We start from the raw sequence: 217,580 nt of genomic DNA, 5'->3' as shown, positions 1-217,580 counted from the left end.
TAGAAGAGTGACAAGTACGTGCACTAGTGGCTTTAGAGAGATGCTGCAAGACATCATGGCGGTTATTATTTCAGTGACTTTTATCCAGAATATTTAGAGATTTGGGCGCAGCCATCTTGTATGGTAAGAAGACCTTCGTTTTACACAGCATCTTTGGTATGTCATATCAGCATTACAAAATGTTTGTTGGACCATGACTAGAAAGAGCTGCTATCTGTGGAGTCTTCTACCAGAAATTTATTTTGTGAGAAATAACTGCTTTTCCAAATGTCCCTTCATTACTCCATCTCACTTTAAAGTTTATGTGTTATATCTGGATCATGATGGCAAGAAAACACTATCTGTATTCCAGTACTGAGTCTCTAGTGCCTTATGTACTTTAACTTCTGTTGCATAAACCTTAGATAAGATACATGCTCTAAATTTTTTTCCATGTTTTTTAGCTAACAGCTGTTCCAGGAAGATACAGAAGTGTTTTCTTGTAAATAAGTAGCATTTCTTGTGTTTAGGAACCTGAAACAGAGGACCAAAATAGCATAGGAGAGGCTGCAGACATGAGACGTCATTAGTAATGTTAATTGCCAATGCCACTAAAGAGGATGCTGACACACATACCTTAATTATAGGGCAAATTCTTAAAAAATTGCATTTTACAAATACTGCTGTACTAAAGGGTGGTGTTAATTCCACTTACTCTCAGTGGAGGAATTCAAACTATAGGGCTCCAGAAAGCCAGAGGGACTGTTACTAAAAGTTGATCTGTAACTAGTGAATTGAGGAGAATGCGCAGGAGGGTTGCTTAAACCTTGTAGCAACTGGCCTTGAGGCTCATATTAGCCTTGAGGCTTGGAAGAACTGTAAGGTCTTGTCTGTTCCTGTTCAAGTAATTACTGTGTAAATTGTCACACAGATTAGTGAAGGCTAGTTTAATTAACTCCCTGCGTTAACTAAGAATGGCTTCATGACAAGGCAAAGAATATATATGAAGCGTCTTTCATTTAAAATGTATTAAATCTGCTTATTGTGTTTGAAATAAATATTTCTAACACTGTACTAGGTCAAAATAGTTGTATCACACTACTTGTAAGGACAAAAGCAGTGTCTCTTCTCTGTTTAACAGGTCCATTGTTTATATCTCAGTTTATTCTAATAGTCATGATTTATTTATGTGTATTAAGTTAACACCTGGAGATCCATCTGAATTTAAGGGGATGTGGAGGCTTGCAGTGTATGGTTCCCACTGCCACAGGTCAACATTTCCACTGAGCCGTGAGTATCCTCCAGGATCTGTCACTGGGCCCTTAACCCCCACTTCAAAAGGACTTTGCTGCTTGTGTTTTTATAGCTGTTTGCGTGCTATGCAGCCTCTTAGGAGGCAAGGAGGGAGCCAGGACCAGGCTGAGCAGGTTGCAGAGCGTAGGCCATTGCTGTCCACCCCATAAATGCCACAGGCAGCAGATCTGCTCCCACAGGGACAGCCAGTCTTCAAGGTACACTGTGTTCACAAGTCACATCTTGCAGCCTGCATGGCTGCAGATTGCTCCTTTTCACAATTTCCTCAAACACTTCCTCTTGCTGAGTCTCTCATTCACCACCTCCTCTTTTCCTCCCCCTCCCTTGAGCTGCTTGGGCTGTTCCCTTCCCCCACTTTTAGACTGTCCTACTGACATGGCACATTTCCTCACCTTATGAGTACTGCTTGCTGCTGCTGCCCCTCACCCTAGCGCCCTCCTACCCCATACATTGTCAATATGACTCCTTAATTTTTTCCTGTACAGGGTTGTTTTTATTGAAAGACTTGCTGATCCCTTAGGATGGCAAAAGGGCATCATAGCAAAATACGACCTGGTTTTTGTCTACCAGAAGAAAGGTAAGAATGATATCCCAGAAACACATTAGCATTGCACAGCAGCGAGGAAAAGTGGTCATGAGAGAGATCTCTTGAAATGGTGGCTGCAGTCTGACCATCACACTTCATGACGCTCCTATCTGTGTATTTGATGCTGCTTTGGACAATGAATCCATGATACTGCTTTGTTTTGCTTTTTTCCTTATGACTGGCTGTCTGTCCTACTTACTCTCTTAGTTTTAGGATTCAGTTAATCACTAATTTCATTTTTATACTCATTGGGACCATGCTTTCTCTGGACTGGAGAGAAGAGTGTTGTGAGTAGGATCCCTCCCAGGGTAAGACAGGTTGGGATTTTAGAGTGTTGCTGCAGATGGCTGCGACCTGAAGAGGCATATGAAAAAGATAGTTACCTGTACATCTCTGGAGTACAAGAGCAATGCTTGGAATGGAAGGAGGAACGTGCTTGGTTGAAATTATGCCAGATTTCTGCTTTATTATAGGTCTAAAGTCCTGACTGTCAGAGCCACAGGTTGGCTAGTACTGTGTATAACAACTGCTCTCTTGGCAGAAGCTAGGTAATCTTGTCTTCCTCCTTAACTAATATGTGCATAAACATAATCACCAGAGGCCAATACCTGGGACATGACAGAATTACGCATTTAATATATTAAAGTTATATGCCAGTACCTGCAATCTATTAAGACAGGGTTGAGTAAAGGTACAAAGAACCATGCATGACTAAACAATAAGAAAGTGATGCCATTAGAAGCAAGAAGGCAACCTTCAAAACACCGAAGTCATATTCAAATGAAGAAAATAGAAAAAATCATAAATCCTGGCTGATAACATATAAAAATAAAATTAAGCAGACAAAAAAAAATAGAGCTGTGAGGAGCAACTTGCTGAAGATCTCTAAACCAGGACTAAACCCCTCTTCAACACATCTCATCAGTGAATCTGTAGGGCTGATCAATGACTGATGTATAAAAGAAACACTATAGAGAGTCAGTGTGGCTTCTAAAAATGGAAGTCCTGCTTTACAGTCCTCTTTTTGAAGGGTATCAACAAGTATTCGGACAAAGACAGCCAAATTGATCTAATCTGATTGAACTTTTGAAGACTTTTTACAGGACCATCATCAACAACTTCTAAGGAGACTTAGTAGTCATGAGATTAAATAAAGGTCATTTTATGTATAAATAACAGGTTAGAACTTGGGAAACAGAGGGTAAGAGGACAGGTTACTTATTACAGTGGAAGAAGGTCACTGGTAACAACTGGTCACAACTACCTGGTAACCACAGAGTTTCCCAGAGCTCTGTGCTGGGATTTGTGTTGTTCATTACACCTCTTAGGTGACCTGGAAAAGAAGAGAGCACTGAGGTGAGAAAGTTTGCTGGTGTGGTGGGAAGGTTTGTGATGTGAAGATACTCAGGGTAATAAGGACAAAGGCAGACTGTGACGGACCACAAGAGGCTTTTGTAAGACAGAATGACTAGGAAATATGTGCGGAAAGAATCCTAGCTTAACATATAAGCAGTCTTCACATGTAAGCAATTACCATTTGGAAGCAAAGTCTTTGTGATATGCATAACTTGTGGAAAACATGAGAAAAGGAAACCAAATATTAGAAGTTATTAGGAAAGAAATCCATAGATTTCTTACAGTTTGTGTATGAATATGGAATTCTGTATGGAATATAGTTTATATTACTTATTCATATACAATACGAACATAGACTTCTGACTATATATTCTGAATATATTTTAATATATATTCTCCACACAGATGACAGAATTAGAATATGGAATTCTATATATTCTATACTTTTATGTGGCATAGAAATGGTGGAAAGGAATTGACTTTGGCACTTCTTCAGGTACAAGAATGAGAGGCCATCAAATGGAGTTAGTAGAAGCTGATTTCAATGCAAACAAAAGGAGATGAACTTGTGCAACTCCTTACCAAAGGATCTGAAGCAAAAGGCTTCCAGGGAAGACCACAGAAGGAGTTGAGAGATTCATTCAAGATTATTTATTAAAGAAACCATTTAGAAAAAACCCTGAGCTGAGAATAGACACACTTTGAGAGAGCTTCATGTACACTTGCCCTGTTCTAATGAACATACCTGAGAACATGTATGTGAAACCTGGGAAAATGGGCTCATAACAGGGTACTGTCATCTCTGGATGGGCTATGAATTGGAGCATCTGGGCATTCTTTGATAAAAATAATGCCTCAGTGTAAGAGATCTGCCTCTGGGATCTCAATTATCACACAACTAGATCCATAAATGCAGTCATGAATATGTGTTTTATCTTAGATAAGACATTCCTGAGGATTTAGCTTCTTTTATGCCTTCTAGTCAGCTCTAATGTGATCATGACCATGATCACATGAAGGCTGCATAAGATCTTGTTGGAGTGGCTGTCGTCCAATAATTTCTGGATATTACAAGTACTACTAAAAGTGATATCCTTGGGAGCCAACAGATCCTGTGTTGACACCAGACATTCTTCACTGTCAAAGTCTTAAAAATTCTGCAGTTCATGAACAACAGCTAAAAGAAGGATGTCAGAGTTGAAGTAGAGTGGTGTCAAAATATGAGGGCATAGAGAAGGATAGATGAGGCTGCTCTGTATGATGGGACTTCATAGGACTGGGAGTAGACCTATTCAAATGACCAGTGAATTTTTGCATCCAAACTGCTTTTAGGAATTAGGTTCAAACTCAAAACTCCTTTAGTTGTACCTTAATTCCTTATCAGGAAGCTTTCGTGTTTATGGTAGACTCAGGTTTATGTGAACCAGCACATGAGGAACATAGGCACAGCATGCAAGGTCAGGTCCAAGCTAACATGAGTATAGACATAAGTATGGACACAAGTACAGACATAGCTCAATTGTCCCTGTACTTCCCTCTGCATATGTTGTTATATAAAAGCTAGCCCAAATCTGACTGCTGCACCTCTCCTGGTTTGGACTGGGGTAGATAGTTAATTTTCTTCCTAGTAGCTGGTATAGTTTGCTAAGACACTGACGTTTTTAGCTGTTGCTAAGTAGCGTTTATAGTAAGTCAAGGACTTTTCAGCTTCTCGTGCCCTGCCAGCAGGAAGGCTGGCATAAGAAGTTGGGAGAGGATACAGCCGGGACAGCTGACCCCAGCTGACCAAATGGATATTCCATACCATATGACATCATGCTCAGTATGTAAGTTAGGGGAAAAGCTGGCCAGGGCCTGCTGCCTGGGAATTGGCTGAGCATTGGTAAGTGAGTGGTGAGCAGTTGCATTGTGCATAATTTGTTTTGTATATCCTAATTCCTATTCTTATTATAATTACCATTATCATTATCATTATTTTTATTGTCTTCATTTTCTGTCCCATTAAACTGTCTTTATCTCAATCATGAGTTTTCTCACTTTCACTCTTCTGATTCTCTCCCCCATCCCTCTGGGAGTGAGTGACTATGTGGTGCTTAGTTGGTGGATGGGGTTAAACCATGACAGCATCATAAAGCCAACTATAGTCTCTGGAATTGCTATAGTTGTATAGGGTGATATATCTGTTTTTTCTTTACAAAAAACAACCCTAATACAATTTAAGAGCAGCCAGCATGGCTTTACAACAGATACCTGGCTGCCTTCAATGATGAGATGAATGCTTTAGGGATGAGAGGTAAGCAATGGTTTGACTTTAGCAAGACTATCAAGACCATGCTTGGTTGGATCCTTGTAACCACATTTGAGAGATATGAACAAAATGGGTGGACTATGAGGTTGATTAGAAAAAATGATTGGACCATCAGGCTCAAAGAGTTCTGCTTAGTAGCTGAAAGTCTAACTGGCAGCCAGTCAGGAGTGGTATTCCTCTGAGTTAGATAGTGATACTGGTAGTATTTAACTTCTTCACTAATGACCGGAATGATGAGATGGAATGCATCCTCATAAATTAGCAGGTAACTTTAAATTGTGAGGGAAAATGGCATGCTGGAGGGAAAGGCAGCTATTCAGAGGGATCTCAAGAGGCCAGAGAAATAGCCTGACAGAAATGTCTAGAAATTCAAAAAGACAATTAAAAAAAAAAAAGGCAAGTAAAGCTCATCTAAAGCTCTATCTGGGCATGAAAAATACTATGCCACTGTACCATTTGGCAGGCTAGAATGCAGTTTTTGGGAAAGGACATGGGATTTATGATGAACAATGCAAACTTAAGCCAGCGATGTGCCCTTACAGCAACAAAGCCTAACTACATATTGGGCTGCATTAGTACGAGTGTAGCCAGCAGGCCGGAGAAAGCAACTTCCCTGTGAACTCAAGAGGCTACGTCTGGAATATTGTGTCCAGTTTTGGACTCCCAAATACAAGCAACATTAGCATACAGAGACAAGTCCAGAGGAGGGGATTTAATTGTTGTGTACAACTTTCTAGTGGGTGGTTACAGAGAGATAGATTTCCTTGGATGTCCAACACAAAAGGACAAGCGACAACAGACATAAATTGCGTGAAAAGTTCTTAATCACTGTTATTAAAAAAAAAAAAACAACCAGGATTGATTTGGGTTGAAAGGGACCTTTAAAGATCATCTGGTCCAACCCTCCCTGCCATGGGCAGGGACATCTTTTACTAGATCAAGTTGATAAAAGCCTTGCCCTGCCCGGCTTTGAACACTTCCAATGATGGGATCATGGTTGATCCAACACTGTTACAGGTTGTCTGGGAAGGTTGCAGATATGCAAAACTTGACTGGGGAAGGCACTGAGCATCTAACATGGGAGTTAGTCCTGCTTTGAGAGGGGATTCATCCTCACAAGCTCCCAGAGTCCATTTAGATTACTTTATGCTTCTGGGATTCCAAATGGTTTATAGCATATATGTCACAATTAAATCTTCAAAACAAAAATTTGCAGACACATGATGCTTCTGTGTACTGACTGCAAGATGTAAATGTAAACCATTGTGAGGAGGTTTGTTTCATGGTGTATATCAGGTCACCTTTTACTAGAGACTAATAAACAGATTATCAGAAATAGTAACTAACAGCAACAGTGATTGGTGTCCTTAGATTCTTAAAATCTGTAATGCAGAGTGGAGAAGAAAGGTAGTAAATCTTACAAAAATTATTGCTTCAATTTTTGTTGAATTAAGAAAATTTAAATAAATGAAACTATTAAAAAATCTCACACTCTATTAATAAAATTGCATAACACAAAATCTTAATGCTATCTTTAGTTACATTGTTTCAGCTAAAATCGTATCATAATCTGTTTACACCCAGAAGCAAGTACAATTATTAATGCCCCAGAGAAAACTCTGGGTTTATTTACATGCTCTGCTTTGGAGAACAAGGTACAGCAACTAGCTAAATCAGAATGCCTCTGTGAATTTGCCAGGGGAAATTAATATACATCGTGGAGCAAAAATGCCTTGCATTCCAGATAAGTCTAGAACTTAATTATATCACAGAAAATTCTGTGATCATTTTTAGCACTTAACTCCAGGAGTGCTTTTATTGCAAGAGAATCACTAGCATAAGGCAGAATCCTTACTTTATTTGGTTTGCATTGATACCCCTAACAGTGGAAGGTAGAGCAGTAGCCAATTCACATCCTTCTTTTAAATATCAGCGGCTATTGATGTCAGCTATGAATATAGTATGTCAGAAGAATAAAGGGTATTTTTGACTAAAAATATTTTGCCTTTGCTTTGTTTATAGCAAGCAAATTCCACCTGGAAGATCAAGTGAAAGACACATTTGTGCTTCAGTTCAAGTAGCTTATTCCCTTCTACATACAATGATGATGAATCTAAATATCTTTATCTGCCAAAGAAAGCATTCATTTTACTAAATGTAAGCACCTGTAGTGCAGACAGCTCCCTTTAAATGAGTTTGCCTAATTACCTTTATTTTCAATGAAGACCAAATGCTTATAGTGCACAATTTATCTCATTCTAAAGTAGACATCTAAAATAGGTCAGATGAATCATCCCTTAAAAGAAGCTCTTTCTCTCTGTTGACTATAAAGGGAGTCTGGCATGACTAGCTCCGAATTGTACACTGTATATATCTAAAGTTAGGTGAGAGGAATCCCATCCCACCTGTTTGTACACTTAATAAAAGAAGACTACCAATACAGTATAAAATTGAACAAACTGTCCCCAGGCTTTGAAACAAGTTGTTTTAATCTTGAGCAATTCAGCTCTTAATTTAGGGTTTGATTTAGCTCTCATTGAAGTCAATAGCTGTATGTTTCAAGGGGAATTTAATGAAGCTTGTCAATTATTTTTGTTTGCTCTCTCATCAAGGACACTTAATTAAATTCAATGAGAAATGAATGCCCAAAGCTTAATAAGAAAGTATATTCTATAAATGCAGGCAAATTTGAACAGGATTTTTTTTTGTAAATTAGTTTTTTTACCTTCCATCTTTTAAAAGAAATATGTGAGCAGTATAGATAATTCCTTAGTGATAAATGTCTTTAATAATTCTAATTCAAGTAACACTAGGAAGTAGAGATGTTGTTTTCTTCCACAGGATTATTAACTCTTTAATTAATATGTGTAATATATTAAATAAAGTCCAGCAGGATGCTATTGCTCTAAGTATGACTCTTAAACTTGCTTTGAACTGTCAGTTTTGCAGAGCTCCTCAGTGCCAGACCCCAGATAACAACAGGCTTATTGAACTTTTTATACCAGAGTGCAATGGAGTTGTAGTTGGAAAGTCTGATAAAAACTTTAAGGCCCTACTACAGGTGATGGAAATGAATGGCTATCCAAATAAAACCATTGAAAATTTACTATGTAGCCTGGATGTAGTCTAGTCCTGATCTTAATGGGGGGAACTGAGGAAACAATGGGCATGCACTTACATGACTATGACGATGACACGTAACACAGGAGCCTTTGCTGGCACTAATGGGAAAGAGGGAGCCAGAAGATTTGTGCTCTCTTTCCTCTTTGCTGAATTCATTCTAAATATCTAACTGGCTTCACAGTTCATTGATTTGCACGTGCAACTGGTACAGAGGTCTTGAAGGAGGCGAGAGAGGGAACTCTGTGAAACTAACAAGTTAGCACCAGAGTGAGATTTACAAACTCTAGTTAAACTCTACACTTCTATTTTCTATTTCAGTTTCTATTTCTACTGTAAATCTGCTTCAGAGTAACACACGTTTGAGATTCTGAAGCCAGAATATTACCAGGAGCTGCATGAGCAGTGTGAGAGAGAAGGCTGCTTTTCCTTGGCTCTATGCTGAGAACAGTGTGTTACAGGTTTCCCAGACAGCCTCTGTTTGACAACCCTGGTGCAAAGGCAGAAGAGGTCAGCTTGGAAGGATTATTTTAAACATACTAAAAACTGAAGCAGCAACTCTGTGTATTAACAAGATTAAATGAAAAGAACTTTATCAGTACAGAGTGGCTGAAGGCAAAGGACTCTCTCCAGTGCACCTGGTAGTAAAGGAAGAGGATTTCATTATGTGGGGAAATAGAAGCAACTTCAAAATGTTAGAAAGAAACAATGATGCAAAACCAGATACTTTTATTCATCCTGCCCCATTCTTGTAGCATGAGATTTTCTGCAAACAAGCAACTCTCCTGTAAACTAGCTCTGCTGTGCCATTCTTAGCTTTCATCCACACAGCATCCTGGCTACCTTTATTGTGGCACCAAATCCAGCCACTTATGAATAGTCGGTCTGTGTAAGCATGTAAGGGAGAACTGTGTGCTCTGCAGAGCTCTTTATTGGGGAGCACTGAAGATGATAGCATGTAATGTTAGTAGGGTAACTTCAGCCCCTTTGGTGCTCTCCGTCTGGGTTAATCTGTGCATGAATTGTTCTAATTGTGTCAACCTGTATTTAAAAACATTTGATGCAGAGTAACTAAAACTCTGGGCCCTGAAGGGATGCAGAATTAAGAAGTTTTTCCTGTTATAATTGAATTAACTACATTAGTAGTTTTCCTGCAAATTATCACTTTGTTAATGAACCATGCAGACTTTATTTCATACTGAAAAGAACATGAAGTTTCTGCGCATCAAAAACTGACTGCGCTATGTAATCCATTACTTTTTTTTTCTACAATGAATAATGGAAAACTGAGAAATTGTATCAATAATCCACGGGAAAGGCATTAGAGGCTACACACACATATATATATAAGTATATATATCTCAATTAGAGTTATATCCAAGGATTATAATCAAGAAATACTGATATAACTGCAGCATTTTCTGGTAACTTTTGGCACAGTGACATGTTGAAGAATTTATATATGTTCTCATTTTCCTGTAATACCATCCATAAATTTTGCCTTGTGCAGGTCTATTTCATCAGACAAAGGAATCACACAAAAGTTTTATAATGCTATAAAGACAGGATGAGTTTCACTTCTTTAATTACTAGCACAAGAGTGCTAGTAAAAGTATTTTGTTTGGCACAGGAGCTGTCAAAATAACTTAATCAGTTTTAACTTCTTGTTTTATTCACCAGCTCACATAAATTACATAAAATCCTCCTTCTTAAGAGCAAAAGAAAAACACAGAACTAAGATGGCAAAGTCTTATTAATGGCTGGGCTTTAAAGGAGAAGGGATTTATGAGATGTGTATGTTCAGTAAACAATCACATTTATCTACTTGTCTGGATTTGATGGTGGAAATGTTGCCACAGGATCGGCATGGTAACAGCCGTTACCAAATCAGTGAAATTGCACAATAATTATTTTGTGCCATATATAGAATGGAAATTCTATCTACTCTCGTGGGCTAATTTGCAAGGACTTGCCTACCCTGCAGGTCCTTTGATACCAGACCTATTGCAGTATAGAGATCCTTATATAGTGGTGCTGGTGTTGTGCACAAAATTGGATTTGTTACCTGGTGTGCAACAAGCAAGTAGTTATACACTTGAGAGAGACACTGATTATTTATTTCAGAGTTGTGCAAGCCTTGGTGCTTGGTGATATTTCACAAATCAGGAGCACCAACTATAAAAACTTATTACTATTTATACATTTTAGCAAACAAAGGCATTAATGTACATTGGCTACAAGTTGCATAGTTCTCTAATTGATTAATATTCTATCTTCTGTTGGTTCATGACTCTCTTGCTACTCATGTTAATTAGTCTGTATGCTGAGTCTTTATCATCTCTTGAGTTGGTGGGCCCTGAATTGTGGGCGAAATCTCCCCCTGCCAGAATTACCTTTTGCCCAGTTGGATCTGATTCCTGCACAGTTGCTGAGTTGGCATTATTAGTTTCTTCCTTATCTTGGAAGTTCTGCCAAATATCCTTGTGGCCCATAAACTCTGCATTCCCTGTGCCCACTATCAGTGGTACATACTTTTTCCCAAGCTTTGGTAACCTCGCCCTGGGTTTGAGATCACTGAAGCATATCAAGCCCTCAACCTTAACAATGCAGTTCTACCAACAAATAATTTGTTTTTCTAACACCCAGACATCACTTACAGCTTGTTAGCTGCTATCTCTTTCATGGATTAAATCTCATTTCCTGTTGATTGGGCTTGAAAGTACACAAAGATCAAACATCAAAGAATATCCTTTCTTAAGAAAATTTTATCAATTCCACATTTTGCAACACTGGGACACCTGACAGCCTGTTTTGGGGATCAGTTGCTATCCCAGGAAGTATCAAACGGCACTAGTAGAATTGACTGCCTTAGCCTGGCAGAATTGACTACCTACGTGTAATAGCACATCGAAAAGCAACATTTTGGGTGACACACTGTTACTCAACAACAACAGCAGCTGCCAGCAGCAGTGGAAGTAATTGTATGGCTCCCAGCGGGACAAATAATTAATCTGGAGGGAGTTAGGAGCTGCCTCTCACCCTTAACTTCTTCCCCTGTGTGGCAGCCTCTGGTGATGGTAGCTACTTTTTGTATGATCTTAAAAATCATGATCTTGTTCAGAGGTGGACATGCTGTCTAGGGAATTGGGATGAGAAGAACAGTAATGAAAAAGCAGAACGTTTCTAAAGAGGAACAGAGTCCTGCTACCCAGGAGAGCAAAAATTTTTCCTCTCTCCTTAATTTCCTTGGCACCGTGATGTTTGGCAGAAGATGCCCCAAAAGGAGGCAGAAATAATTCTGTGTCCTTTCAATTAGGCCTTGTCATGGATGATTAGGTCAGAGTAGCAAAACTACTTTTTCATTGGCACACCTTCTAATTCAAGATGAGAAGCAAATCAGTTCTTCCTCCATGTCCTGATGGTGACAGTTGTACCTGTTTCCAATCAGCCCTGGTGACAAAAAACAGATCTGTATTCAATCAGGACAACAATCAGGCTGACTTCGTCAGCCAAGGCAAAAGTAGTTTGTATGCTGCAGTGGGTGACCCTGAGGTCCTACCCAGTTCGTTGCTCACTCCTCCCAAGAGGGATGAGGGAGAGACTTGGAACAGCAAAAGCTAAAAACTCATGGGTTGAGATAAAGACAGTTTAAGAGGTGAAGAAAAGCTGCATATGCAAGCGAAGCAAAATAACGAATTAATTCATTACTTCCCATTGGCAGCAGGTGTCCAGCCACTTCTTATAAAGCAGGACCTTAGCACACATTACAGTTGCTTCACACAACAAATGCTTTAACCACATAATCCCGTAGATTTCATAGCTGAGCACAATGTCATATGGCATGGAAAATCCCTTCAGTCAATCTGGGTTGTCTGTCCTGGTTGTATCCCCTCTTAGCTTCCTGTGCACCCCCAGACTATTTGCTGGTGCGGTAGAAAAAAACAAGCAACCCTGAGGCTGTACAAACACTGCTCAGCAACATTCAACACACTGGTGTGTTGCTAACACAGTCTCAGTCACGAATGCAAAATGGAGTAGGCTATGAAGACAGTTAACTCCACCCCAGACAGACCCAATGCAAGGGCTGATCATGTTCTGCTGCTACAAAAGCCACTGCAAGAGGAGACGAGCACCTGTGCTGGCAGACATACCTATAAAGGAGCCTGATGTGTCTGGTGATCGTATGTCACTACATCGGCCTTACAAATCAGTTAAAAATGCGTAACTTGTTGCATGTCTAATTGATGCTTATCTGGGGGAGAAAGATACTGTTACAGCCCATGTTCTCTCTTTTCCTCAAGCAGAATAAATTATAATTGTATCTTTGTATATGTTCTGTCTGCATTCAAAATTCAACCCATCAAGCACTACAGACTGAAGGACTCAAGCTAGGTTCCACTGCTGGGAAAGCAGGCAGGGAAGCACAAGGACAAGGGTGTGTGGAGGAGCCCAACTTGGGCCATGGCGTCCCAGGCAGGGCCGACACAGAGCTGCTGGGGCCAGGACCAGGAGTGGCTCCATGGGAGGGGTGTAGCAAGGGGTGTGGCCCCAGGCATGGCTCCAGAGGTTGGCAGAAGACAAGAGGTCCAGGGTGGAGTGAAGGAGCAGCATGTGAACTGGCAAAATGCCCAGGTCCTGGCTTGGTGCCCAGGAAATGACAAAAGAGGGAATCAGGAAAGGACCTACCAAATGACCTTCTTACCTGGGAAACCTAATTATGGCTCCAGCGTGGGCTGTGGTGATACCTTGCTTGTGTACAAGAGGGTGGAAGCAACAGCAAAGGCTGAGGGTGGAACAAAACAGGCTAGGAGGAAGGCAAATGTGTGGAGACATTGAATAAAAGATTAGGAAAATACCAGCTAAGCATAGAGTCTGATGTTAAAGCAAAATTTTAAATTGGGACCTGCAACCCAACAATCACCAGCATCAGTGACTAGGAGGGAGCGTAGGAGAAGCTGGTGAATAGGATGATGAGACAGCTGCAGATATCACTTGCACAGAAAGGCAGTGCCTAATGTGACAAAGCCTACCAGTGCATAGTTGACCCAGTAACATATTTGCAATAACTTTGAACTGGGAAAATACTTTTTATGGGGTCATCGATTTGTGTCATCAAGGTAAAGTGTTGTTGACCTAGTTGTGAGAGGCTTCAGCTTCACTCTAGTGGATGATCAGACCAGAGTGACTCTTAGAATAGGGAGGGAGAATTGATTTGGTTGCATGCAAATCAGACAGCATGACTATGGGAGCAACCAGGAGACTAGAAAGAGCACTGGAGAGCTCTAGTACTGTGCTCTGATGGGGAACCCAAAAGAAGGAGCAAACCCTAGTCACTGGTTTGCAGCTGTCTTCAAATCTTCTATCATAATTTTTAATTCACATTACTTAATGATATATAATTCTCTATTATTGCTGTCTTAGAATTATATACTTCTCATTTAACAAAAAATACTATACATCAAAATTATTTTCATGCTTGTATTCCACTATAAGAATAAACCAGTAAAATCTGACACTTGTAATTCTATATGAATCAAAACCTCTGAACTCAGAGGTTCAAGGGCTCGAAAAAGAGCTTAGGCTTCTGAATGGGGAAGCTACTGCCCTGCAGTTGTGTATTGTTATTGTAGTTAGGAAACAGGATTTGGGGTAGATGATTTGCACAACCAGGATACGCAGAGGTAAAACAGGTGTTTTTCTTCCTGTGAAAATGATCCAACAAAATAATCCTGAATACTCTCTAACTGCTTGAGTTAAGGGTAAAAGCAGTCAATATATATGGAAGTACTTGCAAACCTGGCTGAGTAACTTGTTAAATGGAGATTCACTTAACCATACACTTAATGTCAATAATTTGTTAGTAACTTTATGAAAGATCTTGTTGCAGTGCAAAGTGACTATAAATTGGAAGCATTGTTAATAACAATACTAGTGTATTTTGTTCATGTGGTGATAACCTAAACTATTCTTGGAGCCATTGAGGATTTTTCTTATCTTTTGTCTATTCTTCAGTCCCCTGAATATTACTGTTATTTTCCACCCACTCCTCCTAAGTTGTCTTCCTGATAAAAACATAAACTCTGCATTTCCAGTGCAACTGCATATGATTTTACTGCAAGATTTCTAGATGATTTGAATCTATTTATTCAGTGTTTTTGAGTTAAACTGCAGATAGGTTTTTTTCCCATAATATTTATGTGTATCTGTAGGAAGAGTGTGTTTCTCTCTCACAACTGAAGAGAGAAATGTAGAAGCCTTTGCATAACACTAATGAAATCAATTCATCTCAAAAATGCGATATCAATGCAGATATTCATTTAAACATTTGTGAATGATGACACTTCAACAGCTGCTCTAATTGGAAGCTTTTGGAAGACTAAAATGAGAAATTACTAAATAAGTCCATAAATAATTGTAAAACTATTCTAAAACAAACCAGCATATGCTGCTGGGTTTGAAGGATCCATTTTCTAATAGAGCAAAATTTAATTTTGTTTATTTTGAAACTCAGGAGAAGAGGGGATTGCATATGTTACCAGTTCTCATCTCCTTATACATCCCAAAATCAGACTTTGAGTCAGAAGATAGGTCTGAAAGGCGTGCAGATGTATGCGACATAAACAACTTTTACGTCTGTATTGTGCAGTGAAAAACTGTTAATGCTGAATTCTATATCAGAAACTACTTTTATACTGATATCTTGATGACCGTTGATAGAAGCCATCCATCTTTTGGAGACTATCCAGCCTGTACTTTCCCAACTGACTTTTAAAGGCCTCATTATAATAGTAAAAGGAAAGTGTTAAATGCTTCTGGGTTTTGTTCCTCTAACATCATAATATGTTCTCCCTCTTTTTTTTTTTTTTCCTAATTTCTGTATTTACATGCCGCAGAGGCAAAATGATGTAGCTAAATGATCACGGTAATAAACTGTGAACTTATGTTCAGATAATGGTCTCCTGAAGAAAATCTTGATGTAAATCCAAGACATTTATTTTTAATGAAATCTGAACATATATTGGAGCAAAATTAACACCTGGGTAATGTTGATCGTAGACCACAGAATGTGCAAGAAAATCAAGATTCAAGGTTTCCACGGCAGCTACCTCTACAGGAAAAACTCAACCCAACACAGGAATGTCAAATGACACTACTGAGATACTTCAAATACAATACACTGTGAATGCTACTTGCACATTTAAACTGCTAAAGGCAACAGAAATGGTGATAAATTTACAGTGGAGACCCTTAAAAATCTGCAGCTCGTAGTAGACTTATGTGTTCACAAGAGTTTTAATGCTCTGAGTACAGCCACTTCCTGGTAATTAAGAACTGCAGAAGGGTCTCTGAATCGCTGCTCCTCCACACTCCCATACAACGTGGTGCCCAGCTGCTGAAGAGTCAGGGAAATGCACTGAATGTAAGCATCCCATCACTGTGTGGGCAAGCAGGGTTTGAGGCCATTTACTGCAAGGAACTATTTGCCTGAACTCTTTGGATAAATGCTTTGCACAGTAGAGATGTGATTTCATAGTTCATAGTATGGTTAGCCTGTAATTCCTTTTAAAAATCGAGGTCTGCTGTGGCCCTTTGGAGCATCATGCTAAAGAAGACGGTGAATAGGGTAGGAGCGAGAACGCAACCTTGTATCAGGACGGTATCTACATTCGATACTGTACTGATGGAAGTCTATTCAATCTAAGGCGTCTGAAGGCCCACACCAAGACCTTAAACCATCTTGTCCGGGAGCTGCTTTATGCTGATGACGCTGCTCTTGTTGCCCATACAGAAGCAGCCCTGCAGCGTTTAACATCCTGCTTTGCAGATGCTGCTGAGCTCTTTGGGCTGGAAGTCAGCTTAAAGAAGACAGAGGTCCTCCATCAACCTGCACCTCAGGAAGTCCCCCATCATCCCCACATCACCATTGGCCAATCAGAGCTCAAATCAGTCCAACAGTTTAACTACCTTGGTAGCCTCATCTCCTCAGATGGTAAGATCGACGGAGAGATAGACAACAGGTTAGCTAAGGCATATAATGCTTTTGGAAAACTCCACAAGAGAGTATGGCGTAATAAACACTTAAAGAAAAGCACCAAGATCAGTGTTTACAAAGCCATAGTGTTGTCTACTCTCCTATACGGCTCCGAATCATGGGTCATCTACCGCCACCACCTGCGTCTCCTAGAACGCTTCCATCAGCGCTGCCTCCGTACAATCCTTAACATCCGCTGGTCAGATTATGTGACCAATACATCTGTGCTAGAGTAAGCAGCTGTCACTAGTATTGAGGCCATGTTACTGAGAATGCAGCTGTGATGGGCAGGGCACGTCTCAAGGATGAAGGACCACCACCTCCCTAAGATCCTGCTCTATGGTGAACTTGCCACTGGCTGCCGCATGAGAGGAGCCCCAAAGAAAAGATTCAAGGACTCCCTGAAACAACATCTCAGCCTTGGCCATATTGATCACCATAACTGGTCTACTCTGGCCTCCAATCGGGAGGCCTGGAGACACATCATCTACAACGCAGCTGTCTCCTTTGAAAACTCACGCAGGATCACTCTCGAGGAAAAAAGGCAACGCAGAAAGAACCGTGTCTTGCAGATCACACCATCTAAGGAGTCTTTCTGCTGCGCCTTTTGCAATCGGATATGTCTGTCACGTATTGGCCTCATAAGCCACCAGCGTGCTTGCAGCAAATGTGGATAGTGCCTTCCCAAATCTTCGTTCGCGAAGCCCAGCCATGATGATTTCCTTTTAAAAATACAATTTACTATGTCTATCATAGCATTTGCAGAGGCTTTTCTGTCATGCCTAGAAAGAGCATGTTTTTCAGCAGTTTGTTTTTCATTACATTTTTTTTAAATTTTAATTGATGCTCATAGCCTTCATGAATTACAATGTATCTCCAAGGTCTTTATTTTGCAAAGCACATTTTTCCAATCCATACTGGCCAAGAATGTGTTCATCCTGTACAGGGATTTTGGTGGCCTAAGAAAATGCAGTTACCTATTTCAAACGTAGCAGTTGCCTTGCCTGCCTCACAATCTTGAGGACTGTGAACAGGTTTTAAAAATCTATCTGTGACACTAATATGTCTTTCCTGCTGCATTTGTTGCCCATTGAACCCCTCCCTGGAGCCGCAGTAATTGGATTCATTGCAGAAAGGCATCCATGAACAGGAAGTTTCTCTTTAATATTACTGCAAGGAATGGGGTGGAGTGATTCGAATGAAGATGCAAAATAGCTGTTTTCAAGAGCAAGGATCAAAGAGAAGGTGATGAATGAGTGGTTTTGGTTGTTATTGCTTTTGAAAGATGACTGAAGGAAAAACAAAGCAAGACACACACACAAAAATTGTTGTTAGTAAGCTAAAGCTAGTGGTCTGGATTCTTAGTCCACTCACACTGCACTGTTTAAAATAATTCTACATTATGGAAAATAAATATTTTTATTCTTGTTTGTGAGAACAGTAATAACAATTCAAATACCTTTTTAATTTTAAATAAATTTAAACTGAAATCTCTCATTGTGTATCCTGGGTTTTTTCCTCTGTTCTTTGGTTTCTTTTCAAGCATGTCTTTTTTGAGCAAGACTTGTCTCTTCTTATCTTTGTATCTCATTCAGCAGCGTAGTATGCCATATTATGCTGATATATATTGTGCCATTTTTTGTGGCACAACAAAAAATAAGCACAGATTTACAATTAAACAGAATAATGATAATAAATGGTAAGAAAAACAGAAGCTTTTTGTCAATCGAGATTTGGATCTGTATTGTTTTTCTCTTAACCTGTCAATACTATCCCAAGCACTGAGGTCATGCCAGATGAAAGGAGATGTTTTTGCCATGATGTGCTTCTGTGAATACTCAATGTGATTAGATGTTCTTCTTACAGTTTTATTCATTCCTAAAAGGAGCTACCTTCTTCCCATGTCTGGAGTACTGCAACCAGAGCAAAACCTAAGCCTCATGGACACCTACAGCAAGTCTCCAATGAGGACTGTATTTCGAGTTTTAGCAGTACTTGAGTTGCTGTGTTTAAAAGGAAGCAAGTGTTCTGGGGCTTCTTCTCAGAAAGGCTAAGCTACTCAGATGTTCTCTTTATTTACCCTTTCTGTGCACTCAAAGTGCTACTGTTTTCCTGACGTCACAAGGCTGTTGAGGGACTGGATGCTTTGGAAACCCCAAACTAACTGATACAGATTGATGTGAATGAATGCATGCGGTTTGCTTCCGCGCCAGGTGAGGAAAGGCAGAGGACAGCATGTTTCCTTTGAACTTTACTGAATGACACAGCAATATAAATTCTTCACAGACTGTTTACGGTCTAGGGTAGAAAGCTGAGTACTGTTACCATTAAGCTCTGCATGTAGTCATCCAGCTGGACAACATGCACACATACAACAGAAGGGTATACAGCAATAGCACTGGGGCTTTTACTTTCAGTTGCTTCTCTTTGTGCCTCATGGGATAATTTCTAGCTAGACAGACAGCGAATGCCTAAATAAGAATCTTATGACAGAAATAGTTTCTTCATAACCCCCAAACTTTATGGGTAGTAAAAAATCAACTCAGTGCCCATCATTGGTACGTATAAAGTTGAAACAGCTTCCCTCAAGTATAATTTCACCTTTATTTACATTGCATTTTAATTGCTGTTTTATTACCTAGTTATTTATTACATAGTTATTCTACAGTCTTCACGGGAAATCCTTTGACACAATAGATATACTGTGGAATGGTGAGGTGGAAGTGCAGAGAGACAGTGAGGCAGGCAAGGACAGTGTCCTCCTCACTGACAAGGCATGATCGCACAGTGCCCAAACAGGGCAAGCAGAGCAGGTCTTGTGGTGGTTACCTAGCACAGCCACATGCCAGTGACTGCCAGACACACAAGTCTCTGATGATCTAAGGTCCAAGGCCAAGCCAGGGAGTCAACTCAGTGCATCAGAGTTTGTGTCCAGATAAGCGAGGTGCATGGCCAGGCACAGGCATACTCGCAGTGTAGCTCAGACAAAGACTCTGCCTCCTCCCTCCCAACTTCATTTTCAGATCACTTCCGAATATGCTGACAATCACGGGCCAGAAAAGACCCTACAAATTGCCAGTGGTGCTTTCCCTTTACTCTTCAAAATATTTATTTATGCAAGAGACTTATAAATATAGTTTAAATATTGCTGAGGTATATTTGATTTGTTCCTTTGTGAATAAAATAGAAGACTGCCAAGTAACATCTGCATAGATGAGTGCTGACAGTTGCATGGTTATCCATGTGCCCCCTGGAAGCCATGAACCTGATCTCTGCAGTAGGAAATCTATGCTGCCAAGCTCTGCTGAGTGGTAGAGCCTGTTAGCTTAAACTGAGTAGCTGTGGCTGTCAAGGTCTTGAATTTGACAGGAACCAATCTTCTGTAGAGCTGTGTAAAGCTTTTATGGTTTTTTTGTTTGTTTGTTTGTATGAGTTGTTAAACCTGTCTAATTTAAATCTAAAACAGAGATGCTAATTTCATTACACAATACTGAACGTTTAGTGAACTGGATTCAAAAAGTAGCCACTGGAAAATTTGTTAGGTTTGTTTAGGGTTTAACTTTACCTGTGAATCAACTACATTTGCTGAAACAACCTATTTTCTGAGTGTTATTATTGATGGTAAAATGATTTAAAGGATTGCTAAATGAAGTGAAATGGGAACACTAATCTGCTGAGAGGTTCAGTGAAGCTTTTTAGGTCCATGTCTTCACATGCCTCTTATCGAGTCTTTACACTGCTGGACATTAAACTCTTTGGGGAGGGATAGGGGACAGTCAGTTCCAGCTTGTAGGCTCTTAAATGTCCTGTCAACATGTCATGCTCCCATTATAGGGAGTGGAAATCTAGTCAATACAGCTAATGGACTCTAGACGGGGATTGAGATGATGAAACGAAATGTCTCTTTCAAAATGAGCCTAATAGCTCTACAGTTTACAGTGGGATTAAACATAAGCATTCAGTGCTCTAGGGTATAGCAGCATCTGCACAAGACTGGCAGATATAAGGTGGGGCATATGGGAGATCTGTGCCCTTCAGGAGAAGCAGCTGAAGTCAGGCAGGATGCCTTACACCATCTCACATGGCAAGAATGCAGCTGAACCAAGCCCCTCCATTTGGATGCCTCTATGCTTGTATCCTATTGTCTGGAGCTGAGTCCTGCACCTGTGATTTGATTGCTAAAAGATTTTAAATCACTGTGTTGTTTTGCCAAACAAAAGCAGCCAGAATTTCCCATGAAAAATGTTATTTTTCTTTACAATGTTTCCAGTGTTGCTTTTCCCCATGTTCTTACAACCGGCAGCAGTACTGAAATGCTATTGTTAGATTTAGAAATCCAGCTATTCAGGTACTTGGCTGTACTTCATCCATCATGAACTGACCTTTGGGAGGGAACTGTAGACAAATCTGCACAGTTTCACCACCATAGTTTCCCAGAAAGAAACTCTTCTACTCTTTCCTTGCATTAGTGAGCCCACATCTCTTCTCTTAAATTGGTCTCATGACCCATTACTATGAAATATAAGTCTAACAAGTCTAAACATTTGAAGCAAATTTAATTTCTACAGCCAGAAACATGCACATAGATAGGGCAGGCTGAGTGCTCCCAGCCATAAAAATGGTGTTATTAAATCATTAGAACTAGGACAGAAATGTACACTTCAGAGTTGAGCAATACACCCAGTGAATAAACTAGAGAATCAAAATAATAAACTATGACTCTTTCTCCAAATGCAAGATTAATCAAGCATATAAACCCAAGGATAATAAGGCGTAAATGCCTGCTGCATAAAGGTGCCATTCCGTGTTTTACATATCTGAAAACCCAAATATATTTTACTGTGCCAATGGGCTGGGAAAAACAATACATTAACTGTCTCCTAAAATTACTCTGAAATACAGAAAGTCCAAGAACTGTGCTAAATGAAAATGCTTTTTTTCTACAAAGTCCTTTTATAATTAAAGGACAGCATTTAAGTGTGTCATTCTTATATTAAGCTTCGGTAGCACCATGGTGTAAACCATTCTGTTTGGGAAATGGCGTTCTTCCAAAATGTGTGATCACCTGAAAGGTTAGCTCATCTTTTGTAATTTGATTTGTCAGCTCGGTCTCTGAGTCAGGAAATCAGCTCAGTTGTGAAAGAACTGTCAAGCATGTTCAAAATTAAGTGCATATTTATGGAGTTCCCTGAACTGGAATAACAGCCTGTGCTCTGGGACTGTACACAGATCCCATCCATCACCAAAAAGTAGTCTTGATTATTTAAAGGTTCTTTTTAGGGTGTACGTGTTATGATCACAGTTTATTACTCATTTTTATTTCTCCAGGTCTGTCACGGCCCCTAGTGGCTCAGATAGACCCAGAGAGCACCATAGCTCTGGCACCAACAGCCCTTAAAAGGGTGAAGTGCTGCAGGGCAAACTGTGGGAAGGGGTGAAGTGATGGGACCTGCAAAACCTGGGTGTGTTTGACAGCTCTGTGAGGAAAAACAAGTTCTAGCAAATCCCATCATATATTTCTTGCAAGATTGGTCATGTTTATAACTTTCAATAAAAACATTTTTGTTGACTTGGAGGAAAAATGCTTTGATTTTGTATTTGTTAATTAACCTCCATCTCATGTCTTTATTAAAAGAAATCTACATTTTGAAGAGGCAGATGATTTAAAGACTGAAAGTATGACACAAAAGTAATTAATTTTTAAAATTACTTTCTGCTTTATAGATTGTTATCTTGCCTGACAATCTGAGTGAAAGCTTTTTTTCATGTCTACGGAATTGTTCTTGTTGGCCAGAGCTTACATCACAAGTTTCCCAATGTTCAGGTGGGCTTTCACTGGCCAAAGGTTCATTCTAAGAGCCCTGCAGACTAAGTCATGAATATAAGAATCACCACCAGCAGTCTTCTAGAACACAAGAAGTCCTCTGGCATTCCAGAAGAAATGTGTTTATGTGATCTTAGTTATGCCGTCTTTAACGTTGTTCCTAAAGCGTTCTGATATATTGTACAGGACCATCCAGTGCTTCCTGACCAACAGCATTAATAATCTTTGGTGTTTCGAGAGATTTGACAAGTTGGTTTTGCTTCTGATTTTGAAGAAACTTGGTTAATTTTTCCCTGTTGTTGTTTTTCACATACATTGAGTGGTTTTGAAATATCATGGCACAAAGTTTAATTTTACTGTGCAAACTTAAACCTGTCCTTTGGAGGGTAGTTTTCATTTAAACATTTAATGAGTTGTTTGCTGTCATTCTGATCAATAACTGGCATTTGGTCAAATTCCTACTCCCTACTCCTACTCTACTATCCCACTATTCCCAGGTTTCACCCCAGGTTTTAAGAGGATAACAGGCTTACAACCTGCATCTCCTAAGAGAATCCCAATCTGGAAATTTTTGAAGGGTAATTTTAAGAATTTAAAATTTAAGAATTTAAAATTTAAGAATTTAAAATTTAAAGATTTAAAATTTCTTTCACAGCAATGTGAAAGCTGTTTCCAGAGTGGTGGCTACTAAATTATCCATGGTCAGAGAGAATGAATGAAGGACTTGATTGAAGAGGGCTGTATGTCTCTCCATGAAGACATCATTTGACCTCTAGTAGGCTCAGGCTGGAAAAAGAAGCAGAGGCTTTCTAATATTATTTATATGTAATAGTAGGATTTTTCAAAATATAAAACAATTTACCAATGTGAAAGGAAAATATTTAATTCCAATATTTTCTGTGGTAGGAACATTTAAATCTAGACACTGGCAGGTAAAACTTTCAGAATTAACTCTATGTTGATTAAGTATGTCTGTATTGCTGAAGTTGCAACCAGTAGTTTGTTCCAAGAATTTTTAAGCTGGACCATACATTCATGTTTAGAGTAATAGTGTGAATACTTTTTCTCCAGAGCAGAATACATTTTGGAGTGCCTACCTAAAACCAAATTCCTGTAATTTATATACTTGGTAGAAGCATTTTCTTTTTATAAGCTCCCCATGAAGAGCCCATAATGTAATTTGCAAATTTGTTTCTTTTTCATTGTTGGGAAACAGCACTTCATTGCTAAGAAGAAAGTACAAGCTCTCAATTACACCACAAAATATTCTTGGACATAACTTACCCATTTGCTCAGAGCAGGAATTACCGAAACAGAGTGTTTCTACTGTGTTTTTAAAAATCCAGTTTAACTTTCAGCTTTTAAAATATAATTTCTTGGGTGGTAGCCCTTTTATTGTAGGGCTACTCAATATAGGAAAACCAAATTCTATTGGTTTCTTAATTTTTTTCCCAAACCATTTCTTTTTTTTTTTTTTTTTTTTTAATTATTTTTCTCCATTGCAAACACCTACTGTGCCTCCTTTTTAGAGTTGCTTACCCTGGGTCTGCATAGGAGTGCTGAAATTTCTCTTTTACACTGAGAGCACTGATTTTTTTCAGCCTGCAGTGTTCAGACTAATACTTCTAGGATGAACTGAAATGCAGTCCTGAGCCCATAGGCAGGGGCTGGGAGAGAACCTCGGGGAGGCTTGGCAGCGACAGTAAGGTCCAGAAGTTGGCCTGACATCTGCCCTAAGACTCATCTCTTCTCTGAACAATTCTGGTCATCCTGCCTAATTATGCTAATTTAAAGTGATTTTTCTTTTTCCAAGTAGGATTACCATTTTTCTATGTCGTACTGTACATCCTTTAGACACATAAAATTTTCATAGGAACATTACTTCTATTAAAAATGACTCACAAAGCTGACTGTCATTTTCATATTTTTTTCAAAATATTCTGAAGTTCCATTGTAGTACTGTAAATATTACATTGAAGATCCATCCTTTCATTGTGGGTATGTCATTCAGAGACACTCAAGCACAATATTGAAATGCAAATTCTCACATGCTTTCTCTCAAATCTTCTGAGGCATAGCAAGTTAGCCTTGGAAAATAAGGAGAAGGGTGTCAAGAGCCTCTTGGTTGAGGAAATTCTCCTAGTACAGGGTTGTTTCACTGAGAAAGGATTTAGTGGTGTTTCATTGACAACTGGTACTTGTGGGGTCACTTCTTTTGGTTTGCTGATTACTTTTTTAGGTAGGTGATCAAGATTCTGTGGAAAAATTGAAAGATAACAGGTTAGTACAAAACAATCAAGGATTTAATAGGAATGTCAAAATTTAACTTGAACACACACAGTGATTTTTAAAAAAATATTATTATCAAATAAAATCAACCCTTAGTTATCTTAAATTCCTGAAGAGATTTGCAGTGGAAATGTTTAACTGGGGTACATGGTATGTGAATGAGACTATGCACCTGCATGAGGCACCAGAAGAAATGGCACAGCAGGAGTGCAGGGAGTGATGCATTTGCAGCAAGTCAAGAGATTACAACCAACCACAAAATACAAGAAAGAATATAGGTAAGAATGGGAAATTGGCAAGATTTGGGTGTAGGGCCAACTGTACTAAAATCCTTGGCATGAGGAAAGCTCCACAACGTAAATACAGAACAATAGCAGTGTGATACAACTCAACTTGGCCCTGAGGTTTTCTCAAGAGAGAATATGAAGGATACCAAAGATTGTTCGCCATTGTCAACATTCAGGATGAAGACAGAAAAAGTGCTGAGGGCTTGACGAGGGCAGAGCAAGGGCTGATTACTCCGTGAGAGTCGGGAGTCAAGCCTGGTAACACGGCCCCTGAGTGAGGGAGCAGGGTGTGCTCATGGGTGGCAGCTATGGTCAACCAAGAGTCCAGTTCATCGGACAACATCTGTGGCGATGAGGCAGGTTGAAGGTCAAGCTGGAAAAATCAATTCCCTGGTCAGGATGAGGTCTGGTGGCTATAATCAGGGGCAGACACAGTTGCTGATGACTGGGCATGTCCTCCGTGACAAAGCAGGTCTAAGGTCGAGCCAGGAAGTCAGTTTGCAGCTCAGAGTCCCTGCCAGTGGGGTCTAAGGACAGGCATGGCTGTGGCTGAGCTGGGGACCAACATGACATATGACATAACTCAGGCATGGCCTGAAGGATGCAGAGTGGAGCTATGCCAGGGTGTAGAAGGATGTCTAAGGTGAGGCTGGTCAGGGACATTAAGGTCTATGAGTGCCCTCAGGGCCCTGACCTTAATAGTTGGTGCCCCTTGTCCTCCTCACCATAAATAACCCTTCCCAGACACATAGATGTTTGTGCTTAAGAGTAGGAAAGACTGAGTATGCATGAGAGTGAAATCTATGGAGAACGACTGCTACTAAAACAGGTCTTTATTTTAAAGTAAAAATTTGTTGCCTTCTTCTCTATGGTCTTAGGTAGCCTTGTTACTTTTGTTCTTATAGCCATATTCCCTTTATTTCTCCAAACATCAAGAAAACAACTGTGCTTGAATGATTTTTTTGTCATCTCTCTCTTTCTTTCTCTCTCTCTCTTTTTTTTTCTCAGAAGGATCTCTAATTTTTCCAGAGTATTAGGGATAGTACTATTACAAAACAACTGAAATATACTTGCACATTATAAATAAATCTAATGTCAAATGGAAGAATTTGTTCCTGTATAAGAGGTAAACTTTTATAAATCCCTGTTTTTTTCTCAGGCAAGCCACTCAGGGTGAGAGGACATCAGAGAAAATAGGAAGGCGGTTCCTGGGCCCTTGCAGGCTCCCAGACCTCCAGCATGGGGCCAAGAGGCTCTCCCTCCAGCATTTTACCTTCTACCGTGGGACACAGGACAGGGCAAACTAATTATTAAAAAGCATCAGAAACATATAAGCATAACTAACAGTGGTTTTTATGACAGCAGCATTAAAAGTTTTTTAGAAACTGGGTAGCAAGATATTATTTTCCATATAATTTTTTTTCATTGAGGATTTATGTCTGTAGTGACTCACAGACCACTGCTGCTGTTCTGCTATGAGAGAGGTGAGCCCTGTAGGTAAAACATAGAACAGGCAAAGAAAGACAGCATGTTCAAACAGAACACTTTTACCTGTACATTTGCTTACAAAAAGATTAAACATCCCAGCGCTGCAAAAGCAGGAATTCTACACAGGAGGGTTTTTGCTTGTTTGTTTTTCTATTACAGGCAGACAGACAACATGCTTAAAGTGGCAACTGAGCCCTGTGACAGTCTGACTTTGTTCTGTATGTCAAGTTAATGTGCTGTAACTGTGGGAAAGATGTGCCACCTCCCTGAAGCACGTCCTTTGGGGTGGAACAGCATCTCCTGCAAACAGCTCTTTATCAGGTAGTCCTGGACAAAACCATTTTTATTGCAAGAAAAAAACCATCAGTATCTTTCCTTAATCATCTGAATAGCAATAAACCCTTAGAGAAAACCATTGCATTCAAAGCTGTACCTTGGAGGAGAGATCTCACTGGAGCATGTTTAAGGGAGATTTTTCCAGCTCTTCTTGAAATTAGAAACTTAATGTATTTTAAAGGGAAAACAACCATTTCTATAATCATAGGTTTCCCTAATCTCAGGGAGGAGGGAAAACATCTTTCAGTGATACACTCAACATACGTATAGCAAAAGTAGAGCAAATTAAGAGACACTCCCTTTTCCCTCGGCTTTCTGGAATTCCAAACCCTCATCAGAGACCGTAATTATTTTGGGAGTCTTTCACTCTTCCCCTCATTAACATGTTTACTTCCTTCTCATACCATTGCATAAATATGTTTGTAATTTTCTCTTCCTGATGTGGCACAATAATTCCGCAGCCTGTTTTTGTTTTTAATTCTGTGTGATGATGAGGTGTTAAAACTGACTCAGCGAACTGCAGAGCGATGCAGACCTTACTGTAGGGAGGGGATAAGAATTGGTGCACATAAAGAAACGTAATATAAATTTGCAGGTTGATTAAGTCTAGTTCCTTTGAGAGATATGTGGCCCTTATAAAGTCCAGCCTTACATCACACAGCATAAAACAACTCTGCCCAATTGCAGTTTTCCCTGCAATACTTTGCCAGCCCTTTTCATAGTTCAAGGCTCTGAGCCAAGGCCATTAAACTTGATTACAGCTGTATTGTGAAGGGTCAAGGCACACATCAGAGCTTGAATCCAGCATCTTAAACACAAGGTTCACTGTATGTCTTCCAATTGTGTTTTGATTTTTGAAATTTGTCAGTTTTTCCCTGTAATGAATTAGAAAATAATGCATAAACAGACTTGCCACAGAACCCTTCCTCCCAGTTCCAGCTCCAGAGTACTCCATCCAGCTCTGAGTTCCTCAGTACGTGAAAGACATGGACCTGTTGCAATGAATTCAGAGCAGGCCATGAAGATGATCAGATAGAGCACCTCTCCTACGAAGACAGGCTGAGGGCTGGGTTTTTTGGCATGGAGAAGGCTCCAGGGAGACCTTTTAACAGCCTTCCTGTACCTTAAAGGGGGCTTATGACACCAAGTTGAGTGGCGTGGTTGACACTCTGGGATGCCATTCAGTGGGACCTGGACAAGCTTGAGAAATGGGTCCATGGGAATCTCATAAGGTTCAATGAGACCAAGTACAAGGTGCTGCACCTGGGTCAGGACAACCCACAGCATCACTACAGGCTGGAGGATGAACAGATGCAGAGCAGCCCTGCTGAGAAGGACTTGCAGTTGCTGATGGATCAGACTGGACATGAGCCAAAAATGTGGCCTTGCAACCCAGAAAGCCAATTGTATCCTGGGCTGCATCAGAAGCAGCGTAACCAGCAGGTCAAGGGAGGGGATTCTGATCCTCTACTCCACTCTAGTGAAATCCCACCTGCAGTGCTGCATACAGCTCTGAGGTCCTCAGCACAGAAAGGACATCAACCTGGTGGAGCGACTCTACAGGAGAGCCATCAAGATGTGATTAGAGGGATGGAGCACCTCTTCTATGAGGAAAGGCTGAGACAATTGGGATTGTTCAGCCTGGAAAAGAGAAGGCTGTGGGGTGACCTAACTGCAGCCTTCCAGTACCCGAAGGGAACCTACGAGAAAGACGGAGAGAGACTATTTACAAGGCCATGTAGTTCCAGGACAAAGGGGAATGGTTTTAAACTGGAAGAGAGGAGGTGCAGATTAGGTATTAGGAAGAACCTTCACTGTGAGGATGGTGAGGCACCGGAACAGGTTGCCCAAAGAAGCTGTGGATGTCCCATCCCTGGAAGTGTTCAAGGCCAGGCTGGATGGTGCTTGGAGCAATTTGAGCTAGTGGAAGGTGCCCCTGACCCTGCCAGGGAGGTTGGACTAGGCGATCTTTAAGGTCCCTTCCAAGCCAAACCACTCTGATCTTTAAGGTCCCTTCCAAGCCAAACCATTCTATGATTCCATGACGTCTTATAAAAAAGAGCGAGAGCAACCAACATCTCATTTCTGGGGTCGTATTACACGAACAGTAATTTTTCTTCCACCCTCGCGCGCCCCTCTTCCGCCCCCCCCCCCCCCCCCCACCGCCGGGGACCTTTTGGCCCCGCCCCCGGCGGCGCCGCGCGGGTGACGCGCTGTGTCTGCGCCAGCCCCGCCCCGCGGCCGCGCGGGTGCTGCGCGTGGCGGCAGCATGGGCCGGGCCGGCGGGAGCGGCGGGGCGGCGGCGATGGACGCGGTGCGCAGCTTCGAGCGCTGGAAGAAGAAATACACCCGGCGGACGAAGAGGCTGCGGCTGCAGCGCAAGGAGAGGAAGCGACCCGAGTGGCAAGTAGAACGGGAGAACATCGCCCGCCTGGTGCAGCGCTACCCCGAGGTACGGCCGGGCCGGTCCGGGGAGCGAGGGGCTCTGTGTGCGGGGCGGGGGCGGGCGTGCGGGCAGGCACGACGGTCCTGCGGAAAAGCGGCTCCCCTCCTCGTGTGGCGCGTCTCGGGGTAGGGCTGGGAGGAGGAGGGAGGGTATCTGTGTGCGAGTCCTGGGCAGGCGTGGGGAAGCCCCAGTGGTTGGCAGGCTGGTCCTCTGGTTGTCGGTGGGGCCTGTAGGTCACAGGCGTGTCGGGTGATACTGCTGTATGGCAGGCAGGATGGCTTTTTACCTCCACGAGGCAGGGATGATGCATGGATGATTGTTTTCCTTTTTTTCCCCAGGCAGAGGAGGAGGGGGGAGTGGTTCTGGTGGAGGTGACTGGCTGTGGAGCCTGGCAGTGGGACCCTCATGGGAGAGTGGGTGGTGGAGAGTGCAGCGAGGAGGACGAGGAGGCTGAAGCAGGTGGTGGAAACGGTTTGCATGCAGTGGCATTTGACCCTTCTGACCAGGCAGCATGCCTGTTTCCGTGTTGGAGGTGGGACACGTTTGTCTCCAAAGAAGATGCCCGACAAACAAACATCACACTAGAGGAGTGTGTTGTTTAACCTCAAGTCAGGAAATAGGTTTTTGAATACCAGAGCTGAAGTCAGTGCTGTTGGTTTTGTTGCCCAGATTTCCTTGAATTCCTGTAGGAGATAGTCGGCTTTTGAATGCTACCGATATGTGGAAAGTACTGTAATTGTGGATAACGGGTTAGATGTGCTCTGCCTGTGATGCTGCTCTACCTCCTGCCAAACTTTTGCTGACTTTGTAGCTGCTGCTTGGGAGGAACAGGGCAGTTCTGCTTGGTTACACAGTGCTCGGCATAGCTGGTGGTAATCACTTTTTGGTGGTTGTAATTTGATCGAGCAGAAAGTAATGATGAGAGGCATAGAAGAAACGCATGTGTTACTGTGAAGAGGTCACGTTAGCTCCTTTGGTTAAGATTCAGCAAGTTGGTATTCTTAAGCTTAACTTGCTTTACTGTTTGAAAGCAAATGGTATGCTTCCAATGATGGTCATATTACTGTTTTGAATTACAGATTATTTCTCAAGGGAAAAAAAAGGTCTTCTAATTCATTGGCTTTTCATTTTTTGATAAAAATTAAAGATTGTAACTATGTAAATGATTAGTACATTCTGTTGTGCATAAATTTTGAGTTAACTTGTTTTGGCAATATCTTTCTATTCACTGTAGAAATAGTCAGCTTTCACAGTTACAGCTGGAATTGTTAGAAGCTTGTATTTTTCCGAGTGGGATGACCACTGATAGGTGTGTGTCTTTATGGAATGAAAAACATCCTACATTACTACAATACTGTTGGACTGTTTCTATAACCTAGACTTGAGATGGTTGCCTCTGCATGGTCTCTGGAGGGTCCATGTCTGAGCAAGAGGGAGAAACTGAGTTATAGCAACTTGGCAAAGGCTGTTTATAGAGTTTGTAAACTCTCTACACAGCTCCCTGTGTAGACACCTATAGGCGGACCTATTGTTTATATACCAAATTGCAGTATATATACAATAGATTGCTTTGTATTTCTGTGTATTTGAATGCAGACGGGGAGTTGTGTAATGAAATTAATTTTGCATGTTGTCAGGCCCTGATAGTTTCTCCATTTAATAATAGTGTGCATTCATCTACCGCCACCACCTGCGTCTCCTAGAACGCTTCCATCAGCGCTGCCTCCGTACAATCCTTAACATCCACTGGTCTGATTATGTGACCAATACATCTGTACTAGAGCAAGCAGCTGTCACTAGTATTGAGGCCATGTTACTGAGAACGCAGCTGCGATGGGCAGGGCACGTCTCAAGGATGAAGGACCACCGCCTCCCTAAGATCCTGCTCTATGGTGAACTTGCCACTGGCTGCCGCATGAGAGGAGCCCCGAAGAAAAGATACAAGGACTCCCTGAAACAACATCTCAGCCTTGGCCATATTGATCACCATAACTGGTCTACTCTGGCCTCCAATCGGGAGGCCTGGAGACACACCATCTATAACGCAGCTGTCTCCTTTGAGAACTCACGCAGGATCACTCTCGAGGAAAAAAGGCAACGCAGAAAGAACCGTGTCTTGCAGATCACACCATCTAAGGAGTCTTTCTGCTGTGCCTTTTGCAATCGGATATGTCTGTCACGTATTGGCCTCATAAGCCACCAGCGTGCCTGCAGCAAATGTGGATAGTGCCTTCCCAAATCTTCGTTCGCGAAGCCCAGCCATGATGATGATTTACTAGATAATGCCATATGCAAAGTAGGCTACTGTGTTCTGTTAGGGTACTATGGCAATATCTAGCTATTCTTTCTTCTCTATCTCTTGTTTTGGAGTCCCATCACTAGACTTAATACTCTGAGCAGTAGATAAAGTGATTGAATTTAGGGGTTGGCTTTTCCTCTAATGTAGTAGATACATGTGATCCGAAGTTTAAGCGGTATGTTACTCCTGTGCACTGAAATTACATGTGTATGGTATGGACATATTGAGAGGTAGGAGGAGGATCAACACAATCATCAACTGCAGGAACTGCTGGCTATTTAGCTTTTATTTTTTTTCCTATGAGACCGAATGGCTAAACGTGACACCTATTAATAGAATCATAGAATTGTTTAGGTTGGAAAAGACCTCTAAGGTCAAGTCCAACTGTTATGTCCCCAAGTACCACATTCACATGTTTTTTGAACACTTCCAGGGTTGACAATTCCATTTCTTCCCCAGGAGGTCTATTCCAATGCCTGACCCTGTCATGTGTCCTAATGACAGTGATGACAATGAAAAATCCTGATTGCTTAGAAGGACACAGCAAGAATGCATGAAGTAGAAGATTTATTTTGGGCATTCAATCTCAGAGATGAAGTGACAGAAATATTTTAAAAAATATCTCTGGGAAACTGGCTCCCAGAAGCTGGCTGGGAAGCTCCTCCACTCAGTGCTGCCTCTGCCACTTTGTTGTCCCTATACCCAGCTTATTTGTTCTCCATATACAGTTTTGCCATATTTATGCTGTGTGTGTATTAAATCCCTACACGCATCCCTATCTATTATCGTAGTTCTTATGGGGAAAAATTGCTTTGCTATCTGTTGTACCACTCTGCTTTGCAGGAAAGTGTCCCTGGCTGATAGTGGAGAATGACTGTGTTGCTCACAGATGTATATTAGCAGCAGAGGAGTTCAGAAGAAACACACAAGCAATGAGGGGATGATAAGGAGATGATAGAGCCTCTTTTTTCCATAATGAGGTCAATATTCCTTTCTTATCCTCAATAATTTTGGGGTGGTACATCTGGACTATGGTGGGTAGGTGTGCAATTCTCAGACTTTTTAATTTGGTTAGTCCCCTGTTGCCGTGGGATTTAGGTGCTGAAAAAATCTCCCGGAGCAATTAATTAGGGGTGAGATAAGAAAGGGTTTATTTGCCAAGGCAGAAGATGTTACAAGACACCAGCCCCCGTGCCCGAGAGGTTACATTTTATAATACCATCCATCCAATCCCAGATGTGTCCACCCTGTGGCCTTTACTCTGGTCCACCCCGGGGTCCACCCCCTGAAATGGGTCTGGGGTGCATTTCGAGACCACCTACTTCATCACCTTCACCATCATCAGAGCACAAAGGGTACATAGTTACCTGATTCTTGACTTCATTCTGTGGTTTAGGCCCAGATATGCTGTTCTGTCAACTGTCTAGGCCTTGCCTTGACAGAAGACTAAACATTTCTATTAGATTTGGGGCTATAAGTGATATAGGGAGGATAGAATGGGGTAAGAGGGTTAAGGAATGTATAAACAAGGGTGCTACAGGGAAAAGGATAAGGGACAAGGGACAAAGGAGGGAGGTTGCTGCTTTTAAAACTTACAAGTTTTACCAATATTAGAAGAATAAAAAACCATTAGGGGCTTAAGGCATCACCCCATTGAGATTTTCTGCAGTAGTCTGTTCCTGTACTCTTAGCATTAACTATTTTGTGTAATACTTAAGTGCAGTCACTTTTCCCTGAAGCACACCCTATACCTTTGACACTTGCATTCAATTTCCACTCATTCTACATAGATTTGTCTTTATACTGGCTTTATGGTCACCTCTGTCAGTTGCTTCCCTGAATACCTGCATTTATTTGCTATATATATGGCTATGTGAATGTGTAGAGATGCTTCTGTGTCACTAATGTGACTGCACATGTGCCTGTTTCTGGGCATGGGTAATAATTCTGTGTCTCTATGGACCTTGGAGTGGAATAGGTAAGAATTGGGTAGTGGGAGGTTGTGTTTGTGTGTATTTTTAGAGGTTGAAGAAAAGAGGCTGGTAGTGGTCAGGTATATGTCCGCCAGAATTAAGGCAAGGTAAACATATGTTAGTGTTAGGATGGTGCTGGGGGCTCCTGGTGTCAACGCTTCTGGGGTTCTGCTGTCCTCTAGCTCCAGGAGTCTCCTGCCTGTGAACATTCAGGCAGGAGACTGCCAAGCTTTTTATCTTCTGTCCTTCAGATCTTCTTTTCTGGTCCCTAGCATGGTTTTCCACTTCGTCTCCAGTGTTTCTTCTATATTACCCTGGATTTGGTTAAAGTGGGAGTGGGGATTGTGAGGAAGCACCATGTGCTTGGATCTAAAGGGGTCTCCAGTGAGTTCTGCGTAAGGTAGATCTCTTCTTAGGGACAAGAGAGCTAGAAAGCTCTTTGGTAAGCTCCTCTCTGTGAAGTGCACTGGCTGGGGTCCCTGTCATGCAGGCTCTGTGCTTTTCTCATGAATGTGGCATGGAATTGGGGTAGCATGGCTGATGGATGCACGAAGATCCACCTTGCCCTCCTGTCTATAATTTCCTGTGTGAGAATGTCTGCAGTGGGTAAATAAGACAAAATTAATAATGAAGAGGTAACCAATATACTTTGTTACTGGTTTTTTTTTAATTTGTTGATGTGATGGCAAATGCGTGGCAGCATAGATGCAAAATGTGAAATTTAGTTTCAATGGGTCCAAATCATGGGACCATTTTCTGTGTTATGTGTTCATAGGTGGTCTGTTGTCTGTTGATCCAGTGACTTCATTGCCTAATTGTCAGGCCATTGATGGACATGGTCCTTTGCATCCAGTTGTGGTCATGGAAAGTATTGAGCACCTAACTGATGTGCTGGTGAGCTGTTTATGAAAAATTCTTTTAGTGTGCTTTATATCAAATTAGTTGAGTTAGGTCAGAATGGCATTTGAAATATTTGAAATGAGCTGGCTCCTCTTACAAGTATAGATTCCCAGCAGATTAGCAGAAGTAGTAACTTCTAGCAGGGAAACAAGCTAAGTAGAAGTTGGTGGTGTTTTCCACTGGTGCATGTAGATATAAAATAGAGCTGTCAGAAAATCTACCTCTAACACCGGGTCTTCTTATGCCTGCCATTTGGACTTGACTTAAAAATAAGCCAGTATTTTTTGAGTTTAAGGGTACTACTGCATATCCTTCTTCTGCTTCTAGGAGTCTGTAGGGCAGAGAAATAATAGAGGAAGCTTTGTGACACGGCCTCTCCTAACATTCCTCGCTCTTTTAATAGTGTTCTCACTTCTTTTCCTTGGACATCTTTAAAAGAGCTAGGCTTTTGCATGCAATGATTTTTAAATTGATTTAGAAAAGTTTAAGGTGGAGGAGCAGAACAATGTTTGGTTTTTTTTGATTAATATTTCTGTTCTTACTGAGTCGTCTAGAGTTAAAAAGAAGTTGAGTACTGAAATACTTTGTGTCCTTAATTATTTAGAACAATTTCACATTGGTGTAATAGCCTGTTTAATATTTTACAAACCTTCTAAAATCTATCGCTTCAGTTGCACATAATCAATTGTGTGAATTCTTTTTTGATGTTGGTAAGATACTTTTCCCTTCTGTAGGCATACTGTTTTCCTAGTTACAGTTTCTTGGTTGAAATTAAACCAAAGCTGTATACATAACTCAGTTGTGATTGTTTAGCATGTGAGACTGGGAATTAGCCAAATATTTCATGTGATATATAGTGTCTTCAAAATTATCAATTGAATTTGGAAATACTTTTCAAAATTTCCAATTTGTGCAAGTCAAAAAAAGACTTTTAAAATGGTGATTTCTGAGAATAGTTTTCCCTCCTCCCAAATAACATTTCCGAAAGTTTAATTGTTCTGCTAGGGTACAGTGAAAGCTTGAAATTTGTCTTGCAATAACTATGTCTTGAAATATGTTGAAACTAGGTTTTAGTAAGGGTGTTATTACCTTTTATCTATTTTTATCTTTTATTATAGGGATTAAATTAACATATTAAATTACTTATCTTGATTTTATTAGAGAGAACTAGCCTGAAAAGAGTGGTGTCATGATTTAGATGCTTTAAACATCTATAACCCCTCAGTTTTCTATAACAGGCAGAGCCTGTAGAAGGCTTGGTACTTCAAGTAGATATAAAGCTCATTTGACAGCTTGGTAACCCTTCATCTGAGGCCTTCTTTGAAATTGTTATCACAAGATGTCAAGAAGATCTGAGGACCATTTTGCTTGGTTCCTGTGTTGGGAGATTTCTGTTCAGCAGTCTGTTAGAATGAAATGATACTAGTTAGAAAAGCAGGAAGTGTGTAAGCTTTGAGTTTGACATTTGGAAATCTCAGTTTATGGATTCTAGTCAATATGCATTCAAAGCTGTGTAGTCTACCTTCCTCTTTTTCAGCTCAGGCTTTATAGACTATTTTTTTTTTTCCTTGAGTTCTGTGTTTTTGTTCAGCCGTGCTACTATTAGTTGTGAACTTTACCAGTCAAAGCTGTTCACATTTTTTAATTACCACCTAACTGCTAGAACAGTTGCAAATATTATGTTTTTCTCAAAATCTCTACTTGACATCTCAACATCTTTTTAAATCGTTGAGCCAACTCATGGACTGAAACACATGCTGTGTAATTAATTACACATGTGTGTGTAATTAACAGCTGTCAAGTATGGATGGATACAGAGAAGTAAATTAGCACAGTGAACTACTTTTTTAGTGTCTGGGGTTCTTTTTACCTTGTGGGACAGCTCTAAAAAGTAAGTACACCAAGTGCTAGAGATTGGTGAATCTGGTGAGCTTCAGGACACTGAAGCTTGTGCCTCTCCTGTCTCAATCAGGTTGATGCAATATTGCTGCAGTTCTGGGTGTCCATATCTGCCCTGCAACGAGGGTGAGTGTATCTTCCCAGTAGATGTGCCTGGGTACACACATGTCCAGCCACAGCTGAACACAGACAGAGCAGTGCCTTTATTGGCACACACACAGAGTGCTTGCACACAATAAATATGGGCGGCAGGTGCTGTTCCTCTCTGTCTGATGAGGATTAACATCCACTAGTGAAATATGTACTCACAACTGGCATTAGCTACTCAGCCCCAGAGCTGGCCTCAGGCCCCAGTTTTCCCAGGTGCTGGCACTGGCACCCTCCAGCCTCTGAGGTTTGTGGTCCCATTCTGGTTACCGGCACTGGGCTCAAGTACTGCTGTCCACTCATCCCACTTGAAGGTTGCTGGTGGTCTCTCACGCAGGCTTAGAACAGACAGTGTGCCCACAAAGAAAGTCAATGGAAAGAATGTAAGAGTAATTATTTTTATTGTTATTACAGTTAATAAAATAAATGATATTATGTAAAAATATTTAGTAAGACTGTAGGGCAGGCTGTAGTGATGAGGTACAGGGAAGTGTGTACTGACCAGCTAGCTGTCACCCAGACCAGCCCCTTTTTATCCCCTTTTGCCTCTGTTTTCTCATATGGGTTCCTCCTCGGTCCACCTCGATCCTTTCTTTTCCCTGTCTTTGACCCTTACCCTACACATCCCATAACAAGTCTTACACATTCCTACAGCCCCCTTAAAACACCCCCTACGAGGTTGTCCAGTGTCCTCAAATGCTTCCCCCCCACCCTGCTCCCTCTGAGCCTTGTGCACCTGCAGGCACTGATCCCTGCCATTCTGCAGGGCCTTCTGGCGAGGGGGCAGCCCCACTAGTGCCTTGGTGGAGTTCACCGAGGAACCCTGAGCTGACTTCAGTGGTCCCGGGGAACACCTGAGTCAAGGTGCTGTAACTCTATGCAGTGATAATGTCAGTGAGGCACCTTCCCATCAATGTTACACTGGTTCTTACAAAGTCTTTGAGTTCACAGCTGTTAATCTTTAATCACATAACCTAATACTAAACATATCCAAAAGACGCTAGCACCGTAGAGTCAAAATGGAGAACTGGAGTGGTAGAGGTATCTTTCTTATCTGAAGCTATTTCCTGAAGTGTTTGTTTACCAGACCTTTATTCTGCAGGACACTTACCTGCTTTAGTGATGTCCAGTCTCGTACAGCAACTGGAATACACTTCATCCTCATTGCTTCTAGAGATCTGAAAATATAGATGTGAAAAGGACAGCTAAGCTCTAATAAGGTGGAGATGAGAGACCTCCTGAGGTTCTCTTCACTCTAAATTGTTCTGTGATTTCATGATGATCTGAGCTTTAAATTGTGCTATTAACCTGTGTTATTCAAGTATATCTTATTACTTGCTGAACAGCTTTTGGAAGAACGGTGGTTTGGCTTAGGTCAAACTAGTATAGATTGCCTGACTTGGATCAGGTCATACTGAACTACTACGTATTTATGTAAACACCAAATTAAAGAATGCTATTTAATTTCTCTGTTATGGTTAGATTGTAAGCAGTGATCAAAATTATTTTTTTTCAGATAAATGCGAGTGAAATCCAAAGATTTTCAGATTTTCCACTGTCAAAAAAAACCCTAAAAGGTGAGTATGGAAGTTTTCTTTAGAAAATAATGTAAGTAAAAAAGAAATTATTATCTATCTGCATCTGAATGGGTTTTTTTTGCTTTAAATTAAGTTTTAGATAAGTGTTGCTATGTACAGCATTTTCTAAACAGAGGAATAGAGTCTTGGGCCATACAAAACTAAATGAAGTTTTTTTCTTTCTTTTCTTTTTTATTCCTCTTCCCCTCCCACACTCTCTCTTCTCTTCCCACACTGTGCATACTAGGACTGCAGGAAGCTCAGTATCGTGTGGTAACGGAGATACAGAGACAAACCATAGGTTTGGCTTTACAAGGTAAAGATGTACTTGGAGCTGCAAAGACTGGATCAGGCAAAACCTTGGCTTTTATTGTTCCAGTAAGTAATTTATACCCTTCCATTTGTACTCAAACGAAGTTATCCATGAAGTATTGACGTCAGACAGCTTAGGTTAATAGGTCCTGAGAGAAAAGTTAAAATTCAGCTGATCTAAGTGTTCTAAGAAAGCCAAGATACCAATTTAATAAAGCTGCTTGAGGTTCTGAAAGAAGCGTGTTTTTGGCAATAGGAATATTCTGAGACTTAGAAGTTTCATTTTAGTCCTTACATGAATAGACCCTGTGTGATTTAGCAAGTGCTTTGTTTTTCTCTCAGGAATGTTTCCTGGTGCAACTCTAGTTGTTCAATTCTGAAAACTAAATATATGAAGTAGAATGGTGAATTTTCTTCAATTCCTTAGAATTTTTTTTAGATGAGTGGTTTTCACTCCTTTAAAATGTAAGAATTTGGACCTTATATAGCAAACTTAACCTTAGTGATTGTGGACTTCCATGTCCTTGTCTTTTGTGAACTCCTTTGAAATCACTTCTGGGTGCAAGTGGAAAAACTGGATGAAAACCCTTGTCATGGATATATGTGCTTGACAGTTTTACTCAATACATCATGAAATGCATTTAATTTCTTTGTGCTGAAAATATAATTGAGACGTGTGCTAAAAGTGCACATATAAGTGGATACAAATCCCATCATACTATTTTTATATGAAGGGAAAAATAAGTGTTTTGATTATGGAGTTACTTTGTTTTAAACGTTACTTGCATTTTTTTAAGCATAAATTTCTTTGGAGCCTATTTTATCACTAACTATGAGAACAGTAGAAAATTCTTTGAATACTCGCTGTAGTTGAGAAGATTTATGCTTTATGCTGTTTTTTACAAAAGTATTTTTTACTAGTGAAGAATAAAAAATGGAGGAGGATTCAAAAGATTGTCTTGTGAATTTGAGAAACAGAAGTGAGATTGCTCAGTTACTTAATCTAAGAGCAGAAGTACTTTGTTTTACGAACCTTATTTTAAAACAATTTTAGAGAAGAAGAGTGCTAGGAGAGGAGCTGAAGAGATGAAAAATGAAAAAAAAATTAACTGTACAAGGATGTGTAATGGCTTTCAGTATTCCAGAAGGCTTCAGATATTCATACTTGTAAAGTCTTTGTGTTAGGATTAGCTGACTAAGACAGTGTTTCTGCAGTGTGAATTCCTAAGAGAAGGAATAATCCTTGTCTGAACTGCAACTTTAATTGGAGTGCTCTGTATGTAACATGGATAGTACTGCTTCAAACCCATAGCCAGAATTAAAGCTTCAATAACTAATTTTCTTGTAGTTGCTCATTCTGTTTCTGGTTCCCACAAAACCTTACGAGCAGGGAAATTTCTCTTGTTTTTCCACACTAATTTCAATCATCATGTAAATGATTAAGGCCTAATTTCCACAATTTAGCAGGGTAGGATTAATTGTGCAGTAAAGTATTTATGATTTACCACCCATTACTGTCTGTCATAGGTTGGTACTGGAAAACTTTGCTACTGCAAGTATCATTACCATTAGTTAAAATTTTTATATAATCAACGTATGTGAAGTGGACACTGATGTTTCTTCATGTCATTACTTTAGTTAACGTGGCTTTGTCCTTTTTTTAAAGACACTTTTTGTTACAAACTTGTTGTTACACATTTTCCTTCGGAGATTTTTATAGTGTTTATATGTTAATTGTTTTCAGGCTTTGGAACTCCTGTATCGCCAACAGTGGACTTCTGCTGATGGACTGGGAGTTCTGATAATATCGCCGACCCGGGAACTGGCATATCAAACCTTCAAGGTTCTGCGTAAAGTGGGAAAGAATCATGAGTTCTCAGCTGGTCTTGTCATTGGAGGAAAGGTGTGTCCTCTCTTGGAGTTTGCTGTATGGAAGCATAATTGAGTAGTATATTAAGTACTAGTTTAGGAAGGAAACCCTGGGATCAAAAACTCAGGGAAGAGAGCAGTTAATGGGAATATATCAGCGACCCACTTGTTTTCCTGTGTGTACTCTGTCTTTTGAAGCTTTTGCATATTTACAGTCTTCCCAGGTTCCATGACTGAATGGACCTTCCTGCCAAACCTTCCAGGACTGTCTTGTTAAATAACGTTTTGCTTAGGCCGAAAGTGTGAGCATGCTGAAGAAATGGCGATCTGTTTGTGGAAAGAGGAGAGGCTGCTCCTTAACTGTTCTTTCTAAAAATTATCAGTAGGTTAAGCTGACTTGACCATGTCTGATACTGGGCTTCTAGTTTGAACAACTAGAGCTAAGCTGGTTTAACTCCTTTTCAGGATCTGAAAGAAGAGTCTGAAAGAATACACCACATAAATATGCTAATTTGCACTCCAGGACGGCTTCTACAACACATGGATGAAACTTCATATTTCTATGCATCTGATCTGCAAATGTTGAGTAAGTTTTTCAAGTACTTGCAAGTATTTGGGAATATTTTGTAACAGTTCGTAACTGTATGGAGCACTTTCTTGGGTAAAAAGTTTATCCTTGTCATGGTATATAGATGAAATGGCTTTTAAGCTCACACATGTCCAAATTAAATTAGAAAACAGCAAAGCCACTTTCTTCTTTGTACTTTCTCTGAAGCTGTTGCTGAGCATGCTTTCCTTAGGGTGATAAGGACAAGTAGGTGACTTAGTAAGGAACTCAAGCACAAATGTAGTGTCTCATATAATCCTTTATGTCTTTATATCCTTTATATAGCCAGACTTTCCTTTCTGGCTATAGCTCTTGTGTTTTTCCTGACATGATCGTTAACTATCTGTAATGAATATTCATTGCAGTGTATGTATTTTAGACCAGTTCTAGAAAACATTTTTCGTTGTATTTTAAGATGGATTTCTGCTCCTCTTAATATTTTGTTAGCATTCTTAACACTGTTCATTTACATCCTTCCAACCTGAACAGAAATTTTCAGTATAATGAAAAAGCTTGCCTGCCACTAAGAACTGCATAATCATTAGCATAGCTTCAGGAATGTAGAAGCAATTAAGAAGCTAATGAAGCTGATAAAATGTGAAATTATGCTTGCTACACTTAGTACAATTCATGGCAGACAAAAATTGCATTAAATGTAGGCTCTTTTCTTAAGGCTTTGTCTCTGTGCTACTCAGTTTATATCCTGTATTTCAATGGTAAATTTAACTTAGGAGAGGTTGTTTTGCTCTGTCATGAATAGTACAGCACTGTTTTATGTTCTGTGCTTTTATTTCAGCAATAGGAAAGAGAGTCGGTTTACAAATTGCTGAGCTGTTTACTTGAAATGCTGAACTTTTTGGTTCAGTGTGTGAAACTGAGGGCTGTAGTGCATAGATTATGGGAAATGCTATGATTTCCATTGCAGGTTGTTTTAAAAACATTTTATGAAATACACAAATATCTAAAGAGAATCCTGTTATATACTGGAATTAAGTTAATCTCTGCAGTTTAAATACAGGTGGAATTTTGTACTATATAGATTTAATGTAGGGTTTTTTTAAAATAATTAAATCTAAAACCGGATTTTCTCAACTTTATCCCTCAATCAAGTTCTTGATGAAGCTGATAGAATTCTAGACATGGGGTTTGCTGATACAATGAATGCAATCATAGAAAATCTACCTAAGAAACGCCAGACCTTGCTTTTTTCTGCAACACAAACAAAATCAGTGAAGGATCTTGCACGTCTGAGTCTGAAAGATCCAGAATATGTTTGGGTTCATGAGAAGGCCAAATTCAGGTATGTTGGGCTATTTTTTTTTTTCCGAGGGGTTAAACAGATAGTGGTTCTACTTAAATGCTTCTCTGACTGTCAGTTTCCTGAATCAAAAGGTTTTTTTTGCATCCTCCTCCTTTCTGCAGTGTCTGCTGTGTGTTTCCCTGAAAGCAAGAAGTTTTCCAGATAAGAGGGGACTAGTTCTGACTGAATCATTACAGGGAGGCTGAACCTGTGCTTGTCTCGTGTCTCCTCAGGCAGCTTCTCAAACTGGACATTTTTTTCCTTGCGAGGAAGCACCAGAGTGGATTATAGCCTGAGTGGAGTAGTGTCCTAGCAGCACTCAGTTCTGAATTGCTCCTTTTTTGTTGTTTGGCTTCCTTGCCTCCTGCATGTGCATACTTGCTATGCAGAACCACCACGTCTGTTGCACAAACACAGTTTGTCTGTGTGCCATTTATAAATCTGGCTTTCCAAGGAAATGCAGTGCTAGTGGGAAAATGCAGAATGGCAGCAGTCCTGTTTGTGTGTTCAGTTTTAGGTGCCCAGAAGAAAGCATGTGGTGGTAGTGCATGTGCAGTAAGTCTTGTGGCTTCCTGACGTGCTGCATGTTCTGTGCGTGTTTAAGACTCTGCCCTTTGCACACAAAATAAATTTGTCATGCCTTACAGTTTGGAGCAGGATGGGAGGCCCTTGCTAGGAATAAAGTATGTGATCTGCCAGGCTAAAAGAATTTAATGTATCACTAAATGAAAAAATATACACGTTGCTTTTTGGCACGTTATTTTCTTTTGAAATTGAAATGAAGCATGTTATTTATTTTGCACTTCTGTGGGCTCGATCATCTGGGTGTCAAATTGCTTATGAACATGGATGATTATTTTTCTGCTCTTCTATGAAATATGCATATATTTCCATATATAAAATACAGGGGAAAGGTGAAGCATTGTGATAAAAATGGCTTTTCCAAGAGCAAACAAGAAATCATCAGGAAAATGCACAGCAGAACCACATTGAATCTTGAGGGAGTTTTAACTATTTGATTTGATTATCTCTCTATTGTACTGCAAATACCTTTTTTTAATCAGCAGTACTGTCAAAGGCATCTGAAATAATCATGATTGCCAGAAAAAAGTCTGTGATTAATATCTTCTTAGCAGAAGAGGATATATAAGCCTAATGCGTATTCTTCGTTTTGAGGGCTGACTCTACATCTGCTTCACAGATCTCACGTTTTGTGAAGTCTGTTTTTAAGTACATTTAATTTTTTTAAATATTTGGGAGAATGCAATTAGGTAACAAACTGAAACAGAAAAAAAGAAAAGTATTTGTTTTAGAATTTACTGCCTTAGTAGTAAAAGGTTACTGCCTTATGAAAGCAATTTCCTGTGAAAGACTTAAAAAGTGAAAAGTGCTATGGCATAATTGAACTTGAATAGCAGAATAAAAACTGGAGGAATCTCTTGTAATTTCATCCTCCCAAGTGACCACCTTTAGAAAAGTAATTTTGAATACCTTTGGTGTGTTTAGAGTGAAGCAGAGGGACTGTAAGAGATGAGCATTTAGATGTGTTTCAAGGGCAAACTTGCCAAAGAAGTTTTTGTTGTTTTATTAAGAGCAGAAATGTGAGATAAGGTGACAATTCAGAGCTTTAGAAAGTTACCTTGCGTGTCAGGGTAATCAGTAGAAGTACATCAATGCTCTTTTTTTGTGCATGATTAGACTCTGCTTTGACATTGCTTTAAGCACAAATGATGCTTTAATAGGACTAATAGAAAAAATTGCATGTAAGTCAAGGCAATTTGAATGTCGCTGCTTAGACATGGAAAGAGTTTGCCTTGCTAGTAGTAAATGAATTTAGAAGTAATGTCAAAAGTCATCTGTGCCTCCTCACTGGCTTTTAGTAAGGAAATTGATTCATCTTTCAAGAGTTGTTTTTAAGTGGAGCTGCTAAGACTTGTTCCTCAAAGTGGGGGAACTTTCCAGCCTGACTCCTTTTCTTTTCTTCTCTTTTCTGAGTATCTGTAAGACACTCTTGACTTAAAAGAAAGGTCAAGCATCTCCATAGATGTATCTAAATATACTCTTTTGGTGTGGTTTTGCTTTGGTTTTGTTTTTCTTGTTTTTAGTACCCCAGCAACTTTGGATCAGAATTACGTTGTCTGTGAGCTTCAGCAAAAAGTAAACATGTTATACTCTTTCCTGAGAACTCATTTGAAAAAGAAGAGCATTGTGTTTTTTGCAAGCTGTAAAGAGGTATGGCTTTTTCTTCCCCCTCCCCCCATAGCATTTTAAAGCGAATAAAATGACGATATTAATGTAGATTTCAAGGCACCAGAGAGGTGAGATTCTGGACTAGTTTGCAATAGGAAATTGGAGGAACAAAACAACACCTACTCCTGTAGACGTGTCATGCAGGGCCTGGCTTCTGGATATTCGGTGGCTCAGGCTCAATGGGAAAAAGGTTCTGGAGACTCGGCCATTTTTATACCCTGCTGTTAAAAACTAATGCTAAAATTATTGTCCATTGGTCAGTTGGTTTTGTCTCATGACACATTTTGTAGTTAGCTTACACAGTATTTCAGGAAGTGTACCTGGTTTCTTTACAAGCTTTTAAGCCTGCCTATTTGAGAAATTATGATTGTGAAATAGTACAGCAATAGGTTTTTCTTACATAGGAAGTAATCCTTCAAATCCTTGTATAAATATCCCGGGACCATTCTATTGAAGCTACTTGTATGTGTTTATGTGGCGCAGGTATTTGTAACTACTGCATGTATCAAGTATTTTACAACATACAATGGTATAGTAAATATTTATTACCGTTCTTCCACTTGTGTAAGAGGTTACAATATTTTTGTTGTTCTGCAGTTGACTGGTGAGTAGAGTGAAGCAGTAGGCTTAGTTGTACGGAAGTTCTCTGAGCTGCAGCTGTTCCTGCAATAGACACAGTTTCTGTAATTATTTTCTTAAAATAGTATTACATAGCGACCTGCTCTAAAATGGTGTTGCATCATAGGTACTGTATGTAAGAGTAAACAGGCTGACTTTGTAAGAGAAGCTGTTGAAGCTTGAAATAGTAAACTGAGACTGTAGACTGCTTTGAGTTGCAGTATAAAACACAACACCCCTCCAGTATTGCCTCAAAGCAATGCTTCTGGTGGACTTTGGTCCCTTCCATACAGCCTAACTAGTCACGTCCCAAGTCATTCTTGCTGTTAGCTACTCTACTTTCTTTTAGGAAATGTCATCAAAAGGCATGCCAATGCATGCCTTCCACAGCTGGTTTCTTCTTTTATCTTCTTTAGTACCTGAGTGTGTTGACAAAGTCTCAAAATAGCATCTCTTGTCAATGATGTGGAGAAAAGTTTATTTATGTTGATGTACTAAGTCAGTTGCTGTATACTGTATATGATCTTTACAAGTTTAACATAGCATGGTAATTTCCCCCCTCTCCCGATTTGTTGGGTAGGTCCAATATCTGTTCAGAGTTTTCTGTAAGCTTCAACCTGGTCTTCCTGTACTGGCACTCCATGGCAAGCAGCAGCAGATGAAGAGAATGGAAGTCTACACTTGCTTTGTTCGGAAAAAGGCAGCGGTACTTTTCGCTACAGATATTGCAGCTCGTGGTCTGGGTATGTACCCACAGAAGCAGTTATTCAAAAAGTGATCACCTAACCCTGTTGAGGCTTTATCAGACTTTGTACTCTGAAGACCAACTTGATTTGTGAAAAATGAAGCTGTAGTCTGCTTAGGAGCTCACTATGGTAACTCAAAAAAGAGAGATGGTTCTTAGACTTCTGCTGTTTCTTTACTGAAAAGGCCCACTTAATCTGTGCTTAATTTTTCTTTTTGTCCCAGAAAAACTTTCGTTGTATGAAAACGGTGATGTATTTGCTTACTGCATGCCATAAGGCAAGATTTTAGCAGTTTTAAATATTACTGATATGCCTGTATCCTGTGCGTTATTCCAAAGGATATAAAAAATTACTAACCTATCAGTATGTGGAAAGAACTTTTAATGGCTGAAGTATGAATGGCTTTATATAGGACTGTGTTGTGTAAAGAGATAAAAAAATAGATGGGGGTAAAAGCAAGTATATTTATAGGGTCTATTTTGAGCCAAGAGTTTCTTACATCTGGGCATTACCTGCTGAATTATGATTTATTTCTCTGGACTTCTTTTTTCTTTTCTTTTTTTTTTTTTTCTTAGTACTTGGAAGCATTTAGGTATGACACAAGACTTTTCAGGAGTTCACCTATTGTTTCATATAGCAAACTCTGTTGTCCAAAAATGTGAGGTTTTGTCATTATACTACAAAAGGAAGGAAGGTGCTCTAAAAGATGAAGGCAGAAATGAAAACTTCTATACTGCTGAAATGTCACCAGTGAGGATCTAATTTGCGTGTGGTTGGTTAGTTTTAGAGCGTGGGTATAAATGTGGAATGCAGCATAGCTACAGACTTGGTCAGGAAGTAACTCAAACTGAGTCCTGGGCAAAGCATGCTGCTGCTTCGTGAAGTACAGCAGTTAGAAAATGCTTATTAATGATATCATTCACAGTCAGTGTTGATTTCTTTATTAGTCTTGGTCACACCCCTGCCTTGCCCCCCTGCATCTTTGAGAGGGACTGTGGTATTTCTGTACGTGACAACTGAAGTGCTGTCTCACCACAGCTGACTTCAAATCCCAGTGGTGTAGGATATTAATAATGTGAGTGAAAAGTGGGTCATATATTGTTATTTAGTTATTACATATAGTGGTGTTTTATCATCTGTGTGACCCAAAGCATATCTGTTCTTGTCAAGTGTTAAATGACGTTCCTTTCATTGCACTGTCATAATTTAGGAAATAAAGACACAATTAATTTTAACTTTTTTTGTTGAAGAGAATGATTGTTTATGTATGCTAATACATGCAATTAATTTTATTTCAGAGGTTGAACCCAGTGACTGTAAATGAGTCCAAATGATGGTTCTTATAGGAATTAATGCTTCAAAATAATATGTTGCTCTTGAATAGGAGGTTTTTCAGTACACTGAGCTTAAATATTGACATATTTTTTTCTTTACACAGATTTTCCAGCAGTGAACTGGGTCATTCAGTTTGATTGTCCAGAAGATGCAAACACATACATCCACAGAGTGGGAAGAACAGCCAGGTTTGTTTTCACTTTTCATTAGTATTTCAATGTTTAAAACTAGATCATTGTAGGGAGAGATAATTGGCTAAAGATTCACTCGAAAAAAATCAAGATATAAATTGGAAACAAAGAAAAAGGCTGTTATCACTAAAAGCCCCATTTCATTAGTTAAGAACAATGATTTAACTTAATGATTTCTTAGCTTCAGAGACTTGCTACAGCAGACAAAAAATGTCCCTGGTTGTTTCATCTGACCAGGGAAGATTAATAGTGAGGAAACGGAAAACCTTTTGTACTTGGCAGGATTACCTCAAAGGCTGAGTTGAGCATATTTGTGAGTGGAAAAGCTTGTTTTGCCACTGACATTTATAGTTAAATAAGGTTTTAGACTGTGGATCTAATTCCTTAGTGTCATTGAAGACTCTTCAAAAGAATGGAAATATTTCTTCCTTATTTTAATTTGGAGAGCAAAGAATCAAATAATGTTAATTACAGGTTAAATTTTTAATTTTCTAAGTCTTTTGTAGAATTACATTCTTAGGCATAGGTTTAGTTTAAATATTTGTGACTAAGTCTTTATGATGGAAGGGAGTTACCCAGCTACACTGTTGAAAACCAGGTCCTTGATCTCTGAAGTAGATTTTTAACAGAAACAGGAGCTGTCACTGCATATAATTCAGTAAATCAAAAACTTTAAACAATTATCCAAAAGATGAAATGCAAGACCTGGCATTATATCTTGTTTAATATTTAATTTGTTTGTAGTAGGGTTTGCAATATTGGCGGTTGTCAAACCTAACGACAGAGCAGTTGCTTAGAGTAGGACTTCAACATGATAGAAATTTGAGATCTGTGTTCATGGATCAGAAGGCTATAAATTTTGGTGACCATACCAGCTCTCTTTCAAAATGTAGAAGTTCTGTGTTTCATTGTACTTGGTAACATTTCTGCCCCATTCTGTCATGTGCTTTCCATTTTCTGATCTACCTGCTATAGTAGAAGGGAACGATAAGTTTTCAAATGCTTTTGAAAAAAAACCTATCAATGAACAAAACCAGTGAATGTTACATATAATTAGATAAAGCACCTACCTATTTTGCTAAACTAAAATTTAGATGTAATCTTATGCACGCCAATTGAGAGAAAAGCATGTAGCCTTAGTTAAAATTCTGTGGTGTTTTTTATTTCTTCTTCTTTTTTTTTTTTTAATCCTGCGTAGTTTCCGCAGAAGGCTTGTAATTTTGTCTTTGTGGCATATTGTCATCATATGAAAGAAAACAATATATTTGGCACTGTTTAATTGCCAGCTTCTAGGAGACTTGTTGAGCTCTTCCTGAGCCGTGTCGCTGAGTTAAAACACCTCTTGAGTTGTAATCCTCAGGCCTTTTCCCAATTCTTATTAGGAGCTGAGAAGAGCTATTTTAAGTAGTTTAGCACAGGGAAACAGCTCTGAAGAGCTACAAAGACAACTATCTCCCCTTTTTCATAACACTTTCATTCAAGTGTCACTCTAAGGAGGATGTTAGCATGGCAACCTTAAGGGCCTGTCTTCAGTGGCCTCTTAAATACAATCCTCTATGATTCCTCAAGGAACAGATTTAGACATAAAATTGGGGCAGAGATTCTGTCTCATGGGCCGGGGGCTGTGCTGGATGCCACACCGGGCTGTAGTTTTACATTTCCTTTTATGTGAATTTTTCGGTAGGCAGACCTTCCAGAAATTGGGAGTGCATCAAAGCAAGTTGTTTGAGCTGGCAGGATGGTGACTAATAGTGAAACAAATTCCTTTTGTAGGAAGAGCTTCATGGGTGTTTTCTGTTTCTTAATCTGATACAAACATCAAGGCAGGTTCTACCTATACTGGGTATTAATTTTGAAGAAACATACAGAGTTTCTCCATCTTTAAGGTAGAGCAGTCCTGGAAAGAGGAAAGAAATTTGTTCAGGAAACTTAATGGCATGAAATAAATATTCAAAAATTAAACAAGGCAAATGTCTAATAATTTTGAGTGAATACTGTACACTAAGTAAATATGCTAATGCAGTTTTAGATGTGGATAATTGAGAATGTACTTCTCAGTGAAATCTGAGTGTTGAGTAGGAAGCTTCACTTGTTTTCAATAGCTGCAGTTAGTATGAGAAGCTTGTGTTTCTTCTAGAAACTTGATAAAAATGAACTGAACTGCAGTTTAGTAGTTCTTGTTAATGAGGTCAGAGATCATTGCAATTTTTCGTGGGTTATGACAGTGTATAATTGCATGGAATGAAAGCTAAATTAAATATCTCAGCTAAATTAGAGGCTGTGTTAAACTGTAATTAAAACTGAGATGCCACATACTGTTTACTTTTGAAATAAAATTATTTTATGATACAAAGGTAAATATGAAAGTCAGGAGAGAAACTGTGTTGGGGATGGGGCTGAAAAACCTTTGACTAACAATCATGGATATGTTTCCAGATCTGTTTTACAGTTTTGCAAAGCTTGATCTAAGATGAAAGATAATGGTTTATTTTTAAGTGGATCAGACCACTGTGTTCCCTAAGTAGCATTTAACTTGTATTTTATCCTGTTGAAGAACATAAATTACAACTCCTGCATTTTGATTTATCGTAAAGTAAGATCAGGAAAATCTGGGTATTGTCCAGTAATGCTTTTACTTTGTAGTAGAGTTGACATATATTGAGTGATGTTCGGTTGTTTGGTTTTTTTTCCTTTTAAGTTGAAATCTATGCTAGAATTGGAGTGGTTGGAAGCTGTTTCTTCCAACTGCTTTTAAAGTATTTAAGTCTTTACTGGTTCAGTAAAATTCTAAAATACCGACAATATCATTGGCAGTGCCATAAATATTTCTGACTATATTTTTACCACGCATTCTCTTTGAAAAGTCTGTGATTTAAAATACTAGATCAAAATGTTTTCCTGTTGGTTTTAGTTTCAGAAATTCTAAACAAAAGCTGCTTGTAGCAATAACCTGCAAAACTAATTTCTTCCATTTCTTAATTTCTATTAATGCTTTCTATTCTGTAACCTATGAAGCCTATAGTTGAAGATATTCTTTGGTCAATTTTGTGAAACGAAGTTACAGTGCCACTAGGGGACAGCAGAAGATAATAATTTTTGAAGCATATTGATGCTCATTTTTTTCCCCAACTGTTTTTTCAATCATAATTCTATGGCATGAGGGAAACATATAGGGATATATTTCTTTCACACGATTGCGCTGATGAGACAAGACACCAAAAAGTCTATTTTGTCTTTTTATTCATGTGTATATATCTTCTACTTTGGATGTACCTAATCCTGGCATGTGTCAGTAATTAATTTCTTTTTTTGTAGCATTGTGTTCCTCTCTCCACTTAATTTTTAATTTTTTTTTTCCTTCAGAGGAGAGTATTAAAAACTGTCACTTGAGTTGAGTGATTTTTCTGTCAGGAATCTTTTTTAAATACACCGACAGTGGAATGTTAAACAGAATAAATCTCTTTGCTCTGTAATTTTTATCTGTAGTGTGTCCAGAGCTATGTATAAGATTTAGGTCTGACTGGCTCAGACTTCTGATGGAATCTAATTGGTTAGGTTTCTTAGATGCTTAAACTGATTTAGGAGAGTAAATGTAATTTTATTGTTGTCGTTAAACGTAGTGTGCATACAGGCATGCAAGTTCTGCTATGCTTTTTTTCCTTTTAGTAAATTATGCTCTGAAAACAAATGGAATAATAAAAGTTCATCTTCCCAAAGCAGTATACTCTGTTACCTACCATCTTTGTACTGGCTGGTATGATGATTAGAGCCAAAGAGGTATGAATAAAGGCTTATAAGATCTTTGGGTTTTTGATGCCTTGGGAGTACTAGAGAATACACACACATGTCAAATTATGGAAAGGTTAAAGGAGCAGGTCATAGAATGATCTTATTCTGTCATGAAGTATAATGCTTTGAAGCTCATTAGTGCTCATTGGGGCTCTACTTAAGTAATTGCACATTATATGTGTGAAAGTGAGACTAATAAGCCTTTAGAGTAATGTGTCAATAAAGCATTTAAAAGTGTGAGTGACTTAATGATACGTTTTTCAATGGTGGAAGCTTGATATTTTTTTTTTTTTTTTATTTGGGAAAAATATCCCAGGGATATGTGTCTGGGGTCCTGAATAAACAGCACAGCCAAGATGACAACTCTTTATTTGACTGTATTTCTTTTTTTTTTTTTTATAATTTTAAGACCCACCAAAGCACTTTTACCATTGTTTCTTTAAAAATAAATGCAGTATTAAGACCATCTCATATTATATTGCAGTCAAGTCATCATCCTAACTCAAGTTAAGTAAAAATAGCTGATAGTGGAGGTCACAAGAAATTGTTGACACCACATTTAACTTGCAATTCACATTATTAAGTTCTCTAAAATTAAACACCGTATCCTAGCTACATTCTTTACAGTGGTCTGTGACGCTGCAGTTATACTGACTGGCACTATGTTATCTGTTAGAATTCTTTTAATAGTGAAATAGTATGAATGTTCCTTTACACTGAACAATTAAGTGGCTAAAGTTATTACCTGCTGACATGAAGCTGCAATACCGTAAGCTGTGATAAAAAATTAATAAGCACATGTATTTTAACTCAGTAGAGTGGACACAGCTGCAGTGGAAAACAGATTGCTTCCAGTCTAGGCTGGAGGATCCAACAACCTCCCAAGGCCTTTTTGAATTCAATTTATTCTAAGACTAGCATGACAAGATTGGTGAGCAACTGCCATTATTTCTTGTGACTAGCAAACAGGGACACTGACCCAGTATGACTGAATGAAGGGGATGGTCGTTTTGTGGTAAAATAAAACCCAGTTGGTTCTCGGAACTTGGCAATAGGTATAAGTGGGCTACTGTCTGGACAGCAGAAGGAAAAGGATATTAAGTGCTCAGAGGAGAAGAAAAAACAAACTATGAAGCGATCTCTGACTTAATAGCAGTATTTACTGATAATTTTTTGGAGATACTTAACTAAGGTTTATGCAATGGAGAAACAGAAGCAAACAAACCATTAGAAGTGACCTAAAGCAAAACCAGAAACCAAAGCCAATTCACGTTTACTTGTTTGTTTTAAATACTCTGTGGGATGTCAGACTGTTCACAACCCATGGGAAAGAGCTCTTCTCCCTGGTTGAATCAAGGACCCAGCAGTGAATGTGGTCTGTCAGCTGTGTTTGCTCAACTGTGAACAGCAAACACACTTTCTGGTCTCTTTGTTGGTCTGCTTTGGTAGGACTTGCTGTAGATGGTACAGCACTGTTTCAGTTCACAGTGCACACAGATATCTTGTTAAAGGTTAGTTGTTTTAAGAAAAATATCTATTACAAAAAGAGGCAATTGATCCTGTAGATGGGATAGAAATTCCAATATCCACTTATTTTTTGTGCTCATTTTTAATTTAAAAAAATAGAATAACACATTACTGTAATATGAAAGAAACACAGCAGTGTAGAAGGTATGATAAACGGTAGATAAAACTTTTCTTGCTCCTTGACTTGGAAAAATAATGTTTTCTTGGTTTGAAGCTTAGATTTCACCAGTCCTCCTCATGTCAGAAGACCAAGAAGGTAATGTAATTGGAACAAAGTTTTGTCTGAATTGAACCTGCTATGGGAGACATAAAATGTGCTTTTTTTAAGAAATACGTTTAGAAATGGTAGCTTACCTAGTCAGATTTAATAGTTGAATTTTAAAACAAAATATTAATTATTGTATTTCTGTGGAAGGCCTCAGAGGTAGATATGGATATTAGTTTCTCTTTGTTGAAGGAGAGTGTGTGGGTGAACAAATTTATTTGTATGTATATCAGATTGAAGTAGATCTACTCAGAATAAAACTGTCCATTTTGATATGTTTTGGATATATTTTTATAGATGTTTTATATTGTTCCTTTACATTAAGAGAGTACAATACAAATGCCTGCATCAATGAAATGTTTCCTTCACTACTGTAGTTATTTTATTAAAAAAATGAAATTAATTTAAAAATTAAATATAAATTACATGCTAGAAATAATAGACTTGACTCAAACTTTTTTTTCTAATCTATCATATATTAGACATGATTCCTAGGTTATTAGCTAGCAATTCACTGCCATGTTTTTTCAGTCTTTGCAGAGGTAAATTTTTGCTCTAGAAACCAGAGTCTGTGCTGCTTTTTGTATTTTGCTCGTCAGTTTTTCCACATGATGGACTTGTCTTATTCTGGATTCTTTATGGAAACTAAAATGATATGCAAAGTCTGAAAGAACATTATTGTTGCAAAATCAAGTGGTCCAGAATATTTCTGCTTGGAGAAGAGTATGAATAGTGTGTAGTGAACAAATGATTGTGTTTTATGGTGAATAACTTGGCTTTACAGTCGACATAACTATTAAATAGTTTGGTATTAATTGCTTGGCAACCATGTATGATGAACAAAGAGTCCATTGGAAGAAGAGAGAAAATACATAATTAGAGTGTATTACAATGCACATTGGTTTTCATGCTGTTCCAAATGCTTAACTTACTGACCTTAATGTTTTAAGGATAACAGTCTCTTGCTTGCTTTGGTAAATCTGCAGTTTTGATTTGGGTGAGAAAGAGAAAGTTGAGATGTTGATCTGGCTTCCTTGGTGCCCAATTTCCTTTCTCTGAAGGGATCTACTGTGGAGAGTTTCTGCAGTGCTGAAGTATCTGGAGGTAGCTCATTGGCTTCGAATGCAAGACTTTTTGGGAATGAACTTTGATTTGAGCTTACAAGTTTTGCAGGGATACCTTACTTCCTTCTGTGTCTTTTGACAGGTGAGATGACAGCATATATTGATGCTATCCATACTGGCCCAGTTAGGCTAAAATTAGATCTTTAATCGAGTCAATTTAGTAAAGTCCCATTTAAGCTACAGATTAAAAAACCCCCCAAAATACCTTTTTTTTTGGAGTATGGTGGTAGATGTGTGACCTCCAAAGTATAAAAAATTTTATAGTTACGGTTTCCTGCGTGTTTGTGTGTGGTAAATATCTTCAGAAACATTATCACTTCATTTATATTGTGTTTCTTGTAATGGGAAGTATTCCAATTCAGGAAACTGTTATGTAAGTACCTTTATCTTTGCAACCCTCCTCCCCCAGATTTTATGATTATCTCATCATCTCACTTTTCTCCTTTGCCAGTTTTTAAAATAGACTATTTTTTCTTGCCAAACAAGGCAGAAATACTGCCTTTAACTCTCTTGAAATTTGGCATCAATTTATGTCTTGTGAAATACAGATGTTAGGGAAACATGTTGTAATACATCTGTTCAAGACAATCTGTATAACATTTCCTGTAAGGTCTGTATACCCCTGCAGGTTATCCTTACGGTTCCCCCTCCATACCTTTTTTCTTACTGGATGTCTGCCTTAGAGCAGAACACTGGTGCCTGATGACCATCAATCTGTTGGTTCCCATTCCTATTTTATTCTGGTATCACTGCAACTTGTATGTCACTGACAGCTAAAATGTGGTGCATTTGGCTGATCTATATGTTACAATGGTCATGGCAAGGATGTAGAATTACTCTGAACGTAGCTAGAACAAGCTCAACTGTAGCTGCATGGCAAGGGGAAATTGATTAATAACCACAGTATGTTTTTATCTGTTATTTGTCTATTTCATCTATTTCCTTTGGGATAATGGTAATATTGTTTGCTTTAATAGTATTACAGGGGTATATGCAGCTGTTGACTGGATCTGATCAAGGGTGGATTAAGATAGGTTAGATTAGGCAACAGTTGAATGTCTGTTTGACTTGTATGAAAAATGTTTTTTTCTCGTCCTGTCTTCACTGGATTGTTGCCATGATACTTATTCATGCTTGATACCAGCTGTTGGCTCACTGGTTTTTAGCAGAAGTTTAAGATAGATTCTGTCAGGGTGAGTAAACTGTCCTCTTGATTTTAGCGCTTTATTTGATTTTTTTGATATGAAACGAAACTATTTGGCAACACTTTCTGCTTCTTTGCTATGGAAATGGTGTTCTTAACATTTTTAAACTGTTTTTCTCTTCTTCTAATTAGCCAGTAGTACATTGTCCTAAATAGTTTATCCCACTTCCTTCTTGTCCTGCCTTTGGTGCTTGCCCTTGATTGTAAGCATCTTTCTTTTTCTCATCTGCAGTCAGTGTAAATATAACATTCCTACCCTTTGGCTTTATAGTGCTGAGCTTCCTTGCTTATAAGTAAAGATTGAGTTGCAGAAAAGTTATTTGCCTTTTTCATAAGTACTGAAGCCAGAAGATGCTAGAAAATAAGACAGATATGAACTAGAAGTATGTGAATTTTTTTCCCCCCAAAGACTTCCTTCAAGTAAGATGCAATTTTCCATAGAACTGGAATGAATTGTGTCATGTATCCTAGAGACTGTTAAAATCACAATGCGAAGATGAGTCCCTGCTCTAGTTTCTTGGTCACCTTGAGGAGATGACAAGATAAGTAATATTATCAATTACTAAACAGTCCAAGAAAGTTTGATAACTTTGAGGTTTTTAATTTGCTTTTCTTCAACAGAGTCAAAGTGCATACTTAGTGAATAATAAATCACCAGAGTGAATTAGCATTTTAGGACAGATGTTTGGTTTTGGTCATAATGGTGATAATTTTAGCTTGAAGGATGCAGTTGGCAAGAATGGAGGGAACTTCTCCTGATGTCTACTCATCTGCAGAAGGAGTAGTCCTGCTGAAGAATTAAAGTAGCTGAGATTAATTTTTCGCTGCTTTATTATCTATAAAGGTTTAAAGGTTTTATCTCTGCTGAAGATAATTACAGAAATGTTCTTTTGTTTGCTTTAGTGGAGAATTTTATTTCTGTAGGATATTGAGGAATGTTCTTTTCTTCTATGTTTTAGACATTGTGATGAAAAGAAATTTTGAGCAGATCTAAGTTTTCGTCATTGTTTATGCCAGTTTTTAGTAGCTTGTGCTTTCCTAAGCTTGCCAAAATAGAAGCTTTGAGTATGAAAGACACTGAGAGAGCATTTTCGAAAACTTAAATTTTCCACCACAACCTCCCTTTTCAAGATTGTCTTTAACACCATAATTTTCTGATTAGCACATTATGAGGTTGTTCTTTTCTTTTTTGAGAAGTAAGATAATACTCTACCGAACTACAACTGCTTTTTTATAGGCTGCGTTTTGCTTTTCTTACCTAAATGTCCACTGGGGATAATGAACAGATACAAACCTTCCCAGATAGTACTTGTTTGTTTTGCTTTTAGCTTTACTAATTCTGTAATGTATTAGTTTTCATTTTTAGCTCTGAAGAGCAGTGTTATTATTAAACTGTGTGTTTTAAATCACACAGGATAAAAATGGGCAAAGACTATTCCTTCAAATACATTAAACTATTGGCATTTAAAAGAGAATGTTTCCAAAATATCTAAGGAAAAGGATTTCACAGCATCAATAGTTACCAGATGTCTTTCAGTCCCTTGGAATTTCTGAAGGCATAGCTCTGAGAAATTTTTCTGTGTTGGTTTGGTTTTTTTTTTTTTTCTTTCTTAGTGGGTGTTTGAAAACCTCTGTCATGTTTTTGTCTGTTTTCATGTGATTGTTTCTTTACTTAGCTACCTTACTATTTTGTCTGTGTAAAGGCTTTGCAAGTTTTAATGTAAACATCAAAATAGTTGTTGTCCATAGATACCAGATATAATGTTTTTTTTTTCTTTTTGCGAATTATCTATGAGATGTGCCTTTAGGATTTGTACTTTCTGAAAAGACAACTGACTTGGCATATAATGAGTTTAGCACTAATAACACAAGACCACCTTTTAAGATTCAGAATGAAGGTTTATGTGATACTGCATCCTGTTTTCAGAGTGCCCTTGTGGATACTGCAGGAAAGCTATAAAAGCAAAGCAAATGTAGAATGATATTTCCTGTATGTATCATTCCAGAGTTTAGGTCTGTGGCTTGTAGAGAGGATATCTGTGCACTCTGACCCTTGATGAATATTTCTTCTGTGATTTGTATGACACTGGCCCTTCACAGTGTGTTCCACACTGAATCAAAGATAACAAAACAATTTAAGAATGCCAAGTCAGAAACTCCAGGTTAAGAAATGCCACAAGCAACAAAAGTACACAAATCACTTCATGTGTTTGGCTAACTTCAAGGAATCTGAACAAATCATCCTTCATAGAGGTTTATATAGTACAGTCAAGACTTTTCTTCTTGACAAATGGTGAAGATTGTTGAGACAGTAAACAGACATTCTTTCCAGATATCAGATCATTCACAAAGCTTTTGTTGGAATCCTTTCCTTTCATATCATCTGCTTTGAGGAGAAGAGCAGAACTGTGTGTTATTCTGTACTCTAAAGCAATGAGACTGGTATTGGCAGCAGTATTATCTCTGTGTTCCTGTCTGGTAGTTAAAAGAGAATATTTTCATCCTTCTTTCTAACAGTGCTTTGAGAGCTAAGATTCTTTAGATGAATAATTAGCTCTCTTAGTATTATGATCATCAGTTTTTACAATGAAATGCAAAGTTATCTAAGGTTCAGTGGCTTTCCAGGATTTCATTCCTTGTTCTGGTAGTGGCTGTGTCTGACAGGCACCCACCTTGTGGATATATCATGTGAAATTTGGTTGGGTTGAAATATATATAGTTTTTTTAAAAGGTGTACTTGGTCTATGTAAGCAAGTCATTCCCAGCCAACCAACATTGTTATATAAAGGGCTTAAACATTCACGGGTTATTTGGTCAGCAGTGACTTACATCCTCTTGTGCTGTTGGAAAAGATAATGAATTTCCTTAAACTAAGCATATGTGTTGCTTTAGAACCCTTTTTTTAGAAAGATTTTACGCACTGATATTTCTGCATTAGGAACATTTTAGGTCTACTGATGAAATGGATCAAGTCAGTACAGTTTTTGTATGGTACCAAATTACTGTTACCAATCCATGTATAACCAGCAAATTTACATGATGTTGGTATGTGACAGAGACTCTCCTCTGGTGTTGGTTTTATTTCCTTGTGATATTTCAAAGTCTAGAATGTAAGGGTTAAAATTCCGTGATGAAAACATCTACTAAACATTTGTAAATTATCTTTAAAAGTCAGTTTCCAAACCCATCATGTACAGAAAGAACACTGGGGGGAAAAAATCCCAGGCATCCAAGAGCATTTTGTTGTGATTTTTCAAATTCATCAAATGAAAGCAGAAAGCTGTAATAAAAGCTGTCAGACTGTTTTAACTGCAGATTTTGTTGCTGCTTGCATTGCTTACTGTGCTGTGACAGATAGTGTTTATAGTTTTCAAACAGTTCTGCGGTACTCTTTTTGCCAACTGTTTATGTTGGAGAAATGCGAGCTCCCTATATTCCACCTGAAATGATTTTTGTCAGTTAATGGTATGATTCTTGTTTGGTGTGCCTGAGAACATCCTTCTGTGCTCTCAGGCCTCTTCAGAAAAGGGAGTTTAAAGCTGCTCTATGTGGTAACTTACCAGTGTTGTTTTACTTTGTCCTACATATTGCTCTCATCTGTCAGATTCTGTCCAATTCTGGCATATTTCTGAAATTTAGTTGGATTTTTTTTCCTAATGAAGGACTTTGTGTAATGTTGTCCTATCAATCTGTACTCTTATAATAAATGAAGGAACATAAATATGTAAATATAAATGAAGAAACCGTGTATGTGTTACAGTAGATACAGACTTTGATAATGCATGCAAGCTCATCATTGCTGCTTCTTCAGTAGAACTTATAACTGTTGTGTTGTTTGTTTACTAATGCTATTGGGTATTTTTTTCTACATGAGTGTCCTTAAGTCGCTAAATGTACCAAAAGAGGGAACTGAAATTTTCTTACACAAGAAGAAAGTGAACAAGAAGATGCTTTGAGAATAAAGTAGCAGAATTTTTATGTCTTTGCCAGCCATGTATCTTGAGTAATTACCAGCTCATTTACATTTGATACAGCTGTTAAGTGCACTGAAGAATGAATTCTAGATACATTCTTGTTCTTATCTGATCAGTCTGATTGTATCTTTTCTTTTGCACCTGGAAACTGGTTCTGTAAATGAAAGAGCTCCTGTTTGTATGCTTTTCTTTCAGTGATGCCTCTGTGACCTGTTAAAAGAGTAACTTTTATTGAACATGCAAGGAGGAGTTGTTCTTTTCCCTTCTTTGACTTGCAGTATATGAAAAGGAAAATCAGTTTTTATCAATGTTAAGCCTTGCCTATTAGTAAAGGGTGGATGCAAGTAGCTGGATCTTCTAGTGCTGTAAGCTTTGATCAAGTGCCATTTGGTTGCCACTCATATTTCAAATTGAGGGAAGAAAAGATCACTGATCTAAATCCATGTCGTAACCTCAGATGTTTGGGACTCTAGGAGTAGTTTTGAAATCAGCTCAAGTGGAGATAGTGGCAAGTCCCTTAACTGATTTGCATCTTCTTTTCCTTTTGTTAAGTGAGGATTTTTGTCTGTTCTTTGGACTGCTTGTAAGAAAGCAAATGTAAATTCTCACTGGTTATTGAAAACATCAGGAAAAAATGTAACTTTTGCATATTTGCTTGAGTTTTCTTTTTTTCCCCCCCATTCTGATCAGATACAAAGAAGGTGGTGAAGCTTTGTTAGTATTGCTGCCTTCAGAAGAAAAAGGCATGGTGGAACAGCTGGCACAGAGGAAAGTACCTATCAGTGAAATCAAGTAAGTAACTAATGGCCTGTCTGTTATTCAGCCTTCTTTCTACAAGAATAATGTGTGATGAGTCTATGACAATTTTGATAAAGTGCTTGAATTGCCTGGAGCTGGATAAACCAGGGAAATCAGTTAGTTTTGGTAGTGTTGTAGGAGGAAAAGACCTTGAGAGGTTTCCTGTTCCATTGCTGTTCCCAAAGGCAGGATGAGTGGCACAAATCATTCTTATCAGATGGCAATTAATATATTCACAATTTCCCAAAGAGGTCTTGTCTATACTCAACAGTTCCTACCACTAACATTTTTTCTTCTGGTGTCTGATAAGCTTTGTAAGTATATTAAGTGAAGTATTTCTTTTGTCCTGTGCCAAGAATATATGGAAAATGATGAATTCTCTTACTCTTTGCAGCTACTTTTTATGTAATTGAACATTATCATGCGCTCTCTCTCTTCTTTTCCAGATTAAACAATTATGTCTTTAATCTGTCCCTCTATGTTTTTTATACTTGCTATCATTTTTGTATCTCTATGTCTTTTGTTTAATTCTAGACTATTTCTCCAATTTGTCACGACCTTTCTAAATCAGCTGGTCGAAGGACAGGAAATAAAATATGTGGCTAAATGGTCATCTTACATACTAGAGAGAGCATTCCAATGAAAAAGTGTAATGATCTATGCTCTCTATACAAATAGAACTGACTTTGAAGGAGTTGCAGAAGCATATAACGATACCATGTAAAAATAAAAAAGCATATTTCCATTTTATATTAAATGCAGAGAAATGGACATGTATGAAAGACAAAACTTCTAACTAAAAATTTTAGAAAAAGAGACAACCACTAAAAGAATCAATGGTAGTTTCTTATTTAGCAGCTGTAAGGTTTGAAGGAGTTCATTGTTCTTTGAGCCTGTCAGTCTAATGTTAAATTGAAAGAGAAAAGATAATGTGAAAAAAACATGGAAGGAGAGTTGAAAACAAGCCAGAAGATGGGGTGTGAGCCTGACTCCATTTTGAATACTTACCTAGTTCAGGTCACACCGTACCAAAAATCATAGAGTAGAGATAGAAGAAATCAGAGAAGGATGATGAGGTAGAAAGGTAAGTTTCTGTACAAATGGGTATGAGCAAAACTAGGACTGTTTTACTTCGAAAAGCTGTGGTTTTAATGTGAAGATACAGATATCTAAGCAAAGAAAATAATTAAGAAAGTGTCTGTAGAACAATTGTGTTTAAGAAGAATTCAAATTAGGGTGAAACTTTAGGTGGTTATTACACCTCATTTCTTAAATCTTCAGATCTGCTAAAAATTAGCGAGTTAACATTTCTGCAGAGAATAGAAACAATACATATAGCACTTGCCATATTTAAGGTTTAGTTTTATTTTTTTAAAGCATTTTTGATGTCTAGGATGTGCCATTTCAGAGGCACTTCTAAACTGCACTTGTGAATACTGTTTCTATGTAACAAACTGAGCACACAGCAGCCAGTGAAGAAAACGCACCTTTTCCGGTCAAACGCATGTATTGAATCCATGTAGAACACGCACAAACTTCAAAAATAAGACAACTTTTGCTAAAACAGCAAAATAAGGACTAGAATGCAGTTAAACAACTACCAAAAGTCTAAGTGTACTTAAAGCTTTCGTTTACACTGGTGTTTAAAAAAATCCCTACCATACAGCAACAACAAAACCAAACCAAACCCCACCAACTGAATGTGGAAAATATCAATAAAGAAACTGAAGTCTGATATTTTCTTTTCCCTTAAGCATCATAGTGCTTTAAAAGGATCTGTTGCATAACCACTGGAGAAAATTGTCTCTTTTTCCAAACTTCATCTTTTTCCTTATTAAAATGATAGTTATTCAAATAATTTATCTTATTTTTATATTCAGTAAATGAATGTCTGATCTTATGTATGGTATAAATATTTCCCTTTTCTTTGTCAACTCAACTTTTAACTTCTCAAGTAATGCTGTTAATTGTTTGAATAGCTTATCATAGGAAAAGCTAAAAAAGTCTCTTTAACCTGTATTTATCCATGTAAATAGAAATAGGTATTTTTGTACCAGGATAATAATCCATTTTTAATAGGGCAAATATTTCATTTCCCCCTCTTTTAAATGCGTATTCTATTTATAATTCAAGTTAGATGTCTCTCTGGAGAGACATTTGTGGCTGCATCTCTTAACATATTCTTGCTAATCTAATGTGAATTCAGTGGAAAACACTCTACTTTTTTTTAACACCACCCCAAAAATTCATTCTTGTACCAAACCACAAGGGCATATGTATAATAAATACATTTAAGCAATATTCTTAATTGGAACATAATTATTAGAAAAGTCAGGGCTTTTGATTGATAATATATTTTAACAACCCCTCCAAGATACAGTTTTTCAATCTGCAAAACAAACTTTAACAGTACTTGTAACATCATAATGAAGGGAAATGCTTTTACATGGAATTGTCTGCCTAGTGTGGTTAAGATTTAAAAGGTTTAGCATCATACTTGGAAGAGGCTAACTAAAATCCTTAAAAAATATACGTGCAATTGCTTGTGGATTGCAAACCAGTTTAATTCTAAAGTTTTAAACTACAGATTTTTTCAGGTCGTTCACTTCTAGCCAGTTTTGCAGTTAATATAACCCTGATGTGTTTTTTCAGTTTATAAATTGTTGAAGAAGTTGCATCAACCCTTGGATCACGGTCCACGTCTTCTGTTGAAGTCTTCTGATGTTGTTTGTGCTCATTCATTTAATTATAGATTCTCAAGAATTCTGATTTGGGAGTTAGAAGATAATGAGCATTGCTTACTGCCAACAGAGTTTAACTCGTCAAGTTTCTGAAATTCACTCTAAAAACTTTTTTCTGAAAAGCTTGTTTCTAAAACATCCTTGTCAATTGAAGTGTTTGTTCTGCTGTTCTTGTTAAACTCTTGTCTGGTGTAGTGGTCACAAGAACTGTGTTACTTTCCTTGTTTTATATTTTTTGATTTGCAAACAACTCTGTGTGTTTCTTTGTTTCATTTGGAGAGAGCTTTTAAAACAATTGCATAATTTGAAAAGAGAAATAGGAAGAACTTTATTTTCCTGAATACCTATTCAAAAGACTGGGGTTTAGGCTCTTTTCTTAATTTTCAGTTTTAAATCTAAGCTCCCTGTAGAGGTTGTTAGTACACCAATCCTTTTTAGTCAGCATGAACTGCCAATTTACAGTTACTGCTTTTAACAATATGCAACTTTTGTTATTCAAAAAGAGAAAGAGAAAACAAAGAATATGCAGTAATAAATACTGTATTTTAGAGCATTCAAATATGGCAAAAAGGTACTCTGAAAGTATTAAATAGTATGTGCCTTTTTTAAGGAATCTGTAATTTCAAAGGTTTACGTGCAAACTGTAAACTGAAATTATTTTTGATAATACCTGGAGGTTACTTTGTCACATCCAATTTTGTTGGGCAGTAAGACAAGAACTGCTTCCCCAGGGGTTATCATAACAAATTGGGGGTTTTTTGGTATCAAGGAAAAGGTGATCATTTAACTTCTTCTCTTTTTTTCCCCCTCTTTGAATATGAACACTGTATTTACCTGACCTGTCTCATAGGACTTTTTTTACTCTGTCTCCGATGAATTCTTAAGAATACATACGACTATGAGTCCAAGTGCTTTTACTTTCTCTTGTTCTTATGGAGCAAATTTCTTTTGACCCAGCTGATTTCTCTGAGTACCTTTTATCCTGTGATTTGTGATTCTGGTGTGAGCTTGGACTGTGCTATAGTTGTTGTTAGCTGTCTGATTGCAGCTGCCACTTTGAGTGAAGACAAGGGAAAAAAGGCACTAGCTAATTTAAGGGCCTTGAGGTCATATCTTAATAGCTTTCCCATAACTTAACAGCAATCCAACACCTCTCTGGACTGTCTTACTACTGGTGTTCACAATAAATTTTTTTTTTTTTGTTACTAATGCTATCTTTTCTTTACTTTTTATATAATTATTTTTCAAAGATTTGTTGGTCAGTTTGTCCCCCACTCAATAATTTTTCATACCTCTTCTTATGTCTTTACATTTTTAGAGCCAATTACAGGCTGGCTGGAAACTGGAACTCAGTTTTTTGATCTTTCTTTAAAACTGTAGCTAAATAGAGCTTGTGTACACTGCAGTTTTCCCTTGGATGTATCTGAACAGAGTTAAGAAATTAAAATCACGAGGGAATCAAGTTTGATATCTATGCTTTTCATATTTAGTAAGAATAATAGACGATCATAATCATGTTATACAAAGACTATAAAATGTTCCTTGCATGTTATTTTCATCAGTCATATTTTTAAGACCAACCTACTGCTATGTGAAGAGGTATGATTTTGGTTTGTTTTTTTTTTTTTTTTTTTTTCCCCTGTGACCTCTTTCAGCAGAGGCTATGCTTTGGTGTACAGCATGGCATGGCATGGCACACAGCAGCCAGAGTCAGATTAAGAAATGTGGTAGTTGTGCGTCTTTGACCTGCATTTGAGGTAGAGGTAGAGGGGTAACCTCCTACCATGTTTGGTAGGTCATATGACACACTTGCATGGCACTAGCAGATCAAAACCAGAAGTAGATGAAAAAAGATCTGGGCAAATAAAACTGCAATAATGAAGGTATGACTGGAATAAGTGTAAAAATCTAGAATCTGGGAGAAGACCTGCATATCTTTTTACTAGGTTTAATGGCATTTTCTGTAGTGTAGTATGGTCACTATTCTTTATTTACTTGATTAAAATCTTGAGAAACTCTTAAGTCTGTTTAATCTCAGTGTTCTTTATTATTTCTCACCTGGCTGTTCTTTCTAAGAATACTTAAATTTAAGCATTCCCGGCACAGTAGATCTTACTTAAGCTTTTAAAAATGCTGACAATTTCCTTATGAAGATTTTGATCTAGGTTTAAAGTAGTACTATAATTCATTATGCTGCTTCTGTATTTTTTCAGCGTTTTTATAAAATCAGCAAGTTCTTTTCTGCTGATTTCTGCTTTGCTTTGGAAGAAGATTCACCACCTTCGGTGAAAACTGTGTCTGAATAAAAAGTCTGATCTGCTGTTTGTCTTTTCTGTGTTAGCTATTTGATGAGTGTATGCTTCATGTTTAATATGGTTCCATTCTCTGCTGTTTCAGAGTGGTAATAACTTCATGCATTTTAAAGCAGTGCAAAAAATATGAAGATACTCCTGAGAACTTGATAGGTACTTATTTTGGCTTGTTCTAATAATTAAAGCTAACTTTTTATTCTTTCTTTTTTTAAAAAAAATTAGAATTAATCCTGAAAAACTTACAGACATCCAAAAGAGGATGCAAGCTTTCTTAGCTCAAGATCAGGAGTTAAAAGACAAAGCTCAAAGGGTAAGTCATCTACTGCGCTCTAGTTCTTGGAGCAAGCTAGTTGAATTGAACCGTTTGAATAACTGACCAGCTCATATATGCCCTAGAAGCAGTGTTTGGAGCTGCTGCATTATTCTGATTGTTGAGCTTTATAACACAATGTCGGTAGAAACAATAATCATGTGTTAGGAGTTGGTGGAAAGTATGCCTGCATAGACTGTGTGAGTTGAGATGGGATCAGTGTGGGCTCATGATGGTAACACGTGAAGAGCCACATGACCTTTTGCTGTGCACGAATTTGCAATGGGCACAACCTTGTTTACAAAAAGCTCCATTTAAACCCAGGGGAAAACCACTTGTTGTGAGATTGGTCGAACACTAGAACAGGTTGCACAGTGAGACTGCGCAGTCTCCAAATGTTGGATATCAAAAGCTGGATTCCTGCTTGAGCAGCCTCCTGTAGCTAACCTTGGTTTGAGCAGGGGTTTGGACTAGATACTCTCCAGAGGTTCGTCTCGACTTACAACTACTCCGAGAGGACTTCTCTCAGGGAGCTGGTATAGAACATTTCAAAATAATAATAATGATAAAAGGTTACTGAAAAGTAGGAGATCTCATTACTTGACTCCAAAGTTAAAAGTGCAAATCCATATAGTCCTCACACACCCACCTTCTTGGTCAGTTTTTACTGAATATGTATGAGAATTTGTTCTTTCTCAGTGGTAAAATCCAATGCATTGAATAAAGCATTTTAACTTTGTTTAGGATTTAAATGAGAAGCAAAATAGCTTAGAATAGCTCTTCCAGGTAAGATGGAGAAGTGTGTGAATGGGACTGTGAATTGGATTTCTTTGCTCTGCTAATTAATGTTGGGAGACTCCATGGACAATATGTGAATGTCACCAAGATTTTTATCAGGTTTCGGAAAGGTAGGAAAACTTCAAATGACTAAGTAGGCTTGTGGACTAGAATGAGCTGGTTGTAAAAGACATTTTTCCCAGAAGGTGGCCTGTGAAACATTTCTGGACATTGTACTGCCTCTTGCTAAACGTGTTTGCTGATCTATCCCTGGGTTTATAACATTTTTAAGCCACGAACTTTTTGGGAAAGAGCTTACTACTTGTTTTATTGAAGCACTGCAACATGTTAGTTTTCTGAGCTTGGTTGGTTTATTGGTTGCTTTTTTTGAAATGTGTATATGTTGACCCTATGAATTCTGTAGTTGTACCAAGTCTCTTCCAAACGATACAAAACCAGAAGTTCAAATTGAGATTTGGGGAAACATGATTGGAAGAATAATAAGAAAACCTTTCATGACATTTTTTTTATATATGTGGGTCAAATTGAAAGAGCACTACCAAAGGCCTAGTGATGAGAAATCCAGAAATACCAAAGCCTGAGAAATACAAGATTGCAGAGATTCAGGATTAGTGTTAATAACTTTTTTATTTGTATCAGCTAGTGTGGGGACTGATGACACCTGAAAGTATTCTGGTAAAGCTGAGTGGTAGGGTAAAATGAAAAGTGGATCTTGAATGCTTAAAGAGAAAGTAAGTGTTTTAACTTTTCTGTTGAACTGGGATGTCAGATGAGTCAAGTCGAAATATTTAAAACTCTAGAGATTCATTTCACCTAGCTTTAGATGTCCTCTGTAGGTTAGTCTGCCTGAGCATTCATTTATAGCTGGTAGAGAGGAATAAGCACTTCTATGATGCCTCCTGACATAGATGCCTTAAAAACCCTTTGGGATGGATGAATGATGGTTTCTTTGCACTGCAGAGGTAGCCTGTGTGATGTGACCTAACTTGGACACCTGCAGTAGGGACACTTAGTGGGACAGAGGAATGTCATTCTTACTTTCCTAAACAAGGAATTTTAAAGTGCCTGAGGAAGTCAGTTGGGAGCTCTGTGAATAAAATGTTCAATGTTCAAGGGACTGCTTTTAAAAACTGGTTTTGGTGTTCAGATATCCCAGGTTTTTGTAGTGCGCAAAGAATTATGTGTAGCAATGTGGAATGTCAGTGTAAGCCTCATCTGAGCACTGCATAAACCAGAGATACTGGTGACATCATGATTATGTTCAACTACCACGGGAAGTTGCAGTTACACCAGTTTGTATCGGAAGTGACAGAGCAGCTGCATGGGGGAGGATGAGAGTAGGAGGAAGCTAGCATCGTCTTACTTGGAATGAAAACAGTGACAAACTTCTTGACTTTTTTAAGATCTCTTAAAAGACAGAGAAAGATCATTCTGAATTGAGCAAAAGCAAATAATGATAAAGTTTCAAAATAGCACAAGAATAAAATCAAACACAGACTGTTAGTATTGCAGATAAAAACTTAATTTAAAAAATTGTAATTGCCATGTAATTACCCTTTCAAGTCATTTTCGTTGAGATTTTAATTTATGGATAGCAGAGTAGTGTCATTCTTGCAGAGAAACTGTATATACATTTTTTTTTTTTTAAAGCTTGAAGTATGGAGAAGTGGTTTATCACGTAAGTGTCCCTCCTTAATAAAGTTTAAGTATGAATGTTCAGACATACTATGCAAATGTGCCCCAGTAGTCTGACATATGAATGTGAAAACCCCAATAAAATTAATGCAAATGAAATCCTGGCCTTGGATCCTTATCTAGAATGCTGGATTTCTCAGAGACGTGGGTCATGTGCTGTCTAACCTGTCTATTGCAAGCTGCCAAATTCTTGACATTTGTAATGTAAGAAATAAATGTCCTACTGGAATGGATCTGATAGCAGTGAAACAGCACAGCTATGCACAGAAGTTCAGATAGGATGTAGTCTCCTGTGTGGAGGGCATCAGGTCTAAGTCGACGTGTCCTCTAAGCTTACTGATTTACTTCAAGGTGCTTTTACTTTTTTTTTTTTTTTAAAAAAAAGAGGAAAAAACAAAATTCTTGATTACTAATTGCTTCAAAAAACTTCATGTTTCATGTGGTAGGACATGGTTCCTCTGCTCTTGCTTGGGAAGACAGCATGAATCATATTAGGGCTTTTTTGGAACCTTTGCAGTTATTCTCATGGACTGATGCTGCCTTTTGGCATTTCTTGTAATTTTAGTATTTAATATATCAGTTCAGTCAGTTTTGAAAAACAGTTTAAAAAGAGAATCTGTTTTCTTGCTAGTTTGAGTGTTATTGTGGCACTGAAGAGATATCTGTCCATTAAATTCTTCATCACACCCAGAGGGACATGCAGGGTGTTACAACCTGAGATTCCAGTCACACCTTGTTACTTCTGAATTTTGTCAAAATAGCACATCAGTTAAATTGTGTACATTTTAATACTTATCCAAGAAATAGATCAATAAATCAAAATTTAAATGTGGTAAATTCATAGAGCATTGTACTTTTTGCTTACGTATTTCTAGTCCTTGTACAATAATCTCTGGTGGTTTTGGGGACCTGTAGCTCCTATTCTAGTGAAACTGTAATACGTTTCTGATGCCCAACTGTAGCATTTTCCATAACAGTATAAGTTAATGCATGTAATATTTTTGCAAAGTTCAGTTATTTAAAAAAAGCCTTGAAAGTGATATCAGAAGAGAAAATATAGCGGGGGACAACAGCAATTGATAAAAGAGCAGGAAACTGGTTCAGACTGACTGAACTTGTTCTCCTTCAGCTCCAGTGTGCACAGACTGACCAAGTCTTAAGAGAACTGAATAAAATCCAAGTGAGATGACAGTATTTTAGACAGAGATTGAAGTGAACATACTGAAATCAAACAAAAAAAAAAATCAAAGAAAATAATTTCTCTTCTTGTAAAGTAGGACAACTCTTCTATGCATTTGTTTGGTAGTTCATTCTCAGTTATAGAACTTGATACATGTGCAAAAGTTGTGTTCTTTCTGCCCTTTATCATTGGTTAATTTCTAGACCATGTATACCAAATATATACTAGTAAAGTAAGTGGATGGCTTATGGGTTATCCAACAGACGATGAGATTTCAACCCTCATGAAAGTAGTGACTCATGTAGGTCTTCAGATCTGCAAATCTCAGATTCACAGGGAGGATACTTCTTGTTTAATCTGCTCTTTTCCATCTGTCACTGCAGAGAAAAAAGAGGCTTTCATTGATTTTTGTCACGTGCTAGACAACAAAAGATAAATGAGATCTGTCAAATTGGAAGCCTTTTTCTAAACATTCTAGTTATCTTTGTAAAAATGATTAATAATTTAATGTGAGCAAAGAAGTGCTTTATTCCACACTTCAGTCTTGGTAGCAGTGTAATGGATTGAGCTCACACTTTCCATAGCTAAAATTAATTGAAAGACATAATCAGGAAGGAAAGTTTACCCAGAAAACTTAGCACTTGGAAAAAAAAGCAAATGAAAATTTAGTTCTGTATTGCAGTATTGGGCAGCTTGAAAAGTACATCTCAGCTCTACATATCTTAAAATTAGTAGTTTTTATTTCAGTTTACTGAGGAGAAAATAATGAATTTATTACATTGCTTAATTTACTGACTCATATTTTCACCTTTGGAAGTATTTTTTTCTCTTAGAACCATTTAGAGAGTCTCCATAAGAAATCAATGCTCCTGACTGTTGGGTCTTTCCTCCTCTATCTGAGATGAACAAGAAATAGATTTTTTTTTTTAATTTTGCATGAATTATTAATACATTAATTTTCTCTAACAGGTGCCTGTACATAGCAGAACAAGAGTGTGATTATATTATGAGTTAATACAACCTTCTGAGCTTAACGTGTTGTTATTATGAGTGTTTGATGGTTTAAGCATCATGGTAGGAGTTTTGACACGTGTTAGAAATTAGGTTATGAACAAGAGAAATCCAAGAACCTTTTCTGATACTTAAAATATTCCAGAATTTATGCTGCTGATGATAGGTAGAAATGGACTGCGTAAAAGAAACATGAGAAGAATAAGAATCTTTCCTTTTGGGAAGGATGGGGAAATGCAATACAAGACTAAGTTATTCTGGAATGCAGCGCTTCCAGTTTTCTTGGTGAAAGTCTGGGATTAATTGAAACTTCAACCTTGGACTGGTCTTAGTAGATGTTGTATAGTGAATTTATGTTGGTCAGCTGAGTTGCATTAATTGACTGTGTGCATGTGATGAGCTGATGGTAAATGCAAGGTAATATGAATCATCTTAGGCCACAGTGAAAGCCAGTTATATTGAGTTGAATCAGTTTCTTTCTTTCTAAGATGAAGTCAGGACACTTTAGATTGGTAGCGACACAGTCTGTTCTTTCTCCCAGAAGAGCTGGGAGAAAAAGTAAAATTGAATCAGTGATATTTCCTTCTGACTTATTTGTTGTATTTTCTTTCTAAGGATAGATAACATGACATACTTCTGGGAAATTCAGCCACTTAATGTGCATATAATGAAATTTGAGTATTTCAAGTTGCATCACTTCTGGAGTAGTGATAAATTTTGGCTGATGGGTGTTATGTAAAAGAATTTTCATCTGAAATCGATGTTAGACCACCTAATAGTGAGATTCCATTTTGTGTTTAGAGCAACAGTATAATGTTTGTTTCTTGTGTTGGTAATTGAATGGTTTCTTTTTTTGTTGAATAATTTTATTTTTCTTTCAGTGTTTTGTATCCTACTTGCGTTCAGTTTATTTAATGAAGAACAAGGAAGTATTTGATGTTTTCAAATTGCCTCTAGCAGAATATGCCCTGTAAGTATGACCAACTTGGAATATGAAAACTGTATAGTGAAAAGTTTTGCAGTCTATGATAGCTTTAAATACCTGTTTTGACTAGCACACATACCTGTTTCTGTTAGCACACAGAATTGGACAGTCTTGTGATATATTTTGTTTCACGTTTATGCCATCCTTTCAAAGGACATTCTAAATAGATTTTATGTGTAAAAACAGTATATTGCTATCAAGAGAAATAATGATCCTGTTTCTGGGCAGGACAGGGTTAATTTATTTTAGTAGCCTGGAGAGGACATGGCCAGGACAGGGAGGTTTTCCAGTACCACCTCAGGTAGTTGCTGGGGGTAGGGTGAAGGGACTCTGTTGCATGGAGAAGGGATTTATTCTGGGTGTGTGTGGGGGGAGCTGTCCAGTTTTATAACTTATTGCTGACTCTGTAGTGAGCATTTTTGCATGTCAGTTACTCTCTCTTTTGTACACTTCTGTTATTAATGTTGTTGCTGTTTCTGTTCGTTTTCTTGTCTCATTGCTGTTTCCAGTAAATTGGTTTTACCTCAACCCGTGATCTTTACCTTTTGTGCCTCCAATTCTCCTCTCCAGCCACTCGCAGGAGGGAGGGGTGAAAATGAGGGAGGAGTACTTTTGAAGTACAAGAATAGAGAACCATGTTTTGTTTTTTTCCCCTGAGATTTACCCTTCAGCCTCATAGCTAAATGCCAACCTGTAAAGTGTGTTATTTATAAAGAAATTGGAGTGTCCGAAGATATATTGCAGTCTCATTTTGATTGTGATTGAGACATTGCTTGTTGACCATAAATTACTTTTCAGAAGATTCAGTGTGTTTAGTAAAGATTAAACATCTGGACTAGACTGAATAGCATCTATTTTGCTATGTCTATTTTTGTACATTCCACATTTTGTATGGGAGGGAAATTAGTCTTGACGGGTTGACTTTCCAGATGATAACCACCTGAAATTGTTTTAAGATGCAAAGTTTTTGAAATCTCATGGGACATAGGATAGTCATAAGGGAGTAGTAAGGTGTTCAAAGGTATATGGTAAATTAATTTGATGTCTGTGGAATTTCATACAGAGAAGGCAAAAGTTTTCAAACTTGTCAGTACGTGGCATAATGAACTAAAATGTGACAAATTGCTAGACTGAGGAACACCTGGTCTTCCTGTGCTGTGCTGCCATTAACATGATTGTTTTTTAAGATACATAAGCCTATTACAAAAGATGCTTTTTAACTTTACGGGCTGAGAAATTTTGAAAAAGAGCTAGCATAAACTTGAAAGATTTCACTATGCATTGCCTGCCTCTTCTTCACCTGTGTCGTTTGTCAGCATCTTTAAAATCTTCCTGTAGGTCTTACTGTGCTGAATGTAAGGGATAGTGGTAGAAGATTAGGGCTCAAGGGGATGACCACGCAAATTTAACCAGTGTAAGAAACCATCTGGCAGATGGTAGTAATGCTGAATTTTCAGAATCTCAGCGCATCCTTTTGGATTTCAGCATGGCGTGGCATCTAGTATCTGAGACTGATGTAGACAGTAGTCTACAGTTCTGTTCTTCTGGGGTCTCTGTGCCAGGATTTGGTCCTTCATCAAAATGATTTCTAGTCCCAGCTTTGCAAAGCTACTAATAAGTCATTCCTATATTAAAATGCAGGAAACCAGTTAGCTGTTTGGAGAGAGTAGGAGAGGTTTAGTCAAGGTTATGAAATATATGGAAGTGTAATCAAAAGGTCTGAAGATAAATCTGGGAGGTAATTCTGAGATTCTGTTTTAGTTTCTTGGCACTTTTCTTCCCTTCTCTCCAGACTGTTAGTCAGCCTAAATACACCCTGCAGTTCCCTGGCTTTCAATTCAGTGCACATCCACTGATACATAGATCAGTCAGCTTAATTTATATGAAAGTCCCTCAAAGTCTGGTATGTTTGAATTCTGCATTTAGAAGCAATCTTGTTTTACATTCTGCAAAACAAACTTATGGCAAAACCTGGAATGGTAATCCTTTCTTCCTTTTTTGTTCCTTGTGGATTTTCCAAAAAGTTTTTCATCCTTTCTGTCTAGATTTACTGCTAGCTTGATAGGTGTTACTCCACTAAAAATCCTGCAGAGAAAATAGGCTGCTTAATGCCCCTGTCAGGTTTGCATTTCAGGTTGTTTTCAGCTTTCCCCATTGCTCTCTTGCCTGGCTTGTCTGTGCACTAAGATTCTCTTAAGCTCTGTTGATAAAATCTGCAGAAAAGCAGTAATCTTTTTCACTTTTATATGTTTTATATATATATATATATATATATAAACCAATTTGTATAAAAAACAAAATGTTTGTGCATGTCTGTATGTGCATATAGACATATACAGACATATGGGTACTAGTGATCAAGCACCTTTAAGCTATGCTACATTATTATTCTCTCCAGTATCCTCTCGTTAGAAATTGCTATAAAGAATAATTTGCTGCAGGAAGACTTGCACAGGCCTTGTGTTAACATAAGCAGCCTTTAAGTTTGGTGAAGGAGAAACTCTAAAAACTCATAAAAGAGAAATTTGTCTTTTTTACTTCAAAACACACCTTTGAAAACATAAGAAAATGTAAACAAACAACAAGGCAAAGAGGAGTAATTACTTAGTCTGGCCTCCTGGATAGGAGACAAGGTAAAGAGGAGGCAGTGTTGGGAAATATTTTACTTCTCAGGCACTTTATTTTATTAAGTGCTAACATATATACACACCATTCTCCATGGGCAAATCTTAACAGTGTGCTGGATGGACGGGTTAGTCACAGCTCTAAGGGGTTGCCAAGGAAGGTAATTTCCTCTGTGAATTTCATCATATCTTCCAGGAGGAATGCAGCATATTTTTCTCTGTTTATCCCTGTATTGGTACATAGAGAATAAATAAAGCGCGTTGAAGCCAAGTTACTGGGAAAAATGCCTGATATACCCAACTTGGTACCCAGATAGTTTTGCGAGTGTTGCTTGCAGATCAGTGTTACAAAGCTGCACTAAAATGGATGATATCAGAACACACGATCCATCTTTACTTCTTGTGCTGTTACCTAGTTAATCTCAGCCTCATATAGTATTACTCATATGGACCGCAGCATTCCCTGCAGTCATTGGTAGAGTTTGGGCATTTCTCACTCAACTCCCTCTCAACCACCTGGAGATCTAGCTGTCCCTTCCTGAGCTTCTGTAACTACTTCTGTAAACTTCTGCCATACAGCTCTCTGAACAAGCTGCAGTCTTCTCTTTCAAAGTCCAGGGTCATTATTCTCTTAGTCATCTTCCTAATTTCTTCTACGATCTTGAGCTACCTTTTCTCAATCTGCAGCCAAGCTTGCTATTTAGCTTCACTCACCTTAGAAGTAAATGTATTTGCATATGCATAAGAAGCAGTTCCAGTAGAGTGCCTCTCAGAGTTGACCAAGCCAGCTACTTGGAGAAAGGATTTTTAATGCATTCCAGAAAGCCTTGTTACTTGTGCTGTGCTGTTTTGTCCTTTGAACAGGTGCCAGGGTGGCTCAGGTACCAAAAACACCACTCCTTGCAACTGCAGTGTTGAGATTCCTTTTGCTTCTGTAAGGAAGACTACATCTTGGTCTTTTGAGTGATTAGATTGAAACCATAACATCCTCTTTGTTCACCTTCTCTTTGGGCCTGACCCATAAGCTCTTGAATAGGCATTAGAGCTCCTTAATGTAGAGGAATAAAGCTGGCTGGTAAGTAAATAGCACAGCAAAGGCAATTTCTCTGTTCATTTTGTTTATTAATCAGACCATCTGGAAAGCCTGTTAGTTCACATTTGTGTCACTTCAGTTGATGTGATTTCTCCTGTTTTCGAATGGTTGCTCATCCTGTCTTCTGAAAAAATTTTAAATGTTAAACATAGATGTAGCATATATTGCAAGGCAAGTAATACATACTTCTTCTGTTGAAATAGCTTCTGGGAGTATTTAACCTTTTTCAAGCTATTTTAAATCTTTGTCTGAACCTATTCTACAGTAAAAGTAATCACTGGGCTGTGTTTTTATGTGTTCAAATAATTCTGAAGAAGTTCACTAATGGAATATGTCCTATATTTAGTAAACGTAGTAGCTTAATATTAGGGTGAATCACTAACTTGTCTAAAACTGTTGTGCAGCAGTTCAGCAGAAGTGACCTCAGATTCTTTACAGCTGGCTCATATTTCAAAAAGGACTAGCAATCTTCTAGGTGCAGATTAGGAACATTTGTGACACTTAAATCTTTAAAGGTTGGACTGGTCTTACATTTCTGGTTTAATTTGTTTTGTGCAAGGACAGATTTTGCTTTGAGTGTCTTAAGATTCAATCTTTAAGGAGTTAAGAGAGATGGCCAGCTTTTCTCTCATCCAAATAGAGACATAGTAAACTTATGTTAATGTAAACACACTCAAGGTCTTTGATAAGCACAATTAACAAACCATAGAAAAGGCAGTATTTTAAATATGTTACACTATTTATTTAAATTAATTTAAAAAAAGTTTATTAATGTTTGATCCTCCTTATTCAATAAAAACAAAAGTAGTATTCTCCTTAAAGCCATACAGGGTTTATTTCTTTGCAACTTTACTCTTTTAACATATTTCCTGAAATCCCTGTGAACTTACTTACTTACTTGAGTGCTTAACAGAGGTACTTGAGCATTGTATGCCATTTGTTTAGTTACGTCTATTCATTCCCTAATTAATGTTAGAGAATGCTGATGTCTGGCCACCTCAGTTTCACTTGATGAGTAGAAATGTGATTTATAGTAGCAAAATAATCCATTGGTTTCAGTATTGCTTTTAGAAACTGATTTAAAATGTCTTTCTGGAAGAGCTTGCTCTCAAGAAGTCATTGCATTTCACACCACAATATGAAACAGGATTGTCACTCGGTTTGTCAGCTGAATTTGCGTTGCCATTTAAAGGCTACCATAATCTGAGGACTACATTGTTGTGTTAGTATGTTTTTATTGTGTTAGAATTTATGAAAACTCACTAAACAACCTACCCGTTTTTTGTCTATGTTTATCAGAAAACCATGCACCCTTCTTATTCCAGATGAGTGTGTGAAACGCTAGTGCTAAAATCAAAAAATAGCTGTAACTTCAGTTAGAGTAGTATTGTGGTCTGAGTGGCATCTAATGAATTATTGTAAACTAATATTACCCTTTCTAGTTTATGAAAAGAAAAGCTGGTTCATGTATTGAGTTTTTTTAGTATGAATGAGCTATAGATTTGGCAAATGATTAAGAAATAATTTCTGAAGAAACCATCAAATCTTACAAAAAGCTTCTGAGGAAGCTTTTAGCAGTAGTAGAATGTGTTTGTCCCAGGTTGTTCTCCACTTGGAAGATACTGTGAAAAAGAGGCAGTAATGAGCCAAAATGCTGACATTTCTTTGGGAAACTATGTAATTAAAAGTAATTGGGGATTATTGCATGCACTTTGTCTGAGCTTATCTACTATTACTTTAAATAAAATTGACCTTAACACCTTCTGTCTCCCTTATGTCTGAGGTCTGTATTCTTTTGGTTCAGAAGTAATTTGAATTCTGATTGCACTGATCTTTTTTGATAGGGTTGCTAAGCAGCGTAGAAAAATTTGCCAACACTAACTGATAATTAATTTTATTTAGTTATTAAGTAAGACATCAGTGCAGTACAGCAGTATGGCAAATGGAATTTCATGTTTGAATGAAAAAACCTGTGGTGAAGTCTCGTCCACATCACGGGCTGATCTTCCTGTCTGTTTTGTAACTTTTGCTGTGGAGAGAATAGTTTCTTCACCTTGTCAAACCCTGATCTTTGATGCAGCTCTGGAAGCATAGAAGAAAAGCTCTGAGAGAATTGGAGTTTTCAGCTCTGTGTACATTGTACCTGTCTGCAGGAGAAAGAGAAGCGAACACTGATTGCGAAATCTGGAAGAGCAAAAAAACGTTTCTCTTGCAAAGGATTTGCCTCTTGCAACTTCGATCCCCTTGCTGAAGAGATTGAATGCAGCAATCTCTTGATGTGTGTTTTACTGTGCTTGGTGTTAAGGCCCAGTTCCATGTTTGAACGGCCTCCAGCTGCTGCAGTAAAGCATTACATCTGCTTTGTTTGGTTATTTCCATTGCACTTAGTCAATAGGCCAAACTTTAACACATCCTTTCATTGCAAAGGTAGGTGATGTTTGCTGTCAAACACTAAAACAAGTTGAAGATTGTTTCTCCAGTTTCAGTTCCCAAAGCTCTTAGCAGTGCACTGTCAGTAAATGTGCAAAATACACTGCATAGAAATTTCCTTTGATTTTTTTCATAAAACTCTGTTTTCTTTGTTACTGCTGTTAATTGCATGTGGAATAAGAGTGCTGAGTTATCAGAAATACTAAACCAAAATTTTTACATTGAAAATAAACTTTATTTGTTGAAAGACTTGTTCCTTATCCTAACAGTGTGGGTTGCTTTTTGTGTGTATGCCCACTTTTCAGTGTTTTAACCTGTGGCTGGTACCAAAAGTGCACTGTTTAACCACAGCCATGGTTGCATTTGGGGGTTTTTTTGTTTGTTACTTAAGCAGGGTGCCCCTCTGTTTGACTACTCTGTCCCATTGGCCATCGTTAACAGTTCAAGACTCTCCAGGGCCTACAATCCACTTTTGCTGCTCTGCAGTACCTTTTTGATGCTTCATGGACTGGTTATAATGACTCTTCTGCCAGGGAGTATAGATTTGATTTTTCTCCTATGCTATAACTCCGGTTCCTTTATTCAGAGTTGTGAGGTGGAAAGAAGAAATAATGCTGTCTACTTGATAGCAGCAAGCAGCATTGTGAGGAGAGGTGGTGTATAGCTGTGCGTATTCTGAATTGAAAGAGCCTAGTCTTTTATATGTGTGTGTGCATGTGTATATATGTAGCCAACGTAGCTGGTTAAATCCTTTATTCCTTTGTTAAATGTATGTACAAGCCCCAGGTAATACTAATGCTATCTGTTCTGTATCATGTGTTTTTAAATGTCACTGTGGTCTCTGTGTGTTCCTTTTACAGTACCAGTGTCCCCTCACATTTTTTTATTCACCTAATATGGCAGCTCATGAATTCTGAAAGAGACTTTAAATATCGCTTTTTCTCAGTTTAGATTTGACAGAGTCAGGTGTAATAATAGTGGGCAATTACAAAGTTTACTGAAGTCAAACGAGCTGTTGGAGACAGGGATTCTGTTCCCATGCAATGCTCTCCAATATGGGTGATAGACAGGATTTCTGTTTTTTGCCCAATTTTTGTCCCTTCGTCTAATGAGTATTTGTGTAACTTTGAATTGTCATAACCAACTGAATAAAAGAATAGTTTTGTTGGCACTACTAGTTACATATGCCATGAAGGTAAGACCTTGCAGTAGAGTGGTGCAAGCGTTGAAATTGCCTTTAAGGGAGAAATGTCTCTCCCTCAACTTTTTCTGCCATTAGTCTTTTATCCATACTGTGTTTGTTCTTCTAATCTCTCAGTCACTGTGAGATGGTGGGGATAATGTTCTGAGTGCACTACCAGCAGTGAAGCACACTGACAGGTCAGTGCTAGCTCAGTCCTTGGTATGGTATCCGTGTATCTTCAATACCAAATTACATTGGTGTTTCCTCCACCACATTTTACTGTGAATCATAGATAATTGGGTCATATCTACAACTTTGCAGCTTCTTAGTTTGCTTTTCTTCCTGGGAGGTTTTTAACTCTTCTTGATAGTTCTCAGTTACTTCATATTCCTTCCTCTCCCAATATTCACTTGTATTTTTCAAGCTGGATTTTTGTAAATGTGTTGATCAAAATGAATTATCGTGATTGAAATGTAATTACTTGAACCATCAATGACGGATTCTAATTTAGTAAAATTTTGTGTATCTACCTTTTAAATTAATTTATTGTTTAATTTCATGCTTTAGGTCACTTGGTCTTGCAATGGCACCTCGTGTGAGATTTCTTCAAAGAGTTCGGAAACAGCTATGTGCAAATGAGGCAGCCAATGGGACAGATCACTCAGATGAGACAGAGCAAAATGAAAATACCCTCTCCTCAATAAATGAGGAAGGAGTGGAGAAACGTGGAACTAATTTCAGTGGGAAAACATCTGTTAACAAAACAAACGAAAATGAGAGAAGGAAAGAAATAGAGGAATGTTCTTCCAGTGAAGGTGCTGAGGAGAGTGGCGAGTCTGAGGATGAGTTGAAAGAACTATCTGAGGAGGAAGAGGCAGAAAAAGAAGGTCCTGTACCAAGCAGGGTACCAAACTCAGACTCCATGCAGTTCTTTGACGATGATGATGATGACGATGATGATGATACTAAAGGTCTTGATTTACTGACAGTGAAACAACGGGATGTTTTTGGTGTTGAAAGTAAAGATAATCCAGCACCGGTAAGTGCACTTTACAGTAAGGCTCATGGATCATAATGATTTTATATAGGGCATGCTCCAAGGAAGGAGGAGAAAGAGAAAATTCTGCCCTTAGTAGAATACTTACTTGAAGTCAGATGTGTTGTGTATGTGTATCAGGGGTCATAAGTACTCCCAAAAAGATAAGTGGTGTGGCTTAAGCTTTTATCATTTTATGCAGTTAGTTAGCATAAAGTAATTTTATTTGCTATACTGAATATCCTTGTACTTGCTTTAGTTTATGAATAATAGGAGTTGAATACCTGGAAAATTTTGACAGTTTTAATTCTTATCACTTACTAATTCGCTTGTACCTCCCTAAATAGCTGCCACTTTCAGTCATAATTTCGATGCTGAACTGCAGTTTATAGCACTGGGAACAGAATTGCAATACATAATGGGCCACTTCTCGATAGAAATCATAACAAAATGATCTTTAAAAAAATGTAACTTTCAAACATTTTTACTTTCAAAAGGACTTTTGCAATTAAGAATTGAGCCAGTATCAGAGAGAGTGCAAAGCATGGTTATAAAGGCTTGTTGAAAGTATTCATGTAAATCTTTCATTTCCCTGGAGAGTAGCTTTATAGTTCGGATATTTCTGTCCTTGGTGTTCTGAGAAATGTTGCTTTCATTTAATCTTTAAATACAGTGTTAGAGTAAGGGTGGTTTTGTGTGTTTTTTTTTTTTTTTATTATTATTTCTGTAGAGCACATTTGGTATTTGCATATTGTGATTTTTTTTTTTTCTTTTGGTGTATCCTTTGCTATCTCACAGCTATATTTCTGTAGTAAAAAGATGCGAGTGAAATAGTCATCTGGTTCAGCAAGATGTTTTTCTGAACTTATATGCATGCAAGGGGAGCCTCCTGTTAAGCAAAGTATTTATTTTTCCAACTGGTATTTTAAATCTTTTTTTTTTTGTATGCTATTACTTAACAGCACAGGGCACTTGTCATGACCTTAATGCTAATCAGCCCACTAGCTGCATTTATAACCAGCATCTTTCCTTTAGTATGTAGCGAAGTGTAGGAACTAGTTTTATCAGCTGTCTTTGTGAAAGATGAGCAGTTGTGCAACACTGCCTGCACTCTCTTCTCTACTGTGAGGAGACTGCTGCAAGTTGCCATCTTGTCTGAGAACTGTGGAAAGAGGGATGGTCCTGGAATGAACTTTCTGTTCCTGTTATTCTAGGCCACAGTGGTTCTGCCCAGGCACAATCACTGCCAGGCAGTAGCTTATATTTATTAATAAATTTCAGTTTCATGTAGAAAAGAAATCGCTATTTTAAAAACAAAGTGAAGTAAAAGATTTCTGCCTTATTTAAAGAATGGTGTTCCCACAGCTTTCTTATTGCTTCTACAATTTTGCATGCTGAAATATACAGACAATTTCATGCTGTTTTTGTATATTGCAAAGTTTTATTCAGGAAATGGTAAAAGATGAAACTTTGAGGTAAAAGAATAAACAAAAGAAATGTTATGAAAAATACAAGTGATTTAGAAAGGAATTCGTAGCCTCACTGGATAACCTTTTAACAGTTTTCCAGCATTAAACATTTATAGGTTAGTTTATTTCAGGCAAGTCAGACATTATTTTTTGTGATTCAGTGTTTATAAACTGCAGTGAGTGTTAGTGGTTTGTACTTGGTGTGCAAGTGTGGAAGACCTTGTATCACCTGAAGCATCCTGTACTTGGGGGCATAATAATGAAATATTTAGTTACTCTTCTAAGCAGCTCTGACCAAAAAAATGAAAAGTTTCAAGATCTGTATCATTAAGAACTTAAATTAGATTTAAATCATCTCCTGCAGAAATGCTTATGGTAGTGAAATATGTAATTTTTAGAAAGTAAAAATGCAGAGCATGCTCTGCATAACTGTGGGAAAGAGGCTTGCTCAATGCATACAGTAGTGTGGGGTTTATTAGAGTAGTTACTGTGAAAATTGTTGATAGATTGTGGAATGCTTTAAATGTAAGGATTCTGTTTTTAGTAAGAATAAGAGAATATAGGTTTCTATCAGTAACCGTATTAACTTTTAATGTTTTGTTATACAAATGCACATAGTAGAAATTACATAGAAAAACTTAGACATTTTACATTTTTTATTTCACATGTATATCTCAACACCTTATTTTGTGGATCTTGAAAGCAAATTGGTAATGTGCAACACTTTTTATATTTTTTTCCCCATTTGTATATTTTCTGGATAGAAGTTTTTAAGTATGAACATACAGTGTATATTCTGCTACATTGGTTAGAGGGGTTTTTTGAAAAATTTATTCTGTGTGTTAAGTAAGGTAGGAGTCCTGTGCAGACATTGGCATGTGGTCATCTAAATGGAGGATTTTGAGTTTGCCCACAAAGATTGAATTCAGTTTGCCTTTATACTTTTAATATGTGTGATTGATTTTGCAATTTCACTATTTTTGTGTTAGGCTTCTTTTGGCAGCGAAATAGTCCCGCTTGCTGTGATCACTGAGCTTCAGGATATGTTTTGTAAATGGAAACATTATGTTCAGTTTTAATTTTTGTGTAGCTGTTGTTAAAGACGCCATTGGTTTCTCATCCTTGTGTCTACCCTAGTCCCTCCAATGGAAGAAGGAGCAGGAAGAGGTGTTAGGCTGGCTCCGAGTATTCTGTGTGGTGTTGTAGTGCCTGGACCTTTGATTACAAGGTGGAGTTGGCTCATCCATCTTTGTAACAAGGGAAAGGAACTAGTCAGAAGGAGCAGGGTTTATTTAAACTGATGATGGAGTGGAAGGGGATTTGTGGGATTTCCATAGAACATTTTGTTGTTGTTGTTGTATGTACATGGTACCCAACCTAACAGTGAAAGGTAGATCATAATGAGAAGTGGGACACATCCAGTGTTAATCCTTCAACAGTGTGACTTTTGGCTCAATTCCACTGTTTCCCTTTCTTATTTTGGCCCTTGGCCACACGTGTTCTCTGTCTCCATCATTTTGTGACAACAGATAAAAAAAGAAAAGTTTGTTCTCTGCATTGCTGTATAAAAGGAGAAGCCTTGGATAAGGTGAAAGACCTTGGCAGATGTTGCAATTTTGTTATGAGCTTCTGAGCTAATTTTTTAAGAGGTACTCACTGGCTGCTCAGTTTATGAATTTTACTTAGATATGTCAGGATTTTTAGCTGGTGATATAACTCATGGGACTTATTTAGAAGTATAATGCTCTTATGCATAAAAAGAAGGTCAGCTATATGCATAGAGCCATTAGCAGATAGGCAGTATTTAGCTGTTGTGTTAACATTATGGAAATTATTCTTTTAAAGTGCATTTAACACTTTTTAGCAGTATTGATGTTGCAAAGGCTGTAAGTACTCCCTGGTTACAAACTTTGTTTCCAATGCTAATTGTACGAAATTAGTTGTTGCATTTGGCAATTCAAGGCAATTCAAGGGCTATACTTGTTAAATTTTAAGCATTATTTATTTTGAGAACTAAGATTAAACCTATAATATTTTTTCTTGGTTTCGTTTATAATTTGAATCAACTTGTCAAACATATCGCATCCTGTCAGACTTGTCTTCTGCTCTTGAATCTCTGTTTCAGCCTGAAAAAATACTAAGTTGCTAAGTTCTTAAGATTGCTCTGACTTCCTCTCTGTGCCTCCATTCCTTGTTTTATGGACCCCTAAAACTTTTCAGGTGTGTTTGCTGACTGCTTGGAACACTGTAACAAGCAAAAACATACAGGGGACTGCTTTAAAGTAGCACTCGCAGATTCCTTAGAGTTAATCTGGACTCTTGAAAAGCCTCCTGTTTGAATACTATGATGGGAAATTATTTTATGTGCCATGATTCTGTCTCAGTTACCTGACTTGCCCTGCAATCCAATAATATTACATACAGTGAAATTTTCTTACAGTTCTCAAACACATAAACACTATAAACTGACATATTATGACTTGGATACGTACATGTTTATAAAAGGAGGAAAGAAGAAACAAAGGTAAATCTCCCTAACTAGAGATGATGAGTGAGTCTATACCAAGAAGCAGAGGGTGATAGCTCTTTGTTATGTGGACTTTGCCCAGTAAATGGATCAAGGAAACATAATTTAATATACACCAAAGTGAGGACATAATCCCCTAGGGGATAGCAGGATAGAAAATACCCAAAGGAGGGAAGAAGCAGCAAGGGAGCAAGCTGGCTGGCTCTGGTAACAGTGTTTCCCTTAGGGGTAGCCTTCTTTGTTCCTGCTGTAGCAGTGTTTTCTGTCCAAGAGAAGAAAGCTGCTCCGAGCAGCCTGCTAGCTCTAAAGAGAGCATTTTTCCTTGGAGACATGTTGCAAAGCTGGCATTCTGGCAGAGAAAATAGAGAAGTTATTTATTTTTAAGTTAAATAAAAGTCAGTACTTTCTTTTTTAGTTAGTGAAGCTGTGGGTTAAAAAAAATCCTTAATTCCATGTGCTACCTGAAGCACCTCACAGGTTGTCTTCACTCTGCTGAATCTGCTGACGTACCACATCATTTGCTGTCCTAATGAGAGGAAGCTATTTTGTAGTGTTTCTGTGGCTAACTTCACTGAAGTACTTTGAAATTTGTTTTAAACAGTCTAGAAGTTTTGAACCTGTTCATTAGTGGAGATCTTTCTAGGGGATTGATGGTTCATGCTGCGCAGAGTGCTGTGAGCATGCTCAGGTTTCAGTGTCTGGTGTAAATTTAGGTTGCAGTGACATGTGTGCTTTGTCTTGCAATTAAATAGACCTGAAATGACTGAGAGGGATCTGTGGTCTTGCATCTCAAGAAATATTAGAGTGCTGTATGATTTAAAATGATTCACTAAAATCCTATTCATTAAATACTTCCAGTAGGTTACTCAGGCCTGAACTAACACCCTCGGTTTTAATTGTTCTTTATCACTGATTTATAACCTTATTTAATATATTGCAGCAGTTTCATAGATGAGGGTGAATGAACCAAATTAAATCTACCTAGTTGTAATCAATATTCTCTGAATCCACAGGATTTGTAAATTCTAAAATGCCACGGTTTCCTCAGTGCTTGCTAAGTGAAGGCATTGGAAGTATGTATAACTACGACATAGTTTTGGATAAGTGGTGTTCTAGAAGTTGAGTGCTAAAATTGTGAAATGCTACTAGAAATTATACAACACTAATTTTTAAAGGAAGTGCTGCTTCCTGAAATAGTAATAATGCAGACCAACTAGCAAATACATATCTGGAGTCTTCCAATTACCTGTCAGCACAGTATATAGTTAAAATTATGAGAATTATTCTTTGCTGTATAGTGAATGTCTTCTCTGATACAGACATCTGCTGCTGTAAGCATTGCCTAGCAAACTACCTCTGCACATTTTAAACAATATTTTGGGGCATATTTCTAAATTTGTGTCAGAGCTGTGTAATTTTTGGTTGAAATAGTTTGATAATTATGGAAATAAAATTTGTGGGTTTGGTAATGATTCATCACCTATTAGCCAAAGTGAGTCCCTGGGTAATTCATTACAGTATTACTAACAAGCAACAGATTGTAATTTAGTGACTATTTTAAAAAGGAAAAATGTGATTAGTATGGTGTTTCTGAATATCAGCCTGCTGACTGGCCAGGAGCTAAGCCAGTGATCACAGGAAGTCTGCTTGGTTGCATGGAGCTGATGCTCCTTGTTTCCATGAGACTTTGGTTTGTCCCCAGCTATGAAGAATTGTAGTATTGGCAGGGCCAGCTGGGATGGAGTCTCTTACCTTCTGCAGGCTGGTCTCTCTGCTCTCCATCTTGGAGAAAGCAACAGCTGTTGCTTCTAGGGATAAAAATCTCTGAAAGAAGCTTTGCTTTGAATGAGTGAAAGGAAATTAAAACAACTAAGACTACAGCCTCTAGCTTTATTTCAGTAAAAAATAAATGAAGAATAAATGTCTTTGGACCAGCCTGGCTGGGAAGTCTTCGAAGTGTTCTTATCCTTTACCATCCTGTTTCTGTGGTAGCTTTCCACTTATTTCAGTGTGGGGTGGTTTCTCTCCTTTGCCTGAGCTACGTGTGTGTTTGTTCCTCTCGCAAGAAGTGTTCAGCTAGCTGATGCTCATTGGATCAAGATACACTGCTTTGCCTGCTCCTTATGGCCCATATGTTCTGTGTGTGGATCTCTGTGAAGCAACGTGGTTGTGCTTGAGAAGTGAGATGTCTGGCAAACATGCCTGAAGAAAATGGGGTGCATTAGTAAATCACTCAGGAAAGCATACAGATGGGTGTCCTTGAGTGGGAAAACAAAATGACACGGGTAACTTTTTGAGGAGCTAAATGACAGTATATTTTTTCTCAGATTTGTCCCCTGTGTGATCAAGACCACAAAGCATTCTTTAAAACTGTCTTTCATGTTATTTTTCTGTGGTAATAGTGACTGTGCTTCTTGCAGAGAGACTGCATAGGTAGGCAACTGGAGAAGAAAAGCCAATGTCATTATTACTGTGGTTTTTAAAATTAGTTTTATCTGCTAGCAGAGTGGAAGAGGAGTGTGTCTGAGATACTTGTGCAATGCAGACTTTGCTATGAGTATTCTGGGAAGGGAACACAAACCAATATCTATCTGAAATAATAGTACTGACACTGTTCATTTTAAACTGGAATTGCTGAAAGTACCTTTCTTGTTTCCATTATCTCCACATTGAGCAAAATTAATATTAGTTGATGTTTTGTTTGCATTATCTCTGAGTCAGTGGTAGAGTGGCAAAACACCATCTCTGCAGTGACAGCTTTCCACCAGGCTCACAGAGAGACCAGGTCTTGCAGAGCATAAAATGACAGCATGTATTTCTGTCTTCATAAATCTTTTGTAATGCATATCCCTCTTAGTTTTGGGGAAATACTATTTTTCAGTCACCACTCTTCCCCTGTATATACATACAGTTCTAGTCCGAGTTCTGTTGGTGCTTACTTATAGGTAATATTCTTGCGTTTGGCTACTTTAGATCTCATTAATGCAGAGCATGAAGTCCCTTTGGTGAGGTCACAAATCCCAATGTTAGTCCCAAGTTGTGGGTTTGGTTTTTTTTGGTGGTTTTTTTTTTTAATGGAAGGCAATAGAAGAGCAAGCTGATAATACTAAAATGCAAATTAACAGCTACCTTGAGCCTTTCCATCTGAGGCTTGTTTACATTGATATACACCTACCCAAATGTACTTCAGCTATCACTGTTTACAGGCTTGTAATGCAGTAGGCACATGTTCCACTGGATTCTGTTGTATTACAACCACTGGAACTCACTGACGTGGGTTTGCAGAGATGAGTAAATCCTCAATTTGCTTGTGTATTTTGAGAATAGCATGCTGACCTAGAATTACATAATCTCTGCTAAAGAATAAGTCTCTGTGAACTGTTGCTGTTATTTCCTGTGATGTCTAGTTGGTGTGAGACTGAGCATGGGAAGAGGGCAACTTCGAAAGAGTTCTGTGAAAATTTGTGTCCTGGCTCATGGATGGGTACTGTATTTGCAAGACAGGTTTTCACTGTGTTTTCTTATGTCCTGTTTCTTGAGGTTTTCCCTTCAGGTTGAAATTTGAGACTCACTTGAATTGTAGATGGAAATTATATTTGCAGAATAAATTTAAAATTGTGAGTCTTTGCTTTCATGGTGTTTTACTTGGCATTTGTGGAACAGTGTTAGTCTCAGATAAAATACTAGGTGTTTTTATTTTTTATTTACCAGCTGTGGGTTATAGTAGTTTGTTACTTTCTCTAGCTATTGTGCCAATAGTTTACCGAACAATGTTGTCTGAGAAGTATAAATAACTTCTTGTTTGTCGATTCATTTTTATGGTGGTCACAAAAAGATGAAGCTTCTTAAAAATAAGTATACCATCTGGAATATATTTATGTGTATGCTATATGCCAGAATGATGTGGTAGCAAGAAAGCATTGATTTCTGCTACTGATCATTATTATCAATGAGAAAAATCTGGTAGGTCAGTGATTGTTAATACAAAAGTATATTTTGATCAGTGACTGAAAAGAAATATTCATCGTATCTCCAGCTTTGGGACACAAATTTTAAATGGGAGTTTCTAGTACATATAGCTCTTAGATCAGTTTAGAAGCAGTGTTTGAAGAAGGGGGCACATTGTAAAGTAAAGCTTTGTAAGTAGCTGTGACAGAAGCTATTTGGTCTGGTGTCAAGAGAGGACTGAAGGGAGAAAGGAAAATACAGTGAGATACTAGAGCTGATACGTGGTAGTTTTGTATGGGTGTGACAAATCCATGAGGCATCTTTAGAACCAGATCCTTGGGGAGCCCACAGGATACTGTCTGCAAGTTCCTGTCTGTTTTAACATCATGTTTCATGAAAAATTATACCACTTCTTTTGCATTTATTTTTGAATATGTGTTAGTGTGTTGCTTACTACTACATTTTTGATTATTGACTACTCAACTAATATGTGGTTTCCTTTCCTACAGCTCTTTAGGGCTACAGTAGTTGCATTTTATAGATGTAAAGGGAAGTGGTCATCTGGTCTGATCCTTGGACATTATAACCCAGTTATTTTACTCTATCACTCCTGTATTGACTGCAAAAACTGAATTTTACATAATTGCATCTTTCAAAAGGCATCCTTTCTGGATCTGGAGAGATGAAGAGATTCAAAGTTCACCACTGCCAATTACTTTTTCCAGTGATTTAGCTCATTTCATAGAATCATCATAGAATCATAGAATCTGCTGGGTTGGAAGGGACCTCTGAGATCATCAAGTCCAACCCTTGATCCACTACTGCCGTGGTTACTAGACCATGGCACTAAGTGCCACATCCAGTCTCATCTTAAAAACCTCCAGGGGCGGAGAATCCCCCACTTCCCTGGGCAGCCCATTCCCATGCCTCATTACCCTCTCTGTAAAGAATTTCTTCCTAATATCCAACCTAAACCTCCCCTGGCAGAGCTTAAGACCATGCCCTCTTGTCCTACTGCTGGTTGCCTGGGAGAAGAGACTGACACCCACCTGGCTACAACCTCCTTTCAGGTAGCTGTAGAGTGATGAGGTCTCCCCTGAACCTCTTCTTCTCCAGGCTAAACAACCCCAGCTCCCTCAGCCTCTCCTCACAGGACTTGTGCTCAAGTCCCTTCACCAGCCTCATTGCTCTTCCCTGGACCTGCTCCAGCACCTCAATATCCTTCCTGAACTGAGGGGCCCAGAAGTGGATACAGTACTCCAGGTGTGGCCTCACCAATGCTGAGTCCAGGAGAAGAATCACTTCCCTGGTCCTGCTGGCCACACTGTTCCTGACCCAGGCCAGGATGCCATTGACCTTCTTGGCCACCTGGGCACACTGCTGGCTCCTGTTCAGCTTCCTGTCAATCCAAACTCCCAGGTCCCTTTCTGCCTGGCTGCTCTCCAGCCACTCTGTGTCCAGCCTGTAGCGCTGCAGGGGGTTGTTGTGGTCAAAGTGGAGAACCTGGCACTTGGCCTTGTTGAACCTCATCCTGTTGGAATCAGCCCAACTCTCCAGCCTGTCCAGGTCCCTCTGCAGCGCCCTCCTCCCTTCCAGCTGATTGACACTCCCCTGCAGCTTGGTGTCATCTGCAAATTTGCTAATTTGTTCATGTTGTATTGAAGAGATGGGAATGAGATTGAAGAATAAAGACAACGGGGGCATAATAAGAGGACAGCAGCGGAGAATAAAGATACTCCAGCAGATATTCCTTTGGCCTGCCAGAGGGACTTATTTTAGCACACAGAAGAATGTGAGAAGAAAATGTGATACTGTTACGGAGGAAGTGAATGACATGATATAAATTGAAAATGCAATGTGCAAATGCAAATTAAGGCAGCTTCTAGCTTATGGACAGTTTGTAACTGAATGTTAGCAAGAGTTGGAAGTAATTTGGAAGGCATCCAGTAGTTCCTTAGGTATGGAAAGGATGGTGTGGGCGTTGAAGGTTGTATATTTTGACTGAGTGAACTTGAGTCAAATTTCTGCACCTTGCTGGTTCAAGTGTTATAATTATCTTTATAAGGCAAGCCTTAAAAGAAAGAGAAAAGTTCTTTATACCACATCTGCAGGTAATCTTTCTCTCTTTGGTTGCAAGATCAACATGTACTGTAAGCCAAGGAGATGCTATGTTTTCAAAAGCCAGTTTTGTTCTTGTGGCTCTACTTTCACAGTCCTTTTTACATGGGAAATTTAATACACAAATTACTTTAACTTCTCTACATTTTCAAAAAGTATTTTATTCTTTTTAGTACAGATGAATTTTTCAGTGAGTCATTGAAGATAATCAATCTTGAAATTTCTCAGTTACTGCTAATCTTCTTTTATGCTTGGAAAAATAACATTCATATTTTATTTTTCCTTTGGACACTTTTTAAGCGCTTATGAGCAATAAGAGTCTTCTAAAACATTTCATGATGTAATGTAGAACAGCTGCTAGTGATTAAAACAAAGACAGTTATAATGGAATATTTATTGGGTAAGTCGAAAAGAGACTAACCAGTAAATAGTGTTATGAGAAACATTAAGTTCTTCCAGTGGAAAAACATTGGAGAATTGACTCAATTGACTCAATTTTAGATTGAGTCTTTTATCAAGTGTGAGCATCTTATTGAAACATAGCTGTTGACATGTTGTTTTCAATTTTTAATTTAGTTACTGGAATAATAGTTAAAAAGAATTTCAAATGATGCTGTTGTTACATACCCACCTGAATGTAGCGTAAATGCTGTGGTCTCTGAAAATTGGTAGAGCTGTCCAGGCATCCACACTGTGCTAGTGTTGGGGTAGGTGGTAACTGATGTAGTTGAAAACTGATCTTGCTTGTCATGCTTCTGTGGGTCTTTAGCTAGATGAATTTCTTGCCTATGTGTTGGTACAGGCGTTTCTGATTTGTAGTAATGGAACTTCTGGACTGTAATATCTTCAGAGCCAGACAATTCTTTAGATATTTTCCTGAAAAAAAGATGTGGAGTAAATTGTAGCAGATCTCATTTTACATCATGATTTTTCTCCTGTCTGAACCTTAGGAGGGAATCTAGAAAAGGGTACGTTCTCTGCTGATGTGAGATGTTGGCTACCGAGTTGGTAGAGCAACTGATACGTCAGTGAGATATGAAGAATCTGTAAGAAGGTGCTATCCCTTCATAGTTAAGGAGAAGGGACTGAGGGAGAAAGCTCTTCAGGGTGCTTGAGTTTTGCTGGGGTGAGTCAAGTGACAGGCAGGAAATAGTTTTTTTCCAGTTTCTTTGTCTTTTCCTGGATAAGGCTGAGGCTGTGTCCCGGTGAACGGATGGGCTGTGCTGTTATGGCTACAGGCGGCTGCTGCAGTGAGAGCTCCTGCAGGCAGGGCGGGGGACATTGTCCAGCAAATCACAGCTGCTTCCTCAGGGCCTGGCGTGTAAGGGCCCAAACTGGCACTTGACCTCTGCCATGAAAGGAGTTGAGCTACCCTGACAGTAGATGTCTGTGCTTCCTTGTGTCTCTACTGCTTTAGCTTTTTCAGGACCACAATGCTACAGCACTCCTCCTCTCCCAAAGGAGTGACTTCACTGCATGATTCCTGATGGGTTAATTGGTAACTCTGAAGGTACTCACCCAGTTAGATAAAGGGGCATTAATGGCAGGGAGTTTAGCATTTGAACTAGAGGAATAGGTATTTCTACTGCTGCATTCTGTCTCTCAAGTCTGAAGGTAAGGGGGAAGGTAGGTGAAATAATTAGCTAGAGCAATTTTTATGCACGTATCTGTGTCTAAAGATTTTACAACTAAAGAATTATTAGCTGCTCTTCTCAGTTATTCATCTGAACAATGCAATGCTACTAAAAGACATATTTCAAACTAAATTTGTTCTCATTTTTACTGCAGGAAAGCTCAAATTGACATTTTTATCAAATGAAGATTAAATATAAATTAATATGGCAGTTCTGTACATATTCAGGAGGTTAATGTTTATATTAAATATTCAAACTTTTTTAATTCTGGGTTGTTGATTTTAATTCTGGGTTGTTGATTTTAATTCTGGGTTGTTGATTTTAATTCTGGGTTGTTGATTTTAATTCTGGGTTGTTGATTTTCATGGTTTAACCCCAACTGGTAACTGAGCACCATATACCTGCTTGCTCACTCCACCCCAGTGGGACAGGGGAGAGAATCAGAAGAATAAAAGTGGAAAAACTCCTGATTTGAGTTGAAGACAGTTTAATAGGTAAAGCAAAAGCTGCACACGCAAGCAAAGCAAACCAAGGAATTCATTAACCGCTTCCCATGGACAGGCAGGTGTTCAGCAATCCCTGGGAAAGCTGAGTTTTCCATAACGCATAACAGTGAGTTGGGAAGATTAACACCATCACTCCAAACATCCCCCCCTTCCTTCTTCTCCCCTCAGCTTTATATACTGAACATGATGCCACATGGTCTGGAATGTCCCTTGGGGACATTGTCATTTGGGGTCAGCTGTCTTGGCTGTGTCCCTTCCCCAGCACCTTGTACACACCCAGCCCACTGGCTGGTAGGGTGAGGTGAGAGGTAGAAAAGAAAGGCCTTGGATCGGTGTAAGCCCTGCTTAGCAATAGCAAAAACATCCCTGTGTTATCAAGACTGTTTCCGGCACAAATCCAAAAAAATAACCCCATACTAGCTACAAGGGATAAAATTAATGCTACCCTTGTCAAAACCAGAACACTAGGCTAATCCTGTTGCCACAAAATCAGTGAAATAGTGAGTATTTAATTTCAAAATACCCCAACTACTAAATTTGTTTCAGGAGTGAACCCAAACTTCATATTCTTAATTCTCTTTGGCACTTTTCATTAATTCCTGTAGAATTTCATCCTGCTTGAAATGTGGGCATTTGTGATTCACAGGAAAAGTGCCATATGTTGGTTAAAGCTGTAAATATATTTGCAAAGAGGTGCTAGGCTCTCAAAGCTCATTACTTTACAGATGTCAGTGATCAGGGTTTACCTTGGGAATGTTTAATGAGGTGGCTCAACATAATAACAAGCCAGTTGTTTATCTATGGGTGACATGAAGTTTTTCACAAGTATAACTGTGTTTGAGCGTGATGACATTAATATATGGTGACTCAGGTTCTTCAGTCATGAGAGATTATATAGCAGTTAAGGAAATTAAGGATGATGGGAGAAAACCAGGTTATATCAAACTATGTACCTGTTACTTATTTGTTTTCCTCAATTTGGTTTGTTTCCTCTGAGCAAATGCTATGAGCTCAATTTTAATGCTATGTAAAAATCATCTTCTTTTGTTTACACATAAGTTACTTAAAATTCATTGAGCAGTTCTGTGTACTTCAGTGTCTGATGTTTGTGAGCTGGGTTTTTGCATTTGCAAAATGATGGAGAACTGTTGAAGTTTAGGTCTCATGATAAACTACAATGTGAATTTGAGCAGTGCATTCAGGCTTTTTAAACTTACCTTTCCTTTTTTATTTTTTTTTGTATATCTTAAAAAGGAAAAGCTCTAGCTGTTATCTTTGGAGTTCTCTGAAAGCGGACGTTCTATCTTGCCTACATCAGTGAATTATAGCTGAGTTTCACTGTCTTGAAACAGAATTCTGCTGTTCTCTTATGTTCAGAAGAGGGGCTGAAATCTACCAACGAGCAGTTTAGGACTGTCTATCATCTGCCTTTTCCATCTGTCCTTCATAGGATCCTGCTGGAATGTATAGCTACTGCCTAAAAGGACTTGGTACAAAATAGAAAGTCAGTGTTTGTGCAGTGGTACCTGGGGCATCTGAATGTCAAACTCTGTCTGATGAAATTGCATTCTTCTCCTATTTTAATAGGATCTCAAGGATAATATAGTTGAATTTTATAGTTGTCATAAGGATAAGGTCAACAAGCAGATCAGAGGTGAATTGGAATTGACCCTGTTTTCTTTTCACTTGAGTAAATTTACTGATTTGCTAAGCTACCAACCACTCAGGATTCAGTGTATGATTAATTTGTGTGACAGGTCGGGGTTGTCTTAAACTTTTCTTTAAAAAAAGATATGTATTTTATGTACATAAAATATTTAATCCTCATATGTTTCATATATAAAGTGTATATGTATATAATGTATAAAAGTACATTATATTCTATAAAATAAAAATTTATATAAGTTTAGTTTCATTTATGTGTAATTCATGTGTATGTGTCTATATATATGAAAAAGATGCTACCCAAATATTTCTACCTTTAGCATCTTTCCTAAGAAATTTTACTGTTGAATCCCTGAACTCAGAACATTTTATATGGGGTTAATTTTGCTGATGTAAGTGGCAAGAGTCTGATGATGAAGATTCTAATTTTTATGGTATTTCTTACAGTCTCAGCTAGGAGTACTGACTCTTTAACAGGAATTTTTCCATGTTTTGTGATTACCTGGAAGATACCCTGTTTTGGAAGGCAATTGGCAAAGGCCGCAGGGAAGCAGGGTATACTCCTCTCTCAGGCAGTTTTGTTATTGAAGGTATTTCATATAATGGTTATAGGATAAACTTATTTTTTACAAGAGGTGTGCCTCATGTTGTGTTCCCTTCTCTCTTACTTCCTTTGTGTTGTTTTTCTTTTTATTAGTGCTGACTCTGTCACAAATACAGGAGTTAGCTGACTTGAAGGAGAAAATTGCTAACTAGTCAGTTTTCTTTGTACAGAAAGATAAATTTGCTACCAGTCTTGTATTTAATCTGAAATGTTGGTCATCTGATTTTCAGGAAAGAGAATGAGTTGATACCATATTGAACTCATTTTTATATATAAATAAGGCTGGATGCAAAGATTTCATATTAATTCCAGGGAACAGTGATAGGTGTTTCTGAACCCGCCTTCAAGGATTATTGTAACGTAAGCAGTGCTGCTTACCTTCAGGTGTAGATTGAGATGGTGGAGGATAGGATTTATGTTATGGCTGTATATGGTAATGAGTAGCTAGATTTGAGGAAAACCGAGTCATCCCTTTTGGTTTATGCAATGAACATGATTTCCTTCTGTGTATGTGGCTATGGTTAGTAGCTGGAACTTATGAAGATGCCCACTGTGATCCAGGAGCAGCAGAAGTTGCCTAACTTTTATTTAGCATTAGCTCTAATTACTCACAGGGAGGGAAGGGTTTTGAGCTTTTTGGTTTTGTTTTGTTCTAGGCAAATTTCAGAGAAGGTATGGCTCAACCAAGAGGCATATATAGTCATAATATTGAAAAAGTATATAGAAATAATAGACTTAAGGAGGGAAGGTAAAACCACACTGAAATGCCACACAGAAATGGGAATTTCTGTAGCAATTAGAATTCTTTAGTTCTTCTGGGATATGAGCTAATTTAAAATGTGTTGATTGTTAATACTTCACCTTTTTATTGTATTCTTACTTTGTGTTTGATATGCTAATGGCAGTTAAACCAGTGAAACCTACTTTCTGTTTTATCAGAAAGCTGCTGCAGTTGTTAGACATTATTTTGTGAACATCTGTCACTTTTAATAATGAGTTGGCAACCCCCCAAACTGTTAATGAATAAATGAATTGAAAGATCTAAATGGACTGTGCTTATATTGGAAAGCTTCAGTGGCTAGCTGCATACACAACAGAGAGCACTTCCAAATATTGGGCCTAGGCTAATTAGGTTATTCTGATATATGGGTTGTTGATGAAAGCACTTAAAACTTTAGTTGAAAGAATCTTCAAACAACCAACCAACAACAACAACAAAAAACTCTACCCAAGAACTCCCTCTTAAACTTCATTGAGAAGTATTGCTAATCCCAGCTGTGTAGTGAGTAATGTGCCCGCTGTCCCAGACCTGGATTTGACAGCTGGCTAGTATAGGCAGAGTGATGAGTGGTAGACAACCGCAGAGACAATTTTTTGATGCTCTCTGGGGCGGGAGGGAAGGGAAGGTGCATAAAATATTATTTTTTGTAATAGTTGCTCAACACAGAAACACTGAGACAGCAGCAGTATCCTGTATTCTCCACACAGGCTTTTCCAAACTGAGTGCATCAAAATGCTGCGTTGAATCAGTGTGATTTTTTTGGGAGATGAACTATTCAGTTCTTGAAGATATAAAAGAGGGATATTTTTTTTTCAGTCTCTTGAAGGCATTCAGATACATAGGTTAAGGTGGATGAAACCTTTTGGGTAGACTCAGAGGTGAAAAAAGGTAACTGCTTCAGAAGGAATGTTTCCTTTAGGAATTGTCAGAGACCTTTCTGCATGGCCTGGGGTAGGTTAGCAAATTCTTCTGACCCTTCTGCAAAGCACTTAATATACATGGTGATGCTTAAATGGTTATTCCTCTAAGTGCATTCATAGATGATTAGAAGGATGGAGCACCTCTCCTACAAGGAAGAGCTAGAGTTGTTCAACCTGGAAAAGAGAAGACTTCTTAGTTGCCTAATTCTGGCCTTCCAGTGCCTGAAGGGAGCCTACAGGAAAGATGGAGAGGGACTATTTATAAGAGCATGTAGTGATAGGACAAGGGGGAAGAGATTAAAACTAAAAGAAAAGAGATTTAGATTAGATATTAGGAAAAAGAATTTTTACTGTGAGGTTGGTGAGGCACTCGAACAGGTTGCCCAGAGAAGATGTGGGTGCCCCATCCTGGAAGTATTTAAGGCTTGGTTATATGGGGCTCTGAGCAACCTGGTCTAGTGCAATATATCCCTGCCCATGGCAGGGGGATTGGAGCTAGATGATCTCTAAGGTCCCTTCCAACCCAAGCCATTCTGTGATTCAATGAAAACCTCATGCTTGTCTTGCAGAATAGTATTGTGGTTAGAAATTAAGTACTAGAAGTCTGGAATTAAATATGTAAAATATATAGTAGTACAGAAGGCCAATGGCATCCTACCCTGTATCAGCAATAGTGTGGCCAGCAGGACCAAGACAGTGACCATCCCCCCTGTACTTGGCACTGGTGAGGCCGCAGCTCAAATCCTGTGTTCGGTTTTGGGCCCCTCAGTGCAAGAAAGACATTGAGGTGCTGGAGTGTGTCCAGAGAAGGGCAATGAAGCTGGGGAAGGGTCTGGAGTGTGAGTCTGATGAGGAGGAACTGAGGGAGCTGGGGTTGTTTAGCCTGGAAAAGGAGCCTCAGGGGGGACCTTATCATTCTCTACTGTTCTACAGTTGCCTGAAAGGAGGTTGTAGCCAGGTGGGAGTTGGTCTCTTCTCCCGGGTAACAAGTGGTGAGACAAGAGGAGACAACCTAAAGTTGCACCAGGGGAGGTTTAGATTTAGATTGGATATTAGGAAAAATTTCTTCCCAGAAGGGGTTGTCAAACACTGAAGTAGGCTGCCCAGGGAAGTGGTGGAGTCACTATCCCTGGAGGTATTTAAAAGACATGTAGATGTGGCACTGAGGGACATGGTTTAGTGAAACTAGAAGTACTGGGTTAATGGTTGGACTTAGTGATCTTAAAGGTCTTTCTTTTCCAACCTAAATGATTTTATGGTTCTGTGGTTCTATAAATCAGCTCAGTGACACAGGCTGTAGTATTGCAACTTACTTGGCAAATGAAAGTAATACCTTGATCTTGGCAACTAGAATATTCATGAATTGGAAAACAAATCTGACCTTGCATGTATGCTTAAGTGGTGAGGCTGACAGACTGCTGTTATGTGCGTTGACTTTTGCTGGCATCCCTAGTACTCAAGCAAGGTATGCTCATGTGTGGGGTAGTTTGGAAATCTGAAAGCTCCTCTCTCTAAATAGCATCAACTCCCCCAAAAACAGAACTCAGAAAGTGTTTATTCTTTTTGCATGGACTTGGATCTTAATCTCATTCAGCTTATCTGACCTGTGCCCCATGCTTTTGAAATAGAGTTGATACTTGCATCTGAAACAGGAAAGTTTAAAGGTAATATATAAAATACATTTGTATAACCAAATGTGTGATGATTCTCATCTCAGAAATGCTTTTCAGTGGCCATGACAGCAGCCAGCTTGCAGTACCTATTGGTGCATTTCCTTGCATTCACTTGGATGTGAAGATGTACTTCAAATAACCCTAGAGTTTTAAAGCACTTTGCTTGTCCAGATTTTTAGCAAATAATTGAGTTTGTAATATTGTACTTTATGAAGACTCCATGAGTATACTTGCCTTGGCAATATGTCCCAAGAGATCCTTTATTATTTCTTGAATGACAATGTAAGTGCTGCGCTCAACCACCCTAATGAGTGAGCTTGAGCATGTGACTGGGGAACGGAGCTGTTACTGACAACCTGTTCCCTTTAGATTTGGTTAGGGCAGTAAATAAAAGGTACATAATTTGCATAAACCTATTAAGTGGTATTCTCAAGGGGAATATCAATAATGTCCAATGCCATTTTCAGTGCTGACAGTTGATCCATTTACAAATTAGATATTGGAAAGCGTTCCAGTGAAAGGATAAGGTAGAGTGGCTTGTGGCTATGACACAGGAGTGTCAGGAAAATGCAGAAGGTGTGAGTCCTCCTGTGAGCAGTGAGTACCCAGTCTCATATACTGGTGAAGTGAATGGAAAAACAAGCTATACCAGTACTGTTGTTTGAAGAGTAAGGTCATTTCAAATATTTCAATACGGATGAAAAGAGATTAATGAGCACAGTATAAATTACATGTGAATATGTTTTAACTTGAGTGTATACAGATACTTGTTTTTCTGCATAAAACAAGCCCAAATTAATCACAGTGAAATTGAACATATGTTATTTACGCTTGCTTGTTTAAAGTCTGTTTCACAACAAACGTGAACAACTCCAATTTGTATGGAGAAGAAATGCTTTTGTGCTTTATGGTGTTTCTTTGAGTGGCAGATTGAAAAAGTTCAGTACATCATCCTTGTAAAATAGAAAGCTTCTCTGTTCTGTCTATTTAAAAAGGGAGTCGTAGAGTAACTTAACTTGGTAAAGGTCTATGAAAAGGCAAAAGTAAACTTTCCTTTAAATCTTTATAGCATTGTTTTTGGTTTCTTATTTAGGTGTCCCCTATACAAGGCCTCACATTGTGTTACCTTACTGTTCAAGAGGGTGACACAGTGGTGAGGTAGACCAGAGTTTGTGCGTGACTGTGTCTCCCAAAAATAAAAATAAGCACAGTTATGAAATACCTATATAGAAATCCTCCTTTTTTATTCTGAGATGGAAAATTAGTGTGGCCTGGATCATGGTGATGCTGATATATGCTCCAAGTACAGCTTTAACACTTGTCTAGGATGTGTCAGAAGCAAATGTTTGGTCTTTGTTGTCTTTTACCACAAATGTGTAAAAGGGTTTTCCGTAGCTTTTAAAAATGTTGACTAGTGTAGAAAAATGAGGTCCAGAGACACAAAGAGAAAAGATTTGTACTGTATTAAATCCCTTCATTATTCTAAAAAAAAAAATATTTGTCATAATAAAAAAGCAGATTTTAATTTAAAAAGCAGATTTTAATTTGCAGAATAGTAAAAATATTATTCAAAGTCAACATTGGATTGTGTTCCTGGTGTTTGAAATTATTATTTTATTAATACTGTGTAATTAAAATGACAAATGGAAAATTAGGACTTGGCATTTGAGAATAGTTTTATTGATATAATCCATGATGTATTTTGCATGCTTATTCAACCTGCAAGTGTGCATAACTTCTTAGACTTTTGGCCATTTGTTGAAACTTAGATTAATGAAAGCTTTGTCAAAAGATGCTATGGAAGAGGTAGTAGTAGGTATTGGCTTTGTGGTAATGATTCAAACTATAATTATCTCTTGTATTTTCACACATTGTGAAATATTTGCATAGAGGTCACAGAAATATTTTAGCAAGTACAATGTATATTTGTTGAATACTTTCTGATTTGAAAATGTGGTGCTTTTATGCCCAGAATTAATGTCAGGTTATTGTTGCAGCAGTTTTTAGTTCTGTGCCAATGAAATTGGCAGCTTTGATTGAGTATTGCAGTGCAGTCAACAGGATTGTAGTTTGTCTTTGGGACTGTCTTGGTTTCAGCATGGAAATTCTTGCAGCAGGAGGAGCTCTAGGCTCTGCCAGTGTGCCAGACTAGCTAAGGTTTGCCTGCTGTTGTGTGTCTTAAATGGCAGGATTGTTAGGATAAAGGCTGTCATTCATTTAAGCACTTGCTTGATTTCTATTGGAATTCTCCGACTTGCACAGTATCAAGGTAAAATATTTTTAAAAGTGAGTATTTTGAGAACAATCAATTTGGCGAACAGTCAATCACTGGAGCAATGTTCCCCGCTGCTGAATGTTTTCAAGAGATGTCTGGACAGCATGCTAGATAATCTCATGTCAGCTCCCTTTCCTGTGAGAAGTTGGATCAGATGGTGTTTTGCGGTCCTTCCTGATTCTATTTTGATATGGTTATGTGGCAGATTGGTAATACACCTGATGGACAGGTATGTACTCTTAAGGAGTATCAGGAGCATCCCAAAGCATAGTCAGGGCTCCCAGGCATCAGCTATTCAGCACAGTGACTTCACCTCGCAGTACAGCCACCACTGCTGGATGCCTCACATGTTCAGCAGTCAGCTCCTGATTTCTGATGTGGCACTTCAGGCTGAAGCAGTACACTTTGATAAGACAAAAACCTTATGGTTGTACTCTGCAAAAATTCTAGAGCTGATGACTGAACAGCTTTATACATTAATGTGGCATGAACATGACGGGCAACACAGCCAACCTCAAATTGTCCTAAGCTGAGACACCGCTGTCCCCAGTCATTAGGGGTCTGATAAGAAAAAGTGAGTAAGCCTGACACACGGGCTTGCTCTAGAGTTGGTTAATCCTTCATCTCCTCTATTGCAGTGATGCAGGCAAAAAGCAAATATTACTGCTGATTTCAGAAGAATTCTGGGAGGGATTTCGGGATTCCTGAGTTGCTCTTTTTTTTCTTTACTTTGTGTCCAGCTTCAAGTAGAAATTGAAACCAGTGCAGACAACTGTGTATATTGGTTTAGATGCAGATGCAAATGATTGAATTGAGATTGTAGACTTAAAAGTTAAGTAAAAAGGACCAGAGTTTTGCTTCTTCAGGTTGTCATTTTTCTTATATAGCTTGATACTGTGCTGTCTTCAGGAGATTAGGGGTGATGGTGAGTATATTTAAAAAGGAAAAAAAAAAATCTTGCAAAAACCTTCAAAATTACTGGACTACCTCTAAAGTAGAAAATGTTTTATTTTTTTAATGCTTTTTATTATGAAAACAGCAAAAGAACTTATTTCTTTTCTTTTGAAGAGGTTAAGTAATTACAGGAATAGTTAAATTTCAAAATTGTTGTTAAGCTGGTTAAGTAAAAGGATCTTTAAGGTAACTTATCACTTTTTAAAAGAGAGTCTTCATCCCTGTATGTGCTTTATTCTTTTTGAATATAATGCTTTGAAATATTTGTGTGCAAATGAGTTTAAAATGAAAGGGATTTTCTTTGGATTTCCTGAGATTGTATGTATTTCAGCACCAAGATGGAATGACTTGCATGTTCTTTACAGCACATACACTTGCTAGTGACACACATGACTCTGTAGAAGGGTGTTTGGGAAAACCTGAAGTACTCATGATCAAATCTGTGAAGTTAATTTTGCTGACTCATTTACTTGAAGGAATGATGTGTCATTAAAACATGGGACAGATGACATGTGGTGAATCTTCCCTTTGTTGGTCTTAAACAGTGTAACTTACTCTGCCACAATTTTGTTTGTTCCATAGAACAATTAGAACAAATTTTCCTCAGTCATGGTGTGCTGATTCAGTAGAAGACTTAGCTGTCCCTGTGTTGAGTCAACAAACTAAGAACCAACTCAAGAGCCTTATGCTGTGCTTACCTTTGAAGGCAAATTATGCTTTATAAGTGCTGCTGTACTTGTTCTGAGGAGTTTTTCAAGTGGTACTTCAGTGCTTTAAAGGGGCACTTAGAGCTACTACATAGAACCGCACAGGTTTGATTGTATTTTCGGAGCATTTAAACAATGCCTTTATTTTAATAGAAATTAAATGATAGAACCAGGGTGGATGCTTAGAGAAATTCACTGACCCTCAAGTTCATTGTAGGCCAAGAACTAGTCTTAAAATGCTATTCTCATTTTTAAACTTTCTCCTATCCCCAGGGATGAACCTAGAGACATGAATTAGACTGTTTATTTAAATTGCCTTTAGCTCTATCTGTTTAAGGAGCAGCAGAATAACCTTTTGTGTAAACGAAAGCAAGTACTAGTTTGCATCCCCAAAACCTGTGTCATTGCAAGCAGGTTGCTGCCTGCGTGGCGTAATACATGTTTAATTTGGGACCTTTTCCACTCATAAATATTGAAAATGTAGGTGATATTAAATTAAACGGAAGTTTAACTGTACAAAAAAACCCTGAAAACTAGGTGTGATGTTTTCTTAATTAGATGAAAACGTGATTCCATTATGAGAAATTTTTTTTTAATAGAAGTTATTGATATTTAAGAAGATTATAAGATGAAAGAAAAACTGTGGATCTTCTGGTATAAGTTCTTGGTTTTCCCTCTTCATCCTGGAGCTTTTAATGAGTTTAATTGAAAAATAGGTTCTTTATCTTGTTCTTGCTCTTAATTTTGTCAAGAGAAGATGATTTGTAGAGAAATAAATATATATATACACATTATAAAAGCTAAGGGATCTTTTTGTTGGTCAAGACCTGATGTGTAGCTCAAGTGTTTTATTCAGTTTGCAGGTTGGCTGCATAGTTTGTCTTGCTTTCTTAGAAGTAACATGCGACAACCTGCCATTCTTATTCTGAATCCTTACACTGATCATTTGATGATTGTCCTCTCAGTTTAAAAAGGTAAGTGAGGATTGGCTTCAGTATTGAGGTGTCAGAGTTGCCCATGTCCTGCATGTGGAATGAGACAACCTGGCTGATTTCCATCTCACATTTCTCTGCAGTTAAAGTTTGTGTGTCTTCTGCAAGGGGGCCACTGTGGGCTTCATAGGTCCCCCCATCAAGTGTGCAAGCCAAGTCCCTTGAGATGGTGTGCGAGAGGGGAGAGAGAATGTGATGTGACCCCACTGCGCTGTGGAAGCTGGTAGGGAGCCAGCTCAGCCCTCTCAGCAAGTGCTCTGGCCTCTTGGGTGTCCCTTGTGCAAGAAGCATCAGTTGCTGTATATTTTTCTTGGCCTTGTTTGTTGGGAAAGAAGTCTGCTGAGAGGTCTGAACTAGTGCCTTCTGTTTGAAATAGGGACAAGCATTTTCACTGATAGGGGCATAGCAAGGTTGTAAAGTACTGTCATGTGTTTCATGAATATATGACTTGAAGTATGCTTATTGTATAGGATAGAGAGATATCGATTATATAAGTAGATTCTAAAGGCCAGTGCTTGCTTGACTGTTTACCATTACAGGATGCTCATGTGTAATCAGATTAAGCTTCAAAATATGCAATTTGAATTATTTTTTTCTGACTATATGAAATGTTTTATATAGACAAAATATAAGTGGGAGAGTAGAAGTCTGACAAAGCACACTCTGCCCATAGAAAACACAGCAAGAGTTTTAGTAATCTGAAATGCTCTTCTCTCTTCGCATTAGGAAAACTGACAACTTTAAGCTTCCAGTCCTTAAGAACATTTTTAAGCATTCATACTCACTTTCTACCTATTTCAGGATTGGTTTGTTTTCTTGGGAATTATCTACCATGTCAGGATTCTGCTTAATTGAGATCTAATAAGGACATGTCCTAACATAGTTTGCTTAATTCCAGATATATCACTATCAACCTTTCTGGCAGGGCACCCTGGTAACACAGATGTGTCTCATTCATGTATGAATAAATTCCATCTCTAATGTATTGCCTTTGTTTCTTCAAAATCCTCAGATCCTATTTTATTTAGTGTCTACTGTTAGATACTTCATCAGACCTAATTCATGTACATAAGGGTGAATTTTGTGATGAGCCAAGTGATTATGGATTAGTTTCATGGGAACTAATGTTGCAGTTGGAAGAATAATCTTTGTCAGCAGGTTGCAAGGCTTTTTTTGATGTGTGCATGAATTTGGCTAGCAAATACTGCGTGATGCTGTCAGTGGTCTCCAGCCCTTAAATGATTGTTTCCACTAAAATATAGATCAGTATGTTAACACTTTCTCCCATATGTGACAGCATGTAGGCAGGCTGTGTTCTGCAAAATACTGTATACCAAGCTGGCACTGTGAGGGGACAAGTGGGGACGTATGAACTGGCAAGACACTTAAAATCTGTGAAATCTTGTCTCCTTTCTTCCTGATAGTGAAAGAACGGAATAATCTGTGGCTGTGGCTGCAGAGGGAAGTAATGTAATGCAATAAGAGTGGATCTGTAGGGAAAACATCATGTCTACACTACACAGGTGTGGGGTTTGGCATTGGGCTGATCCTGTCTATTACGGTGGACCAACTGCCCATAGGCAGTCAGATCGTGTAAGGTGCACTCCTAGGGCATCTGAAAGTCTTGTTTCATCCAATAGGAATCCATTTTGTGTGCTCTGAGATTACTCTGGTGTGCCCACCAAAACATGATAGATAGGAATGATCAGATACACTCTGTAATGCTGATGGTCTGTTTTGTGGCTTAGTTTAAATGATACCTTTATAGCACATATTTTTTGTTGAGTAACTTTCCTTTCTGCTTATTACTGATTAACACTGATGTTTATTCAGCACAAAAGCCCGTGATCTAGCGTATCAATTTACTTTCGTTCTTAGTAGAGTATAAATTAGATGAGTATGTGTATATGCATACCTAAAAATGTGTATGCACATACTTATGGTGAACAGTCTGTAGGTCAATAGTTTGTTACAGTTGGTTTCCTATGACCCAGTAGAGTCCTGATAGTGATTGAGGAAGGCATCCAGGGTGGAGGGATGTCCCAGTATTAATGATTAACAGCATATGCTTGGTAATGTCTTTCTTGCACTCAAATGGACTGTGACTGTTGTCTTCTTCAGCTTGACGCTGCATTCTTCAGGGCCAGGTTCTCTTCCTTTCCCTGCAAACAAGGAGTGCATTGTGCTTAGACAGGCTTTTGGGGGAATCTCTTCATGACTTACTACTCTAATTATTCCTTGCCTTATGAGATTACTTCAAACAGTGGGATATAGTGTCTTCTAAATGTACTGTTCTCTCTTACAAGGTCAGTGTCTTTTCACTGCATGTTTATGCAGTTAGTAATGCAGATCTCATTTTTGATATTAAGATGTTACTGTAATGTGACTTTACTTTAAAGGAGACAAGAATTTATAATTGTTTGCTCTAATTTACTTATGAATCTTCAAATGTAAAATTTGAATACCCAAAGCTCCTGTTAGATATTCAGTTGAAATTCTTTTCTTCAAAGCTCTTAAAACAAAAGACTGGGATCAAAATGAAAAATGGTTTCACAGCATGCTCAGCACCACTCAGTGCATCCAGAAGTGGGGCTTACAAAGTACAGTTAACCTTGAACAGTCCATGCCAGTGTATTTCATGGAATTCAGACATCCACAGCAATATGAAACTGTGCTACTTCTCCTGCTGCATGAGTGACTCTCCAGGACTGAAGATGACACTGCCTGGTGGTATCAGCCAAATGGGGATCATCTGCAAAGTTGACAAGTAATGGGATTCTGGAGCTAAGCAGTTAAATTTCAGTATTTTACTTGAGGATTTGTTAGGATCACGTAAAACTATCAAGTCAGGTCAAGCATTTGATCTTTTACTCAGGAATGTTTGTCAGTGCTGGCGATAGGGAAAAAAACAGGGAAAGTTTCTGCAGCCAGTACCTCCAGATGGCACAGGAATTGCAGTAATAAGAATTCAGAGACTTCCTTAAGGTCTCCTTTCGCACTAAAATCTGCCACAGGTTTTACAGGGGAGATAGAGCAGATGATGTCACTTATCTAGTCCTTGAAATATAGGTACATCACTGGAGGCAAGGGAGAAATTAAGTCTCTAGTTCTGACAGTGACAGAAAATTTTAAATGTTATTAGCTATCTGATGCAGTTTAGAAAATAGTGTAGTTTGAATTGAATAGTTCTACAAATTAAATTTATTGTACAAAAAGGTATGTTTCTAGAATAAAGCTAGAAGGCAAGAAGATTCTAGTATCAGATCTGTGTTGAAACAATATTGGGTTTGTCAAGTCTTCTTATCCTTATCTCTCTTCCTGAATGTAACTATTATTTCTACTCTGCAAGGTCACATTGAATCTTCTATGCAACCAGGATATTTGTCACTATACGGTCCTTCAGAGTTTTTTCCTTCGTCTCTCTTCTTTTAAATCCTTCCTGTATTTGGTTGAAGTTCAAGGATTTGCAGCATATTTGTTATGAACTGTTGAAATCTAAGAGTTTTATCATGGAAACTTTTTTTAGGAATACAGTCTTGGAATGGACTTGGATCTCAGGATTCAGATTTCTGTAATTGCATGTAGAATCAATATTATCTCTTTTTTTCTTTTTCTGTTTTTTTTTTTCCTCTCCTTCCTCTCTCTCCCCTCTTTTTCTCATAGTTTCATCGTGGGACAGGCTTAGGCTTCTTGCCTGAACTATTGTTTGGGAAGCCATACTTTTATTTCTCTAATGATTAAAAATGTCTTGTGCTTTACAACTTACTGATTTTTATTTGATATTTAATTTATATCTACCTGTTCCTCTGCAGGCTTCATTTTAAAATCTAAGTAACTTAAATATCTGATTTACTCTTGATATTTTAGGGGCATATTGTTTGATTCTATGTCATGTGAAGAAGAGTTTTTTAGAGGGTTTATTATATTACACACCCTCCTCCCTGTGGTATGTTTAACATGTGGGATTTGTTTATGGTTGCTCTGTACTGTAGTTGCTCCATACTCCTGATTATCTGTCTTGCTTTGTTCTTTATCTCTTGTAAAGTGTCCGTGTCCCTGAGGCAAGATGATCAGAGCAGATATAGCTATCAGAATCAGTGTATCATGAATAAAGATATTGTTTAGTTTCTGTTTTGTTCTTGATTTATTTCCTTTTTTATTGCACTTAAGTGATTAGCTCATGTTTGAAAAATTATGCACGGTAATTTGAGGTCTGTAAGTGGGTGATATAGGTAGTGTAAAATTCACGAGTGTGTGGATAGTGCTGTATAATCATTTTTCTGCATTATTTTGTGTTTTCTGTAACTCAGTACATCATTCTATTATCTAGTTGTTCAGTATCACTGTGATTCTTCTCAGCAAGTTTGTTGTTGACAGATTTTTCTAACCTCCCTTATTCACCCTTGTTTCAAAATTTCTTGGGAATGTGTGAAGTGGTATAAATCATAGCTGAAATTCTTGGAAGTTTCTGTTAACAGCCTTCCCATTTTGTGAAAAATGGCCTTCACTCTTACATAAATTAACACTTTATCAACGTATAAGGGGATCTGCCTTCTTATCCTGCAGTTTTTCATCCCTTTTTGTTTTTTCCAGGTCTTTCCAGGCTGTCGCTTCCTCCTTGATATTTTTCCTCATCAAATATAATTATAACCTAGTCTTTGTGCAAAGGCAAGTGATTTGAATTCTGAAGTGACAAGACTGATATTTCAGTTGCCAGAATGATAAATGTGGGTAGTGGGCAGCTGAGAAGCAAGCCAGTGGGATGCAGACTCTGACTCCTCTTAGGGAAGCAGCTGCAGGAGGGATGTGTGGCTGTGCCAGGAAGAGCTGGGCTGGACTGAGCCTCTTGGTAAGAGTTCGCTGAGCAGGACTGGAGGCAAATAATCATAGCTGGAGGCAGATAATCCTGAGAGCAGCTGAGGGCCTGGAGATGGGTGGCAACCAGTGGGGCAGGTTTAGCTTCTTTAGGTTTGTTTGCAGTTCCTCTCCTCACCTTGTACAATTTTCACTTTTTTTGCTCTTTTCTGCTACAAAGACGCTGGTAGGAATTCAGTTTGTCAGCGGTTCCTCCTCCCTCCAACTGTTCAGATTACCATGGACAATTTTTGGCTTTTTCTTTTCTCTCTTCCGTTATGCTTAGGGAGTCTCAAATTGCACAGTGTCAGCTGCTGATGTTATTTTGGGAGGTTCATTCATAGGCTACTTATGCTATCGGTTGCTTGTGCCGCCTACAGGCCTTTTTAGGCTGTGCTTAAGAGATGTGTAACCTCCTCAGCAGTCCTACTCTTAAGCTTGCAGTAACACCTCTATGCTATGTTCAGTACAGCTAGATGACTGGTAGCCAAATTACGCTAGTGCCTCTTCTTCAACTGAAGTAGTGAATTTCCATGTGGCACTGTATCGAAAGCTTTATTGAACAACAGGTTTTTCTGCACTTCTGTTCTTAAAACAATTTCTTTGATGACTTCAAAAATAGGTTTGGGGCCTGGCATCTTTGGTCAACCCCTGCTGAATCTTGTCCTCTTTTATATTTTTATGTCCTTTGTTACTGTTTACACCAAGTGTTGTTCCAGATCATTTCCATCCCACTGAGTCACCTGGTGGTAGTTGCTCTATTTTCCTTGGGCTCCATTTGTTACTGTGCTGTATTGTTCTGAAAGCACATTCAGATATTCTATAATCCTTTATTCTTCCTGCATAACAACTCTGCTACTGTTGTTTATGTGCAGTCCTAGGAATCAGTTTGATTTTAGTCTCATTAGCCAACCTGTATGATGACTTTTTCTCACTTGGGTCCCTGTTTCAGTTCCTTGTAGAGTTCCCAGTAAGTTGCCTTCTAATGGTTGTTTATTCAGGAAACTATATCCTACAGGTTTGGTTTTGCTTAGATATATATTCTTAAGAATTTTGCATTTGTTGGTAAACAATCTTTTCTAATGAAGGTGATCTGTCCTCCAGCTGGTTTCCAGTTGCTTACTTTCTCAGCCTGCCCTTTAATTTTTCATGCTCAGAGCATCCAAGGCAGTAGATGCCAGAGCTTATGGCACTAATACTCCACATCTGGGAAGTATAGGTCCATCAGGACACGTTCCTGGAGAAAATGAAATGCCATCTTCAGGGACCTCAGACTAAAATTGAATCTCGTCTGCTGCTACTCTGAGTGGGTAGTATTTGCAGTTCCCAAAGAAAACCTGCTTTCCTAAAATACAAACTGACAGTTTTTTACTTCTGTTTTTACTTGGGTCTTATCTCTTTAGCATGTTACAACAGGAGTATGCTTTGCTTTTCCTATCAGCTTTCTGTAGCGCCTGGGGGACAGAAAATGAGATTTCTTCTTTTTTGTTTCAGATCAGACATTATTGACCATTAGTGGCCAAGGATGGCAATAAAAAACCCCAAACCATGAGAAAACATTCAGTAGGAAAGTTACAATCTGTTGGTTTTCATAATAAAGGAGTAAACCTTTATTTCACATAGGCACCAAATAGCTTAATATACTTAATCACAAACTCTGTAGGAATTTTGGGCTGTTTATTACTTACTTATTGAAAAGTTTATTCCGTGTCATACTCCAGTTTTCTGTCCTTGAATTTTACTTTGCTCTCCTGAAAATTGGGCGGGGGGATTTTTTCGATAGTTTGATAATGGCACACTATGTTTTGTTAAAAATCATACTAAATGATCCCCTTTTATTTTTTTTTACCTTCTTTTGTTAATTATTTTTGTATTACATCTGAGTGACAATGGTAGTTATATTAAAATGGTCCAAAATTGGGAGCTTTTCTCAGACTGTCCAAATAAATCCACAAGAAAGTGATCATTGTAGTTGCTATAAACAAGCAAGCATCTTTGTCATTGACTGTACACACAAACATTGAAATCTGCTTTTAACGGATCATGAATCTCTGTGTTGCAAATGAATGTAGAAATTTTTAACTTTCTATTTATCCCTACTGGTGTGTCTCCTTATACTCCATGTATTCCTGTCTCAACTGATATACTTTTAACCTTTTCCGTGCCTTTAACCTTTTGCGTGCCTCTTGCATTTGTTTGCTCATTTGTTTACTCATTTGTTTGCCTCCAACCTAGCATTTTTTTTTATAACCTTCCTGTGTATAAAACAGGGAAGTCTTTCAGTAAAGACTTCTTTACAGTTTAGCTCTGTACTACTGTGTTGCTTTTGAAAAAAGGTGGTTTTTGTCTTCTTTTTCCCCCCTCTTCTTGCCACATTTCCTGCCTATGGAAGTTGATTTGGTCTTTTCTGAGCTAATGCTGTGATTCAAAATACAGCTCTACTGCTCTGTGGTGCTACATGTTAATTTTGTTCCCTTTCACTGGGGTAAACTCTTGTTTAAAAGAATTTTAAAAAAGTCATGATTCTAAGAAACAATAACACTGTAGTATATATAGAAGTAGTAAACAAGCAAATGCATGAAATGTTTTGGGGTAAATTGATATTTAGAGAATGAAAAGGAATTTCAGAAGATGCCTGTTTGGATTCATGCTTTTTGTTTGTTTTTTTTTTTTTTTTAGATGCCTTTTATTCTCGGAGCTTGCTATTTGTCTGCTGAGTTTTTTATTTACTGTGTTATGTAACCCCCATTTGCTGAAATTTGCATCTCTGCCTTCATGAATATATTATTTTTCAGAAACATTTTGCGTCAATGAAAAGCTTTATTAAAATTTCTATTTATTTAGGAAATACATTGCTGGAGGCTCCGAAGGAAACAAAACCCTACAGTTTTTAAGCTTTGGCATTTCTGAAGTATTTATTTCTTTAACAAATATTTGTAGAGAAGTGGAATAATAGGATATTAAATTTACTGTCGGAATAAAAGTTGCTTTACAGATATAATTTGAAAGGAATCTAAGATATTAGAGTAATAGCTCCACTATCACAACCTTCATTAAGTGATTCACAGGCAAGGACAGTAATGGATTTTTAAGCATAGACCTTGGCTCTGTTAGAGGTTAGCAGTTTGCATTTGAAAAAACAGACTGATATAAAGGCTTAACACATGCAGTTTCCTTTTTAACTGCTTGTTAAAACAACTGATACAATGTTTTCTATGAGATCTATGGCTTGCTTTCATCTGTCTTAGCCATGTGTTTCACTAATGTAGAGTGATATTTTAGCAGAGTGATTTGGTAATGTCTAGCAATAAGGTGGTGTCTGATCTGGAAATAAAGGTTGTGCATTTGATGTTCTGTTTTCTTACATAGCACAGCACCCGGGACACAACTAATGAGGACTTGTGAACTGTATAGGAGGTTGGGACACAAAGGAGATGGGCTGCTTCACAGCGGTGCTTGCCCAGTGGCACAGTAAATGAATATTTTTTTTGCAGACTGCAACTGCTGCCAAGTAACACCAGAGAAACTGTAGGCGATGAGCACTTACTGTAATTGCAACAATGACAACGAGGAAGCAACAGGATAAAAATAAACACCTCATATTTCACTGTAGCAATGGAGATTTTAGTGTCGTATGAGCAATGGGAATCTTCTGTCCGCACATACTTTGGGCTGAGTCCAGTAGAATCTAGTGAAGCATTTCAGCTTCGAAATACATTTAAGTTGCTGGTTCCTGAGTTTTGTTCTGTGGACCAACACTAATCTGTGAGGTTTATGGAATGAGGCAAACTGAAGACTAAGTAGTGTTGGAGGAAGTGGAGAGGCAAGATAATGAAAAGGATAGAGTGTCCATCTTGAATTCTTTATATAAGCGGTTCTTCTTCCTCGATGTGATGTGAAAGTCTTGCATTTGAAGGCAAGGGAGCACTAAAAATCTCTTGAATAACTAAATCAAGAAAACATAACATGATTTGTGGATGTTAATTTTAAAATTGTCTATGCACAGTCCTGATTAAATGTGATTTATATTTTGTTTAGCGTAGATTATAAAATCTCTATGTAAAGGTTGGGACTTCATTGCACTTAACATACTACATATATGCTGTAGCAGATCTGCCAGTTTAAAGTGAGAAAAAAGGTGGACACAAAAGACAGATGGGGAAACAAAAGGTGATGGAGACAATTATGAGTGTTTGTAATAAGCTGCAGTCACTGTTTACCATCTGTCCAGGTACAGAGAGAAGTTTTGTAATATCATTTTCTATTGTGTTGCGCTATTTTCTCACTCTGCCTTAAGGATGTAGCAGTGCATGTCCGTATATAATTAAATACCTGAGCGGTGTTGGTTGGTAAAGTTTATTATCGTGACAGAGAATTATTCCTCAGCTCTCATCTGTGTTCAGCACCCATATTTGTGAGTGCTTGGGACTTTACTGGAATTACAGTTGGTAAGGGGATATCAGTCAATGTTGATCTTTAATAATAATAATAATAATAATAATAATAATAATCCAGTAATATTTGTTCCAGTCCTGCAATGAAGTCTATTCTTGCTGCATTACTGTTTAGACTTATAGTTTTTAGGTTTTTTTTCACTCTGACTACTAAGCTGACAGTACTTCATACAGAACAAAAGTACTAAGGACATAAATGAAACCACTTCTGTCTTATATGTGGCGTTCCCAAGTTTTACCTCAATTGGAGTATTCATGTGAATTTGTTTTAAATTTGTCCTGTGTTTGGTTTTCTTTGCCCAAATCATCCTTTAAGTTCTGATAGGCCAACTGAACTCAATTCACATAAGGAAAACGTTTAATTCCCCAGCTTCAGAGAGTCCAGGAAAGTTAAATAATGGGACTATTATATCCCTGTTTCCTAAAAAATCTTTTCCTCTCAGATTTGGAAACATGCTGACCAGTTTCATATTATATTTAGGGTCAAGCTGAACTGTGGTGACTAATGCAGCTGGATATATAGTGGGATGCTGAAAATGCATTTTAAAGAGAAAGATGGGTGAAGGAACTACTGTTAACATGTAATTTGGGAAGGCTGGTGAAGCTTTTTTACCTAGTGATTTCCTTAACTTTTTTGGACCTTGTAGTAGTAGGATTCACATCTGAGGGGCTTTAAGAGTGTTGAATGTAAAAGTTTTACCGTCTCTGGAACACTGCTGGGGCTTCTGACTAGTGTCCTGTCCTGGATAATCTGGTGGTTGAAGAGCAGAGACCACATTGGATAAATAATTCATAATGTTACATCTGTAAATACATCCACTCCCTGCTAGCTTATCTGTCATCTGCACCTGTAATGTAGAAAGTTAGATAGGGTAGATAATAAATACTGGTGTTGGTTTCTTGCAGCTTAGTCTAACTTCTGTCTTTGAAGATTTCTTAAGTCGAAATATCATATGAATGTTTTATGTGGGAAACTTTAAGCTGAAACAAAGTTTCTCATCAAGAATTGAATGGAGGTACGTTAATGAGGTACATCTCCTTTTGAGGGCAAGCTTAGTGTGGGGAGAGTCTGAAAGGTGGAAAAATAGCAAGGATTTTAGATACCTGTGTGGAAAGACTGATGCTGGTAAGTTGTGCCATTTGAAATACAACTGGTATTGTGGTACAGTACCACAACACCTTTTTGTGATGGGGATGCACTAACAGAGGGCATGTAGTTTCTAGGGAATAGAGAGGAGCCTGGTGCATTTTGGGGGAGTTCAAAAATTGAAAGAGCACATCTTGAAGGGTGGGTAAGACTGACCGTAAGGATCATCTCAAATTTCTCTTGAGTAGGCCAGTCATCCAAGCTTACTCTTGTAGTGGAGAAGAGAGGTAATGCTTTAGATTAGATATAAAGAAGAGGGTTACAGTGAATGTGGTAAAACACTGAGATGGGTTGCCCAGAGAGGTGGTAGATGAACCATTCTTGGAAGCTTTCAAGATCAGGTTGGATGGGGCTCTGAGCTACCTGATGTAGTGGAAAGTGTCCCTGCTCATTGCAGGTGGCCTTTTAAGGTCCCTTCCAACCCAAACTATTCTAGTATTCTAGGATTCTGTGATTTCAGGAGTTGATTCAAAGCCCCTGATATTTTACCCCCTGCTCAAAATTACCTCTTTATTTGCAAAGGTAGTAAGGAGAGAATAGTTTTCCTTTGCTTCCTTGTGTGCTTCACTGCTCTTCCTGTTTACTTTGTGCCTACTTTGTTTGACAGTTTTTCATATTCTGCACTTCAGGTAAGAAAAGTGCTATCTATAAAACGCAGTCCTGCTCTCTGCAGAATTCCTGCTACTTACTCCATAGAATGTTTGGAAGGAAAAAATAAATCTGTATGATTTATTTACTCAGTGCACAGTTGATATTTGTACTGTGTTACAAGTTGTGCCTGTATCTTCTAAGTAAAAATGAGTCCTTTGCAGTTGAAAACATGGAACAGTGACTGCCTGCTGGGTTATTTAGAGTGAATGGACCAAACCACTAAGGAAGCAGTTTGTTGTGTAGTCGTTAAACCTCTGCTACAGAAAAGCTTTAGCAAAAATGATTGGTGAGTCATTGTCCCTTTGGATGTGGAAGTGACATGATTGCAGTTTTTTTATGGGATCTGATCTGAAATCTCATGGTAGTGTTTTGGACTGATATGACTTTGTAATAATCCAGATGGCAGATTTCGCAACTGTTGTGTGGGTACCTGTGGGTCAGCAAGCTGCTCACCACTATGGTTTTGTCTTGGGTTACGTCAGTAGGAATTCTTTGTGGCTGGAGGTGCAGTGTGCCCTGAAGCTGGAATGTAGTAATGATGAAAATTGTTTTGTGTTGGGTATCTTAAAATTCTAAGAAGGTTTTTTTTTTCAAGTTCACCTTTTGAAAGAAAAATATCACTTTCACATTCATTTTATTTCCCTCGATTTCCTATCTTTCTAGAAATGTAGTAGTTTTCCAGATAAGACTTTTGGAAGGTTCAAAAGGAGTCTCATATCTGATTTCCTTTAAAATTATTTCTCAAACCATCCAAGCAGTTGAGACGCATGCTAACTTTCCAGAATTTTGACATCCTTATGATGACTTTTGTAAATCACACAAACAAACTTATGGTGGCTCCTTTGAAAAACCAAATGTTACAGTTTTGCAAGTGAAGGACTTAATAGCCCCAAATTTCAAAAAGATAAAAAAATTGAGTCTATCTGAACCACAGTCCTTGCAAGTGAGCAATCCATAAAACTATGAACAAGTAAAACCTGACTAAGCAAATGTTCGTGGAAAAGCAATTTTTTTGTGCTGTGGGAACTGTGCTTGTATTTTCAATTTGAATATTTGAAGTCAAGATTTTTTTAATGGGAAATACCTGCTACCACTTTAATTATTTTTTTTCCCTAGAGGAAGAGAACTACTTCCCTTTCTTTTTTTAAATTTGGTCTACTGGGTGATTTTTTTTTTTTTTTTAAATTACTTTTTCATTGCGTATATTTTATTTTAAGCAGTGAGAGTGGAACTTATCAAAAGACAAACTTTATTAAAGCAGTGTAAATAAGTGAGCAGACGGAGTCTAATGTTAATAATCTGTTTTTCGTAAGCTTGTATTAAATGTAGCTATAACATTTATTAAGAAAAAATACTTGCTGTTGGACTGGCTCTGTGTAATCTGTAGTTTTGATTACTGAACATTCCAGTTTCATCCTAGCTAAAATATCGATCTCTTTGCACTGATGGGCCATAGCTGACTCATTAGTTTTCCCATAGCTGTACGAAATACTGGAACCTACTGATGTTCTAAGCAGCAAAGTAGATAAATAAGATAATAAATTATGGAAGTTATCTTCTGCCAACTGCTAAAGGGATAGAAAAAGTATTATGGTTATGTCCTTGGAAAAAGGTGGCTGGTTCAATGTAGTGTGAACTTCTTATCATGGTTCTTGTCTTCTCCTGATTATTGGCTACTGAATACCCTGAGCAGCTTTTTTCATTTATAAACAAATCAGTCAAATATCCTTAGTTTTGAGGAACGTTTCATGTTGGACAAAGTGTAAAAGAGAGTTCCACGCTATACTGAATGGAAGACATTTTATCCATAAGATCTCTTAAACTCTGCCTGTCTGCGTTAGCCTAAATTTGGATATGCCTTTTTTATATTTTTCCTCAGAGCAGTTGAAAATGAGAGATAAAAAGAATCTTACCCACATTTCTGTAAATGGCTACAGGAATAAAATCTATTGAATGCATGATAAAAAGTTATTGCATCATAAAAAGCTGTATTGTTCAAGCATGGAAGCACTGTAAAAAATGCTTATGAAAGCATTTCAGACTTTTTTCCTCTACCAGAGTATGAGTAAGTCATAATATCTTCTCTCTTCTGGGAAAAATGAAAGCAATACCTGTGCAGCAATACAGTGGGATAACCTCAGTTTCTGTAGATCCAGTAGGAAAAATTACTTCAATGAGTTTTCTTCCAATTATATATGAACTTTCATCATTTTGGAAATAAATCTATGCATGAATGCTGTAAGCATGATCTCAAAGTAATACACTTTTTGGTCTTAAATTGTGTGGCTTGTGCAGAAGGTAAATTTGCAAACAGGTCTGTTGGCAACAACCATATCCTATTGCATTATTACGGTTACAGAACCTGACAAAATACTTTGGAGAAGAGGGATCTAAATTACTTTTACTCCTTTATTTGGTTCCATATTGGATTACTGTTTTGAATAGAAAAAGGTCACTAGCAATGCAGAGAACATGGGTGTCTTCCTACTCAGTAGAGTTTGTTATGTAGAATCTTTTTTGCTGCCGAAAAGTTTTAAGACGACGTTCTTGTTCAATATAGAATGTGTCGATGTGGATGCATGTGTTTAAAATCCAGTTTCCACATTGGCAGTCGATCTGCTCTTGCCCTTGATTTTCTTGCTTTTCCTAACTTTTGCTATGCTGTTAAAACTCTCTCCAGCTGCCTTGGCGTTCTGGAATCGTGCACTTTTTGGGTAAGAGAAGTGGTATTTGGGTGTCTTCCAGCTGTGATCAATGGCACAATGTGAAAACACTCTCAGTCTAAATGGGAAATATTTCTCACCATGCTAGAAATCTTGACTTTCAGAGACATTATTCTTAACTGAACATTCTTTGAAACCACTTCAGAAGCTATTGTTTTTTGAAAGAGATGAGTGTTTCCCTTATTTCTTAAGCTACCTATCTAGATTTATTTTTAATGGAGACCTGTCAGCAAACACCCCTTTTTTTAAGTAGTGATGACAGATTCAGAGTCCTAAACCTATTTTTTTCTTCCTTTCTCTCATCCATTTCAATTTACTTTTTAAACTCTTGATTCTTCTCTATACTGGTTTGCTTGAAGTAGTGTGTGAGAGGTTGCTGCAGCTGAGCAAGGTGTGTTTTTCCGTCTTGCTGGAGTGAGAATGAGCATGGGGGCAGATTGGGGTGATTGTATTGCAGTGGCCCAGTTGTGCTAGCATAAGTTGCTGTGTCCACACTGTATTACCAGCTTCAGGCTGTTTTTTTTGGTGTGCCTGGTGACTGCAGCTTTCTTCTTCACTTAAGACAATGTAGCAATTTGTGTGTGTGCTCAGGAGCTTAGGCAAGGCTCAAATGGAATAATTCTTTGGTGGTAGAGAAGTGAAGTCCAGCCAAGAGGTGTCTGTCAACAGAGGATTTCTTAATGTAGGGAAATTTCTCGGGAGACTGTGTCCTGTGAATTACAAGGATGAGAATGAGCCTGAAGTTGAGCAACGTGCAGCTTATTTGCCAGTGCTCATAAAAACGCTTTAGGAATGGGAATGTGTTGTTTAGTTTGTTTTACTTAAAATGGATTGGTCCAGCTATTGACCTATGTAAGTGGTGTGTCCTATGACAGGTTTCCCTGTAATTCACTGAGCTCCCAGTGGGAAGACTAGAGACATCTCTTTGGATGGTGAAGTATCTCCATCACCAGTTGTTGAACTTTTTCTTGCGAATAGTCTGACACTTAGAGCTCATGTCCTGTTGACTGGAAGCTGAGTTGCCTTTACCTGTCTAGTCTTAGTGCAAGCTTTCTGCCTTAAAAGCTTTAAATCCTCAAAGCAGCAGCTTTTAGTCTGTATTGAATACATGGAGAAAGCAATCAAAATACTCAACTTCTTTTAAAGAAGAAGAAAAATAGGCATGAAATATTTTTTATGGTTGATATTATTGTGGCTTCTGCATCAGCCTTTAGTTGTGAAGAACTCCTGTCTTTCCAGATTATCCTCAATGGACATTTGCTTGGGAGAAACTGGCTATGGTGTTCTTGGGTCTCTTGCCAGCCATGAGCAACTCCCTCAGTTGACCTCCCCTTTCTTCCTCCTGTCCCGGGGTGTGTTTTACTCACATATATGGTGCTGCTGCCTTTACCCCAGCTGGGTCTCCTGTTTTTTGGGTATGTGGGATGATGGAGAAGACCCTGGTGCAGGTGGGAGCTAGTTTAGTATGGGAGCTAAATTCAAGCGAGCCTCATCTCGAAGATAAAGCCTCTCAGACTGCCAACTAGTGTTACCTCCTATTTCTCTCTGAAGTAGTGCTGTGCCCAGGCAGAGGCAGATGAATAGCTTCGTTTATGTTGGCTCCTGTGCACGAAGAGGAGCTTCACTTTCAGAGGCCTCTGAAGGGGGAAGAGAGAAGAATGTGCCATCTGTGTTAATCTGAAGAGGAGATAAAACTCTCTTAAAGACAGTGATGGCTATCACACTAATCTACTGCTGAAAAACGTATACTGCTCAAATGAACAAAAATCATCTGCAGTTTTTGCTATTTCTGGTCACAACCTGTGGAGAATATTGATGTGGGGTGGTAATTGAATGGGCATAGGTTGGGATTTTAGCTTATGCAAAAGGAGGGGGAGAGAGAGCTGAGATATATTTCTCTTTGCAAAGTAATGGTTTTGTTACTTTCTGATGGCAGATCAGGAGAATATAGAGAACAAAATGTTTTGAGATGCTTCAACCTTGGCTGCTGTTGTGTTTCTGGGGCCTGGCCTCTGGCTTTTGAAGGAGAAAGGGAAGGTCGCACTGCTCACACATGGTAAAATATATTCAACCTTAAAGAAAAACAGCATGGAAATTTGGTCTTGTCATCTCACCTTTTGATCTAAGATTCTTCTGCAGAGTATTTTTAAGCCATAATTTTAACAATGTTATGACATTCATTTAAGCTTTGACTGCCTTAATAATTATGCAGAAAATTCTTTTTTTTCCCTTAGAATAACTGTGTCCTAACTCTTAAAAACTACAGTCACATTAAACACAATGATCTTTATTTGACTAAAAAAGGCCAAATTAATCAGTTCATTAAATGTCAGCTCAGCATTGACTGTATAATCCAGTGCTTAATGTTTCTCTGAATATTTCAGTTTAACTGTCTCACAGTAAGATATTAAGTACAGCCTGTGAGCAGAGGAGCAATTCTGGTGGTTCTGGAAACTGAAAAATTATAAGGTCCAGAACACAGCATGTTCTCAGCACACCTGAAGGACTTAAGAGTTCCTTTCATCTTTAAGGGAAGGGCAGCCCTTCCTTCCCCTCCACTTCCTACCTGTCTCCCCTCACTCCCATTGTGAGTGTGGGCCTTGTTTCATGTGAAATATTAGTGAGGGATGAATAAGCAGAATCTTTTACCTGTTAAAAAGAAAGAAAAGATCACAACATTGTCATTGTTGGAGATCCATAATAGAAGAAAAGGTGCAAAGCAGGTGCAAGTTGTCCTAGCTCTTCAACCACACCTTGATGTGTTACGGGGTTTGGGTTTGGTTTGATTTTGGATTTTTTTTTTGGAAGTAACAAACAAAAGGTGGCTATGTTTTAAGTAATATCGAAGACGTGTTTGTGATCTTCTAATTTGCCAAGTTTTTTGCTGGAAATAGCATCTTCATAGTAGCCTTTCGTTCTCACAAAAATGGAAGCTCTCGAATAGGGGGGATAAATAGCTGTCAACAAAATCATTGTGTTTGCTTGTTAATTGATGTTGTATGAAGAACACTTGTTCATTTGCTAAGATATAATCCTCAACTTAGGATAACAACAAGCAGTTCATCTAATTCTCTTGGCTGTAGAAATGCTGGGGAATGTGTTGGTTACTGTGCATTTCTGTTGGATTTTATCAAAGGAAGATTGTAATGGAAGGTTGTAATGGTACATACCTTGTAATGGCAGGCAGGAGTAGAATGAAAGCATCTCATGTCTTGATCTAGCTCTGCAGTTACTAGTGCTATTAATCATCATTGCCTACTTTTATATTTACAGTCTGAGGCAGTCTGAGTTTTTAGGATATATTGGCTTGTAAGTGTTTCTTTTGGAAAATGTTTTTCTGCCAACCCTGGCCCCAAGAATAAACAAAAGCTATGTTAATCTGTTTGGTTTTGAATTACATTATTCTGGAATGTTTTTATTTTCATTTAGTCAGGCATACTCGATTATAACTTAATTTTGCTTTTATCCTAGAAATATAAGAATATTTCACTGTTCTCTACTACACCTTTCATTTAAATAAACTGCATGAGAAGTCATGGTCTTGTGTTGCTAAAGGCCTAATGCTTTAGAAAGGGGTGTTGTTGCTGCTTATGCTCACAGATAATGAAGATTTTCAGGCTAATGCAATAGCTGTACTGAAAAGTTCTGTATTCCAGTGCATTAGGTATCTTTCACAGTGAGATATTGTCTAATTATTATTACTCACAAATTTCTTAAATAGTTGATTTCTTTATATTAGATCTTATAATAATAAATGTAGGGTTTGTGGTTTTTGGTGTGGTTTGTTTAGTCTTGTTTGTTTGTTTGTTGGTCTTATTTCTTATACTTAAAGATTTGGAAAATGAGCTGCAGTGGTTTTGCAGATGAATGACAAAAACCGTTTGTTGGTGTATACAAATAGAGTTGTCTGTATGATTAGGTAATTTATAGTCTGTGAATCAAATGTTTGTTTTGTGGGCTGGGGGAGCTCAGCCCTTTACCAAAGAATTATTTAAAATCTTCCTGTTCTGTGGAGGAGTAGGAAATATATAATATAAAAATTAAAAAAAAAAAAAAAAAAGGAAAGCAGAGGGAGAGGGAAAGATAGGGAAGTAAAAAGGCATGAAAAATTGATTGTGCAGTGCTGTCATTCATGGTTCCTTCTTGTGTTCTGGGATTTTATATCAGGATAAAACATTAACATTCTATTATTTGGTAAAGAAAATGAAAGCATGAAAGTTTTCTCATGGATGTATGAATAAAAACACATTTAAAAAAATATTTTCAGGATTGGGTTTAAATTTGTAGCTATTAAGTGCTGTTGTGAGGATACAAGAATAGTATTTCAGGAGTAGGAATGGTACCCAAGCATTTCTAAAGTGCCTGTAAAGAAACAAGAGGAAATAGTTAAAGCAGAAATAAACATCTTAAAATGAGTGAGGAGGTATGGGGGGGTGTGGAATGAAAGAAATTCTTTCTCTCACCTAAATTCATAGTTGGAAGTGCAGAGCTACTGATGGAATCACCAATGTCCTGTGACCCCAGATTCCAGCTGTTTACTGAGCAGAGAAGAGTCACTGCTCCTGCCACAGTTGTATTCTTTGAAGTACTTGAGGTAAACAGATGGAGGGGATCTTTTGGCAGCCTCCAACAGCTGGTGATGCCTGCTGCTATGGTGAGCTCATTGTAAAGAAAAGAGATAAAGCCATGGAGAATGTCAACCTGCTGCTTGTCAATTGTCAGGTATCTCCTATTACAAAAGATGAAAATGGGAAACGAGTAAGCAGAATGGCTTGAAAACACAGGGAACCAGGGATTGGCACTGAAGATTAGGGAAGCCTGAGGTCTGATATCCAGTGGTGTTGCACTTCTTAAAATGGATGAATCAGACTCCTGGTAGATGGGAAATTGATGTTTCAATGTAGGTGTTCAAATGTGGGGTCAAAGCAAAGACAGGCAGTGGTGTTAGAAATTTGGGTGAGGACATTAGGTGTTTGGGTGAGGGGGTCACAGGGGTGCCATTGATAATGGAGGACATATGGAGGGAGAGAGGTGACAGAAGAGAGAGACGTTAGGAATATATACGGATGCTGGAAAAATGTGAGGGAGGTCCCCAGGAGAGAACCAAATCAGCATTTATGAGACCCTGTGGTAGCCCCAGGACCGTGTACACTCTGTGTCTGACCTGCCCAACTCCTATCCTAGGCAGTGTAGCCTCCCTCTTGGAACAGGGAAACCATGTCAGGAACCACTGCCCTAATACACCGAAGGTTCCTTCTAGGCTGCACCACTTCTGCTGCTGAACACTGAAGCAATGTAGTCTGGACAAGTTGTGCCTACATCTGTGATGAAAACGTTTAGATATATGAACCCATCTGTGGCAGTCAGTCAGGAGACAGTATCTGAAACTGAAGGAACCTTGAAAGTTGTCTTTGAAGTGTGCTCAGTTTAGTAAAGCAATGAAAGTGTCCTAATAAAAAACACAGTTTAATTATCTAGGGAGTGTGTAATGTTTTATACTCGTGCTCTTTTCTGTAGGTTTTTTAAAATTCTAATTCCTTACCTTTCTTTAATGCTGCATATTATAAATCTGCCAAATTCACATACTGATCTCACACTGCTTTTTAGGTGTATAGTGAAGGAGTTTAATTTCTCATTTGTTTCTTCTCCGCCTCTTGTTTCTCTTCTTTGTCCTATCCCATTTTTTCCCATGCAACTTGCAGCATTAAATTTCGGAGGAGGGAGGGGAAACAATATACAACTGGAAATGTTGCCTGTGTGTGCATGCAAAGACAGCTCATTGGATATTTGAGCTCCTTAGCTAGGAAAACCTTCTTTAAAAGAAGAAATCTAAACAGCTGAAATTCACAGTTAAATATAATTTTGCAAAATATGGATGTATTAATTTGAAACTTAAAGTCATTTTTTTTACGTTAGCATGTTATGCTGGCACCAATAATACCGACAGTGCAGAAATTAAAGATTGTTAAAAAACCAAAAAACCAAAATCATGTGGTGGAAGAACATGCTGTGGTAGTGAATAGTATTGTACTACCATCGTGAAGTACACCTCTCTTTAAATTCTTCCTTTGGACAATTCCTGTTGTTCTACTAAGTAGTCCATATTTTAAGGTGAGGGTTTTAAGCTTATGCAGATTCTCAAACAATTTGTGTTTGTAGGATACGCAGCAGTCATTAAGGAGTAGCGCCGCTTTCTGAACTGTTATAGATGTACCTAACTAGTAGTAGCTGCACAGTGCAACAAAAATTTTGACTGTACTGAGGACAAAAGTACTGCTGCAGTTGCTATTTTCTATAATAGATATGGTCATTGCTTGATCACACAGTGCAGTAGCTGTCACAAGCCATTTTTCCTGTTAGGAGGACTGTAATTTTTCTCTTTTATAGTTCATATTTCAGTGCATTAGTGTGCTGACCATGGTGACAGTGACTTTCTGAGTTAATTTTTTTACTTTCTTTTATAGTAGATTTGGTATAGAACATGAAAGTGATTAAAGTGACCAAAATCTGTTATTTATTAGAAGTTTAGACAGCTTAGTGACTGTTTTTCAGGCACTTTTTCCTGAATAGTGGAGAGATTGCAGCCTTTGTGGGATGATGAATGAGTTGTGGGTCTCCTAGGGAGTCTCCACATATTCACGTTGACTACCTTTTGCTATAAAGAACTTTCTGCAATGGCAGTTATTGCTTAAAACATCCTCTGTGTGTATTGTGTCCTGAACACATGCGACCTTTGTTCTTGAAAGGAGAATTCTCCAAAGAAGAGCTGGGGGTTGGGAATCTCCACATTCTTAGTTCCATGATGTTACCACCAGATGGTTGCCTTGGTGAAACCTGTGTTGGCCATATGTGGATTTCACATCTTTGTGGACTTCCTCATTAATTTCTCTGGTGTCTTGACCACTTTGTTTCACTACAACTTTTTTCTGTGCTGCTTATAACTTTTGTGATTTTTAAATGTTATTTAATGCTAAATTTGGCAAACATCTCTTGGCACTGATGTTCTGCAACCTGATGGGTCTGTAAGGGACGAAAGTTATGAATAGGAATGTTCTTGCATGGCCGCCTGTGGCCTTCATTGACACAGAAATAACTAGAGCTGGTGTACTGCACTGCCTGGGGAGAACGTGATGATGAGTGAGATGAAAGTGGTGTCTGATCTGTTGTAGCAAATGGCTTCAAGTCAATTATAAGGTATTTCTTGTCTGATGAGGCTTGCTAGTAGCATAAGCTGGTGAATCTAGTGTCCTTGTCCCAAAAAGGTTAGTGAGATTTGAATGAGTCAGGTGTCCTGGTGCTGGCAGGATTTAAGTTATGCTGAATTTTTATCAGAGTAAATGAGTTTCTGATGATATGGCCTGCTTAAAACACTTTTATGAAAAGGTCTGCAAGCTAATTTTTACTGGATATTAATCTTACTGATGTGTTTTAGGAATTACATTTTAATACGTCTAATTACTTTTAAGGAAGTTTGAAGCATATATCCTGTGACTAGGAAAAACCTGTAAGAAATCTCATTTTCTTTTATACAGAGTGCATCAAAATCAAAGGTGAAGAAGAAAACAACTAAAACCCAAGAAGCCAAAAAAATTTTGAAGAAGAAGTTTAAAGTTAACACAAAAATAGTCTTTACTGAAGATGGAGAGGTAAGATCAATTAAAAATAACTGTATTTTGGTGGGAACTGAATTTGTAGTTTCTAGAAAGCCAAAATATACTTTGTATGTATAAAAAGATAAGCTTTTCAAAAATATATGTTTTTTATAATTGGCTTAAATTTTGCAGAAGTTTTCAGCTTCCATTTAGAATTCAGTTTCTTTGGGAAAAAGAGGAATGTTGAGCACTGACCTCTTTTCCTCTTTGTATGTGTCAGATACTTGTATGAGAGCTGTAAGTGGCGGTGCAGAACCGTATCTCTTTTCTGCCTATTATCTTCAATTTCAGGTGGAACTGAGAGCTGTTTTTTTCTTTACAGAAATGTAAAACAATTTTCCTGTAGCTATTTGCTAAAACACCCCCAGGTCTTGATTTAATGTACTGGAATTAAAAGAAGTCCCTGGGGTTTTTTTCCAGCATTCAATATTTCTAGATTAAAAGTTTTGTTAGGAAGGCTAAGGAAGTACCAAAATTGGCCTACTAGTGCTGATGTAGCAGTGCCTGGAAATTTACCAGTTATTTAATTGGATCTTTTAATAGACCCTGGAAAAATGTATTGATTTTATACTGAAAGGAACTATTGTGGATGCTACTCCCTCTAGGGTTTCCCTGTGTCGATAACCTCACTAGCAAGTATCCATGCTCCATAAACTTTTCTAACATTTGATTTCACAGCTTCAGATGCTGTGTATGTTGTTTTTCCATTTCCAGCATTAAGATAAAAAATAAGTTCTCTTATTTTTTATTCTACTTTAGAATAATTTCAGTAAGCCGTAACCTGAAAGAGAAGTCATCTTCACAAGTATATAATTTACTTTTGTGACTAAATAAAATAAAGCGTTTTATATTGCAGATGAAGGGAGTGTAGCCATATAGATAATTACTGACATTAGATAGAATTTAAAAGGTTTTAGAGGTTGTCCCATTGACTGGAAATTATAATTTCAGATATTTTTAGATATTCAGAAGCTGTTGTCTCATCTGAAAATTCATATGCAAATGTTTTATGTATCTATGCAACAAAGCAAAAAGGAGTAGGGATGGAGGAAGAAAAATTATCACAAAGATTATAGTTTGAAAATCAGCACAATAGAAAAGGGGTGACTTATTTAAGGAAACAAAAGGTTGGCATCTATGGATGTTGTTCTAGCTTTTTTTTTTTCTGAGCTGTGCTTTGAAATTTTACTGTTCTATTCCACATACTTCTCTTCCATAAAATAAAAGCGCTTTAAGAAATGTATCTTTCTAGAAAATATAACTACACAAACTCAATTTTGTGAAAGGAAGTGGAAACAGTATGTTGGGTTTGTCAGTACCTGGTGAATAACACCCTGTGTGCATTAGGGAGTCCTAAATGTGTTTGGTTTTGCATTTGTACTGAAAGGCATTCTATATTTTCTGCCACATAGTTTCTTTTAAAGAGTTATTACCCTACCAATCCATAAGCAAGAATGATTTTGCAAGGACTGTCCCTTGAAAATGTGTGCTCAAGGTATAAACTATTAGGTCACAAGATAGATGGGGGTATTTTGCTGAATGTGTAGTCTTTGTCTTAACTTCAGAGTTTCAGATATTTAAGGGAAGCTGGATGTGTTCAGTATGTCATCCATCAAACATTTCATCAGCATGAATCATCAAACATTTCCAATATAGTTTTCATACAAAAATCAAAAAAACCCCTCCATGCCTGTTCTCCTTGCTTTCCACAAAACATGAACCTGCAGTCTTGTTTTTTTTGTGTACTGTGATAAAGGTTTACTTCATTTTTGTCTCGATTAATATGTTGGAATATTGGTTGTTTACATGAAAGGTACTGTTTAGATTTAATCCTGTTCTTTTCTGTTGATGTATTTTGGAGGATCGTTTCTTGAAAGAAAATACATTTTTTTTCTCCCAAAACAACTAGCAGGATTTGAAATTATTTGTTCCATTCAGCAAAGAGAGAAAATTAGGGGAAGAAGTTAAAGTGAATCCCTTAAACAGTAACATGATATAGTGGAGATAGGCACTATTTTCAGATACTAATTTTGGACTGAATGTGATGTTAAATAAGGTATCTGAGTTTCTGTTGTCCAAAAGTTTTGTTAATCTGTTTCTTTTGCAAATGGCCTTTTTATTTAGTCTAGAAAAATAATGTATTGGAATATTTAGGGCGTCAAAAGTGTGATGTGGAAAACAATTATTTTAACCATTATTTTTCTTGTTGGCACGTCTAATTCAGTTAGTGCAGCAGTGGCCACCTGTGCAGAAATCCAGTTTGGCGAAAGCAGATGAGGACGACGATGCCACCGGTATTAACTTAGATAAAGCGAAAGAGATACTGCGGGAAGAAGACAAATTTGACAAAGAAGAATACAGGAAGAAAGTAAAGGAAAAACATAGGGTAAGTTGATTTCTACCTCAGTTACTGAAGTGCGGAAATACTGTGCTGTGGATTGCTCACTGTGGAAAAATACTTAAATGCATTGTAAAATAAGTGTAGTACAAGTTCATTTAAATTCATCAGGTTTTTTCAGGACTACACTGCACATAGGAAGACTGTTTTGATGTAAGTAGCTGGATAGCACAAAGCCTTATTCAGTACTGGTTGTTGGCTACAGTGGAGTTTTAAATAAAACTTTAAAATCTGTTAAAAGTTTAGTGGGAGTGTCTTTTTTTTTTTAACAGTGTTCAGTGAAAGCGTTTGTTTCACAAAAAGAAAGTATTGTTTGGCATATGTGGTCTAACAATGCTGAAAGAGTGTCTCTGAGATGTCTTCAGACTACCACTTGCTCAACATTCAGTATAACATTTCATCTAGGCAAAAATGCTGACTTTTTTTTATTGGTTTTATTAGGGCTGTAAGAATTTATTTAGTGAATTACTCAAATAATGTCATATAATTTTTAGCTGTAACTTGAAAGCATCATTATCTGCAGTCTGACTTCTCTCTGGCATTTAAAAACCTTTAAGTTGCAGACCATAAGTTTTCAAAATTGCTCCATTTGTTATGGACCGAAGCAGAGTTTTCTGACCTTACTGTGTAACTGTCATATGGAATACAGCTGCATGTCTTTGAGTTCAGGGATCGTTCCCTTAGTCCTTGTGAGATGGATATGGAATTCTCCAGGTAACAGACAAATGTGAGATCCCAGGACTGTATTTTCTGCCACATAGTTAAAGGCCTGATTTATGCTTAAAGGTTCGAATTTTCAAAGCATGGAAAAGCATTGTTTTATTGCCCGGCTCTGCAAATGCTGATTTTGTCCAGTTTGAATTTTTCCACTGATTACTAGTAGTTAGTGATAAATCTCCTAATGTTTGTAAAGGTTTGTATTTGAAGAAAATAATTTGGAAGGAATTTGTGAAGGCTTCAAGTTGCCTTTTGGCACGTATTCCAGCTAAAGTCAAAGCATACTTAACGCATTTAGTTTGAAAGTCTACTCCTGTAGTCCTGTTACACTCCTTTGACAAACAAGAAAAAAATCTCACCTCTTCTTTAGCAACGTGTTGCATTTGAAAGTAAGTGCAAAGAAATCATGTTTTCTGTCCTAGAAGTGAAATCATAGTCAAGTTTACAGAAAGCAATGCTATCAGATTTCAAGAATGCAGCTTAATAAACAAGGAAGGAGGGAGTGATTCTATGACTTTGCAGTCAACCTGTTACTCACTAGCAGATTCATAAACTTTGAGTGACACTGTATGTTTGACATCAAATTTCAATGATAAAATACTTCATCACTTGGTCTGTTAAGACACCTTCATTGTTACAATGCCAAGGAGAATAAATGACGTTAATCAGATATTTACTTGCATCCAAAAAAATATTTCATCTGTGGAGACAGTATAAAAAGAGAATGCCTCTGTTCAAAAGTGAGGCAAAATGAACAACACTGGCCACAACAATGTCACGGGGTTTTTTTGTAATTATGGAAAGCGTTATGTATCAAGTTTCTTGTAGCCTACCTTACTTCAAGAGTGTTTTTCACATTATACCTAATTATTATTCTTTATGAAATTAAATAAAAGAAATGAATGGTAGTATGTAAAAAAAAGAAGGAAATATTAAAATTTGAAAGACTTCTGACTGAAGTCCTTTGAAACTATTGTTTATTGTTTAGGGCTGCCAGTCAGTTATTGCATGCACAGTCAGATTTTTTTATTGGAGGCTTTACAATTTGAGGTGAGGAATACTTCATATGGTAGTCATCCATTATGTCTGGGATTCTTGACAGTCAGCTGTTGCTGCTTAGGAAATAGCTGTAATGTCTTTCTCTATACTAACTCAAGTTCAGACACATACCCATTGATGCTGAAGGAAAAATGAATAGGAGCCTTATTTCTTACCTCTCTTTCCCACAAGATATGCTGTGAATGTTGGATAGTCAGTGTGATAAGATGGCTAGAAGTGGTTTTGTTTAAATTTTGTTTTATTTGGGTGGTATTAGTAGCAAACAAGCTGAGACTGTCTTCATGGGCCTGATACTGCAAGATGCAGTAGTTCTGTACCTTCCTGGGAGACATTAAACAAGTGTGTTTATAGAGGTATGACTCAGACTTTAGATGACAGGAAGGGCCATTCGGAATATCCTGCACTGTAAGCGTTGTACCACAAGTCTGTATTTTAAATGTAATATATACTTTGCATTTTTGAGACTCCTTGCAGAATCTTGCAGTGATATTGATGTTGGGGGGTGGAACCTGGAGATATTTGTGCAACGGTCCTAATTTGTACTGCCTGAAGTTTGCAGTTATGTGCTCTCATAGTTTTGCTTGTGCTGTTCTTAATTCAGTAGAAAATAAAGAACTATTTTAGAAACTCTGTTGAAACAGAATACTTCTGTTTGAGTTGTCTCCTGTGCCCTGAATGCATTTGTTAGCGGCAGAGTGGATGGTTTTAATGAGGAGGATACACTGTGAGGCTTCACCCCTTGTGTTTTGCTCTCCCAGATATTATTACTTAACTGTTTCCAAGGCCAGAAGAGGAAATTCTTGATAGCAGACTTTATGTAAAGACTATTATAAAATAAGTAATTTTCAGTTTCAGGAAGAGTGTGCTTACCCTATTGAATTTATTCAATAACTTTCTGATTAAAATTCATTCTTGAAAATGGAAGATTGCAGACTGGTAAGGGAAACCAAATCCCTTCACTTTCAACTCAGGAGATTTCTTCCACAGGCCTGTTTAATGAAGCGTGCTGCTGTTCCAGGTTGCAAGACTGAGTCTTGCAAGGCTGTGCGTGTATTGCATGAATGGGACTCACAATACACACGTGGGTACCCACAGAGTCAAGAGAGGCAGAAAAGAGAAACACAGGCAGCACTTACATAAACATGAACGGTGCAGGCAGCACAAGCTTAGTTCTTCTTGTTGGCTGATCAGGGCTCATGTTTACTGGCAAAACTATCAAGATCCTCACTCCTTTGATAACCACACTCACTAATTCCTTAAATAGTGGAGTGGGCCCTAAATATGTCTAATTTCATGCTCACATCACAGGGCCCTTACACAGTCGCTGCTTGACCTTGGGTTTTTCCTTGTGCTGCTCTTTCTGCATGGTCTCCTAGTGCCTTTCAGATATTCCATTTTAAGTTTGCATTTTTCCATGAGGCTGATAAACACAGATAATCTGATTTCTCTTTTTCTTATCAATTACAAAGTTCTGTGTGGACCTTCTCAAGGTTGTGCTTATGTGGTTCCTTTAGTGGTCATCTGTCAGTGGCTTATGAGTTCACATCTCTTGTTACTGTCTGCCTTACTGCTCATTAGGATTGGGGATTTTGTATTCATTTTATTACTTTTTTTCCTTCTTGTCTTTATCTCGCTCTTAACAGGATATCATTACAAACCACATTTTTACATTCAAAGTATCCCTACCACCCTCGCAGAATTAAATATGGAGTTCAAAAAAAGCATTTTCTGATTATTTTTGCACTGGTATATAGGGGGTAGAGTAGGAGAGAGATTATAACTTTATTATATATTAGTTCACATACAGTTCTTTAGAATCTGGAAAAGATCCTCCAGGAAAGAATGATGAAGTTACAATACTAGGGATGACATAACAGCCTCAGTACAAAGTTTAGAGCTGATATTTAAAATACATGAATATCCAGGGACATTAAGGAAGAGGTACTATACAGATATACAAGATATCAGGCATTCTTGAAGAGGGTACTTGGAGAACTCTGGTTACCTCATGATGACATAAGAGCTGTATGAATTCAGTCATACAGCTGAATTATGGTATTGATGAAGGAATTTGAAAAAAGAGGCATAAGTTTACTTATCAAGGAAGACTTCCTTTGCAACCTGCAGTTGGCCAAAGGTTATAGTGAAACTTTACTTTTAAAAGCAGTAATGCTGGTAATTTTAACTAGCAGGAGAAGAACACTGTGACCAAATCAGTAAAGATGTCAGCTGATATTTATAGTGGATTATTTTTCCTTTATGTATCTCGTGCCACACTGCACTCCTTGGGGTTTACTTCCTGATGTAATGCTGTAGCCTTTATCTCTGTCTGACCTCTAGCTCCTGCCACAATCCTCACCCTATGCCTTGACGGAGCAACCCCGTGGTTGGCTGAGGCATGGCCCGGATGGGAAAGTTCTTGGGGGAGAGCAGCCTGTGACTTATGCCTTCCTGGCAACCCCATTCCAACTGGAGCTCTAGGCTCTGCCTCACTCCCAGTCCTGCTTTTGCAAGTGATTTCTGTTGATGACAGGGTAGTTATGATTTAAACATTTTTGGTTTATAGTTTTATAAAATCATACCAAAACTACTTGTAGTGTGTTTTAATAAATCATTGAATACCATATACCATGTACAAGAAACAGAAAAGACCCCAGGGGTTTTCTCTATTTTATAAAATCATTACTTGTGATTTAAAAAAACCCAACAAAACCAAAGTAATGAAAAGAAAAATAAATGCTTTATAATACAAACCATTCAGTATGCTGGAAGATAAATGCTCCAGTGCAAAACAGTGTTCGTAGTTTGAAATCAATCATTAGATTAATTCTGAACAGAGGTTGCATCATATTTCAAAGGAAATAATCTGAAGGGGGAAAAAATCCAGTGCTGTATTATGCTCTTTATTAAGTAAAGCGCTTGAATAGTCCTGCACTTTGAGGTGGAATTTGTCAATTTTCAGGGTAATTGTACAGTTGGCTTAATGTGGTGGTATGTGAGGACAATAAAATTCTCTCACATAAAGAGTGTGCCAGTGTAGGAGCAAAATATAAAGGGAAGGAGGTTACTGCTGAGAGGAGCGTTTAGCTGAACGGCGAAGAAAAGTACAGATGGTGAGATGTGTAAAATAAATCAAGAGAGTATTAGTTACTTTGTTAGAAAGCCTATCTGAGCCCTTTTATAGCTTTTGTGTGCAGGCAATGCTGTTATTACGCTCCAGATTTAGAGCTATTGAGATATGGGCATGGACACTGAACAGTGCATTGACAGGCATTCCATTCCAGCCTTAGGAGCAACATCCGTCTGGTCTCGCTGTGCTGCTGGTGGAGGCAAGAGTTTGCTTGCTGTTTGCTATCTTTAACTCAACAGCTGGATGAGCTACACTTACAGTTTGAAGTACCCTTGAATGTTTGCTAAGAGTTTTGAAGTGAAATCAGAGTTCTTGGCCTGATCTTGTTGATGTGAAAAATAAGAAAATGAGATAACTCTGAGTGCGTTGTTTGTGTACAACCTAATCAGATGAACACCAGGAAAATGCAGCTGTGGGTGGAGACAGAAGTAGTGCAGACTTAACCTTAAAATAAGCCTTTACCAGCCTTAGTGCTGTAAGGGAGCTTCCATACCAAACTGATTGTCCTGGCAGAGGACGTAATGGAACAACTGTCCAAAATGCTGACCTCTACGTGTCAGGGCTCTTAGAGACAATCTTGGTTTGCTTGCTGAGGACCTGGGTGCTGCTGGGTACCTGTATCTGCATGAGCAGGCACAGAGATAGGTGCAGGGTTTGGCTGCCTGCTTTCAGACCTGTAGTATGAGAGCTGGGTGTTTCCTTACTGGTGGCTGCATAGAGACAGCTCAGGACCTGTCTAGATAATGAATTTTCCACTGTTAAATGGTATCGTCCCTTCAAAACCAAAACACACTCCAACAGATCCTCATCCTTCCTGTCCTGGGGGCCCCAGATCTGGGCACAACACTTCAGGTGGGGGTCTCATAAGGGCAGAGTAGAGAGTCAGAATCCCCTCCCTCGACCTGCTGGGCGTGCTGCTTTTGATGCAGCCCAGGATACAATTGGCTTTCTAGGCCATGAGCACACACTGGTGGCTCATGTACAGCCTCTCATCCACATATATATGTTAAAATCAAATGGACTACTTATCAACTTTTAAAAATAATTCTATCCTTAAAGCATAGTCAGTGTGTTCACATCTAAATGAGAAAGAAATAATTACCAGTTTTGTCCACTCGTTTCCTGTTTTGGTTTTGTTTTAACTATGTCCTTTTAAGGGTCAGTTGCTGCTAACTTCTGTTTTCCTCATTTAAATGACAATTACTTTTTTTTCCAGCTGCCTTTAAGACTTTTTCCAGTGCTTGTTTAATGTTCAAGATTGTCCCTGTGCTTTTTTTCACATTCTTTTGATGACACACTCTTCCTCTGTTGTCTTAAATAGGTCATTACTAGGCCCATGTAAACATCAACTCTACAGATTAGGTTTACATTGTTATGTTTATATAGTTGTTGCTTGGAGAGATTATTTTCTATATTTCTAAAACCAAATGTTAAGAGATTTAAAAAAAAGCACACAACAAAACAAACACAAAATAATCAAAAAGCTTTGCCTTTTTTCCCTGAGGGTATTAAGATTTGTTTATTTAATAGTAACTAATTTTGTACTTACTTTCTAGATTTTTTTAAAATAATATTCAAAGAAATGCTAATAAGTTGATTCAATTTTATCTTTTGGTTGGGAATATTGGTAAATTTTGGTGGTAAAATCTGGACAGTTATGACCTGTGCACAAATTAATTAAAAGAAAGGGACTTCAATTGTATGAATTGTTTACAAATTAAAAAGCTAAAAGAAAAATTACTGTATGAAACAAAGGTCTTCATAATACATGGAAATAAGCTCTAAATATTTTACCCTCTGAACAAAGTAAAATGAACTCTTAATCAACTGTAGAAAGAAGAGAGTCAAAGGAAGAGGGTATTTCCTTTGGGAGGAAAGAACTTTTACCTTTCAAAATTGCTGTACTTTATTTTTTATAACTAAAAACTTGTCTTTTAAACTGTCTATTTATGCTTCTTTCACATATTCAGATAGAGCTTACAGTACGTGAACCCTATGAGCTACAGAGAACTGCCATGCTACTACTCATTATTTTTTTGTCTCAAGTTGAGAACGTGGAATGTAAATGTTAGATTAAGTGTGTTGGAGTCTTTGGAGTCCTAAGGAGAAGTAAAATGGGTATGAGTTTTTGCTTTAAAACCCAACAAGTGAAAGGAGGAGGAAATTGAGCATGAAAAGAAGCCAGTGGCACGCTTCTTAACTTCACAGTTAAGAACAGCAAGTAGTTTTTCCATATGTTAAACATTGCTTTATTCATGGCTTTGACTCCTATTAGGCAGAGCTAGTTCTGTTGTCAGTTCTAGTGAAGGCAAGGTACAAGGTTTCAATAACTGTAACTCTTTAAAGCTGAATGATTTAGCCACATTACATAATGATGACTAAAAATTTTCATCGCTTTGGTTACTGAGGTTATAACCATCCTTGTTAAGTAGGTGTATAAGGCAGGAGAAAAAAGATAATTTGCAGTAAATTTTAAAAACTGATCAAGAAGGTCTCTGAGCTGTGTAATACCATTAATGAAAAACTACATGGCAGGAATATAATACTAACCAGTGTGGGTTTGTGGAAATTAGTTATGTAGTGAATTGTGTTTGTTTATGTGTTTTTATCAGAGCAGAATCTGACTTGGAAATACAGCTGTGGAATACATTGAAATTTCTACAAGGCTTTTCACTTAAGGGTTTTGATTAATAAATTAACATGGCACAAATTAAATGGACCAAAACCTCAGTAACTGGAACATCCCAAGCTAGTGGCTTCTGATTAAGTAGATGTTTCTTTTGGGCCCATTGGGAAGTGTATTATTTCAAGATTTTTTTAGTGACGTGGAAGAAAGCTTTCATGTTAAGTTAGGCTCAAACAAACAAAGCTTTGTTATAAGATAGGCAGAAATACAAATTTCTAGGAAGAAGAAATTTAGAATAGAATTTTAGGGCTGAGAGCTCTTTCCTTAGAGATATAGCCTTGAAAGAGATTTGGGTAATGTGATAGTTGATCAAGTCAACATGAATTATTGCAGTGGGATTTTTCTGACAGGATCGAAGGGACTGACAGAATTATTGAATATACAAACAGAAGTGCCGAGTAGGGTTGGGGGGATGGTAAGGTCTTGGATATGTCTGTTCCTGAAATATTTAGGAAAACAGACCTATATGCTGAGAGACATCTGGAGTTGATTTTCTTCACCTTGTGAGAGAGAAAGGCATGATGAGCATATGTCTACATAAGGACCTAAACTTTGATAGCAGGGGTTCCTTTAAACTGGTCGAGAGACCAGCTAAACAGTTTAGATGTGGTCTAAAAGTCGAAGATAAGTAGGCTCAGGCTACTAACAGCAGCACATTTGGAAAGATTATAGTGCACTGTTCTTCAGTGAAATGTTTTAAAATCTAGACATAATGCTCTTCTAAAACAGGATATGACCACTGTAGTAGATTGATTCAGTTATTCAGTCCTATAACCTGTGTGGTGCTACTCAGGCACATTGATCCTATCACCTCTCCTGTTTCATAAATTCATGAACCTGTGGTTCTACCCAAACTGTTCCTTAAATGACATCTAGATAATATGCATTTAGCCACTGTTCAATACTTGCATACAGCATGTTGCTGACCTAATATGATAAATGAATGTTCTGGCTACTGCCTTTTAGGTGAGATCACTTGTTTTTTGTCTAAAGGGGCTGGAAGCATTTTCTTAGGAGTTAAGCTACAACAAATTATTGCACTGATTTTTAGTTAAACTTCTTTCTCGTCCTCAGTATTGATAGCCTCTAAAGGATACAACTGGATCTTTCAACTGTGAAGAAGGTGCAAAGGAGAGCTATTCAGTACAAATGCAAAAATTGATGCTTGTCTTCACTGCTGTAGATAAAAACTGTTTAATCAGATTGTGTTTTAGAGCTGTAGCTGACAGCCTCATCATCCTGGTTATGAAGTTATGCTATAACAGTGTGTCAGTCAGTAACATTCATAATTAAGTGTCCATATCTTCAAACACGGTCTTTTGTTTTCCTGCCCTAGTAAATTGAAATAAATGAAAAATCTATTTAATCTTTAATGCAAGTAATGATTTATAGCTTGCTAGAATAGTGATAAAATCTGACACTTAACTGTGTTACACTTCAGATATACCAAGAAAATCCAGACTTTTCTGTTATTTTTCCCATGTGTGAAAACTAATATTGGACAGTATATTAATTACATATAGTTATGCATAGATGAACAGATCCTGTTCATGTGAAATAAATCAATATCAATCGTTTGACTAGTTCAACTTTGCCTCATTTGGTTATTTTTTAGAGCTGTCTTACCATATGTTGCCCACATGTGTTCTGCACGTTCTCATGTTTCTTCCTGGCAGTAGCAGTATGAGAATGAAGGTCATTGTAGTCAAAATACTCACCTGAGTCTTTGGAGATCTGTGTTTCTGGCTGTGCTCTAGCAATTCTTTGTAACCTAAAGCAAGGCAGTTAATTTATGGGTTTTATGTAGTCACATGAAAGGGTGTCTTTATTATTTGGGGGTATTACCTTGGCACAGTAGAATATACAGTTGTCCTCTGGGTAACAGGAAATAAGATCTTGGCTGGAGGAGCTGGGCTTGTTCAGTCTGGAGCAGAGATGGCTTTGGGGTGACCTGACAGCACCCCCCAATGCCTGTGGAGAGGTCATGAGACTATACAGATGGAGCAGGTCTGTTCACAGCAGTGCAGAGCAAGAGGGCAAGAGGCAATGGCTGTAAGTGAAAATGAGATTCATCATGGATGTAAGGGGAATTTTTTCTGCGTGAGGACAGTCAGGTTGTGGCACAGGCTGACCAGAGATGATATACAGGCTCCATCCTTGGGATTTTGATGTGGCTGGATGAGAGACCCTGTGTAGCCTGACGTCACCTCAGAGCTGACCCTGCTGTGAGCAGGAGGCTGGACCAGAGACCTCCTGACGTTCTTCCTAGTCAGAATGATCCTGTGACCCTGTGAATGCCCAGCATTGTTTGGAGTATGTTAGTGCGAAACAGCAGAAGCAGGCCTGATTAGGACATTCTGAAATACACTCTTAACTCCAACTCAGTGCCAACATACAGGCACCCTCTGCAAGATCTGCTTTTCTTTTTCATGGACAAGGAATGAAATCCTCTCTCTCCCTCTTTGGGGGAAAAAAAAGAAAGAGAAAAAAGGTCTTGACAGCATCTCCTGCTGATTGCTTCCTTGTCTTGTTTTTCTCTTGTGCTCCTGATTTCAGTTTCTGCACCTATTAACTTTAGAATCTTTTTATGTCTTTACTATTCTTTAGGGACTAAAGTATATTATGCTGTCTGGCATACTTTCCTGTGTCCTTATGTCAGTCTTCTACTTTCATAGCTGTCTTCTCAGTGCTGTGTTTTATAAATCCCTTGAGCAGGAACTTTGACTACTGATGTATTTGCTTAAGCATGTAGCTGTGGTTAAGACACGACTTTTTGTACACCATAGAATTTTCTATTCAAAATTTTCTGGACTGTCCAAGTCAAAAGCTGCTTTATCCTGCTTTATAACAGCTGACATGTTAATTTTAGCCCTCTTCTCCTTCAGTTGTTCAGTGGTTATGGTTTTAGCAGAAAAATGAGAGAACTCCGATAGTAACCCCAAAGAGTGGAGAATGTGCAACCTAAAACATTTTAAGTCGTAAACTTAAGTAAAAATTAGAAAAACAGAAGTAAAAATGATCAGAAATTAATCCAAATTTGACTTGGAAGAGCAGGAATCATAAAATGGATGACCATCTTATGACCATGATGCATAGGTCTAGTTTGTTTGAGAAACTTCCTGTGGACCAGACAGTACTTGCCCCATATGATGCCCTTGTGGCCTTAAATGTAATTATTATTTATTATTACTTTTTCATACTTCAGCAAATCTGAAGTAATAAGATAGCTGTGTTGTATCTGTCTATAGTGGCAGGGTTTTTGTTTTGTTTCATAGCATGCATTAAAGACCCTACCAGGTAACTGTGAGTGTATTGAGATGTTTGTACCAGGTAGCTTTGCACGCAGCATTGGGGGACTGTTTGTTTTGATTTGGAGAGAAGAGGTTGACTTACTTAGAAAGGGACTTTGAAAATAAGCTAACACTTTGTAGTTTGAGCAACTGGGAGAATAGAAAATAGCATGTACCCAATAAATATCTCAAAACCCCCTGAATTTAGACAGCAATTTAGAAAATCTTGGTGGCTGTGTTCTCCTTTTCCCAGGTCTGCACTCAGACACTGCTTTTCCAAACAGCTTCATGGGGTACCTACCAATGTGTTTTGGCAGCATCACTGTATGAAATGGCACTAGGACTGCTGAAGCTGTAGCTTTCTCATTACTCCCACGAGTGAGATGAAATGTGACTGGTCTTCAGCCTTCTATGTGCTGAGATGTTGCCCCTGGACTGATATTAATGTGTTCTATTATATGGACTCGACTCTAAATGTGCTGATGCTAGGAATGGCCTATATTGCTCAAAGAAACATAGTTGTATTCCAGAAACATTTTTGTCCTAGTATCAAAAAGTTTCAATACCCATGTCATCAGCATCACTAAGACAAAAAAAAAGGAAGGAGCAGGGTACTTTTCCAGAAGACATGTGCTCTCCCCTGAATCTCTGTGCTTTTCTCGTGAAATAAACAATTTAAAGGATGTTCAATTGGAAGGACCTGACATAGTCTAAATCAGAGATAATACTTCACTTAGTTTAAAGATAAACGAAAGAAGCCACAAGAAATGTAATTTGAATTAAATATCTTAGCCACTTCTGTATGTCACAGATCTGGCAGGCAGCTTTGAATGAATTGTATCATTGTGTTTAGCTATTTTCCCATAGCAGAATCTCTTTGGTGGAGCGAACTTTGGTATGGTTTCTGAATCGATGCAATTACTAAGCAAATGCTTTTGTAGAGTGTTAGTTAGTAAGGGAGGTGTTTTAGCTTTCACTCCCCAGTTGCTTTAGCCATTCTGAAGTTAGAAATTTTTTTGTTTTCTTTGTTACGTGGATTTGATTTCATATTATGCCACTGAGAAATAAGAGAAGTTGGATCTCTTGGTGCCATTTTAACTACCTTATTTTACAGACAAATACTAACTTTATTAAATTAACTTAGCTGCATTATTCCTTTAAGAGTAACAAGTCTTGGTAAAGATAAAATATGAGTTTGAGTCATTCTTGTTGTTTAATTATTTCCTTTAAAAGCAAGAAGAATGAATAATATCTCAATCAGATCTTTTATTTATTGTTTTTCATCAGTAACATGTAGGTGAATACCACCAGTTTAACATGTAAGCATTAAAAATATCTAGATGGCTCAACTTTAATCTTAAAAAATTAAAAGAAAAGAAAATACAGAAGTTTGCTTTAAACTGTGCACCTTGTTTGTTTTAGGAGAAGAGGCTGAAAGAAAAAGCAGCAAGGAGAGAAGCCAGGAATAAGAACACACAGGTAAGGATTTTTGTTGTTTTGATCAGCTACTGGTTGTGGGTTTGAATGATTTTTGAATTATTTGATTCCTTTCTGTAATAAGGAGTGTTGTGACTAATGACTCTTTTAAAGTCATTGCTTGTCTTTTTTACCCCCTTGCTCTGATGTGGTTGTAATAACTTGCTGTGGAGGGATACTAAGAAAGCATAGATGTGTGTGTTTTGTATGGAAACTTTTTGGAATTTTAGCCTCTTTATTCTTGTATCAGGTGAGTTGCAATTTCAACGGTAGTGCTGATGCCATTATTTTCTCAGAATATTTGGGTCATGTTTATAAATTGCAGGCAGCGACATTATTTTTTTTGTGGTGTCAAATCTTTCTTAAACCTTTTTCTGCTGAACCTTATATTTAAACAGCAAATATTTACATTGAAGTTTGTTCCTTCCTTTTGTTACACAAATAAAACCTTTTCTATCCTTTTCTTCATACGTGTGTTGCTAAATTACTAAAGGCTGTTCTAGTATTTCATATTGTTTGATTTGCAATAACTGAGATTTCATTCAGCTGCAGTGATTTTCTGGAATGTGGACAGAGTGACGTGTAATTTCTCACATGCATCTCCTTTTACTACGCATGAATACTTACAGTTTGTTTCTTGGCAGTTAGCAAATATCTTGCTCCCTTGAGAAAATCGATAATGTTCTTTGTCCGATTTTTTACATGCTGGCTGTGCTCTGGGATGCTTCATTGTGTAGCTCTGAGGCAGAAGTAATTACAGTTTAAGATGAAACGCCTAGTTATACTAAGTTTGAAGTATGATTCTGTCTTCAAAGATGGCAAGCTATGAGTGCTGTTGGCATCATGACTCCCCAGTCAAGCAACAGAAATTTTCTACCTGTAATTGAATGTATAGAGATACATACTTTTAATGCATTGAGCAAGCATTTTGGGAAAATTATGGAATGAATAATTAACAAACATCTTAATAAAGGGACAAAACATTGATCAAATCAGACTGTGTCACATTTGTAAATGCTGCTTGTTAATTTTTCCTCTTTTTGAGGAATAAAAAATCCCCAATGTCATGTTATTCAAGAGCTGGAAAAAGAAACGCATTTCTTTTCAGAAGGATCTGCTGCTGATGTACATCTCCTGTCCTTTTCTTGGCCAAGCAAATTAATCTCTCTGTCTTATCAGAAGATGAATGAAGTTGATCCCTATTAAGGAATGGTCTGTCTTTGTGGGGCATTGTGTCCATGGGTACAGTATGAGTTAAATGTGGAACCTCAGCCCCAAAGGTACATAAGATAAACCCACAATTTTATGCACCTTTGCATCTCTTCTGTGCAATACTTGCACTTGAAAAGCTGATTTACAAGTCTGGTCTACTGTGAGATTGACATATGCTTTCTGTGAGGGTACCAGCTGTGCAAACCTGCTATTGCTTTGACTTCATTTTAGTGTTGAAGTGTTTAGCTCACTCTCTGCAAGAAGGTGCAAGCCTCAGGACCTGACACATCTCCTTGATTAAAAACTGTTGGGTTTTTCTCTTGTTTAGAGGCTATTTTTGCCAGAATTGTGTGCTGCCGAGTCCTGTCATTTTCAGTGGGGCTCATTTCAGGGAAATGCTTCTGCTGGGAAAAGCTGCCAGCTTGGACCCGGGGCCTTTCACGCCTGGAAGTGGAAGGGAGCAGTAGACAGTAGATAAAGGTGCTAGTTTCTGTCTACTGGGTGTCTGAGGAATTAATTAAGAACACTCCCTGCTTCACAGAATCTTAGAGATGAAGCTATAGTAGCTGAAACTCTCTATAGTCTGTGTGTGATATGAGTCAAGCAACTCCTATGAGATAATCAGGGAAGAAAAAAAAAGAAGGAAACAGTAAAACACAGGAACAAACTATTGGAGCTGAAACTAGCTTAGAAAATATATGCTCCCGAAATCAGGAGTTCAAAATTGTTAAGATTTTCACTAGTCCTTTCATAATATGGCTTGTGACCCATTTACTCTGCTACACTCGACTCCTTTGGCAATAAGGAGAACCAAAAAAAGCAGAAAAGGTATTTTTAACGATATTAATACAGTTTAGCAGCTGGAAAAAAAGGCTGGATCAACAATTTTGTGCAGCCCGTCATTTCAAAGCAGCTGTGGTCATAATTTGTTGTTCCACATCTATCTGTTTTATTCCCCTTGTTCATTTTATTAATTGTCTGTCTCTGGTTACAAACTCTTTGGGGTTACAAAGTATTACTTACTATCTTTCACTAATACACAGGCCACTGGATCTGACATGACCAAACCAGCAATTTATTTTTCCATTCTTAATATTAAATAATAATTCTTTAGTTACAACTTTTGCATCTCTGCTTTAGTATAGTCCTTGTTGTCCTGTTGTTGACTGGTTGTGCCCTGTTGCTGACTGGACAGGCTTGGTATGTTATTCTGAGTGTATGCTGAGTTTTTTTCCAAAATGAAAAGGAAATTATTTGAAACTAAATTTTATGTTTTACAGTTTGTTTATTTTCACAATTTAAACCATACATTTGTGGGATTTAATCTTAGTCTTAATTTAATCTTAGATTCTTGGATTGTGATACTTTTAGTTTAAGGATGTCTCTGTGCTGTACACGTTCATGTATTTCCTGTGCCAGGAATGTTGACTTCTTGACATTTTTCATTTCCTCTTCCTGTAATTCTTTAATTTATGAGCTGTGTACCAACGAAAAAGAAAAAATCATAGGGGAAAGGGACCTTCTGCGTTTTCTTCTGGTGCTGCAGGAGTAATTGCGGAGAAGGTTTTGCTCAGCCTTTGCACTGGGACGGGGCAGGCTTGCTGCAACTGGAATTGAATAACCAAATTCTGGCATGCTCTGCTGAATGTGCTTGAGCTGGAGATTAGATGAGTAGGTAGCTGCAGTGTTATTGACTCCACCTTGGATAAATCTCTGTGAAATAAATAAACTGGGTAAGAAGTGAAGGCTCTTAAAGGATGCTTTGGAGAAAGTATTTCTTGGAATTTATGACCATTAATTACATTTTAGTGCAAAAGGCTGTGAAAACAAATAAAAGAAGTTTTTTCTTAGTATTCCTATTGAAGAAAACTGGAAATATAAGGGGGTTGGGATTTTTTATTATAAGATATTTAATTGTCTCCCATTTTAGGAGAATTTGATGAGATATTTACAATTGCAGGTATTTTAAGATGAATAAGAACATATTTTGTCTTCACTCAGTAGTAATAAATTTCAGTCCTCAGGCCCTCAAAAAATTTTGATGCTGTTTACTGGAAGGTAGTCTAGAGAAAATTAGGCAACTGTGTTGTCTTTTGACCAAGAAATAAAGCATTGAGCAGAAGCAGCAGCAATGTGGACAGCTGCTCTGAGGAAGGAGCTGGGTGGTACTCAGTGAAACCAGCCCCTGGCCCCAGGCAGGACATCCCTGCATCGTGCAATGCTGCGCTCCTGACTTTGCATTTCTTCTTCTAGAATCTGTGACGTACTAGTTTCTTAGTCTACATAAAAGACTTCTAGGTTTCAACCAGCATTTAAAGGTCTTTACCCTGCAAGCAATTGTGACTGGAATGAAGCTGAATTTCTCCTTTGGTGAGTTTAGTGTTTTGCTATCCTGATGCCCTAGAGCACTACTGATATGTTAAGAAGTATGAAGTAAGGAAGGTTTTGGTTTCTTTTAAAGATGTTTCTGTAGGAAAGGAATTTTCCAGGAGCAGCTAAACAGTGTTCAAGGTAGGGAAGCAGAGTAGGAGTCAGGAGAAGATGCTGTTCCCTGCCCCAGCACTGATGTGCTTTGTAATCCTCAACTATCAACTCCCAGCATCATGCAAGAAATGATAACTAGCCTCTAAAAGAAGGCATTGGTATCTGCTAGAAATATTTTGTATGCCATCTGTAAACAGTGCCTGGAGGTAAAACTTGCTCAGTTTGGTGCATTGATTCAGTCATTGGCAATCCTGTAGCAGTTATACCACACTGGTCTCCAAAGCAAAACAGAAAAACCTGAAAAGGGGCTGACTAGCAGAGCAGAGGCCGTTTATCCAGGGTCCATAAGAAAAATGTAACCTGCTGAAAACTTAGGGAAATCCAGCTTGAACACATACGCCTTACTGAGAGGGTTTTTTTCTGTTTTCATTGGACAAAGTTGAGGATGGGGATTTTTATCAATCTGAAAAACTGACTTCTGGAAGAAATCCAAGTGCTCAGTTGTCAGGGGCACTTTTTCATGGGAAATGCTGAATAATTGTAGAGCATTAAAAGATCAACAGCAACAGCAGGATAATAAATATGCTTTAGCTTCTCTCATGTCCTCCCTTTCTCTTCTGTTCTCTCCCTGATTTATTTTTCTATTCCCACAGGAATTAGTACTTGTGCATGAGATTTTACAAAATATATACTTTATATATACATAATTTAAGATTTTTGGAGTCATGATGAAGTTAGGAACCTTTCTACTGTTATGAAAGGATTTATGTGACCATGTCTACAAAATACACATGGGTGAGCAGGAGGCATAATGATATGGCAGATTCAGGCATTGATATCTGCTTTTATCACATCACTATAGCGTTCTATTTTCTGCACTTTATGCCAGTTCTCTGTTGAGATTGTAACCACCATTAAAACCACCATTTTATTTTAATCTCTCGCATCCTCCAATGGATTTGAGATACCCATGCCAAATGTAACTCAAGAAATCTTTGCACTGTGTGGGAAAATCTGAAGAAGAAAGGGACAGTCGGATACCTTGGTAGCTGTGGCTAATAATCCACTGGGAGAAATACACACTTTAATATATGATGAAAACTCTGCATCCACTGTGTATCATTCCTGTAGTTACTGGATTTGTATTACCTGACAGCTCTGCTTCTGCCTTGAATTTCCTTTTTCTTGAGATCTAGCCCACGACCTGGTGTTTAGGCTGGAGATGCTAGATTCAGTGTGGGTGTGAACAGTAATTTCAGTGTGGAAAAGAGATTTATAGGAGTGAAGGAGGAATTTGGTCTGCACCTCCTGTAAATACAGGTTCCCAAATCCCCTTGATCAGGGTTCATGAAATGTTCTTGGGGAAAGTCTCATGGGATGCCCTGAATACTGATGGTTAATGGTGAAGGTGCATTGGTTCTGGATCACTCTCATAACCCTCCCATGGATGGTGTTGAGGAGCCATTGCTTTAGCTCTCTATGATTTCTGGAGCTGGAGCGGGGTTTTGGGGCTAGATACTTCTGATGGTCTGGAGGATGTAGAGATTCTGGTGTTTCTGTTTTTCATAGAAGACCTGAGGAGAGGATCGTGTTGTCCTGATACAGCCTCAGGTCAGGCTACATCTTGTCACTGCTGTTTGATAATTGGAAAGGCCTAAAAATTGTTCTTCATTAGTGATTATTGTTGATTCTGAAATCCACAATGAACAGCAAAAAATGAGGCAATGATACTTCTGTTCACCTGCAAAATCTTCCAGTATCTCTAGTGTGGGAAACTTACAGCTGAAATTACCACGCAAATTTGATCTCTTTAAATAAGTCAAATTCTTGCTTAAAATAATTTCACTAACCTTGGTTTAGAAGTAGTTCTAGTCTGTTAACTGTTGCGTCCTGTATGCATATCCAAAAGCTGTGAGTAGCTTTATTTATTCAGTGCAAGTTTGTGTTTGTAAATTTCCTTGAAAAGCTCTGTGAATAAACAGAGTAATTTGGGATATCAACATTTTAACCTATTAATTTAGTAATTTTAAACAGGTTTCTCCAGGTAGAATCATGATTTCAAGGTCAAGTTGTTAAATGAGTGGAAAATGAATTGCTGATTCTGAACTACTCGTACTTTGAATCAATATATTCTACAATATTTAAGTTAATATTTGAAAATGGGTATTATGCACCTGTATGGAAATGTTACTTGTGTTTTACTTTTTGAAAATATGATGTTGATGATTCCAGTTAATATAACAATTAAATTGCTTTATGTAAAGCTGTTATAAGTCCTACCTTTTCTGCAATTAAGAATTTATACGATTAAACCAGTATTTCTGTGTCGTGACTCCAAACAAGTAGCAAAGAAGTATTCTGATGGATTGATTTGCCAGTTATTCATGCTTTTACGAACCTTTTCATTGCAGTCACCCGCACACTGAGGATTTTAATACATTTATCAGATTGACCATTTAAACTAATTGGCCACTGCTATAGCAATTGAATTTTTTGAGTGTAATATTCACAATGGTTAATTTTAATCATACATGGTATGTGATGACAGTTTGCTGCTCAACACACCAAAAACTGCTGTTTTACCATCACTGAAGTGATTTCTCCATAGGCCTTTCAGAAGCATAGTAGTGGGCCGTGGACCTTGCACATACTCTTTTTCCCTGACAGTCTGCTGGGATGAGGTGGATGCACAGTGGATCAATACAAGTGCACCTTCATTACAGTTTCTGATATACCTATATCCTGTGCTTTGTTTTGTGTTTGGTTTCATGTTTGTGGTAAAGAGAGGAAATTTCTTTTTTCTTCAAACTTTTGGGTTTTTTTTCTTATTTTGGTGGGTTGCAGTTCTAGGGGAGCTTTTAATGCAAAACATAATAAGGATTTGTAAGAACAGAATAACAGTATTTTTGGTATGGCAGGGAGCACAAAGGTTATTGTCTTACTTGATTGCAAATGATTTTCTTAAATTTCTAGGGCAACATTGATGAAATTTCTCCAATAGGACTCCGGAAGACTACACTGCTTAGGAAACTTTTAGGAAACTTTAGGAAACTTATTGTTTCTAGAATGTCCTTGTAAGTTTGATACCATTGGAACTGAAGCTTTGGAGCCATCTTAGGTTTCAACTGCTGAGCTCCAGAGCTTTGAGCATGTTAAAGACCACACAATTTTGTTTATTTCAGAATTAATAATATTTTGACATTTTGAGGGGGGAAAAAATGTCCCCAGTTGTTTTTTTTTATTAATAGCTTAGGCTATGAAAATTTCAAGATTGCAAATTGAGATAAGTATGCATTTCACTTGAATTATGTGGTTTCTTCCGCTTGAATTTTGTGGGTTTGGTAATCTTTTTTTTGTATCATATTGTTACAAATAACCCTTTATAGTTGTAGAATTGAGGAGTGCTTTGGCACCATTACCCCTGTGCTCTCGAATGGGGCTCAGCAAATAACTGAGGGGCTACTTCAGTTACTGCTTCAACTCTGTCTCTCCTTTGAACAAGAGAGGTCTGTATTACTCTGCTTCATTTTTCCTCTTCACCTGTCTCTGTGGATATTAGGAGCAGGATCCCACCGTCAGGTTCCTCTCTGCATATGACAGTGTAGTAGAGCACAGGGAAAGCAATTCAAGTCCTCCATTAGTCTTGCAGAGGTGCCTTTCTGAGGCTAATGATTAAGCCCCAGTTGATAAGGTTATTCTATTTAAATACACACTTCATCTATTCAGGCAACATATTCTGATTCACTACATGTATCTAGAAAAGCAATAGGTATGCAAGAAACCAGACAAGAACTCTCTGTGTATTGCAAAGTACAAGCACATATATTCAAGGGCAGAGACCTTTCCAGCTGAGCTTCAGATTTCCATTTCAGCATTGATGGAATGTTTTCATTCTAACTGTGTATCACCATGTTCTGTAAACTTAAATAGGGGAGAAGAGAGCACTGGGACTTAGCTTTGTGATCACTGTCCATCAATATGTAAGCATTTAATTTTTGAATATGGTCTCCTGTAAATATGGCAAGTGTACAGTTTAAACATAACTAGCCACTACAGTTTGGTTTGAAATGTATATGTAAATTAGCAGCATCATTTCTTCTTGACTTCCAACATTTCTTGTTCAGTTTCTTCACTGATTTAACAACCCCTCAACAGTCCCTGTGTGAGCAAAACACGAATGGTTGCTTTGCTCCTGCCTGAATCTGGCCAAGAAATAAGAGGCAACAGCCACTGTTGAAGCAGCACTTGCACCAGTATGAATAAAAGAAAAAAAAATAAAAAGGCTGTCCTAAAGTGTTATAAACCTTTCTTTAGGCGTTTTCATCTTAGCAAACAGGCCACTATATAAAGTTAATTGTAATGATACTTCACTTGTTATCTGTGCTATGGTACTAGTCAGTAGTGTCTATTTAATAATCAGTATTTGAAATTTCTCCTCCCTCTAAATGACAAAATTTAAAGCTCTTACTGCAAGCTTATTGCTATGTTCCATACATGTTCAGAGCAACAAGCTGTTTTTTTAAGTGTGGTGTTATTTTTCTTTTTGCCTCACCATAGTCTTTTGATGCCATAATCAACACTGTACAGAAGAATTCCCTTCTGGAGATCTTCACCCTCTTTTCTGCCTCTGCCCATAATCCTGAAGAAGTGGGAAATCCCAAACAATCCAGATATAATGATCTAAGGCTTGCAGCAGCTTGCACACAAAGCTTTTATTTAGGAAGTGGAAATTCTTGATGGATTTGTAGATCTTTTTCTGATCTGTTGTGAAAAGCAGGTGTAATCACGTGCCTCAGCTTTGTATAAATATTATACAGATAATTCCATTGCACAAGTAAGCTGTATCTGACTGTTCAAACTGTTTATTTTGCAGCTTGATTTGTTCTGGTATTATTCTGAGTCACTTCACAGCTTTCCTTACGTGTTTGAAACTTTCTTAGGTTATAGGCTTCAGATGCAGGAACTCTATTTTGCTCCATATCTCAGGTCTTACCTTCTTAAGGATGAGTTAATTGACTGATGAGCAGGGGTAATCTTTCAGATGTGTTTTGATGGCTGACATCCCTATGCAGCAAGTAACAGTATTTAGTATTAAATTAAGCAGTTCTGTTTTCTCAGCATGCCCCCCTGTTTTTATTCTTGGGATGTGTTGCTTACAGTATTGTGCATAGTCTGCTATAGCTACTCTCAGCACCTGTAATTGCTACTAGTGATGAAAATTGATCTGTGCAATCAGAAACCATTATCTGCATTCTGACTGATAATGCTGAAGTTGCCAGCATTTTAAAATTCTTCTAAAGGCTGTTTTTTTTCAGAGTGCTCTGGGATCATGCAGTCACCAAGATTCCAGTGGCTGAATCTTATGTGAGCATTAAAAGAGAACGAAAAAGCTCTTAATGACTCTCTCAAATATATTTTTTTCCAGAGAGTTTTAAGGATTTAGTGTTTTGTCAGTCCTCCTTTGCCAAATATACTAGATCAGGAGTAATGCAGTAGCCCTTGTTTTACCACAGTGAGCAGAGATGATAATAAGTTTTCTGTGCTTTCACACTATCGACTGCATTGTTAAACCAAGGAGTTCATTAATAGGAAATGCCAAATTAGTAATAACACGTGGTATTTAACAGACTGTATGGGGAATCTGGCAAGCCCATAATTCCCCCCAAATGAAACACCACTTCTGTCTGGACTCCATTAGGACCTGGGTTTTTCTGTGTTGTCTCCCGCAACATTTCTTTTCCTTAAGGCCTAATGTTTCCTTTCACTCTTGGTTTTTTTGTTTCCTCTGGTCTTCTATGAAACTTGTTATGGATTTCTAAGGTTCTTATCTCATGCTGTTTCCTTATCCCCTTTTCCTGTTTCTTCTGAAGGAGTTAAATTCAAGCTGCTACTGCTTCTGTTTCTGCTGTGTGGCAACTAAGAGCAGAAGCAATGGGGAACAGCAAGAAGAAAGGTAATAGCATCATCTAGGAGCACAGCCTTGGGAAATGTGCTTAGTATTTTTAGGGAAAAGTTTTGTATCTGGCTTTTTGTTTGTTTTGTTTTCTTATCTTCTTTCTGTAAGGTCTCATTTTTCTGACATTCCTTCAAATAAATATATACTGGTAATATTTTGCTGGGCTGGGCATTCTAGTACTGCTGAATAAATGTTTATTTTTCCAGTTGCACCATTCCTCCATTGCTGGGAGAGCTGAAAGAAAGTCTCTAATTACTCCTTGCACACGTTTATCTTCTCACAAGAAACCTTTTAATAAAAGAACATCAGTAAGGGTTCAAGCTAATTACTTGTGAGCTAAGAAAAGCTAGAATTAAAGTTGTCAGTGCTTGTCCCTTGCTGTATAAATACAGCGATGCAGGTGGTTGAGAAATTACTCCCTTTCTCCCCTGTCTGCTTGCCTGCACTTTGAGCTGAACCAGATACTCAACTCAGTGTTTGCTTATTGTGTAGTAAGGAATGAAGGAGACTGTACATTTCCCAGCTATTCACTGTTTTCATTTGCTTACTCTTTGATGTGAGTGCCATCTGTAAAATAAATGGATAAAAAAATCCTTTGACACACAACAGCTACCATAACTGGGAGCTGGACTGTTGCTAACATCCTTATTTATAACATTTACTGATTTATTTTTTCATTTCCTCTGTCACACTTCCCCCTGCCCCCCACCAACTTCTTTGTCTTTTGACAATGTATCCAGAATACTTTAGTTTTATTCTTTGCTCGCGTTTATTCTGTGAATAGGAGTGGGATCTAGGAAACTTGAGTTCTTTCTGAACTAGAATTGTGATATGTAGACTGTCTTTTAAGCTGTGCTAGAACTAGCATGGACTCACATGATGCCTGGTTGGTTTCTCGTTGTGGGGTTTTTGTGGTGTGGGGTTGTTTTTTTATTTGCTTTTTAAGTTTTCTCTGGGAGATGTAAATTCAGGGGGGCTCAGTGTACTTATGAACTATGTGCTGTTATAGTCACCTCAGCTTAGAAAGGAGTGCGGTAGCAAGAAGTCAGAAAACATGAGGAAAAGCTCAGAAAAGCATTATGTAAATAGGGAAAGAAGACAAGTGAGGGGAGATACCAAGACATTTCCTAACCAGCTGAAGTAAGAAAGTACAGCTCTTTATTCTTCACAGGGACAAGTACTCTAAGTAAATCATTCTGAAATAAAGCTTATGCTGCACTTCATAACACAATGGGATTTGGCCCAGCAAAGGGATTGAGACAGTTTCTTCTTCTCCCCCTGCCCCATGCAGATGAGAAATTTCTTATTTTACATTTAGAACAGCAACTGAGAAGGGGCCTTGTAGTTACAGGGTTTTTATACTTTTCTGTGCTTCTCTTGTCCAGGACTTTCCAACCATTCTGATGGTAGATAACAAATATAGTCAATGGACTATTTAGACTAATTGAAGGTCACCAAATGCCCTTCTGTTTGTGACATGGGAGAAAAATAGTCTCATATGTTCAAAAATGGGTTACTTCACTTTCACAGTAGATTGACACTGATCTTCATGATTTGTGGAAAATACTTACAAAAAGTAGAATTGTCTTGTAAGCAGTTTTGCAAAGCAAACAGTTACTACTGGTAGAAGGTAAGCTAAGCACTGATCAGTAAGGCACTCATCAGCATGTGATAGGATTAGACTTGGTGTATGCAAGTATATTGCTCTCTTCATTCTTGTTGGACTGTTGGCCAAGGCTTTAAAATTTTTGATGAGAAAAATTGTGGGTGGACAAGGGAATGTGATTCATTAATTAAAGTCACAGTCAGCTTACATTTACATGATTTACATGAGCAGCTGTTTAAGGGGAAAGGTCATAAAGATCATTAGGTTCATAATAAATGGCAATCTCAACAGTCCATTTTCTTTGCTCATTCATGCTGTTAAAGTGCCCAAAGTTATTAAATTTTTTGTTTCCCATCACCTAATATTCTAACATCACATATCTACAGAAGTCGTAGTAAGGGTCATTATAACTACTCAAGATATTTACTAACATAGGAAATGCATAGAGTTTATGAAATTCATACTTCCCAGACACCTGTGCAGCATAATTCTGTGAATAATACCAAAGCTAACCCATGCTGGTTAATATTGTGTTCTTCTGATTTAATTTTTAAAATTGTTCATGTTCTATTCTTGGCATATTTTATTTAGAAGACCTGTCAAGTTCACTGATATTATTTTTTTGCATGCCTGGTTAAGACTTGTCAGCATTTCTGTGATGTTTTTACCTCTATAAAGTTTAATTAGAATGAAGTCTAGTTTACCTCGATGAGAAGTGCAAATGGAATAATAATCCCTGAATGGAATAATAAACCCTGGTTGACCAGTGAAGTATTAGGTGGGCATCAAGATCTGAGCACATGGTAAGAGAGTGAGTACTGGGAAGTAGGATGTTCTCAGAGCAGTGGCTGTAGGTGAATGCATCTTTCCTGGAGTGTAATTTGTCAGACTTTGATCAGAAGATACTTTATACTCCTAGAGCTTAGTTTTTAGTTTCCTGTGCAACAGCAAGGCAAGCTGAATAGGTGAATTCAATGATTACATGAATAACACAAATCTGCAGATGCTGATTAGTCTTAGTTATGTCTTATTTTGAGTCACAGGGCTCTGGTGTGACTGGAGTCATGAAGTCCTGGCAAGGCAGTGCACCTAGCTTTAGGATGTTCTTGAAAGGTAGGCAGGAGAAAGAGGATGAGTAGTACTCCATGCTTGGAGCTTCTTAGCAACGTAGTGCTCACAAACATCATGCCAAACACGAGCATCATAACAAGGAGCATCTCAGTGTCTAAAACTAACAAGGTAGGCATATGAGAAGTGGAAAAGAACATAATTATTGCTTTGGTTCTTGAAAGCATCGGGACAAGGAGGACTAAAGCCCATCTGGAGCTGAGGACTAGAGGGAGACACAAGGGTTTTAAAAGGCTGTAGGTATGCTAATGCAAAGGAAGTTCAAGGAAAATACGACTGCTAGGGAGAATGGCCTAGGGATGGAAAATATGGAAAGCTGAAGTACTCAACTCTTTTTTTTTTTGTGTTGGAGCAAAGTATTCTCACAGACTTCTGGGCATACAAGTATGGTTGGGAGAAAGAATGAGGGAGCCAACGATGGGAGACAACAGACTAGAGAGTGCTTAGAGAAGTGTAGCCTAATCATGAGAGGTCACAGATGGCTGTAAAGAGACTAATGTTATACTCCTCCAAGAAGGGCGAGAAGACTTGGGCATATATTGACTGACTTTATTCATCCAGTCCCTTGGAAGATCGTGAAGCTTGCATACTTCCAAACATGTAAAGGACAAGAAGGTAATATAGAACAATCAGTGTGAGTTTACAACAGGCAAACCATACTTGACAACCTGTTTGCCTTCTGTAATGAAGTGACTGCAAAGTGGTTTGTGTGGAGAGTAGTGCATGCAATTTACCTTGACTAAGTAAGGCTTTTGGCCCTGCATCCTGCAGATTTCTCATTTGGAAGATGAGGAGGTATGGAATGAAAGAGCGGTCTATTTGTTGAAGCTCATGAAGTCCAACTGGAGAAGCGCTCATGCTGGCTGAGGGCACAGTGGCACACCAGGGATTATGATGAATGTGAAGCTGAGTATGTTCCAAGTATAAATAAGGCAGAATGGATTTTGTTGGAAGACGCATTGTTAGCATAATGAGGAAAGTTAGCGTATTGCTTTTCTACCTCTAGGGCTATATTCAGAATTCTGTCTCCCGCTCTGGGTTCTCTAGTTCAGGGTGGATGTGGAGAGGATGGTTGAAGTCCAGTGAAATTTACCAAGACAGTCTGAAGTCTAGAGCATGTACTCTATAAGACAATGGTAAAGGAGCTGGATTTGTTCTGTGTGGTGACAAGGAACCAAGGGACAATCTAAAAGAGTGTTGGAAGGACAGTTAGAGTGGAGACAAGGGGTTCTTTGCTAGTGGCAAATTATATAAATTTGCCAAAATTTTTGACTTCAGAGCTTCAGAGTGGACATTGGGGACAAGCTGTTTACAGGAAGGGTAATGCTGATGTGAAATAAATTACCCAGAGAGGTTGAACCTTTCTGCTTGGAGGTTTTCAAGGCACAGATAGGCAAAGCCTCAGCTGAACTGATCTAGTGTTTGTGGTAGTACCACTTTGTGGGGGCAATTTGCCTAGAGATCCTCAAATACTTTGCATCCTCAAATACCTTTCCATCTCCTTCCTGAACAGCATGTACTTAGTTTTGGTTCCTGCTCCAATCTTTATACTTCTAGAGTTAGACCTTGGAGATTTCAGTCAGTAGGAGGTAAGCAGATAGCAGACCGTAGCTAAATCTGGTGCTGAAAAAATGATTGTGCCACATGCTTGTTCTTACAGAACTCATGTCTTAGCACTACATTGCTACATACAATATTTCACTGCATTTTTCCCAGTGAAATACACTTACATAAATACCTGTGGTGGGTTGACCCTAGCTGGATACCAGCTGCCCACCAAGCTTCTCTAGCACTTCCAGCCTCAGCATGGAGAGGGGCAAGAAAAATAATAAAAGGCTCCTGAGAGATCACTCAGCAATTTTGTCATGGGCAAAATAGGACTGAACTTGGGGAAAATTAATTCAGTTCCTTGCCAATCAAATCAGAGTAGGATAAGGAGAAAACTAAAACCATCTCCCCGCTCCTTCATTCTTCCTGGGCATAACTTCACTCCCTGAGTTCTCTACCCTGAACAGCACCAGGGGGGGACAGGTAATGTGGTTGTGGTCAGTTCATCACATGTTATGTTGACTCTGCTGCTCCTTCCTCCTCAGTGGAAGGACTCCTGACACTCTTCTCCTGCTCCAGAATGGTGTCCCTTCCCCATGGGAGACAGTCCTCCATGAACTTCTCCCAACTGAGTCCTTCCCACAGGCTGCAGTTCTTCACAACTGCTCCAACGTGGATCCCTTCTGCAGGGTGCCATCTTTCGGGAACAGAATGCTCCAGCGTGGGTTTCCCATGGGGTCCCTGTCCCAGCATGGGCTCCTCTCTCCAGGGGCTACAAGGCCTGCCAGGAGCCTGCTCAAGTGTTGGCTTCCCACAGGGTCACAACCTCTTCAGGCACCCATCTGCTCTGGCCTGGGGTCCTCATGGGCTAGTGGTGGATCTCTGCATCCCTGTGGACCTCCATGGACTGCAGGGGCACAGCTGCCTCACCATGGGCTGCACCATGGGCTGCAGGGGAATCTCTGCTCCAGCACCTGGAGCATGTCCTTCCCTCTTCTTCACTGACCTTGATGTCTGCAGGGCTTTTCTCTCACATTTTGTCTCTTCTCTGTTCAGCTGCAGTTGTACAGTTTTTCTTCCTTCTGCTTAACTATGGTTATCCAAAAGGCACCTGCCACCGGTGCTGATGGGCTCACCCTTGGCCAGTGGTGGGTCTGTCTTGGAGCCAGCTGGCATGAGCTCTGTTCCACAGGGGGGAAGCTTCTAGTGGCTTCTACAGAAGCCCTACTGTAACCCCCCTGCTATCAAAGCCTTGCCCACAAACCCAGTGCAAGGTCCCAGTTGACAGATGTAAAGCAAAGAAAGGACTATAATTAGAAGAGGTAAAAATAGAGATGGGAAGCTGTCTGAATGATCTTACAAGGAACAAATTTTTGCTGAATTCTGTCAGTTATTTGCTGTATTTGTTAAATCAGACTGTGTGTCAGACAGGTCACAGAAAAGCAAAAGGTGTCATACTGAAAAGCATGCATTTCAAAATTTTTTGAAGTCTGTCAAAAGTCACCATGTCTTTAAAATTGGTTAATATGACCAGGATGTTTGGATTTGTCCCTTAGCAGAATGGCCAGATCCACTGTTACAGCCTCAAGACAGGAAGACAAATTATTTATGAACTTTGAAGATAATTTACTTAGAAACTGATCAGAAATGTTCAACTATATGAGGCACTGAATAATTGGTGAAAGTACTTTTGATGTCATAGTATTTCATCACCAAAAAAAAATTTTCTAGTGAATGTTTTTGTGGGGAAATTCCATCCAATTCCCTCTGTTGCTAATGAATGGTGAAAAAGACAGGTTTCCGTATTTGATTTCTCTTTTACAGAGTTGCCATATGAACATAGGTCAGGAATGAACTGGAGGTCATACTTTGCAAGATGCTGGCTTCGCTGTAAGAACATGTTTGTTCTTTAAAGGCTAGATAGCCATTCTTCAGAGAGTGGTCTGCTTTGATTGCCATGAGTTGAAAGAACTTTATGGGTAGTCAGTGAGGGATCATTGCAAGTTCATGCTGTCGTTCACCCTGGACTCTTTACAATGTTTGCATTCTCATAATTGGTCGTTACAGTGATATTGAAAACATTCAGAAAACACCTAAACATAGAGCTAGAGATTTGTGCAGATAACATTAGTGACTTCTGATCCACCAGCTAAAAGATGGATTCTGTTTATTAGCTCTGCTTGAAAAGGAGTTGACATACTTAATTCATTATTACAAATCCATGAGATGAGTTTTTCAGGTGCTGAAGAAAATCTGCTCTATTGTTTGTTCTGAAAGGCATTTGAAAGTCTGTTCTCTGTATAATGCATTGCATTATTATAAGGCATTGCATTTCAAACCCAGTTGTCACCTGAAATTGTTTTCAGATTTTTACAGGTGTTTTACTAAAAAAGGAGAGTATTTTTTAATTATGTCTGCTGTTGGACAAAGAGGATTTGGCCATGGTAAAAGGTTTATGTTGTAAATAAATTGTCCAGCAGTTTTATAATTTTTTTAGTGTATATCATCTAGACCTCCAAGCAAACTGCAGCTCTTTTCAGTGTGAAAGGTGTGTGGTATTATATCCAAAATATACACAAGAGAATAGTTTCAAACACACAGCAAGAAGTTGAAATTTTGAGATTAGCTTTGTTTGTTTGTTTGATCTGCTGTCTTTGTGGGATTTTGAGTAACAGTTTACCTTGTCCCTCTGCATATTGATCTCTAAATGACCTTCGGTAGTAAGACTCCTAGCATCTTTGAAGTTATCTTTATATAGTACTGTTCTTAGAAAGGCACTTTTAGCTCAGCATTTTTTCAGATATTTGAGTCACAAGCATAAAACTAGAGTGAAATAGTGTTATAAACAGTATTGAAAAGAATGACTACTTGTCCTAGTATGTTTCATTATCAAACAAAATCAGACAGCATCTTTTCAGAACATTTTACTCTCTTGCTGGCTCTTAATTATTGGCAGCTTCAAACATCAGTTAGATCTATAGCTGCTAGAGCTATTCATCTGTAACCTTTGTCATTCAGTAGAAACATTTTCAGTCAGTTTTTACTTTTAGACAGCTGTAAAATGCTGAAGATGTCAGCACAGAAGTCTTTGCCCATCAACCATGACGGTTGTGATTTTTCTGTTGTCATGATACATGCATTTTAAGTATGATATTTGTAAGCAAAGATAACAAGTTGCCTATTGGAAAATTGTGTCAAAGGCTGATGATAACTACTGTATTGCAGTAGCAACAACCATCTAACTTTTCATTGAAGGAGCAGGAAATATCCTCTGAAAGGCTATTCCATACATGCTACCTTGACAAGCTAATAAATTTTGACTATCTAAATTTTGCAGACCTTGTGACTGTAGTACTGAGTGCTGTGTGATCTTATAGCGTGGTTTTCATCGCCGCAATCTGATCAGGATTTAGTTCTGTTGAGATGTGCGGCAAGAGAAGAGGGACATACCCAGTGAATTCCTTAGACTTTGTTTCTGACTTTGGGCTGGAGCAGAGATTTGAACCATTTCCCCAAATGTCTGAAAGGCTTTTAAAAAGAGAAAAAATATAAAGATGGGATTAAAAAGAAATTGCAATGCATATGTGATGTGATGGTGGTACAAGCATTTCTTCCAGTAACTGTAGATCAGGCCAGGTTACACTGCTCTCTGGATCTGTTGCTGGTAACATCATCTTCCTTTTGAGAGGTATTTCCAAAGGTATTTTCCAGGCCATGTTGTTACATAGAGAGGATGAGAATTTCAACAGCTTTCTCAATTATTTGCAATGAACCATACTAACTTTCAGAAGTGTGTAGGTTACAATTAAAAATGCAGATATGGATTATGATGGCTTCTTGAAAACAAGAAATATTTTTGTAAATGTGTGAAATCCTTTCCAGGTATAATACTGTATAGCCTTCTTAGCTTTTCATTAATTGATTGCCAGTGTTTTTATGGCACTAATCCCTGAATTATGGCAGTAAAGTTTGTGCATCACAGTGTCAGTCCTAGAAAAAAAATGGTACTCAACCTCAATAATAGTCTCATTTGGAGAGTTGAACTGCAAACATGTAGAAAATGTTACTGTGATGCTTGAAAGAAATAGTCTCAAGGTGCTCTGGATACAGTGCTCTGGATATCCAGTGCTCTGGATACACAGGGGCAGCTTCTGTAGTGCACATGAAGGAGAGGATAGAGGGCTGTAACTTCTGCTTTACTGTTTTGCCTGAGACATTCTGAACTCTTCCTGTGGAAGAGGATTCTTCAGGGAAGTCATACTTCTTGAAATTGTGGTGCTTTCTTATTGTTTGCAAAGCATGCTCATGGGTTATCTTTTCTAGGAATGGTTTTAAAAGGCAGTGGGACATCTTACGTAGGAATATTCTTTAATCATCAGGCAATATCTAGTAGTTTGAGGAACAGCTGGAAATTTTTTTTATTTTTGGCTATTCTGTATTGATTTTGTAAGTTTATTCATTTATTGATTATACTGTCTTATAGCTTTGAAAGTTACTTAAAATGAAAATTCTATCTTAACACACAACTGGAGCTAAGACCTTGACTTTATGGAAGCTCTTTAAATGCATTTTTAAAAGGAAAACTTGAATATAGTTTTCTATTTTTCTCTATCTGATGACAACCTTCAGTTTTATGGAAGTCGATACTAAGTACTAGTTTGGACAGTAGTAGGCTGCTTTTTTTCCATAATAGAGCCTTTATGTATTGTACCTTCTTGTGCAAAAAAATATTTTAGGGTAACTTACTAATCATACAGCTGTCACTGAACAAAAATGTTGTCAAGTGTTAGAGAAGCTATAAAAAAACTGTATTGGTAAATTGCATTTAAAAGAATCATGATGACATACATTTGTTTGACTTCCGTGATTGGGTCATTAAGTTAGGACTCAAATTAAAAGCAAGCTCTTTGTTTGTCTTTACATTAATATTGTAATGAGACATTTCAGTGTTAATTTTGTTTGTGACTTTCAACTTTCTCTGGAGCAGACATTGGAATATATGGCTGAGGAGGACTTCAAGTCTGTTAGAGATACCTCATGGATACATTTTGCTCTTGGGCTCAGGTTTCAGCCAGTCACCAGATTTTTTTATTTGTTTCTTTCCCTCTGAATTATTAGGGTTGAGGGTTCTTTTTGTTTTGCTCTGTAATTAGAGGTACAACATCCTCTGAAAATGTCCCTCTACAAATTTCTAGCTTTCATGAGAACTAGGAAAAATCTTCCTGAGGTGTTTTATAGTTGTAGTTTTTGGTACTTGTACAGGTTTCTCTTGTAAAGTTTTGCTAAGTGTTTTAGTGTATGGCAGCAAGGTTTTTTTGGAGTGGTTGCCTGCCCCTTCCATTCCTGTCTTAGTTGAATTTTGATGCTAACTGGGTTTTGTTTTTGAACAATTTAATTGCTTCTACATAGTAAAAGATAAAGATGCTATCATGTAGTGGCACTTCTGACACGGTAGTGCTTGTAGATATTCGTGCTCTGGATGTGGTACTCACCGTTTGGGTGGTGTCAGAGTTTAAATAAAAATAATAACCAGTTGCCTCAGATCATCTGTACTCTAATCTCAGTTACTTGGAACCATACTCAGAGCAGATGTTTTAACCTCTTTCCCATTATATGTATTATCACACAAGAAAAAAAGTGAAATGGTTAATCCTTAGATTAATTTTTGTGTATTGGTAGGTGATTTCTTGTTGACGTTAAAACCCTGAGCACTCTGAAATTATTTGTTTCTTTTGTTGTTCTGACTTTGCTGTTTTAAATTCATCTTCAGTTGAAAAGAATGCAAAACCATCAGGTCTACAGAGTAGCTACTTTGTGGAAAAAAGAGAAAACGTAATTGTAAAGCAAGTGGCTTGATGCAAATGTATTTAGTTGAAGGTGTTGCTGTAGCCTCCAGTCATCCAAATGTTGCCCTGAATATTTTTTAATGAATTAGACTTTTTTTTGCATATGTCCTTGTGGCAGCTACATTAATCATAACTGCACTAAACCAGTTGCATGCTAGCAACAGTTTTTAATTTATTTTTCTTAAATGAGGTATTCATAAAAAACCTCTATGCTGTAGCATATTTCTTAGAATATTGCAGTATTATAAATGAAATGATACATCAACTGATTCTTGTAGCTTCCTTTTCAGTGAGATTCAGTGGACTTTCTAGCATAGAAGCTTGTATCTGTCACCATCTGAGCAGTGAATTAACTAGGTCATGTAGTGGCTGACTAAAGATTAACATTTCTTAGATGAAGTAAAATACCCTTCTATTTTAAATATATTTTTCAGGTCTTAAATCATAGACCATTTAATAGGGATGGCTTAGAATGCAGACAGAAACATTTGAACAATGAAAGGAGCAAGTCTCCTGTGTATGGGGTGCTCTCAAAGAAAGAATTGTTGACAGCACAACCTATCTCAGATACTCCAGATGGGTTTTGTAATTCAAATTTATTGTTTTCTTCTTATCTCTCAGCAAGGACACTAAAAGAAAAAGTGACCTTGTGATTTTTTTTTTTCTTATTCAACACATTTGCAAGTAACCTACCGTTTGTCAGATTGTACATTGATTTCTAGGAATATAGCTAACTGTTTTCTTTCAACAAGTCAATATAAATATTGTTTCCATTAAATTTGCACCTTTATTTTATGCAACTGGCCTATGTGTGTTTACGAAAAATGTGCTAAACTTAAACAGCTTGTGACAAAGCCATGAGAAATTCTTTGATCCTAAAGATGCCTGCTAGTCTTTTTTAAGTAACTGTGAATAAGTGCACACTCTGCTATTTAACATTTATAGTTAGAATTTATTTTAAAAGCCTGTACTTATTCAGGTAATTAGCTAAGAACAATTAAGCCTAGTCTTCTTTCATCAAAGCCAGGATTAAAGGTAGGGCACTATAGATAACTTTTTTTTAATTTTACATGCAAACCAACACTACTTGAACAGTCAGAGAGCAAAAGGAATTCAATTCTAAGCTTTTCTGTGAACTGTAACCTTGTATCCTCAAATACAAGTGCTTTGTCTTGACTAGACTTTAGAAGTTGTTTAGATTGTAAAAGTGATCAGCTGTGTGTAATATCTAATAGTTCATATGCCCATTTTAGCACTTAAAAACATCTTCTTTGACTTCCTGAAATTCTGCGAGAAGCTACTGTTGTAACAATCTAATAGCATTTGGATTTAGGATGCAGTCTGGAGTAGCTTCATCCAGGAAGACAATGGGCACATGACTGTCATGTTTTGGAACACACGACTGCGTTTTATGCTTTCATTTAGAGTAGATTAAAGCAAATATGCCTGTTTTCCTGGGCCAATCCTAGCTGGAAATTGTCTGCTTTCTGCTCATAACTTACCTTGTGAATGTTGATTACTGATGGAGAGATGTCAGGTCTTTTAATTAAGAATGGGTTGGTAGATATTGAGCTAATCTTGTGACATAAAATTGCTGCTGACCATGTCCATAGGAGTGCTGGGCTGTGCAGTACTGTCAAGAAAGCTCACTAGTTCCTGAAGGTAACTGAAGCAGTTGCATATTCTTCTGCATTGGGCCATAGGGGATCCCATCTTACTGTGGTTCTGGGCAGCTTCAGATAGAGTAAAACTTGCTATGAAAAGATATTTTGTTTGTTGAAAATTGTTTATCTCTGGTTGAAAGTACTACTGTAGAAATAAGAACACTGATTTAAATTAGAATAGATAATAAACATAGTTTTGTTTCTTACGTATGAGTTCATTGACATAATAAGTCTTTCAGCCCTTCCAGTGTACCCTATTGGATTTTCTTTTGTATACTTTCATTATGTATTATAACTACTTGACTGTAGAAAAACATTGAATTGGTGTAGCTATGCAAATGTTCTCTAAAGAGCTGATATATGGTGTAGTAATTCACTTCTCTTATTAACAGACTAAACAGCAATAAATGAATTAAAAAGAATAATAGAACAGGTAATTAAAAGCAATAAAGAAATCTTGAAAATGTCATATGCCAATGTTAAATCATGTTAAATATTATTTAACACGACAAATGGGCAAACAAATTCGTAATGATGATTTTGGAGAGCTTAGTGAAGCACCCGTAAAACTACGAAAGCATGAAAGGGCTTAGTATAATGTGCAGCTCACTTTTTCTTAGCCAGTTATTTTTCATTAACATCAGGAAAATTGGTCAATGTGCAGAGGGGATGTCAGGCTTCATATGGCATCTGTGAGGACTAGTATGCTGTTAACAGGCTGTCATTTTTGAAACATTGTGAACCTATCTTGACCATCTCTATCTAATACTTGATATTGTTCTAACAATCCCAGCCTGTGTATGCATATCTGCATTGAGCAATTACATTTAATTCTCTGTTTTTGAAAGTCAGAAAAACAATTAACATTCTTTGTCTCACAAAAGTGAATGACCTGCTGAAAAATCATATCATAGAATCATGGAGTGGCTTGGGTTGGATAAGCCCTTCAAGATCATCCAGTTCCAACCCCCATACCATGGACAGGAACACCTTCACTAGACCGGGTTGCTCAGGGCCCCATCCAGCCTGCCTTTCTGGGCTGCAAGTGCACATTGTGAAAGAATGCAAATGCATATATAATATTCTCTATGAATTGTGTATATATATGTGTGTATATATATATATATATATTTATATTTGAATCACAATATCAATAAGGTACAGGGAGTTGAACATTTACACAGGATGACACTATTGCGGTATTCAAATCACCATTCAGATTAAAAAAAAAAAAGAGCATCCTCTCAGTTTGGAAGGGTTCCAGAATTAGCTGCTGTCAACTACATTTGTAGAAGTGTGCCATGATGACTCTTATATTACTTCTCTAAAATGCCAGTTTTACCCAGCTTTACACTTAGTCTGTTTAGGCATTCATTTAACTCTTCTACACCTTTGAAGAAACAGGGATTTAAGACTGATCAGCTGAAACCTCTTCAGACTTATTACAACATATGCAACACATTGATGCTTGCTGTTCTACCTATATTGGAAAGAAAATAAAGTTCATAAATAAGGTACCTGCGTGTGGAGCACTTTGGAAAACCTCCATTCCAGTTTTGTCTTTATTCTGCCTCAGCTTAATGAGCCACATTTGTTCAAATTCAGAGGTGTCAGTGCAGCAGCAGCAAGAACGTTTTGGTGCAGTAGTTCTTGTATGTCTTGTAGTCACTGACTCTATTTAGCATGGAGGGGGTTTATTGTTTTTTCACTTTTCATTCTTTCCGAAAGCTATGGAATATAATTTGGTGCATCTTCATTTCCAAATAAGTGTTCTTTAACACAGTGAAAGTGACTGCAGCAGGCATTATGTAAACCATATCAAAAGCATTGAATAGATGGAAAAGGTGAGGAGAAATATGAAAATAGCAAAGTTGACAAACTACTTGTCCAAAATTCTCTCTAGGAAAATTCTAGATTGAAATTCTGACTATTTCATATTTACAAAATAAAACTAATTGATCTTGAAAATACAGTACAGTGCATGTCTGTGATGAAATGGATTTAACATTTTAGTAATGAAGCACAAACAGCAAACTAGAACCAAAATAGCTTTCCAATATTTGCGTTTCTTCTTATGCTTCTTATGTTAATTATTTTATGGTAATTCTCAATTTATCAGTACACATCCTTAAGCATTTTACCTCCTTTTATTTGTGCTGTTTATTTATATCCAGCATTTCATCAGGATGCGCTCACAATCTCTTTGTTATAGGAAATATGCAGTCAAGAAATACTATGAAAGACTCATCTTTCAAGTTATTTTCTACACAAAATCTTGGCTTCTTGGAAACTTGTAATAAATACTGTATATTTTGTTTGTGACTGTCATCTCTTCTAGAGGCTTGTTTGTACAACTCAATACACACAAAAGATTTTGGAATTTCCTTGTAGCAGTACATGCCCGTGCCCATGATGCTGGTACAGATAAGAGATACAGATACTGGTCTGAAAAGCAAGTGGTGTTTACATATGTTGAAAAGCATGTGTAAAATCGGAATTTTCTTCGAGTACAGATTGCTTCAGAGAAATAAAGCTTAGAGCACAATTTGTGCTGAATTAATACTGAAATTTTAACAGATACTGCATTCTACCTATCTGATTGTCAGGAAATGGAGTGAAATTGCTCAGATAAATCTGAAATTCTTAGTTTCTTCTCTTGCATAACTAAGTAGGTTTCTCTGCAGCAGGGAAATGGTTTTCTGCTCTTCCAGTAGAGCTATTTTTCCAAGAGACAGTTACTTTCGGCTTCTACTTAATAGTAGTTAGCCAGTAAATCTATGTTTGTGCATTTGTTTGATATCAAGGAGGAAGTGATGTAGAATTTGTAAATATCAATGTAAATCTGAATATGATTCCAAGGAATACTTGGTTTGGACTGTTCTGAAAAGGTATTTATTCAAAATGTGAATGGTAGAGTACTAGGCTCTATTAATAAAACTATTTTTTGGAAATGTAGAAAGAGGAGTAACCTTTGAAGAAAAGTATTAATATGGTAATAACACCCCCCCCCCCAAAAAACAAGAAACCAACCGCAAAAAACACCCCTCTTCTGTGCCACAGTGTCAGTACATCATTCTCATAGGTTTTCTGAAGCTCAGAATACTGAATCCTTTAAGCTGGGCTTTCCTTGTTTGGTTTTGGTAATTTGGTATGATAGTAATTCTAGTTTCATTTATTGCTTGAGACTAACTTGAATCCAAGTGTTAGTCTGATGTATCAGAGGTGTCCAAGAATCTCTTTGGGTTTATTTTTTGATAATTTATTTCCTGGTTAAAAAAAAAAATCCATTCCCTTTATCACCCATTGATCTCATTTATCAGCTTTTTGTCACTGGAAGTAGTATTTGGGGTGCTGAAATGGATTGCCAGTGAGGTGTCTGAATTTCTCAAAGACATTGATCATGTTGGCAGTTGTACCTCTTCATCACAACTGTGAAAAGAAGTTATGGAACCGTGACTTGAATGATGAAGTCCCTTTAAAAAAAGGCATCTACAAATAACTTTTAATTTTTTTTTTCTTATGCATGATGTATAAAGCAGGATTCTGTACTTGTTTTATAAAATATACTTAATACAAAAGCAAGTTTAATTAAACTCATAACTGGAGATGTTAGAATGCTGATCACAGGTCTGAATATACTTCTTTCTAAATTTAGTTATATATTCTGAATTTCATGATGGATATTATGTACTCAGTGCTTTGGGAAGTCATGCATATGTAACAGGATATTCACTTAACAGTACCTCTAGCAAATGTTCTCTGTGCTAATGTTGTATGCCAAGTAGAATGTGATATAACAAATGATTATTTATTTTCAATAGATCATTAAATTTTATCCTCAAAATTTTGTGAGACTGCAAGAACTTAAAAAGGAAGTGTAAGCCATTTAAGTTATATGCGTGAGGAGATAGCTTTGTGGGTGCAGTCAAATCACAACTGGATTTTATAATCAGGTTGCTCTACTGAGACAGAAATAATTTTAGTGACTCTGTAAAGCTGAAATCCTAAACTTGTCAGTGGCAAAGAGTTGTAGTCCTGAAGAAAGCAAAAATATTATTGTAAGATAAAATGTTCCCCTTGCAAAGATATGTGACTGTGCAAAGGGGACCAGCCACTTAAGGCCCACATTTCTCAAACAGAGGAATACTCCTATGACTCTGAAATTATAATAATGTGTAACATTGTTTCAAAGTCACAGTTCTTCTTTTTGGTCTGTTTAACCTAACAGATGAGAAAAGTTTCTAAGAAAAAAAAAGACTTGGTTTCATCTGTTTGTTCTAAGTGTTAGGCCGAGAATTGAAGAATTATGTATTCTAAATCATTGTATGACAGGTAGTGGAGAAAGTAGCAATTGAATATATTTTATGTATGGGGTGTGTTATGGCTGCTGCCTTCAGGTTTTTGTCAAGATTGAAATGCTAAAGACTAGTGACTGCTAATTGATCCTTGAGAATGGGTCTCTAGGAGGTACTAATGTTGCCACAGGAAACCTCATCTTTCCCTCAGCAGTTGAGAAAATATGTTTAAAACATTTCTGCCAGTGGTAAACACCACGATATGGCAATATGTGCTGGTATGTCTACACTCAAGCAGTAGATCCTGTTTTCAAGTTTGCTGTTTCTGTTTACAGTATTTAACAATGAACAGCAAATGGTAATTGCAAGCCGATTGTGTAACAACACCAGAAAGTCAGTAGAGCAATTGAGCTGTTTGCACCGGAGTTCATATAGAGCAGTAAAGTTAGGCTAAAATTACTTTTCCTGACAGCTTCTGAGCATGCTATGATTTATTTTAAATCAATGAGATTAATATTTATCCTTCTTGTTCTCCCTTTCTTTCACATGTATGTTGCAAGTATTTGGGGAATGGGAGAGCAGAGGGAAACCATCTTATATTTATTAGTAACACGATAGGTATATATCAGCAACTCAATAAAAATAACAAAAAAGTTATTAAAATACATATTTAATTTGTTAGATACCTTCTTTTATTTTGGGGACTTAAAACAGTGGATAAAATGAAGGTATTAAGGAATGAACTATGAAAAAAAATTAGTAGAAAAATCTAAAAATAATGATTCAAGAAATAAAGTTGCTGATTAAGTTTCAGATAGGGATGTGATTTAGAGAACAATCATTAATAGAGAAAATGAGCTGTTTTTTCATAACAAGTTGTATCCTTTCCTGGTTCTGAAATGCTTATTCATTTGATATATTTGATAAGTTGAATTCAAGGTACAGTTAAAGGTTTAAAAATATGTTAGTATTTGAGGAACTGTGTTGTCTTTGTTTACTCTAAACCATCCTCTTTCAGCCTGTGAGTATAAATTAGATTGGAAGCTGTAGCCGTACCAAAAAAGAAGATAGGGTGCTCAGAAGTAGTAAATTTTGTTAGCAATGCAGAATGTGTACATAAATGTTAATTTTACAATACAAGCACCTGCTTGGAAAACTTAATTTTTTTTCCATGTGTCTACTGTATTTAAGATGGGAATAAGAGTCAGGCTTGACACTAACCATGATGAAAAAATTATTAGCAAACACTTGGCAACTACTGACGGCTCTTTTATCATTTGCTAATGGAAAAGGAAAACTGGGACTAAAGTATTAGCATAAAATAGTACCACATTTTGTGTAAAGTCCAGTGTAAGACAACTGTGCCTCAGAATACTGAAATAAAAACAAAAGTAGCAGTGATTTTTTGTGTAAAACACTGTGGGAATTAAATGTTTCCTGACTTTAATGAGGTTTATAATTACTGATTCAAATCACTGATTTAAATTGATCCACCCTGATGTTGCTATCTCTGATTCCTTGAGAACAGAAGTAAAATAGCATTGCTTTGGTACAGTATGAAGAGTGCAAGTTTGTACTTGCCTGTGTAATGTTAATGACATTATGTCTAGCCATACCCAAGTTTGATCATTCAGACAGTTTTACTAAAATGTAATTTCAGGGAGTTTGATAGAGCCATGTTCACAAAAGCTGTTCCCACAGGAGCTAAATGCCAAGGTAATCATCATACAGTGTACTGTATCCTGTTGTTATGGATATAATACATTATTTATGCAGTATAACGATGTTTTTAGATATTGTTGAAATGAACAGGCAAGCAAATGAATGACTATTAAGTTATAATATGTCATTAGCTGAACAATTGCAATTTTCTAGGTTAATTTGTAAAGATGCCTTCAGTGCGTGCAGAATGTTGAGACTGATTTGCTGCAAGTATGGACTTTAAGGGAGCAGCAAGAAGTCGGTTAAAAATCAATAATATGCTAATTACATCTACAGATGAGTATTTGTATACCACTTGTATTTCAGTTGCTAAATCTAAAAGTTGTTACTCAGTCACTGGAAATAGGGGAAAACATTTTGGCAGCGGTACAGAACCCAAAGACTCTTTCAGATAGCACAGTTTAGGTTCTTCAGCAGGCTATTGCATATGATATAATTAGGCACAGATTTAGGCTTTTGATGGCAAATTGTCTCAACTTTCAATTTTCCTCTCACTGCATTGTTTCAAATATTTTGGTTTTGTGCTGAGAATGAGATGATAGTTGTCTTCACTAGATTCATTTAATAAATGGTGATGTTTTCATGAGAAGACCTGAAAGACTGATAGAAAACAGAACAGCAGTGGGAAAAAAAATTACTTCTGTGAAATGAGGGTGACCTTCCCTTCTCCCTGTCAGATCTTTTGGTTGGTTTGCAGAAAAATTTGCAGTATGGTTTTCAAACTGTGACTGTTTCAAACAGTCTCTGACTGAAGAGTTCTGGAGTTAAGGGACTGTCAGGGGCACAGGAACAGCACTGTTGTTATTTACCATGCTTTGGTAATATTTTATTACTGTTACCTACCTACTTTTTGAGCCCATGTAAACTAATGTAGGCTATGGCAAAACATTCACGGTTTTTCCACTTGCCATGTGAAGAGGTGCCTTCAAATGTTCTGCCGTGTGTTCCCTAGTTCTGTTTGCTGTTGATTAAATTCCTCTATACCCATGACTAGCTGTTCTACCTCTTTGCTGTTTTTTCTGTGTCCTTCACGATCAGCTTCAGTGCCATTCTCATGCCTCCTTACTCTTCCCCTTTCCTACACTTTCCCATTTTTAAAATAGCTGACAGTTCTTCTCTCCTTGCTGGTTGCCTTTGTCATCCCTCTCAGCTCCATCAGATCTTCTCTTGGTAGTCTTCTTCTCTGAGTCCTTCTCAGTTCTACCTTATTGTTCTTCTCTGTTTGTCTTTGATTCTTGCTTCCACACTGGCCTTTCATACTTTTCAAACTGCCACATTTCTTCATGCCCTTCTGTTCATTAGCAACATAGACACGTTTCAGTTCTCCTCCATAGACATCATCCATCGTGTTCTTTAGCAACTGCTCTCTGGTTTCCCTCTTAGACAGCTCCTCTTCTCTGGAAACCCTGACATTATTCAGCCTTCCTCTCACTTGTTGGTCGGTCACTTGGCCTTTCCATGTCCACTCAGTTTTTCAGACGTTTTCAAATGTGACTACCCTCTGTTCTGATGTCTGTCTTCTCTACTAGTTCCTCCTTCATAATTTCAGGAATCTTATAGTCTTCAGGCTCCTTCTGTGACAATGTTGCACAGCCTTTCACATTTTTCTCCTCTTATCTATGGAGGAAAATAGAAATTCATATCTGTACTGATGAGTCTTATTTCAGTCTCTTTACTTCAGCTCTACCTTTCCATCCAAATTAAAATCTTAGCTGACATTTCATGGATTAGGCAATTCTCAAGAAAAAAGTTCAACCTTCTTTGCCACTGTCTTTAACAGTCAGTGTGGGTATCACCGCTTTCTCTCATTTTAGCATACGCCTTAGTGCCATGAGCACTGCCTGGTGCTTATCTAAATCCTTCTTAATTCTCTATTTGTCCTTTCATTTACCACAGATGACAAATGTTCTCTCTCTTTCCTGAAGAGAACTCTCCTGTAACACTGACTCTAAGCAGTTATCCTTAATTTCGGTGGCTTGGTTTGTTGGTTGGGTTTTTTTTTTGTTTGGTGTTTTTTTTTTTTGGTTGTTGTTGTTGTTTTTTTAAGTTGCTGTATGTTACTTTAGACCTGAAAATTTGTGTTTCTTTTGCTTAGTTGGCCTAGTAGATCTTGCCTCATAAATCTTTCGTGTTCTTCCCACTTGTCATTTCTAAGACATGCCTGTCATATTTGTTCATGTAGATAAAACTGTTATCAGGGGATATTATAATTTTCTTTTAACGAGTGGATGGCTGCCAGTCTACCTCAGAAGCTTTTTCAGTTTCTTCATTCAGGTTCCCCTTTGCAGCAATGCCTGTGAAAATACAAGGGGGCATGTCTGTAAGTCTTAATTCATCTGTTCTGTTGTGTCTTCTACTTAACTCTTATGCTTTTTGTGCCAGTTGTCTTCTGCAACATTTTGTAGAAAGGGATTCATGGCTTAAGAATGTGAATTCAACAATAATTATAAAATAAAATAAAATAAATGACCCTGCAAGTGTGTAGCATCAACCAGGTGCTTTCTGATTTACCTTCTGGTTACTTGTTTGAAAATTTGAAGAAATATGAAACTATTGCTGCTGCTACATAGATCTGGTATGAAGGCAGACAAGGTATTGTTCTCACAGCAAGTAATTGAGTCAGTGCTATGAGCAGCAATGCCTCTTCTTGGTTTCTTTTTCTCAGTTCATATAGAAGCAAGAGTAGCAGTTAAAATAACTTTCGCTGCCTGGAATTAGTTTGATTCATATTTTTCTCCCTGCAAATATGCTATTTTATGTGTGTATTTTGTACAAACATTTAGGGGATGTGACTTAGCACAGTAAAAACATGGAAATCTTGTCGTAGGACAAGCACTTAAAGCCAGCCAGTGTTACTCTTTGTTGTGTACTGAATACAAATCAGTTGTTCTGAAAAAAGAACAGAACTAAGCAGTTTACAGAATTACGTGACTTATGAGGTTTCCCTCCTGATTATTTCATGTCAGTGCTGCTTTTCATCTGTTCCTTCCTGAAAAATACACATCACTAAGCAAAGAGTGATCTCTGGTCCCAGTCCCTGCTGTGAGTAGTGGTGGTGGGGTGCTGCTGTGTCACGGCAGGGAATGCAGTTCCCTCAGGCTTGTTCAAAAATGCCAGAAAGTGATCCAGAGAAAATTCTCTTGTGTGGGCACTCTCTCTGTGGACATATGCTGAGGTTCCTTGGAGAAGACTGATATGTTGAAATGTTTGAACACAGAGACTACTTGGGAGAATTGCTCTCTGTATTTGAGCTGACAGCCATGACTACTGTGAACCTAAAAGTGGAGAGAAAGGAGGAGTGTAAAGAGACAGTCCAAGGATTATGTGTTGAGAATATAAGTTTAAAAACAGCATTCTGCGCTGTGGTTTTCTGGCTGGTGTTGTTGTTGTTGTTGTTTTTTTGTGTGGTTTTCTTTTGGTTGGTTGGTTTGGTTTGGGTTTTTTTTTTTATTTTTTGAGAGGACCTTATTATTTTGGACAATTATGTTGGCAGGTTTAATTCTACCAGACTTTTTTACTTATTTCCTGAGTCACAGCAAATAAGCCTCTTTTATTCCCTGTACTACTAGCTCACTTGCAAGCAAAATACCTGACAATCTAGCATTAGAAAGGTTTAAAAATAAAAATTCTGTAGACTTTTCTGGTCTGAAGCCTTTGCACTGTTAAATGCTTTAAGTCAATTCTCTTTCAGATGGGATGTAGTGTGAATGGTAGCATCTCTGTCTACCTATTAGCATGACACATGTGGGAACCTTTTTACTATATAACCTATAATACTATAAAAACATGTATACACTATAACCTGATATACTATTAACCTATATGTATATACATCATCATCATGGCCAGGCTTCGTGAACGAAGATTTGGGAAGGGCTCTACCTATCTTTGTCACAAGCATGCTGGTGGCTAAAAAGGCCAATACGAGACAGGCATGTCTGGTTGCAAAAGGCACAGCAGAAAGACTCCTTAGGTGGTAAATTCTGCAAGGCACGATTCTTTCTGCATTGTCTTTTCTCCTCAAGGGTGATCCTGCATGCGTTCTCAAAAGCATCAGCAGCGTTATAGATGGTGTGTCTCCAGGCCTCCCGATTGGAGGCCAGAGTAGACCAGTTGTGTTGATCAATATGGCCAAGGCTGAGATGTTGTCTCAGGGAGTCCTTGTATCTTCTCTTCGGGGCTCCTCTCTTGCGGCAGCCGGTGGCAAGTTCACCATAAAGCAAGATCTTAGCGAGGCGGTGGTCCTTCATCCTTGAGGCATGTCCTGCCCAGCGCAGCTGTGTTCTCAGCCGGGGCTGCAGCACCGTGAAGCACGCCTTCCCGGGCATATGTATATACACACACACACAAAATATATATATAATCTATATATATGCACTAGAGATGAAGGTTAACCCAAATGCCAGAGACTTTGTTTATGGTACTAAAGATCCTAAGGTGGATCGGTTATGGCAAATAAACCCACTGTGTGCTCATGCCCCTATTTCATTATGCTGGAACTATTAGCACTCCTATGAAATCTGTGTGCAAGCAGTCTCTAAAGTCAAGATTATGTGCAGTAGGTTAAACCCTTCTGCTTGCCAGAATTTCTTGTATTTCAGTGTGTATTTTGCTTCTGGTGCTATGCACCTAGTAACTTAGTTTCTTTTAAGTTGTATTTTCATGACTGTAACATGAATTACATGTAAGGTAATAGGATAGTTGTTTTATCCTGATATTAGCCTACCCTTATTATTAAAATCATGTTGTTAATTGTGGCTAGTAACAACTGAAAGAAGATTGTCTTAACAATAAGTATTCTGCATGGGTTTTACAGGAACAAATTAAAAAAGGAGAAGCATAAGGTCTAGTTCTGACACATATCCATTATAATTCAAATGCAGGTAAGAGCAAATATAATATAAAAAAAGGCTTTGAGTATATTTAGAACTTCTCAGCATTTCGTTTTGAGGTAGATGAGTTTGTAATTGTAAATTTACCAGATTATATTATCTTTCTCTACATGGATTCATTGTGTTGCTATTAACTCTAGTATGGACTCTTAAGTACTTTATAAAGATCAAATTTTACAGATAAGGTATATTCTTACAGCTGTGAAAATACAGAAGTTTTACTAATATTAAAAAGCCAGAAGCAAATGTGTGGAAATTTCTACAAGTTTTGTGTTTTCAATGATGATGAACTTAGCTTGTGGCAGGAGCCATTTCCAGCACAGATTGCTTTGCTATAGTTACCAGAGATTTGAATGTCAGAATATATACATCAATGTCTGCTGGTTTGGAACACAGGCTTACCCATTCATTGACCATAAAATGTGGGGCATTTAGGAATGCCAAGAAAGAAAATTAAGTATTTTCATGTGCATTATGTGAGACCACTCTGCTGGCTAAACTAGGCTTACTGTGTTATTTAAGGTGTCAGATTGCTTGAAAAGAAATAAAGAATGCCTGCATGAAGTTGAACCTTGGTGTTACTGCAAGTGATTGGGAAGGGTGAATTATTTGAAGATGAAGCTAAGAGTTATCTGTCCCTTCCACTGAAAACCAAGTGGTGTGAAAACCAGAAACTATGACTGACCCCTTTGAGAGCCCAAAGATTAGTGAGATCATCTTAGTGCAAAGACTGTGTCTGTCTCACTAACCTGGAACCTTGATTTCTCCAGTTTTTGGCTATCAGCCTTTCTGACCAGGCCATGGAACACTGATGCACCTTAGATGGTAATGGAGTGTGGTTGTCCAGTTTTTGCATGGCTTAGGCAGCTCCTTGTATGTCAGATCAGCACTTGGTTTGCTCCACTGCCTCACAGTCAGTTTTCAGTATCGTCTAAGGCTTTGGTGTTGATCTTCAAAGCAACTGTTGGATCAAACAGCCCAGCAACATCAAAGGTTGTATTTCATTTGTGAACTGCCAGAATAGTAGTATTCCTTTGGGCAATGTAGGTGCTATCAGAGCAAACATGCATCAGCTGGGAACAGTGTTGTGGGTTGGGGGTACAGGCTGTGAAAAAACCCCACAAACCTGTGAGGCGATCAGGGGAATCCAGAGTAAGGTGTTTTAAAGAAAATGCTACGAACCTCCTCTGTTTATAAATATGTTCCATCATAAACATGATGCAGAAACAACTTCTGTTTTCATCTGAAAAATAATTGTCAAAGAAAAGAAAATTAAGAAAATGTGGAATGCTGTCAGATCTTACAAAATACTATATTTTAAAATATCCTTTTATATGAACCATAATAGGCTAAACTTCTAAAAGGTGTGTACTTATGGCAGGGTAACCTCCTAGCAGTATTTAAAACTTACCTTTTCTTAGCATTATAAGCACAAGTACCACATACTGGGAGAGGCCATATTGGCAAAAATTGAAGGGTAGCACAACTCAAAAAGGACTGAATGTTTTATGAGTGTAATTTTGGTGGACTCAAGTCTGATCAAATTCTAAACAAACCTTGAAAGTTTTGTTTTCATCTAATCAGAAATATTCTCCGAGTGTGCTTTGTAAAGTACTATACACAGAACTAATGGTGCCTAATCATTTATTTCTCCCCCCTCAACCTTGTTTGGAGAAACCGATAAATTCCCTAGAGTGTTGAACATAAAAATTGCAACCCTGGACAATTTAATTGAAGGGAAATCCCCTTATTAAATTAGATTAAATTAAATACCATAATAAGTATATATTTTGTAAATTAAATCTTGGCAAATACAACTTTTTTTTTTTATGTATGTGCAGGTTTTGATGGTGGGTTTTTTTTAGTTCTCCCTTTTTTTCTGGTGATAGTAGATAACTGCCACCTGAGAGCCTACTGCCTGGTAGAAATAAGACATCATTCTGTTCTTTTGGACATTTGAGTCCCTTGAGTGTCTGAGGTACATCAATTTCTTCATTTTCAGTATCTCGCAGCCTGCATAACACATTTACCTGAGCTCCACCAGCCATTCAGTCTTTTTTAGGAGGACAGAAAGTTGTCATTACATCTTGTAACAAATGCAAGTAGAGTTGAATTGGAGGTATTCTGTTGAGAAATGTAGCAAAAGCTCTAGAGGAACCTGTCCTGTTTGCCTTATTGGGTGTATGTTTCCAAAATGTCTCCGTACAATCCTAAACATCCACTGGTCAGATTATGTGACCAATACATCTGTTCTAGAACAAGCAGGAGTCACTAGCATTGAGACCATGTTGCTGAGAATTCAGCTGCTCTGGGCAGGGCACATCTCAAGGATGAATGATCACCGCCTCCCTAAGATCTTGCTCTATGGTGAACTTGCCTCTGGCTGCCGCAAGAGAGGAGCCCTGAAGAAAAGATACAAGGACTCCCTGAAACAACATCTCAGCCTTGGCCATATTGATCAACATAGCTGGTCTACTCTGGCCGCAAACCAGGAGACCTGGAGACACGCCATCTATAACGCTGCTGTTTCCTTTGAGAATGCACACAGGATCACTCTTGAGGAGAAAAGACAATGCAGAAAGAATCGTATCCTGCTAAATACACCACCTGAGGAGTCTTTCTGCTGTGCCTTTTGCAATCGGATATGTCTATCTTGTATTGGCCTCATAAGTCACCAGCGTGCCTGTAACAAACGTGGATAGTGCCTTCCTAAATCTTCGTTCGCGAAGTCTAGCCATGATGACAGTAAGGTCGAGTATGATCATTGTTGACTTGGTACAATGGGGAAGGTTGAAGGCAACAAGGTTTCCGAAACCTCTAGTGCAGAAATTCTGCTGAATTTTTCTAAAATGTTGAGTTTGCATAGGAAGAATTTCTTTAGGCCTCAGAGGGAGACTACGTGAATGCAAAAATGTTTTCATCTCAATGTCATGTTCAAACTGGAAGTCTTTGTGCAAAGTTTCTGTGGAACTGGATTACAAAATACATGGGCTGGTGTCGTCTGAAGATAGAAAGAGCCTGTCACCCTTGAGCAGAATGAAAATAGCAAGATGATTGCTAGCAAATCCAGTTCTCCTGGCCGGTCTGATTTGATGTCTGAACAGGTTTCCTTCCACAGTTGAAGTTGGTAATAAATACACCCTCCAAAGTCTGTGTTACATTGTCACTAATCTTAGACATGAAGTACAGGCAGTTGAAATCTGTTCTTTGGTTAATCTCTTTTTTTATAGCAATTGCCTTAGGAAGGGTCGCATCCTGAGTCTGTAAATTGCATCCTATTTGTATCTGAGGAAGTATTATATGTGTAATTTTGAACTATGATTTTACTTCTTTTCTCCAGCTCTTGTGGTGAGTAATGTGAAGTCACAAGATTTCTTCTTCCTGACTGGCTGATATAGATTTGAAGCAAGAGAGGAAAAATAATGAGTTTCTGTTGTTCAGCTGTGGATGATAAATGTTCCTGTTGAAGTTCTTAACAATTTCAAGGTCTTACGAATATTTTAATGAATATATAACTGGTGATACTTATAAGATAAACAACTTCATGATTCCTGATGAATGAAAGAGGCATCTTTGCCATTATTTCTTTTGCTATAGCAAGTGTTATGTTTAAGACTTCTCTGCATATTTTCTTTTGGAAAAAATTAATATGAATATTTAATGGAAGTGAAGGTTTGATCTGCATGTGTGTAATTATCTTTTACGTGTGCATATATAAATGACAAAACTTAGGAAACAATGCAGTCTCAACACTTCACTGACATAACTGAGAATGTGAATGAACAGCCCAAGATGATGGGCTGCCAATTAGACTGCCAGTAAATGTTAGTATTACAGAACTCTGTTGCATGATGTTGCACATACACATTAAAAAATACTTCATTCCATACAACAGCTTTGAATGCTACTTCTCTTTTTCAATTCTTTTTAGATGTAAGATTGGTATGCACCAGTTATATTGAAAGAATGGATGCAATGGGAAGGACAAGTAAAGAGCAAATATTTAATGTTTAGAGAACTTGAAATAAGCTATAATTTAATGCAGAATGCTTTTCAGTTATGGAAATTAATTAGCAGAAAGGTGACCTTCAGAATAGTTTTCCGTGGAGTTAATAGTGCTCTATAGTATTGTACTGAAAGATGAGCTTGGAGATTTTTTTGGTAAAAAAAACTACTTTGTTGTGAAGTAGAACCTGAAGTTCCTGATAATCAGTGTGCTTTTTGATAGGTGGTTTTACCTTAGGAAGCTTACAGTGCTGCAGAGTCTGATGATACTTTTAGTGTTTTTATACACCCAGCTATATTACCTTTATTAGTATTTCAGAGTGGTAAAGAAAAAAATGTGTGTTTAGTATGTTTTTCCTCTACCTTCTGATTGCAGATGTAGCTTTTAGCCATATCTTCTGCTTGCTTTCAGTGCACTGCAGAAGTGTCACTGGTCAAGCAAGAATGGACTCTTGCAGAGGTGACTAATCTTACCTCTCACCAGCTCATTGCCTTTCACGCATTCTATATGCAGATATAAAAGAGACCATTGGTATAGTTTCTCTTGGCTTTTTGTGATTTTCTAAAATTATTATTTCTATTTTTTTATTGTGGGAAAGTAGGTGCACATAAACACTGTTCTTTTAAAACCAGCTGACAGAAATGGTGAAAGATCAGAACAAAAATTAATTTTAAATATATAATGATGTGAAGGTATTCATAGAACGAAAGATCATTTAAATGGGTACTGTTTTGGAAACTCAGCTGTGTGCACGTTGATTAGGTATATAAACAAAAGGTAGCAATGTCTTTAATAAGAGTTTCTTTGCATTTGTTTGTGCTTTTTGTCATAAATATGCATGGATCTAGGGTTCACATTGCTTAGAAATGCCTGTGAGCTTTCTGTTTGCATTTCTGTGTACATATACAATTACATATGCCCTCCAGTCTGTCTGGTTTTTTCCGTGCCTATTAGCAAAAACTTAGAAAAGTGGTGCCATCAGTTCAGGACTGAGTGGAGCAGAACTTATATCTGCAAAATCAGTCAGCTTTTTTTATATTATCCAATACTTTTATGGAGCAGCATCTTCTGTGCTCTCTTTGTTAAAGAATTGGTGAGGCAGTACCGTACCTTGGGGAAAGTTGCCAACACCAGCCGCCCATCCTAAGACATGCTTTGGGGACAGAGGGAAGCTGGACCGCAAGGAGGGATCTGGGAGAAAGCCTGAAGAACATGCATCTCATGTGGAGGATGGTTGAAACTCCCTTAGAGCAGTTAATTCAGTTTAGGCAGCATTTTGGTTTTTAACTGCAAGGACACCCTGATGTGTTTTAAATCAGAGTATTTAATGAAATTCACCTTATGGCAGTGATTAATGTGTCCATAAGTGAGTCTCTCTTTGCCAGGGTGTTTCTGAGAGACAGTAAAGCTGCATATTACTTAGACACTTGCTCTTGGATGGCTGTTGATTAGTTGCTGCGCAAATCTCTCCTAGATTTGGTAGATTTAACGTGACAATACTGGAGGGTAGAATTTGAATGTAAATTCTTGTTCTTCCTTTTTTAATGATATTTCTTCAAACTTTAGCAAAAAGCCTTGGAGGAGAGCACTGATGATGGCAGAAATTATTCTATTTTCCTGCCTATGATAGTGGTGGTCTTTGGCTGCGGTTGAGGCCAATGGTTTTTGTTACAACCTCCCTGTTTATTGATGGGGTTGTGGCAAGTAACATGGACTTGCTTGCTTGTCTTGTAACTTTCCATTTGTCACTTGGCAGGCTGAAGAGGAAACAGTGGCCTTTCTTGCTCACAGTGGAAGTGAAGAAGAGTTTGATCCGAGTACTCTTCCAGATCCTGATAAATACAAAGATTCTAATGAAGAGCAAGATTCAGAAAGTGAAGACAGCTATAGGTATGTACCATCTTCCATGATCATTTTGAAATGTTCATGTTTTTATACACTTTTGTTTAGATATTAGGAACCCTGAGATTAGCTCAGTTAGTTAGTGTGGTACTAACAATACCAAGGTTGTGGGTTCAATCCCTGTATGAACCATTCACTTAGGAGTTGGACTCAATGATCCTTATGGGTCCCTTCCAACTCAGAATACCCTGTGATTCTGTGAACTCATCTTAAAATCATCCTCTTTCTCTTTTAGTATTTAAGTTTTAGTTTGTGTGTTAGGTGCAGAACAGAAATCTTAGCCAAAGGGTGTTATTGTCTTTTATGAAGCTATATGAGAAAGATTTTTGAGTCAGTGTCAAAGGGATCTCAGTGAGACTGTCTCACCTGCAAAAATCTTGACTAATTCCCTGGAGGTTTTGTATATTTCTGGGGGGGGTTGACCCTGTCTGGACACCTAAGCTGCTCTGTCACTGCCCTCCTCAGCTGGACAGGACAGAGAAAGTATAATGAAAGGCTCATGGGTTGAGATAACACCAAGGAGAGATCTCTCACTGTTTAATGTCATGGATGAAACAGACTTGACTTGGGGAAAAAATGAATTTAATTTTTTACCAATCACATCACAGTAGGGTAATGAGAAATAAAACCAAATCTTAAAACACCTTCCCCCCACCCCTTTCTTCTTGCTAGGATTACCTTTACTCCTATTTTTCTCATATGTCCTCATCTCCAGTGGCGCAGGAGGAGGGGGAATGGGGTCGCGGTCAGTTCATCATATGTTGTTTCTGCCACTCCTTCCTCCTCAGGGGAGGACTCCTTCCCCTGCTCCAGTGCGGGGATGCCTCCCACAGGGGACATGGCTCCACCAGTTTCTCTAGCTCCTCCCTTTGGGCTGCAGTTCTGTACAAGCTGTTCCAGCATGGGTACCTTCCTTGGGGTGCAGTCCTTCAGGAACAGGCTGCTCCAGCGTGAGCTCACAAATTCTGCCAGCAAACCTGCTAACCTGCTCCAGTGTGGGCTTCTCTCTTCACAAGGCCAGAGGTCCTACCAGGAGTCTGCTCCAGCGCAGGCTTCCTACAGGGTCACAACCTCTTTCAGGCATCCATCTGCTCTGGCCTGGGATCCTCCACTTTGGGCTTCAGGTGGATCTCTGCTCCATTGTGGACCTCCATGGGCTGCAGGGGCACAGCTGCTTCACCACGGTCTTTGCCGCAGGCTGCAGGGGAATATCTGCTCTAGTGCCTAGAGCACGTCCTTCCCCTCCTTCTTCACTGATCTTGATGTCTGCAGGGCTTTTTCTCTCACATTTTCTCACTTCTCTTTCTGTCTGCAGTTGCTGTTGTGCAGGTTTTTTCTCCTCTTCTTGACTGTATTATCTCAGAGGCACTGCCTCCATCACTGGTGGGCTTGGCCTTGGCCAGTGGCATGTCTGTCCTGGAGCTTGCTGGCATTGACTGTTTTGGACATAGGGGAAGCTTCTGGCACCTTTTCACAGAAGCCAACCCTGTAGCCCCCCACTACCAAAACGTTGCCATACAAAGCCAACACAGTTTCAGAAATGCATTTTTCTACTGTCACATTAGAGGCTCTGTATGAAAGGAAAAACATTGAAGTCATTTGAGGATTTCAATGAGTCCTTTGCACATGTCCTGTATTAAATAAATTTGTGTGTGGTGAAACTTGGTAAGTTCTATGATTCAGTGTTGCTCAGACTCTTCAACATTCACATGAAGTGGAATCTGAGTTAGTAGTAAATATATAATAAAATTAACAATGTTAAACTTTTCTTCATAATTTAAAACTGTTTTTAATTATATAAATCAGAAGATTTTTTTCTTGTAGTTTAACAGAAAAGCACAGGGTGGGGATGAGGTTCTGTAATTGATGGCAACATACTGCAGTTCTGGAGCATATACTGCAGGAAGATGGAGGGATACCGCATGAAGTTCTGTGTGGTTTTTGTCATTGGCTTCACTGTAACAAGAAATCAGTTTGTGTGTTTCTGATAAACAGGTTATTGTGTAAGAGATTCAAAAAGGTAATCTTGAAACTTAAATGGGAGTATAGAGTTTTATTGTGCTCTATTCTAGATGCCTAAGTTCATAAAGCTCTTGCTTTTCACATCTGAATTGGCTAAGTCCTAGATAGTGGCTAGATTGTCCCTATCCATCTGTCTCTTAATGTTTTGGAGGCAGTGTGCAGAACTGGGTGTGGACATGGATTTAAGGACTGGATAGCCCTAAGTTAACAGGCTAGTGGCCGTGTCCTCTGGAGCCCATTCAGTGGACCCACCAGTGTGGGTCAAGAGAATGATCATGGCCAGGCTTTGCGAACGAAGATTTGGGAAGGGCTCTACCCACATTTGTTGCAAGTGTGTTGGTGTCTGAAAAGGCCAATACAAGATGGGCATGTCTGGTTGCAAAAGGCACAGCAGAAAGACTCCTTAGGAGGTACATTCTGCAAGGCACGATTCTTTCTGCGTTGCCTTTTCTCCTCAAGGGTGATCCTGCGTGCTTTCTCAAAAGCATCAGCAGCGTTATAGACGGTGTGTCTCCAGGCCTCCCGATTGGAGGCCAGAGTAGACCAGTTATATGGTGGTCAATATGGCCAAGGCTGAGATGTTGTTTCAGGGAGTCCTTGTATCTTCTCTTTGGGGCTCCTCTCTTGCGGCAACCGGTGGCAAGTTCACCGTAAAGCAAGATCTTAGGGAGGCAGTGGTCCTCCATCCTTGAGACGTGCCCTGCGCAATGCAGCTGTGTTCTCAGTAACATGGCCTCAATGCTTGTGACTGCGGGTCAAGAGAATGACAAGGATAGGGAAATGCATTGTTTTTTCTGAGCAGCAGTAAATTGCTCCTTCTTGGTGCAAGGGGGAGTATGCATTCATACATCATGTCCGGTATTGATCCCTTCCTCAGAACATCAGCTAGACTCAAGATGAGCTAAGCTTTAAGAAAAAAGTTGACAGAGATGACAGATTTTTGGCAGTGGTAATAAATGCAGATTTTTTTTTTTAATCAGTGGCTGATTTGGTCAAGATTTGGCTAACATGTCTCAGAACTGGCATCACCTGAAGCTTCATAACGAGCTATTGTCAACTCAGGACACAGTACTGGTCTCAGTTGTTTGCCCTGATTATGGTTGACTTTTTAATAATGGGAGAGGTCCTTTACTGTCTCCAAGGAAGGTTTTAGAGGTTTTGTTAATTTCTCCATCTTTATACACTTGGACTGAATACTTTCCTGCTTTTCAGTTTTATCTGTGTTTGCTGGAGGACTGGGGCAATGAAGAATAGGTATTTTTAGCCTTTTAAAGAAGGCAAGAGGACAGAAATTTACAAAGTGAGTCAAATTGCTTCAAGTTCTTCAGCATTTAAGCTGAACAGGAGTTAACAAGGACCCAAAGAGCAGTTGCAAACAGCCTTGCTAGCCCTGAAATCCAGAACTTTCTAGATAGATAAAGGAAAGTGGTAGCTGAAGAGACTGGTGGTGAGCATAAGGCCATGGAGAAATGTTATTTGATTTTGTATTGGGAAGGAATGAGATGGAAGGGATGTATGCAGGGAAGGAGGAGGGAGGATAATGGATCAAGAAGAATAAGTAAGGGAGCAGGCAAGAAATCTTGCTGCCAGTGGGAAGGAGGGATTTTTGTTAAAACAACATTCATGCCTCATACACCTTTCTTAGAGCTGCCATTGAATTGTATGATGAGTTGCTCTTGAGGCTGGGAAATATTGACCTACTGATTTTAACAAAACTAGTTCAACCAAGAGTAGCAGACAGTGAAATTAAGTTTTCATATTAGAAAATACAACTCTATTTTATATTTCCAAAATCCAGAGCTTTTGCTCAAAGAGTTGGATTAAAATTAGAAATATGTTGGGCTACACTAGCTGTTACTTGCTTAAGGAGAAAAAAAAAGGAGATAATTTAGAGTAAGTATGTGAGACCTAGGGTGTCTTCCTTCAAGAGTCTTTAAAAATAAACCATCTGTCCATGGTTTAAAAAGTCAAAGACATTGTTAATCTCTTCTCCCTTCTCCCCCAGCATATTTTTAACTGGGGGAGCTATACAAATAATGGTTAAATTTGCCTTGAGTAAAATTCCCTTCCAGCCATACCTCTAAGAGCAGAGTAATTAATTACTACTAGCATGTAATATGAGATTAATTTTTGTATATCTAGCGACATTCATCATATTTGGTTTAAGGCTATCAATGTAAATTATTAATGAGGTGAAAAATTTAAGAATATAGAACAGGGTGAAGGAAAAGCAGCTGGATTCCTTAAATATTCATTTTGCAATTGAATTGAGTTTCTGGTATTTCTAATTCCTCAACCTCTTTAAATAAAAAGGAAGAACAAAGTTCTGACTGACCCTCATCATTACCTTCTTTAAATCTTTAATAGGTGTGACTGATCACATTAACTCTTAGACCAGCATGGAAAAGATCTTGGACATGAGGGGAAAGAAACAATGTCTTAGTTCTTGTACTGGTTCGTTTGTGAGTTTATGGACAGTCACCAGCTGACAGGTGTGCAAGCTAGTATTCAGTGCTGCTTGGTTGTGCGCCTGCCTTTATTTATGGTAAACTGCAGTTTCTTGTGCCTTTTTATACCAGGATGCTGATGTTGACCTACTAAGTTTTACATGATTCTTGATGAGGTTGCCATTACATTGTCTTTTGAGATGATTCATCTGAAAATATATGGTACTCCTTCTAACATGGATTATTCAGTTCATAGCAGTTACTTTATGAAGGTCAGAACTTCATGGAATCATCATAGAATCAGCTGGGTTGAAAAGGACCTCTTGATATCACAGAGTCCAACCCTTGATCCACTACCGCCGTGGTTACTAGACCATGGCACTAAGTACCACATCCAGTCTCATCTTGAAACCTCCAGGGACAGAGAATCCACTACTTCCCTGGGCAGCCCATTCCCATGCCTGATTACCCTCTCTGTAAAGAATTTCTTCCTAATATCTAACCTAAACCTCCCCTGGCACAGCTTAAGACCATGCCCTCTTGTCTTACTGATAGTTGCCTGGGAGAAGAGACCAACCCCGACCTGGCTACAACCTCCTTTCAGGGAGTTGTAGAGAGTGATGAGGTCTCCCCTGAGCCTCCTCTTCTCCAGACTGAACAACCCCAGCTCCCTCAGCCTCTCCTGATAGGACTTGTGCTCGAGTCCCTTCACCAACCTTGCTGCTCTTCTCTGGACCTGCTCCAGCACCTCAATATCCTTCCTGAACTGAGGGGCCCAGAACTGGACACAGTACTCCAGGTGTGGCCTCACCAGCGCTGAGTCCAGGGGAAGAATCACTTCCCTAGTCCTGCTGGCCACACTGTTCCTGATCCAGGCCAGGATGCCATTGGCCTTCTTGGCCACCTGGGCACACTGCTGACTCCTGTTCAGCTTCCTGTCAATCCAAATTCCCAGGTCCCTCTCTGCCTGGCTGCTCTCCAGCCACTCTGTGCCCAGCCTGTAGCACTGCAGTGGGTTGTTGTGATCAAAGTGGAGGACCCAGCACTTGGCCTTGTTGAACCTCATCCTGTTGGAATCAGCCCAACTCTCCAACCTGTCCAGGTCCCTCCTGCCTTCCAGCTGATTGACACTCCCCCCAAAGTTGGTGTCATCTGCAAATTTGCTGATGGTGGACTCAATCCCTTCATCTAAATCATCAATAAAGATATTAAACAGAACTGGGCCTAACACTGATCCCTGTGGGACACCACCAGTGACCGGCCACCAACTGGATGCAGCACCGTTCCCCACCGCTCTCTGGGCTCGGCCCTCCAGCCAGTTCCTAACCCAGCACAGAGTGCCCCTGTCCAAGCCGTGGGCTGCCAGCTTTTCCAGGAGAATGCTGTGGGAGACGGTGTCAAAGGCTTTGCTGAAGTCCAGGTAGACACATCTACAGCCTTCCCCTCATCCACCAGGCGTGTCACCTGATCATAAAAGGAGATCAGGATGTGATTCTTCTTGTGATGGCCAGAAAAGCACCGTAGGACAGACGTTATAAAAGGAGTCTGTTTAAGGTCTTGATCATTCTGGTTAGCTGCAAAATTGGACATTGTGATATTGAATTGTTCTTGATAGAGATGGGATATTCTTATGCCCTGAAAGTCTTTATAAAAGTTTTTATCATAGTTACACTCTAGCTGACTATATGAAATGGACTCAGTGATAGAATTTCTTAGTGAAATTTGGTAATCTATGCTCTGCAGACCAGACTGTATCCTTCCTTTGTTCCTGTAAACTTGTCAGGTACAGAAATTACCTTTAAAAAATAATTAAAAAAAAATTAAAAAAATGTAGTATGTCATGAGCAAGTGTCTACATGAATGAAGGAGAAATGGAATGAGTAAGTACTGAAACTCTGCAGCTCAGAAATTAGCTGTCAACAACTGGAGTATGATAGTGGTCCCACAAAAAAAAAGGAGATGAACAGGTTTGAAGAATGTCAGTGGCCTGTTCCTCAGTTGAAGCTGAGGGAGGAGTGAACCGGTGCAAGAGTTGGATAGGTGGTTAGCAGCATCTCCAAAGGCAGCAGCACATTTCAGAGAAGGTTAAGCCTTGACAGAGACGCACAACAAATCAAAGTGGTTTCCTTAAACGACGGTCATCCCCAGTTGGAAGACTTTCAACTCAGAAACAGTGATATTGATCCATATGATGATCAAGATCCATATGAAAACCATATAAGGCAGGTTGGATGGGGCTTTGAGCAGCCTAGTCTAATGGAAGGTGTTCCTGCCCGTGGCAGGGGAGTTGGAACATGATGATCTTTAAGGTCTGTTTCAACCAAAACATTCTATGATTCTATGATCAACCCCTGAATAATTTTAATTTTCACTCTATTGTATCAAGATAAGCTAAAATTGCTTAGCCCAAATACATTGAATAGAAACTTCAGCGTTCCAGTACTGAGTCAGGTTCTGCTGCTTTATGGCCAGCAATGTCTGTGATGGAAATGGAGAAGAAAAGTGCTGTTACAACTTCAGAGGTCTGATTTGAGTCTACCATCACTAGAGCTTTAGAAAGTATAAGTGACCTCAGAACAGAAGTGAGATGTTGATGGTTGAGCTGAGTGGAAAAGACATTTAAGATCATCGAGTCCAGCTGTTAACCCAGCACTTCCAAGTCCACCACTAAACCATGTCCCTGAATGCCACATCTGCACATCTTTTCAATATCTCTAGGGATGGAGACTCTACCACCTCCCTGGACAGCCTGTTCCGGTGCTTGACAACAAGCCTTTCAATCAAGAAATATTTCCTAATATCCAATCTAAATCTCCCCTGGTGCAACTTGAGGCTACTTCCTCTTGTTCTGTTGCTTCATACCTGGGAGAAGAGACCAACCCCCACCTGCCTACAACCTCCTTTCAGGCAGTTGTAGAGAGTGATAAGGTCCCCCCTGAGCCTCCTTTCCTTCAGGTGAAACAACCCCAGCTCCCTCAGCTGCTCCTCATAAGACTTGTGCTCCAGACCCTTCACCAGCTTTGCTGCCCTTCTCTGGACACACTTCAGCTCCTCAATGTCTTTCTTGTAGTGAAGGGCCCAAAACTGAACACAGGATTCAAGGTGTGGCCTCACCAGTGCCGAGTACAGGGGGATGATCACTGCCCTGTTCCTGCTGGCCACACTATTGCTGATCCAGGCCAGGATACCATTGGCCTTCTTGGCCACTGGGCACTGCTGGCTCACGTTCAGCAGCTGTTGACCAGCACCCCCAGCTCCTTTTCCTCTGGGCAGCTTTCCAGACTGTCTTCCCCCACCTGTAGCACTGCCTGGGGTTGTTGTGACCCAAGTGCAGGACCCAACACTTGGCCTTGTTGAACCTTATACAAGTGGCCTCAGCCCATCGATCCAGCCTGTCCAGATCCAGAAAATAACACAGCACAGTACATTTTCATTACCGTTTCTATGGGCTGTAGCATTCTGACAGCAAGTAAGAAAGAAGCTGCACTGGGCTATATGGAAGGGACTGCAGTAATTAATCTTCATTAGGATTGCTGCCATGGCTGTGTGAATTAAAATTTATTACGTGGAAAAAGTTTTGGGCACAGCATGTTTGATTAGCAAAATGCCAATATTTATGGGATAAATTATTCCTAACTTTTACTGAACTGTATTTTATTAGCAGATTCATTCATTATTCCTGTACATTTCTTTGGGAAAGAGCTTGTGTGCTTTATTGCAGCCTGGAAACTTGACTCGTGGCCTGTAATTCAGTGGCAAGGGCGGTTTGTTTCCAGAGCAGTGCTGGTAAAATAGGCTCCAAAGCATTCTCCGATAAATGTTAAGTGAGGCAGAGCCTGTCTAGGCATCTCACATTACCATTGTTTAAACAACAGCAACTTGGCTCTGTGGCTACACATTTCAAATGGCTGGTTCTTAAGCACTTAAAATCTAAACTTTGCAGCTTGCCAAGACATAGCTTGAAGCCCAGAAGTGAGTTAAATACTAACAATTAAAAGCTTTCTATTTTTTCCTGGTATTATCTCAAAACACACTTGTGAAATTATTTTTTGGTAGTTAAATTAAGGCTTTCTTGGTGTATAGCTATCAGGGTCGTAGTCAGATTCCCTGTTTCCCAGATAACCATTCATATATGCTGGCACTGGTTTAAGGGACAGGATTCATAAACCATGCTTTAGTGTTTGAGTAATAAACATTACTTATCGAATGATAGCATCTTACTTTGTTGTTACAGCTGTGCAAATGATGACCACAGAAATTACTGTGCCTGTTGATAAGTTGATTGTTGGTACCTCCTCACCTGTGTAAACAGAAAGTAAATCCTTCCATCAGGTAGCCTCAGATGGATCGTTCATGTGGCTGAAAAGCTAAATTGCACCAGATGGTAAAAGGAAGGAATTGTAAACCAGCTGCACATACCACTTTTAAAGTGTTATAAGTAGAAGACAAAAAGATGCACTGGCTTTGGTTTGAATCTGAATTGTGGGGTTGATTTCTAACTGAGTTGTTCTGCTAGAAAATAGTTCACCTTAAATAACTTTATTTTATTTGGCTATTTGTGGATACCAGCTGGTAGTGCATCAGTTTGTGTGTTTGTGAGGAACAAGGGGCCATTTATGTCCATAGGAAGTGACCAACAATAAAAAGATTGGCTCTGCAGAGTGGGCTGAGAGGCCTTCAGTTGATGGAGACTGAGGAAGAATCCATTTGACAGTAAGTGCAGAAGTCATCCCTGTATAGCTGCCTTTGTACACTTGGTCCTTTCACATGTGGACCTGAGGGTTACGCCTATTACATCTCCTTCAAAGAGTTTCTGTCAAAACAGCTAAGGAGAAGCACACCAATGGAGTGCAGGATGTCCCTGGGCATCACAGTGACACATGTTTTCCATCTTCCTTTTTAAAATTGCCCACTTTCACCTTTTGTAAAACCTAGATCTCTGACTGCTCCTCCAGAGTAGTACAGCCCCTCTCCACGCCACTCAGACCACTGCTGGTAAAAATCCATTCTGCAGGAACAGGATATGGGGTTGGACTTGCTGATCTTCAAAGGTCCCTTTCAATGGAAATCATTCTATGGACAGACAGTCTGTCTTCCTTCTGCATCTCAAAATTAGGAGCATCTTATTCACATGTTTCATGTGATTCTCATTACCTTCCTAAGTCACCTTTATTAAATACTGTTTTACTTCTAATTTATGAGCATCATGAAAACACAAGTCTTTAGCCCTCTTCATCGCTTGGTATCTCTGCCGCTGCTGCTTCCTGTGTTAAATATTCCTCTTTATTCACCTCTCCAGCTCACAGCCCAGTAGGGGTCAAATTAGTGTGAAAATACTCCTGCTAACATGTAGATACATCTTCAGTTTATACTACAAATCGAGCACTGCAATCCCTCAGTAATAGTAAGAAGTGGCTCGACTCAGCATAATTATCCCACAAAATGTACGATAAAAATTGGTCATAATTGTGTTGATGTGCTTTTGTCTGTGGAAAAAATGAGAAAACTCACAGTTAAGTTCTTTCTAAATGTGTTTTGTATTTAAACATTATACCTTACAGATGTCTAAGCCTTGGGCCTCTGAAACTCCAAAAGTGATTATAATTTTTGGTTATTAAAGTCTGCTGTTTCATAGCTTGTGAGGTTTCTGCATTGTTTTAATTGCTTAGATGGTTTGAACTAATGTCCTAGATGAAGCATTAGTCAATTATGAATGCAAACTGGGCTTCTGAGTCCCTTCAAAGGCTGGAAGTAATTGGCTCTTTTGCAAACAAGATAAAATGCTCTTATTTAATGAGGCCTTCCTTATGCTTTTAAAGTGAACCCCTATAGTCTGTCCTGGTCAAAGTGAACACCATGAAACTCTAGCCCAGACCCATACTGTCCACTTGGAAAAGTGAGAATTCTTAGTGCTTTAGTGTGTTTTCATATACTGTCAGTATAGCTTCAGCATTTATGGAATATCTTAAGCACTACAGAGAAAATATGAGAGTCCTTTCCCCAGAAAAGGAATAGCAAGCCCTGAAAAGCTATCCCCATGCAAATGACAGCTCAAAGTCAGCAAAGCATTGCATTAACACTTAAGCAATTGTAAAAGTTATGAACATTAAGAAAATCCTTGTTGAAACTTTTTTTTTCAAGTAAACTGAATTTTCTGGATAGAAATTTGTCAAATTTTAGTTGAAAATCTGAATTTGCCCAACTATTTTAGAAAAGCCTAAACTCAGTCTTTGAAGTTCCATTTATTACTTTTGGTATATTTGAAAAAATACAGATGTGAAAAAATGAGATTGCCAGTTTGTTTTGGTTACCTTGTTTGGAGGGAATGATTTGCGGTATGAGGGGTTGCATTTTGCTTTTTTTGGGTATGAATATCCTACAGCATAGGACAACCAGCTCTCTATAACCTGGTACACAGATATTATACCTTAGAATAGATTTTATTAGGTTAGGTTGCTTTAATCTTAGATGATTTATAGCAGTTTTTCTATGTTTTGGACAAAAACCCCATGGAGATACATGAAAGCTCAGTCTTCCTCCCATTGTTGTTACATGGCCATGTGGTAGAATCCAGGGTATTAAAACTGTTTTGTCCAGATCAAAGGCTGCAAAAAGCAATTCATTCAAGTCTTAAGAAAAGCAGCAGAAGAAATAGGAATTCACCAGGGAAAATTACCATGTTTGGGCTTTTCCTCTTCCTGTCACTACGGAGTGGTGGTTAATAGCTTCCAAGGAAAACTTCTGAAAGGAGGGGAAAGAGTGGTTGAATGAGATGGTCCCAAATCAAAACTGTATTAAATGTAGGATCTGCCAATGGAGTGACAGTTCTCATATTTTTATTTTTGTCACATATTTATTTTAGACAAGATCTTGAATGCATGTCAGGGTCCACTGACACATCGCTAAATCAGTTTTGTCAAGTTGTCTGTTCCTGTATTAGGCAGCAATATTAGATAACAGTGATAGTGATATCTTGATACACTGTAATCAATTAAGACAGCAAACATCCACCGCCACCTCGTCCTGAGAGCAGTTCCAGTTTAGACATTCAGAGTCATCAGCTTCCATTGCTTCACCCTTTAGAATTGTAATTTCATTTGCTCTTATCTTGACATAAATTTGCCTTGTTTTAAAGGAATTGTTAGATTACATGATGATATCGATTACCACAGTTGTTAAAAAGACTAATTGATTTGTTTCTGCAGTGAACTTGAGGAGAAGGGTGGAAGAAAGAAGAGAAGCTATAGCAACATTACCACAGCAGAAGAAATGCCACTGAAAAGAAAGAAGGTAAAATTCAGCCAAGAGGAGGACCCTTATTTGCCATTAGATACTGGACTCTCTCTGGCAGAGGATGAAGAGCTTGTTCTGCATCTGCTCAGCAGTCACAGCTAATTATTTTTCTGCACACTTTCTTCCCTGGGACATCTCTACAATTTTGTCAGTAGTTCACGCAAAATGAATTTGGCAGCTGGGCAGCTGGGTACCAGTGGATGTAGATAAATGAGTTCCACATGCAATGGGATTGCCTTAGATTGACTCACAGATTATAGACAATATTTAGTTTGATTTATAAGGCTTTCTAAATGAACTTTTCAACCTAAATCCGCAGATGTCATTTTGCGGTAACACATTCATAATTTAAAATCTCCAAGTTTTGAAGCAATTATCTTCTTTTCTTTTAATGTTGCTTTAAATGAAAACAGGATGTTCCTTTCTTAACTGTGTCAGGTTTGTTGTTATTTTGGAAGATATATGTGTACTAATATTATTAAAGAAAAATTCTGTTGGCAGCTCAAGTCATATTACTTAAAAATACTTCTTCAGTGTATCATGCACATATTTAAAAAATATTTTAATAAAAATTTTTGGAACCTTGATGTAAACTTACAGTGTCTCTTTCAGCTTTGTTATGAAGCATATATTTATCCTCCAGTTATCATTTCTGTTGTGATTCTGTCACTGGTGTTAGGCAATTCAGAAAAACACTTTTAGAAGCTAAAACTGAGTCTTGCATTTGAATCCCGTATGAATGAGAACACAGTGATGCCACAAAATGGTAGAGCATAACACTGCCTGATGAAATGGTTAAAAAGTAGATTTTATGGCAGACTTATGACTGGAAGTGAGCTACGTTTTGTTTGTTATGACCAAATATAGTGAAGAAAAATGATTTATAGTTCAGCATATTTTTAAGTTTCTCCAGTCAAACTCTGGTTGGTTGCTGCAGACTTTGTACATGCTTGCCCATAACTGCTGCATCTTGAGGGACAGCAACAAGACACATGCAGTGTGAATCCTTGCATGGGGAAGGAAAGAAGCAGGCATTCTCTCTGAAGAAAAATTATTAATATGATACCAAATTCTTAGTTATATAAGTAGTTATATAAGTTTCTTCTACTTGCACCCAAATGAGCCAAATTCTTGTCTTCTTGCTTGCATTCTTGACTACCCTCTCAAGAAGGTTGGCACATTGTTCAGGAAAAGAAAGGATGGAAAAACCTTGCAGGCAATATGTAGAACGATTGAAAACTGCAGAGAGTTTTACACATCTCTGAAACAACCTTAGCAAAGGAAAGGCTCTTGTGTCAGAAAACAAAGGAGAGCAGGAAAATCCAGTGTTTGCTGTCATAAGTTTTTGGCAGCAAAGAGGCATGTAAAGTGATGATTGTCTCTTTTCAGCAGACCTGTGTCTTAATGCAGCTTACACAGGGAGAATGGAGAGTAAAACACTGAGTAGGTACAAATGCATGAGGGCTTTGCTCTTTTGCTTCCCTTCAGCAAATCATGAAGTACGCATTGTCTCAAAGTTGTATCTTTTTGGGGTCCCATATGAACATTTTAAATGCTCCTTTTTTGTCAGTATCACTTTTTTTTTCCTTCCCCCGCACCCCAAAGAAATCTATCAGAACCAGCTTGGTAGAATTCCTTCCTCCTCTCCCTCTACCCTATACTGTCTTTTAGGTCAAATCTAAAACTGAAAATACACTGCAAATTCTTGTCTTCAAATGTTGCTTCCACCGTTCTGCCAGCAGGCAGAGTATCATAAAAACAATATTATAGGCAGAGCACATCTGCCATCTGCTCCTTCTTGACAATATGGAACAAGAAGAAATGACTCGAGTTTCAAAAACAGCTAAACATGAAAGATTGGACCTGCTTAGCAGCTGATGCAGTGTTTGTTTAGTCTACAGTGCCACAGCGGGTCTGGAAAATATTGTGATCTGGGAATAGCATCACTATGAATCTGTTAATGAAGAAGGATCCGCTGTGGCGCCATTGTGACTGGTGCACGTGTCCCATGCTGCAGGATGTGAACACTGCAGTGAATGTGATGAGCAGTGTCAACAAATGCCTCTGTGGTGGGATAGCAGAGGTCCTGCTCCTGCAGTCATGGAGAAAGGCAGCAAACTGCAGTGCAAGGAGCACCACCAGCAGAAAGCTGTTCAAAGATGATTTAGATATGGATGATGGTCGTTTAGAGGTATTAGTAGATTCATGGTGTACTTGCTGGTCGTCAGTTGTCTTGTACATCACCTCTCGTCTATCAGCTCAAAGCTTTGCTCTGAGAAGAGTGAACGCAGTTTGTTGGGGAAAGCAAGTAAAAACCCAAAGATTTCCTATTTCTTACTAGATTTGTATGCTGGCATGTGAGAAAAATATTCTTACCCACTGAACAATAAGACTAAAAATTAAATTATGTATATTGGAATGATTGTGCTGCACTTCTAATCTTGTGTCATTTTCATTGTCTGCATAAAAATTTTTCAGGTGCTTTTACTTTTGTATTTTGATATAATGAAGTTTCTAATGTATTTGTGTTGTCTGATATAGAGTAATTGTTTCTCAAATCCTTATGAAGTTGGCCCATCTAGTTCAAATGTAACTGCCCTTGAGGGTATGGTGTGTATCTAGAGCGTGACTCCCACAAGAATGGAGCCATGTGAAGAAGAGGGAAGAGGTTAAGGCAGATTCTCCATGCCATGAATGTATCTAAGAACAAGCAACTGTTGCATGTGCTATGATCCTGGGTTGTCATTCCCATCAGCTGTAGATCTGCTTTAAGAGGCTCCTCACCAGCCCTGCTTCTAGCAGTGCTTTTCTGGTGTAAGAAAAAACATGCCAACACACCAAACAAATATCAGTTTCAGAGCTGACTTGACTGAAGGGTATTTTCCAGGGAACTTGTCTCTATTCACACCCAGGGACCTCTCAACCTGCCGTGTGTGTCCAGGGCTAACAGGCAGGTGGAGCGGGACCAGCTTGGGATACTGTCCATCACCTGTCTCCTTTTCTCTGTGTCACAGGTACAGCATGTGCCACTGTAGCATCAGAACAAATCCCAAACGTTTGCAAGTTTGTACTTTATAAGCATTATAGTCCTAGCTTTACACAGGAGAAATGGGAGCATGGAAATGATTGGGCTTGCCTGTAATCAAAGACTTCATTGATGACTTTAAGTAGTTGAATCCACAACTTCTAAGTCACTTGTGGTTTAGCAAGAGCAGCCTCCCACTTGACATCTGAACCTCCTTCTGTGCAGGACCCTAACCTTCAGGTGTTGTGTTGCTGGGATGAGTTTCAGGCTTCTTCACCCCTGTAGGTTGCAGCCTACAGAAAGAAAGTCCCCTTTGGAGACTCCTTCCTTCAGGAGAGGAAGAAAGATCTGAGTATGGTGGTGAGTATTTTCCGAGGCTATTGACCAGGAGACATCCTTAAATTGCCAAGCAGGAAATGTTGTTTTACATAATGAATTTTCAGATTAATTTGCATTTATACTTTTTTACTAATAGTGGTCAATTTCCTTCTGCTACTAGAATACTTCTAATGTGTTTATTTATATCTAGGTGTAGTGGTAAGAGTAAATCTAGTACATTTAGTTAATTTTCAATTTATACACTAGACATTTATATAATGGTGAAGTTTAGTAGGCTTTTATCCAGAATCAATTTTTCTCTTTGTTGTGTACAAAATAATGGAGACATTTGTTTACTGGATAATTTATTACAATTTGTTTGAAGCCTCTTTGAATGAAAACTGGAAATCAGGTGAAAGTCATGAGAGCATTGAAGAGTTTGGGGGTTTTTTAGATGAGTTAAATAGACTTATACTAAGCGTGCTAGTTACTGAAGATGTTCAACTTGCAATGTTTTTGTGAGGCATATAAAACATGTCATTGCAGAGGTACTGTTTTGCCTCAGCATCATAGAAATTTCTGTTCAGTGTTCACTTTGTGAAGACCTTACTGATGCAGCACATTAAATTGTGTAAAGAGTATAAGAAATTTAGGCTCTAACATAAGGGGTTGCAAATTAATATTCAACATTTTAATGGGTATTTTTCTTTAAATATTATATGGCTATAAATAAAAAATAATTTTTATTCCTCCTGCAACTGACTGAGTCCAGCTAGAGCATTGACTGGTGTGTCTGCTGTCTGGCCATACTCATAAAGAGAGAGATATGCCTGAAGCAAAACATTAAAAAACAGAGAACTGTGGTAGAGAACATTCAATTCAGGCTATAAAAAATAGTACAAGATCTGAAGATACTGAAGTGACCCTGTGGGTTCCTATAATCCTGGATACATATGACAAAACTGATATAAAATACAAGAAGGAAATGTCTCTTAGTAAAGGTTGCTAATGGGTATTTTTCTTTATTATGCTGCTCTCTAGTTTGACCTGATTGATGCTTATATCCTGTGAGAGATTGAGTATGCCTTACAGCAGGGATGCTGAGCTGTGGTAGGCTGCAGCTGCTGCAGAAATGGCCACTGTGGCTCAGGATGTTGCTGCTTTTATGCAGGAGGTAACTGCCCCCCAGCCGTAACCTTCCTGTGGCTAATAACCTGAGGTTTAAATTAAGCTGGTTGGTTCTGTCCTGGAAAAGATGAATCTTTATGCCATCTGTTTTGGTAATTGGGCAGTGTTAGAATCCAGTTATTAAAATTATTAGACATGCCTCTGCCTGAATTAAGGTGCAAACAAGACCAGACGCCAAAGTCAATAGTATGGGCTTTATTTAATGTAGATGTGAGACAGAGAAAGAGAGACAGAAAGAAATAGGAAAAAGGAGGTGGAGGGAAGAGAGTGACAGAGATTAAAATAGAAGATGTATCATCACTGTGGAACCTGCAGCATCCTGTCAGTCCTCTTCTTCTGGTCTTGGTGGTGAGGATCCCGTAAAACATAGAGTCCAATGGATTAATATACGTTCAGGAGATGCCCAGTCACTGCCCCTGGGGGTAGGGGATGGGGGGGAAGGGAGGGAAGCTTTGCAGTCTCTTCTGACAGGCTCTTGTGCAGCAGCCACTTTTGTTGTTAATTTGATGGGGACCTTGAGCAGAACAGAGCCAAACCTTGCACCCACTGTGCTTCAAGCTAGAAGATCCAGAACACATCTGAACACCAAGAGACATACAATTTCAAATAAATTGTTTTAGTAGGATAAGACTATTACCTTCACTTTTGGACCACATTTCATTAGATTTCTTTGTTATATTGTTCTCTTCTCTGGTTTTTTTTGCAGATCCTCTTAATTTATATCTCATCCTTTTAATGTTTTATTCTCAGAAGGATCTGAAAGTTTTATCTTTAAAAGGTGGAACTAGGTGCCAGAGAAATGCATTGCTGTTGTCTTTGTAAATTATAAAAATTGCTATCAAGGTAGTCTATACCACGTGGGCATTTTATAATGAAGTAGTGGACACTTTTATAATTAAATGCTCCCCAAATTTCAAGGGCAAATGAGTCAGTCAAGAACATCAAGGAATTAGAAAGCCTAATGCAGAAGAAAATTCTTTTTAGGAGGTATTGCTATGATTAAATCAGTAGAGAGATGTTGATCTGTTCTAAGAATGCTTTGTTCATTGCCTATTTTTGTCCATGTCTGGCCAGAAGCCATTTTTCACAAAGAAAACTATTCATCAGATTCAGTCATGTAAAAATGATTGCTTAAATTACACTGGGCTATCAGCTAGCGGCTTTACCCAGGAGTGAAATCTCTTGGGTCAGTGCTATCTGTAAGTTTTACACATTGTCTGAGATGTGCTTTGTCTATAAAATATAGATAAGTTTAATTAAACTAAATTAGTTTTGTTGAGCAGTTTTTGAAATCCTTTCGAGCTGAGAAGTAGCTGTGCTGAGATTTCAGTTGTATTGAGAGGAAACTAATGAGCATTGTTCTCCTAATCGCATATGGGATCCTGGAGGAAGATAATATTACTAGCTATGGCCTCTCTGGGGCTACAGAAGTCTTCTCTGTCATGCACAGCTTGTCCCTCTGATGCTAAACTTAAGCTGTTACAAAAAAGCCATGTGTAAGTATAGATTGTAAATTGAACTTGCTGTTACCAGTGTTGATGTGCTTGAGCTTATCACACTTAAGGTTAAATGGAATTTAGCTTTTTTTTTTTACTAGCCTATCATACATACATTGTGCTGCACTTCCTAAGGAAGCAAGCAGTTCCTCTGATCTGCCTGCTTAGTGGCACCAACTGCATTTGATAATACTGAATTTCAACTTGTTTTTATTGTGTGAGCTCAGTGAAAGCTAATGAATATGGCTTAAGAACTAATTGAAGCTTGCTAGTCACCACAAATGTCTTAACAAATCACACTTCAGTGGGTTACAGGCCTTTTATGCCTGAGTACAGTTCTTATTTATTTGGAAATGTTACTGGTCCTTTGTGGAAAGCACTGAAATTTGTTTTTTAGAGAACTTTGTGTTCCCTTGTTAAAGCAGATACTAATATGAATCATTTCCTCTAGCAATGAGGTGAGTCTTTTCCAGTACACTCCCAATTGCACTCAGAAACTTGCCAGTGTGTTTAAATTGGTGCTCTAACTTGTCTATAAAAGGGCAGCTCAGGTGGGAATATACTGCCACAAGGACCCCTGCAATGGAGATTCTTGCTACCGCCAGAAAGCAGATGATCAACCAGTTGGGAGATTTGATTCCCCATGTGAGTGTTACCCTGTGCCAGTTTCCCAATAATTTAGGGTATTTTTTCTTAAACGGAGTGTCTGTGCAAACTTAACCTAATTGGGTTTGGGTGAAATGGTCATTGGTGGGTGCAGAGAAATGCTTGGAATTAAGTAAATGGTTTGATGTCATCCCGCACGATACCACACACTCAAATGACTGCAAGTCAGCTTGCAGATGGATGCTGTTCCCTAAAGGGAAATCCTGCTCACAAATCCCAGGCCATGATAAATGGCACAATTCCTACATGGACGCTGCTAAGCCTTGGTGGTCCTGACCAGTGGAGGTGGTTGCTTGATGGAGACCTGAGTCATGGTTAAGAAACAGAATAGTAAATAAAACAGTGAGGGTATGATGAGCTGTAAGCATCCCATTTCACTCTAACACTGTCTGGAATGCACAGAGCAGTGCACATCAGCCCTTTGCATCCTCTGAGATGAAGAATTATATTTCTCTTTATCTGACTATTTTTAGAGTTTCCCTTCATAATAATCTCTCAGTCCTGCATCAGGAAAATAAGAATGTCCAATAGAACATTGTAGGGAGCTACTAAGCTTATCTTGGACACCCTCTTGCTGAAACCTTCCTTCCCTATCACAGAGGAGAAACAGTACCAGGCAGAAGCACAGGGATGATGTCCCTTGGCAAACTTGTATGCTGCAGCATAAGGCAGTGATGAGGTGATGTGAGGATGTCAGCTGTCAGGGGCTGGGCCGGGAGCTTTCCTTCAAGCCTCTCACTGACAATTTTTTTTAACTCTCTACTTTTGTTTTCCTATTCTTATGCCTAGCAGAAAGCCAGTGAAGTGAATTGCAAGGGACCAACATGCAGGGGAAGCCCAGTGTACAGGGGAAAAGCTTCACTGTTGCCTTCCCTTAGACTAAGCTCTTGTCCAGCATCTACTCAGTGGCTGTGGCTACTGGGATAGATGGTCCTTGATCCATGCAGCTGTTCAAATAGTCATCTTTGTGAAGATGAGTTCTCCAGCATAAGAAATAAAGTGCACTGGGTAGGATTAAGTGCTTGCATTTCTTAAATATATGTAAGAACACACTAATCTAGTTCCTTGTCTAGTGACTAATTAAGCCTATTTACTCTTTCTGTTGCATTGTAGATGCTGATACATTTTTTTGCAAACTGATTTGCTTCTTCAGCATCTAATTTCAGCATAAACAATACCAATCTGTTTGTGATGCAGAATTCCCTAGCTAAAAGAACAGCTCTCCTCCATAAACTTGCTAAATAAAATCAAGGGAGGGTAAAATTCTCCATTCAGCTCTCTTTTTTTTTCTTGCCAAGGATCTGATGTAGTTTCTATTCTCTATTTTATGTGGAAGCAAAGGACAGGAGTGCAGGTCTTGGCCAACTTCAGCCTGCTGCAAAACCCCTCTCCTCAGGGCTGAGCAGCTGCCATGATCCCACCGTGGTGGGACTTTGATAGTTGTGTTGCCCTGCCAAGGGAGGGCACCAGGTCATACCGGTGGTGTGTGCAGCAGTATGGGGTCTACGCAGAGACAAATGGCACAGGAAAATAACAAGGTCTGGGAGACCCTTGGCAGAACAAGGAGTAAGAAAACAGCAAGGAGATCGAAGCTGGAAGGAGTGAGACACTGGGGTGGGAAGTGGCCACTATCTTCTCCTGCCTACTGAAGCCTGACTGAGCCCCTCAGAGATGGCTTGGGTAGGTTTGGCCATGTGGATATTCCTCTCCTGGCTGTCAGTGATTGCCTGTTCTGGAGTGACTGTAGCTGTAGGTGCAGCCATAGGCATATGCAGTTGTCCCACAGGGCTGCCATGGTGACCAATGCCAGTGCAGTCATTTAGTCTTTTCTGAAATATGATGAAATCCTCTCTGGCTATTTGACAAGTGTGATTGGCCAACTACGCTATTTTTCAAGATAGCTAGTAGAAGCTCTTTCATTACATTAGCTACTCAGAATTATTTTGAATGTTCAAAATAGAACTCTCTCTGTGGTAATATAAGATCTTAGATATTTAACAACTATTTCACTCACATTTCTGTTGGGCAATATTCAATATCTCACCTAAATATTCTTCTGTATTATAAATATTCATCATTTTCCCCATCTACTCCTGACTGCCCGCACAGACATTCAAATTTTCTTTCTGTCTGTCAAGTTGTAAAGCATCAGGAGGAGCAGTTTTTCTCCACTAAGTGGAAATATGAGCTTGTCTATTTAACTCTGCAGAGATGTTAGCATCCATTCTGTGTTCAGCTAATGTATGTGGCTGCAGCTTTAACTGGCTTCTGCAGGAACAAGTAACATCACAAAATCACATGCTGAATGTTTTATTAGGGAAATACAAAGCTCAGTGTTTGATCCCCTATGGTAAGTTGTCTAAAATACTCCCCTTCCCTGTTCTCAGCCCTCTACCTCCCCATTTTCTAACCTGCTGTGTGTTATTGAGCTTTACTGCCCATTTGACAGGCAACACCTGCTCTGGAGCAGCCCAACAGAATGCCTGAGGTGCTCCCTGGCGAGGGGCTGGCAGTGGTCCAAGAGCTGGCAGGAAGCTCGTGTCGTCCCGTCAGTCCCTGGCTGCCGAAGCTCTGCCCCACATTTGGCAGTGGTCTCTATAACACCATTTTGCTCCTGCGAGATGTCTCATCTTCTGCTACAGCCTCCCTGCAGCAGAACCTCCACAGACTAGCAGGGCAGTCAGACCAAATGGGCAGGCTGTCTACTCTCTCCAGCATCTATTTACCACTGCCCTGACTCTTCTTGGCTCTTTGGTTTTGTTCCCTGAGCAACTACCATGTCCCCCTCCAAACACAGCCCTCAAAGCCAGGTGGAGATTCTCTCTGAGGATGGCTGGGGCCATTTAGGGCCAAGGATGACACTGCAAACCTCTGCATTGCTCCTGTATGTGGGTGCGCATGTGAGGATGACCTTTTCTGAAATGTGGGGTTGCTGACTCCCAGGTCAGGGTTGTGTTCTCCTTTTACCAGAGGCAAAGCTTCCCCCACCTTAGCCCTGCATACTTCAACGTCGGGATCGGTCTCCAGGGAGCAGCTCATGGTCCATCTGCAAAGTGTGAATTGGCTATCTATGAAGAGTGTCTTTAGTTATCTATGTGTTTATTTATAACTACATAAAACTTTGCAGATTCATCATGGTTCATGTGTGTTTGAAGTGAGAAACATGTCACCTCTTCACTGCCAGCTCTCACTGTTGCCCATTATACATCATCTGAAAAGTGTGTAAGATTTAGTGAAGCAGCAGCTAATGAGCAGAGGAGCAGATGTGCTCCCTAACATGCAGAGTCCCCTCCAGCAAGACCACTGTCCTTGAGTCACCTCTGGTTTACTGTGAGAACTGTTGTGAGAACATCCTGATTTTATTTTGCAACTCCAGAGTGCATCCTCAATGCAACAGGTTCTCTCTGAACAGGTGGTGCCCCACATGGACGCTGAGGCTTCTGGACAAGCATCCAGAAAATTATATGCATTCTAAAGAGGCTGATGTCATGCACAGCGTAAGAAAGATCACAGTGAATGGAAATGAGCAGTGATTGACTTGGAGAAAAAGATAAATTTTTCATTTTATGGAATATATTGCACGGAGTTGCCACATCATTAAGAAAACCATGTTCATGAAGAGATTAATGGATGATTACCCTACGAAGGGTATTATTATATGAACACTGATGAAAATCTGTCTATCATGACTCATTTCAATTAAAAATAGGTGTTTCAGCTGCTATTTGCCAATCTGGGATTCAGTTGTGGCTGGTGAAAGTGCACAATCTCTGCTGAGGGTTTTAAGGATCCTATGATCAGGGCTGTTGACCACAAGTGAATGCTGAGCTAGCAACAGAGCTGGGAAGAGAACATAGGTCTTGATGCAATAGCCTTTTGGGTGCACATCCTGCAGGTGCCTCTGGCTTTTGTTCCAAAAGAAGACATCAGGTTTGTTGTGTGCCTTGGGAGAGTCTGCTAGTAATTCCCTCTTGTGCACCTCAGTGCCTGGAGAAGTGCTGGCATCAGCCTATTATCCTTGTTTGAAAACTGCGGGATGAAGGAGGACCTCTCTGTACATTTAAATGGTGTTTAAACTACTACTTGAAGCATCTGAAAGGCACTGGGTTGACTCTGAAATGTTTGGCACTTTCTGTACCTCAAGCTCAGCAATAAAATTCCTACTGATTTGTTAGGAGCAGAGGTGGCCTCAGGGCTGATGTTGCTGAAAAAAAAGCCTCACTTTTGACCCCAACTTCATCGAAATGATCCCACAGCTTCTGACCTGTCACCCGTGCTCATGTGGAGCAGCATTTAGTGGTTGGAGCTGCCTTCAAGGACGTATATTTAGCCAAAACATTGTGAAAAAACAGCCAGTGAGGCTTTGGGGAACTACTTTTGTTTTCTTGGCAGTGCTTCAGTTGTATTGGCAATGACGGGGAGGCACAGATGGAGGGGAGAGCAGAATTTCAGTTTTCATTATAAGAATATTATTTTATAAACCAAATTCTACTTGAATAACACTTCTCAGTTTAATGTATTGATCTGAACAGCAGCAACATCCAGGTTGTAATAGGCTGTATAAGAGCTATTGGAAAGGGAACCATTTGCTGTGTAAATTGATGCATTAGGAGGTAAGTGTGCTCAGGCCAAACTGTGTGCTTTGAAGTTTCTTATTGCATTGCAAGAATTCAGTAAGATACAACAACCGACCAAAAACATCTGTAAATTAGCAGAGACACCATGGATTGCTTTCTCATCATTTATTGGTGGCCTGTCAAAGGTATTTTCTGAATTTGGTGGAAAAATGCTTTTTAAAGTAGGGAAAAGTACTTGGTTGTTCTCGGGCACACTTTGACCATAACTGTGCATGTCAAAATGCAACTGCAAAGGTAACTAGTTAAGTTTACCAGCCTGTACCTTTTGTTTAGGAGCAGTTCCTGTATGTTGTTCTTTCAGGAATTTGCACTTGACACATATGCAATCCAAGTGCAAAAGTAATTACATGGAGTCATAAAGGGATTATAACACTGTAATGTTAAAAATGGGAAGCTATTTGAAGGTGATTTGTATTTAGAAGAGAAAACTGAAAGTTCCTACGTTTATGAAGCAGATTTGATCATGGTCTGAAAATATTCATGACAGGACCTTTCTCTGGAGCTACTGTAGGCGATAACAGCCTCCATTAGCATTTATTGTAGCTCTGGAGCTCATTCCAAGTTCATTTTGCTTTCTCTCCTGGAGCAAACAACAGGTTTGTCATTGAAGCTGGTGCCTGGCAAGATGAGGATGCACAAACTCTTGGAATGAGACAAGAGATAGATTTTGCATCTGCAAAACCTGAGCTCAGATGTGAAAAACCCATCCTAATCCCCACTCTGGTGTTAGTCTTAATTTTTATTTATTTATTAAACATAAGAGAGGCTCTGCCAAACAGAATGCATGGATCAGTCAGGCTGTTTCTGGGCCCATCCTCCACTTAGAAGAAAGGTGCAGGGCATGTGGTACCAGTGGCCATGTCCCTGGAGGAGTATTTCCAGCCTCTGAGGAGCAGCCTGGGAGGAAGGGAATTTGGAAAGATTTATAAGGGAACAAACCCTGCTTGCCTAGACCAAGAGACTTCTAAGTTGTTTCTTCTCTGTCCAGAAGTATAGCTGTGGCTACCAGCATCACTCCAATGGAGCTGTGTCAGTTTAGACCAACTGTGGGTTTTTCTGCTCAATATATTAATTGAAATATATTAATATATTAATTGAACATTAATATATCAATATATTAATTGAAACATGAGCAAAAACCTGGAGTCTTCAGTGTGGGAAATGAAGGGACTGGAAATCAAAACAGAATGGCATTGCTGGGGAGCAGGAGGAGATGGGGAAACCACCCTGTAGTGAATACTGGGCTTTGCATATTCCAAAGCCCTCTGGTTCCTGTTGATCTGTGGTGTTACTGCCCTGCCTGTGCACTTGGTGCTGCTCCTCAGCATGTCTTCAAACACTTGACACTAATGATCGTTTATAGCAAGCAGTAATGCAAATGTGTTCTTACCAGCAACACGAGAAATCTGCTGTTGTCTCAGCTTCTGGTTTGACAAGTGTTTTGTAGCAGGCGATAACAGGCAAGACACTCTTGTAGTGTTTTGTACCTCTGTCAGTTTAGCTGAGCTGACTCGTGATCCGTTTTTAGGGCTGATGAGAGATTTTTCCAGGATTTTCCTTTAGTGGTAGGCATTTTTATGGAGCAACAACCACTTGTCTGATCCCTAATTGTGTGTCCTGGATGGTATCACTCTGAGAGCAAGGCTCTTCTATGCTGGAGCTCATGCCTGCTTCCCAGGTGTCCCCAGCATCATGTAGCAAAACTTGAGGTGTTTCTAGTTACATAACAGTCCGAAGTGAGTCTCAAAATGAAGTATAAATGCAGTAAATCTGTCTTTGAGCAGTTTCAGATGCTGCTCAGATGGCCATGAAATACATGGGAATTCTAAAGAAGTGAATGTTAATAGCCATTCTCTTATCAGAAATATGGTATAGCCAAGGGCTTGTGGGCAGATGGGAATTTTTGCCATTTTGTTGGTTTTTTTCTGGTATTGCATACAGATCTCTTTGGCACCAAGGTAGTGCTGGAAGACAGCTCCTGAGAAAAATAGACAGCTTTGTCATGTAATGCATAGCTTGAAGCTCAGAACAGTGATTATCTACATTAGTGGTTTTGCTGCTGTTAATACAAGTGTCATTTCTCTGCAATAGTAAGTACCAGAAAGAAGTTTGCAACTGTTGAAAAATGCTGTTTGAATGTGTACAACTGGTGTTGTTTGGTTTTGGGACTTCTTCAGGACTGATAACATTTATTTAATGACTAGTCCCATTAAAATTACCATATTGATTCATTTGCCAGGAAAATAAATTGGTGGATATTTCATATCATACAATTGTATTGATCTTCTAGAAGCTGATGGGATGGAGGCTTTCATCACTGGACAACACATTAACACTTTAATTGATATATTCTGAAAGCTAATTAGAGGCCAGCTGGATTCCTTGTGGGAATAATATTTATTTTTGATGTTGACAGAGTGCTCCAAAGCACAAGTCATATGGTGTGATTTAACAGTGATTAAAACTTGGCTGCCGACATAGACAACTTGAGGAAACTGCCAAGCAACTGAGACCAGAAAGAGTGAAGACCTAGATATGTATAATCACTTTGTACTCTGTCACACATACACTCATCTTTGTCTATCCATCAGTCAGTGACATATCTGGACAAAGGTTGCAGCACTTTAATTATTCACTGTCAGTCACCCTCTAACCGGAACAGACACGTGTGCAGGCACGTGCCATGTGCAATCTTGTCTAGAAACTCCTTGCAGAAGAGGTTGTTAAATCCCACAGCTAAGTATAGATGAATCAGGAAATTTAAACTCTTCCAGTCATAGTATCTTACAGTGTAGCTTCTCTGACATGATCATGTTTCTCACCTTATAAAATAAAACATCAATTTTTTCCCATAACTCATATGTACCATCTCCTGTGCATATGCTTTGCACTGCTCACAGGGAAGAAAAAGAGAGAATGACAAAGGGACCCTGTTGCCACAAAAAATCTCCAGTGAGCACACAGAGTGCCTGGGATGATTGGCTCAGGTGTAGCCATCTGCATCTTATCAGATGGATCCCACCACTAATTTTGTGCTGTCTGATCTTTTACATATCTGCCTCCCAATCTGCTATGAAGAATTATCTCTCCAGATTTCCTCCAGTGATTTGAATGACTCTGGCAAAGAATTCCCTGTATTTTCAGTTTCTTATGTTTGAGGTTTTATTATATTTCTCTAGAGAGGAAGTGGTCATGATGACAAGGTTAAAGGATTTCTTTGAAAATTGTAGGAAAGCTTTACCCACAGCATGTCCGTTCTCTGGCAAAGAACCCTGCCTTCTCCTTGTGTGTTTCTGTGAGGTCTGCTCTCAGTCTCTCATCCACAGACCAAACCATTTTCTTTTTATTACTATTGAAGGCTGTGACTGTTTTTCAATTTTCTTTCATTTGTGTCAGGTATGAGCTCTATCTGTTTTTCTGTAATTGATTCCTGTTCTCATTTCTCTCCTCCTGCCTTTGTGCTCTGCAGAGCTCTATCAATGTTTGCAGCCACTGGAGCTCTGCCTGTGCATCAGCTGCCTCTACCCAGATGCCAGCACCTTTCTGCAGCATCCTGGCCACTGCTCGTGCTTCCTCTGCTCCCATGTGACCCACTTGTGCTGAGAACCTCACTGGCGTTTGCTGGGATTTCGTCATTTGATTTTATGGCATTGTGCCTTGCCTCTGTGCTGCAGGGGAATGGCATGTGTGTGGTTAGGGCAGACTGAAGTGTTTGCAAGTGTCTCTGAGACAGGATGAGTTCCTCAGTTTCCAGTCAGTTTATTTGCAGCTTATTTGTAGCAGGTAACTGCAGTTCCCCAGGGCTCTCTATCTCTTACTGCTCTGGTAAGGTCCCTCCCTGGTGCCGAGCAGGCATAAAAGAAATTGCTTGCTGGCTCCTGCAAGCTTGGTTACCTTCTTAGGAGCTGAGCTTATCTTCATTTCGGTGTTGTTTCTGCTGTAGCCCTCTTAATTTTGGATGTGTCTCCAGGAGCTACTGTTAGAGAGGGAATCTGAAAGAGCAGCATTGTCCTGCAGGGGACATCACTGACCACTGGCATTGGTCCCCTGCTCTGGCAGGGAGCTGCAGCATCCCCTCAAGACACTGCTTCTTACTTTCTGCTAATACTTAACCTCTTCTCCCTCTCACATGTAATCTCATCACCCTTGACAATTGAGCAGCTGCAAGACAAGAATCTCCTCAACATTTAAAGAAAGGTTTTCTGTTTCTGCCCAACTGCAAAAAAACATCAAGAAAAGATTTTGGTTCTGCTAGTCTGGGTAAGGAATTTGTTTGTGAAACTAAATTAGTATTTTCTCCTTAAATGCTCTCTTTTGGTAAATCTTCATGAAGCCAATATTATCATCCCTTTAACAGTGATTCTCCATTTTATCATGAGCACAGACTTACAGCAAGTGACCTCCAGCTTTGATAAGTTCCTGGTTTGAGTAACCTGTGGATTTCCTCCTTTTCAGCCTGGAGATGATCATGCTTCTTAGCCTCAGCACAGGGGTGACAGCACTCAGTGCCTTTCCAAAGTCCTCTGAGAGCTGGGGCTCCTCTTACACCTATAGTTCCTGAGCTGGAGTATGTTACCAGTGGCATTCCCAAATGGCTCCATCCTGCTTGGACAACAGGACTTGCAGGAAGCCTCTGCTAGAGGAGGCCCTGGAGATGAGCAGGATCCCCCAGCCAGTTCTGGCAAGGTATCCTTCGGTGCTATGGGGCTCTGTCCCTGGAGGGAGAGCAGGTGAGACCAAATCATGCCTCCATCTCCTTTGCTGGAAATGGCTTGAGGAATTTCTGCATCTCCAGAGCTCCTAGGCAGCACCAGGTGCAGTACCCAGGGGGCTGTGAGTCTGCTCACAGAAGTGTAAAGCTTAATGGATCAGATGTCTATGGCTAACAATGAGCCACAGATACACCGAGCCTGGTGTAAAGCAAACATGTTTGTGAAAGCCCGTTTGCAGTGAACAATGGGGCAGACAGGTGACACCGGAATAAATCCTGTGACGCCTGCAGGTTTGGTGGTGTGATTGCAAGCCTGCTTCAGGCTCTCCAGGCTGGCTTCATGCACTAGGTAATGGGATACCATCAACCTGAAATGGCTGTTAGAAGTATCACAGAAGAGTCAGACTTAAATTCTTTGCCTTGCAACAGGTGAAACAGATTATAAAGTAACTGTGCTTAGTAAAGCTGTTATCTGCAAGCTGCCTTTCTGTGAATGAGGGTGGAGTTTCAATGTGCTGCTCTCCACCTCACCTGGGCTGTGGTTTAATGGCAAATGGGCTACAGTGCAGGTGACTTAGAAAGCATGAGCCTTGCTGGACCATAGGAGCATGCAGGTACATACACGTTGTCATTCTGGTGAGGGGTAGGATCTAAAATCCCTTCTGGATCTGGGCCTGTCTCCTTCACCAGGATGAGTGAAAGTGTTTCTCATATCTGATATGCCATCTTGATTAAAGAGATAGGATATCACCCTTGATAATTCCATTTACTAGCTGTGCTCAAGGCATGAGAGTGATGGACAGAATCACAAACTTTTTCCATTTGGTCTCTGCAGTGCTGTGAGTTGGAGGAGGTGGAAGAGGTTTGGAGGAGCAGTTGCAGGTACACATTTCATTGGGAAATTATTTTTTTCCCTTTGAAATGGCATGTTGAGCCTCCACCTATCTTCTGTAAGGAGAGAGAGGGAAGCATGTTCACTCATTTCTTTCTTTCCTCCATGAAGCTTTCCAAGAGAAATGGTGCTGGGGCAGGTTTGTAGGTAGAACTGCCAAGACACATAACAGTTTCTCAGAACTGTGGAAAGAAAACAAAGCAAAATCAAACATCGTGTCAGACCAGTACTACCGGGACAGGAGGATGTAAAGCTATCACAGGACATCTGCTGCAGGGCAGCGTGAACGGTTTTTGCAGGGCCCCCCACCTGACCTGGTGACCTGCCTTGTCCTGGGTTTGCGAGGTTGTGGCTGGAATTCCTGCACCATGTGTGCCCATGTGCTGTGCAGGGCATGCCCAGGGGTCACCGTACCTGCAGCACATCGGATCTGCTGCATGCCCGAGGGCTGGGGGTCCATGCAAGCAGGTGCACCAGGGCTACCATACAACCTTGAAAACTCGACTTAGCTGGCCTCAGAGACATCTGGAGAACATCATCTTGCTGTAGAACGTTCACTTACTGCTTTAGTAGGTAACATCATGGCGTTTTTCCCCTCCAAACCATGGAGGGTGGGACTTAAGGCTCTGGAGAGGGAAAGACTATTTTGCGAGAATGCAAAATGTCTAAAAAATGAAAGATCTGCTGCTCCTGACAGAGGTTTGGAAATGGTTACATGGTTCTGTGATGCAGAACATAGTCGTTTTGATGCAACATCATAGTTTTTCCTGTTTTCTCCCTCACAGTGATTATTTTTACACATATTTAACCGAATTTGAAAGTAGCATTTTGGGGGGTTTACTATCAGGAAAGGAACCAGAGTCAATGACAATGATGTTGGTGTGGATTACTAGTTGCCAGTGCTCTTTAAACAACAGACACTATGACTACTCTGGCATATTCTTAATTAACAGTGGTTGATTAATTAGAACATTTTAAACCCCATAATATTATTGGTATGGTTTTGTTCAGAGAAAGAGAACAGTTAAGGCAATTCAATTATAATTTGGATTTAAAAATACCTTGCACATTTTTAATGTTCTGTTTGAATAAGAGCAATAAATATATATTCCTATGAAAATCCGTTTTCTTGCCCAGGGTATAAATGTCAAATTTGAAATCTTGGAGTGAGCAATATGGTTTCCCTTGGACGGAATGTCTCAGTTTAAGTGTTGTATAACTCATAGTCTGCTCCTGGTGTGGTGGCATAGAAACTGTTCCTTGTATATAGCTTTATATAACTGCTGTATATAACCTGCTATAGCTTAACTGCAGCAATTTAAAAGCAATGACAATTTATTCCCAAGTGTGGTCCCTGATCAAAGTTGGAGTCCCCATTTTAGGTGTTAAATATTTATTCAAAGTACAGATCATACATTTTGGTACTGTGCAGGGAATTTATAATAAAGTAGCATTCCTCCTTGAAGACCAAAATGTCTTCTACTCCAGCTGTTTCCTTTTTTGTTTCTTTTTTAAACCAAGGTAATTGAAAATAAAATAGAATTAGACCAGTCCTTTCGCCAGTGAAACTTTAGCTAGCTCTCACTTCTACTGCATAAGGGTGCAGATCCAGCAGCTGTAGGGTGCTGGGTGTGTGCCTCCTCCCCATGCTGGGTCTCTTGTCTCTCCTGGGGTTATGTGTTGTTGGTTGATAGTGCTGTGGGTTTGGTCATTTCTCCTGGTCATGACAGTGCTCTCTGCCTGCTTTGTCTAGTAACAGTACCTTGATGCCCTAGCCAAGGACAAACACTCCTTTGTGTGCCAGACAGAAACTGAACAAGAAGTGACCAGTACAGGGGACTGCAAACACCATGGGCAAAGTGAGCAGACACCTTCCCTACTCAGTGTAAAAATGAGAGTGAAGAATGAGAGATAGGCACCCCCAATGGGAAACTTCAGCCAGTCTGAGATACCTGTTCAAATTATGAATCTAGAGGTGTTTCACTCTCCATTTGCTACAGGTAGAGCAAGGACAAGCAGGTGACTAAATTTAGATAGATGAAGTTAGCTGAGCTGAGTCAGTTTGAGTGAGTGTCAAGGACACACAGGACAGCTCTGCAAAGGTGGAAAGAATAATGCAGGACTTTTAGCTTTGGATTTGTAGTTCAACATTCACCTGGAGGAAGATTGCCATTTACTGATCGACCCATGGTACTTTCTACAGTGCTGACCCAGTGTTCTGGCTCAGGTGAAAGTTTTGCCTTCTGGCAAAACTGTGAACAGTGTCTACGGCTGTAGAAAATTATTGGATTTGGCAGATGGAGTCCATTTTTATAGTCCATAATTTTCTTTCTTTTAAGAGTCTTATTCTTTATAATTTCAGCACAATAATACTGAAATATATGGTTTGCTTCATGTGCACCCAGCAACTGTTTCCCAAAAGAGCACCTTGATTTACCTTTTCTTTCTTCTTACACACATGACATTGAGTCAGGGAAAGGGAATTACCTGACTTTGAGGTGAATAAATGACCAATTAGCTAGGTGTTGACAAATCAAAGAACTAGCAAGTCTTGTTCCATATGCGTGTGAAAAAATCACAGAATAATTTAGGTTAAAAGGGGCCTCTGGTGATCATCTAGACCCATCCCCTTCTTGAAGTGGTTCCAGTTAGATTAGGTTGCTCAATCCAGTCGAGTTTCAAACATCTCCAAGGATGGAGATTGCACAACCTCACTGGGCAACCTGTTTCAGGAATGGCAGCAGGCAGAAGCATGCATATAGAGAGGTGAGAAATACCTTGTAATAACAGGACAGGACCAGTGGTGCACCGGGCAGTGACCTCAGCTCTCCAGGATAATAGTCACCATAAATATTTTGCATATCTTGTTCCTAGTGGCACAAAACACTCAGTTTCATCCAGGAGCATTTACACATGCTATTGAACTAACAAGAAGGTATGGCAATTTTTGAGCTTTATGCAGCCTTATTTAGAAGTGAATTTCAAATATTTAACCACTGCATAATCTCTACTAAATTGAGGTCTCAAGTTTGCACAACTAAGGGTGAGAGTCATGCTCTGTATCTGACAAAATTAATGCCAGCTCTGACTCCAGGGATCAAGCTCTGAATGACTCCATAGGAGCAATTTATTATCACGGGAGTGAAACATCATCTTCTTTCTTGTGTAGCAGAGGTTAGGACAGAAACTCATTGACCTTCTCCGGGAGGAGAACTGGGGCACATTGAGATTCTGATCATTGTCATGTTGTTGGAAATTGATGGTAAATCCTCTGAAATTACATTGGAGCAGAGAAGCAATAAGCAACCTGAGAATGAAGCCCATAATCTCTCTGTCCCCATATTGTATATGTTTTCCTTTTAGCCTAATTTAAGAACAAAATCTTAATTTGTCTGAGAAAACCAAAAGTGGCTACTGTAGTTAATTTATCTGAGGACACACTGATGCTGATGAGCTGGAGGAGGATATTATCTGTCCTTTTACAAGGAGACAGATAACACTGTGATGTGTGCAACAGTCAAACTGTGGCACGTAGGTTAAGAACGAGATGGCTTTTTGATTCCTGCAAAGCACAGTGAAGGGCAGCTCTCTGAGGATGACTGGGGATTGAGAGCAGTGGGAATTGAAGGTTACATGTACTTTCATCCACATGTTCCCACTGCATCTGCTTGCGACATTCACCACTACTCTGCATTTTCAGAGCAGAGCAGCCAGGACGAGCTACACATCCTGGTTAATGTAAATGCTTGACAGGATGGCTGTAGTTTACTTAACCATTTCATCCTATAGTTGGCTTTATGCACAAGGACTTAACAGATTTCTTTCCCCACTTTTTGGACACAGTAGTGCCCAAGTTTTTAGAGCATTACTGCAATGTTGTAAATGTGACCTGTTCTGATGAGCTGCCCAAAGGAGATGGCTGAGGCAGAATTTACTTGGTTTCCCTTATAGAAGCAGGAGAAAAGACTCCAGGGATATTTAGTTTTGTCTTGTCAGCTTCTGTTTGCCCTGCTAGGATCTTTTTGTTTTGTGTTAGTGCTCTGCCCTGCTGTCCTTTGAGCATTAAGAGAGTAGAAGGGTGCAAGGTTATAAGCATATTGCACTAAAAAAGTACTTTAGACAATGGGACTTAATACAGCTCTTTACTGTGTTGGTGGTTAAACAGAAGTAATCAGGCATTTAGGAAAAATAGTGTCAAAGACTATTTCAGAAGAGGTACTGTCAGAGCAGTATTCTCCTCAGGTAGTAGGAACCTCTTGTTGAGAAAAGCCCTGCTCCAGCAAGCCAGGGAAAGATCAGCAAGTGCCTGAGCATTGCTTCTGATTCTCCTGCAGACCTCTACATCCCGGGTTACCACCAACAGTTGTGGCCCTAGGCTGGGCTTGAGTGGTCCCCTCTGTAGTTAGCAGTGAATGAGCCTGGACTTCTCTGGTGGTAGTTGTGGAGTTGTGCCCCTGAGCCTAGTCTTCTCTGAGCACAACCTGAGGGCCAGTGCTAGGGTGAAATGTAGAAAGGCTGCAATGTCAGTATGGCACCTCTTATTGGGTTAATTAAGCATCTGGATGAAAATGTCCGAAGTGTCTCAGTGACTTGGGTAAATAGCTATCTGCCACAGCTATCTCACAAATTACCTTTGTAAATGGGACTCAAGAGCCTTAGCTAGAGGGATATGTTTGAAAGTGATATCCTTCAAATCTCATGAGTGAGAAATCAATACAATAGGACCATTTGTAGAGTTGGAAGGAAACATAAGCCAAATACAGAGTAGTTGCAGTTCCCTCTCTGGTCCCAGTTTGCCTTCTGTTCCCTGTCCAGGCTGTCTAAGCTGTGCACTCTTAAAGATTAAGGTTGGGCTTTATTTATTTGTTTGATGAGGACCTTGCTCAGAGGCACATGCTCCTGGTCTGAGGTTTCCAGGTGCTAAGGTAGTAAGGATCCCTCTTCAACTTTTGGTTACCAACTCACACTCTAATTTTTCTACATAAGCACCAAAAGAGATGGTAGTGGTGTCTCTTATTCTCTGGTTTCTATGGAGAGGAAACTTGTTCATTTAATTGGATTTACTATATCCCTAAGACTGTGCGCATGGAAGAGAAGACACTTGTTTGAGAAAAGGCCCAGCAATTAAATCCCCCACATTGCACCCTCTGCTCCAGATAAAATGCCGTTAGCCTGCTGGGAAGCATAAAACAGCAAATGCATAACTACAGAGTTAATTACAGCTAATGACCAGAGAAATGGGTAACCCTTGGTAGTGCACAATCAGCCACTGGCTTCCTTTCTTATTTTGCTCCTGATGGAAAAAGAAAAAGTAGCGAAAATATTCTTCTCTAACCTGTGGTCTTACTCTATCCATTGGATAGCATATTGCATCATATCAAAAGAGCAATGGATTGTGACTGGACTTGACACACTCTAGGTTTCAATAGAAAATAATCCTGCAAAGCCCACTTTGTTCTTACCTTGTTAGCTATCAGAAGAAAAGAAATTCTCACAAAATGCCTTTTTTCCCTTTCTCAATTATTTTAGAACACCTCAACACTAAGCCAAGTCACATCTCACACAGTCTGTCTGGAGCACACGAGCTCCAGGAAAGGAATTGCCCCAGAAGACATCCTCCTTATGACCAAAAGTCCAGCAGAGGAGGGCAGCAAATTCTTCATGAACTAAAAAACAGGTTGAAGAGTAGAGCTGCAGAAATATTTAAAGTCTATTGTACTGCAACGTCTCCTTATCTATTAATGCAACTTGAATGTAACCTGTCAGCTTGCTTTAGCTCTGCAGTGAATCTTTTTATCGTTCTAAAATCTGTAAATAATGAAGGCTATCTATTAGGAAAGTACCAAAGGTCTTTTTTAACCCACTTCATAAAGGAGTCCTGCAGGCTACCATTTGGAAAGAGTCTGGGCTGCTGTAACTCATTTGAGCCCTAATGTGGTAAAATTAGGAGCTATGAGATGTGAATCTTGAGTTCAATCTCAATGTTGGCACAAATCAGACAATGAAAGTATCTGTCTGATTAGGCAGTTAAACAAGGAGGGATGACTCAAAATATCCCTTCCATTTCAATAGCTCCTGTGAGATTAGGGACCCTTTGAAGACTGTGTCAAACTGTCTTTTCCTTTAATACACCTCCGTTTAATTGAAATCCTATGAAAGAGGATGAAGGCAGTTGTAACCTGAGGAGTCTTGAGTGTGTTTCAGTGTTGCACTGAGACTTTAAAATGGTTGAGGAATTAGGAGTGACAGACTAGTCCCCCAAGTAACTGGTTTTTATACCCCATCTTTCTGCTTTCTAAGTCCTACTGCGTAACTCCTGTCTGGTGTGATGTGTTTTGTGTGTTGGCAAATCCTCTAAGTCAGACATAAGAGTGAAGTGAAGCTCAGGGTCTTATCCTGAAGTGCTGGGCAGGGGGTGCAAGATAAACTCAGCTCCCAATTTCTCCTACTCCACCCTTTCAGTGAAATCAGATATGCTTCTGTGGTTGCCTTTACCAGAGCCCTCAGTCAGTGTGGGAGGATACGGCCATGCCTTCTGCAGGCTGTGCTCTCTGTTTCTGCCGTGGCTGCAGGGACCAAGCACTCTGCTGGAACGTCCCCTGTACCTCTGGTGCTGCAGGGAAGCTGCCTGGTACGTCAAATGCGAATACAAAGGGAGATCATCCCCAGCTGACTGCCAGCCACAATGCTCAACTCTCTGAGCACTCAAACCAACAGTACAAATCCTGCTGCCCCTCAGTAAGGGTGATATGCTGGTAGCAGGCAAAGTAAAGGCAGAAAGTGCTTTGCAAAAGAGATCCCCAGGTTCCTTATAAATGTGTCTCTCATTACTCCTCTGTGTTACATGGAGTTATTTGTCCTGTTTTGGATATGGAATGAATTGCTCGTATTCTCCTACCTTATACCTTGTGTTCTAAACATCTTGTTCTACCTGCTTTAGCCTTCCAATAGTTTCTAGCAGGCTGAACAAATAAAATAAGTAAAAAATGCCATAAAATCCCCAACAATTTTTTCAACCAGCTCCATTATGTTTGTGCTTGGCTGGGATATATTACTGTGTTGGGTTATATTATTGTGCAAGTATATTGTGCTCTTTGAACAGGGTTGAGTCAGTGCTGCTTCACGGCAGAGCTTTGCACAGGGTTGGCAGAGGCTGGTGTGCCAGGGCAGGGGCAATTCTATTGTCCAGTTTGAGTCTTACTTTACTGAATTTTCTGGCAGTACAGCCACCGTATTCCAGGAAGATCTAGAGGACATCTGCAGCTCTTGAGTAAGGCCTGCAGCTGTAGACACTTGACTGTAGCTGAATTGAATAAACTAGATCAGGCAGGATGAAGAGTAAACAGAGATCACCTCTGAATGCAAGCGAACAAACAGAGCATGAAATCTCTCAGAAACAGAGGTCCTCAGAGGATGAGCAAAAAAATAAACTTAAAGAAGTTGGGAGATTCACAGTCAATGCAAGAGTGCATTTTGTCCCAGTTAGGTCCTAAATAAACAATCAAATGTTGGAATGATGCTATGTGAACTGAATTTAGAATTTGTCTAATGAATTTTTTGCCCAGTGAAGTTCTTTCTTTAAACCACAAGGCTCCCATAGGAGGTGGGATTCTGCTTATTTTTTCTCTTCAGACCTTTAGGAATCCCTACAAGGTACAAAAATGTATTCACAGTTTTTGTATTGATTATTGATCAATACTTTGTTTCTATAAATGCAAACATTCATGATTTCTGTATATGTTATAGCAACTACCCTAGTTTTTCAGTGAGAGCAATTGTTTACATTTCCTTAGATACAACCAGTTGGCATGTATTTTAATATAAGTGTTTAATTATTGCAGTGTCTAAGGATAGAAAGAAGAAAGATGCTGAAGTAATCTACAGACAAAAATAGTTAAGGATTTGTTACCACATTTTTACTCCCCTCATAGCGCAAATAAATAAAAAAAACCCAAAGAGTATCAACCTGTTCCCTGTCCTTGGAAGCGTATACTGTAATCTAGACATGTGAAGAGGGATGAGAGCACTACACATCATGGAAAAAAGGCAAAAAAAGACGTGTCTTATAGTGACAAGTAGGTATGGTTCTGTAGTTCTATTATGTATATAAACTTCCATAGGCTTAAGTTCTTGAGGTGATGTAGAAGGAAGTGGGTTTTGAGAAGGCATGTGGCTAAGGAGAGATTATTAAGACTTTTTATCTTCTGATTCTTCTAATATCACTTGGTATTTTGACTGGAATGCAGATCTATTTGAAGATGCCTTTACTGAAGAATCAGCTTTCTGATTATCTGTGTTAGCCAGAAAGTCCTATAACCATGTATTTCTTGTTTGTCTAGTGGGTCTTTGAGTCTCTAAACATCAATGCATTAGATCCATGCATGACTGCAGTGTGCCTTGGGGCACTTCCTGCATAGGTAAGTCCTGTCTGCTTCTGCCCAGCCAGCATGGACACAGTTAATGTGAGATGGATAACAAGGTAATATTTTATTTTTCCAAAATTTTGATATGAGACAGCAACTGATGAAAACCAGGGTGGCAACGACTGGCTTGCTGTGGCCTATGTGATTAGTGAGCCATTTACAGCTATGCTAATTGATGTGGGGAAAAAATAGTTGTTGAGACATCTGGGCAGGAGAAGAGAGAGGGGGCAGCATACACTGTATACAACACTGTGTAGCAGCTACAGCCCATGGGATGAACTGCAACGTGTAGGAGCCAAACCCTCCTCTGCAGACCTGCACATTGACTGGTCAGAGTGACTGGTCTCTGTGCCCTAGGTCCTTGGTGCTGGACTGGTCCACATCAGTCCCATGGGGCTGATTCTCTCGGGTGTGGTGTGTGTGATCTGTGAAGCAGGAATTACTGTCCAAAAAAGGACTTGTGCACCATGATGTGGAGTGTTCTGTGGATTTAGTTGCTATGTCTTGGCAGTTGACTCCAGAGTCCCAGATAAGAGTCCTGGGGAAGATGGAAGAATGGATGGGCAGCAGCAGGAGGCAGCATGCTGAACAAGCAGTAGTTTTGCCACTTAACAAATGTCCCTTCAGATGAGGATGTGTTTTAAACTGTTGCCTTCTCCGGGACTCATATCTTTTCTCAGAGCTAAGGGAAGCACATTCATCAGTCTGGATTTACAGTTGGTAGCATTTCCTGAAGGCTAGTGCTGTGAAAAAAAAAGGAGCAGGGATCAGTTTTTTACTTTATTTTACAATCCAGTGGGTAGGATGAGAGAGATGCTCTTTCTGTCATGCTGAAGACCAAGGCCAAACTTTTTCTTGCATCATGAAATTCAATCTATTTATCTTCATCATCAATAAGGGATTTTTGCCTTGTGCATGACAAAATTCATGAGATGAGAAAGCATGCAAGTGAATGCCAGTAACACTCATGTTTTCACTTGAAAGATCTGGGTTTCAATCTTGGTCATATGAACAATTTATACATTAATGTAATGGCTGCTTGACATAAACCATGCTGAATATGTCCCTCTCAGCAAGCCTGGCAGCTGGGCCCTTGTAGATAAGGCTTTTCCACTGGGAGATAGGGAATAGATTTGAATTAGGTTTAATTAAATTTTACTTCCCCTTGTTTGGAATAGCTTTACAGATTGAAAAAGGATAGCAATATTTTCTATTTAAAAAACCATATGCAATTAAATATTATGGATGAAGTTTCATGTTTCTGTATTATGGCACTTATCCAGTGTATTGTTAAAGGACATGCATTCACACAGGGCAGCAAGGACGGTGGGGGCAGCCCACCAGAACATAGCAGTTTATGTGCTATAGCAGCCAGTGAACAGGCAGCTGGCATGGATTTAATAGTTTTATTTTTTCTGGTGTAGCATGTTTTTTTATTACATTTCTAACATAGGTAGGTTCACCATGGAAGCTACAATTGTGATTAATTTTGTTTTGCAACCACCTAACTAGACAGATAAATTCCTTCTTTGAAGTTTTCGGTATAATAGTTACAACATTTTTTTTTTTACTCACCCTGATAAGAAAACACTTTTCAAGTCCTTTGAAACCATCTCTGTGGTTAGATCTTTAAAAATAAATGTTTCTGCTTAGAAGAAGAATCATACAATATATCAAGCACAATTAAAGTATTTGAGTTTAAAGAGAAGCATGATTTCTTTAAAAAACAGGAGAACTCAGTCAATCATTCTTTTGACAGTGTTGATTAGCACTGTGCTCTACTTCCATATGTTGCCACCATAATTAGTTCAAAGAGGACTCTGTGTGGCTCTGTTCAGGAGATGACACTCTTTCACCCCACTGAGGACTGGGGACATGTTTTTTCACCAAGCAGCACCATGATCAGAGAAGGAGCAGTGAGGAAGTGACAAAACATGGTACCAAGCCAAATGTGCAAGCCTTCCCTTTTTAATGTTTTGGTGTAGAAGTAGTCCTCTACCTAAGCAAAACCACATCTCTGTTTTTCATCTACCAGTTCAGCAACTCTATGGATGTCACTGACTCAACAGGTTGCAAACCAGCATTTTGCACTGGCCTCACTCCTCCATGTGGCCACCACTCCCCAGCTTTGTCCACTGCAGCTTAATTTTTGCTGAAGCTGCACCTGTCCTAGTCTGGAAAATCACCAGTAGATTCCCATCTCTCCTTGTGGCTCCATGTGTACATTTGCTTCCTAGAGATTTCCCATTCTATTTTTGGATGGAAGAAGTCCAGTCCCTCATGTCAGTGGGCTGATGCCAGTTTTAGTTTAAAGGAAACAAGGCAGTTTTTTTCCTAAACACCCATAAACATGCTTCTGTGCATTTAACTGTCTCTGATGTCTTTCTCTGTCACTTGAAAATCTGTGACATGGGGACACAATTGCTCAGCAAATTGTTATCCTATGTGATTATAACATCTGGTACTATTATTTGAGGGCTATGACATGAGTCAAAACAGTTGTGTATGAGGCATACGACAGGGCTTGATTCCACCTTATAGAAATGATGGACTGTGATCCTAAATAAGCAGAAACATTTCACCCCAGTTTTGATCCTGAATCTATTTTACTTACTGATGACTGGTGGTTTAACTTTGCTGTCACTTTGCAAAGTCTCTTTTACATGTCTACTACTACCCTTATTTCCTTTCAGAGTAAAAAGACATTGCTCTCTCCTTTATTCTGCTGCTTTGGCTGTAGGAAGGTGTTTCTAGAGAAGTGGAGGCCCAAATGGAATCCTCTCTTTTAACATCTGGCAATGCTAGTGGTGCTGCTCATAATGGTCCTTGGTCAAGAGTTGGGATGCAGGGTTTGAATTCCTAAACCCTGGACTGTATATGCACTTTTCCCACTGCAGAGTGCTTGGATGCTGGGCCAAAACCATTTTTTCACCTGTTCTCCCTTCATCCTGGATACTCTTCCACTTCTCCAACTCCACAGCAGCTGTCAGTTTTGTCTCTTGAATGTTGAAACCATAATTTATTCCAATTGACATAATCAGTTCTCTAGGGTATTTACTGAATTTGGCCCTTGCTTCTCTAAAGCCCTTGCTTGTCCTCAGCAGCAGTGCTTTCCTCTCACCTCTTTGCCTTGCTCTGAAGCTGATGATGTTGCACTGTAAGGTTGACCTTGACACACTGTTCTCAAATTTTAGAAAAGCTACAAAGGTCCCAGCTTCTGTCATTTGAAGCTACAGCAAATGCCTAAAAGGGTGTCTTTTACTGGCACAGACACTGAGGAAAAAGGCTTTCTGCTTGTCTGTATTTATTGTCTCAAATGCAAGTAGAGACATACTACAGTTTCACTATATTGCCATTGGTACAAGTTTTGCAGTAAGCCCCTCAATTTTCCCTTAAACTACCCCTCATATATTTTCTTCATCATTACTTTTTTAAAGACACCATTAAGATCCTCTCATACAGACTCTTATGATGTTACCGGTTGGGACTCTTCTGTTTTATTGCACCACCTCATAATGTATGGGCAGAAATACCACTTATTGAAATGAAGTGGAGGCTCTGCCACCCCATCATACATTGTAGAATCTACTGAATACCCCTTAACACTGTTTTAATGAAGGGAAAAATACCCAAATGTATTTTGAGTGGTTTGAATTCAGTCCAAGTGGAGAGACAAATCAGAGCTGTGATGAAGCCTGCCAAGTACCAAGGTTTATGGTTCTGG

At 38.7% G+C, this 217,580-nt stretch overlaps 1 protein-coding gene across 1 annotated transcript; it reads left to right on the top strand.

Annotated features, from left to right (window-relative positions):
• The first annotated feature begins 29,166 nt into the window (after nucleotides 1–29,166).
• DDX10 (DEAD-box helicase 10) lies at nucleotides 29,167–189,093 on the top strand. The gene is made up of 18 exons (XM_032680229.1): nucleotides 29,167–29,371; nucleotides 38,100–38,160; nucleotides 38,408–38,538; nucleotides 40,217–40,375; nucleotides 40,807–40,927; nucleotides 42,059–42,248; nucleotides 44,354–44,480; nucleotides 45,697–45,859; nucleotides 47,301–47,385; nucleotides 59,962–60,063; nucleotides 65,345–65,432; nucleotides 70,998–71,086; nucleotides 78,999–79,470; nucleotides 123,602–123,715; nucleotides 125,946–126,107; nucleotides 138,424–138,480; nucleotides 176,593–176,726; nucleotides 188,413–189,093. The coding sequence occupies exons 1-18, from the start codon at nucleotides 29,189–29,191 to the stop codon at nucleotides 188,600–188,602; spliced, it is 2,628 nt and encodes an 875-aa protein (XP_032536120.1). The 5' UTR covers nucleotides 29,167–29,188; the 3' UTR covers nucleotides 188,603–189,093.
• Nucleotides 189,094–217,580: the final 28,487 nt, after the last annotated feature.

The sequence above is a fragment of the Chiroxiphia lanceolata genome, chromosome 2, assembly GCF_009829145.1.
Source record: "Chiroxiphia lanceolata isolate bChiLan1 chromosome 2, bChiLan1.pri, whole genome shotgun sequence".
In the NCBI taxonomy this organism is placed as follows: Eukaryota; Metazoa; Chordata; class Aves; order Passeriformes; family Pipridae; genus Chiroxiphia; species Chiroxiphia lanceolata.
The sequence above is the reverse complement of the archived record's forward strand: the minus strand, read 5'-3'. Positions and strand labels throughout refer to the sequence as shown.

Coding starts and splice junctions, on each gene's coding strand:
- DDX10 (XM_032680229.1), top strand. CDS start 29,189: ATGGGCCGGGCCGGCGGGAGCGGCGGGGCGGCGGCGATGGACGCGGTG. Junction 40,928..42,058: donor ATCTGATCTGCAAATGTTGA/GTAAGTTTTTCA, acceptor CCCTCAATCAAG/TTCTTGATGAAGCTGATAGA. Junction 44,481..45,696: donor TTTTTGCAAGCTGTAAAGAG/GTATGGCTTTTT, acceptor TTTGTTGGGTAG/GTCCAATATCTGTTCAGAGT.